At 40.4% G+C, this 227,508-nt stretch overlaps 1 protein-coding gene and 2 long non-coding RNA genes across 9 annotated transcripts; 1 reads left to right on the top strand and 2 right to left on the bottom strand.

Moving 5' to 3' along the window:
• Positions 1-72,269: 72,269 nt before the first annotated feature.
• Positions 72,270-84,813, bottom strand: LOC309624656. Its single transcript, XR_014242076.1, has 2 exons — positions 83,618-84,813; positions 72,270-82,768 (listed from the first exon to the last, which is right to left on the bottom strand). It is a non-coding gene; the product is annotated as an uncharacterized lncRNA (long non-coding RNA).
• A 2,818-nt stretch (positions 84,814-87,631) lies between these two features.
• Positions 87,632-108,739, bottom strand: LOC309624657. The gene is made up of 2 exons (XR_014242077.1): positions 96,502-108,739; positions 87,632-96,448 (listed from the first exon to the last, which is right to left on the bottom strand). It is a non-coding gene; the product is annotated as an uncharacterized lncRNA (long non-coding RNA).
• An 8,890-nt stretch (positions 108,740-117,629) lies between these two features.
• On the top strand, positions 117,630-227,096 carry LOC309624396 (uncharacterized protein). Of its 7 annotated transcripts, XM_082382576.1 has the most exons (6): positions 117,630-120,096; positions 167,918-168,013; positions 193,406-193,451; positions 212,571-212,703; positions 219,023-219,111; positions 219,679-227,096. In XM_082382576.1, the coding sequence occupies exons 2-5, from the start codon at positions 167,940-167,942 to the stop codon at positions 219,088-219,090; spliced, it is 321 nt and encodes a 106-aa protein (XP_082238702.1). In that variant the 5' UTR covers positions 117,630-120,096; positions 167,918-167,939; the 3' UTR covers positions 219,091-219,111; positions 219,679-227,096. The 7 variants fall into 7 exon arrangements, 3 of the variants coding, with proteins under 3 accessions (XP_082238702.1, XP_082238701.1, XP_082238700.1); XM_082382575.1 differs by having other exon boundaries at positions 219,023-227,096; XM_082382574.1 differs by having other exon boundaries at positions 217,657-227,096.
• The last annotated feature ends 412 nt before the right edge of the window (positions 227,097-227,508 follow it).

Genomic DNA, 227,508 nt, shown 5'->3' with positions numbered 1-227,508 from the left:
TTTGCTAAACTACTAAAGTAAAAAGCATTTTAAGACCAAGAGTATAAATGCACACTTGAAGTTTGGTAATTTCAAAAGATAAGTTGCTGTGCAGACAGATGCCTCAATTTTAAAGGAGGCTAAATGTCCCCCACACCCCCTCCTGCCCCATCATTTTTAGCAACTAGAAAATTCTCATTGCCTTGAGCATATAACTTGCACTTCTATTCCACCTTTCTTAAGAAGGAAATAGGTTGTGAAATCGATTTTTAAAAATTAAAAAGAAAATTTTTTGAGCCTGACTCAACTCCAAAACTTAGAACTTGTTTAGTATGAAGAAAAATGTTTAATAGAAACAAAACTCATACCAAAAATTACAGCCAGAGTTCTGTATTCCTGTTTATTAAATCTCATATTCCCCATGCAAAATCTGCTTAATTCTTGTGTCTGTTTTCCAACAAGAAAGTATGTCTTTTTCCCTTATTAGCAAATCCAGGGAGATTCTAAAGGTATGTGTCCTGCCAAGCTTCAACTGTTGCATGTATATACTCTTTTGAACAGCTCCTGGTTGGAAAGCAATGGTGAATCATGTAAATGCTAAAATTATAAATTAGCAGCAATTATAACAAGTTTTAAACTTGCATCATTTTAAGAGTTTATTGAGAATATCTACTCCTTACATCCCACCCCTCAGCAATCTTTCTCTTCCTCTTATCTCCTAGGTCACTTAACATCCATATCACATAGTTTAACACAGAGTTACACAGTCTCCTACTGCCCCTTTCTTTTAAAAAATCTTGTTAAATTTTGGCTTCTCAACTAAATTGTAAGTTCTTTGAGGGCAAGAATGGGTCTTATACCTGATACATAGTAAACATTAAATTCCAATCCTATGAATGAATGACATAATATAAGAGTATTAAACAAAACACTTTGCAACCTTCTGTGTTAAAACAAAATCACTTATTTTTATGTTCGCGCTTCTGGCCTAGGTACATGGAGCAGATGTCATTTCTCAATGCCATGACTACATTTTAAAGCATTTATTTACTACACTAAGTCCTCTCTGAGCCATGGGTTTAAGACTAATTTGTTCACATTTCTTGTGGAAGTGACCTGTATTTCAAGAGAACTTAAAAAAGAAATCTTTATATGATTTTCAATGGAGTTTCAAGCCAAGTGGCATTTTTGTTTTTAATTCTGTTTTTTTTAAAGGCAAGAAAAAGCACTAGAAAAACCACACTTTGGTTAGCATAGAGATGAGAAGTCCCTAGTGCCCCTTCTTTTTTCCTTTTTTCTAATCCCCAGAGCTTGGTTAAAAACCATTTCATTATTTTAGTTTGCACAGACATTATGGGAGTCCGGTGAACCCCGGAGAAGGGAAATAATTCACCACTGAAAATTTTGTTGGCTGTAATAAAAACCCAATGAGAAGATGAGATGCAAAGAGTTTCAGTTCAGAGTTCATCTGAATTACAAGGTTTTAGTCTGGGGGAAATATTGGGAACTGCTTCTTTTAATTACCACTTTCTCTTTTGGAAAGCTATAACAATAATGCCCTCAGGACAACTTGGGTTTACTCAACACATATTTCTTCCTTTTCCTCTATTTTATAAGTAAGACCCATGAGCATTCAAACATTTTTTCCTTCTTAGAAATACTAAATAAGTGAAACAGCAAGAAATTATGAACATGTCTCTATATGTCTCTATATGTATTTCATTTAAAGCTACTCTGGGTAGGAGACACAGAGCTAGGAAATCATATTAATTTTGGTATTCCAGAGTTTAAAAAAAAAAAAAAAAGATGTGGCAAATGCTCCTTTTGAAAAATTTTCCGAGAATTTTCTTTGAACATGCTATTATAAAGTATGCTGTAGGTAAATTCATTTGGGGGGTGGCGGATGTCACCATAACAGGAAACAACCAAATCCAACCTATCCTTGAACTCCATTAGTTTGAAGTATGAGGGATCATGATTAACAAGTAAGTGTTGTAACATAGTACAGAACAATCACATTTCAGCAGCCAAGATAAGGGAATTCTGGAATTTGAGGAAGAATATGATTAGAAATCCTTTTAACATTTATTGAATATTTTCCACTTTTATTTGTAATTTCATGGGAGATTTTGTCCTTCCTTGCTCAAATAGTTTACATTTTAGGATCACCATAAGGAATGTCAATTTTCCTTCTACAATTTGGAAATTGTAGAATGTTAAGACAATGAAGGGGACTTGATTTAACCCCAGGGGAAGTACTAGAGGTAACAGGAGTAGACACAGTACTTGTGGTAGTTGGTCTTTCATTTTGTCTTAAATTTTTTCCTTCTTATGAATGTAAAAAGCAAAACAGCAAAAAATCGATGGTGAATTCTGGTTAGGTTTATAATGATTTGGGTTTATCTTAAACCTATGTGAAGCCTGAAAAACCCAACTATAGAGGTGAACTATAATTAACCTTTATCCTACTCACTCATTCAACAAACCTTGAGCAAGTCCTGAGCTCCAAATACCAGCCCCTTTTCTCTAGAAGCCCACAGACACATCTGTAATTATTACACAGTGGGCAGTAGGAGGGACCCACAGAAAGTTATGGGAACTCTGTGCTGGAGCCTATTTACCAGGTCTCCCTACGAGGACCCAGAGCTCCTTGGAGAACCTGTGCCTGGCTCAACCTTGTACGTACAGAGGACCCAAAACAGCAGATGAAAAAACCTTGAACTCTATTCCTAGGCAAGAGGGAGTCACAGGATTTAAGCACTGGAGTGATTTTAGTTTTACGTTGATGCAAACCCTTTGAGGGAACAAGACTTGAGTTAGGAAGCCAAAGGGGCAGAGGAGCATTTACAAACTGGGATAGTTCACGCTCACATTTAAAAAAAAAAAAAAAAAGATTCCATTGAACAGTACAGACAACCTCATGGTATTGAGGCCCGAGGGATAGGCTGGCATTGAGTTGAGACCACCTCCGCTAGAGGTGCTACCTCTCCAGGTCACCTGACCCACCCACTTCACTTGTTTTAGTCCCCAGCGTGTTCCTCTAGCACATTCTAATGTTGTGACTTCTGAATGGGTTTAAGAAGTGGTCTGAGTAAGGGTAGAGGCCTAGGAAACCCCAACATAAGAGGTAAGAAGAATAACAGGACCCCCCTCAATAGATCTGCAGGTGGTGAGAAATTATACCAACCATTTTATCCCAAGTTAGCTAAGAGTTGGACATAATGGCGGTTTAAAGCAATGTAACACATTTTCTTCATACTAAAACTAAAGAAGGTCTGCTTTTTAATGAATATTTCACAAGTGCTATTGCTATTAATTATGACTCATATTGTGAAATGGCTCTTTTCCCAGTTCTTCAAAACGAGCCAAACCTCCGCAGGACCAGAATCTTAGTGTAGCTGGGAAAGATCGGGTAGGTTAGTGGGAATGAAAGGTTTTGGCACAGTGTGACCAGTAATGATGGTCAACATTTTTATAGGGCTTTATAGTTTCAGAAACACTTTTACACACACTATCTAATTTGATCTTTGTGACAGTGCTTTGAGGAACATGCTGTTATCACTAGCCCTGTATATCCAGATGTTGACATGGAGTTCCAAGGGATTGAGCAATTTGCCCAGCATTACAGTCAGTGAGTGACAAGAGTTCCTAACAGTTCACGGAACTTTGGTTTCTCATCTTTTTCCAAAAGAAGTCCCCAGTAGCTTTTATTAAGACAAAGAGAAAAAAAAGTAAAGAACACTAAAAGGAAGGCCTACCATCTGTTATTTCTTCTGGAAAGTCAACCCTAAACTTCTCCTGTCCCCTCTCCTCCTCCAATCCCTGACAGGGTTGATTGCCCTTCCTATGTGCTCCCAGGACTCCCTGGGTTTAAATTTCCAGAGTGATTACCACCCTGTTCTGTAACTCTCTCTTTCTAGACTGTGGGCCCTTTGAGAGCAGAGCCTGTCTTTATAACTACTGCATACCCAGTCACCAGTACAGAAGGTTGCTTGGTTAAGTAAGAGTTGCTGCATGAATAAATGGACACATCACAGCCACAAATATGAGAAATTGTATCAGTCCATCTCCAATCCTAAAACTTGGAGAAAGGACATCAGTAAACATCAAACTTAAAAAAGGGGAGAAAAACTAATGGATTCCTTTTTCAATCATTACAATATAAAAGAGATCCAAGTGGAGCTGCTCTAATGGAATGGGTGGGAGGTGGCGGTCAGAAGCTATCTCAGTGTCCCCCTCTTCTCTCCCTCAGGGGGCCCCCCATCAATCCATGGATTCCACCCATCATCCTTGAGAACAAAGATGTGTTTTGTTTTGTTTTTTTGGCTGCGCGGCATGTGGGATCTTAGTTCCCCGACCAGGGATTGAACCTGTGCCCCCCTGCAGTGGAAGCGTGGAGTCTCAAAGATTGGACCACCAGGGAAGTCCCAGAACAAGGATGAATGAGGAAGTCATGTCAGCTTGTGCCAGGATTCCTTAGTACCAGGTCCAGGTTTAGAACTTAGGTCTCCCCATTCCTGCCCCCATCATGTTTTCAATCACTAAACCACAAGTTCCACCTCTCCCAAATTTGAATGTCATCTGTAAAATGAGGTTAGGCTACGTTATTTTGCTCAAGTCGCTTTCTCTTTCAACAGTCTATGATTCTAAATCATGTCATGCCAATAATAGGCTTGCCCCATCCACTTCGGTATATTTAGTTAGTGTCACAAATTTTTATATGCACTCAGTGATTAATGGCTTCTCATTAGATTCCTCTGCCACAAATTAAACACAGACATATAAACAGTCACCAGAGGAAGCTTATTGAAGGGCAAGGGTTTTATGAAGCACAGCGATGACATGAATCTTTTATACGTGTTTACTGGTATAGAATCATAATTACAGCAATCAAGACAGATATACATCTTTTGTAAGGAAAAAAAGTGATTATAATTTAAAAGCGCACAGCTCAAAGTTGCCATCACAAAAACGACTATTATAGCAACTATTTCGCCTTTGGACATTTTTTTGGCAGGAGCTCTGGGCATTGTTTATTGTGAGTCAGAAACAGGCACTGAGAAAATATGCAAATTTTTTAAGCAAGAGAAAATGCAGCTTTGAGTTGAGAAAACAGGGTGAATGGTGCAAACTGTCTGGGTCTTGCACACAAATCAATCTTCGAGGCTGAAATAATTTTTGGTCATCGGATGCTGTGAGAGTAATTTGGGGTAAGGTCAGAATAAAGTTATTTTATGCTTTAAGATGTACATTCAAGATTTGTGCTGTACTCTGGAATCAAAGTCCATCTTCTGCTAATGCCACATCTATAGCTTGATTCTAAATTGAAAGACCAAGGAAAAAACCTCCGGAATGCTACCGATCCCATTTTCCTTGGCTGGGCAGAGGAATGGCTCTGGCCTCGTGAGGCAGCTCACCTCTGGGTCACAGAAGTGGCAAAGCCAAGTGTCTTCCCTCACCCTGCTGCCTCCTCACACAGGATCACACCTGAAGAAATGAAATTCACTAGGGGTGACCAGTTCACTCCTGTCGCTAGACCTCAGTTGTAAATGGGGGTTTCTATCAGAGTTGCATGAGTCAAGTACCAAAATCTCTTAATATCAACAGATGAAACTAGGGGAGATAATATAGCCTTGGAGAAAAATACACTGAGGCTGGGGTCTGGTGGTGGAAGCTTGGGTAAATATTGGGAGCCTCCCGCCACTCCAAACAAAAGGTGAGACAAGAACTAAGTTTCAAACTTTTTTTAACCTGATAAAGTTAATTCGTATATGGGCCGATGTCACAAATCGAAACCTCAGACAGCCTGCACTGTCAAGGAAACCTAACACACTAACTCCAGTCCTCCCACTCTGCTTTAGCTAGCTTACCTTACCCTAGAAAATAGGACCTGCCAGCCTTATAAGGACCTCTAGCCAATCATGCCCTGTTTCAGCGTGGCCTCTTCTAAAGCTCTACAAAGTCAATCTGGTCCCAAATCCCTTGGGACGGGTGCTCCACTGCCTGTGAGGGACTGTGCTTCCCCAGTCCATGGGTTGTTTTCACTGAATAAAAGACATCAAACTCATTTCAAAATTGTATTATTTTTGTTGTTAGATAAACCCTTTGTTCAAATAAAATCTCATGATGAAACAAACGGTAATACAGCACATCAGGGATAAGCCTAATGTCCGGGTGGGATGCCCAGAGCCACTAGATTTACCCTTCCTCTGGTGTCCCCTCCCTTCTCCCCACCACCAGCATCTGGACCCTGAGTGGGTTCCCAGGGCAAGATATGGAAATGACTGGATCAGGTAACTTGAAGTACTCAGATTCTGAGAATAACGTTCTCATGATCTGGAATAATCTCAGAGGAAAAGACAACAGGCTTAAAGTAAAGTCTAAGGACCCCACAGTGCTAGTGATGCTTCAGTGAATAAATCTTATAGAGGCATGGTTTGCTTTAGTAAATTCAACCACAGGTAAGATGTATGGGAGTATGTTTTTCAGGTCTCACGCCCAGGCCTGGGGTGGGCGGAGGGGATGGTGGGTGGTGATGAGACAGACTGAACTGAGCAATGGGTCATAATTTTTATGTCCTTGTGACCTAGCTAAGCTCCAGGATAGATGCAGGAAATGCAACCCAGCCAAATTAATGGTTTGCCCGAAGTCAACTAAGTGAATGTCAAAGTCAGCACCAGAACCCGGTGTTCACACTCCCAGCCCTGATCATTTTCAGACAAACATACAGTGAAAGCCTGGTAAGACGTGATTCACTTATGAAGCAGATATTTTCAACTCCAATGTTATAAAGCTATTGGTGTCCAATATGGTAGCCATTAGCTGCATGTATTGGAGTGCTTGAATGTGGCTAGTGCAAGTTGAGATGGGCTGTAAGTGTGAAGTATATATTGGATTTTGAAAACTTGATCCACAAAAATGTTAAGTATCCCATTAATAATTATTCATATTGATTACATGCTTGTAATGATAATATTTTAGATATTGGGTTAAGTAAAATATATTAAAACTATGTTAAAGACAGTTTCACCTGTTTCTTTTAAGCTTCTTTTAACGTGGCTAATAGAAAACTTAAAATCACATATGTGACTCGCATTGTTTTTCTGTTGGAAAGACAGCACCGTTATAAAGTGATTACTCTTTATAGAGGCGTTCTTGGACTTGGTAGAGCTGGCAAGACCCCCTCTCCAGTCCATTCTCTCCCAATTTATTTAAATAGATTAGCATGTGGTGAGAATATTTTGGTCTCTGCCAGAGGTTTAATGCTAATGGTCATAGTAATAGTAATAAAACAGCTACCATTTATTAAATCTTTTCTATGTGCCAGGCACTGTGGCAAGTACTTTACATTTGCCTCCTTTACTTGTCACAGCAAACCTGTTGTTACTAAATTTCATCATTCCCACTTCACCAGTGAAGGAATTGAGGTTCTGAGAGGATTAGCAACCAGCCAAGGTCACAGGCTGGTTAAATGGCTGGACTGAGATTCCACCGCAGGCCGCTTGCTTTCAAAGCTCAGGCACTTGAATGCCACACAGCTCTGCTCTGCGAACGAACACTCCCAAGGAAAATACTGTCCTCCGAATTGCACAAATTCCCACTAGGTTTGAAGGCACTGGAGGGAAGGTGGGATACCCAGAGAAGGGCAAAACGGTTGCGGTCCTCAAGGATCTTCCGGTGCTGTAGGGAAAACATATGCACAATGAGATAGATGACCAAATAAGACCTGATGAAATTGAAAAATAAAACTCTCTAGACAGTTTGCAGGGAAAAGGGAGAGTTGCACGGAAGAAGCAGCATTTCAGAAGGAGCTCTGCGGGTGAAGTTTTTTGCACACTTAGGAATAGCTAGGGAGAGTCTTCCAGGTGGAAGAACCCAGGAGCAAAGACACAGCACGGACTCAAGGGCAGCTATTAAAACAAGGCGCAGTCGAAAGAAAAGACCGAAGTGGTTGAGCACACTGTGCTTTAGACAAGTAGAGAGCAAGAAGGTAGAAAGAGCTTGGATACCTTGCTTTCTTCTTTTTTTTTAAATTGAAGTGTAGCTGATTTACAATATTGTGTTGGTTTCAGGTGCACAGCAAAGTGATTTGGCTACACATACGTGTGTGTGTGTATTCTTTTTTTGGATTCTTTTCCATTGTAGGTTATTACAAGATATTGACTATAGTTCCCTGTGCTGTACAGTAAATCCTTGTAGTTTATATGTTTTATATATGGTAGTGTATATCTGTTAATCCTAAACTCTTAATTTATCCCTCCCCCACCTTTGCTTTCTTGACAAGCATTTCTTGGGTTGAAAAAAAGTCTTTGGGTGGGACTTTCAGAATCAAAGATAGCTTTGTATTAATGCAGTGTGTAAAATGCTCAGGCCTTTTCTCTGGAATCTGGCCAAATAAGCAATCACACCTACCACCACAAAATCAGCCCCTAAAACCTTCGGAGAACTACCCAATCTTCATGAACCAAAAGGAACAGGGTATCCAAATGTAACAAAGACGCCACAGGAGTGATCCCCTGGTGGCCCATGTTCTTTCATATTCCAGGATCTTTATCAGCAGAAACGAAATGCCTTCTCATCCACACCCCTGCCTCAGCCCCACCCCAAATCCACACTCGGGTCAAAATCCTCGTTTTCTTCAACTCCATTATGGGAAGGTAAGTCTCGGAGGCAGTAGATCCACAAAAGGATAATAATGGCTAACATTTATGAGGCAGACAGAGAAGACTAGAAAAAGCAGCTTTCACCAGCATGTAGAAGAGAGTGAATAATTTTATTAGATAATCTATTGGGATCCCTCTTTAGATGTCTGTTAAGTTTTTCAAATGTAATTTTTAAGACAGAACTCACTCCTCACATCCTTGGCAAGGTAACCTTCCTCTGCTTATATTTTTTTTCACAAAATCCAGTGTGACTCAGAACTACCTGTCCAGCTTTCAAATTCTTCCAGGAAACTGGAGCCACCAGGTGAGGCCTATTGTTATGGAACAGTTTAGTGATTAAAATGTAGTCCCAATCTAATTTCAGCCCAGGGTTTGTCTCCAGGTTAAAATGTGTGGGGTGGAATTAGGGAAAGGAGACCTGCCAAAGGGTTAATTTACCCCTGGTTAACTACCCTTTGCACCAGTCTTTTACTACAAATTCAGTACCAGAGCCAGGACCGAGCAAATCCTACTCCGGGAATACAGTCAGTATATATATATATATATATATATATATGTCAATCCTGGAGCTACGCCTCTGGCATTCCTTTTACCCACCTGGCATGTCTGGTCTTCTCAACTTCTTATCACAGAGAATTCATTGCTTCCTTGCTGGCCTTTTAGAACTCTTCTCTTGGGTCTGCTGGATGAGATTGCAATCTTTATTTGATACTGGGGCTTTATGGAAGAAGGTCCATCCTTCAGGCTAGTCTTGAGTTGCTGAGAGCTGCCTGGAGATTTAGAAATGCACATTGGACTGTATGAATTAAAACTGGTGTGGTCAGGGTTAAGAAAAAGGAAAAGAACAAACAAGAAAAGGGAGTGGGCAAGGGCACAAATCATCCTCAAAAGGGGAGGAAGAGGCTATGGTGCAGCTGGGATTCTGATTCTCATTAGGAAGTCAGTGTAGACTAGAGGAAAGCTCCTCTCTGACCTTTCTCTTAAGGCTGATGTGACATGTTCAGCTTCCTCAACGTCACCAGCATGGGCCCTGAAGATTTCTCCATCTAATTCTAGTGCCCCTTCAGTGCTTATGGAGAGCTTAGATTTGTTAACATGTTTACATACATTTCTCCCCCCTTAAAATTTTTGAGGATTTAGGTCTTCAAAATGTTTTTTCTTTACAAAAGAGTAAAAATTATAAAGTAAAATGTGTTTCCCTTCTACACTTCTTCACACCCACAACCTTTGCTCCACAGTCAGCAGTGTATTTTTACCCATTTAAAAAAAAATTGAAATATAGTTGATTTACAATGTTGTGTTAATTTCTGCTGTACAGCAAGGTGATTCAGTTACACATATTGTACACATTCTTTTTTATATTCTTTTCCATTATGATTTACCACAGGACATTGAATACAGTTCTCTGTGCTGTACCATAGGACCTTGTTGTTTATCCATTCTTTATATATTAGTTTGCATCTGCTAACCCCATACTCCCACTCCAAGTTTATTTACACTTCATGCAACAAATTTCTGAGTCGCTACTCCGTGCTTGACACTGTTTAAGGCACTGTGGGTAGAGTGGTGAAGAAAGGAGAGGAGGTCTGGACTCTCCTGGAGCTTATATTCTAGTGGGGGAGACAGACCCTAAACAAAGAAATGCGCGTGGCTTCAGGAAAGGGCTCTGGATCTCACTGACTGGGATAGGAAGCCACTGCAGGGCTTAGCTTAGCGCAGAGGGATAAAGTGGCCTTTTTAAAGAGTGAACTCTAAGAATTCCCTGGAGGTCCAGTGGTTAAGACTCTGCGCTTCCACTGTAGGGGGCACGGGTTCGATCCCTGGTTGGGTCCTGCATGCCGTGTGGCGTTGATCTCCGGGGGCCTCGGCCTGCAGCGGCTTGAAGCAGGGTTTCAGTGTTCGGTCAGTGATTGAGGTCGGGTCTCGGGGGTGAGAGCACCGAATCCCAGCCACTAGATCAGTGGTCAGCGACAAGGCCCTGGCCCTACGGCTTTGCAGAAAAAGAATTCCCACAAAGACAGAAAATAGTGAAACAAGTAAAGTATTTATTAGGAAAAAAAGAAGTACACTATGTGTGGATAGACACACGGGCGGGCTCATAGAGAGAGTCATGCCCTCGTGGCAGTTTGAATTACTTTTATGGGGCATTTCTTCCAGGTTTCCTTGGGCCAGTCATTTTGATTTGCCTGGTTTAAAGTCTGTATTTGGTGTATCTCAGGATTTTCCCATGTGTGTGCATGCACTTCATAGCCAAGATGGATTCTACCGAAGAGGCCTGTGGGTAGTGAGCGTTAGTTGACATCAGTTAGCATCACTTCCCCGTTGACCTCCAAGGAGCCTTTCTGTGCATGTGTATTCGGGGATGTCTCCTGCCTTCGAGAATGAGGAATATGTGGTCTCTTATCTTCTATCTGGGCAGGACCCAGCCTCCTCTCTCAGTTGTCCTGTTATTCCCATCTCGGAGTATCGGTCCACATGGAACGAACTCAAACCGTTTGCCCTGAGGGCCCATCTATCTCTTGCCTCAGCATGGTCAAAAAACAAACAAAAATAAAAAAGTGAACTCTGGCTGCTGCATGGAGAATGGTCAGTAGGGGTGAGAGACTAGTTAAGAGGCTACTGGATAAGCCCCAAGGAGAGATGATGGTGGCTTGGATTAAGGTGACTAACCAGAGAGGTGATGAGCAGTAGTCCTATGAGAGGATGTCTTTTGAAAGAAGACCTGTCAGGATTTGGTGCTATTTGGACAAAAGGTGTGAAAGAAAGAGTAGTGAAGGCTGGAACTAAAGTTTTAGGCTTGAGGAACTAGGTAAGTAGAGTTTAACTGAAATGGGGTTGAAAGCCTAAGGTTCAGGTTAGGTGTAGGTGAATGAAGAGCGTTTGGATCCTCTCAGATCTCCAAATGGAGATGGCCAGGTGGCAAGGGCATTCAAGAGAGACGGAAAGCTGGAATTCCATATTTGGGACTTGCCACACAAAAGCTCCAGCTGCAAGGGCATGCCAAGGGAGTGCACAAGTGTGCATAGAGACAGAGCAGAAGATTCATAACTGAAATGGAATGGAGTCACTAAAAATTAAATAGTCCATTTTATTTTGCTTAATATCATACATGCTCAAACACTATTACAAAGGCTGAAATTATATCTAATGGAATGTCTATTATTCTGCCTCATAGTGTTAGCCAAATTTTTTGTAAGCATGTATTGGCTCAAGAAGGATGACACCAAGGTTTTTGGCCTGAGAAACTGGAAGACTGTGGTTGTAATTTACTGATTTGGGGAAGAGTGGGAACAGACTTGTGTGGGGTGTGGGCAGGGCAGGAAATCAAAAGATAATCAAGTGGAGATGTTGAATAGGCTGTTAGACATAAGAGAAGGAATTCAAGGGAGAGGTCTGGTTGGAGATTAGATTTGGTGTTATCAACCTCTAGACAGTGTTTAAAGCTAGGGCACAGTTTAATATTAACAACACGGATTTCCTCTCCACAGGGTGTTAGTGTAGCTAGAGATATGTAATCAAGAATTGATCATCAAGGAATGGGCCGGGGGCTCTCCAATTCCTAGACATGGAAAAACTATGGAGGAATTGGAAGGGAGACCACGTGGTAAGCAAGGAAAAAGCAGAAGTGTTGTCTAATATGCCACATTATTTTAAACATTACAGGTACTTAAAATATCAAAGAGTCAGAGACTCTTTTGAAATTTAATGCAAACATAGAATACCATAGGTGTTAATTACATGGCCTCTGTATTTAATTCTAAATCTCCCCAGGATTATACATACTTGCCTGCTTAGAAAATAACTATGTTATCCAAAGGATTGGGGGGTTGCTTTCCCAAAGGAATATTTTGAAATTATGTTTCCAGCTGTCCATTCCCAGCTAATCAGCATGGCACATTGACCAGAGATTTTGGCTGGGTGTGATATGTGAAGCAGCAGACAGCAGGGCATGGCTTCTCAACTCCTGACTGCCATGCTGTGAGATGCTCTTTAAGTCTCTCTGTCATGAATTTGAAGGGTAGAGAGTGGGGTGGTCACATAAGTCAACTCCCAGGGGATGAGGTTGGAGTCTTTAAGCAACCACAGGGGAGCCACATTACTTGATTGGACTTTGCATTTCTTTATTTTTTGAGGTTGTGTCAAGATCTTTCTGTGGAATTCTGAACCTGGGGTTCGAGGAGTTGTCCAAAGGGTCTTCTACAGATAGAACCCAGGCATCTGTGAACTTGGATGTGAAAAATATTACAACTTTATTTTCATTAACTTTTCATTGAAATTCAGCAATTCTTTTACTTATGAATGTAGGCAACAAACCATATTAATATTAGCAGTATTTGGACTTTGTCACCAATAGAAAGAATAGATGTCATTATATCGCCTTACAGTTGTTTCAGATATCTCAACAGTACTTCAAAACTGCAGTAGTTATTAGACCTGACACTGTATTTTTTTTATTGTGTTAGTAAAGAAGCATATATACATATAACTGTATTTCAAGATAATTGTTTCCCTTTGTAATCTTTTGCTTTATACTTACATATTTTTTATCTTATTGTGAGAAGGGACTTAATTAGATTGCCAAAGGGAACAATTGTGCAGAAAGGTGGAGAACCCCTGCTGTCTCTCAACTTGTGTCTTGAATTCTTGCCATGTACTTCCCACTTCTTGGCACCATACCACTCCTAAAGGCACTGTAATGATATTCTACTGGACATCTTGAGGCTTTGGTCAATGACATTATCATTACTTATGGTGTCTTTTCTCATCTGAGGTTTGAAATTTTAGGCAGTGAAGTCTGCTATTGTTACATTTTTCTTCACGGCTTCTGGTTTTGAGTATTTCTTGAAAAGACATTACCCACTCTAAAGTTATAAAAGTACTGTACTCTCCAATGTTTTCTTCCAGCATTTTAATAGGGCTTTTATTTTGTCTTTCATCTAGGACTTTAATCTAATTGGAATTTCTTTTTATGTCTTCTGTGATGTAAGAATCTAACTTTTTAATTTGTTCTCCTAAAATGGTAGCCAAATATTCCAACACCATTTATTGAATAGTCAACCTTTTCTTCATTTACCATGTATTTTTAACAGCTTTATTGAGAGACACAAGGTGTTAGGTTGTAAAAAGTTTTTTTATTACTCATATCTAATCCCAGGTCCAATTGTTCATTGCCCTCTCTGGAGGGCAATCAGTGTCATTAGTTTCTTTTGTATCTTTACAGAGATATTTACTTATGTGTATATTTATTATTTTATATCAATTATACCTCAGTAAAAGTACTAAAAATATGATAAATGAGGAAAAGATCGACTCTTCAAAAATAGAAATATTTATGCATATATAAGCAAATACATGTACACACACACACACACACACAATAATATATAATATACATTGTTTTTCCTTATCAATATATTTTGGACATTATTCATATCTGTATTTAAAAAGATTCTTCATTCTCTTTTACTTCAAGTTAGAATTCTATTGTATTGACATGCTCAACAAATATGTATTGAAAACATACTATGTGTGAAGTACTTTTCTTTTATTTTTAATAAATTTATTTATTTACTTTTGGCTGTGTTGGGTCTTCGTTGCTGCGCACCAGCTTTCTCTAGTTGCGGCGAGTGGGATCTACTCTTTGTTGCAGTGCGCGGGTTTCTCATTGCGGTGGCTTTTCTTGTTGCAGAGCATGGGCTCTAGGCCCGTGGGCTTCAGTAGTTGTGGCACGTAGGCTCAGTAGTTGTGGCTCATGGGCTCCAGAGCACAGGCTCAGCAGTTGTGGCACACGGGCTCAGTTGCTCTGCGGCATGTGGTATCATCCCAGACCAGGGATCAAACGCGTGTCCCCTGCATTGGCAGACGGATTCTTAACCACTGTGCCACCAGGGAAGCCCTGAAGTACTTTTCTAAGCTCTGACATATCAGTGAACAAAACAAACACTAATCTTTTCCCTCATAGAGCTTACCTTCTGAGATTGATCATGGTTTATTTAACCAGGTTCCCAATAACAGATATTTAATTTTCAATCTTTTGCTATTATAAACAGTGCTCTAATAAATACCTTATATGTGTCATTTTGCACATATGCAAATATGTTGATAGAATACAATTCTAGAAGAGGAATTTCTGGGTCAAAGGGTGCGTACATTTGTAACTGATATGATCAAATTATTCTTGGTAGAGGATGAATCAAGTTATACTCCCAACGATAATGTATTAACAGTGCTGGTTCCTCCATGCATTGTTCTATGCAGGTTTTTTTTTTTTTTTTTGTCGATTTAATAGGCAAAAAAAATGACAAGTCAATGTAGAGTTATCTACATGTTTCTTCTGAAGAATGTTACTGGGTGTCTTTTCACATTTTTAAGAGTCATTTTTGTTTCATATCCTTTGCCTGTTTATCTATTGAGTTGTTAGCCTTTTCTTGTGGTATAGATTGTATGTATTAGGAAATGTTGGTCTTTTTTTCTGTGACTTAAGTTTCTAATATTTTGACCAGTTTGTCATTTATTTTGATATTTGATGGGTTTTGCTATACATAAATTTTGATTTTTATGTAATTGAAATGATCAATCTTTCCTTTTGTGGTTTCTGGGAAGTTTTATGGTACTTAGGATTATAAAAAGACTCCAGTGATTTCTTCTTGAATTTATAATATTTCATTTTTTGAATTTAAATATTTAATCTATCTGGAATTATCTTGCCATAAAGTAAGGACTCAATTTTTTCCCAGATGACAGCTCCAACACAATTTATTAAATACTTTTTCTTTTCTCTATTGATATTAAATATCATCTTTATAACTACTAAATTTCCACTTATATCTATGTCTATGTCTTGTCTTTCTACTCTGATCCATTGATCTGTCTGCATACTCAGTGTGCCAATACCACAGTTTTAATTATTGTAGCATTATACTGTAAAGACGTTCTTTCATTACTTTTGCTTTTCACAATTGTCTTAGCTATTCTTCTTTTTTTTAAATAAATTTATTTTATTTTATTTATTTATTTTTGGCTGCGTTGGGTCTTCGTTGCTGCGCCCGGGCTTTTCTCTGGTTGCGGCGAGTGGGGGTTACTTTTCGTTGTGGTGCGCGGGCTTCTCATTGCGGTGGCTTCTCTTGTTGCGGAGCACAGGCTCTAGGTGCGCAGGCTTCAGTAGTTGTGGCGCACGGGTTTAGTTGCTCCGTGGCATGTGGGATTTTCCCGGAGCCAGACTCGAACCTGTGTCCCCTGCATTGGCAGGTAGATTCTTAACCACTGCGCTACCAGGGAAGCCCGTCTTGGCTATTCTTGCTTGCTTATTTTTCCACATGTACTTTAGAATCAGCTTATACATTGCAATATCTCATTATTTTGTTGAGATTTCCCAGGGAGCCCAATATATAGCATTTCTTTCTCTGTCCAGGTTACGAACAAAGTGAGAAAAAAGGTAAAGAATTAAGCATGTGGGACATCAAATATAACTGTTATTAGAGACATGGCTGAGTTGGATAGCTAAGTATACTTCCAAATGGCCTTGTGAACTGAATCTCAGGATTAGGCAGATATGTTCCTGAGCCACAGGCAACCTTGGTCTGGGGATGGCCTCTTGAGATGGGAGCTGTCCAGGTGAGGCTCTTGAAACCATGATCCTTGCGACCTGCTCACTTCCAAGAAAAAGGAAGGAATAAAGCCAAGAAAGTCTACTTTATTCTTCCCAAATTTGCTAGAAAAAGAGAAGGAGTGAGAAGTGTAAAAGAGGCCTTAAAAATCCTCTGCAGGAAAGAAAACTGAGCCTTTCCCTTCTAACAATTTGATGTTGGGTGGAGTAAATTATTTTTCCACCTTTTAAAGTGAGATACATAGTACACAGAAATGTTAGAAGAGACACAGAAACCTCCATCTTCTACTTCAGTTCACTCCTTATGCAAAGCCTTTGTGGCCTTCAACAGATCCCCTCAACAATCCCCTACATTAATTACATTGGTATCTTCTCTCAGCCCAATGTAAACATGACAGAAATCATAAAGATAAATTTCTCCATTATTTTTTTCTTCATTGACATGGTTTACAAATAATACTTAATACAGTCTCACAGTCAAATAATCCTCAATCCAACCTTGAACTGCTTCCATTTGTAATTCTGACATTGAGTTCAATTTTTTTCACTTTCAGGACAGCATCATCTATCTTTCTTGGCATCTATCACATAGCTTCTTTCTGTCTGACTCGTATCTCAAATTAATTAACCCTGAAGTGATGTCAACTTCCATGCTCAGTTCCCTCTACAAGGTGAGTTTTTCATATCCTTGATGCTATCTATGGGATTATTGCTGTGGACCCTAAAACTGAAGGAGAAATACCCTCAAATCATCTCTGATTTTCTGAAGTTGAAGCTAGAATCACCTGCCTTACATCCGTTCTACTCCTATCCCCTGGGATCTGGCTGCACTAAAACTGATCAAACATGGTGGATCAAACATGCCTTTTCAATGATCACTTAGCTCTTCCTAATCCACATATTCCTCTGGGTGGTAGATCCATCTTAGCCCTGAAACGCCTGCACCCCACCCCTGAGACACATGACTCTGTGGAATTCCAGGGCAGGGACATTATACCCAAACATATGTTCTGAAACAAAGTAATGCTTACTTTTAAATAGATATGTTAATGTGGTAGGTCCCCATTGGAAGAGAAAGAATAATCTTAAATGTACATCATTATTGGAATCAAAAGGGAAGAATGTACTGATGAAAAAGAATTCAGCTTAACCTGCTAAAGAACTAATGCAAGTCATGATTGATTACAACAAGCTTTTATGGTGTTTCTCTCTGTGTTTGGTGGGTTTTTGTTTTGTTTTTTTTTAGTTTTAAAAATCATTCTCTGTCTTAGTGCTACTGAGTTCAAGCACACTCCACTGAAGAGCATGTTGTTAATGTTCATCATGGCATCTGTGCTGTATTTTGGGAGGTCCATGGAACTTAATTAGAAAGAAAGTTGGCTTTAATTTCTTCTTTTAGTCCCCCCACTTGAAAAAATAAAGCCTGGTTGTTTGAAGACCCATTTCAGAAAATCATTCTTCAGTTTCCTCTTGATTTGTGTTTATTGCTTAAAGTTTTCCCAGGGGAGGGCTGAAAGCAACCTTAGAACAGTTTAGGCGTTCTCTTCTATTCCTTTTCTATCGCAGGGCTCCAGATAAGAGCCCTGAAGAAGGGAACACATTCAACCCTTACAGCAGGATGTCAGTACTTTATAATAACCTCTTCCACAACCCCAAGCTCTCAGCACTAATCACTTTGTACTAGTACCCTTAACACAGCACAAAGGAAGACTTTGAACGTCCCTGAACCCCACATCCCTGCTGAGACCCCGGGATCCAGGATACTGCACAGCAGTCTTCAAAAAGCCCCCTAATTTTATTTCTGTCTCTCATTTCTGGGCCGGAGTCTTCTGCTTGAACAAGGGGAAGAACAGCTGTGTAAATAAATACAGATGACTACAACTGGCTGCATGCTTTCCCCAGTTGCCTGCTACACTCACATAGGCTCCCTGTTGATTGTGTGTAGGATAGATAAGGACATGGACCCAAAGTGTGGCACCATATGGTAAAAAAAAATTAATTAATTAATTAATTAATTAATTTTTGGCTGCACTGGGTCTTCGTTGCTGTGCACGGGCTTTCTCTAGTTGTGGCGAGCGGGGACTACTCTTCCTTGCAGTGTGCAGGCTTCTCATTGCAGTGGCTTCACTTGTTGCGGAGCACGGGCTCTAGGCGTGCAGGCTTCGGTAGTTGTGGCACTCAGCCTCAATAGTTGTGGCTCTCGGGGTCTAGAGCTCAGGCTCAGTAGTTGTGGCACACAGGCTTAGTTGCTCCGTGGCATGTGGGATCTTCCTGGAGCAGGGCTCGAACCCGTGTCCCCTGCATTGGCAGGCGGATTCTTAACCACTGTGCCACCAGAGATGTCCACTATATGGTATTCTTCAGAGAGAAAATTGTCTGGTATTAAGCAACTGGGATAGTGTTCTATATAAAATAGAGATGCAGGACTGCTGGCTCACCAGAAACAGTTAACTGTATCATATGATTGTAGTTAGGAACTTCCAAAAAAGCCTGTTTTCCTAAAACCAATTGACCATTCATTCAACAAACATTTATCGAGTGTCTACTACATATGAAACATTTTTCTAAGTATTCATGGGGACACTTGGCAAACCTTGGTGAGGTCTGTCTATGCCTTTAAGGCCGTGAATCAAAGCAAAGGGATAAGTAGTGATTAAACGTATAGTTTCTGAAAGCAACCGGTCTAGGTTTGAGTTCTAACTCCATTACCTACTAGCCGTGTGGCCTTGGCCACATTGCAAACCCTTTCCGAGCTTCAGTTTCCTCATCTCTAATACTATTTTCCTCATGATATCATTGTGAGGATTAAATGATGTGATGCACAGTGTCTGCTACATGATAAACTCTCAATATAAAGATTAGCTATCATAGTAGATAGGATATGGACTAAGCTACTGTAACAAGGAGACCCCCAAATCCAGTAGCACAGCATAATAGAAACTGATTTTCTCTGTTCATAGCTAAGAGGTCTAGAATATCTCTGCCATTTTCAAAATGTAGTTTCATCTCTAAGGCCAAGATGGTTGCTCCAGCCCTTATCGCATCATCGCCAACAAGAAAGGAAAAAAGCAAGGTGGGTGTTGGGGGGACATGCTTATTCCTTTTAAAGGAATAACTTAGAAGTGGCACATTCTGTTTCTGGTTACATCCCATGTGCCAGAACTTAGTCATATGACTGTGTCAAGCTGCATTAGAAGGGCGGGAATTGTAGCGTCTAGCTGGCCGTATTGCTCAGCGAAAACTCATAGCTTCTGCTGTGCAAAATGGTTGGCCACGAAAAATCTCAGCCACAACTATCACTGTTACCTAGCCATAGGACCAATGACAATCATGCTGCGGGAGCCTCAGAAGATCACAGGACACATGAGGTAAGAAAAAAAACATTTTCAATGGAGGGAGAGAGAGCTCAGAGGCCTCTAAGAGGGGGCATGATCAGAGCATATTGAGAAGTTCAGATTATCTGGAGTGTAGCATGTAATAGCAGCATCTTGTGGGAAGCGAAGCCAGAGCAAAGGTTAGCAGCAGACCATGAAGGGCCTGAGATATTTGGACTGTACTTTTCAGGCAGTGAAGAGATAGTACAGCTTTTTTTTAACAGGGGAGGGGAAGATAGGAGATGTAGTATAAGAACATATATCTGACAGTGGTGAATAGGCAAGGAGGTGAATGACCAATTGGGGAAGTCATTTCAATAAACCAGCGATGAAATTTTGAGGGCCTGAACTGGGCCAAGGTGGTGGTGGGATTGGTCAGATGGAGCCAGGTGGGAGGCACATTTGGAAATAGAACCAACAGGATATCATAACTGATTGAGCATGGGTATGAGGAACATGGGTCAAGAATGACTCAAATTTTTCATGCTTGGTTTTTGTCAGGTTGATGATGCCATGAACAAGGACAGGGAAGCTGGGAAAAGGGAAGATATCAGCTAGGATGGGGTAGTGTTTTGTGAGCCAGGAAAGGAGGAAACTTTGTGGTACCCTTATAGTTGAATTTATGTTTTTGGATAATTGTTTGATGTCTGCTCTAGACATTAGCACATATGACTATAAACTCATTTATAGGTGCATAAAAAACCAGCTCGAACTTTGTAGCATAAAACAAAAAATTATTTATTATTATTGTCCTTCATGGTTCCGAAGGTTGACTGGGCTCAGCTAGGTGATTATCACTCAGGATCTCTCACTCAGTTATAGCCAAACAAGGGCTGCGGTTGGAATCATCTCAAAAACTCACATGTCTGATGGCTGACGGTGGCTATCCACTGAGACTTCAGCTGGGACTATTGGCCAGAACACCTCCATGTGACTGTAACCTCTCCACGTGGCCTGGGTCCTTCACAGCATGGTGACTGGGTTCCAAGGACACACATCCTAGAGAAAGTCAAGGAGAAGCTGAACAGTATTTCTGCTAATGACGGAGTCACACAGTGGCATTTCCACTGCATTCACTTCATTAGAAGTGAATTGCTAAGATGAGCTCATGTTAAGGGCTTGATGGGAGGACTGTTGAATTTGTGGACATGTTTTAGGCCATCACACTCTGTGAGGATAGGGACCTGACCTGTCTTTTTTTGAACCATTATTTTGTTCATGCTTAGGGAAAAAGTCACATATTGGGTGGTCGATGAAAGTTTGTTGAACAAGTAAATGCAGAGAAAAATTAATGTTTCAGTGCCACAGAGGATCCCGGCTAAGGACTAGGGAATGTTGGCTCTTACTGTTTATTACTAGCTGGTCACCTGTGTGGCCATCACTTCTACACTGGGAACTTCATTTTTTAGCAGCTGCCACTAATACAACTGGGAGAGTGAGAACATCACAATCCCTTTTTATTGGGCCACTGGCTCTTGAGTATGGCACAAATGGATCTGAGAGGTGTTAAAAATAAAATGAAGCATATTTAAAAATCTTAGTTTATTTGAGCAAAAATTGATTCCAATCAGGCAGCATGCAATCTAGCAGATACAAAGGAACTCCAATTAGCTGTACAAAACAAAAGACTTTTACAGGCAAAAGGCAGTAGGAAGAAGTTATATGAGGCAAAAAGTAAGTTGGTTATTGCAAAGTTACTTTCCTTTAGGGGATGACAGTAGTCTATGAGCCAGATTACCTGACTGGTGCTACATCAGGTGATTCCTGGTTGACTGGTTTAAGATTCCACTTCTGGGAGAGCTGAGACTATAATTATGTCTCAGTTTGGTGACATGGGTAAACCTGTGTTCAGCAGTTAATGTTTCAGTATTTTATCTTTTTTGGAAATGATCTAGATAGTCAATGAATACCCATCATTTAATTTATCTCACTGTAACTTTAAGGTTTCAAGTTACCAAAAGATTTTGCAAACTATTTTCAAGTAGACTTATAAAACGGAGCAGGACCCTGTGGGGCCCTCTCAGGCACAAATCCTTTCCATGTCCCCCATTTTTCATTTGTAGGAAAAAGGCTTCAGCCTCCTAGACGTTCCTGAATACCAAAGAGCAGATTCAACAGTTGTTAATCAGGGAAGTAAGGGAATGCAGAAACAAAGGAGGAGCAGTCAAGAAACAATACTGCAGGAAATTCCCTGGCGGTCCAGTGGTTAGGACTCTGTGCTTTCACTGCCAAGGGTCTGAGTTCAATCCCAGGTCGGGGAACTAAAATCCTGCAAGCTGCTCAGCCAAATGAAAAAAAATTTAATAGAATTCTAGTGATGGGCAAGGTCCAGGTTCCTCCTCAAGGGATATGCATAACAATACCTTTGAGTTCTTCTCCTAGAATTAAGGTACCCCACCCAGGTTGAGGCTGGTAACTTCAGGCTAAGCCCAAGATTCCTGGAGCACCATCCTGTTACCACACCACCAACTAATTAGAAGAAAGTCACACACCCTGCAGCCTTCACACCAAATTTTGCCTATAAAAACTTCTCCCCCAGAACCATGGAGGAGCTTGGGGTTTTTGAGAATGAGCCACCCATTATCCTTGCTTGGCCCTACAATAAACCTTTCTCTGCTCCAAACTCTGACATTTCGGTTTGTTTGGCCTCACTGTGCATCAGGCACAAGAACTTGCATTTGATTAGGTAGAATAAAAGTATTATACTTAATGCTGATAACTCTAAAGACATACCTGTTTTAATTAAACCAACAAACTTAAACTTGCTTTTATTTACTGAAGATTATCCTAGATCACATGAACTTGAAAAACATTTGAATTAGTTTCTACATTTCTGAGAGTATACTTGATTTATATAAATGCTTGCTTGTCTTTAAGCCTATTAAATGGAGCTCTTTACAAATTAATTTTGGCAATACCTTCCCCTGGTAGAAAATTTCACACATCTATAAATACATACATAGACATACATAAACATACAGACTCAGAGATATTATAGCTGTTGTTTTGAATTTTAAGCATGAGATGGGTATGATAATACAAAACTCACTAGTTTAAAAAAGAACAATTAGATCTAAACTGTGTTTCTGGCAGGCAGATGGAATAAGTTAAGATTACCTGTTTTTTACTAATTTTTGTGAAAGAGATTTTTAGTTTTTTATTGGCCTACTTTGCAAAATACACTTTCCTCTTTTTTTCTCCTTCTGATAAGAATTACCCTGGTTCCTGGAGAAGACCAGTAGAATACTTACATATCAAAAGACACAGAGAAAGAATGCAAGTTCCACCAGGAAGGACTTTTGTTTCCTAAGTTCAATTTTTTTACAATATCTGCAAGTCTTTTAAGATGAATAGGGGAGGTTTGGGGATTGATAAAAAGGATAGATGGGCTTTGAATTGTTTCTAGAGTCACACTTCTGTTCTTGTAAAGAATCAATTTGTAAGATAAGTTCTGTTGTTTTTAATTCCTTAAAGAACTGGGTTGCAACCTGAATGATATGGAGGCTGCCCCACCCATTCAACTAGTCATCTTCAATTTGCTTCTTTGTGTCAAGGAGAAGATCTTCAACTAAGATGAAAAACAAAAGACTCCTATGTTCCAAATTTAGAGCTGTGTCTAGATTTAGTGTTTTTGGAATGTTTTAGTAAATCCTTCCACAAAGGCTTCAGAAAGTTTTTCCTTCCATCAGAGTACATAGTTTGATTTTACCTTAGGGGAGAAAGCCTCAAAAAAAGTTCCTATCAGGCGCTCAATATCAGCTTCCAACATGGCCAGCTTCTGAACATAGAGATCATTAAAAAAAAAAAAAAAAAAAAAGAGAGAGAGAGAGAGAAAGAAAAACATCCTTTCAAATATCTTGTCCGGTTTCACCTGGTAAAAAGAGCAAATATTCCTGGCTGTATTAAATGACTCCATGAACACAGAGGAGTTACTGAAGAGGGTGCAAAAGATACTACCTTTCCAAGATTTAGAGCTGTTAATGAAATTTCGTGTGCCTGACGCACAGTGAGGCCAAACAAACTGAAACATCAGAGTTTGGAACAGAGAAAGGTTTATTGCAAGGTCATGCAAGGAGACAGGTGGCTCATGCCCTAAAAGCCCCAAACTCCCCAAAGGGTTTCGGCAAAGCACTTTTAAAACCAGGTGAAGGACGGGGGAATCACAGGGTATGTGATCAGCTTGTGAACAATTCTCTGATTGGCTGATGGTGAGGTAGCAGGGCGGTGTCACAGGGGTTAACATTATCAGTCCTTAGGCTCCAGGAGGCCTGGGGCCATGTGCTCATGGTCGTCAAGTAGTTAACATCTTCCATTTGTCGGGGGTGGGGGTTCACATCTGCAAAACAACTCAGGAAATGTGCATCAAATACTATTATCTAGGTACATCAGAGGAGCTAAAGCATAGGATATGGGGGAAGGCCTGTCCCAGGAAGGCCCCATGGGGTCCTGCTGGGTTACACTTCCCCCCTTTTCTTTGATACTCCTCAATCTCAAGGAGAACAAATTTTGAACAAGAAAAGGAATAAAGGTTCAGAAAGGAGGTTAATCATAAACTTGACAGAGGTACCCACATTCCGGCAGACACTGATTTGAGAATGGCTGGTGGTGTCTGAGTCTGACACAGCTGCTTCATTTTTACTTCCAAATGCATTTCTCTCCTCAACAGCCAAAGCAGATGTCACCATTAGTGATTTTAATGCTTTTCTAGATATGAGAAGATGTCAGAATTTGGGCTTCTAAAATATTCTGAAAATATCTAACTATATGAAGGCCTGTCCTGCCAGTTTTTCCCAGAGCACAGAGTGCCTCATTCCTGATCTCCACCCTGAACTCCTTTCACGGGGTGTTGAAGGTCAGCAGCTGCAGAGGAGAGGTAGATGGCAAATGCCAATTTTCAGCTAGCAGGGCCCTATCATGGTCATAAATTTGACCGTGGTTTTGGGGGGCATTTCATGACCATTTTGTGCTAGGAATGCACATTCCCAGGTCTGATGAAGATCTCATTGATAGGCCACTCAATGTGCTATCACTGGACTAGGCCTTGTTAACAGCACAAAAATCTCTGGACTACCTATCTTGTTAGTCTCTTATTGTCCAGGAAAGATTCCCTCTTGTTGCTTCTTCCCATATCTAGAGTTACATTATTACAATCATTGATCTCATATGAAACTACATATTATCATTTTATCAGAGGCTCAGTCACACATTTGTTAATGCAAGAAACAACAACAAAAAAAGACAATATAGGTTATAAGTTGTTGCAAATATCTCCTGGTTTCGGCCAGACTCAGGAGGGGATGTGTTAATTTCTTCTTTCCTGCAACAATTCACAGGTGGGCTGGGTCAGGATATTCCCTGTGAGCTGAACAAAGGTATTTTAGTTTAATATTCAAGCATGTGGGCAGGGTTCCTGAGATGGGTCATTACATATACTTTAAGCTATAGGCAACATTCCTTTAGTGATTAACTTGTAGAAAAGCAATAGAATACAAAGGTTAAAGTAAAAGAAACAGACCTAATATGGAGTCAGATTTCTTCTTCCCTATTACAATTCCCAATGGTCAATGCCCATTCCACAGTCTTGTGGGGAAAGGGGCAACAACAACTCTTGGCTACTTCCTGCTGTACAGGGGTGATGAAGGGTGATTGTGGAATGGAATTGATCAGCCTTGGGCATGGAATATTCTTTAGAATCTTTAGTAAATAGAATACTTCTCTTCCTTTCTTCATCTATAATTATTTGAACCTGATGAAACCCCATAGCCCTGTTATTATCTAACTTGTAATTGGACTTAGGCTTTTGGTTCCATTTCCCATACTTATCTATTAAATTTAACTTTCTGACTGTGTCATAACTATACTTAGGGGGAAAGATTTCCTTACATCTGGAAAAACACAGATTAAAAGCCAGTAATATTTCAGGCAAAACCAAACAATTATAACCATATTCACCAGTTTACACAGTCCTATATACTTAATCCTTTTTACTAACAGTTTTATGGAATCAGAGTTTCCATTAGACTTTTAAAATACCTTACCTAGTTTAGCAGTATGATTTAAAAGTTATCAGAAACCTGTTTTCTTCAAAACATCCTTTCTATGACTCTTCTTGAAGATGTGGCAGTTTTGCAAAGCATCAGCTTAGCTGTCTATGAATCATAAAGGTCTTAAAAAGGCGAGGTTAAAGATCTGATTACAATTCTTGGCAAAGAAGCTTATCCAAGTTGTTGTGACATACAACATTTTACAATAACAACCAAAATTATAACATTATACCAGGATGTATACAAGTTTCAGAAATTTTGCATAATTTCTGGAATGTCTATATTAATAACATTTATTTATAATGTATAATCACTCATTTGACAATGCTTTCTGTGTACTTTAGCATACCAACTAATTCTAGTCAGTTTAATATATATATATATATTTTTTTTTTTTTTTTTTTTCTGAGGTGCCTCAGGGGCCCTCTGAAGCATCTCAAAGCTAGCTGAAGTCAAAAGAACTTTAATTAGAATTTGATAGGAAGTTCATCAAAACTATCAAAAAGTTTTTATTTTTAAACATTTGGTCAGATAGAATCATAGGTCACTGTGAATATTTGAAAACAAATACAGATCAATGAAAGACAAGGAAGTTCACACAATCTGTCATCAAAAGCAGCATTCTAAGTAAACTTGTTCCCTTAGCTGAGAGGAAACAAATCTAGTCCTGCACCTGTCTACTTTTAATAACAAAATTCATTTACCCAATTAAGTTTAATCTAATCTCAGCCTGACCATGCATAAAACTCCTTTTTTACTCAAAATATATATCCCACTTTCCTACTGTATAGTGAAATGTTTTATTATTTTTAGTAGCTTTAATTACATATTTAAATTAGAATCCCCAACTCTTAAAAACCTTAATTTCTAGTGAAAATCAAGAGGTAAGTAATAGTTACCAAAATCTGGAGAGACTATTTTAGATATTTTTTCAGAATGTAATTATTCCCATAGAGTTTACCTAAAAGCTCTTATCTCATTTGCATTTAATTCACTCATAAAAATTTCATCATACCAAGTTATTTTTCTTGCTGACAAATCAACAGATATAACAAGATTTCATTTAACTTCTATTAAACCTAGGTTCAGTGAAAGTATTATACTTAACGTTGATGACTCTAAAGACAGATCTATATTAATTAGATCAACAAACAAACTAACCTTAATACCAGGTATTAACTTAATAGAGTATTTCCCCTTTCACGTGAACTTAAAACTCATTTTTAAAAGATTATTTATTTATTTATTTGGCTGCTCTGGGTCTTGGTTGAGGCATGCGGGGTCTTTAGCGTGGCATGTGGGATCTAGTTCCCTGACCAGTGATTGAACCCCCTGCACTGGGAGTGTGGAATCTTAGCCGATGGACCACCAGGGAAGTCCCTTGAAACTCATTTTGTCTAGTTTCTTTTATATTTAATTAGTACGTGCTTAAAGTCAATTAAATAGAGGTCTTTATAAATTCAATTTTTAAAAATATTTATTTATTTATCTTTGGCTGCATCAGTTCTTAGTTGTGGCATGGGGGATCTTTCATTGCAGTGAGTGGGCTTCTCTCTAGTTTTGGCACATGGGGTCTCTAGTTGTGGCACACAGGCTTAGTTGCCCTGTGGCATGTGGGATCTTAGTTCCCCGACCAAGGATCGAACCCGTGTCCCCTGCATTGGAAGGTGGATTCTTAACCCCTGGACCACCAGGGAAGTCCCTATAAATTCAATTTTGATAATACTTTCCAGAGGTAGAGATATCTCATATGTATATTGTGTACACAGACATATAAACAAACAGTACTAGAGATCTCATAGCTGCACTTAAAAAAAAAACTCTGTTATGAATCAGGTATTACAATATAAACCTACTAGCTTACAATGAACAGTTGGAATATATTAAAATTATTTGCTCAGATGACTAAGCCTTTATTATTTGTTCTTGATATACCTTATGAAGCTTATTAATTAAAGTTTGGCTGAGGGAGCGTTCCCAGAAGTTTTGAGGTTTTTTAAAATGTTATTTCTGCATGCCTTTTTTTCTTCAGTTCCAAGCAACACAGATTGATTAGATAAGCTCTAGAGAGGCCAGATAGATCATTTACATCTCAAAGGCACAGGAAGAGAAATGTGAATTCCTCCTCTAACTACTTATACAAAACCCAGGCATCTTAGGCTATTTTCAGGGAACTGCCTTTTTTCCAGTTCCCAAATATCCACTGCAGTTTAAACAAACAAGTGGCAGTAATAAATAAATACAATAAATAATACATATCATCTGCTCACATTCGTAGGCCCCTTTTTCAGCAAAACCAGGAAGAGAAAAAGGGATTTGGACTCAGGTACTGAGACACTCATTCACATACACACACGTACACTCCCAATATAAAAGCAATTGCAAAAGACCCACTTTGATATAACAGCCGAGCCATTAGGGCCTTTGCCCTCCAGCTCTCAGGGAGTATTGAGGCATTTCCTTTCATTTAGGGGGCATAGCTAAAGATCTCTTAGTTTTGCAAAAGTACCCCAGTAAGATGGAACAGAACTCTGATCATCCATACTTAATTATTCACAGCAGGTATTATCAAATATCAAGCAAACAGCAATTCATATTGGTCCCTCAGAGTCATGGTTCCCTAGCCCCAAAAAGGAAAAAAATCCAAAACATTGCTCTGCCACAGGCAAAACCAGTGCAATAGGGAAGGATACCCTGTTATTGTCACACATGAGTCCCATTATTCACCAAAGACTTCTCAATTGGCCAATGCAACTACTAACACACATACAAACAACAAACATATGGTCTCCAAAGCAAATAATCAGATGAGGCATAGCCCAGAAATTCCACCTCCATTCCCAGATGGAGGCTCCAGAGTGTCCTGGCTCCCAAAAAAGAATGGACCATGAGTGGCTCACCCCAAAATGATACACACAAAGACACAAACAACAACTAAGCTATGGTCACACAGACAGAAAATCAGAGGTGTAGTCTAAAATTCCACTTCCACTCCCAAATGGAGGCCTCCAAACAAATTGGCCTGGCTCTCAAAATGAACCGGTTCCCAAATCAGGTAGAGTCCAACAACAATTCCCCTCTCCAACAGGGTACCCCAATCAAACAAGATGGCTTGTCCCTTAGAGGGAAAGCCCAAATTGAGGGGGGTAATTGTTCCCAGTTGTACACACTGGAGTGACGTACCCTCAAGCAAACAGAGTGGCTCACTTCCCACAAGGGAAGCAGCCCATATGGAGTGGAGGGAATTCCCAGGTTGCGCAAGCTGGAGCGACTCACCCAATAACACCAAATGTGGACCACAGCTCCAGATGTTTCTTGGCTCCAAACAGCCTCATGCCATGGACGGCCGGCGCCTGATGGGGACAGTCCCTCCGAGATCCCCAGAGCAAAATGGGCTCCAGCAGCTGCTGGGAGCTCAGGCAAGGGGCTGCCCCAGGCTGGGGTTGACCTGCCATGGGCATGGACTCCTGGCTGGCTCGCCAAAATTGTTAACAATGTGCCTGGCGCACAGTGAGGCCAAACAAACTGAAACGCTGGAGTTTGGAATAGAGAAAGGTTTATTGCAAGGTCATGCAAGGAGATGGGTGGCTCATGCCCTAAAAGCCCCGAACTCCCCAGAGGGTTTTGGCAAAGCACTTTTAAAAGCCAGGTGAGGGACAGGGCGTCGCAGGGTATGTGATCAGCTTGTGCACAATTCTCTGATTGGCTGATGGTGAGGTAGCAGGGTGGTGTTACAGGGGTTAACACTATCAGTCCTTAGTCTCCAGGAGGCCTGGGGCCATATGCTCATAGTCGTCAAGTAGTTAGCATTTTCCATTTACTGGGAAGGGGGTAGTTTCACATCTGCAAAACAACTCAGGAAATGTGCATCAAATACTACTGTCTAGGTACATCAGAGGAGCTAAAGCATAGGATATGGGGGAAGGCCTGTCCCGGGAAGACCCCATGGGGTCCTGCTCGGTTACAGAGCCACTCCCAGATAATCAAAAAAGAGACTCAGATAATTCCCCTGAGAGTTGGCAACAGTTCATAAAACCCCAAATGAATTGCAACCCATATTTCTGTCCAGCCATATTTTTGAGACCCCTAACCTGAGGTTTTCAAGTCAAGTTCTCAGGACACAAAACGATACAAATAGGAAGTCAATAGATGTCTCTGGGAAAGCATCAACAACAAATGGGTACCTGAAAGCAAATTCACCAGTCACAATTTAAAGATCTAATTCTTACTTTTTTTTTTTTTTGCCTGCCAATCTAAAAGGAAGGGACAACATGAAATTTTACCTTCTCTCTCGACGTGGCACCCCAGATAGAGATCTGGGAGAGGGGAGAGCTGACTTGGGTAAGAATTCTCCCCCTTTGAAGACTTCTGCTAGTTTCCCGCCTCTGCAGGTTCTGGAGCAAGTGGGCTGTTCCAGTGGGTCTCATCCTGGTCACCAGAAACTATAGAGGAGGAAAAATAATTTTCCTTCTACCCTTTGTGGTCAGTGCTTGGCTGAGACCCCTTTCTCTCTAGAGGCACGTCATGAATGGCTAAGCTTATCTAGATTAAAAGTTCTCCACTTTGGCCACTGTATTTCAAGATTATCTTTGGTAAGTTTAACCTGCTTGTTCAACCTTAAAACAAAATTTTACTCACCTGAGGCCTCACACTGGACCCAGTCCAGTTTCTAGTTGGACCCCAGTCTGAACCTAAACGCAGTCCCGTTACTAAGTCAGTCTTAGTCCAACCCAGATAGGTTTCTACGTTGAACTCCTGTCACTTTTTGGGCTCAGTCAGTAAAAAAAAAAAAAAAAGCTTAAATAAAGTCTGAAAACTCATAATTCAAAAGCTGGGGAGGTAGGACCCGAGAGGGACTTACCTACCACCTCCAGGGGCTGCAAGAAAGCAGCAAGGTCAAGGGGCTCCATGGGTACCTATGTCTGGTTGCTCTTTGCTCCTGGGGGGCTCCTCATGGGGGGGAATCTCCTTTGATTCCCTCTTCTGATACCAGAATGGTTAAAAGATAAACTGAGGCATATTAAAAATTTTAAGAGATTATTTGAACAAAAATTGATTTGAATCAGGCAGCATGCAATCTAGCAGGTAGAAAGGAGTTCCAAGGAGTTGTACAAAATGAAAGACTTTATAGGCAGAAGGGAGCAGGAAGAAGGAAGTTATAGGAAGCAAAAAAAGCAGGTTAGTTATTGCAGTTACTTTCCTTTAGGAGATGGCAGATGTCTATCAGGCAGATTGTCTAACTAATGCAGATCATGATTCTTGATTGACTGGTTTAAGATTCCATTTCTGGGATAGCCGAGACTATAATTAAAATTAAGTCTTAGTCTGGTTACATGGGGCTTAGCATAAGTGACTCCATTTTGGGCCTGTTGTCTTATTTTTAATAGAGGTAAACCTAAACCATATGTCTTCATCCTGCAAGGGATTGATTTCTGCTTTTACCCAAAGGTAAAAGGAGGGTGTGTAGTGGTTTCTTTCTGCTTTGGAACAAATTACCACAGACTTAGTGGCTTAAAACAACACTCTTAGCTCATTGTTCTGTAGGTCAGAAATCTTGGGATCTCTGCTCAGGGTCTTACAAGACTCAAGTCAAGGTGTTGGTCAGACCGCATTCTCAGCTAGAGCTCAGGGTCCTCTTCCAAACTCATGTGGTTGTAGAACGTGCAGTTCCTTGTGGTTTCCTTGCTGGCTGTCCAGGGGCCACTCTCAGAGGCTAGAGACTGCCTACATTCCTTGTCAAGTGGCCCCTCCATCTTCAAAGCCAGCAACGGAGAGTTTCTCCCTCATTGAATCCCTCTCTTATGCTCCACATCTCTCTGACTTTCTCTGTCCCTGACCGCCAGACCCAGATTTAAAGGGCTACTGTGATTAGGTCAGACTCATCTGGCTAATCTCCCTATTTTAAGGCCAGTTGATCTGGGAACTTGATTATGTCTGAAAATCATGTTTGAATAACTGGGAATTCACAGCAGTAGTGTCTGAATAACAGGGAGAAGGTGCAGGTACACCAGGGCTAGCAATCTTGGAGGCTATTTTAGAAATCTGCCTCCCACAATGGGAAATTCCCCAAACATAGGAAGGTGTACAGGTGATTCAAATGTTGGGAAAGCCAAAACCTTACAATGTCCACCACAGGAAGAAAGAAGACAAACGCAGACATAGGAAAACTAAATGGTAAGCATCTGAAGGGAATTACCTGGTAGTCCAGTGGTTAGGACTCTGCACTCTCACTGCCCAGGGCCCGGGTTCGATTCCTGGTCAGGGAACAAAGATCCCACAAGCTGCGTGGTGTGGCCAAAAAAAAAAAAAAAAAAAAGAAGAAGAAGAAGGTAAGTTTCTAAAATTGAAATTATAAATTCTACTAGGGAACTAAATAGAGATGGACAAAAAGAATGTGGAGCAGTACTGAAAGCCTGGCTGAGATTAGATGCAGAAAGTGGCAATAGAAGCTCTTGATACGATTAATGATTTCTTAAGCAATTAACTGCAGCAGTGAGTATAAAAAGATGAAGTTGGAGAAATTAAATGGAGGCATTTGCATAGCATGGGAATTAGCAAGACAAACAGAACACTGGTCATGGAAGCAAAGGATCATGGTAAGAGCATCACTGAAGGGAAAGGAGCTGGAGGTCTGAATTCTCTTTATTTATCTATACAGTGAGGGTGCAATGGATAATGGCTGACCTTTAGCACTGTAGCAGCTATGATTCTATGTTGTGGCCACAGGGTCCTGCTGAGTTGGAAGGCAAGGGAATGATTCTAGTAGCATTGAAGAGTAGGAACTGAAAGTCATGATGAGGACAAAGATCGGGTTCTTTAGGATTTGATGGAATGAGAAAGTGTAAGTGTAAGAGAGTTAGGTAAAAAGTTGGTTTTATGCTACTTCCCATAGAATTTCAAACTTTATAGCAATATACTTCTTTTCCTCCCTCCCTTTCTTTGTTCTATTATTGTGATAGATTTTACTTCTTCATATGTTATAAATCTCACAGCACTTTTTTTGGTTTGTTTTTAAAGTCAATTATTACTTAAAAGACTTTAAAAATGAGAAATAAATATGTTTTATATTTATCTCCAGAGGTTTAAATTCCCATCTGAAACTATTGTCCTCTAGCCTGAAGCACTTCTTTAACAATGGCAATGAATTTTCTCAGTTTCTGTTTGCCTGAAAATGTCTTTATTTCAACTTCACTTTTGAAGGTTTGTTTTTTTTTTTAATATAGAATTCTAGGTTGAATTTTTTTTTTTAACCCTTTAAACTTGAAAAAATGTTCATCTATTTCCTCCTGGCTGGATCTTTTCATCTTCCTTTAATGGAAGAGTGGATAGATTTGTTCTGTCATGTAATTAATTTACTGGCAAATTATCTTCATCATTTTGAGGCTTGTTTTTAAGCTTTATTAAAGTAAGTCTGGAGTAGATTTTACTCTAGGGTTAGTTTGGCCTTAATGCTATAGGGGTCTTCAGTGAAAAAAATATCCAGAGTATTTGGTGGAGTTTCTGTTTTTCTTTGATTGGACTCGTTTTGTATTACCCTATGCCTGCACGGACTAATATCCAGTCAAAGACTCAAGGAGATATCTATGCAGATTCCTAAAGCTACATTTCTGCATAGCTCCCTCCTCTCTGCCCTGCAAATTTCAGCCACCTCAGCTCACTTAAACTTCAACTAATGTCTCTTGCACTCAGTGAGACAACTGTGCTGTACTTACTTTACTTCCCACTTCTGTGGTCTGGAGTCTGGCAAATACCTTCAGAGAGAAGTACGGGGTCATATTAGGGATCATTTCATTTATTTCTCTTCTCTCAGGGGTTACAGTTCTCTGATGCTGGTTGTCCAACATCTAAAAATAATTGTTTCACACATACTGTTTTCTTTTCTTGATTATTTGAGGCCTGAGCACTGGTCTGGTACTACTTAATCTGTCATTGTCTGTGGTAGAATGACCACATTAAAAAATATTTTAAATAATATTTATCTATTATTTCCTTTTGATGTGATGGGGTAGAATTAGGCTTGTGCTTCTTCTGTTAGGTCAACTAGGAATTTTATGGGAGGTTATTTGATAGAGACAAAGGCATATTCAGACTTGTGTGGTGTTACTGGGGGTTGGATTGGAAGAGAAGGAAACTGGAGCAGAGAGACATTTTGGACATTTTAGACATTTTATTCTGCAATAATCCAAGTAGAACACAAAGCCTGAACAAGGTCGTAAAATGTGCATAAGAAAGAGGAGTTGAAGATAACTCTGAGGTTTCTAGGTGATTAAATGATCTCAGAGAAAATAGCCCTAGATATTCAAAGATAACACAGAATTTCTTCCCTTTCACGGTGGCATATAATATTGCCACGGACTGAAAAATTTGTTAGTTTGGAAATAAAAAATGTCACCTAGGTATAAATGTATAACTGTGGAATCATCTTAGAACTGCTGTATTTCTTCTTTTATAATTCATTCTTTATTTTTCAGATTATTATTTTTTTTTTATTGGAGTATAATTGCTTTACCATGTTGTGTTAGTTTCTGTCGCACAGTGAAGTGAATCAGCCATACGCATACACACATCCCCTCCCTCTTGGACCTCCCTCCCCTCTCCCCATCCCACCCAACTAGGCCATCACAGAGCACTGGGCTGAGCTCCCTGTTCTATACAGCAGGTTCCCACTAGCTACTTATTTTACACGTGATAGTGTATTTATGTCAAACCTAATCTCCCAGTTCATCCCACCCTCCCTTCCCCCGCCGTGTCCACATGTCTGTTCTCTACGTCTGCCTTTCTATTCCTGCCTTGCAAATAGGTTCATCTGTACCATTTTTCTACATTTCACATATATGCGTTAATATACAATATTTGTTTTTCTCTTTCTGACTTACTTCACTCTGTAGGACACATTCTGTGTCCACCCACATCTCTACAAATGACCCAATTTCATTTCTTTTTATGGCTGAGTAATATTTCATTATATATATATATATATATATATATATATATATATGCCACATCTTCTTTATCCATTCATCTGTCGATGGACATTTAGGTTGTTTCCATGTCCTGGCTATTGTAAATAGTGCTGCAATTCAGATTTCTGGGGTCATCTTAACCTAACTAGAAAACAAGAACTAAATATTCTTTAGGTAGAGATACTATGTAAGTGGGCAAATGATGTGGAGGAATGTTAAGTGTGCAGACACAAAGCCTATGTAATAATACCCTTAGAAGTAGGCAGGTCCAGAATACCAGGTCCAGTGGGAACACCACATACCAAGTCCTGAGTATACACAGAAGCAGAGGTCACCTGGGCACCATGTAGGCTTAGGCACATTTATACACAAGTAGCACGTGTACACTAGCACCGCATACCCTAAGGAATGGAGTACACTCAGGTTTTCTGATGACTGCAGAGTGATTTAGAGGAGCTATCAGGTCAGTGGTCCACAGCTATGCATTTGAAGTCATAGATGGGAGTGGGAAACAACATTACCTGTCACAAACACAGTCCTGCTGCATAGGCCTTATTTTCTAGTTGCAGTGATTGATAATTATGGGGTTTTTGTTTTTGTTTTGGCTATAACATGTAGTATAATATCAAACACTTTTATGAGAGGATAAGAAAGGATACACAGTGGCAACAAAATATGCTAAAAAGTAAAATTTGACAAGAAGCCAGATGATGTTAAGCTTTAATGCATTTAAGGCAATTTCATCTTCTCCTAAATTGTGCCAAAGTTGATGGATAAATGCGCAGTAGGTGCTTTGAAAGTAGGAATAGGGGTTGGGGAGTGGGAGGAGAGGTAAGTGTTGGATTAGGGGCTTTTAAAATAGGAGGCCAAATTTTTCTCAGTCCTCAGTTAAATACAATTAGGTGACAGATTGCCTTCCAATATCTATTCTCCCCTTCTTATTAATGGAACTATAATTTTTAGGTGGGAACTGGACACTTAGAACATAGACTGTTTCCAGCCTTTCCTATGGCTTGGTTTGGCTATGTGATAAAGTTTCGTTTAAAGAAATCTAAATGGAAGGGCTGTAGGACACTTTTTGAAATTTTTAAAAGGAAAGAGAAGGTGGCCCTATAGCTTTCCCCTGCTTCCTTCTGATGTCAGGCTGGAATGTGCACTTGATGCCTGGAGCACCAGCTGCCAACTTGGACCAATGCTTCTCAGAAGCTTGCCTATCTGCCTGCCTTCCTCCATGTACAGGCTTTTATGAGTATCTCTGGGGTGCCCTGCCCTGGGGATATGCGCTGGTGATTGTGGCTGTGGCTCTGCCAGTGCACCTCCGTGTGTCTGTGAGTGTGTGCACAAGCATGTTCCTGCAAGGGGTGGACATCAGAAGTGCATGTTCTGAAAGAAAGCGAGCAGCATAATTCTAGTGCTTCAGAAAGAAGCGTGTGGCTGTCCAAGCTGCAAACTGGGGGAAGTCAGAGAGAGGTACATTTCAAATCAGCCCTTTTTAGGCCATTCCCCAAACTCCAGATCATTCTTGGAAAACTGGGCAGAGCTGACCCAGAGAAGGAGATGGGCAAGGGGCCTCTGGGGTCCACCTCTGGCCTTCCTGGCCTCCTCCATAATATCCCTTGTGCTAGCGTGTGAAATGCTGAGCACAGGGGCTGGATGATTTCACTGAGTTAAGAAGTCTGATGTGGGTTTTTACTTTCTAATGGAAAATACAGCTCAGAACAGGGGACTTCCCTTCTGAGGGAAAGTTTTTGGGCGATGGCCAAGGTAGGAGTTTGGGTAGTTGGTACTACGAGGCAAGCAGCTCCTGTCTCCCTACTCCAGGTCCTGAGTTGGGATGGTTCTTATGGGTGAAAGCAGGACCTGAACTAGATCTTGGGGAGGAGACTTGGAGGAGTTGGGAATGGGGTGCAGGCAGCAGGATGGCTCAGCCTCTCATTTGCCCATGAGCTTTTTCTGAGGTATCCTCTCTTTTCCTCCTTTGGAAATTCTGGTGATGTAGCTGCCATTTCCCTGGGAGCAATACTTTTACAAGAGCTTTTTTTTTTTTTCTTAAATAAATTTATTTATTTTATTTTTGGCTGCATTGGGTCTTCGTTGCTGCGTGCAGGCTCTCTCTAGTTGTGGCGAGCCGGGGCTACTCTTCGTTGTGCTGCATGGGCTTCTCATCACGGTGGCTTCTCTTGTTGTGGAGCACAGGCTCTAGGCGCAGGTTTCAGTAGTTGTGGCCCATGGGCTTAGTTGCTCTGCGGCATGTGGGTTCTTCTCGGACCAGGGCTCGACCCCATGTCCCCTGCATTGGCAGGTGGATTCTTAGCCACTGCACCACCAGGGAAGCCCTGCAAGAACTTTTATTGCATCTTTAAATAAATAAACAAACAAATAAGAGAAATCGTTATTCATTGTGGAACGCTTGAAAAATATTGAGCATCCTTAGGAAATAAAAGCTATGCCTACTTCCACTGGCTGTGGACAACTACCTTAGATGGTATTTCCTTTTAAGAAAAAGGTTAGGTAGTTGGAATAATCCATAAAGTTGTGCATCTGATTTTTAAAATCTAACGTTATAATGAAAACATTTTTCTGAAATTTCTAGGTCTGCTTCTACTTGTTGTGTTAGCTTGGGTGAGTCACTTAACCTCTATAAACCTCAGTATCTTCATCTGTAAAATGGAGATCAATGACAGTACCTCCTTCACAAGATTGCTGCCAGGACTAAATAAGATAATATATGCAAAACTCTTAGCCAGTGCCTGGCATGTGGTAAGCACTCATTAACTGTTGGTAATATGAATATTTTTCAAGTTATGCATGAATTCATTATATCATCAATGTATGATTTTTCAATGAGTGCATATGCTGGCATTGTATAACTGTATCATAATTTATTTAACTATTCCCCTATTTTGGACATTTATATTGGGTAAAATTTTTGCTGTTATAAATAATTTGTAATGAAAAGTGCCTGAATATATAACTTTGTCCACCTTCCATATGAAGGTAAACTCCTGGAAGGGGAAGGCATCATTGGGGGAAAGGAGAACATCAGTGGAGGAAGAGTTTTCTTCATCCATCTCAACCCAGATGCTTCATAACCTCTTGTGACCGCCTCTGATACAAGGCCTTTGAGAAAGGACAGCAGCGTGGGGCTGGCTTCTAAGGGAGCCTGGGCTGAAGGAGAAAGGAGGACACTTCGGGAGATTTCTGTCTTCCCTCCTTTTGTTTCAGATTCTCAAAGGGTTGGGACTCACTGAATGGGGAAGACCTGAGGTCTAATTCCAGCTAAATGGCTGACTGTGAGTTTGGGCAAGTTGCTCAGTTTCCCTGGACTTCTCCTTAGGTAAAACAAGGAGTTGGGCTTTGCATCAAAGCTTGCATTCTACATACCAAAGACTCTGACAAGTTTATATCCAGTATCAACCTATCCCACTTCCTATTTCAAGTGGAGACTCTAGTTCATGAAATCTCCAATTCATTCATTCATTCAAGAAGCATTTTTCCAGCACCTACCAGTCATTTATCACAGAGGTGAATTACATGGTCCCCGGTCCTTGAGAACTCCCAGTCTAGTGGGTAAACAGAACAAGGAAAAAATTATATTGATACACTCTGATAAGCGCCATAATAGAGGCTATCACTAAATCCCATGGAAAGACAGGAGAAGGAGATACCTGTTAAGTTTTTTATGGTGCTGGGTGAGTGGGACAGATTAGAAGCAGGTCACCTAGGAAAAAAGGCTAGCTCTCCTCAACCCCCTGATCCTGAGGATTAATGAAATCTCTCTCTCCATGAGACCCTTGTCTGTCTTAAAATATCTCCATAAAGCAAATATTGTTGAGGACTTCCAAGATGGGAGAGAGGGTGCTGACCGTAAGGATGAACAAGACATTGGCCTTATCCTCCCAGACACTGGTGGAGAAGGGCAGCCTAGAAGTAACTGAGGCTGTAGGAGGTGGGAGTGATTTCTGCAATGTTCTATTTGAGAGCTGGGAAGGGAGGGATTTAATTCCTGAGAGATCTGGAGAAAGTGTTCTTTCTGGCTTGGTGGAAAGAACTCTGGGTTTGGAGCTGGAAGGGGCAGGTTCAGCTCCAGAGTCTAGGATGGGTTGCCTGATAGCTGTACGTATCCGTAAACAGCCCCAGGAACACTCACTTGGAGATAAATGCATGCAGAGCTGGAGTATGGCCCTTTCTCCCTTCCTCCAGTTTACACACCCTAAAGGTGTGAAGGTACTTCTCCCCGAAGGGGTACAGATGGAGTACTGAGTATGGAGGCATTTGGCACATGCCAGAGCATTACCATAGTTCAGGAAGAAGGAGGACGTGAGCTGGAATCTGAAAGAGAGGACGTCTCCAGTAGGCTTTTTCAAGAAGGTTCTGGCATTCCCCAGGCAGCTGTGGCTCTCTGGCAGAGGGCATCGTGCAGCAGCAGTTGCTGGAACTGGGCCTGATGCAGCAGTGGTGGTGGTGGCGAAAGCACTCAGAGGAAACGGAAATGGAGCAAAGGGGACAGGGAGCTGGGGACGGGGAAGGCAGGGCAGCTGACCACACCTCAGTCTGACTGGCCCAAGTGCCAGCAGGGAAGGGGCGCTGGGTCAGGGCAGGGGTGGGGATGGGTGGCCGCTCCGGAAGGGCCGGCCACCTAGCACCACGGGACGGGACAAGGAGCGGCCGTCACTGCTCCACCTCTGCCCCTCCTTGTTCTATTCCAAAGGGAAAAGCTGTGATGAAAGGCCTTTAAGAAAAGTAGGGCAGAGGAGAGATGACCCCAGCAGGGGTTGCCCGGACACTAGTGAACGGACAGCTGGGTTGAGTGTCCGGCCTGGGCAGGAGGGAGAAGTGCCCTGAGAAGCGCTGCGCTCTGTTTCGCGTTCAAACAGGATGCTCAAGATCCAGTGGGACCCGCCCTGCCAGCGCTCCTCCCCGCCTCCCCAAGTCCACGCAGACAGAGAGGAGAGAGAAGGGTGTAGGGGTATAGTGTGCATTGAAAAACAACGCAGAAGGGAGAGAAAGTGGGCTCAGAGAGGGAGAAGGCAGGATTATATACTCAGGTACCTTCGCGAGACTCCAGGACTGGAGGGGGATACTTCAAAGAAAGCAGCGCAACGATGATTATCCCCCCCGGCGTGGGGAAGCCCCACTCTTGTGTGTGGAGCTGAAATAGGCGGCCTTTTCAAAAGGAAGAGAAATGTGCAGCATCTTGGGGCGTGTCATCTTGGAGTGTTCTTCCTGTGCATGCTGTCCACGGCAGCAGACTCCCGTCCCAGTCCGCTCCCTCCAGGGTAGTGCGGATGCCTGGTCAGGTCACTGGGGTAGGCGGCAGAGACGCAGCGTAGCTACAGGTTCAGAATGTGGACTCTGGCGCCACACTGTCTGGTTTTGTAACCTAGCTCTGCCGCTGGGACGCAGTTTCCTCCTTTGTAAAATGGGATAATAGTAGTATCAACTGTAGGATTGTTCTTAGATGGGTTTATACGTGGGAAGCACTGAGACGGCTGCCTGCCACCTGGTGAGCACTCTGCAGTGTTGGCTTTCATTGTTGTTGCAATTACATACCTGTGTTTAGAAGATATGCTATAACTGCTGTCAGAAAGATCAAAATATCAAATGCTTCCTGAGCCCTCACGTGTCCATGATGCTATGCGCTATGCTTATTTTTGGTGCTGGATTGAGTATATGTTTTCTGCCCAGGAACTTACTTTCCCCGGTGGACACACTGATTTAGACCTACACAAAGAACTGAAGAATAAAATGGGAGTAAGGCACGAAAAAATAGTGCATCAGAAAAGAAACATCTGAGCCTAAGAAGTCAACCCAAATTTGTGCTGTTTTAACAAAGTAGTAATCTCATTTCTTACCGGTAGGGTTTTAAAGTTGGTTAATAGGTCAATTTGTAGCTGTTAAGTTGTCATATACCTACCTGGAAGGAAGTCTCTGTTGGACTATCACAAGGATCATTCTTATCCTGGGGAACATTTTCCATAATAATATTTCATTAATCATTATAATAAATAATAAATATTTCATGTTATCTTGGTGAATAGTTTTTTGTAATAATTTTTATTATCATGGTACATAATTAAAATATGTAATGTATGCTGTTTTAATAAATATATTTATAACAATGTTTTATTTCTATAATAAGATATTGAGAGATATACCAGTTATTATGTCATTTCATCATCCCAAGAATCCTGTGTTACAAAATATTTGTTATCCCATTTGACAGGTTAGAAAAGTGAGACATAGATTGAAGTTGCCCAAGTCCACACAGTTAATAAACTGTAGAGCTTGTATTTAAGCCTAAGACTATTTGAATCCAAACTTATTCTTAATGACAGGTAATTCAAAACTAATAATTTGGATAATCAGAAAGATCTCAAAGGAAAGAGAGCTATGGGCTGAAACTAACATGATTAAATAAAATGGGGAGAGATGGAAATTTCTGAATGTACCTTCATAAAACTAGCTATTTGAATCTGAACTGGAGAAACTGTGGCTTGCTAACAGTTTATGTGGAATACACTTAGGTTTACTTTTTTTTTTTTTAATTTTTATTTATTTATTTATTTATTTTTGGCTGTGTTGGGTCTTCGTTTCTGTGCGAGGGCTTTCTCTAGTTGCGGCAAGTGGGGGCCACTCTTCATCGCGGTGCGCGGGCCTCTCACTATCGTGGCCTCTCTTGTTGCGGAGCACAGACTCCAGACACGCACGCTCAGTAGCTGTGGCGCACGGGCCCAGTTGCTCTGCGGCATGTGGGATCCTCCCAGACCAGGGCTCGAACCCGTGTGCCCTGCATTGGCAGGCAGACTCTCAACCACTGCGCCACCAGGGAAGCTCTACATTTTTTTTTTTTAATTTGAGTTTCATATGAGCCAACAAATTGTAACATGGCTGTCCATGAAAGCTAATTGCTGTGGTTGCAGCAACAGAAGTAATATCTGCCAAAATACAACCATATAGGAATTCGTGAATAGAACACTAAGAGAGCATTCATGACAGTGAAGGGTCTGGAAAATATTTTGGTTTCTGAAAATCTCAACAATGAGGAATCATAGTGTTTTTTTTTTTCTAGAAAGCAGTAATAATTATAATAATAATACCTAATTCTTTTTTAATTCTTTATATATATATATATTTATTTATTTATTTGGCTGTGCCGGGTCTTAGTTGCAGTACGTGGGATCTTCCTTGCAGCATGCAGGATCTTTAGTTGCGGCATGCGGGCTCTTAGTTGCAGCATGTGGGCTCTTAGTTGCAGCATGCGGGATCTAGTTCCCTGACCAGGGATCGAACCCAGACCCCCTGCATTGGCAGCGTGGAGACTTAGCCACTGGACCACCAGGCAAGTCCCAATAATACCTAATTCTGATAAAACAGTTCCTTTGATCCAGGCATATTTATACATATTAACTCTTTTACTCCTTACAACAACTTCATAAGTAGTCCTATTATTATTCCCATTTTATGAATGAGGAAAATTTGTTAGCAGCATAGAAAACTAATAGTAGCCCTCTACCTTGTGCTTTTAGCTTCTGCCACAGTCATGTGAAAGACGCATGTGCAGTGAACAGAGTTTTTACTTTAACATATGGTTAAATCTGAAAGAGGACTAATGATAGATAAGTCATATCTCTTTTCCCAGCCCTTTCTGGATGCAATATAATTAACCCCTCCTTTTCAAGAATAGCATGTAGAGTGTTAGTTGTTAAAAAAAGTGCATCCACACTTGAGCTAAATCCTTTTTTTCTTTGACAAGTGGATGCCTCTGCCGGCTATTTGGTCTACCAGCCAGTTGTGCCCAGGTATGTGCCATAGCCAGGGAGGCTCACAAAGCCATGAGATTGTCCATCAGTGGGAAACACAGGAAATTGCAGGTTAGGTGTATACGAATTATGTGCTGGATTTAAAGGCTGAACAGTCCCGACACAGGTAGATATACAGAAAATAGTATGAATTCTAGCTGTGATGGTTTTGTCATTTGTTACTTGGCATCTCTATTTAAAAATTTTGCAATTTGTACTTTCAGCAGCAACAAGCTAAAAAACAAGAACAACACCACCACAAAACCAAGCCAAAAACCTGAAAGAGCACATTTAATGAAAAATAAAGTACTGAATGTTCATTTATCAACGTAGTTGATGACAAATATAAAATTTGCATAAAATGTTGGTTGACACCAGGGATTTTAGTGATATCACTAAACATATAAAAAGCAAAGACACACATCTGCTGAAGAAGCAAAGCACCTACTTCAATGTTAGATGTTATTTTAACTGGATTATGCCCAAAGCAAACAATTAAACATGTGCAGCTGTGGAAATGTATGTTTACACATCACTCTTTGAAGTGTGACTTTTCATTTAGATCAGATGTCTGTTCTTCTAAATTAATTTCAACCATTTTCAGTTTCAAGATTTCTTGTGCATGTACAAAGCAATGTTAGAGTGTTGGCTCCATTAACAATAAGAAGTTGGTGAACAGTTAAATAATTCCAGTTTTATGTCAGGATCATCAGATATTTCAAACAGGAAATCAGCTAATTCTGGTTAATGATTCAATTCTTTTTCCATCTGACAATTCATGAAATCAAAGTAAAACTTCCACTGGTTCATCTGTTGAAGGTGAAACACTTGATATCATTGTGAGTATTGTAATAAATTCAGTTAAAAATCCAACATTGAAGATGAAATTATTTGTTGCTGTGGTGATATTATGAATATAAATTTTAGCAGAGCATAGCACCATGGTAAAAACTGTGCTCTAATCATGCTCTCTATGGAGCAAAAATGTACTTGGAATCGATTTTGGTGCACACACAACTCCTAATTGCATCCAAACAAATTTCAATATTTTAGTAATTGAAATAGTAGCTGATAGTGATTAAATTTGAACACAGAGTAACTGAATTACAATTTTTGTGTGTGTGTATGTGTGATGAAGCTGACCTTAAAAAGCAAACCAAAACTGCAGCATGACAGTATGTACTTTTTCTTTGTCATGCATCATCATTTGAATCTTATAAATGTTTGAGCTTTTTGAAGAATTGCTTGGAAAATCAACTTAAATGTCAACCATGGGGAAGAAATCCTCCAAATTTTGATTGCATTTTGTTCAAAATCATTTGGAAATATTTAATCAAATTATTCAATAAAGGGAACAACCACACCTTTAGCTTTTAAAGTTTATAGCAAACTGCAATGATTAAAAACAAAGTTTGTAAACAGGGAGATATTAATATTTATCCTTACAAAAGCAAGGGAAGAAGTGAACAAATTAGTTAATAAGTGCTCAAACAGTGGAATAGCTCAACACGTGGAAAAAAATCTTTTGAAAAGATTTTATTTTCAATTTGATAAGTTTTTATTCTATTCTGGAATGCACTGAAATTAAGAAGACCTGTGATTTTCATAATTTAAATTAGATTAAATATTTAGAAGAATTATAAAAAGAACACCCTTTAAAAGGAATTTATTTTGTAAAAGATATTTGCTGAAGAAAGTACTCTGGGATAAAAAAAAAGTACCTGTGAAATATTTGGGTTGAAATATTTACAGATCTCAATTTAAAAATTAAAATTTGAAAATAAGCTCTGTTTGTCAGACTTTGCTCGGAGCTGCCAGTGGAGTGCTCAGCACCAGTAGAGAGTGTAGTTTCTTGAATAAAAATACTACAGTCAGGGACTTCTCTGGTGGTCCAGTGGTTGAGAACCTGCCTTCCATTGCAGGGGACGCAGGTTCGATCCCTGGTCAAGGAACTAAGATCCCACATGCCACGGGACAACTAAACCTGCATGCCACAACTACTGAGCCAGTGCACTCTAGAGCCCGAGCGCCACAACCAGAGAGAAGCCCACATGCCACAACGAAGAGCCCACGTGCCGCAACTAAGACCCGACGAAGCCAAATAAATAAATAAATAAATATTTTAAAAAATACTACAGTCAAAGAGATCAATGAAGCTGTCATGAATTTCAAATTTATTAACCATAAAATTCAACTATGAAGAATACTGCAGGCAATTTTATAAGAAAAGTAAAAATAATAAATCCTTATTTTAAAATTCTTTACAAAAACACCCATGACATGGTATTATAGACAGATAAAGCTAAGAAATTGATTAAATACATAAATATGTACCAAGGGTAATTATTTCACCTTTATTATTTTTAATGTTTAGATAATTATTATAAGGACTTGAAAAGTTTTGTCTTAATATACTCAGATACATTATTTTAACATTTTAAGAAAGAATTTTATTTTTGAAAATAATTTTTAATGAAGTAATGTATAAATTCTCCAATAATATAACACAGTTTTGTTGGTCACTTAATCAATGTTTCAAAATATTATGTAATTTTAATTTCTTGTCTTAAGTTTTCATTTTGATGCAATTTCAAACTTATAGGTAAGTTGCAAGCCTATTACAAGGGGCTCCAGTATTCCTTCACCATTTTCCATTTTGCTCCAATTACTTTATTTTATTTATTTATTCATTTTGGCTGCATGGGTCTTAGTTGTGGCACATGGGGTCTTCTTTGTGGCATGCAGGATCTTTAGTTGTGGCATGTGGACTTCTTAGTTGAGGCATGCATGTGGGATCTAGTTCCCCCGACCAGGGTTTGAACCCAGGCCCCCTGCATTGAGAGTGTGGACTCTTACCCACTGGACCACCAGGGAAGTCCCTTGTTCCATTTACTTTAGCATTTTCCCTTCTCTCTTACTCTCTCTCATATCAGCATGTTTATGTGTACAAAATCTTTTTTTCTGAACCATTTCAGTGTAAGTTCAAGACATCATGTCCCTTTTCTACTAAATCATTTCATGTGAATTTTCTGAAAATAAGGATATTGAATTTAGGAAACTTAACATTACTATAGCACTATTATCTAGCCCATAGTTCACATTCAAATTTCATCTCTTGGATCAATAATATCTCTTAAAGCTACTTCTTTCTGGTCCAGGATCCAATCCAGTTATCATTGTAACAGTAGTTGTCGGGCCTTTTTGGCATCCTTTAAGCTGAAAGAGTTCTTCAGTTTTACTTTGTCTTACTTAACCTTGACATTTCTTAAGAGAACAAGCCAGTTGTTTTGTAGAATGCTTCTCAACCTGGGTGTGATTAATTTTAAGCCATGCATTTTTGGCAGGGATAAAGTGATATGTCCTTCTCAGTGCATCACATCTGGAGGTACACGGTGTCAATTTGCCCCAATGTTAATGATGTTGACATAGATCAGTTGGATGAGATGGTGTCCACCAGCTCTCTCCCTTGAAATGTGGAGATATATTTTGTGAGAATTACTTGGACATCATGTAATTTTTACCCACTATATTTAACGTCAGTTGATTTTATCAATTGTCCTAGATATGACCAATGGGAACTCCTTCAAGCTGGCTCCATGTTCTTTTGATATGATCTCTTATTCTTTATGTATTTCCTTAATTTTCAGCACAAGGTATTATAGGAGCATCTTGTGCTCTTACTGCTCCAAGCCTGGAATCAGCCTTTTCTCCAAGCAGCCCTGGCTTTTTAGTAAAGAATGGTATTTATAAACCAAGATCTGAGAAGTAGGTGTGCTGATTGTTATAATACATGTGTGTCATTGCTTAGAGGCCCTCTCAGTGGTAGTGCTAACACACACACGCACACACACACACAAACATGGACATATACAAATGTCTCTCTCTCTCTGTATGTATGTATATAGAACCATGAATTTATGCTGGTACTTCCAGTTCAATCCAATCCCACAGATACATTCTAGTCTTCTCCCTCACCATATCTACAATATGTAATTACTCACTTGCCCATGCTTAGCATACACAAAAAATAGCTTCAGAATTGCTCAACCATACCACTGTGAAAAGCAAACTTACTAGAGTTTAATATATATTAACAGTTTTACAAGGTAAAAATTACATACAGTGAAGTATAGAATCTTAAGTGTACAATGAGATGGGATTTTTCAAATGGATATACCGGTGTATCATACCCTTATCAAGATAAAGAGCATTTCTATTATTCCAGTGAATTCCTTCTTGCCCCTTTAAGTCCCTCCTGCAGCACACATACTCAAAGGTTGATTTTTTCTTTCTGATTTTTTAAAACCACCTTAATTTAGTTTTACTTAATTTATCTATTTTTTGATTTGCCTGAGCCACGCAGCTTTCAGGATTGAACCCTTGCCCACTGCAGTGAAAGCATGGAGTCCTAACCACTGAACTGCCAGGGAAGTCCCAGTTTTACCTGGGAATTTACCTGCCTTAGAACTTCATACACAGGTCATGAAGATATTCTTGTAGATCCTTCTAGAAGTTTTGCAGTTTTAGGGTTTATTGCTAGGTCTATGATATGTAACAAATTAATTTTTGTGAATGGTGAGATAGGAGTCAAGGGTCATTTCTTCCTCATACATATAGTTGTTTCAGTACCATATGTTGAAAAGACATTCCATTTGTTCTCATTTTTTTGTTTGGTGCCCATGCTGAATATTAATTTGTAAGTATATTTATGGACTCTATTTTTTCCATTGATATTTCTCTAGCTTTATGCTATAATCCCACTGTCTTGATTATTGTAGCTTTACAGTAAGTCTTGATATGAGGTAGTGTAGGTCCTCCAACTTTGTCATCTTTTCAAAGATTGTTTTGGGGGAATTCCCTGGTGGTGCAGTGATTAAGATTCAGCCCTTTCACTGCTGAGGGCCTGGGTTCAATTCTTGGCTGGGGAACTAAGATCCCACAAGGTGTGTCCAAACAAAAACAAAACAGGAAAAAAAAAGATTGTTTTGGTTATACTAGTTCCTTTTTCATTTTCCATATACATTTAGAATTATCTTATCAGAGTCTATAAAAATACCTGTAGGAATTATAACTCAGATTGTTGTGAATCTATAGATCCATTTGTGGAGAATTAACATTTTTAACAATATTAATTTTTCCAGTTCATGAACATGACATATTCCTCCATTCATTTAGGTCTTTAATTTTTATCTCAGCATATTTTGTAGTTTTGAGTATAGAGGTCTTGCATGTTTTTGCTAAACGTGTTTCTAAATATTTTATGTTTTTGGATGCAGTTGTAAATTGAATTTTTACACTTCATTTTCAATTGTTTGCTGCTAGTGTGTAGAAATGCTACATTATAGATTTTTTTTAAGTTGATTTTTTTTTTTAATCCTATGATTTTGATGAAATCACTTATTAGTTCTATTATAGTTTTGTTAGATTCTTAAGGATTTCCAACTTAACATTTATGATGTCTGTGATTGGAGACAGTTTTAGGTTTTTTTTCTTCTTTTCAAATCTTTTTGCCTTTTATTTCACTTACTTGGCTTATTGCAGTGGCTGGATGAGTATATAGTTTTGTTGGGTTTTTTTTTGATGATTTATACTTTATTACACATTTTCCCCTAAAGAATTTGAATATGCTTTATACTGTTTTTAGAGAATCCTGAGAATCTTTATGTGAATTAGCTATTGGTAGATATTTTTATATTATACTTACTTTTATTCAGTGAGAAAAAGACACCGACAATTAAAAAAATCCAAGTTAGATAGATACACATCTTTAGTTCTCGCTTACCTTTCTTTTTTACTTTAGCATGATTTTTCTGCCTTGATATTGAGGCAGATTCCATTCTCCACTCCCCTAACCCCCCCAACCCCACAACTAGTTCTATTTCCAAGTTAAGTATGGTCACGTGACTAAATTTTCTCTAAAAATATGTGAATGGAAGTGATGTGTGCCACTTCTCAACCTAGTCTAGGGTATGTCCCACTACAGTTTCTTCTGCCTGTTAGCCAGATACAATCTTAATGTGACAGTGACCTGACTTTAATCATATGATAAAGACCAGGCACTACGGTTTCTTCTTTATGTCTTTGGATGTCGAATATCTTTTTTTGGTAGATTCCAGTCTTTTTCTAATCCATGGTTGTTCAGCAGTTAGTTGTGATTTTGGTGTGCTCGTGAGAGGAGGTGAGCTCAAGGTCCTCCTACTCTGCCATCTCATCTCCCTTCCAAGCTCAAGACCAGGCACTAAGGAATGGTGGAGGAACATGAAGGAAGGATCCTGGGTTTCTGAATGACCATATGGAGCAAAGCAGCCTTTTGACCTGGACTGCTCCTTTCAGACTATCAGATGAGAGAAATACACTTTTGTCGTCTTAAAACTACTTAATTATTGTTAATTCTCTTTATTTCAGCAGCCTAGCCTAAATAACAGTTAGAGAAGGAATAGGTCCAGATGGTTTCTCAAGTTCACAGGTTCAAGTTAGTCTATTTAGAGTATATAGTTTTTTGATAGAACTTGTGTAAAATTGATATTATTACCTCCATTGTTTTTGATGAGTAGTCTACCATCATTCATATCATTGTTCTCTTTTTAGTAATATGTCTCTTTTTTTCTTAATGCTTTCAATATTTTTTTTTATCTTTGATTTTCAGCTGTTTGATTATGATGTGCCTAAGTGTATTTTTCTTTGTGTTTATCCTGCTGGGAGTTTGCTGAGCTCTTGGGATCTGTGTGCTGTTTTTCATAAAATTTGGTAACATTTGGCCATTATTTCTAAGTAGTTTTTCTTCCTGTTCTTTATATTCCCTTCTTCTGGGATCTAATTGCAAGTATGTTGGTCTTGTTGACATTGTCTTATACATTTCTGAGGTTTTGTTCACCTTTTTTCAATCTTTCTCTCTCTCTCTCTCTCTCTTTTTTTTTTGACCATGCTGTGTGGCTTGCAGGATCTTAGTTCCCTGACCAGGGATTGAACCTGGGCCCCGGCAGTGGAAGTGCCAAGTCCTAACCACTGGACTACCAGGGAATTCCCCCTTTTTTTTCTTTTTATATTGGATACTTCCTATGGACCTATTTTCAAATTCATTGACCCTTTCTTCAAACTCCATACTGTGATTCTTCAAACCAATAAGACTGGGACTTTCTGCTTAAGTTCTAGCTGACTTCTGTCTGTGTGGACTAGGAAATACCCTCAGGCAAAAAAGCTATATAAACTCAAATTTTATCCAACTTAGTTCTCTTTCAAAGATTGTCCAGTTTCTACTGCTTTTGATTGATCTCCAGAGCCTTCAAATGGCTGTTTTAAAATATTTTTTGCAGCATTATCTGCAGAAAATACAAGCTACTTTGTCAATATCAGATATGGAAACAGTAATACAAATATTATTCCCAAATTTACCTAAAAAAGGAAAAATATGTCATAGATATAAATATATATATAACTGCAAAACAATCAGTAGAATAGAAAGTTGTAAAAATAAATAAATTTAAAAAATTTTAGTAAATATTTGGGGGAGTTCCCTGGCAGTCCAATAGTTAGGACTTGGTGCTTTCACTGCTGTGGCCCCGGGTTCAATCCCTGGTTGGGGAACTAAGATCCTGCAAGCCACATGGTGCAGCCAAAAAAAAGAAGAAAAAAAAATTGGGTTACAGCTGACAAACTTACCTTAAAATATTCCATGTGTTAACCCGAGCCTATTTGTGCATCACTAGAATGTAGCACATGCCACATGCAGTTCACCTCCTGAGTCAACAGCCCCTGAGTGGCTCTATTTGCTATTTAATGAGCGGGGTTTATGGTTGTGTATTTGAGTGTTGTGGCAGCATCAAATTGTGCTATCAAGGTTTCTAAAGGCATGCCCTCCATTTCTGTACTGATCTCTTGGCAGTTCAGCCACAAACATCTTACAGACTGGCACCAGTCCATGAAATGTACTATGCAGAGCACTGATACACAAAACCTTCTCCCTCAGCTCTCTGGGTGGGATTTCTCCCCTGCCTCACTTCCAGTTTTATTTTTCACCCTTTCTTCTCTGCTCTGTCCTCAGGAGGCTGACATGTATCTCTTGCCTTCTGGTTTCCTGTTGCATCTGACCAATGGAGACAACCAGAAGGAGATGGAAGGGCAGAATAGTCAGGTTGATGTGTTTAGTCCTGTAGCCCTTTCTTAATGGGTCACTGGAGATTGGTTGTGTTTCTGTCCCTCTACTAAAGGCCACAGATCCAGTCAGAAAGCCATCTCATTACGGCTACCTTCTTTCGGTTCTGGTATCTACTCTGTTCCCTTGTCCTCCAGGCCTTTGTTATTAGCATGATATTGCATTTTCCTGCCCGCACAACTTTGTTGACTATCCTCAAATGATGTGTGTGCCACCTCTTTGCTGTCAGGACTCTGACTAAGACCCCCTCAGGTAAGATGTGTGTGGGTTGCAGTAGTAAGCAATTTGCAAAGATCCAAGGAGCCTTCTAGGAGGATTAGATTGGAGACTCAAATAGCCTCTGTTTTACGGATAATGTTAATAGACCATCTCTGATGAATTGAGACGGCTTAGACTGAGGGTCAGCTGGTGGTTAGGGACATTCAGTATGAGGGAGGGAACCAAGGACAAGAAAAGGGCTGGCTTGGAGCATAGCACGTGGCCAAGGCGGCAGGTTCCTCCTGATGCAGCCTCCCTGGCACTGTGGACGTACCTCTGAACAACAGCCATGTCTATTTAGAACAAGCTAGGTAACTAGTCGTGTTGTGTAGTGAGTATTGCTGATCTTAACATGTCTTTCTATTTTTCCATACTCTACCTTGAGAAACACCTGCCAGACCAGTGGCATAGCCATGGATTGGTATCCAGGTCCCCTTCTTCAAGGGGTTGGTTGTCAGCACAGATATCATGAGACACCACAGTTCTCACAGCAATGAGGAAGAACTGTATCTCACTGTCAAACCACCCACTTTTCATAGATACTCCCTCAGCAGCAACTGCTGCAAATCCTGACATCCATCAGTGGATGGACTCCTCATAGTTTCCAGTTTTCTTCCATCATGAGGATGGCAAAACAGGACTGACCCCTTGGGCTGAGTAAGACTCCTTGGGTTTTTTCCCCTTGGCATTGGAGGTGAGACAACCCTAAAGAGAGAGGCAATGTTTTTTCACAATAGAGGAGTAAGATGCATAGTTACTTAATTTGAATATTTTAAAAAGATATCCTTATTTTATATCGCATGTTGGTAAAGAGGGGCATATCAATCACAAGAATAGCTAAGAGATATATTTAAAACTGCAGGCTTCAGAGACAACAATAGCACTAGAACTATGTTATGCTCTCTATGTTATGTCCATGTTATGTTCTCTATAAGTATTGGTGCTTTTAGGGCAGAAAATTTGGTTGAGAACACATTTACTAAGCGGATAAAATCCTCATTTCATTTGTATAAGTCTTCTTCCTAAAGAAGGTAGAATTTTAGAATGTCTTATTTTTTATGCTATCAACTTGGGCTTGGTTAGATGATGAGACCAATGATGAGGATGTTTGCGGGGCTAGAGGAACACAGAGAACCACATTTAACTGGTTAAATTTACCAGAAGTTATTGTTTTTGTGATCTGTTTTTATTCTGTTGGGGCCAGTGTGTTGATTTTGAAGTCTTTATGTGCCCTTGGAGATTTCAATGATGAGCACATTTTAAGAACTCTTAGAAAAAACCACCCTCAATAGCTCTTTAAATGCAATCACCTGTTGGCAAGTGGTCAAGACATAATTCATAATGAAACATTTGTTGTTTGGGATTAGTCCATATCCAACAAGCAAAAGCTTGTCTAGTAGTCAGTTGCCTTTTCCAGAGGTCCTGTTAGGGAGATTTGTTGTATGTATTCTTTTTCTTTTTTTTAATTTATTTGTTTTTATTTCTGGCTGTGTTTGGTCTTCGTTGCTGTGCGCGTGCTTGCTCTAGTTGCGGCGAGCGGGGGCTATTCTTCGTTGCAGTGCATGGGCTTCTCATCGTCATGGCTTCTCTTGTTGCAGAGCATGGGCTCCAGGCGCACGGGCTTCAGTAGTTGTGGCACGTGGGCTCCAGTAGTTGTGGCTTACAGGCTCTAGAGCGCAGGCTCAGTAGTTGTGGAACACAGGCTTAGTTGCTCTGCAGCATGTGGGATCGTCCCGGACCAGGGCTCGAACCCGTGTCCCCTGCATTGGCAGGCAGATTCTTAACCACTGTGCCACCAGGGAAGCCCTGTATGTATTCTTTTAATATGATTCATAACAAGTGTTAAATTCTGTGATCTTTGCTGGGGTATTATTGTCAAGCTTATGCTGGGTTCAGTATTTTTCTTTCTTCACCCACCAACAGAGGCTACAAGGCCCTGGACTTTTCTCTGTCCAATGTCAGGACTAACCTTGTCTTTCTTCCTTCATTCCTATTGTTCTTCTTTTCTATTTCCTATCACTTTACTCATGCACTGCCCGCCTGGGTGAGGAGGCAATGGAAGAATTCCACTTAATGTCTTTATGTGAAAATTTTAGGTGACAAGCAAAGAGTGTGTAGTCTGGCAGGGAAGATGCCTAATTAGAGATGACCATGTTTGAGACGGATGCTCAAATTAAGGTGAGCACACAGTGTTATGGGGCGTATGGGAGAAAGGTCATCTTGAAAAGGTCTTGGAAAGTTTTCTTTCTTTTATTTTTGGCCCGAGGTGCAGCTTGTGGGATGTAGTTCCCTGACCAGGGATTGAACCTGGGCCCTTGGCAGTGAGAAGGCAGCATTCTAACCACTGGACTGCTAGGGAATTCCCAGAGAAAGTTTTCTATATTAGAAGATATATAGGGATTTCCCTGGTGGTCCAGTGGGTAAGACTCCATGCTTCCAATGCAGGGGACCCGGTTTCGATCCCTGGTCAGGGAACTAGATCCCTCATGCATGCCACAACTAAGAAGTCTGCATGACGCAACTAAAAAAAAAAAAAAAAAAAGATCCCACATGCTGCAACTAAGACCTGGTGCAGCCAAAAATAAAAAAATTTTTTAAAAATAAATAAATATTTTTTTAAAAAAGAGAAGAAGATATGTAAAGAAGTACAGAAGCATGAGTTGAAAGATAAACAGGGCCTAAATCATGAAATAATTTGAATGACATATTAAGGAATTCAGTCTTTAATCTGAATTATGGGGAGCCATAGAATATTTTTAAGTGGCATGTTAAGGTTTATGTCTTTGAAAGCTCTCTCTAGTAGCGTTATGGAAGATGAACTGTAGATAGAAGATCTAATGGGACACAATGGAAGCAGAACGGGTGAGAAATTGTAAGGGCCTGGAAGTGGGGGCAATGAATTTGTATAAGAGGAGACAGAGACAAGAGACATTTCAGGACTTAGATTCCACAGGACTTGGGTTGGCTTGGAATAGGATGGGCAGATGAAATAGGGATTGGGGTTTTAGGGGTGATGGATAGTAGTGTCACTGGTCAAAAGAAGGAGTATAAGAATAGAAGCAAGTTAGTTGGGGGGAGTGGGTAAGAGATTCTGAGTTTAGTTTTGAACATATTGGATTTGAGGTGTCTATGGGGAGATAATATTAGATGTGTAAGCATGGAATAAGAAGAAAGATTTTTGTTTTTTTTTCTTTTTACAAATGGTAATATTCAGTAATTTTCAGCCCAGTATATTTTTTCAATCATATTCCCACTGTTATAATTTTCTTCTTTCTTGATATTTGGCCACTCATAGATATATTTCTGACTCATTTGCATTTATATTCTGAGTTATTTTTGTATCATCACTATTTTTGATTAGAAATATATTTTACCTTGAAATATGCAATTAAAGTTTATTTTATTTGCATTATTGTTTGATATTTCAGTGCAAAACATTTTTTACATACATATCTCATATTTCTATATACAACACTGATACAAGTAGCTTTTATCAGATGAGGAAACTGAGGCTTAGAGGTACCAGGCAAGTACTTAGGCTTGTGCAGAGAGAGTTCCAAAAAATAAAGCTAGAGAAAGTGGGCCTGCAATGGGGCCTGCAGAGTAAGCATAACCAGAAGAAAGTGTCAGAGCTGGGATAGAAGAAGAGATAGGAAGTTGATGTGGGAGAGTTGGAGGGGTTCCCTAGCAAGCATCAGGAGTAGCAGAATATTGCCCCGGGCTTGACTTCTACCTGTGTGGGACGGTGTGCACCTGGGTCCGTTTCAAGAACCTCTAAGCTATTCACATTCAATTAGGAACTGGGGATACAAAGATCAAATAAGAGAGTCCTTCTCCCCCCGGGGCTGGGAGTGACATATGTATAAACAACTGACTATACACAACCGTTAAGTTCTAAAATAGAGTGAAGAATAATATACTTTGGGAATAGGGAAGAGAGTAGCTAATATTGTCTAAGAGTTCAGCAAAGAGAAGGAGAAGAAAGGAGTTAATTTGAGCTGAAACTTGAAAAGGCTGGGGAGACATTTACTAGGTAGGAAAGGAGGGCAAGTATGTTCCAAGTGCTGGGAAGAACAAAGGCGAAAGCTTGGAAGTATAGATGTGTATGGAGTGGATATAAGTTGGTGTAAAACGTACTACCAAGACTAGACCTCCTCAAAGAAGGAGATGCAGGTGGAAAGGTGGACATCTTATCACCATCTCTATGGAAACTTTTCAAAGGCAGGCCAGGGAGGATGGGCGAGGCGGGGAACTCACAGACCACCTCTTTCAGTGGTAGAATCAGCTGGATTTCTGAACCCTGAGCAGCCCATGGCTCTTCAATGATCTCTGTGTCCACAGATCCTAGGAGGAGTGAGAAGACTGAATACAACTGAACCCCCTCCCTTCCTCCTTACCTAGGAGTCTGGACAAGTTTTCAGGCAACTCATTTTCTACAGGTTGTTAGGTCACAGGCACCGTGACCTTGGTGTTTCTCACGGCTTGGAGGGTTCCAGCTCCTTGCAGTAAAGATATTCATGAAAAATTGAGTAGAAGTCAAGTGTTTGTCAACTGTGGGAGAGAGGGCTGCATGAAAAAGACAGGACTCAAGTTCACCTTGAGGTGTAGTCAGGATGAGCAGGTCCACCTGGCAGAGAAGATAGTCTGTGCTCAGGCACAGGTGTGGAAATTAATGAGACACATGTTGGTGAGAAATTGTGACAACTGGCTTCCAATGAACAGAGCACTTACGTTCAGGACGAGGCTCATGTCAGCAAGGCTATTTATAAAGCATTTATATCCCACGTAGAAGGACACTGCAAGCTTCTGAGCATTGGATAGGGAAAGTGACGTTTTAGGAAGATTATTCTGATGAATGGGAAGCTTGGAGTCTCTCATTATATAAGTATTTTCAACTCCTGGGTTCTTATGAAATGGAGCCTTTGTATCGTTTTCATGCCAAGCAAATTCATTTGACACCAATCAACCTCTTCTTCATGACTGAAGGTTCTGGAGTTTAGGGTAAGCATAGAAATGAGTTAAGGAAAAATTGTCCGAAGTCTGCATGCAGTCAGTAGCTGAAATCAGCAGGCATTTTATTATCCCTGTGCCATGTGCAGTGGTTTTTCCCGAGTATTTTTTATCTGTGTTTGCTACAATCTCAGGGGACAATCTGTTCAGTCACCAAAAGGGATACCTTCAAAGAGTTTTCTTGGATAAGGTCCACTCATGTGGTCAGCTGTGACCTCATCTTACTGCTCCAGGGGCCCTGGTTTGGGACTTGATATCTTGAGTTCCTGCTTGAATAGGGAAGCAGAGAAGCCATTCTTTTTCATGCTTCTCATTTTGGAACATGTCAGAAACCACCATTAGCTTGTTAAGTGTTTTTCCAAAAAAAATTTTTTTTTAATTTTTAAATAACTTAGCCCATTGTCCTGCTTATTGTCAAGAGCTGGTAGAGACAGCCAAATGCTCATATTCTTTTCACAAACAAACACAAAGTGGGAGGTTTGGGGAGGTGCAGGGGTGGGGAGAGTAGGGCTTTTCACTTTGCTGGCACAAGAGTTGGAAGTGTAAGGAAAGAATAGAAATACTCATTCAAATTTTCCTAAACTAAATTGAGAACTTGATGTTTCTACCAGTGACCATAATACTCATCTCGCAGAAATGTTCACACTTCCTTTTCTTAGCTGTCTTCTCAAATTTGAAACTGTTGGAGCAGGCTCTGTATTCCTTTATTTTATTCATTCTTGAGAACGAGGCTCCTTGGCAGACTCCTGAAACCCCTTGGAGGAGAAGCCACGTGTCATGGCACATTTCTCCTGCCCGGTGCAACCAGAAGTGGATGCAAATTCCGTCCCCTCCACTACTGAATTCACGTCCTTCTCCTGGAGCACAAGTGCTGGGGCAGATTCAGTTTGAAGAGCAGCTGAGCCGATGGATGGATGGGAGCAGTGTGAAGGGACTGGGGGCAGGTCTTTTGTTGCATCCCCAGGAAGTGAGGCTGTGCGCGGGACCGGACCTGCTTCCAGAACAGGCCCCCGCTGCCTGAAACAACTCATTCCCTGAAGAGCCTCTGACTCATGCCTCTAATAGAACTATTATGGTTTCTTGGCTGCAAAGTTGTCCTTTTGAAATGTAGGGTTTTTTTTTTTTTCTTTTTGCAATTCGAATTCTGACTCATCTATATAGATTAATTCCCCTGCTTCCTGCTCTCATGGTATTTTCGAAGCTTTCTTCACAATATCCCTTTACTCAACTAGATTTTAATCTCTATGCATGCAAAGGAATGGGTGTCTGCTCTATTCACGACTGTATGTCCAGTGTCTGGAATGCTAAATGGAGCGTGGAAGCACATGATAATTTGTTGAATGAATGAATGAATGAATGATGTGTTTTTCCACTGTAGCCCTACCAAGCAAGGATGGTTTTTAAGAGGCATCAGACCTCCTAAAGCCATAGCAGGTGGACAATTAAGTAACATGACCCAGAATTTCCCAAGGTTTTTATTTGGGGCACAATTCAACAAGCATGGTCATCTGGTTTCTATGCTACAGTACAGTACAAGTAAACTGAAGACACAGAGGTGGGCTGCTGCTGGAGAAAGGTGACTTGGATAGAAAAAAGAGGAACAACATAAAGTGTGACAAAAGGCAGGCTTAACTTTAGCAAAGTGTAGGAGCATGAGGTTACTGAATTCAGGGGCAAGTCACCTACAAGCTCACAAGCACTGAGTTCACCCCTCTATTGTACTGAAATGTAACCATTGGGTTGGCAGTGAGAATTTTCAGTTATCTGGAAAGTTTACAGTGTGAACTGGCTTCTTTCCAAATGATGCTGGGCCATGGAGGTATTAGCATGTCTTGGTATGTCAATTGTTTCTTTTAATCCTTTAGAAAATCCACTGCTTATCTTTTTTTTTTTTTATATAAATTTATTTATTTATTTATGGCTGCATTGGGTCTTCGTTGCTGCGCACGGGCTTTCTCTAGTTGTGGTGAGCGGGGACTACTCTTTGTTGCAGTGCGCCGGCTCATTGCGGTGGCTTCTCCTGGTGCAGAGCACAGGCTCTAGGCGCGCGGGCTTCAGTACTTGTGGCGCACGGGCTCAGTAGTTGTGGCTCATGGGCTCTAGAACACAGGCTTAGCAGTTATGGCACACAGGCTTAGTTGCTCCGCGGCATGTGGGATCTTCCCTGCCCAGGGCTCGAACCCGTGTCCCCTGCATTGGCAGGCGGATTCCCAACCACTGCGTCACCAGGGAAGCCCTCCACTGCTTATCTTTGATGTGCATAGTAATAATCATATCCTGTTCTGTTTCTACTTCACAAAACGTAAGACAAGATGTTCCTCCATCTCCATAGCTCCCTTCTGAGCAGGAGGAGAATCTTCTACTAATTCTAACTCATAAGGAGCCTTTATGCACATCTGTATTGGAAATTTCCCCCAATCAAAAACAAAAAAATAAAGGAAAAGTCGAGAGAAGAAAGCAGTGACAAGAAGTGATGCTGAGCGTACAGTAATGCTAAAAAGCACAATCCTGATGTTTATACACCTAATGAAGGAACAGAATAGATTTCACAGGAGAGAAAAATAGAGACATGCAACTGGGGAGAAGCTGAGGATGTTTTCTTAAGGCAATGGAGGGGCAGGTTTTTGTCAACAGAACATGTGATTCTTCTGAACACCTTTTTATGTTCATACCACACTGAACAATATTTGATTCAGATTTCTAGGTAAGGAGAAAAACATTGTATGACTCAGGCCATAAAAAATGTCCCAATTCCAGAATTTAATATTGGGTGTCTCCTCATCTGTGTTAATTCTAAGCAGGCACCAGGTTGTCTACTGTGTGAGATACCACTTAATTAACACCTGAAGGGAACATATGCTAAGCACTAAACATGTAATGTGAAATAACAAGAAATGGTTACACTCAAATTATGATTGGTAAACAACTTAAAGGAAAAGGTGAAATGAATGAAAAAGGAGAGATGAACTCTTCAACACTCAGCTTATATTGATGGTGAAAAGATTATACAGAAAACCAAGTTTTCCATATTCTTTTCTAATCTTTGTCAACTGGAATGCATGTTTTCCCTAATTACAACCATAGTGTATGTGTATCTGTATTCATTTTTTTATGACTAAGTATTCCATGGAAGCTACTACTGGAAAAAAACTGCTTATTGTTTTGGGGAAAAAAAGAATTAGTTCATCTCACTCCATAAGCTAATTTAATCTGCAGATTGACTAGACAGTAAAATGCAAAAGTGAAATTTCTGTTAGAAAATAAAATGGGATAAAAAGTAAATGATACAAAACACTAATTTGAAAATATACATGCACCCTAATGTTCATAGCAGCCCTATTTACAACAGCCAAGACACGGAAGCAACCCAAATGCCCATCAACAGACGAATGGATAAAGAAGATGTGGTATAAACACAATAGAATATTACTCAGCCCTAAAAAAGAATGAAATTCTGCCATTTGCAGCAACATGGATGGACCTAGAGAATATTATGCTTAGTGAAATAAGTCAAACAGAGAAAGACAAATACTGTATGATATCACTTATATGTGGAATCTAAAAAATAATACAAATTAATGTATATGCAAAAGAGGAACAGACTCACAGATATAGAAAACAAACTTGTGGTTACCAAAGGGGAGAGAGAAAGGGGAGAGGGACAAATTAGGGGTATGGGATTAACAGATATGAATTCTATATGTAAAATAGATAAGCAACAAGGATATATTATATACCACAGGGAGTTATAGCAATTATCCTGTAATAACTTATAAGGGACTATAATCTGCAAAAATACTGACTAGCTATGCTGTATACCTGAAACTAATATAATATTGTATACTTTAATAAAAAGTAAATCATACCATTGGGGAAAAATCCAAATACAAAATACTTAGAAATAGGGCTTCCCTGGTGGCGCAGTGGTTAAGAATCTGCCTGCCAATGCAGGGGACACAGGTTCGAGCCTTGGTCCGGGAAGATTCCACATGCTACAGAGCAACTAAGCCCATGAGCCACAACTACTGAGCCTGCGCGTCTGGAGCCTGTGCTCCGCAACGGGAGAGGCCGCAACAGTGAGAGGTCCCCGCTCACCACAGCTGGAGAGAGCCCTCGCACAGAAACGAAGACCCAACACAGCCAAAAATAAATAAATAAATAAATAAATTTATTAAAAAAAAAAAAAACAGAAATAAAATGTATAGGTCCTATATGAAGAAAACTAAAAACTGTTTTGAGGGAACTAAAGGAAGACTTGATTAAATACACAACCAGGTCATGTTAGTGGATAGAAGGCTTAATATAGTAAAGTTGTCAACTTCCCCCAAATATCTATAGCACTAACATATTTAATCAAAATGCCAATAGGATTTCTCTTTGAATTAGGCAAATGCTTCTAAAGTTCACATGGAACAATTAACATAGGTGAAAATTGAAGAAAATGATGAAAAGGAAGGGAATAAAAAGGCTCTGTTGTATCAGAAGATTAAGATATAATACTATAATAAATAAAATTGTATGGAATTGGTCCAGAAATAGACAAAACAGATAAATGGAAACATAATAGAAATGGACCCAAGTATATATATTTGAACTTAATATATGATAAAAAAAAACTAGCTAAGCATTTGAAAAAAAGAAAGTTAGACTACTAGTCCATACCTTACAATAAAATATATTCCTGTAGGATTAAAGTCTTAACAGTAAAAGAGAACATTAATAAAATACAAAAAGAAATATAAGTAAAAATATATAATCTTGAGGTGAGGAAGGCCCCAAAGCACAAATCATAGAGGAAAGGTTTGAAATTAAAACAATCTAGGTAGGGAGAAAATATATTTTAATTTCAAATATATACATATATATTTAAATATACATATATTTAAGAGGTGAGTGACAGAATATGTGATAAAGTGACAGATGTAGAGTTATCTTTCTTAATATATAAAGAGACCTTAAAGCTCAACTAAAAAATGAGACTACTACTACAAAAAAAAAATTTTTTGTTGCTTTTTCATTTTCATTCAGTTAAAAATATTTTCTAATTTCTATTGTGATTTATTGTTTTACCCATGGACTTAGAAATATAATGTTAATTCCAAACATTTGGGTATTTTTCAGATATAATATCTTCCTTTATTGGTTTCTAATTATTTCTATTATAGTCACAGATATTATTCTGTATGATTTTAGTACAGTTCATTTTATTGAGATTTATTTTATGGCCTAGTGTATGGTGTTTCTTCATAAACATTCCACATGCACTGAAAAGAGTATGTATTCAGCTATTGTTAGGTATAGTGTTCTATAGATATTAGTTAGGTCAAGTGGGTTTGTATTGTTTTCAGCTCATTATATCCTTATTGATTTTTGTTTAATTATTCAATCAATATTTCTATTTTACTCTGAGACAAAATGTATTTATCTGGTTGCTTAGAGCTGCTTTAAGTAGATTTGGGGCTCATCACTTATTCTTTTACATTGTTTATGCCATTTCAAATTCCCTAACTCTTTGTTTTGATTCCTTGCTTTCATGACTGGATTTCACCATCAAGTTCAATAGTTTCTTTGAAAATGTGCCTTAAAGGAGCCTGAGATTTTTCATGTTTTTAATTTTCTACCTGTGGTTTTTATACTTAACAACGTGTCTATCTTTGGACCGTTTCATTTCTTCACATGTTGGTACATATTATTCCAATGTCTTCCAGAATTAAATTTTCTGTGGACAAGTCTGAGATCATCTTGAATTTTTGCCCTTATTTATAACTTTCTTTCCTGTCTGGATGTCTTCCTTTATTTATTTTTAAACGTACATATTTTGATATGAAATATAGTACATGTATAAATACCTTTATTCTTGAAGTTTAATAGTTTAACAAAACTATGTCACAATGGTATGTTGTATCAATTTTACCTGGTATGTACTATGCTCCTTCAAGTTTACAGACTCTGATCCTTCTTTATTTCAGGGGAATTTTATCTGATTATATATCTCTGAATATCATTTTTTTTTTCTTCAAGGAAATAAATATATTTAGGTTGAACTGTCTTTGTCCCCTATGCCTATTATATTGGCTTCATTCATTTCTTTTCTTTTCTTTTTCTTATGTATTTACTCTTTTTATTTCAAGATGTCCCTCCGTACCATTATTTTAAAATTTGGCCATATCTTTTTATCCCTTGTTGGACCTAGATTACTTATCGGTACAAATGGTGAGGGTTTTGGGGGTTTTTTGTATTCTTAATATGCTTTTTTCATTCTCCATCTCCTCTTCCATTGCCATGTTGTTATATCACCTTGCTTTTGCACTCTTAAGTTATTGAAGTAATATTCTTATTAAAGTTCTTTTATAGTACACATTCTAAGAGAATTTGCTTCTGTTTCTTGAGTTCTATTCCACTCCGAGTCTTTCATATTTTTTGCATGCTATATTCCTATATCTTCTTTTCCTCAAAACTATATACACTTTCTATTTAATTTCTTTTAATCTTGCTTATGTTTGGGAATCTTTTATCCAAACTTTTATTTTCTGTAATACAACATGAGCCTTGACACATTTGCCACTTATAGCAGATGCTTTTAATACCCCATCCCCTATTACCTTTACTCACCTGAGTATACCTGAAGCTGCAGACAGTTCCTGGCATGCTGACAACTTCTCAAGCACCTGCATTTCTCCTCTTTACTGCCTGAAGCCCTTCTTTGGTATTATGGGAGTTTACTTGGTTGTGTGCAAGCACACTCCAGAAGTATGAGTGGAATTATGCTCCTGGCGGAAACCCTTAACTGACAAGGGAAAAGAGTCAGTGACTAAATGCTCATTAGAGAGTATTAACCACAGAGAATGTACTGGGCAGGTGAACATGATAACTCAGCCATTAGAGATCAGCTGGTTTCTGTCCTCAGTCTCCATCGTGCTTGCACAGTGGGTCCATGAACAGTGTAACAATGGTGTCAAGCATGGAGAATCTATATGGGGTCCAACAAAATGAGCTGTCTCTCACCAAAGCTGATCTAGTAATTGCCATTACTCAATGTCCAACGTGTTGGCACAGAAAAAGGTGTTGAGCACTTCGTTTGATATAATCATTCAAGGAGACTAACCAGTTATCTGGTGGCAAGTTGATTACATTGGACCCCTTCTATGCTGGAAGAAAAGTAATTCTTCCTTGCTGAGATTGGTAAGTATTCCAAGTAGGAGTTTGCCATCTCTGCCACAAAGTCTTGGCCAGCACCACTAACTGAAGGTAGAATTTCCAATTTACTGTTACAGGATCCTGCTTAATATTGCCTTGGATCAAGGGACCCAGGTATTTACTTTACCATAAGGAGGTGTAACAATGGGCAATGACCATAGAATCCATTGTTCCTGCCAAATATTGCATCACTTGGAAGCTGCTAGCATGATAAGAAGTTGGAATGCCATCTTAAAGATACAGATAAAGTTCTTGCTTGGAGAATAACACATTTAAAGGTAAAGGTATTTTACATAGTGCTGTGTCTCCAATAGACTATAATATAGTGCTTTGTCTTTGTTAGTGAAAACACAGGAGTGGAACCAATGCGTAGAAGTTGAGCTGACTCTTCTCATCTTCCCCCTCACTGTCGCAATTAGGGAATTTTTGTTTTCTATTCCTAAAACTTTAGGATCTTTAGAATTAAAGATCCTGGTCCCTGGGGGGACATTTCTACTAGGGGGATACAATTAGGGTTCCATTGCACCTAAATTTATGACTGTTGCTGGACCATTTCTGGAATCTCATGTCAATAGACTATCAGGCTAGAAAAAGTTAATATACTTGTGGAGGTAATAAACCCTGATAATATGAGACTCTAACATTTTTCTTACAACAATGGGCATAGTTTGGAACTCAGTGGATCCACTGGGGAGCCTCTGATAATTCTGCACCTGATAGAAAGGCAATTTCAGCAGCTAAGAACTGAGGTCAAGGCAATCAGGGATTCAGACACCTCAGAGATGGTCTCACAGGAGAGCAACTTAGGTAGCAAAAGTTCTGGCTGAGTGTGAGACAAAACCAGAAGGAGTGAGAAGGGAAGGAGAAAATAAAATCAGTTACTCTGAGTTTAGCTGAAGCCAAAAGGACTTCTGCTTCCCTCCATTAGTCCTTTTAACTAAAGCAGCAGGGACTTCAACTTTCAACTTTAAGCATCATTAAAAGCATGGAATCAGAGTGGGGCATGAGCAGATCTGGGAACCACTTAGGGTGATGGTAGCAGATGCTGCTGATAACATTCCCTATATCCCTTTGGCCTTCCTGAGTTTACCTGCCACTGTGTTGGGGAGTTGATACCCTCAATGCCCTAGTATCTCTGTTCTCCAGTGGGATAATTCTGAGGTGCATTCCACACGATTTCTCAGAAGGTGCCAGAATACTGAGCCTCAGTTGCCCATAGCAGTAACCTGATCAGTACCACTGCTCCTCCTTTATTGGCCTTTCTTACTTCCCTCTTCTCAATTCCTCACTTCCTTACTTGTGCTTCCTGGAATCACTTTCTATATAAGCCACTTGCATAAAAGTGCTTATCTCACTAAAAAGTCTACTTTTGGGGAAAATCCAAACTAAAACATCTCTTATCTGAGACAAGTTTGTGATTTCCCTCTAAACTACACTTTGATTCTTTGGTATTATTTTTAATCCACATTTCTGTTGGCTCTGAAAGGAAGGGCATGAGTCTTCTCTCTTTTTTATTGATTAGTCTAGCTAACAGTTTGTCAATTTTGTGGATCTTTTCAAAGAAGCAACTTTTGCTTTCATTGATTTTCTCTATTGTTTTCCCTGTTATCCATTTCACTTATTTCTACTGTAGTCTTTATTATTTCCTTCCTTGGCTAGTTTTGGGGATAATATTCTCCTTTGTCCCTTTTTCTCCCTGCTAGCCCTCAAGGTGCAAATTTAAGTTATTGATTTGAGATTTTTCTTATTTTTTAATGTAGGTATTTATAGGTATAAATTTCCCTCTGAGCACTGTTTTCACTGCATTCTTAAGTTTTAGTATGTTATGTTTCTGTTTTCATTCATCTTAAGGTATTTTAAATTTTTCTTTGTGGTTTCTTTTTTGACACATTGGTTGTTTAGGAGTGCATCACTTAATTTCCACATATTTTTGAATTTTCCAGTTTTTCTTCTACTATTGGTTTCTAGCTTCATTCCATTGTGGTGGGAGATGATACTTTAATTTTAAAGTATTTTGATCTTTTTTTTTTTTTAATTTTTATTTATTTATTTATTTATTTTTGGCTATGTTGAGTCTTCATTTCTGTGCGAGGGCTTTCTCTAGTTGTGGCGAGCGGGGGCCACTCTTCATCGCGGTGTGCGGGCCTCTCACTATCGTGGCCTCTCTTGTTGCGGACCACAAGCTCCAGACGCACAGGCTCAGTAGTTGTGGCTCACGGGCCTAGTTGCTCCGTGGCATGTGGGATCTTCCCAGACCAGGGCTCGAACCCGTGTCCCCTGCATTAGCAGGCAGATTCTCAACCACTGCGCCACCAGGGAAGCCCAGTATTTTGATCTTTTAAAAAATGTTCTGAGTCTTTTTTTATGACCCAGTAATGGTCTGTCCTTAAGAATGTTCAATGAGCACTTGAGAAAAATTTATATTCTCCTGTTGTTGGGTAGAGTGTTCCAAAGATATTCATGTCTAGTTGGTTTGTAGAGTTGTTCAAGTCCTCTATTTCCTTGGTGATCGTCTGTCTAGATGTTCTATTATTGAAAGTCATGTATTGAAGTCTCCAACTATTATTGTAGAACTGTCTATTTCTTCCTCTGATTCTGTCAGTGTTTGCTTCATGTATTTTTGGGTTCTGTTGTTTGATGTATATGTTTATAATTATTATAACTTTTTTTTTTGTGGCCATGCCATGCGGTTTGTGGGATCTTAGTTTCCTGACCAGGGATTGAACCCTGGCCCCGGTGTTGAAAATGCCAGAGTCCTAACCACTGGACCACCAGGGAATTCCCTTATTATAACTTCTTGATGGATTGACTCTTTTATCAGTATATAATGTCTGTCTTTTTTTCTTGCAAGAGTTTTGACTTAAAGTCTACTATGTCTGATGTTAGAGTAGCCTCCCCAGCTCTCTTTCGGGTACTGTTTGCATGAAATATCTGTTTTCATCCTTTCTTTTTCAAACTTTTTGTGTCTTTCCATTGAAAATGAGTCTCTTGTAGACAGCATACAGTTTTCATGTTATTCTGTCCGTTCTTCCAATCTCTGCCTTTTGATTAGAGAGTTTAATCCATTTACATTTAATGTAATTACTGATAAGGAAGGATTTACTTCTGCCATCTTACTATTTATTTTCTATGTGTTTTACACCTTTTTTTTGTCCTTCATTTCCTCCATTGCTGCCTACTTTTGTGTTAAGTTGATTTTTTTGTAGTGAACTGCTTTGATTCCTTCTCATTTCTTTTTGTGTATTTTTTTCGAGATATTTTCTCTATGATTACCATGGTGATTACATTTAATAGCTTAAATTTATAACAGTCTACTTTGAATTGATACCAACTTAGCTTCAATACCATACAGAAGCTCTGCTTCTAAATATCTCCATTCCCCCTCTCCTTTATGATGATAATGTCTGAGATTTTTCTAAGAAATAACCTTCAGAAAAGAAGAAAACAATAGGAGACACTTGGCCACTAGCAAGAGGCAAAAATAGTATGTGTTGGCATCTTGTTTCTGCATTCATAAAGCACTTGTGCATGTCTCCTTGACTCTCTATACTTGTCTCAAATTTGTCTTCTAGAGTTTTCTTGGGATTGTTGCAGCTCAGTTGCTAGCCTTTTATCTCACTATTGGCTCCCTATGCATTTGATACTTTCCACAAAGTGTTCCAAGCCTGGGACACTGTTTTATATTTCTGCCCCATAATCTGCCTTCTTTGCCCTGGACTAGCTTCCTGGCTCCCCAGACAGGTTCCTGAGAGTTGAGGTCATGTTGGCCTATGGGAGACAGTCCTCTATTTTCAATAAGTACTGGGTGAAGGTGGTCAAAATGTATAGACTTCCAGTAATAAAATTAATTAATTCTGAGGAGGTAAGATACAGCATGATGACTATAGTTAACAATATTATATTGTTTATTTGAACGTGGCTAAGAGAGTAGATCTTAAATCTTTTTATCATAAGAAAAAAAACTGCAACTATGTGAGATGATGAATTAACTGAGATTATTGTGATAATCATTTCACTATAGACACATATATCAAATTATGTTGAACCCTTAAACTTAATGTTATATGTCAGTTATAGCTTAATAAAATGGAAATTTTAAATTAAAGAAAAGGTTAGCTAATGTTCCTCTGACTTGGTTTACCCAGGTAGCAGTAGCAAAAGTCTAGTGGTATGATTTGAATACTGTCCCTGATCACAAGGTCACAGGTAAAAAATCCCTCCCACAGTGATATCCTTAAAGAAAGATATTCCTCTTCAGCTCAAACAAGCTAGAGTGGCTTCTATGGTGTACAACTAAGAACGTTGACTGATAGAACCTCCATGACGCTGGATAAGTGACGTTTTGCTATACATTTGGCTTATGTTATTACAAGGAATTAAGACCAGATAAATCAAAGCAATAACAATAAATGTTAGGATAACCTGTGTAGGACCAAGTCCTGAATGCTTCATGGAACATTCCAAATAGGAATTTCTTTCTTCCTACTAAGAGTCTGAAAACTCAGAGGTGGCCTGATCACTATACCCAGAAAGGAGTTTTTTGGGCACAAGACCAAGAGAAGTTTTTCTTATTAAATCATTTCTGCCCTTACAATTTTGGCCCCTTGTAGTCCAGATCGATTGTTTCATTTGTCAGTATGTGCCAAGTCTATTACACAAAAGGTAAAATGCAGCAAAACCAAATTGAAGTAGAATGGCTCTCGTTAGCAAACAACATTTATTTTCTGCTAAATTCTGACTGATTTCCTAAGAGCTCAGAGTTCCAGAGAGCAACCAGAGTGGATTTTATTAAATCTTTGATTATGGAACATTAAACTTGAAAACTAGAGTGCAATCTTCTTATTTTGCAGTTGGAGAGATAGAGTCTCAGGGAAGTAAACAACTTACATGAGGTTTCACAATTCATTCAAGGCCAAAGAGCAGTAGAAAGTGACATCCCAAAATGTGACTGTGGGAATTCAGGACATGCCACCCCAAAATATACCACTTTGCTATATCGATTATTCTGAGATGTAGGCTTTTGAAAGACAGTAAATGCAGGAAGAGGCTTTCCCCAATCTCCCCTTATCTGCCAGAAGGTAGATCCTCCAAAAGGAACTCAGTTGTCATCAGTCCCCTTCCCAGAGTTTCACCAACTGGGGAAGATTAAAACTTTTATCACAGGAGAGGAGCCTTGAAGTTAACACCACACGCAGACACACTTTGCCACAAACGATCATAACTCCCATCTATTCTTCTAAGGGCCCGTTCATCTTTTACCCAAATCATTTACTCTCCTGTAAGAGGCCTACATCCCTCTCCCCTTTCCCTGTTAAGATGGTATTTCATCCTGAATTCTAAAGCCATCTCTTTGAGTTACTCATTTTCCCTGGGTATCTCCCGTGAATATGAGTATACATGTCAATAAACTTCTGTTTGTTTTTCTCTTGTTAATCTGTCTTTTATTACAGGGATCTCAGCTAAGAACTCAGAAGGGTAGAGGGAAATTGATTTTTCCTCTCCTACAAGGCAGATCTAGATTAGAAAAACCCGGGTACACCATTCTTTCCACAGGTGCATCTTCTGTTCTAAGTGTAACAAGTGCTGTCCTGTCCAGCACGGGAGACCTTTTACCCATGGCAAGTCCTTTGCCTGCGGCTCCCAAATGAGGAATTTTACCGATGAAATGGATTGACAAAGAGATGGAATTTAAAATGGCATTTATCCTTGGGAGGGAGGAAAATATACTGTACTGGATCAGGTTTTCTGCCTGGAAATGGCCCCCACATTGCAGGAAGTTTCTTTCCCTTGCTCCCTTCTCCCCTGAACTCCAGATTCAGTGGCATTTATTTTTTCCCCATGTCCTTTCAGTTTCTGCTTAATGAGACCGGTGGTTGCTGAGAGTTTGATCGACACTTGGTATGTACAGCTTGTATTCATCTTCCTGAGAAAAGGCATTGCACAAAAAAGGATTGCCAATGGCAACCATGGTGGCATTTCTGAGAGCTCCAGCAGCATTCCCAGCAGCTCCGTTCCCCACCCCAGTGGAAGGAAATGCCACTGGCTGACCAGCGGATGGAGGGAGGCGTGACTTCTACAGTAATTAAAATATTCCTATGCAGGGAGACCTTGAGTTCTTTTCTTGTCACCCATCAGACCTCATTACTTTTTACCCACATACAGTCCTCCTGATTTCCAGGACACCTAAGCCAAGTCTAGGCTGGAGGGAAATACTTTTGGAATAAAATCAAATCAGTTGCAAATGAGTTACAACATCTCAATTGCCTTAATAGATCTAACAAAAACTTCACTGTGTGTTCCAGACACCCGAACTGATCCACTCCGTAAAGTTCCCCCAGCTACAAAAATGCAGATCTTTGGCCGGCCTATAGCAAGGTCCCAAGCAATGCCCTTGGGGGCTTAGCCAGGACACAGGGACTTGGAATGGAGCTTGCTGAGCGTGTGGCCTGGCCAGGATGGTGTAACTAGCAAGCAAGCTGGAACACGCTCTCCTGCTTCAGGCCAGGGAATAGCTATGTCAGGCCAGGAGTAAAGAAAATAGATTTCACTTACTTTGTACCCTGTGTACTGCCTGGGGAGAGGGTGGGCAAGTGAAACAGTTTTTGTGTGTGTGTTGGTAGCACTTTGGTAGCTCCAGCAAGTCTCTGCCCAGGCCCTCCCCTCACTTCATCCCAGCTTCCCTCCCTGTCTTCTCTTCAGAATAAATGTGCATACCGTAGGCAAAGATCTCCTTGTTTCAAGTGAGCCTCATTTTAATATAGCTAGATGGTCCTTCAAATTCAAACTTTAAAAACAGGTAGATTGAGGTGAGATTTATAGAACAACCCTTCAAATAGAAAAAGGTTTATTGATAACTGGTTTACCAACTGACATAAAATAAACTGCATGTACTTAAAGTTTAGGTGTAGGTATATGCCCATGGAATCATCACCACAATCAAGGTAAAGAGTATATTCATCACCTCTAAGAGTTCCCTCTTGCTCCTTTGTAATTCATCCCTCTCCCCTCTTCCTGCGCACCCATCACCACACTCCCTTGACAATCACAGATCTGCTTTCCTTCATATTAGATTCATTTTAATCTTCTAGAAATTTATATAAATCATACATATATACTTTTTTGGGGTCTGGCTTCTTTCACTTAGCACAATTATTTTGAGATTTATCTATATGGATTGGACTTTATAGTTTGTATATTTGAAAGAATTGGTCCATTTTATCTAAGTTGTTAAAATTATTAGCATAAAGTTGCTCATAATATTTCCTTTTTATTCTTTTAATGTCTGTAGAATTTAAGGTGCAGTCGCCTCTGTCATTCCTAATATTATTGATTTTTGTTTTCTCTGTTTTTGTTTTTTTTCATTATTCTGCTGAGACATTCTTCAATTTTATTGATCTCAGGCAAGCAATTTTTGGTTTCATTGATTTCTCTATTGTTTTTCTGTTTTCTGTTCATTAATTTTTGCTCCAATATTTATTACTTCCTTCCTTCTGCTTTATTTTAATTCCTTGGTTTAATTTGCTTTTCTTCTTTAAATTTCTTAAGGTGGAAGCTGAAGTCATAGAGTTGAGAACATTCTTCTTTCTAATATGGGTAGTTACTGCTATACATTTATCTCTAAGTACTGCTTTAGCTGTATCTCACACATTTTGATGTTATGTTTTCTTTTCTTTTTTTCATTTAAGAATATCTTCTAATTTTTCTTTGATTTCTTTTTGACCCATGGATTATTTAGAAGTGTATTATATATACATCTTAAATATATACAATTACTGTCAATTATACCTAACTAAAGCTGTCAAAAATATGTATTAATTAGTTTCCAGATATTTGGGGATTTTCCAGCTATCTTGCTGTTATTGATTTCTAATTTGCTTCATTTTGGGCAGAGAAATACTTTGTATGATATGAATCCCCTTAAATTGACCGAGATTTTTTTTATTGCTCAGAATATAGTCTATGTTCTGTATGTATTTGAAAATAATGTATTCTCTTGTTGTGGAGAGTATTCTAGAAATATCAGTTAGGTCAAGTTGATAGATAAGTGTTGTTCAAGATGTCTGTATTTTAACTGATTTTCTGTCTACTTTTTCTAACAATTATTGAGAGATAGACATTGAAATCTTACAGATTTGGTTAATTTCTCCTGAAGTTCTGTCAGTTTTTGTTTCATGCATTTTTGAAGCTCTGTTATTAGATACATACATTTTTGTCATGTCCTCCAGAACAACTGATTTATCATTATGTAATGAGCTTCCCTATCCTTGGCAATAGTCTTTACTCTGAAACTACTGTCTGATATTAAAATTGTCACACTAGTTTTATTTTGGTTAGTTTCCTATCCCTGCTGTACAAATTACCACAAACTTAGTGGCTTAAAACAATACAAATTTACCTTAAAGTTCTGGAGGTCAGAAGTCCAAAATCAGTCTCATTGGGCTGAAGTCAAGGTGTTATCAGAGTTGGTTCCTTCTGGAGGCTCTAGGGGAGAATCCTTTTTGTTGCCTTTTCTAGCTTTTCTAGCTCATGGCCCCTTCCTCCATCTTTAAAGCCAACAGCATAGTGTCATTACATCCCCTTAATTATCTCTGCTTCCACTGTCACATGACTTTTTCTGACTCTGACCCTCTTGCCTTTCTTTTATTAGTTGAATAAACTTTATTAGTTTGTATCCTTCAAACAATTGGTCCGTTTTATCTAAGTTGATAAATTTATTGTGATTACACTGGATCCACCTGGATAATCTCCCCGTCTCAAGATCCTTAACTTAATCACATCTGTAAGATCCCTTTTGCCATGTAAAGTAAAATATTCCCAGTTTCCAGGGATTAGGACATGGATATCTTTGGGGGGCCATTATTCAGCCTACCATACCATACCATTCTTTTACTTTTAACCTATTTTTTCTTATATTTAAAGTAGGTTTATTGTACCTTTAATGTGACTATGGATACAGTTGAGTTTAAATCTTCTCTTTGCTTTGTGTTTGTTATTTGTCTCATCTATTCTTTGTTCTCTTTTTCTTCTTTTTGCCCTTAATCTATTTGGGCTGCTAAAAAAAAATACCACAGACTGGGTAGCTTATAAACAACAGAAATTTATTTCTCACAGTTCTGGAGGCTGGAAGTCTGAAATCAGAATGTTGAGTTAAGGCCCTCTTCCCAGTGGCGACTTCTTGTTGTATTCTCACATAGTAGAAGTGGATGGGGATATCTCTGGAGTTTCTTTTTTTTTAAAACTTTTTATTTATTTATTTATTTATTTTTATTTATGGCTGTGTTGGGTCTTTGTTTCTGTGTGAGGGCTTTCTCTAGTTGCGGCAAGCGGGGGCCACTCTTCATCGCGGTGCGTGGGCCTCTCATTATCGCGGCCTCTCTTGTTGTGGAGCACAGGCTCCAGACGCACAGGCTCAGTAATTGTGGCTTACGGACCTAGTTGCTCCGCGGCATGTGGGATCTTCCCAGACCAGGGCTCGAACCCATGTCCCCTGCATTGGCAGGCAGATTCTCAACCACTGAGCCACCAGGGAAGCCCTCTGGAGTTTCTTTTATAAGAGCACTAATCCCATTCATGAAGACTCTGCCCTTGTGACCTAATCACCTCCCAAACACTCCGCCTCCTAATATCATCAACTTGGGCATTGGGATTTCAACATAGCAAGCATGTTTTTTTTTTTTTTGCCACACGGCATGCAGGATCTTAGTTCCCCAACCAGGGATCAAACCTGTGCCCCCTGCAGTGGAAGCATGGAGCCCTAACCACTGGACTGCCAGGGAATCCCCTATAGCAAACATCTTTAACTTCACAATATACCTTCATGTGATATTATGCCACTTCATATGCAATGTTAGAATACTTCCATTTCTTCTTTCTGAACTTGTGCTATCATTGTTTGTTGTTCTTTATCTGTTTTTTACTTTTACATACATTATAAACTTTACAACACATTCTTTTCTTTGAAGTCAATTGTCATTTAAAGAGATTTAAATAATAAGGAAAAATATTCACATATATTTACCTAGTTACACTTTCTGGTGTTCTTTATGTCCATGTGTATATTGAGATTTCTGTCACATACAATTTTCTATCTGCCTGAATCACTTCATTTGATATTTCTTTTAGTGAAGGTCTGCTGGTAATATACTCTTCCAGTTTTTATATCTCTGAAAACAACTTTATTTTATATTTTTAAAAAAGATTTTTTTTTCTGGGTATAGAATTCTATTTGAGTACTTTAAATATATTGCTGTAGATCTTTTTGACTTGCATTCTTTTTACTAGAAGTCTGCTATAATTCTTAACTTTGTTTTTTTGCACATAATGACCTTATTAATAGGCCATAAAGATCACACAGTGACCTTCCTCCATGCTTTCAAGATTTTCTCTTTATCATTGGTTTTATGCAATATCATTATGATGTACTTTAGTTAGTTTTCTTCATGTTTCATGTACTTGGATTTTGTTGAATTTCTTAGATCTATGAGCTTACAGTTTTCGTTAAATTTCTGACCACTATTTTTATTATTATTAATCATTATTGTTTCCTCTTCCTAACTCAGGAACTCTAATTACACATCTATTAGGCCACCTGAAGTTGTCCTACATCTCACTGATGCTCTGTTCATCTTTTTTTTTTTCAGTCTTTTTTCTATTATAGTGTCATTTTGAATAGTTTCTATTATAGAGTCATTAGTTTACTGATATAACAGTATGATCCTTTTGGGTCTTGCTTTAAGTTTTATTAGGCAGGACTAGGACAGCTTTTAGTCTGTGGCTAATTCTCCCCCATTATCAAGGTAAAACTCTTTTGCGTACATGCTCCCTGAAAACCATGAGGTTTTATCCTCTGGTTTATGGAACCAGGACTGTGGGTTTTTTTTTGTTTTTTTTTTTTTGACATTGTCGGTTCTTTGGGTACTGTTTCCTCTAATCTCATTGGGTACTTCCCCCCTGTCTTGAGTCATTTCCTCACACACAAATATTGCTCAGTACTCACTACAGACTTGGTGATCCATCTGCAGATCCCAAGAGCTCTCTGTGAAGCCTTGTTCTTTCCAATACTCTCCCCTGTAAACTTTAGCCACTTTGGTCTCTTTGACTCACAGCTTCTTCTCTTCAACTTGGGGACAATGCTGGCTCCACCTAAATTTTTCATTCCTGTTCCACATTTTGGAAACTTTCTCTAGGCAATAAGCCATGAAAACTGTAGGACTCACTTCATTTGTTTCTCATCTTTTACTGTTTGTTGTCCTTGTTTAATGTCCTGAAAACCATTGTTTCATATATTTTGTGTGGGGTTTTTAGTTGTTTCAAGTTGGAAGGTAATTTCAGTCCATGTTACTTCATCTTAGCTCCCAGTGGAAGTTTTACAATCTTTCATTTAGTTTTTGTTTTAAACTCAGTGTTTATTTAAGTAGAAACTCCACTATGATATTTTCAGTGTTTGTGTATTTCCTTCATTAAGGGACTTGATAGAGGATGGTGGCTAGAATCTGTGAACAAAAGTAAAAGATGCCATTTCCCAAAATGCAGTACTTCTGAAATGAGAATGGAAGTCATTTAGAAATTAGAGTCCTGTTTATAAAAATTAATGTTCTCACTGACACTTATCTACCTATTATGTAAATGTTGAGAGAGTTTTCCAATTTTCATGTTTCTGCATGCCTTATGAGCAGAGATACTAACTGACCTTTGTTTTTAACTATCTTCTCAAATGTCTATATAGCAAACAGCTTGGAAGATACAGATAGAGTCTCCTTCTAGAACAGAAGACTGGTTTGCCTACAGTTTGATACAAAAAAAAATGTCTTCCACTGGTACCAAGGCTAGGCAGTTTTGCTTGTTAGCCATTATAAAAGATTCAGGCTCCCTAAACTTTCCTGTAAAGCAACCCACCCCATGTGCAGGTGTCACTTGGCCCTCTCCTCATTGCCATGTGGGAATTTTTGGCTTGGGGAACTGGCATAAATAGTCTGATGTTTTTGCTGTTTGCCATGTCATGAGTAATAAAATCCTTTTTTTCCACAAATAGTCTGATGTTTCTGCTGTTTGCCATGTCATGAGTAATAAAATCCTTTGTTTCTGACATAGGAATCTTGTGTCTTCTGCCAGCATCCGTGAAATTGTGGCAGGCTATCTTGCTTGCTTGCAAGGAGGATAAAATGTCAGATCCTTCATAGTTTTTGACAGTAAACTAGGATACAATTACCTACACTGCAGGCATTTTGACTATGCTTCCTTATTCCAACAAGATCCCAACTTATAGAAAGTGGCATAGATGGAGGGACGGGGAGACATGGCAGGACTCAGAGTGAGTGGCAACTGTGGTAGGACCATGTTCTGTGATTCCTGAGGACGTAAAGCAATGTACAAACACCAGGTGGTGTTACTGTACTGTATTTAAAAGGGATTTGGGGAATATTCAATCTGGAGAAGCAAAGATGTGGTAAGGCAAGATAGCCATACTCAACTATTTAAAGAGCTTTGAAACAAAAGGTAGAAATATGTGTTATGGGGGACTTGCAAGACCTATTCATCTTTCTAGTCCCATATGGGTGCTGCACATACAATCAGATGTGACCCACAGGTAGTGGGAAAGGAACTACTGCCAAGGACAAATCTCATGTGCATATCACCAATGACCATTCTGCCTTGGATAGAAAAACCAAAAATACACAAGTATAAAGGGCATAATCCCTCAGCTTGGGCATAGGGCCCAAGGGGAGTATCTAGGGGTTGCCTTTGTGCCCTGTACATAACCCCTCTGGCCTGAACATTGTAGTATCAGACTTCTCACATCCTAGGGCTTTCTTTCAGCAGGTGAGCAGTGCCTGGGGATTAGTCTCATCTCCCCCACCCAGTAGTCCTCAACCAAAGACTGATGAAAGTTGGTGTATAAATCCTTCAGCTCCCTCACCTCTTGGATTAGGTAACTTCCAGGCACATCTTCTGACTCCTTGTTCCAAAATGGGTCTATACTTGAGTTATTCACAGCTCCATCATGCACTGTTCATTCACTGCCTTCTCTTTCCTGTCTCACTTCCCTTCTCTTCCTCCAGTGTTTCCTGGGGTCAACCTCTCCTCCCCAACAAAAACGCCTTATACTCGAATCCTTATATCAGGATCTGCAACCAAACTAAGCAGGTAAAGGGAAGGAGATAGGGACAGAATGAAAAATTACATTTGATGGACTGTCCCATTAAAATCGGAGCATCAAAAAGAAAGTTGAAATAAAGATGTTTAAAAAAAAAAAAAAAAGTTGAGAATCCCCCCAGTGAGGCTCTGGAGTGTAATGCAGTTACTGGCAAGAAGAATGGGTTTTTAAAACTTTCCTTAGGACAGTGATATGAGTCCTTTGAAGGAGAAAAACGCCCTGAAAATGCTTGCTCAGGAACATAAAACAGAAGTCTTTAAAAGCCTATCAGTGAGGCTGGGAGCCCAGAGGGCTTTGATGGTTCCAGCCTTGTGCCTTATTTGCTGGCAAGCTATTTCAGATTTGCCAGAGCTCCTGGGGTTACCATAGTATTTGTAAACAAAACTCTGTGGTCAACAGACTCTGGGGTGGTACAACAATGCGAAGGGAAGTTTAGGGGAGGCAGGGTGCTCTTGCTGGGAAAGTCTTGGAAAATGACATCTTAAAAAGGTCACAGAACACAAAGCAATGCAACTGGCTGCCTTGCTGACTGGGATCAGCCACTCACTTGACTCAATTCCCTCCCTCGCTGCCACTCCCAGCACCCCACTTCCCTGCAGATGTTTTACCGCTCCCCCAAAAAGACAAGAAGGAAGTCAAAATCATATGAGAAAATGTCCCAGGTGCCACAGGGATATGGCCAGAGGACACCCTCCTCTGGGTTCTCTGAAAATGAAGGTCGTCGAGCCATCTGCAGAGCAGTTCAGAACTGCCTGCTCTTCTCTCTCCTCTAAAAGACATTGATTCCACAAATAGCTATTGCACATCTACAAAATGCTGAGCTTGGTGCCAGATACTGAGGGTTGTAAAGATGATTAAGATACTGCTCTTGTCCTCAGGAGGTCACTGTCTGGGAGCGTTTGGGGTGGGCTAGGGCGGCAGCACTGGGCCTAGTGAAAGAGGTCAGCAGAGGAGGGAGTGGGGAACTGAAGGTGGCTGGGTCCTCCTTGAAGGGCAGGGTGGGCTAACCATCACAGTATTTCCTGAGCATTTACTGTGTGCCAGGCACCATTCTAAGTGCGTACGTACATTTACTAATAAGCAAATGCATGAGACAAGTACTATGACTATCCCCGGATGGATAAACTGAGAAGCTAAGTAACTTGCTTAAGGTCACAGAATCAGGATTCAAGGCCTCAGAGTATCGTCTTAATGACTGCACAGTGCTGCAGGGGGAGCCATCTCTGGTAGGCTGCTCCAGGGCTAAGACTATGAGAAATAGGTGTGGATTAGTGATCTTTAACACGTCTTATAGGTGCTCCAGCAGAGCGTAGACTAAAGTTCCCAGTGTGAGACTAGAATCCAGGGTTTCCCGGGAAGAAGCATCCAGAGACATTAGAGTCCCAGTAAACAAAATGACCACAAAGTTCCTATTTTAGGTAACTGTGCTTCTAGAACATGTTTAGAAATCCCTCTTCTCCCAAAGATGATGACTAGGGTTCAGGCAGGTACCAGAGGTGTATGCATTAAAATGCAAATGAGACGGGATCCTAAAGAGTTTAAAGGGCCATGATTTTAGTCCACCAGGCTTCTCAGAGCCAAATTATTATCTTTATCTTGAAAATGAAGAGATTTGAGGGTTTGGGAGCAGAAACGCCTTAAACAAGGCCTGGCATGCTAGGGCTGGCCTGAGGCAGAGCTGAGAAGAAGCAGTTTTGCAGAAGGAAAAATGCCTAGAAAGACGAGCATATATTTAATCCAGAATGAGTGTTTTGACACTGGAGAGGTTGGGTGACTCCAGGCAAGGGGAGCCTTGTTAAGAGCAAGTATTATAGAAATGAGGAAAAAATGGGTTTCTAGCAGGTTAGGTGGTGAGGAATGTGACTTGCGGGCCTCAAGTTCAACAAGGAGTCCTGGGTCAGGGTGAGAAAGGGTCTTCTTCAGGACCAAGATGGGACTAAAGGAATGACCTCAGCCTTGGCCAGAGGCATGGAAATCAGCTATTCTGGCCAGTGGGACAGTAGCTTTGAGGATCAGGACCTTCAGTAGGGGCCTGTGGCCTGGCAGAAAGAAGGAAGATGGGGAGTGCCCGGATGGACCTGTTTACAGCGTTCTTTAAACTGAAGCCAAGCTACTGAGTAATGCGCCACGGCCCTCAACCCTTCTCACCATGAAATTTCCTCACACTGCAGCCATTTGTTTGGGATCTTGAGCTGACGGTGTGTGCTGGTCTTAAAAAGGGCAGATCCAGAGGGGAGAGGAAGAGAGGAAAATTAGCCCTCAATATGCTCATCAATGGGGAATCCCTTCTAATCACTTTCCTTCCCTCCTTTCATTAAAAAAAAAAGTAATAAATACATATAATTTAAAGGATCAGAGAGGTCTATGTGATTTGTTAGAAAAGCAGCAAATTGTATAACATGACTGTCCTGGGAGGGGCTTTGGGGGTCTGACTAAAATATAGAGTTTCACTCAATCCTGTTAATTTCAGCTACCCTGTTCAGCACCTACTTCTAGAGGTGACTTTTGCTGTAAATTTCTCAACCTTCTGAGGTTTTCTTGGTGCAAATCACACTAGTTCTCAGCTTTCTGGTGTAGGGAACACATTCATGTATTTTCTACTTTCTGAAATTTTGCTCTGAGTGCCTCCTCTCATGGAAACCAGCCTTTTAGATTTATACCTTAAGAAAATAATTCCTTTACTGGCATTTTTAGTAGTGTTTTGGGAGGGAAGGAAAGTAGAAGGCTGTGTTCAGTCTGTGGATTTTTACCAGAACTCACCTCTCTCCATTTTTTAAAAAAATTCTCTTTAGTTGGTGACGACGACAACAGTAGAAACCAATATAAGTGGGATGTGTGTTCAGTTGAGAGTCTCTCTAGTTGGTCAGTCAGTCTGTCAGTCGGTTGGTCAGTCTGTCCATCAGTGTCTTAGGAAGGGCCAGCTCCCCAAGCTCAGGGATTCCTCATCTATGTTAGTCACAACCAACGTTAAGTGCACCAACGTTCACATTATAAGGGTCCCAGAAGGAGAAGAAAGAGAGAAAGGGCCTGAGAAAATATTTGAAGAGATAATAGCTGAAAACTACCTTAATCTGGGAAAGGAAACAGTCTCCCAAGTCCAGGAAGGGCAGAGAGTCCCACACCAGATAAACCCAAGGAGGAACACACTGAGACACATATTAATCAGATTGACAAAAATTAAAGACAAGGAGAAAATATGTTAGTCACAGCAGTTTTAGTTGACCTCGGTTTCTAAAGAGATACTAAAGCAGATGGGAGGTGGGAGTGCAGAAATAAGATTACCACTTCATCTTTCAGGAACAAATAGTGAATTCCCAGCCCCTCTTGTATTTTGAAGGAAGCTTTTACCTACTGCTTTCTGAATCCATACCTTAAAATTCTTATCGTCAAAGGAGCAAGCCACAGGATCTCCAGGATGCAGAGTAAAAGGGGTAAAGCTCCCTGTTGGATAGATGTCTCCAGCTCAGGGCAGAAGCCCAATAACAGCCTTCCCACACTGATAAACTGACTATCACTTAGGGAAAAGCCAGTGAGAAGTGACAAAAAATTAACAGCTTTTTCTTCAGTACACTGGAGAAGGCAGAAATTCTAGTTTGTGTGCTAACAGGAACTCAGGAAAAGAAGTAAATGCCCCTACCCTTCACATTTTCTACAACCAATGGTTCCTTGTTTGGGGATACAAATAAACTCAAGCAAGGACTACATTATGTGCCCTGAGAGGTTCCCATTCATAGTGGACCCTGGGTGTGCACATTCCGTGGGCCTGGGATCCAAGATGGCAGCAGGGAGGGAGATGAGAGGATGGCTGTCTCAGGAAAACCTACCTAGCTTCCCAGGTGTGTTGACAGTTGGTGGGCCCTTGCACATATCCACAGTGCCAGGGCAGGAGAGCTTTTCCTGGGGGCAGTGCCACATGTGAGTTGACTCACAGCTTAATGGAAGTGGAGTCTAAGGAAGCAGCCCTAGGGATGCAGCTTCTTTGGATGCTTGTCTCAGCACGTCATGCCATGTGCCCTACTTTACAGCTTTCGCTGCCAAGACATGGAATGACTCAGGATTGTCCCTTCTCAGAATTAGTCAGTCCTCCTCAATGGCCACCAGGAAGTTCAAGCAGGAGTGTTCAAGGCAGGCTTGGGAGCTGGAGCTGGCATTACCTAGGACTTATCTCCATTCTCTGGGGTCATTCCAGAGGTTTAGAGAAAATTTTTCCATGGAGTAGCAAGCTTGGCAATCAACTGAGGATGCTAGTTAAAAGTGAAAATCCCAGGGCTCCCCCCAGATTTCCCAAATTAAAATTTCTTGAGTTTTAGAGTAGGCATGCCTAGCCAACTTCACTTTCAAAAAACAAGGTTCTCCCTTCCTTCACTGTTGTTGGGAATATAAATTGGTGCAGCCACTATGGAAAACAGTATGGAGATTCCTTAAAAAACTAAAAATAGAGTTACCATATGATCCAGCAATCCCACTCCTGGGCATATATCTGGAAAAACTAATTCAAAAAGATACATGCACCCCAGTGTTCACAGCAGCACTATTTACAATAGCCAAAACATGGAAGCAACCTAAACGTCCATCAACAGATGAATGGATAAAGAAGATGTGGTACATATATACAATGGAATACTACTCAGCCATAAAAAAGAATGAAATAATGCCATTTGCAGCAACATGGATAGACCTAGAGATTATCATACTAAGTGAAGTAAGTCAGACAAAGACAAATATTATATGATATCACTTACATGTAGAATCAATAATAATACAAAATGAACTTATTTACAAAACAGACTCACAGACACAGAAAACAAACTTATGGTTACCAAAGGGAAGCTGGGGGGAGGGATAAATTAGGAATTTGGGATTAATGGATACACACTACTGTATATAAAATAAACAACAAGGATTTACTGTATAGCACAGGGAACTATATTCAATATCTTATAGTAACCTATAATAAAAAAGAATTGAAAAAGAATACCTGTATCTCTATCTATCATCTATCTATCTATCTAGCTATCACCAAATCACTTTGTTGTACACCTGAAACTAACACAATATTGTAAATCAACTATACTTCAATTAAAAAAAATGATTCTCAGTTAATTTTTATACACATTAAACATTTGAGAAACTTTTGGGGCAGTGTTTCCCAACTTCCAGATGATAAGATTCACATACTTTCTAGGCCTTTTCCCCTAAGATTTGATTTAGAGTGTCTGAGATGGAGTGTGGGAATTTGTATTTTCAGCAGGTAACCCAGGTGAGCCTTATCCCTAGGCTAAGGGGCGTGTGAGTACTGAGGGGCTGGCCCAGGGCTTCTCTACCTGGCTTCCCTTGGAATTACCTGAGGAGTTTAAAAAAATATGTACACCTAGTCCACTTCTGATGATTTCGATTTAGTTGGTTCTTTTCCAGATAATTATAATTATTATGCAGATATCTGCACTAGAAGCACCACCTATGCCTTCCTTCAAGCAGAGCTGATTCCCATGGATTGGAGAGGGTAGTTTTGATCGCTGAGCAGGAAGTATTTGGAAAGAGCCTCTTTTCTTTTCCGGAGCAGGAATCAACTTGAGAAACAATGATGGCAGTTTTGCGTCAATTTAAATTGCCATAGCACTTCTGTGTGATTTATCTAATTTGATTGTCACAATGTGGGGTTGTGATGTGGGTACTTTCATACTGCCACTTTATGGATGAAGAGCTTGAGGCCCAGAGAGGCTCAGTAACCTGCCCAAGGCCCCACAGCCTGTCTGTGGGTATGTGTGGAAGCAGCTTTTTGTCTCTGGTCCGTTTAAACAAGCAGACGTATGCAAGAAAACGAATAAAGGAGCATTTGCCCAAGGGATTGGGGCAACACTGTTGTGGGTCTCAAGCTAGGGCTTGGAGAGAGAAGCGGAGGAAACAGTTCTGATGCTAACGTGATTGCTTTTATTTGTTCCTGCTGCTGCCTGTAGCCCCGGGTCAGATGTTTCCTTTGAAGTCTCCAGGATGAACATGACCTAAACCAGTCTACCCTCGGCCTCTGCCAGCCGGAGGCCACACTCCGCAGCCCTTGACTGAGGACAGGGGGAGTCGGGGCCACACAGCACATTTTTCTTTATACGAAACCTGCTGACCTTTTGGGGACTGATTCTTGATGTCATTAGTACCAGCGAGTGTGGCCAAGTGGACCCACCCACCCAGACCAGAACAGCAGCGACGTAATAACCACTGACATTTCGCAACTTCTCCGAGGCTCCAGGAAGGGGGCAAGCTCTGGGAGAGGGGCATTCTTTTCCCCATGGCTCTTCACTGGTGCCCACACCAAACGACTGCTAGACTGGGATTTATTGCACAGCAACAGGGACTCTGGAAACGGACCAAGGGACAAGGAGACCCTCTAATCCACACGGCTGGGGCTGGGTCACACCCTCCCTGCCTTGTGCTCTCATTCACAGGGGATCAAAGCCATCCATCCCAGCCAGGGAGGTCCTGGGGAGCGCAGAAGATGCAGAGAAGAGGAATGCGGGCCTCAACACCCTTCACCAGGCCCGGGGTTGGCATCTGAGTGCTGTTTGCTTGCCGCTGTAACGAAGGAGAAAACAAGAGTAAGGGGTGAAGTGTGAGTGGAACCGTGGGGAGATCCAAGCGTGGCTGGCTCTCTGGGAGGCTCGGTTGTAATTGGCCTGCATTTCTTTGGCTGCCAGCTTATTTGGATCCAGAAACGGCATGGAATTGCTGGCGTTAGAACTCCCTTTACCACACACGGGGAAATAATCCCAAACAGTCAGAGCAAGATGTGGGGCTGAGGTTTGGCTAGGTAAGGGGGTGGAAGGAACAGAAGGGTGCAGGGCAGTGAAAGAATTCTGAGTCAGGAGGAGACAATACATGCTTTCTAATCTCGTTCATCAGTGAAGTCACAGGCCCCCAAGTGGGCCCTGGGAAGGGAAGAATGAGGTGGAGGGGAGGGAGGGAGGGTGAGAGGGCAAGAAACAAACTACAGTTAGGAAACGGACCCTGGGGAGAGAGGGATGCGGCTCAACTTTTACGCTTCTGGGGTGTGCCTCCATGTGTACACACACACACACACACACACACACACACACACACACACACACACCCTTTTGCCGGCTCTCAGCCTGCAAGTTAGCCAAGAATTCATTTTTAGATTGTCATCTTAACCATCCTCTATTAAAATATAATCACCATTAAGAAGTTTTTTTTGCTTTTTTTGCCTTTGAGTCCCTTTCCTTAAACCACGTTAATGTGCTTGTACCACATTTAACAGATAATTTCATGTTTACTTATTTTTCCCTCTTAGTCACACTCTTGACCTATAACTGAGCATAAACGGTTTCATGGCTGAGAAAGTGCCGCTGTATTTCTTTCCTCCTCCCCACTCCTGAAGAAATGCACACGCTCCATTGCACATACCAGGTGCTTCGTAAATGCCTGATTGGTGATGTCCTCGTAGGAAGGAAGGATCCACGGCTTTCCTGGGCAGTGGCAGCAAGTAGCTGCATTTGGCTAGGGGCCCAGCAGCAGTTCTGCCTGTATGAGCCTTGCCTTGGGTTCCGGAATGTTCAGTCTGCATGACAGTCACCTGGTCCCACAAAGCTCGGCGTCTTCTCTCATCCTGAACTTCCCCATCTGGTCCAGCTGTAGCTCGGAACCCTGCAGGAGGACTGCCCTTGGGATGCCTTTTCCAGGCCCAAGTTCCAGGTGACACTGTGTTCTCAGGCGGTACTTCTGGTACTTTTGCTAAACTGAATTCCTTGTGTAGGGCCCAATGAAGGCGTCTGTAGCCCTGTACTCTGAGCCAAGGAAAGTCATGTTATAGCAAAGATCCCATGAAACCAGAATACCCACCTGCATGCTTTGAAGAGAATTTCAGAAAGTTCTCTGAGCCTTCCGAGCCTGTCATCTGTGGGAACCTTTTTTTTCCCCACCAGTCCCACCCACAGTGATTAATGAGATTCCCGGCTCACTCAGACCCGCATTCCAGTCTCCTCCCCATCTCCTAGGGGAGAGGGAACACACCTGGTTGTGGTCGCACCTACTTGGAGTTTACACCGATAAGAATTCCTAAGGAAACCTAACAATATGGTAAAGGAAAGAAGAGGCTCAGGCTACCAGGTTCTTACAGACTTACCGCTGAAATGCTTTACCATCTCGGCCTTAGTCTATCAAGCACTAACCCGGGAGAGGGCCGAGGCCCTGTGTCAGTACGTCTAGAAAACACAGAAAGGCTTAAGGGGTTTTGGTTCTGGGACATGATAAATCCCCATGGTGATGGGAGAAGGCCGAGTCTTCCCAGCCAGAGCTTGGCCTTGGCCCTGAGCTTGGCATGTGTTAGTGTAGCCAGAGGGCATAGGAGTCCAATAGGCACTTGGTCCTTCCCCCCGGTAGGCCTGTGAGGCCCTTCTTAGAAGAAAGTTGCTGCTGCCTGGCCTTGGGGATTCTGGTGTATTGTAGAGGCTGGGGATCTTCTCACCTAGAGGCTGTGTTCCCTGGAGCCAAACTCCCAAGTACTAGAACTGGGATAATGTAGAGGACTGGGGTGGGAAGTTTTGCTGGGACATTCAGGGTTATAAAATTCCCAGAAGGGTCTCGCTTGTTCTTTTTTTTTTTTTTTTTTTTGGCCGCACCCTGCGGCTTGTGTGATCTCAGTTCCCCGACAAGGGATTGAACCTGGCCGCAGCAGTGAAAGCCTGGAATCCTAACCACTAGGCCACCAGGGAACTCCCGGGTCTTACTTCTTTTCTATGATGTTTAATATGTTACCACAGCCTTAATCTATCACAGTTCTTCTAAACTTTGGAGTACTTAAGAATGACCAGGAGCTTGTCAAAGAGGCAGAATCCCTGACTCCTGTTTCCAGAGATTCTGGCTGAGGCCCAGCTGAGGCCCACCTGGGAATTAGACACAGAGTCTACAGACTACGCTGTGGGAAAGCCCATGCTGGTCAATTCCAAGGGCAGATGCTGCTCCTCAGCGACTTTCATCCCCCTTACCACCCTCACCATCCCCGTCTGGGGAATATTCAGTGTGTAATGGTCCAGGTTCAACTCACTGCGAAGCCAGCACATTCCTCACTAGACCACGTGAGTTTCCAAGGACCCCAGCGACGGCAAGATATATGTGCGGCGTGTGACTCTTGAACGCCTGAAATATGGTAGTGAGACTAAGGAACTGAAGTTTTCGTTTTGTTGCGTTTTAATTAATTTGAATTATTTAAATAGCTACATGAGACCAGTGTCTACAGTGCGGGGTAAGGCAGAGCCAGACGGGGGAAGCACCTGATCTGCTCCTGGTCCCAGATCAGATCACTTTTCATCAACCCCATTGGAAAACACCAAGTCTAAGAACTGGTAGAATCTGGACATACACCTAGAACCTCTTGGACAATTCATGAGAATCGACCACCTCTCGCACCCCTCCCTGTACCCATCATGGTACCGACCTCTGCAGTCACCAACTTGCTTCCACTCACGGAGGCCCTATCCCGAGAAGGGTATGCTGCCTTTTCCAGTAATCCTGGGAGAGCAAGGATGGGACTTTGTGCCACTGAAAATGGGCAAAATTGAGGGTGATAATGAAGCCAAACCTTGGGGCTATTGGAGCTGCCTTGTCTGACAGAGCCCAGCAATAGGGTGCAGAGGCGGAGAATCTGAGCCCTGAAGCTGGGCAGCCTGGGTTGAATCTTGCCTCTGCTACTTGTCATCTTCTGCATAACCCTGAGCAAATTACTTACCTTCTCTAAACTTTAGTTTCTTTATCTGTAGAATGGGGATGAGTACAAATTTCGAGCTTTGTGGGGTTGTAAAAAGTCAGCAGTTCTCAAACTCTTTGGTCTTCTGACTCCTTTACACTCTTAAAAATTAATGAGGACCCTGCCACCCCAAATAATTTTTGGCTTTTGTGGGTTAAATCTATCCATGTATGCTATACTAGAAATTAAAAATAAGGACATTAAAACATTAATTTACTTAAATATAACAATCATTAAACCATAACATATTAATATAACATATTTTTGTGAAAATTAGCATGCTTTCCAAAACAAAAAGCAATTAGTAAAAAGTGTGACATTGTTTTACATTTTTGTAGATCTCTTTTGTGTCTGGTTACTAGATGCCAGCTAAGTTCCCATCCTGCTTCTGCATTCCATCTGCTACGATATGTTGTCTTGGTTAAAGTATATGATGAAAATCTGACCTCACTCAGGTATTTAACTGGAAAAGGAAGGAGTATTTTCACAGTCTTTTCAGATCATTGTGGATATTTTTCTTTGATGCTACGTAAAACTTGAAAACTGAGAGTTTATTAAAGATTAGTTGCAATGTGGAATCTGAAACCATATCAATAAACTTTTCACATTTTGTACACTAAAATCTATTGTTCTACCATGCATTTTTAACGTATCATTTACCTATGGATAGTTTTGTTACATCATGCATTAGTCATCTGAGAAATATTGGTTCATAAGTTGTGCTGATTTTACAAATGTTATCACAGCTATTATGCAATATCAAACTATCATATTTGTTAATATCACCACTAAATAATCAGAAAAAGGTTTTAAATATTGGAAATCTTTTAGAACAATAGTGTTTGTAGTGCTCTGGTGGCCTACTTGGCACAGAATAAAACAAGATGGAAGATGGCAATTAATGGCATCAATTTTTCATCTCTCTCTGATTGTTGTCTAGTACTTAGTTTTAGTATGTTTAGTATGTTAACATTTGGAAAAATCCCATGGAAAAAGTGTCTATTCTTTATAACTCAGGATACTGAATTGCCTTCTTTTGTAATTCCTATACAGTCCAGACATGAAGGACTGTAGAGAAATAATCATACAGAATGAACAGATTAATTATAGAGGATATCTTAGCACATCGTTAGAATGTTTGTAACTTCCATGTAGACAAAGAAGGGTCAGGAGCCAGGTGGGTACTGATGCCCAAAACTTTAGGCTAATTTGAGGATTATTTCACTTATCTAGTACTACATAACAAATCACCTCAAAACAAAGTGGCTTAATGGAAGAGAATCACTTATCATTTCTTGTGACTTCTGTAGGTTAGAAATTTGGGATTAGCTTAGCTGGGCAGTTCTGGCTAGGAGACTGCGTGAAGTTGCAGTCAGTTGCTGGCTCTTAGCAGGAGGCCTCAGTTCCTCACCACGTGGACATCTCCATAAAGCTCCTTGAATGTCTTAATACTTGGGGGCTGGTTTCCCCCAGAGCAAGTGATCCAAGTGAGGGCAAGTTGGAAGCCACATGGCTTTCAAGACATAGCCTCAGACATCACACATGTCATTTCTGCAATATCTTATTGGTTATACAGGTCAGCCCTTTCAAAGAGAAAAAGACTCCACAAGGCTATGAGTACCAGTAGGAGAGGATTACTGGGGGCCATTTTGGAGGCTGATTACCACAGATACCTGTTTTAGGTATAAGATTGCTTTTCTACCTGCAGAGACTTTATCTAGTCTCCATTATCTAGGAACTTACGGAACACCTACCCACAGGCATGGAGCCCCACACAACTTAGCATCTGAACAGGGGACCCACCTCATAGTGAAGGAGGTATGGGAGTGGGACATGATAATGGGATCTATTTTTGTATCACATACTGCACCATCCAGAAGTAGCTGGTATCTTGGAAAGGTGAAAGGGACATCTAAAATTGCAGCTGATGCCCCAGCTCAGAGGCAACACTCCGTGTTGACGGGGTACCATCCTCCAGCATGTAGTGTATGTATTAAGTCATAGGCCTCTATGATGCTGCATCACCAGTAGGAAGAACAAATGGGTCTGGAAACCAAAGGGTGGAAACAGGAGTGCTCCACTGGTGGATTTTTGTGCTTCCTGTTTCTATAAGTCTGATCTCTGTAAGGTTGAAGATCCTGGTCTCCAAAGGCGTCTCTTGTCGGGAACAAAGCAAGGTTCCCATTGAACTACAAGTTACAGTTGTGTCCAGGTTCCAGCAGGCAAGGAGAAAGCCACCATACTGACATGGGTAATTGACTGTTAGTCTGGGTCCTCTGAGAAGCAGACACTAAGATGGGGTTAAACGTGGAGGGATTTTATTGGAGCAAAAGCCTAGGAAAGAACGTGAATCACGTGAGGCTGGGAGAGTGGTCAGACTGTGAGGCAAATCTGACCCTAGATGAGCTAGAGGGAACGAAGTTTGGGTGGGATAGCCCTAGACAGCTGTGCAGTCCTAGGAAGTTTCAACAAGGCCACTGGAGAGCCCTTGACCCAAAGTCAGCCATCAGAGGAGTCCCACGTCTCCCAGGAAGGGCCCACCGTATTGTCACTGCAGTGCTCGGTCATTGAGCGGAGCAGCCTGTGGGAAGCACAGCCTGATTTCAGAGCCAGCAGCCAAGACCCTCAGACAGCTACACTCCCTGTAGTTGGAGTTCTGCTGCATGCATTCTCATGGTTCCTACGTTGACGTCTCAGCAGGCTGATTTTACACAAGAAGGAAAGGAGCAGCACATTTCTAACCTCCTAGTACTTCCCTGCCTCATCATAACAGTGAATGTGTGAATATGTGTGTATACATATATCTCTGTATAGGATTATAGAACCATCAAGAAAAATATGCAAGGATACAAATTAACTTGTGAACATGGTATGGCAAATAATGTTGATTTGTTGACCCCAAACCATTCCCAATCCCCTTTTCCCTAGCTGCTTTCCAGCCAGGGATGACCATGTGACACAATTCTGGCTTAAAAAAGAAGCCTACATTGAACCCCAAAAGAAATATGAAGAAATGATGAGTAGAGAAACAAATAAGCATTGACTTAACAACCGTAAGAGCTAATTTTACTGTCTCCCTTCCTCTGCTTCTTGACTGGGATGTGAACTTGAAGCATGAAGCTGCAGCAGCCATTTTGAGGCCATGAAGGAAAGGTCTAAAGAATTGCCAGTAGCAGAGTATCTCCAGAAATTTTTATTATGACAAGAAAACTAAATACCTTTTGTTTTATTCACAATAAATGTGTATCTTGTCATACACATAGGACATCTTTGGGTATGTATGTGCATGTGGGGGAAGAGGTAAGTCGAAACACAGAAAAGCAAGTATAAGGCCACTTAAAAAATCATGTACATGATCAAACGTGTAATCATTTACATGCATAGCTCTGTATATGTTTTCATATATGTAAAAACAAATGAAATGATTAACTATTAAAAATGTAATAAAATTGTCCATTTAATCTGTTTTAAACTTTATTGGCATAATATTACTTATATTTAAAATTTTATTTCTTTAGTTATGTCTCATTTAAAGAAAATTTAATATTGTATATATTTCTTTTGTGTCAGATGTTGATTTTAAGTGCATTGAAAAAAGATCTTAGGTTTCGTTGACCTTCTTTATTGTTTATTTTCTAATTCATTAAATCCTTACTTATTTTTGTCATTTCCTCCCTTCTACTTTATTTGGGATAGTTTGTTTATTTTCTAACTCTTTAAGTTGAATACTCAATATTAATTTTCAGCTTTTATTCTTTTTGAATGTGGTAAAACCAGGCCAAAACACGAATTTTGGCCTAATGTTGCTGTGGAGTCCCATTGTCTGCCCAGTCCCTGTTCTTAAGAAGGAGGTGGTTTAAAGTTCTCATCTTTTGTGTGGGTGGAAGGGGGCTGGGCAGATGTGAAATGGCAGGTAATGGAGGTGGGTCCCCAGCTACCAGACCCAGAAATCTCCCAGTAGATTATCACCAGCAGGTGGCACCAAACTGCAACAGGGACTGAGACGAATTTAGAATTTGATTCTGTAAGGGGATCCAGAACTCCTTGCCCCTGTGTCTCTCATTCTCCTTCTTCTCCTTTCCTCCTCCTCCTCTTTCTATTTTCTTCCTTTTATTATACTGTTTGTTTTCATTACACTATTCCTCCACCTCCCTCTATTGGCTTGAAAAGTATTCCTTATATTTCAAATATTTTACTGGTTACAGTACATTTTTTTTTCTTATGCATACTTCACTAGCTATTCACTAATTTTTTGTTTTCCCTCCCCCAAATACAAGAACATAAAATACCTCCTCCTATTTTCCATGTTATTGTTCCTCAATATTATAATCTATTGTTCCTCAGTATTATAATCTATTGTTCCTCAGTATTATTAAACTTGCTTTTGGCTCTTCCAAAAGCAACAGCTCTTATTATTGCTGTTGTTTTAAGTCAATGCTTATTTAGTTCTCTGCTCATCATTTCTTCATACTTCTTTAAGGGTTCAATTTTGGCTTCTTTCTGAAACACATCAAAGTAGTAAATTTTTCAGCCATGGATGTCCGTGAAAAAAAAATTTTAGCCTTATTTTTGAAAATACCTTTATTTCACCCTCATTCTGGAAAAATAGTTTAGTTGGATATAAGAGAAACTGTTTTATTGTTGCTAATGATAATTCTGAGGTCAGCCTAATTGTCATTTCTTTTTAGGTTATCTCTCTTTTCAGGAGCTTTTAAGAGTTTCTTTTTTGTTTAAATGTTTGACTCCAACGTATGTAGCTGTGTGGCTTTTTTGTTTGTTTTCTCTTCTTTTATGTTACTTGGGACTCAATGACCTTCTTAAATTCTGAAAAATTCCCAGCCATTATTTCTTTGAGTTTCTTCCAACCCCCTCCCCTCCATTCTCTTCTGGACTTTATATTTGATTTCGATTTAAAACTCTAAATATATCAGTCAACTCCACTCCCCCTGCCCCACACGCCATATCTCTTAAACTGTCTTTGATATTTTCTATCTTCTTATCTTTCCATGTTTCAATCTGGATGATTTTGTCAAATCAGTTCACTAGTTCTTTTTAAGTGTGTTTAATCTGCTATTTAATTTGATTAAAAAATTTTAATGACTATACTTTTCAGTTCTAGAAGTTCTGTTTGATTATTCTTCAGATTCTTCACTTAAATGTTTAAAAGTCCTATCTTCTTAACTTTTACTATACCTTCTTAATCCCCTCAGTTTCAACTTACTTATTTTGCCATGTCTTACACAGTTTTCTATTATTTCTAGTTCTTGGGCTGATTATTCTTCCATGTGTTGTATCAGCTAATGTTCTTCCTTGGTACCTTTTCATCACATAATTGGTAATTTTTTTACTGTGAGCTTTTACTTTTCTTCTGGAGAGGGTCCCATATATCCTGGATTGTGGATAATTCCCTGCAAAGCAGTCTTGTATTTACTGCTCTACAGGTTCCCATCGCTTCTACTGGTCATGAACCAGCGATTATGTTAATTTCTTGCTTGAGATTTTTATAGCATGTAGATAGCTTAAATTCATACCCCATATCCAGACTGGGTTTGGAACTATTCACAGGATGCATACTTTTTCCCACCCAGAGCCCAGAAAAGACAGCTCTTACTTCCTTGTCCCTTCTCTGGGCAGTAGGCAGAGTTCTTTTAGTTCTCCTTTCAAGTCTGGGAAGGATTTTTGAGAGTCCCAGTTTCAAGCAAAAGTCTCAGTTCCAGCCCAAACTACCTCTAGGCCAAATTTACTGTGGGACCTGTATCCAGGCCTGGTTCTTTCCTGGTCCCTCATGTGTCAGCTGGAGCTTACATCTCTGGTTTTGAATTTCCTTTTTTGTTTCTGGCACTTGGGAACTGTCTCGTCTTTCTTTCAGGCTATGGATTTTAAAGTTGTAAAATATTTATCCAGCATTTACATGCATTTGTAGCGGGAGGGAGCCTTTGTTAAGTCAGGCTGCCGTACTGTCATCATTGGAAGCCTTTCATGCTCATATTTTGGTCATGCGTTTCTTCCTTAAGTTAATCTAGGCAACCCTCACTGACCTCATAGCCCAAGGAACTTCAGACAAGCCAGGAGCATAAAGTTGTCTACCTGAGTTTCCTTTTCCATTTCATTTGCATCATTTCTCAGAAACAATCAGAGAAGGATGGATCCAGGAGGGACCTTGCAATCCTCCAGTCTCATATGCTCATTAATCAGATGAGGTCTCACTGGGACCCTGGATTCTGGATTTTGGATTCTCCATCTGGAGCAAATTCACTAGGAAGGAGACGAGTGTAGAAAAAGGAACACTGGACTTGGAATCAGAAAATTGAGATTTGCAGCCCAGGTTTGCCCCTTACCAGCTGTTTGATCTTGGACAAGTCACTTAGCCCTTTTAGACCCAGTGTGTTATCTATAAGATGAAAGCAGAGTGCACAGAGTTTTGATTTAGTAGGTGTGAAAGTTCCTGGTATGTCGTAGACTTTAAATAACTGGTTTCTTTCTTCCTTACGATTAAGATTCCTCATGTCCCCTCTTGGAAACATGGAAACATCTTTTTACAGTTGTTCATTCTTACAGAATCTGCCTGGAAATGGCTCATAAAATACCTGGACATCTATCAAACTGAAAGGTGTAAATTGGGGAACAGGAGGTTATTTTCCTGTTTCCCTTTTCCCTTTAAATATAGAACCTTTGTTCCCCAAGTCTAAGGTAAATCTGCCTTAAAGAGTTTCATAAAGGCTCTACAATTGTCAGTGAAGCCATTGACATCTTACAAGGTTTTTTATTTTGGCTTCACATTCATTGGCCCATGGCTTTCTTTTGTTTTCTTTTTTTAATATTTATTTATTTATTTTATTTTATTTATTTGGCTGTGCTGGGTCTTCGTTGAGGTACTTGGGATCTTCGCTGTGGCATGCAGGATCTAGTTCCTCGACCAGGGATCGAACCTGGGCCCCCTGCATTGGGAGTGTGGAGTCTCAACCACTGGACCACCAGGGAAGTCCTGGCTCATGGCTTTCTTGTGATGATCACAGAGTGGTTGCTGGTGAATTAGACCAGGGGTTGCTGGCAAACTTATTCTGTAAAGGGTCAGGTAGCAAATATTTCAGGATTGAGGGCCACCAATGGTCCCTTGTCACACATTCTTCTTTGTTTTGATTACAACCCTTTAAAAATGTAAGAAACATTCTTAGTTCATGGATTGTACAAAAACAGACCCTGGGCTGGATTTGTCCCTCAGGTCTGGTCATAGTTTATGGAACTCTGCTCTGGACTGATGCAGCCTTCTGACCACGTCCATGAAGACTCTCTTGACGTAAGCAACTCTCACTCAATGCTTAGGGGCACTTCGCCTAATTCCCCTACCGAGTTCGCACAAAAATGACAGCCTTCCTTTGTCCCGCACCCCACCTGCTCCTGACCTTTCAGCCTAGTCGTCCTTGTCTGAAGGAAAGAGGGGAGCCCTTAGCACATGGGCAGTCATTGAGTTTCCATCCATGCAATGACTTTCACCTTTTAATCAGAAAGTGATTTCCTAGCTGGCTAAGTTAATGCTTCCCAACATTTTCCATGTCATGGAGCACTTGGAAAATGATAGTTTGTACAGCTCAAGGCTGGGGCCGGGGAAGGTGGACAGAAGGGGGTTGAACAGATGTAACTGCTCATGTCCAGAGGCATCCAGACTTAGGAGCTGCATCTGCCCCAGGAGGTCTGATGGGATCAATGTCTCAGCAAAACTGTTAGGACTATAGCTCAACAGTTATGGCCATGGTAAGCACTGGAGTCAGACGGCCCTGTATTAAATCCTAGCTTTGCTTCTTGCTAACTATATGACCTTGCACAAGCTTTGTAACCTCCTCTGTCTTAATTTCCTCCTCTGTAAAATGAGGAAAATCATAAAAGTACCTATCTTATAATGTCTATTTTACATGTAAAAATGTGCAGGTGATATATGCATGTAACCCCCTTAGCAAGCTGCTTGGTTATTAATCCTAAGGAGTAGAATGCATTCTTTCCTTTTTTTTTTAAATTTATTTTTTGGCTGCGTTGGGTCTTCGTTGCTGCGCGCGGGCTTTCTCTAGTTGCGGCGAGCGGGGACTACTCCTCGTTGCGGTGCCCGGGCTTCTCATTGTGGTGGCTTCTCTTGTTGTGGAGCATGGGCTCTAGGTGCGCGGGCTTAGTTGCTCCACGGCATGTGGGATCTTCACGGACCAGAGATCGAACCCGTGTCCCTTGCATTGGCAGGCGGATTCTTAACCACTCTGCCACCAGGGAAGTCCCATTCTTTTCTTTTTAGTCAACAGAAATTTTGCATTAAATGAATTTCTTTTATTGAAGAAAATCTTTAGGAATTAATAATAACTTCTAGCCCAAACTTTAGACCAATTTTTTTATTATAAAGATTTTTTTCCAGTCTATCTTGTAAGTTGAAGCCTTTGTGGCCTGCATTTTTTGTGCCTCTGTTTTTGTTGTTCAAACACACAATGCTGAGGGGTTCCCGCCAGAGATACCCAAAAGTCACTCTGATGAGTAAGAATCTGAATTCTTTCAGGTCAGTGTCCCGGTTTTCTAGACAATATACTAGAGGAGCTTATATGTCCCAGAAGTTCATAGGTTTGGGTTGAACAGGGTGCCCTTAGTGCCATCAGTCGAGTCACTGATATCCACAATTTGCTGACGGATCTGCAGCCGAACCAGCTGTGGATAATCCACATTCGGCCATGCCTAGAGCACGTGTCCTCTACCTGTCAGGCAGCCAGCTCTTCCAGGGCCCCGTGACACAGTGCAGGCAATGGTAGTATGAAAGTAACCACGTCAGGATGTGAAGGATCACCTTACCAGTGAAAACCACAGGAATCCTGGGCAGGCAGAAAGTAATCAGGAAAATTACCTTTTGGCAAAGTGACACGGGTCAACTCTCTTGGCCTCCAAAAGAGCATTCTGTGATCTGTGGTTATGGGATGGCTTGTTTGCACTGAGTCCGAAGTACAATTTTGCTTTACTATAGTCATCTGTTCATGCCTAGTACTTCATGGGGGTGAAGAAGAAGTGGGAGACAGTTTCTTCACCTAAGATCCTAAAATTGGCTAATAGGTCAGACTTTACATATATATAACAAACATAAAAGTGAAAAGTCTCAGGAGTCAGGAACCACAGGCTATAGGTCCTGAAAATTGCTCTAACCAAGCAACAAAAAGAACCTCTGATAAAGATGGTTTGTGAAACTCCAAATACTATATTCTCTTTTAAAGAAAGAGTCACAAAGACATGACCATGTTAAACGGTGTGAGAAATACTCCAGTGAAGAATATGGTGTGGCTTTGTTTAACCCTGAGTTTCAAAAATGTAGTTGACCTTAGTACCTCTCTTCCCCCCCGCCCCACAGTGATCTGAAGTTCTTTGTTTCTTTGGTTGAAAGCAGCAGAAACCAATTCCAGCTAAAAAGAGCAGAAGTTCATTTTCTGGAGGAATATTGGTAGCGTATAGAATTGTCAGCAAGGCTGGAGAACCAAGTGGTCTCCTCATGTGGTTGGCCTGAGAGCTGACGTGACTTAGCCTCACTGCTTAAAACTAGATCATTGTGAGGACTGGAGGTGGCCTTAGATAGCAGTCAGGAGGACCTTGTGATTTCACAGAGGAGGAAGCTGAAATTGACAGGGGGAAGTAGCTTAGCCCAGGTCACCTGGCCAGGCATGGGAGAGTGAGATAACTGCTATTTTCACTACCCTACCTACTCTTCTTCACTCGGATCTTTTATCTGAGGGGGTAGGAGGTATTCCTTTAAAGCACAGCACCCCCATTACTCATGAAGAGGAGGAGCCTACATCCTGAGTGGTTGCTTGGCAACGGTGAGCTTTTTCACTTGACCTATTTATTTCTACCTCCACCTAACTCAGTGGGAGATCTTATAATTACAAAGTAGCTAAATGTATGTTTTAATTTATTTCCTACTTATTTCCAAAAAAGGAATGATTTTGAAATGATTTTGGCTTAACCCATCCCTATGAAAGCAATGCTATTGGTCTTTCTTTTGAAAGTTTATAGTTTCTCATGGTTATGATTCATCTGAGGTTAGAGATTCAACAGTCCTTGTTTCTCTCTCTTTCTTCCCTCCCCACTACTTCTAATCTGGAGAAAAACTACTCATCTTCAAGACTCACCTTCTCTATGAAACATATTCTACTGTTCTCTTACCCTCCTCACCTAGAATTGCCAGATAAAATACAGGACTCCCAGTTGAATTTGAATTTCAGATAAATGATGAATAATGTTTTAGTATAAGTATATGTCAAATATTGCATGAGACAGACTTATACTAAAAAAGCATTTGTTGTTTATCTGAAATTCAGTTTAACTGGGGATTCTGTATTTTCATTTGCTAAATCTGGCAAGCTAACCCCACCCTCAGTAAAATTGTTTCCCCTGTCTTTGGCTTCCCTTCGCTAATACCACAGACAAAGCTCTCAGCACTGTGCCCAGCTCAAAGTCAGCACTCAATGACTGGTAACCACCTTTGTTGTTACTCTATCCTGTAACCACCTTTGTTGTTACTCTATCCTGTAACCACCTTTGTTGTTACTCTATCCTGCAGGTACTCTTGCTGTAGTGCTTGTAACAGTCTAATACTTTACTACCCTTATGTGTTTCATCTTTGCCATCTCCATCAGTCTGCTAACCTGATGTCAGGAGGAATCATGTTCTTATATCTTAGCAACATAGTTGGTGCTTAATAAATGTTGAATGGAAAAAAAAAAAGAAAGAAAAAAGATACTGGAACTATAGATAGCTAATATAGGAAGTAATCTAAGGAGAAAGCTGGAGCTTCATATCAAATGAATCCTATTTTTCAGTCTGTCTGGCATTTGACAGCCTTGGGTTTAAAATCCCATGTTTACCACTTAATACTTATATATCTTGGGTAAGTTTTTTGTCATCCTCAAGATTCAGCTTCCTTGTCTGTGAAATGCAACAATACATTTTTCTCGCACAATGAGACAGAGATTGCTGCTGTCTAGACCAAATGGAGAAGGACCAGAGTCTGGTGCCCCTGGTGGTTTTCAGGAGTCCCCGCATGGCGTTACCTCACCTGCCTTTAAGCCCATTCACCACGTCTATACAGTGTGAGGTGGGAGCAGAATGATCCTGAGAGAGTAAAACAGAACCTACCTTTTAAAGTACCCCTGATTTTTCCTTTACCCATTTTAGGAGAAAATCCTTGTGGGTTACATACTTTCCTTCCTCCTCTCTCTTTCCCTCTTTCTCCTCCTTCCTCTCACACTTGCGTTTCTTTTTAATTTTTTCTTTTTCTGAGCAGTAACAGGACTCAAGTTCCAGAGTCTCATTTTTGGTGTCAAAGCAGTGTTTATTTCTTCTTTTTCCTGCCTGTATGAGAAAAGAAAGGCCAGAGGGCTGGAGTATGTCTGTTTCCCTCATGGGGGCAGGGGAGCCCTCTCTCAGCATGTGGGTTTGTCATCAGGGTACCTTTCCTGCCTTCCAAAGCGCTTTGAACAGAATGTCAACTTTCCTTGATGACTCAGAATAATCATTATAGGCGGTGACCTTGGAGAGATGTAGGACCCTGAGGTTTTGACTAAAATGAATTTAGAACAGGAGGAGAAAGAAAATTTCCTCGGTTAACTAAGAAGTGATTTATTGTAGTTTAATCAAAGACTTTTAGCTCCCTTGGCTAATGGAAGAATGTTTTAACCAAGATGAGGTTTTAGGCAGGTAATTCAGTAGCTCAGAGAGACAGACTTGGTCAGGACAAAATCAGTATCATTCAGTAGCAACCCCAGTTTGTAAAGAGATGATTGTGTTCTGGGTGCTGTATTTAGCCTTGAATCTCCCACCAACACAGAAAGTTCAGTGCACAGGGAAGTGGTTAAGAGCTGCTAGCTCTCAGGATACTCTTTCGGCCCAAATCTCAGCTTTGCCTCTCACCACCTGAAAGATCTTAGGAAAGATCCTTAACTGAATCTATAAGATTAGAATAATAACAGTACCTACCACATAGGGTTGTTGTGAGAATTGCACGAGATAATGCACATAAGCAAGCATGGTACAGAAGCATTTATTAAATATTAACTCTCATGATTCTCATTTCATAAATAAAGAAAACTTAGTAACTAGTGGCGCCAAGGTTGGACTTCACATCCCATTTTTTCCCATTTTAGTACAGAGCCACTGCCAAAGGAGAGAAGGGAAAGTGAAATGTGGAGGCATAATCAATGGGCTCCCCCAAATAGTATCCCTAGTTAGAAGTTTCATTAGTTGTCTAGTTAGGATGTAGATTTTGCTGCTAAAAACCAAAACATCGGTGGCATAAACACGGCAAGTTTACCTTCTTATCAAAAAACAGAGTAAACATAAGCAGTGTAAGGTGATATGGTGGCTCCACTGTGTCAGTGACCCAGACTCTGTCTTGTTGCTCTGCCACCCTCAATATGCGACTGTTTGTCCCAACTCTGGGTACAAGGTCCACATCCAAGGCAGCAGATGAGGGGAATGGAGAGCATGAGTCTTCCTTTCAAAGAAAGGCGTGACCTCAGGATTGTCCATACTATGTCCATAAACATCCCATTGGCCATACCCAACTGCAAGAGGAGGCAAAAATATTCTCAGCAGTCATTTGCTCAGCTATTATACTAAAGTTAAAAAGGAAGGGTGGTTATGGGGAGTTTAGGTGAAATAGTTCTTCTCAATCAGTTTATTATTTGTCCTGTTTCTAAGCTAAATTGATAATCTATTCTACTCCCATTCTAGATATGCTGCTGTTTGGAATAGTTACCACTGGGGTAAATGGTTCTGTTTATCTCACTGTTAAATATCCTAGACGGCAAAGATCCTTTGATTCTCCTTTTATCACTTTTTCACTGCCTTCTATTTCCTGTCTCATTACCTGTCAGTCTAGTGGTTGAAGCATTCCTCTTTCCCATGCCTGCTTGGGCCTTCCTCTCCACCACACACTTATACGCTTGACGCTTGCATTTTTTTTTCCTAGATAGAATTATATGTAATGTGAAAGGAAACTGGTTTGAGTGAAGGCTAACTTATCACAACTTTGGTATTAAGTCTTTGTTGTCCATTCAGTGGTGCTGCTGGCTTGTCTCTTGCTTCTCGGTCATGCTAGAAAACCTGACATTGCTGAGAAAGGAGGTGTCTCTGTATTAGAAGAAGAGAAAAAGGGGGAAAAAGACCAGTGATGGGGGAGAATTAAACAATCAGAAAACTACAGTCATCTAGGGAATTTTGCCAAGAAAAACAAAGCAAAACCCCCCAAACCTAGCACTTAAGAATAAAAAGATGAAGCAGATAAGAAATATAATAGAAACAAATATGGGAAAGACCAACAAGAATTCAGGGATCAAAAGCAGCTTTCTTAAGTTAAAAAAAATATATATATATAGTCCCTGGGTGTAGATGTCTGGAGTACCCATCGCTAGCACGTTTTGTTCTGATTTAAGGCACCATTTGGGGGCGGGGAAGAGCCTCCAGTTTGTTAAGACTGTGGTTAATTAAAGTTGGGGACTCAGAATCTGGAGTTAGTATGCAGCTCATCCTCCTGCAAATTGAAAAGAAGGGCATTAGGATGCTGGTCACCCTGGACTCTGGCGAGGAGGAAAGGGGAGCTGAATGCTGGTCTTCACGCAGACCATTCGAATGACTAATCCTCTTTGTAATGGTCCATTTACATGTTAGAAGATCTAAAAGACAGGAAGCATAGAAATGGGCTTTGAATTTTCTTCCTTAGAGTTTGTTTCCAATTAATCTTTCTGAGACAAGAACCGCAATCCCACCACAAACAGTTCTGAAGCTTTCAAGAGCAGGTTTTGCTACTTCGGACAAGATGCTAACATACTAAAAAGGAAGAAAACAACTTAGTGTTTGGTTGGATATCCACCCCTAAACCCCCAACTATGAAAACAACTGCTCCATCTCAATAAAAGGGCAGTAAACAATTTTTATTTAAAGTAGACTTTTGGCAGCTTTCTTAGAATCACAGGACTGGAGAGGATTGCCCAGATTTTTTAGAAATGAGGAAACTGAGGCCCAGAGAGGCCAAGCATTCTCAGAAGGTTGTTCAGCAAATGAGTGGGGACTAAAACTGTCTCCCGCTCCCTCACCACACCATGCTGCCACTTCTTCACAGAATTTACCTTTAATGAAGAAAATAAGTAGCCTCCTAAGCCTGATTAGTTTTTTTTTTTAAGATTTCTAAGGAAAACATGCATTTTCTTTATGGAGAGTGGAAAGGTTTTGTATTCAAAGAAAAACAAGGCAACCCAGAGAAGTGTCCCTTCATCCTAAGTGGAGGCGGTTGGGTAGGATCCCAAAGGCAGTAAGAGGTTGTTTCTTGCTCCAAAGAGCCTTTCCAATCTCTCTTGCCTCTGGCCCGAAAACTCGCCTATTATTATTTCCTGAGGCAGAGATATTTAATAGATGATTGTTTCTCCATCACACTGTAGTTAAAAAGCAAACATTACCTGAGAAGAAACCCCCCTGCAATGATCAGCTGTTAATATTAACCAGAAGTGGCTTCAATCTTTTCTGGGGTCATGGAATATTTCAAAATCTGCTGAAATCTATGGCTCTTTTGCATAAAAATGCACATGCAAAATTACAGTATCTTAGGGTCTTCACTGCCTTCTGAAGCCCATCTTTGGAACCAGGAGAAGGATTCCTGTCTTTAAGTAAATTAGCTTGTCCTATTAGCTGGTTGGTCTTAACTAGCGGAGTCTAATGGGCATGGAACTAAGTTTCCATGGGAGAGAAAAAGAGCCCCAAAGTTGCTGCCCTGAAGGGGTGAGCAACCAAGATAGAGAGTCCTGGGCAAGCTTGAGGGAAGGGGACAAAAGGGAAAAATGAAAGAGAAGTTTCTCAGGGGAGTTTGGAGAGAAGCCAAAGATAAACTCTTCGACTTCATCACCTTGTCTTGTGTTATGACCATAATTATGATTTCCAGGCTTATTTAACTTACTTAGCTGACCTCTGTAGTTATTCCAAAGCCACACATCTTCCTGGAATCCTTCCCCAAGACGTACTGACTCTCAAAGGCAGCCTGGGCTCCTGAATAAGATGTCGAGCTGAGAGCAGAGTCCTTGTTTCCTGGTACCTTGCCATCTTATGCGGCTCACGGATCTTTTGGACCCCAAAAGGGGTGGGAAGTTCCTGCAATAAGCTACGGGGAGATGATACATCACCAAAACCTAGACATGATCTTGGCAAGCAGGCCAGGTAGGGATGTATTGATAAACATCAAAAGAGGTTGTGCATTCCAAGAAAGAAAGTGAATTGGAGTAACTCCAGTGAGTCAATGTTTTTTTTGTTTTTTTTTAAAAAGATACAGTGTGATTTGTAATGCTCAGCGGAACATGGTTGAGTAATGCGTCTGGCTCCTGTGAACAGCAGGAAGCCACAGGGAAGGACCTGAGCTCCCGGGACACATAGGTGCCCTATAGAGTCCGTAGCAGTTCCAAAGAAGTGAGTCCAGGATGCAACCTGGGTGCGGAGTAGCCATTTCAAGAACTGTGAGAAGTTGCAGCCAGTCCTGGGCTGTTTCTCAGAACTTCACTGCCTCCATTTTGTTTAATGGCCATGTTCTCACAGACTGGGAATTCTTATAGCAAGAAAGGGAGGATGTGGGAATTCCAGTTAAAAGCAACTGGGATATAGGCTCGGAGAGTGGGAAGCCAGGTGACTGGCTGCATCTAGTCAGAATGGCCCAAGAGCATTTGAGCACGATGTCCTATGATCAGTGCTGCCTGATGAGTAGCCAACAGCCCCATGTGGCTGTTAGCGCTTGAAATGTAGTTAGTGCGACTAAGGAACTGACTATTACAGTTCATTGAATTTTAATTGATTTAATTTAAATAACTACACCTAGCTAGTGGCTCCCATCTTGGACAGCTCCAATCTGGACCTAGGGCAAGAACAAGTCAACATTGGTCCACACCCTTGAGCAGCTTCTGCTGGAGTTAAAAGCTGCTTTTATCCATTTCTCCATCCATTCATTCGTCAGGCATGCCTGGCCCTACAGAGGTTCTAGTAGCCTGTAGCCACAGGGGCTTCTAGAATGGAGTCAGGAAGCTCATCTCTAGCTCACCTGTTATACTCCCCTACAAACTGAGGGAGCCTCTTTTGTCTGTATCTTGATCAGGATGCTGACGCCTATGGGTCAGGGTACTTCTCCATTCTACCTCCATCTCACCTCTCTGGGGATGCGTCAGCCTTGGTTCTCCTCCCTTGCCTGTGAAGTTGCCTGTCTTTCTTTTTACCACTGGCATTAAATTATTGACATTTCTCTCTATGTCTGTTTGTAAAATGGTCATTTTGGGTGTTCTCCAAGAGTACAGGGAGGCTAGAGTGAAACCTACAAATCATTATGAAGCTTATGGTGAGAAGAACAAACTGTTTAAGTTGGAAATGATGAAGTTCAGCTTCCTTGTTGCTCTGAAGAGGAAAACCATGAAACCAATGATCTGAGTGAAAAAAAGGCTACCATTCAGGCATCCACTTATTTGACAATATTTATGTGCCAGGTAGTGATGCAACTGCTGGGGTACAGAAGTGAAAAAGAAAGAGAGTATCTGTCCTCGCAGAACCCATTTCTTTGTGGGGATGATGGACAATGGGCCAGCAATCTAACAAATAGATAATAAAATGTCAGATAGAGAAAAGTGCTACCAAAATAAAGCAGAGTCAGGCTACAGAGTCATGAGAAGTGCTGTTTTAGATGGGATGGCCAGGAAAATCCTCTCGGAGAGGGTGATGTTTGAGTTGAGACATGGATAAAGGTAGGAATTGAGCCATGTGACTCGCGGTGGGGAGCGCAAATCGAAGGACAGAGGAAATAGCCAAGGCCTGAGGCTGGAGTGTGTTTGGCTGGTCTGAGGGACAGGAAGGAGGCAGTGGAGTGAGTCAGGGGGAGGAGATGAGTCAGAGCGGGGCGGGGGCCAGAGCCTGGAGGGCCTTTTAGGTCATGGTATGGACTTGGATGTATTCTTGGATTTATTCTAAGTGCAATGGGATGCCATTGTGGAGACTTCCCTCACGTCAGTTCCAACTCCCTCGTTAGATTAGGAGTTGCAACTTTAAATGCCTAATGAGAGGTAATGAGAGTACAGGTAATGAGCGTGCAGGTAATTGAGCGTGCATGGCCTGTGGGTGGCGGTCCCTGTTCAGCTCCAGGTTGTCACGGCCTTGCAGTAGTGCAAGACCAGTGCTTTTAGAGGTCACTCTTGATAAATGAAAATGAGGACCTAGAAATGTTCATGTGAAAGATTTCAATTTTTAAATACTGCAAAAAATTCAAGTTAAATGTGCAAACACACATACACACACACACACACAGAGTACAGGCCAAAGAAAATATATCTGCAGAAAATATCCACCAATCTGGGCCTTCTGCATTAGACAATCATGTTCAGGGAGTTTGGATTTTCAGCTAAGCACATGTGAGAAAGAAAATTCCACATGATGCCCAAACAAAATCACTAGAGGCTGTGGAATAACAGCCAGTGTAATTTCCACTGTATTAGCCTAACCAGGGAGGGCAAAATCTACTTTTGCAAAGTGATCCTTCCTGTTGGGCTGTAGATAGTTGGAACAGACCACTGCTTTCTCTATAACACTGAGACAAAAATGGATAAGCTTAAAAAAAAAGTGCATTAAAAAAATACCATTGGAGAGCTATGGGCACAAATAAATCCAAAGGAATCAAATTCCAGAGAGTGTGAATCCTTCCCAGGAGAGAAGAGATGGGGGTCTCTAGGGACATTTGTAAGTGTGAGAGTGGAAGGAGGGACATGCACAGAGCGGCTCTGGGGCAAGTAAAAGCTAGGGGATTTTCTAACAGACATATAGGCTGCCATGATAGGCTGTAATTTGCAGGAACCCCAGCTTCAGGACTAATTCTCTCCATTTGTCAATTCTACTGCGTGGGATCTTGCTGAATGTGTGGCAGTGCCAGAGGCTGAGGGCTAGGCTGGAAAGGCAGAGAGAGAATTCTATAATCTCAGCCCAGAGAAAATCAAGGCTTCTGGTCCGGAGCCCTATACCATCTCCACTGGGAAAGACTGTTGTGTTGAGGGTGGAACTCCCCTCCCCCACTCCCTGTCCTTCCCTGTAAATGTAGCACAGAAATTTTTGTTTAGATGTTGTACCCTATCGTTTCAAACAGAAAACCCAAGCAAGTCTCCTATACTTTTATGTGGCCATGATTAGAGCTTTAGAGCTTTACAAGAATATTTCTGTTTTTTGCTGTTGTTAAGATTTTGAATAAGGGTTATTTGTTTTTGCATCATAATCTAACCTATCCTGATTGACACATTTTTTTAACTTACCGTCAACTAGTATTTTTTACTAAATATTTTTTAATAATTTTTTTTTTTACTGTCAACTGAATTTAAACTATCCCTTTCACCTGATCATTATTTACCTCTACTTAGATACAAATATGGTCATAAGAATCAGACTCTTCTAACAGGCAAGAGCGATAACCTGTGTCTCCACAGGTTTCTCATCAAATAACATCACATCGCACATTCAGCTCATCTTAGGGCTCACGATAGCCTTTTAGAACTCAAAGGCAGTTACAGCTTTATGTGCTTGTTTGTGATGTCTTTTGCAGCCTCCATATAATACACTCTTAAGAGTCATGTGAATTTCATTCCCTGAATTCTACTCCTTTTCCATCCAGGTCTTAAGACATTAGGAGAGCAGTCAATCAGTACGTTCAGATTTACTTGTGCAATTAATTTTTAATTATGTAATATGAGAGGGTGTAGGAAGAGGTTATGCATTACCCCATACACAATGGAATATTATTCAGCCTTAAAAAAAGAAGGAAATTTTACTATTTGTGACAATATGGATGAACCTAGAGGACATTATGCCAAGTGAAATAAGTCAGACACAGAAAGACAAATACTGCATGATCTCACTTTTATGTGAAATCTAAAAAAGTCTAACTCGTAAAAGAAGAGGGTGGAATGGTGGTTTTCAAGGACTAAAGGCGAGGGTGAGAGTGACCACGCATATAAGCACGGAATCCTAGAGACTGGCCAAGCAACAGGACACAAGAAGTTTGGAACCCTGACCAGCTGGAAAGGAGCCACCATACCAGCTCCGACTTCTGTGCAACAAAAAATAAATTTCTATCTAGTGTAGCCATTATTACTTTGGGTCTCCATTATAAGCATCTGATTCTATCCTAACTTAGTTGTTTTGAAAGTGAAGTTTAAGTTTCCCTGGGGGATAAACTATCCTCCATGAGATATAAAGACTTATAGTTTTAAGGGAATCAATTTCCAGATGCTCAGAATGTTCAAACAACAACAACGACCAATAATAATAAAATTTAGCAATTGCCTATGTTCCAGTACTTTACTTATACTAAGTTATTTAACATAACGTTATGAACTCTTTCCTAAAATTTATCTGTCTTAGATCAAGCCTGTGGCTAAAGCTGGTTTCTTTCTCACTCCCCTCTCATGAATGCCTTTCTCCTGCTTTAAGGAAAAGGCGTAACTCTCCCCTATTCCAAATCTCATAGTGAGACTTTGCCTTTGAGCAGTGTTTCTTAACCTTTTTTTCATCATGGCCTTCGAAGGAGGCTTTTAGTTATTTTTTCCTAATCATCCCCCCATAAAAATTTAATACCATATATATACTCTGTATACTTGTTCATGTACTGTATGCATATCTATTCTTTATACACAAAAAGAGTAAGATTTTTTTTTCATTCTTCAAGAACCAATTTTTGGCCCTGTCAAGAAAACATGCCCTAGAAAGTAAAAAGCTATAGGGCACCAAGGTACTATTTGAAATACTGGTGCTGGTGGGAAAAATTAAATGATTTTATGATTGCACAATAAACCTTTTGCAATGCATATGGTTTCTGATTCTTTGCTTTAAGAAAATTCAAGGATATAATCAAGTTGTCAGTTGATAAATGATTAAAATTAGCTCAGAAAGATTCAAAGAACTGAACTGCATTGCTATAACAAGCCCCTTCCATTTCCATATAATTATTTATATGAAAAAGATTTCTCAGGACTTTCATATATAAAAATGCAAAATATTAATATAAATGATTCCGAACTCTGGCTCATTCTAATATTAAGTGTTATTTATCCATAGAATAACTAGAATAAGTTCTATTCATTTAGAGATGCCTTTCCAATAACACTCACTCTCTGTGTGCAATGATTTGTAATATATTTTTGTTGATTTTACTGAAATTATAGTGATAATTATATTCAAAGACTTTTTAAACTCAGATCCTTTTGGTCATTGGAAATTTTAAAAAACATTAAATATCAGATTATATATATGTGATTATATATACATAAAATGCATAAATATAAAAATACATAAACATAAATGTATATTATAGTAAAGAAAATAAGTATGATAGAATGATCAATAAAAGACTAAAATAAAAAAAGATATATTGTGTTAGGATGAAATTATATGGGGGAAGTCAGATGGAAATATGAGTTCAAGAGGAAAACAAATTGCTATAAAATTTCTGACCATTAAAGAAGGACTTGGACTTCCCTGGCGTTCCAGTGGTTAAGACTCTGAGCTCCCAATGCAGGGGACCCGGGTTTGATCCATGGTCAGGGAACTAGATCCCACATGCATGCTGCAACTAAGACCCGGTGCAGCTTAATTAATTAATTAATTAATTAATTAATTAATTAATGGACTTGTACAGGTTTATTTTATTTAATTATTTAATTGTTAATTAATTAACTGATTGGTTGATTTTGGCCGTGCTGCTCAGCTTGTGGGATCTTAGTTCCCCGACCAGGGATCCAACCCAGTCCCCCACAGTGAAAGCACCAAGTCCTAACCACTGGACTGCCAGGGAATTCCCTGTTCATGTATACTTTAAACAAATCAGTGAATGATGGCAGGCACCAACTCATAAGTTTTAGATTCCATTTAGTATGTTTAAAAGAATCACGTGACAGTTCAGTTTTAAAATGTCCAAATATACAATATGCCAGAAAGCAATCTTTTGCAGCAATTTAAACTTACGATGAAAAATTTAGATATCAACTTAGAAATGAGTGAGAATTTTTTAACAATTGCTTTGAGGGATGTCAAGGGAAAAAAGGTTGAGGATTACTGTCCTATTACTTGAGGTGCCAGTCTGACTGAAGTTGCTTTCATCCCACTTCCAGTTGCTAGTTCTGGAAACTGAGAGTGGGGCTGAGCTTACAGGTGAGGCATGAAATCACCCAAGGGGTGTGGGGTGAGAGGGACAGAGTTTGGGAAATCAGGTCACTGCCCGCTGTTTGGCACAGTGGCTACATCTTCCCCCTTCCTTACTGCCTGGGGTCTAGTGGTGAATAGCAGCCCAAAGGTGGAGCAACGGAGCTCAGACTTTATACTCTGCAGCTCTCTTCTCCATGTAGGGCCTCCACACACCCACTTCCCCAGGAGGCTGCACATCACCAAGTTCCATGGGACTTTCTTCCCCCACTCCAGCCATTTTCAGCTCTTGCTACACCGACCTCTTTTCTCAAAAATGGGCTCCACCTCCCTGGAATCACCTGGAATGCTTGTTAAAGTGCCTTTTTTTTTTTTTTTTTTTTTTTTTTTGGTCTTTTGACAAATCTATTGCATTGACATCTCTGAGGCTGTTACCCAGGATTCTGCATTATTAACTCTTCAGTGTAGGAATTAATTCTTTATGCCTCAGCTCCTTTGTCCAACAAAGGACGGTAAGTTCTTTGCTTGTCACAGGAATTTGAATTTGAGAGTTTGGATTAAAAACCCTAGGAAATGGAGATGTGAATCCAAATGGATTTCAGCCTGTTTTATTTCTGGATGACTGGCAGATGTTGGAGATTTCTTGGCTTTAACCTGGAAGAGCAGGAAGAAAGAAATAATGTTCAGAGCAAGATAAAATGCATTTCAAAAAAAAAGGAACAGGGAAAAGCACAAAGCAAGCTCTCTTCTAATCTGATTCTTAGGACTGTGACATTGGACAAATGTCCACAAACATCCGATTCTGACAAAAGAGGAGATGGTTTCCAGCACTGTACCTAACTCAGAGGTGGATGCCATCTTAGCCCTGGGGTTGAATCAGAGCTTGAACTAGACCAACGCAATCATAATCAGAGGCCAGGAATGGGTGCTCTGTTTAGGAGAAGTTTCGAAAGGAACAGGGAGTGCAATGGGGTCTGTATTTAGCAGAGTCAAGACCAAGTGATTCTGTGAGGAAGCCTGAAGAAAAGGTCCCATGAAGATGGGAGCCAGGCAGATGGATCCCTTTGATAACATAGAAAGGGGTTTACCTAAAGAGGTGGGTAAAATAGAATGGGGGCAGACTTAGAATCTCTCTCTAATTTTCCACTTTTAAAAACAGCAATTGTCTCCAAGTTAGAATGTTCAAATTGTCTTGATCAGCTACTTAGGCCAGGTTTGAATTTCAGGTCACAACCCTTGATTTTTCCTGAGTTCACTACATGGTGCCTTGTGGCATTGTCTATCAGAGTGATGTTTTCAATTACTTAAAGTTATTCAGGCAAGGCAAAAAAGTTGTTTTATGCCAGCCCCAGCAAACTTGGCTTTTGTCATTTAGCAAGACTCACCTCTTTGTGTTATGGAGAAGAGAAAAATAACCCCAGTAAAGGCCCTACAAGATGGGACAAAAGATGGGGGGAATTTTAAAAAACTTTCCACTCTGTATTTCTAGCTTTGGAGAGTGTGGTATTCTCAGAAACAACTGTCTGTCTAGATTAGAGAGGAGCTTTGAAATTTTGGGGAGAATTATCATTGCTTCTTTTTTTTTTTTAAATAAATGTATGTATTTATTTATTTATTTATTTATGGCTGTGTTGGGTCTTTGTTTCTGTGCGAGGGCCTTCTCTAGTTGCGGCGAGCGGGGGCCACTCTTCATCGCGGTGCGCGGGCCTCTCACTGTCGCGGCCTCTCACTGTCCTGGCCTCTCTTGTTGCAGAGCACAGGCTCCAGACGTGCAGGCTCAGTAGTTGTGGTTCACGGGCCTAGTTGCTCCGTGGCATGTGGGATCTTCCCAGACCAGGGCTCGAACCCGTGTCCCCTGCATTGGCAGGCAGATTCTCAACGACTGCGCCACCAGGGAAGCCCATCATTGCTTCTTTGATTTCACAACACTCCCTTCTCCACTACCACCTTGTTTTCATAACAATTTAGTGAATTAAAATTAAAATAATTGTTTGTTTTGAGAAATTAGGGAAGACTTTTCTGATGCTTCTGGGGGTGAAATGGAAACCCTTGTGGTTGACAGAACCAGGATTGAGAATTGCTCCTCTCAGACTGGGACTATCAGAGCATGATCTAAGGAGATTTTAAGTCTTCAGCTTTGGACCTTTGTAAGGTAACCTTTCGGTTTCTATCACAAATGAACAATTTGTTTCTAGTCATTTAACTTGTACCTCACTTGCACAGGCAACTTCTTTCCATTTATTATGTTTACTTAAACATTGTTTCAACCCACAAAAGCAGACCGGTAACTAAAGATATCTGCTACACTGTTTTGTTTTTCTTGTTTGCTATTCAAATCATTCCCTTACTTAATTTGAGAAAAAAGCATCATGGTTTTCTGACACATTTGCTTGTCCTTTCCAGCCTGAATCATTTATGCATTGTTCAATCATTTATTGATTCATTTATCCAGTTGACAAATATGTATTGAGCACTGATCATGTTCTCAGAACTGGGCTGGGCATTGGGATATAAGAAGATGGGTTTGCTGCTCTCTGGAAGCTTTCTATTGCAATTCTCAACATATTCCTCCCCCGATCACTATGCAGCCCTCCCGAAAAACAACGTTCTTTTGATTTTTGTGTCATCACTGCCTGGCAGGGGTATTTCTTGGCATGGACTTTTATTCTGGCCATTTTTCCAAGGACCAGAGGCAATGCATGTCAGCATCTCACTTTCTCCGCAAGGGATGAGGCCTGAGGGATCTTCACGACCTTTTTTTTTTACCTGACTCACAGGGAGGCCACACAGAAGAGTCCTCCCAGAATGCTTGGAAGCTGATGAGCCACGTTAAACAAATGAAAGAAATCATCCTTTCATACCCGGAGGGGATGGAGATGTTTGAGTTGGGGCCTTGACTACAGCCAAGTGAGTAAGTATGTCCCTGGGTATTTAGTTACAATCCTGGGAATTATTGAACAAGTCTCTCATCGTGAGAGGAGCTGTAAATCAAATAACATAAGGCCTTCATTACATAAGGGAGATAACTCTGCATTACCAAATGGATTTGAAAGCATCCAGACTCAACTTGCAATGCGAGAAACTCTAGGTAGTCAGCCTGTTGCCGCATGTATGCGGGTCCACTCATGTATGTATCTCTGCTCTGCCAGCTGTGAGGGAAGGGACTCACTTGGCTGACTTGATGATTTTTTTTCTTTCTCTTTCTTTTTTCAGGTGTGTAGAGTTGAGTCAATTTTAATTTTCTGCCCATTGCCCGCTATTATCGGCAATGGTGTTTGTTCTTCCCTTATATTTTCACTCCCCACTCACATTCTTCTTCCTCCATAGGTATTTGCTTTTACAAATTGTATGTTGTATGTTGCTTGGTCTGTATGTATTTTTTTCATCTTTTCATTATAACCGTACTCAAACACAGTGGAAAGTTGAATGAAGAGTACAGTGTACACTCCTATACCTACGACCTTGAATTAAACATTTCCTAACACTTTGTCATAGTTGCTTAACTCTGTATAGGTGTTTGAAAGTAAGTTGTAGACATTATGATAAATCTCCCCTAAATACTTAAGCATGCTTTTCCTAAAAATAAAGACATTGTCCTACACAAAAGCAGTATCATGACCCTTAGTCCTGGAAGGAGAGAAGGAAGATAGATAGAGATATAGAGATAGAGACAGAGACAGAGATGGTGATGGAGATGGAGTTGGAGATGAAGCTGGAGATGGAGATGGAGATGGGGTTGGAGATGGAGATGGAGAGGGAGAGGAGAAGGAGAATTAGAAGAAATTCAGCCATTTTTCTCTCCAGTTTCTTGGCTGCAGGTTGCTTTTTTTTTTTGTTTCCAAGAATGTGTGCTCTGCCTCCCAGTACACAATATGGACACCTCAGAGTAGAGTTACTATCCAAAAAAACAAAAACAAAAACAAAAACAAACAAACAAAAAACCAATAAAGGGCCTGAGCTTCATAGCTCTAAAAAGTCACTTTTTTGGAAAATTAACACTTGCGATTTTCTTTAAATGCAGCCCAACCATTCCATCACTTGGCTATTCAATCCTAACAGTAATAGCAAGGTTTGGGTTGAACTTGCTGTTGAACTGCAAAGAATTTCTCAAGGCGGTCATTTTTGTGGTGTGTGGAGCAGTGTATGATCTCTAACTCTGGAAGGCCAGGCACAGAATTAATGAGAGGTTTCATGTGTATCTAAAAGAATGTCTTTCCAAGAATTTATTACTCTCGTTTTGGCATGTGCTATCAGGCTCTTCAAGTTGGTGGTCAGATTGGAAACTTTAAATTTTTCTTTCAGAACTCTGCCTGGGCTTGTGTACCTTTCTATAGGTGTGTTATACTTTAATGAAAATTTTATTTTAAAAAAAGAAAAAAAAATAACTCTGCTAAAGTCTCACTTTCTCTAATATACCCATCACCCTTGACCTTTAGCATTTCCCCAGACACTTAGCACTTCAGAAGTCTTTGTTTTGGTCTCTGGAATGGGCAAACTGTAGTGTAGTGACAAGAGTTCTCAATTCACAGTATCCCTGATTCTAGAACTGGTTCTTGGGTTTTCACGTAAGAGTTGCATGTTATTGGGCAAGACCTGTAACCGTTTTATGGCTCAAATTTCTCAGCTGTTAAGACAGGCATAATAACATGTTGTCAGGATGCATGTGGAGTCACGAAAGTCAAACAAGATAATGGATACAAAAATGCTTCATTAACTATAGGAAACGTGAAATTTTTACAGTTAGGGGTTTTATGTGTCTCTGTTCTTTTTCTGGACTGTTATGTGATGATCTGCTTTCCCAGGTTCCTCCCTCAGCTGCCTGTGGTCCATTTTCCACGCAGCAGCCAGAGGGATGCTGTGAAAACATCATGTATATCGTGTTTCTCCTCGGTGCCCATGGTCGGTCCCATTTCTTTCTCTGCTTCTTGACTCCCCCCGTCTCTCTGACTTCAATTCCTACTATTCTCTTCTTGCGCATTCTCTTCCAGAGACACTAGATTTCCTGCAAGTCTTCAAACCTCCCGTTTCAATCCTGCCTCCGAGCCTTTGCAGTTTACTCTGATGGGAATGTATCCACATGGCTCACTTTTTCACTTCCTTCAAGTCTTTGCATTTCATTGAGGTCTTTTTGGCCATTCTTCATAGTTGCAACCCTGGCACTGCCTAGCCCTTCTTCCTGCTTTATATTTTTACATAGCATTTATAACTTCCTAATATACTATGTGGGTGACATTGATTTTGGTTAATATTTGTCTTTCTCCACTAGATTACAAGCTCCATCAGAGCAAGAAATTTTGTCTGTTTTATTAACTGATGGATCCCCAGCACCTAGAACATAGTTTGACATGTAGCAGGCCCTCAGTGAATATGTTGAGTATTATGTTGAATAGTATCTTGAAATATTATTCAACCAATAAATATTTGTTGAATAAATGAATGAGACTGTTTCAATCTCACAATCAGAAAAAGGATGGGAACTTACATTTCTGGACCCTTTTCCATATACACCTCATAAAAATGAGCCCTGTTGGAAAGTCTATGTGGATTCCTTACCTTCCCCCAGGATCCTGACCACCTGGAAGATATTTGTATAATCTCTTTGCATGTTTTAATAATCCAGGAATGCTGTTTCTATTTCAAAAACCTGCAGAGAAGCAGTAAATGGAGGAGAGATGTTCTTTGGAGAAATACAGAGAATCAGGATCATACCAGGCAAATTTGACTCATGCTCTGGTCTACTGGATGATATTGTTTCCCCACCCATCTTTCTAGTATTTTCTTCAGCAGGATGTAATTTGGTCTTGCAGCTTCTCAAATGGCAGAATGATGACCTCCACAGCATTTCCCAAACTGTGCGCTGGGAACACTAGTTCCAGGAAATGTTAATCTGATCTCAAAAAAGAGTAAGGTTTCTGTGGTTCTGATTATATATTAGCATGTTAAAGGCTCTGAGGAGTCACACAGCTTAAAAATAAGTAAAGAATGGGTGGCCTGTTCAATAGTAACTTATTGGAATAGGGGAAGTGTGGCAATAGTGAATTCTACTCCAGTATATTAAAATGACACACCAATATTAAAAGACACTACCTATTTTGAGGCCATGATCTTCAGCTTTCAAACTTTCACTTCCCACGGAGCTCGTGGCTATATACGTTTTGTTTTGCCATTGAGTTCTGCTCAGTACTCTGTAAGCTTACCTAAGGAAGGAAATGCGCTTACGGAGTATCCCTTATATCAGTGACATTCTCCATGGCACTGCAGTTCTTTTCGGATTTTTTTTTTAAATTAGTGAAGTACTTATTGAGCACATCTCCCTACTTAATGCAAGAATTCCATTAGATACCATAAAGATACCAGGGGGAACAAGACAGGACAAGATCATGGAGCTTACATTCTAGGATAGCCAGGCAAAAACAAGTAAATCTACCAAATAATACATGTGGAGCCAAGGGTGTTAAAGGAAGAAGGGAGGAGATAGGACAGAGAATAAGGTGTATGTGAGGGTGTTTCCTACTTGAGGTGACCAGGAGGGAAGGATGCTCTGAGGTAGGGACATTTAAAGTGAGACATGAGGATAAGGAGCCGGCTGTGCAAAAGGGGGAAGAAGAATCCTGGTTTTAGGCAGAAGAAAGGTGTAATCATGGCTCAGTTGCAGGAAGCAACTTGCTAAAGAATTGAAAGACGATCCCATGGTTGACCCATGATGCTCATGAGGGCCATGAGATGAGGGGGAGGGCGGCAGTCTGTGTATACACGGCAATTATTCAGGGCTCTTGAGGCCATGGTATGGCCTTTCATTGAGAGGATGATAGGATTGAATTTATGTTTTAAAGAACCTCCCTCAAAGCAGAATATACCCCAATGCACTAAAAATTTTAAGTGAACGATGGGCATTTAAAGATGCTTTTAAATATCTGAAAACTACAGATTACATATTTATTTGTCTCTCTTTCCCAAACATACAATATCCTCTAATTCTATGTGAACCACTGGGTCTTGGTGAAATGTTGTTATTCTACTCTGTATTTTATACATGTCTCCACATCTAGGCTCTCTATATATCTGCACTTCAGAGAATACCTATAGCCTGGAGCACATGTGAGGGTTTTTAGGGCAGAGCCAACCTTCTACAGTCCTGGAGCTTGTTTTGGGGGCCTCCCATCTTCCCACCCTGAAAGCATGAATTCAAGAAATGCATTGTTTTCCAGTAGTGCTGGACATGCATTTTCTTGCTCTTCTCCATGCTTCAGTGAGTGGTTCTGGAGGTACTCATAAATTAGCATGATATTTGCAACACTGGTAAATGGCAATTGAGAAAACTTTCCAACATCAAACAATTCATGCTATATTTATGTCAGTATAGACATGGCATACATGAAGTATGGTAGAGAATTTTTTGTTAGCCAGATGAATACTGAACTCCAGAATAGCAAAGGCTTGCTTCTATAAAAATATTTAGTAAGATTTATTTAAGATCTAAAAAATTAATTTCAGCTTTATTTAAATAATAGTTTTAATTATATTTTATTTTTTATTTTTTTGAATTTTATTTTATTTTTTTATACAGCAGGTTCTTATTAGTCATCCATTTAATACACAACAGTGTATACATGTCAATCCCAATCGCCCAATTCATCAAACCACCACCTCCATCCCCCCACCATATTCCCCCCTTGGTGTCCATACATTTGTTCTCTGCATCTGTGTGTCAATCTCCACACTGCAAACTGGTTCATCTGTACCATTTTTCTAGGTTCCACATATATGCATTAATATACAATATTCGTTTTTCTCTTTCTGACTTACTTCACTCTGTATGACAGTCTCTAGATCCATCCACGTCTCAACAAATGATCCAATTCCGTTCCTTTTTATGGCTGAGTAATATTCCATTGTATATATGTACCACATCTTCTTTATCCATTCATTTGTTGGTGGGCATTTAGGTTGCTTCCATGACCTGGCTATTGTAAATAGTGCTGCAATGAACAATGGGGTGCATGTGTCTTTTTGAATTATGGTTTTCTCTGGGTATATGCCCAGTAGTGGGATTGCTGGATCATATGTTAATTCTATTTTTAGTTTTTTAGGGAACCTCCATACTGTTCTCCATAGTGGCCGTATCAATTTACATTCCCACCAACAGTGCAAAAGGGTTCCCTTTTTTCCACACCCTCTCCAGCATTTGTTGTTTGTAGATTTTCTGATGATGCCCATTCTACCTGGTGTGAGGTGATACCTCATTGTAGTTTTGATTTGCATTTCTCTAATAATTAGTGATGTTGAGCAGCTTTTCATGTGCTTCTTGGCCATCTGTATGTCTTCTTTGGAGAAATGTCTGTTAGGTCTTCTGCCCATTTTTGGATTGGGTTGTTTGTTTTTTTAATATTGAGCTGCATGACCTGTTTATATATTTTGGAGATTAATCATATGTCTGTTGATTTGTTTGCAAATATTTTCTCCCATTCTGAGGGTTGTTTTCTCATCTTGTTTATGGTTTCCTTTGCTGTGCAAAAGCTTTTAAGTTTCATTAGGTCCCATTTGTTTATTTTTGTTTTTATTTCCATTACACTAGGAGGTGGATCAAAAAACATCTTGCTGTGATTTATATCAAAGAGTGTTTTCCTCTAAGAGTTTTATAGTGTCTGGTCTTACATTTAGGTCTCTAATCCATTTTGAGTTTATTTTTGTGTATGGTGTTAGGGAGTGTTCTAATTTCATTCTTTTACATGTAGCTGTCCAGTTTTCCCAGCACCACTTATTGAAGAGACTGTCTTTTCTCCATTGTATATCCTTGCTTCCTTTGTCATAGATTAGTTGACCATAGGTGCATGGGTTTATCTCTGGGCTTTCTATCTTTTTCCATTGATCTATGTTTCTGTTTTAGTGCCAGTACCATATTGTCTTGATTACTGTAGCTTTGTAGTATAGTCTGAAGTCAGGGAGTCTGATTCCTCCAGCTCTGTTTCTTTCCCTCAAGACTGCTTTGGCTATTCAGGGTCTTTTGTGTCTCCATACAAATTTTAAGAATTTTTGTTCTAGTTCTGTAAAAAATGCCATTGGTAATTTGATAGGGATTTGATTGAATCTGTAGATTGCTTTGGGTAGTATAGTCATTTTCACAATATTGATTCTTCCAATCCAAGAACATGGTATATCTCTCCATCTGTTGGTATCATCTTTAATTTCTTTCATCAGTGTCTTATAGTTTTCTGCATACAGGTCTTTTGTCTCCCTAGGTAGGTTTATTCCTAGGTATTTTATTCTTTTTGTTGCAATGGTAAATGGGAATGTTTCCTTAATTTCTCTTTCAGATTTTTCATCATTAGTGTATAAGAATGCAAAAGATTTCTGCACATTAATTTTGTATCCTGCTACTTTACCAAATTCATTGATTAGCTCTACTAGTTTTCTGGTGGCATCTTTAGGATTCTCTATATATAGTATCATGTCATCTGCAAACAGTGACAGTTGTACTTCTTCTTTTCCGATTTGTATTCCTTTTATTTCTTTTTCTTCTCTGATTACTGTGGCTAGGACTTCCAAAACTATGTTGAATAATAGTGGTGAGAGTGGACATCCTTGTATTGTTCCTGATCTTAGAGGAAATGCTTTCAGTTTTTCACCATTGAGAATGATGTTTGCTGTGGGTTTGTCATATATGGCCTTTATTATGTTGAGGTAGGTTCCCTCTATGCCCACTTCCTGGAGATTTTTTTTTTTTTATCATAAATTGGTGTTGAATTTTGTCGAAAGCTTTTTCTGCATCTATTGAGATGATCATATGGTTTTTATTCTTCAGTTTGTTAATATGGTGTATCACATTGATTGATTTGTGTATATTGAAGAATCCTTGCATCCCTGGGATAAATCCCACTTGATCATGGTGTATGATCCTTTTAATGTGTTGTTGGATTCTGTTTGCTAGTATTTTGTTGAGGATTTTTGCATCTATATTCATCAGTGATATTGGTCTGTAATTTTCTTTTTTTGTAGTATCTTTGTCTGGTTTTGGTATCAGGGTGAAGGTGGCCTCATAGAATGAGTTTGGGGGTGTTCCTTCCTCTGCAGTTTTTTGGAAGAGTTTGAGAAGGATGGGTGTTAGCTCTTCTCTAAATGTTTGATAGAATTCACCTGTGAAGCCATCTGGTCCTGGACTTTTGTTTGTTGGAAGATTTTTAATCACAGTTTCAATTTCATTACTTGTGATTGGTCTGTTCATATTTTCTCTTTCTTCCTGGTTCAGTTTTGGAAGGTTATACCTTTCTAAGAATTTGTCCATTTCTTCCAGGTTGTCCATTTTATTGGCATAGAGTTGCTTGTAGTAGTCTCTTAGGATGCTTTGTATTTCTGCGGTGTCTGTTCTAACTTCTCCTTTTTCATTTCAATTTTATTGATTTGGGTCCTCTCCCTCTTTTTCTTGATGAACCTGGCTAATGGTTTATCAATTTTGTTTATCTTCTCAAAGAACCAGCTTTTAGTTTTATTGATCTCTGCTATTGTTTTCTTTGTTTCTATTTCATTTATTTCTGCTCTGGTCTTTATGATTTCTTTCCTTCTGTTAACTTTGGGTTTTGTTTGTTCTTCTTTCTCTAGTTCCTTTAGGTGTAAGTTTAGATTGTTTATTGGCGATTTTTCTTGTTTCTTGAGGTAGGCTTGTATAGCTATAAACTTCCCTCTTAGAACTGCTTTTGCTGCATCCCATAGGTTTTGGATCATCGTGTTTTCATTGTCATTTGTCTCCAGGTATTTTTTGATTTCCTCTTTGATTTCTTCAGTGATCTCTTGGTTATTTAGCAACATATTGTTTAGCCTCCATGTATTTGTGTTTTTTACATTTTTTTCCCCTGTAATTAATTTCTAATCTCACAGCGTTGTGGTCAGAAAAGATGCTTGATATAATTTCAATTTTCTTAAATTTACTGAGGCTTGATTTGTGACCCAAGATGTGATCTATCCTGGAGAATGTTCCATGCGCCCTTGAGAAGAAAGTGTAATCTGCTGTTTTTGAATGGAATGTCCTATAAATATCAATTAAATCTATCTGGTCTATTGTGTCATTTAAAGCTTGTGTTTCCTTATTTATTTTCATTTTGGATGATCTACCCATTGGTGTAAGTGAGGTGTTAAAGTCCCCCACTATTATTGTGTTACTGTCGATTTCCCCTTTTATAGCTGTTAGCAGTTGCCTTATGTATTGAGGTGCTCTTATGCTGGATGCATATATATTTATAATTGTTATATCTTCTTCTTGGACTGATCTCTTGTTCATTATGTAGTGTCCTTCCTTGTCTCTTGTAACATTCTTTATTTTAAAGTCTATTTTATCTGATATGAGTATTGCTACTCCAGCTTTCTTTTGATTTCCATTTGCATGAAATATCTTTCTCCATCCCCTCACTTTCAGTCTGTATGTGTCCCTAGGTCTGAAGTGGGTCTCTTGTAGACAGCATATATATGGGTCTTGTTTTTGTATCCACTCAGCAGTCTGTGTCTTTTGGTTAGAGCATTTAACCCATTCACGTTTAAGGTAATTATTGATATGTATGTTCCTATGACCATTTTCTTAATTGTTTTGGGTTTGTCTTTGTAGGTCCTTTTCTTCTCTTGTGTTTCCCACTTAGAGAAGTTCCTTTAGCATTTGTTGTAGAGCTGGTTTGGTGGTGCTGAATTCCCTTAGCTTTTGCTTTTCTGTAAAGCTTTTGATTTCTCCATCAAATCTGAATGAGATCCTTGCCGGGTAGAGTAATCTTGGTTGTAGGTTCTTCCCTTTCATCACTTAAGTATATCATGCCACTCCCTTCTGGCTTGTAGACTTTCTGCTGAGAAATCAGCTGTTAACCTTATGGGAGTTCCCTTGTTTGTTATTTGTCGTTTTTCCCTTGCTGCTTTCAATAATTTTTCTTTGTCTTTAATTTTTGCCAATTTGATTACTATGTGTCTCCGTGTGTTTCTCCTTGGGTTTATGCAGTATGGGACTCTCTGCACTTCCTGGATTTGGGTGGCTCTTTCCCTTTCCATGTTAGGGAAGTTTTCAACTATAATCTCTTCAAATATTTTCTCTGGTCCTTTCTCTCTCTCTTCTCCTTCTGGGACCCCTATAATGCGAATGTTGTTGTGTTTAATGTTGTCCCAGAGGTTTCTTAGGCTGTTGTCATTTCTTTTCATTCTTTTTTCTTTATTCTGTTCCACAGCAGTGAATTCCACCATTCTGTCTTCCAGGCCACTTATCCGTTCTTCTGTCTCAGTTATTCTGCTATTGATTCCTTCTAGTGTAGTTTTCAGTTCAGTTATTGTATTGTTCATCTCTGTTTGTCTGTTCTTTAATTCTTCTAGGTCTTTGTTAAACATTTCTTTTATCTTCTCGATCTTTGCCTCCATTCTTTTTCCGAGGTCCTGGATCATCTTCACTATCATTCTGAAATCTTTTTCTGGATGGTTGCCTACCTCCACTTCATTTAGTTGTTTTTCTGGGGTTTTATCTTGTTTCTTAATCTGGTACATAACCCTCTGCCTTTTCATCTTGTCTATCTTTCTGTGAATGTGGTTTTTGTTCCACAGGCTGCAGGATTGTAGTTCTTCTTGCTTCTGCTGTCTGCCCTCTGGTGGATGAGGTTATCTAAGAGGCTAGTGCAAGTTTCTTGATGGGAGGGACTGGTGGTGCGTAGAGCTGACTGTTGCTCTGGTGGGCAGAGCTCAGTAAAACTTTAATCTGTTTGACTGCTGATGGGTGGGGCTGGGTTTCCTCCCTGTTGGTTGTTTGGCCTGAGGCAACCCAACACTGGAGCCTACCTGGGCTCTTTGATGTGGCTAATGGCGGACTCTGGGAGGGGTCACGCCAAGGAGTACTTCCCAGAACTTCTGCTTCCAGTGTCCTTGTCTTCACGGTGAACTACAGCCACCCCTGCCTCTGCAGGAGACCCTCCAACAGTAGCAGGTAAGTCTGGTTCAGTATCCCCTGGGGTCACTGCTCCTTCCCCTGGATCCTGATGCACACACTACTTTGTGTGTGCCCTCCAAGAGTGGAGTCTCTGTTTCCCCCAGTCCTGTCAAAATCCTGCAATCAAATCCCACTAGCCTTCAAAGTCTGATTCTCTGGGAATTCCTCCTCCCGTTGCTGGACTCCCAGGTTAGGAAGCCTGACGTGGGGCTCAGAACCTTCACTCCAGAGGGTGGACTTCTGTGGTATAAGCCTTCTCCAGTCTGTGAGTCACCCACCCAGCATTTATGGGATTTGATATTACTGTGATTGCGCCCCTCCTACCGTATCATTGTGGCTTCTCCTTTGTCTTTGGATGTGGGGTATCTTTTTTGGTGAGTTCCAGTGTCTTCCTACTGATGATTGTCCAGCAGCTAGTTGTGATTCTGGTGTTCTCGCAAGAGGGAGTGAGAGCACGTCCTTCTACTCCGCCATCTTGGTTCAGGGCCAATAGTTTTAATTTTAAATATTGATATTTCAACTATAATTATCTTTTATCTTTTACTTTTAATAGATAATTTTGAATACTTCAGAAGAAAAATAACTTCTTTGGAAAACTTATGAAAAATCATTTTTACTTTTCCTTCTTTTTTTTGGTGCGCTGCATGGCTTGTGGGATCTCAGTTCCCTGACCAGGGATTGAACCTGGGCCATGGCAGTGAGAGCATGGAGTCCTAACCACTAGACCACCAGGGAACTCCCTACTTTTCCATTTTTTTGAATTTATTTGAATTTACAGAATTTGATGAAAATATGTTTGTTTTGTAAATTTTGAATATTACTTTAAAAGCTTTTAAATCCTTTAGATCATGAGAATGAGTACAATATGCAATTGTGATAGAAACTGAAAATACAAACCTGGAGTTCAGAAGAGAGAAAGAGCTATAAAGGAAAAATAAGTAAATCTTCAAAGAAGCATTGTGCTTAAGTTTTTAAAAACTATTGAAAGAAAAGCTGGCAGGCTTCTGTTGGGTATGACCTACATAAAATTTGCAAATAGGACATTATAAATTCTTTTTAAGTCAGGTTTTTGAGGTATCATTTACATATAGTAGCAGTCACCCTTTCCAGGTCTTCAGTTTTATGTGTTTTGACAAAATGTATACTGTTACATAATCATGACCTTAATCAGGACGTAGGGTATTTCTATCAACCCAGAAAGTTTCCTCAGTGCCCCTTTGTAGTCAACCCCCTTCCCACTCTTCTCCCAGCCCCTAGCTCCTGGCAATCTTTGATCAGATTCTTTCCCTATCATTTTGTCTTTTTCAGGATGTCATGTAAATTGAATTCATACAGTATATAATCTTTTGTGTCTGGCTTCTTAACACTTAGCATAATCCCTTTGAGAGTCATTCATGTTGTTGCAAGTATCAATAGATCTCTCCCTTTTATTGCTGAATATTATTCCATTATATGCAGTCACTACACAATTTGTTTATCCATTCACCGGTTGATGGACATTTGGCTTGTTTCCAGGTTGGGGAGATTATGAAAAAAAGCTGCTCTAAACCTTCTTTTACAAGTTTTTTTTTTTTTTTTTTAGAAGTAAAAATAAGAATCTAAAATGACAGCTTTGAACTGGATTCCAATTTTTTTTTTTTTTAGTAATCTTTTATTTATTTATTTATATTTTTTTATATTTTATTTTTGGCTGTGTTGGGTCTTCGTTTCTGTGCGAGGGCTTTCTCCAGTTGCGGCAAGCGGGGGCCACTCTTCATCACGATGCGCAGGCCTCTCAATATCGTGGCGTCCCTTGTTGCGGAGCAGGGGCTCCAGACACGCAGGCTCAGTAGTTGTGGCTCACGGGCCTAGTTGCTCCGCGGCATGTGGGATCTTCCCAGACCAGGGCTCGAACCCGTGTCCCCTGCATTGGCAGGCAGATTCTCAACCACTGTGCCACCAGGGAAGCCCTGGATTCCAATTTTCAAAAGAAGTCTGTTGATGTTTTGTTTTATTTTTTTTTCAATATTTATATCAGAACAATAGTCATAATCATGTGAGTACTGAATATTGATTTAATAATATACTGCCATGTAACTGTTGTGGGAGATGAAAGAAGGATAATGTGTGTGTCTTTTTTTTTTTTTTTAATCAGTCATCAATTTTATACACATCAGTGTATACATGTCAATCCCAATCGCCCAATTCAGCACACCACCATCCCCACCCCACCACGGTTTTCCCCCCTTGGTGTCCAGACGTTTGTTCTCTACATCTGTGTCTCAACTTCTGCCCTGCAAACCGGTTCATCTGTACCATTTTTCTAGGTTCCACATACATGCGTTAATATACGATATTTGTTTTTCTCTTTCTGCCTTACTTCCCTCTGTATGACAGTCTCTAGATCCATCCATGTCTCAACAAATGACTCAGTTTCATTCCTTTTTATGGCTGAGTAATATTCCATTGTATATATGTACCACAACTTCTTTATCCATTCGTCTGTCGATGGGCATTTAGGTTGCTTCCATGACCTGACTGTTGTAAATAGTGCTGCAATGAACATTGAGGTGCATGTGTCTTTTTGAATTACGGTTTTCTCTGGGTATATGCCCAGTAGTGGGATTGCTGGGTCATATGGTTATTCTATTTTTAGTTTTTTAAGGAACCTCCATATTGTTCTCCATAGTGGCTGTATCAATTTACATTCCCACCAACAGTGCAAGAGGGTTCCCTTTTCTCCACACCCTCTCCAGCATTTGTTGTTTGTAGATTTTTTTGTGGCTATGTTTTCATTTCTGTTGTGTAAATACCTAGGAGTGGATTGCAGATTTATGTGGTAAGTGTATTTTTAACTGTGTAAGAAACTGCCAAAGTGTTTTCCAAAGTAACTGCATCATTTTGCACATCCACCAGCGGTGTGTGAGAATTCCCTTGCTCTGCATCCTTGCTAGCACTTGGTATAGTGAAGTGTTTTTTGGGTTTGTTTCGTTCTTTCAATTTAGTCATTTTAATAGGTGAGAAATTCTCTAATTACTGATCAAAAAATTAAATTGAGCAAGAAAATTATTCTCATCAACAGCACAACTCGAATAGGTTAAATCAAATCTTGCAATTTAATGCTACTGTTTAAAATGATCAGAACACATGTGAGCCTCCATTTGTCCTCATGCCCAGGGTCCACAATGTTAGTGGTGAGACTGTACTCACTGTACCCCTTCCTTCTGCTCTGAAGTTGGCTGTTGGGGGATGTGTTTCTTTGAGGTCTGGCGCCCTTCCTTGCATAGGACAGAGGCCACTTCATTCTGCAGTGCCCTCTAGTGGAAGCTGTTCAACTTGTTCTCTGTGCTACCCTGACCTCTCCACACTCTCGGTGAAAGAAGAGTCACCATGCCACCCTGAGAGGCTGCAGCCCCTGGTCTAGAAGACAGGACCTGTGTTTAGAGAGCTCTCTCTGTGGAAGACCTAGCATAGCTCCACGAGCCACCTGATGGAGTGGTGAGTGACGCTGAGAAGAGTTGTGAGCAGTGGAGCCTTGGTTCCCAAAACTGTCATTTGGAGGAGCCTTATGGGATGTCACAAATGGTAGCATGCTCTATTTATCCCACCGCTGGTGAGACCCTGCACAGAGCTTCTAGTCAGTGATGAGATCAGCTTCAGCATCCTTGAACCTTGGATGAGTGGCACTGGAGAAGGCTAGACTATGATGGACATTGGTCCTGACCAACTCTAAAAACTTTTTAGTAGATTGTAAGGAATGCCACTAGGGAAAAATGCACTTCCTCAATTTCAGATTCAGCAAAATAGACACTGATTAGATCAAAATGCTGCCTCTTCCTGACCACAAGAATGTGTCCTTACAGAAGTGGTGGTGTTTTGTGATCTACAAGCTGCAGGCTGGGGTGTAATATGTCCTGACTTGGCATTTGAGGAACCTTCAAATAATTAAGGCCACTCATCTCTCCTCTCAGTTATTTCTTCCTTTGGGGATCATAAAAACCTTGAGAAATGTCAAGCTTCCCTTTTAGATTTTTCTTCATTGCATGCAAGACCTCAATTTTTTTTTTTTTTTTTTTTTTTTAGCCCTTCTAATGAATTTGGGTTATCATCTCAGGCCCGTCACGCTGCCAAGTCAACTTTTCCAAAATGATGACTATGTTTAAGACATTCACAGTCAACTAGGCAGTTAACTACATATTTTGTATTCATTTCATGTAACTTCATGGTTGACAGTGTAGGCTGTGAATTCAGACAACCTGGTTTCAAATCATAACTCAACCACTAAGCTACCACACTGTCCCTTAAAGTTTGAATGTAATGCCCACCTATTTCCTTATTTTCTTACCTTTGAAAGTTCTTGAGTGTTTGTGTTATTACTTTCATGTACACAGTACAGAACTTTCAAAGATAAGAATATTTTCACAATTAGTCTCACAGTAATTTTTTTTTCTTTTTTTTGCTGCATTTTATTCTTGCAATTAAATGCTGTATAACCTTAGGCAAGGAACTTTTATCTTCAGTGACACTCTTTCATTCTTTTTCTTTTCTTAAAAAAAAAACTTTTAATTGAGATGTAGCAAACATAAAGTGTATTAATCTTAAGTGCATAGCTTGGTGAATTGTTGTATACACCCATGTAATCATTTTAATTATTGTTGCAGTTTATTCTTGGAAAAATAAATATACATTTAAGTCTCAACTTGCTGATATAATTTCAGCATACAAAGCACACAAGGACAGTTTTACTCCAAATTACATCTAGAATACTTAACTATATTGAAAGTGAATATTCAGATATTAACAAAAATCCTTATGGCAAACTTTGTATGACTGACATGGTTACAGTGATTATATATGATGTTAGCCCACATGATCTTGAGATCAAGTATACTACAAACCTTGGTCAAATATTTTTCTTTTTTTAAAATAAATTTATTTATTTATTTACTTTTTTCTTGGCTGGGTTGGGCCTTTGTTGTTGCTGTGCGCGGGCTTTCTCTAGTTGCGTTGAGCAGGAGCTACTCTTGGTTGCTGTGCATGGGCTTCTCAATGTGGTAGCTTCTCTTGTGGAGCATAGGCTCTAGGTGCGCGGGCTTCAGTAGTTGTGGCTCGTGGGCTCTAGAGCACAGGCTCAGTAGTTGTGGTGCACGGGGCTTAGTTGCTCCGTGGCATACAGGATCTCCCCGAACCAGGGCTTGAACCCGTGTCCCCTGCATTGACAGGCGGATTCTTAACCACTGCGCCACCAGGGAAGTCCCTATTTCTCTGCTTATTAGTCTGTGTTACACTGCTCAAATATGTGATCTACAGAGTCTTAAGTGCTACGATGAAGTCATTATCACATCAAAGGGCTCAATAGCTCATATTACAATGAAAAAATATAAAGGATTGACTCAAGTCCACCTCTCCAAACAACCACTGAATCAATGGGACCTGGACAATGGTGAAGATCTGGATTTCACAGAATAATATCCTACGGGCTGATCTTGTCATTCCTTGGCCAACAGGGGAGACTGAGAAATAAAAATTAATTTGGAGGATAAGAATCTGTCTTGCCTTTCAACTGACTGGAAAAAAAGAAAACACAGATAAAGCTAGTTGTAGAGTTAACAGAAAGCCGTATTTCTTCCAAGGACATGCTTCAACAACAAAGTATCATAATGACTCCTTTATTTGAGTGACTGCTGTTTTCTTATTCAATGAGAGACTTCGCTATTTGAAATGCGGTTGGTTAAGAATAAAACATTTCACTCTTGCCCAGAGGACGTAAGTGACTTTGACACAGAGGAGTAGTTTTGGTTTCCAACCCAGGTGCAGAGCCTGAGATAAGAGGTGTCTGGACTCAGCATTTCAGATCCATCTTAACTTGGTCATTTCCAAGGAAACAGGACCCTGGGTCTACTTTGCACTCCAGGCTTGCTGTTGACTTCTTTGAGTCTATCAAAATACTACTTCAATTAAATTTTACTTAACTCTACCCTTCTCCCAAACCCTATAATAAATCTATCTTTTCCTTTGTTCAGTGAGATATCCCACAGTTCTCTGGTGTGGTCTCCCTCTTGGCAATGGATCAATAAATCCGCTTCTGTTGGCCTACAGGTTTCTCCCTGGAATGCTTAAGCTGATGAGACTAGGAAAGTAGGCTTTATTATTCCTGTTTTTAAAAGAAGGAAATTGAGTCTCAAGAAGGTTAAATAAAGTGTACCAAGGGTTATAGATAGTAAGTGGTCACAAAACTGAAACCGAGATCTGAAGTGTGATGAAGTCCAATCCATGTTGCCCCCGCCTTCATCTTCCAGCTCATTGTTGCCCTACTTTTGGTTAACAACCCCACTCAATGAGAAGCCACAAAAGCCACTCATACCACTTTGCTCTTTCTTATTACAGCTAGTATCCAATTCTGACACACATCACGATTCCTTAAGGTGCGGCTTCATTTTCATAGTGTTACTCTCTTCCAGGGACACGGGTGAACCATCCAACACTTAGTTCTGAGTTCCTTTCTTACTCAGCCACACCAATAAGCCAATATTTCTAACAACACCCTCTGGGTTTTCACACTTACACGCCTGTGCTTGTGCTGTTCTCTGACCTTGGCATTCCTTGCCCACAATTCTCTGCCTATGCAAATCTTTAAAAAATTTAAAATCATATCAAGGATTTTGTTGCAAACAACAGAAACCATGCTAGTTTGTTTTAGCAGACAAGTAATTTATAAAGAATATCAGATGATTTCACAGAAGCTTTGGAAGGGCCAGAGCGCCTGACTTGAAGGCTGCTCTGAAGGACTGATCCAGGGTAGACAGGACTGCTGCAGCCAGACACAGAGAACACAGTTTCCATCTCTGACACTAGGGGGTGCTAGACTTTCTCTTGCTGCTGTGTTGGAAGCTGGGTGTCTGCCACCGCCCTCATCAGGACTAGCCAGATTAGTGCCTTATTTGCACCATGAGCCTCCAAGTCAAGTCTTGCCATAGGTATATTGGACTGGCAGAGCCCAGGTCACATGTCTACGCTGCAGCTGCAAGGGAAGCTGGGAAAAAGGTTTTGGCTTCTACCTTAAGGAGGCATAGACTTAAGTGGGGAAAGTCCCTCCACACAGAAAGAGTATTCAAATATATAGAAGAGATCCAAAGAAGAATGATAAACTTACATTACACTGGGGTCCAGCTCAAAAGTCTCCTCACCTGGGAAACCTTCTCTAAAACTACAGCAAGAATTAAGGTCTCTTTGTTTTGTCTCTCAGTTATATGTTATTTGCATATTTACTGAATTATCATTATAACAGATGTAATTCATATCCCTCTCAAATCTCCTCACTTTTACTTCCGGTTCTGACTTCCAACTGCCATAATAGCATTTTTTTTTCCCCTGAGGGCTTTTTCTGGCCACTTAGCTTGATTTTGTTTGCCTGTGCTGTGGGCTGAAAAGATGGAGGAGTTCACACAGGTCAGGAGCAGCCCTCAACCAATGACTAACAGAAGGTGTATAAATATCCCAGCTCCCTTGCCCTGTGGGTGGAACAACCCTGAGGCATGTGTTTCATAGTAGCCCCCAGCATTTCCCCAGTTGGACTAAGCTGGGTTCCCCACAGTGGTTGCTGGCTTGATAACCCCTTTATTGGCTGCTTTCCCTTCCTTGTCTCACTTTCCCATTCCTCTGTCAACATTTCCTTCACCTCCAAACTACTTGCACTTGAAACTTTGTATCAGGATCTAGTTCTGGTAGAACCCCAAGAAGGACAACACTCTTCCCTATGTTATAGATACCCATTTACTTATCTATCTCTCTTGTAAGATTCCTGAAGACAGGGAAACCATGACCTTTTTGTTTTTTTAATCTCTTTTCTATACACAGGTCCTTGTATATAGAAGAAACTAAAGAGATATTTCTTGCATTGAGTTAAAATAGGGATAATGGTCAAATTTTAAGTTTATACCAGTGTACAGCCACACAATTTTACTCCTTCTGGAAGGAGTCATGACATATGATTAATAATGGCTATTTTCAATGGTAAGGACTGGAATTATGTGGTTGTTTTCTAACTTTTACCCACATATTATTATTACTTTTTAAAACATCAACCATCCAGGAGGTTGTGGTCCATTATGGGCACACACTACTGAATGGTGCAGTTATTCTGGGCCGTTCAGGGTTGAATGACCTACCAAGGACAAAGCCCTTCTATGAAACACCTCATGAGGAGTGCTAAGGACAGCCAAAGGGATCTGATTAATCTTTGCAGTGGTCTCCTTCACCCTGGACCCCCAGCCTGAATCCATGCCTGAGTGGAGTAATTCACTTCCTGGCCCCTTTCCTTGTCCCCCAGGATGGGCTCCCTACCCTTAGGAACAGTTTCCATATGAGTGGTTTTGTGCTTGTTTTATTCTTGAGTTTTTTGGTTTTGAATATAGGCCCAAGGTCTTTGGCCAGTGGGTATAATTTCAATGGGTTTGATGGATAATGACAAATAAAAAGAATGGTGAGTGTTATGTAACAGCTGGCAGGCTCTGAATGCTTTTGGCTGTGATTCTGGAAAAGCATGAGAGAGGGATGTGGTTGACATACAGAAACAGAGTCTGAGTGGAACCCTCCTAACTTTTTTGGATCAATATTGCAGCAGGAGATTGAAGTAAGAGGCACCCCAGCCCCAGGCTCCCTGCCTCTATCACAGGTCCTAAAGAAATTCCCGGACTTTAGACATTCTTGCATGTTTCTGACAAGACACCCACTCTTCCCTATCCATTAACACTGTCTCAGTGACAGTATCTTCCTTGAGATCCTCTGGACTAACCTCATTCTGCATAACTCAGTTACCACTTGATACCCAGTGTTCCCTGGTCATTCCTTATCCTCCAGATTCTCATTTTTGAAAGATTTATATATCTCCTTCATTGACCTCATCTCTCATCCTTCCCCAACTCTCAAAACTCTTACTCGGTGCCTCTGGAACTCAATGAATAGTCAGGAAATCTCCTTCTTCCCAATGTGTCTTTCACCTTCTTGTTCTAACTGGCTCTCCCCTAAGGACACTGTTCCCTCTGCAGTCTTCCATAAGGCTGCTTTCTCTTCTCTCATCTTTGGAACCACAGGACCTGGAACAGGATAAATGTTCTCTTTGTTTCTTTATTGCTGGTCTCAAACCATTGTCCCACCTTCCTCCATCAAAATGACCATCTTTGAAACTCGTAACATCGGACTGTATCATCTGCCACTTTCATGTTGGCAACTATCTACTGACTCCAGTGTCACTTCCTCTCTTCCTGGCTCACTGTCACTTTCTCCATCACTATGCCCATTGTATTCTTGGTGCTTTCAATATCCATATAGATGAATCTTCCAGTACACTGTTCATCTTCTTGACCTCCGCTCCTCCAAACATCTCACACTCCATCTTAGCTCAGCCATTCACTCACATAGTCATACCAGGTGACCCTGTCCTCACCAACAGTTGTATCCCCTCCAGAATCTTAATTCCAAACCTCCCGATATCTGACCACTACTTCTTATCTTGTTTATTTTATTTGTATGTACCTATGTCTTCTTTCTTCACCCCATTTCCTTGCCTCCTCTCCAGAAGTAACCACTATCCCTAATTTTGTGCTTTTAATTCCCCTGATTTTTAAAATGACTTCATTATATATGAATGTATTCTTAAACAGTGTGTTGTTTAGTCATTTTTTTGAACTTTATGAAAATGATAGACTGCAGGTAGTCTATTGGAACTTGCTCTCTTCCACACTATTCTATAAATAAGATGTCTCCATGTTGTTGGGCATTGCTATAGTTTGGTATAACTGCTGCATAATATTGCGTGGTGTGAATTTACAAAATTTCTTCATTCATTTCTTCCATGGCGGTTTCCAACTTTTTTATATCACTAATTCTGCTGCTATAAATAACTTGTACATGTCTTCTGCTGCATATTTGCAAGAATTTTTCTAGGAGCAGAATTGTTGGGTCAAAGAGCATAAGAATGTTCAACTTTACCAAATGATGTTTTGTTTCTTAAAGATATTGTGCATCACTTCCTATTATTCCAGGTCACTTCCACTAAGTTCTGATGTTAAAAACTCTCTGCCATCCCTAGGACCTATAACCACTGAACACATCTTTTTACTTTCTTCAGTTTCCTACTTACCCAGCCTACAGTCCGTGATCTGTCATAATATTCATTCCTTTGCCTCGGATCCCTTGCCTCTTTCTTTATCATGCTCATCTGGCAAAACCCTAGTTCTGCCTACAGCCAAACCTCTGCTGGCTCTGTATCTGCACCCACTCAAGAGACCATGGCTGCAGGGGGTGACACAGCCAGGGTGACTGTTCTCACTTTACATTCATGACTGCTTATTGCAGCTTGTATGATACCTGTCAAACATATTATGCTTCCCTGGTTTATTAACTCTCCCATGCTTCTATTTTATACCTTCTTATCTCTCCCCAAACCTCTATTACCTCTTGCTGCACCCTCACTCCCAGCTGATGACCTTGCTCCCTCCTTCACTGAGAAGATAGAAGCAAGCAGAAAAGAACTGCCATTGGCTTCCACTTCTGCATTGACCTCCCCGCTTTAATCTATGTTGGTTGTATTATCTATTGCTATGTAACAAATTATCCCAAATCTTAGTGGCTTGAACAATGTCATTTATTATCTCATAGTTTCTGTGCATCAGGAACCATGGCATAGCTTAGGTGGGTCCTCTGGCTTTGGGGCTCCTAGCATCTTCCTTTTGTAGCTGAGTGCCTTGATCGGTAATTGTGCCCTGGCCCTCAAGGGAGAGTACTTACTATACTTATTATTAATAATGAGCTGAATGAGATAGGCCACACTTGTTCTCATCCTCCTATAGAACACACACTGGGTAAAATAAAATTTGTGCTATTAGTAAATTATAAAGCTTTCTAAAATTAAACTACTTTTTTCTTAAATTGTCTTCATGGTATTGGAATAGCGTTATAACATATATCTGGAAAAAAAGAAAGTGTCTCACCTAAGGCCAAAATAATTTGCAGATGGATCAATGATTTAACTGTAAAGAAAAGAAAGTATAAAGTACCAGAAAAAAATAGAAAACAAATTTTCTTATCATCTGACAATAGGAAAGACTTCTCCAAGTAAGGTACAAAACTCAGAACTCACATAAAAAATGTGGATAAATTTGATTCTATAATGATAAAAAATATCTACATGGTGGGAAAAATATGAAATGACAAATTACGAACTAGGAAAATATCTTCAGTTCATACATAAACAAAGGATATATATATATATAATTGAAAAAGATATATGTATTTATATATAAATGTGTTTATATATGTGTATATGTATATAAACATATTTATATATTAAAAGGGTATATGTGTATTGCATTCTCCATTGCTATATTACAAATTACCCCAAAACAGAGTTGCTTAAACAATATCATTTCTTATCTCATGGTTTCTGTGGGTCAGGAATCTGGGCTCAGTTTAGGGAACATAATATTTACTGTATATATATGTGTGTGTGTGTGTGTGTATGTATAAAACATTTTTAAAAGCCTAACAAATCAATATTTAAAAGGTCAATACCTTAATGAAACAGGAAAAGGATATAAACAGACAATTGGGGAGATGCTCAAATTAATTCAATTAGAGAAATGCAAATTACATCTATAATGAATATACTTATTTTGTATTAGACACCATGCTTTACATATATTATATATAAACATTTATATTATATATAATATATTTAACTCATTTAATCCTCTCAATGAGCCTATGAGGTAGGTACTATTATTATCCTCATACTGTAAATGAAGAAACTGAGACTCAGATTGGTTAACCAGTTTGCCTAGGATAGCTGAAAAGTAGCAGAACCACTGTGCCTCTTACCTATTTGCATATGCCGGGAATAATATAAGTATAAGGATATTTACTGCAGAGCCTGGAACAAAGCAAGCACTGGGTAAGTGTTAGTTAAATAAGTAAATAAGTGCTGCTTATAACAGCAAAGATTGGAAACAATCTACATGCCCCTAATAGGAAACTGACTAAATATAATATGGTCCAGTTAAAAGAATGAGGCAGTGAGGATACTGTTATGAAATGATCGCCAAGATTAAAGCTAAGTGAGAAAAGCAAGATGCAGAAAGGTGTGTATAGCATGCATATCTACTGCATAATGTAAGGGACATGTTTGTAAATGCATGGTCTATCTCTGGAGTTATTCACAAGGAGGGTTGCCTCCAGGGAGAACTAGAGGTGGGGTGACAGAGGAGGAATGCAGCATACTTCTCAATGCATCCCCACTCCCTCTTTTTTTGCTTTCCTGTGTGCATCTGTTACCTATTCAAATGAATGAAAAATTAAAAGTGAAATAGTGATAATTTAAGAACTAAAATAAAATAGTCTTTAAACAACAGAATAAAAACATATAGTATTACACAATGAGCTGTAACTTACTGTCTGTATTTAAAAGAGTAGGGAGGACTGGTTTTATATGCAAAAATAGACATAGTCCAAGGATGTTAATACGGCATGGAAGCCTGATATTCTAGACCCATCTCTTGCTTTTGACTTTGACTGCTGAGGCCTGAGGCAAGTGAATTAAGCCAGTCAAATCTGGAAAACAGTACTTAACAATCAAGTTCACTTCTGCATTGTGAAAACCAATTACTTGATGTTGGTGAGAAGCTTTGAAGGTGCAACATTCCAGGGTGCGAGGCAGAGCCTGTTGGGACCTGTGTGCTGCCATGGGAACTGAGATTCCAGAGTCTAGGCTTTGAGGAGACTTTCAATCACTATTTAGTTAAACAAATGTTTTTTAAAGTGCCAGCGCTTCCAAGTGTTTCTTAAATGTGTGTGCCCAGAAAATTGGCCTGTTTTAGTTGAGTTTTCTGAATCCTGTATTACTTTTCTGCAATACTGCCAATGTAAGTAAATTTTGAATGTCATGATTTCAGGAAAATGGGTTCTTTTCAGGGAAGGGAAGTGAGGCTTAAGATCTATCATAGTGTACAATTCAGTAAGGAAATGATAAACCCTTTGGAAAATTACAGTGAGTTAGAGACTAATGTTGGTTTTTAAATAATATGTATTAAATTAGTCTGTAGAAATATAACACACCCAAAGAGTAATATATAGTATAAGAAAAGAAGACGAAGGAAATGAGGATGTTGGTAGATCATTCTCCATGGGTGTCTCGCATTTCTGCATATTTTGCAAGCAATGCACTAACTGTCCTTTATTCTGGGGTATCTTTTTAAAGTATGTTTATATCATTAACAGCCTGGAAGAGGAAGATATAGTTGTCCTCCAGAGCAAATGGCAGGTTTGCTTGCTGCACTTTGTATCAAAGAACCAAGCTCTCTATGTGCCGAATTCCTCTCCTGTAATGCAACACATTGCACTTTCCATATCACCCTGTGTAACTGGGGCTTGATGAACTGATGCAAATATGTTGATACTCTGGCTACTGCTATTGCTGTGAGAAATAAACTATCCTTTGTCTCTGACCCACGAGTCTCATATCTTCTACCGACATCTGTTAAACTCTGGCTGGATGACTTCTTAACTTGCAAGTGGAGTAAAACCATAAACCCTTCACACTCTTGAGAGAGCAGCATTCTCCAGATCACTGCTGTACAATAGAAATGTAATGCAAGCCACTCAGGTGAGCCAGATACATAGTTTAAAATTTTATAGACACCGCTTTAAAAAGCTAAAAGAACCAGGTGAAATTAACTTGAATAATATATTTTATTTAACCCAATATAGCCCAAATATTACCATCTCAATATGTAATTGATATAAAAATTATTAATGAGTTATTTTACATTCTTTCTTTGTATGAAGTCTTCAAGATCTGGGGTGTTTTTTACACATATAGCATTTCAATTCGGACTATCCACACTTCAAGTGTTCAATAGCCATTGAGTGGCTTCCATTTTGGACAGTGCAATTCTGGACTATAAAATACAGTAAAATGAAAATAAAAGGCTTCAAGGCTGAAATAAATTTTCCCTTAAAAAAATTAAGTTCAGAATATCAGTGATATCGCTCATTGGGCTTGTCACTCCAGAGACTCTGAGTCATGTCCTACAAGTTCCAAAATTTGTCTGACCAGGAAATCCTTCATGCGTTATTTATTCCTCCTGTGCCCTTGAAGGTACATTTGGGATTGCTGGTTCTTCTGCAGCTGCCTGTAATAAGATAGGAATGTAGGATAAGAGTCACTAAAGACAAATTTGATACCAATCCATCAAGCCATGCCCTGTCCTCATGTTTCCAGAAACTGAAATGTAGATGTGCCTTAACATTCCCTTCTGGTTTTCTCCTGTGAGAAGTTTATTTACCCAGCTGGGGGAGGGGAGGGGGAGAAAATCCTAACCTTAGCTTGTATTATATTAATATTTAAATAGGAGATTGGGTACTCAGCCAATTTTGAGGAGGGAAAAATGAGTGATTTCAGCCAGGCACTTGTTGCCTACCTTTCCTATCTGCCCTGCCTGGTGCAAGGGTTGCCACGTGATCATATGGGCAGCAGTGGGGTGTTGACAAAGGAAGAGAACCCTGAATGTCAGATGCAACATGATGAATGTAATGATCTGTCCTTACTAGGTATTTTTTTCTAAACAGTGTTATTCACGCTTCAGAATCCTGCATGGGTTTGATTATGGAAAAATAATTAATTGCCAAACCTTTTTATCATTTGGGGCTGAGGAGATATATCCCAGGTAATGTCCAGGTTTAAAAACAAGACATGGGAGTTTACAGGAATCATGCACACTGTTCCTCATATATCCTCAAAGCTTCCATATATGGCAAAATAGTAGAATGTTGAAAGAATTTCTTTGAATCCTCTAACCTCACAAAATCCAAGGACTCTTGGATAAAAATATTACAAGACTTCATCTAAAATATATACAACCAAATTCTTTTTGAGACAAGTTCTGCACAGAGAAAAGTCACTTCAGTTTACTAAATAAATCTCTTTGTAAAGGTCCTATAACATTGAGAGTGGATGAGTTAAATAATGGTATGATATGGCTAAATGTGGTCAGACACCCTGGATAGTAAAGATCCCAGACCCTGGACACCTCAGGGCCTCGGCATGGGTCTGTGGAAGACAATCCTGCCTCCCAGTCTGAACGTAGGGGAGGATTCCCCTCCACAGAGGTCTTCCACCAGCCCATGACCTGCTGTTGCCCGTGTCATTCTGTTCCATTGCACGAAGCTGGCATTTGGTCTAAAGCCTTCATGGAGGTTCTGCTCCTCCCCCATACTTCTACTCAGGAATTGCTATAGAGTCCCCTCAGTGACATTCTGTGCCTTTCTCTTTTATCAAGCACCCTGACTTCCCAACCCTCTCCCCAAGATTCTCCCTGTTTCTTCTGCTGTTGTATGTCCCAATAGCCCCAGTTTGGGTTTCATACCTAGGCTTTGGGCAAATCCTTCCCTGCTTTTGGACCTATCACCCATCTAGGAATCTGGCCCTTTCCAGACTCAGCTTGTTGTACTTATTGCTGTGTTTGGCTTTGGTTTCTGCCTCTTTGGGTAAGAGCCACCTCACCCTGTACCCAGCTGGGTGCTCTTTTTGGCAACCATTAACTTTGTTGGCTGTCATTCGTTCCTTGTGTTAGACCATCAATTATACTCCAGTAAAGATGCTAAAAAAAAAAGAGAGTGTAATATAGTAAAAAGCCTATGGAATTTGGAGTTATCAAAAACAGTGTTGGATTCCAAGATGCCACCTTGCTGTGTAACCTTGGCAATTAATCATATCTGAGCTTGGTTCTTCATCTCTAAATTGGGAATGATAACAATTAGTGCTTAGCTATAAGTTTCTTACGAGGGTAAGAAGATGTGTGAGGGCCAGTGTGCAAGAGCCAGGCATAAACTGACACATGAGCATGGCATGTTTGAAGGACAATGAGCTGAGAGTTCTAAACTCAATTAACTTTTTGTTTGCCTGACTCTTTTTGCTTGAATTGTATTTTTTTTTTAACACAGATCTTATAACTCCTGCTATATTACATTACAAAATCTTTGACATGATATGCTTTATCTTTTGTATTCATTTCAGTAGTGCTTTGACCATTACAGTCAAGTATTTCTTGGCTTGGGTGGAACAGAGATTTCCCAAAGGAGGGCCTCAAATATTGGGAACACTTTTAGGCTTTTGAACGGGAAATGCACATATGAAAGTGGGTTGTAGGGAAGCCTGATACCCAGTGTGACAGAACTGCCTGGAAGCAGGGAGGCTAGGGGTTGGAATGTTTGACAGTTGTGAGGTCCTACCTCCTGTTGGCTGTGAGGTTTTGGACAAACTGTTTAGCTTTTCAGCTTCAGTTTCCTTCTCAGTATATTAGGGATAAAATAGTATCTACCCCATAGTGTTGATAGGAGGATGCACTAGGAAATCCATGATACTCGATTATCAAGGTATCTGGCATGTAGGATTTACTCAACACACATTAACTATGATGGGTTTTTTTTTTTTTTTAAAGGGAACGCTATTTATTTATTTATTTTTTTGGCTGTGTTGGGTCTTCGTTTCTGTGCGAGGGCTTTCTCTAGTTGCGGCGAGCGGGGGCCACTCTTCATCGCGGTGCGGAGGCCTCTCACTGTCGCGGCCTCTCTTGTTGCGGAGCACAGGCTCCAGACGCGCAGGCTCAGTAGTTGTGGCGCACGGGCCTAGTTGCTCCGCAGCATGTGGGATCTTCCCAGACCAGAGCTCGAACCCGTGTCCCCTGCATTGGCAGGCGGATTCTCAACCACTGCGCCACCAGGGAAGCCCAACTATGATGGTTTTAGTGTTTGCTTCAAACACCTTCTGAAGCTGTTCTCAATCCAGAGCTACCCTATTAAAATGTCAATCAGATCATGCCACTCTGCTGCTCAGAAACACTTCCATTCAGTGTGAAAGTCAAGATCCTTGCGGAAGCCTACCCAGATGCACTAATGCCTTTTCCTGCTCTATTTCCTTTTTCTCTTTGCATGTAAGACCTCTTTAAAAAACAGTTAATTTTCTTATTCGGTGTGCATACTGGTTATTATCGGTCTCTCCCTACTAGACTGTAAGCTCCACGAGGGAGGTCTATTCTGTGCACTGCTAGCTCGATGTTCTAGAATGGTGCCTGGCCATAGTAGGTACCATTTATTGAACAAACAAATGAATGAATGAGTGAATGCATTTCCCACACCAAGATGGCCTCTACCTCTTCAAAGTTCCTATATCGCTTTGATGGCTATTTTCTTATGCTACTTATTATAGTCTAAATTATACTCTACTATTTTGGGGATTGCCTTAGTCCCTTAACAAAAGTGTCAGCTCCCTGAGTGGGAGCGGTGTCCTATTGCCTTTTTGTCTTCCCCCGCAAGCCTAGCGCACGGTCACAAATAGTACTTCTATTGGGAGAAACAAAACTCCAGAATCTAGACCACGTTCTCTGACTTTACCTACTCCTCTCACACCATTTCTCTACTCTTATTAAACTTCAGTACCAAAATTAATTTTTTAAAGATTTGACCTTTAATTTTAAAAGTCGAATGAATTTAATAAATGCCACTTACTAAAATCCATTAATAAGTGGTCCTATTTAATTTCTGAACACAATACTTGATATCTTCTCATTAGGAGAAACAAACTCACGCCGTGACCCTCTTTAATGTGGTGGTCAGCAGCAGCAGAGCGACAACTTCCCAGGCCCACGGCGCAGTGGATTTGGTGGCAGAAGCGGCTTGGCAGTGGCCTCCCTCTGGGCCCGTCCATCTTGCCTCCACGTGGCTGCATCGAACAGTAAAGGGAATCTCCTGCTTCCCCTGCTCGTCTTCGCTGGACCTCCCTAGTGCCGCCCAGTGTAAAACAGTCTGGCCTTAGGGCAGAAGCCAAAGCAAAGGAAAAGGGCCACTTAGGAAAAGAAGCAGAAAAATACAATTCTCTCTCTGTTTTTTTTGTTTTTGTTTTTGTTTTATGTAGGGAATCACAAAAATGTGCTTAAATTGGCGTTTGTATTGTTTGATTTCAATACTAAACTTCCTTAGCTTTTAGCCCAACTCGTGTTCCCGGTAACTGATGGTTATTAAAATTGAGGTTTGGGAATGTCATTTTGGCTTAGGTAAATCGAAGGAAGAAACTCCTGAACTGGGTTGGGGCGAGCTCGCCGCACTGAGCGCACACGTAGGCCCTCCGTGAGCCTCTGCGGTATGGAAGGAAGGACAGGAGACCCCTCTCGCATCTCGGACTCAGGCACCGTGAGCACCCCCGGGTCCTCCCGGAAGGCGAGTGTGCGAACGGCGTTTATTCAGCTGCTGCCTCCTCACTCTCTCAGCAATGAAGCCCTGTCACTCTTATTTGATGATTCTTTTTACAAAGCTTGGGCTCTCCTCAGGACCCCGGATGACACAAGGAGGTCTGCATGCTTCCCTTTGCCCGTCGGGGGTAACTGCCCTCTGTGACATGCTCAGGCTCACGCTTGGAGCAGTACCCGTTTCCCAGGCTGCGGGGCATGACTACTGGCCAGAGGGCTGCAGGCTTCAAAGGTCCGGATGAGCCCCTGCGGCAGGTCAGTCCCCGGAAGTGCCTCTGATGTGAACAGACACCTGGACAAACACAAAGGATGCAGCGTAGTTCTTTTTATTCCTGCTACACATTCCCCTGAGCGAAATTTGCCTGAACTACCTTCTCAGGCCGCCCAGCATAAAGAGGCTTTTGTGCGGTTGGGGGCTGGGGAAGAGAGTGCCTGTTGGATTAGAAACTTCTCCCAGCTAGCTCTTTCGTCTTCAGATACTCGTGCATCTGGACTTTGCCGTGTCCAGCAAGGGTGGGCACCTCCGTGGTCCCTTAATCCCTTGCCCAGCCACAGATAACCGTACTTGTCACGGAAGATTTTCAGCCAAGCACCCATCTACTCATCTTTCACAGAACGTGTACGGATAGTTTTTTGGCACTGGGCTCAGGACCTGATCCCACAGCAACACAACAAATACTTGTCAAATGAATAAATGAGATACTGAATGAAACCCTAGATCAAAGCTATATCTTTAGGTGCGGAACCATTTGTCTTAGTTTGGATTCCCCACGAAGCAGGCTGAAACACGGGGTTGAGTAAAAATAGTTCCTTTGGGAGGTGATCCCAGGAAACACCAATGAGAGAAATACTGTATGATATCACTTATTTCTGGCATCTAAAAAATGCAACTATCTAGTGAATACAGCAAAAAAGAAACAGACTCACAGATATGGAGAACAAACTAGTGGTTACCAGTGGGGAGAGGGAAGAGGGGAAGGGCAATAAAGGGGTAGGGGATTAATAAGTATAAACTATTAGGTATAAAATAAGCTACAAGGATATATTGTACAACATGGGGAATATGGCCAATATTTTATAATAACTATAAATGAAATATAACCTTTAAAAATTGGGACTCAATATATTGTACACCTGCAATATAATACTGTACATCAACTATACTTCAATTAAAAAAGAGGATAAGGAAGTGGGGCAGGCAGGGGAAAGCAGCCAGTAGAGGGCCTCATTTAGCAAATTACCACTGTGGGCGGTGGGCGCATAGCCCTGCTGGGGAGCTGGAGGAGCCAGGGATGGACACCCCCAAGAGTAACCCCACCTGAAGGGCGAAGGAGAGGGAACATGCGGATATTATCCACCTTCTCCCATCAGGCATTGGCGAAGGACAGCTCCCAGGGCGTCATCAGTTCCAGCTGCTGAGAATTGATGGGCCGAAGAAAAGCTTGACCCAAAGGTGTGCACTGGCTGTGGAGAGTCAGACTGGTGGGTGCACAAATGGTAGAGGGCATTTGCAACACCATTACATCCTCTGGTTTCCATTCCCTCCATGTTGTCTCTACAATTAGCCGTCAGGGAGGACACTGAGGGTCACTGGCTCCTTCAGCCCTAGGAATCGAGGAAGTTCCGGAGACTGCAGCCCAGCAGAGCAAGTCGTCTCCACTGTCTTGTTAGTGTGACATTAGCTGTGTGGCTAACCAGGAGATGCATTTCAGCGAACCACACGCTAACCCTGCAGTGCGTTACATTGCCTGTGATGCTCTCGGCTTTCACTTCCAAACCTCAGTGTCAGTCTTAGGACTCATGGGATTGAGGAAACAATGCTTGCATTTAAAACAGAAGCGGGTGGGCAGTTCAAAAACCAGTAGTCATGATCCAGAGGGGTTGAACATATTTAATGGTATCATCGCCTGATTTCTCCCCAAACTTGGCATATTCAATCCATGACGGACCTTCGATATTATCGTTTCATTCAATGAGCTCGTTTTACAGATGTTGAGACCGAGGTGCAGAGGAGTGAAATGATTTGTCCCACGGCACAGAGCTGGTTCAAGTCCGGATGGCAGGCCTCCTAGTCCTGGTGCCTGTGGCCCTGGCCGCGCCGCTGCGCACACTAACCGTCCCCAGGGGCTCAGGAAAATGACCCGCAGGAGCTATTGGCACACCTTGCTAAAGAGCGCTGGACCAGCACAGGCTGGGAGTACAGGGTAAACAGGGTGGAGAGGGGCGGGGCGGGGCCAGAAAGGAGCGTAATTGGAGTCAGCAATTACTGAATACCTACTATGTGCCAAACGCCACGCTCTGGGGCTTAGAGATATCTCGTTACTCTTCACAAAATCTCTGGAAGGTGGATGTCATAGTGCAGTTAGAATCTATACAACTCAAACTGTATCCCTCCAGAGTCCTTTCTTGATTTTGTTTTAACTCACCAATCTCATCTTGTTCTGGAATTTCATTCCGACTCAGCAGGAAAAAAAAAAAAAAAAAAAAAAGCAAACGAACTCATAACCTCGAGTTTTCAATTTACAGTAGCTGGGTTGCCTAGGGACTGACTCAGGAGGCCAATGGTTTTACTTTGTCAACAGCCCAAGGCGAGTTGCTTGTATTTCCCACGTACACGGAGAAGCTCCTCTGTTGCCTCCGGTGCCCCAAGGCCACCCTGAGCGTCTCTAGTCGGCAGCGTCCACCTCCGTGGAAATTCCAGGTCTCTCCTCTGGTTACAACACTGGAGATCTCTTTAAGACATACATATATTTTTCAAGATCAGTATCATATTAAGGGATTATCATTTTATACACTCCTAAAAGAATGAATGGATCAGATCGTGGCAAGCAGATCGTGGCAAGCAGAGAGATGGCCCTGCAAGAACCAGGACCCAGAGGAAGAGCCGGGGGGTAGTGGATGGGGGCATAGGGTGAGAGAGAGCAAGAGGAGGTGTGTGAAGGATGCTCAAGGCATGAGGGGCTTCCAAGGAGGGCAGGCGTGGCCAGGGCTGTGTAGCCACCCGGCTCGAGGGCCCTGGGAGCTTGGGAAGGGAAGCTGTGATTAGGATGGAGTCCAAAGACCCACAGCAGAACCACTTCCTGTGCAGTGGCTACTGGGGACGGTGATGCTTGGATGAGTAGCACAAACATTGAGGTTGGCGCTGACCATCTTCAGGGCCAAGAGGTGGCCTTCTGGTCCTGTCTGCACTTACATGGGAGTCGTAGCCCGTCTTTTGACCCCCGTCCAAAGCTCACTGTGCCAGGGGCAGACAGCACTGCCCGTCAGTGCCCAGGGGCTGAGGGGTACATTTCAGGCCCTGTGCAGCCCTCTCTGAGCTGTGATTTTCTTTGATTCTGTTGTTCTTGTTCCATCTGAGTGGGACTTCTGTTTCCATTCTGAAGGCCACTGTTAAGGCCTATTCACTCTCAATGGCTCATTTAGTTCAGAGGGGGTTTGGGTTTTTAGAAGGTTTTCTCTTTTAAATTCTCTTTATTTTCTCTCCCCTTTTTAAAAAAAGGGTCATAAAGAGCTTTAAGATGCCATGCATGAAAAGCCCTGGATAAATGCAGCTTGTACTGGATTGTAAAATACTGTATTGTTCCAAGCTTAATTCCTCGTGCGAGACTGGAATTGGTAATTCTCTCGTCCCAAGGCAGAGGCTGGATCAACAGGCTGCAGGCTGGACGCAGGGCTGGGCGCCCCCGGGAGCCTCGAGGGGAAACCAGAGATCTCTGTGAGAAATTCTCCTTTTGGTCCAGATTTCATTTTTCTGGCTTTTGCATTAAGGTAAAATCACATTTTTATGAAGAAACATATCTCTGTTCTCTGAAGTGGCACTTTGGGGTCTGGAGCAGCCATTGTCTAGGGTCACACAGAGTTATAAATCACAGAAAGGACCTCCTCTCAACCCCCCTGCTCTGAAAACTCACCCTGTCTAGTATGTGACCTCGCTGGCTTTTGTGGGATGTCCTCCCTCTCTGAGTTATGGAGACTGTGCTGGCCCTGAAGGTCCCTCTCTCTTCCTTTGACATCAGGTTAAGAGGCTGCCCAGTTTCATGGCAGCAGGACCAAGTGCCCCTCAAGTCTGCCAGTCTCATCCCTGCTTCCTTGGTCATTGCCTCGGTTGGTCTCTTGCCTGGAGTGATGTCCTTCCCATCTTCCTCTCTGGCTAGATCTTGCCTCTCTGCTTTCAAGCCATCCTCCTTCATAAAACTCTCCCTACTTCTGACTCTATTACCCCTGCTTCTCTTAACTCTATTGTAATCGTGGTCATGAGCGCACATTTTCACCCCTTTGGGGCTCAAGTTTGGTGTGGATGTTAGATTATAAATTCCTTGAAGGCCATGTCTTTCCCATATTTTGTATCTGTCATATCTGCTATTATACCTGTCCAGCATGAAGCAAAAACTTAATAAATTCCCATTGTTTGGCTTATTGATTGGTTGATTGATTGATTGATAGTTGCCCAGACCCCACCTGTTTCAGACACTGAGACAGTGTTTTGCCCAAGTGACTCCAGACATCAGTAGAGGTGTCCCTCTGACTCTCAATATGTTCACATCCTGACTGTTTCACCCCTGCTTCTTCTCAGGAGCAAGATTCAGCCTCTGCTCCAGTTTCCAGAAAAATATCCTCTCATGCCTAATGCTTTGAGAGTCTTAGTAGACTTTTACTAAACATTTGGGGATGGTAGGAGGGCTACGTCAACTGAGTGCAGCATCTCACCATCTCCTTCTACCCATTATACAGATGGACCATAGAGTCCTTGTGCATGAGTCTGTGTGCTAGCCACAGCTGGAGACCAAAAACATGTCCTGGGGACTCCACTATGGAAGATGTCTAGAAGGACAAGAAACAACTAAAATTTATTGAGAAAATGAAAAGAAACATACAGATAACTTCTAATTGGCACACGGAATTCCAACTACTCTACCTCCCATTAGAAGCAGCAAAAATTGCTCCCCTATCCCTTGCATGGCAGCTTTTAGAGCATTGTCTGTGACTTCAGGATGGCTTTAGGGTCACACCTTCCACCTTAACTGACTTATTAAAGTGTTCTTGTAAACAAATACCATGTTTTCTCCAAGAATAACTCCAGCAAATTCTCTTTAGTCTCCTTATTCTCACAGCATCAGTCCCCAGAAGGGTTGAGTTTGCCATCTCTGGGCTGGATGATTAAAAGTATTCATCAGAGAATGCAGCCACTAACTTGGGGTCAAAGAGATTCCAGATATTTCAAAACCTCCTGCCCTTAGCCTCAGCTCTGTGGGATACCAAGAATGAGATCTGGGCTCCAAAAACACTGCCCTAAGGGCCCCCTGAAGGTCTGGGCATGAAAAAATAAACAGAGCTCCCACCCTCCTCCCCATCAGGAGCTGTTCATGTGGGTGTCCGTGCATGTCTCTGGCCAGGGGCTGCCACTCTGTCCCAGCATCGGCTTGATTGGATTCCTTTCCACACTTTCCTCCTGCCTCATAGAAATAGTAGTTTACAGTCATATAATTTCAGAACAGCAGAGATTTCATGCTAAGGAAAAATAGAATTGGTGCTGGGTCATTGCTGCTGAAACGATAACACCATTTTACACTTGCTCTGAAAGAGCCCTCCTCTTAACTCTCGCTCCCAGGCTCCCCTCTCTTGTTCAGCCTTTTGTGTGGCTCCTTTGGTTTTTCTGCTCCTCAGATGTGCACACAGTTTAAATAACATTCCTTCCTGAATTTGTCCCTTCATTTCCCCAGCTTCTGTGCTTGGGGGCTCTCCAGCTCCCATCCTTTTTCTTTCTTGCTAATGTTCTCTCCTCTATCCTTTGTTGACATGCCAATTTTTTCAACTATAGCCTCCCCCTTCCTCTCCTCACTGTTTTCCATTTCTCACACTCCTCCTAACTGACAAACACTCCCCAAACTGTGTGTGTGTGTGTGTGTGTGTGTGTGTGTGTGTGTGTGTGTGTTTGGGGTCTAGGAGAATGCAATCTATTTTTGTCCCCATATCCCTGATGAGGCGGGGAGAAGTGTATCTTCCTCCCCCCACCACATTCTCCTAATGGCCAGTGTGGCCAGTGTGGACACAGGGTCAATTTTACGCATAGGCTGAGAGCTGTGTAATCTGCAGGGTGTTGCGAAGGCCATTGCAGCAGTCACTCTTGGCAGCCTGCCCATCAGCCATTTCTCCCTCTCTCCTTCCTAACTGAACCCTGACTCCCGACAGGTACCTCAGCCAGGTGCTCCAGGTGAGGTGGGCTCTATCTCCATTCCCCAGCTGTGAGTCATGCTTAGTCTAACTGACCTTGAGAGTTCCATTCTCCTTGTAAGTGATTGGTTTAGGCACTGGCATGTGAAACAAATCTATCCAATGGGAATGAAGGAGAAATAAGCTGGGGGAAGGGAGGCATATGGGGAAGGTTATCCTTTATCTTTGAAAGATACACTGGAGAAATAAATGGCCTTCTTAATGCCCTTCTTAATGTTGTCTGGAGGCTGTGATATTGAGAGCTGCTGTAGCCATCTTGAAGACAGGAGAGGACAAGCCCCAGGAAAAAGCCATTCTGCTGAGAACAGCAGAAAAGAAATATGCAAATGAGTTGAGTCCTTGATGATATCCTTGAGCTGTTGACCCTGTCTCACTCTGGACTTATTGTTTTTGAGATAATAAATCTCCTCCCTTTTAAGCCATTTGTTTTAGCATTTTCTGTTTCTTCCAACTTAAAATATCTTTAAAAACATAGCTTTTCTGACCCCAAATAATTCCTCCCTACATATCATCTCTCCCCTGCTTAGCTTATGAAACACAGATCATTAATAGCTCCTAATTTCATATCACTTTTCATGTGATATGGCACTGTTCTTAAATGCTTTAAATAAAGTAACTCATTAAACTCTTATAAAACCCTATAAGTACTCTTATTATCCTCATTACACAGATGAAGACACTGAGGCATGGAAAGGTTGAGAAAATTGCCAAGGATCCCACAGCTAGTAAGATCCATACTCTTAACAATGACTCCATCAACTTCCAGGAGTTGAATGAACTGGAAGTTCTGGACCCTGGTTGCTCTCCCTTGAGTGAAGGGTACTCAAGGTGAGGAAGCCCATGCCAGGTGTTTTGGGGCCAGGATTGGTGGCTACCTCCTCTTTCTGCAGCTGAAGTTGCCAGGGCCAGCCTGTAAGGTATGTGGGCAATGTGCCCCCGGGTCACGATTCTCGTGCATTCTTTATGCTGGCAGGACTGCACCAGGATGAGTTGAACTGGACATTGAACAGCTTAAAGCCTAGCCAAGGGCCAGAGCTGGGGAGCCTTCCCAGTTTCCCCTGGGCCTCAAGCTCAGATTCTCTTAATTTCCCTCTATAACTTAGGGACCCTAGCTCTTTACCCCACTCAGTGGGCCCCATTTACAGGACATGGAAATTTTTTGCTAAAGGGTTTTTTAATAACCTCCTGGTTCTACCTCCTCCAGTCCCCTCTGTGTCACTCAGAATCCAGTTAGGACGCCATGCAAATTTTTTTTAATGGAGGTGATTTAATAAATAATTGTTAACTAGGCTTGAGGAATTGAAAAGGCAAAAAGACAAGACTAAGGTATTGCAGAGCAGCAACTTCAGGAAGCAGCTACCATCCTTATAGCCGTGGAGCAAAGGAAGAGGTTGGAATTTCTGGAACTTAGGAACTTAGAGGAGGGAACTTCTGCCGAGAGAGCGATGCTCTTTTGGTGCTGGTGGACTAAGGAAGTGATGCTAGGGTCCTGCTGACAGGTCCATGAAACCCACAGAAACCCAACAAGAAGCAAACAGGAAGGAGCAGTCCCTTTGTCTCCTCCAGCATTGCAGTCTTCCTCCGATGCTCCCTGTGATACAGTCCAACACGAGCCAGAGGACAAAACAACATGCAGAGTGTAGAAGGGAAGCTTTGACTCTGAAAGACAATAGCTAATTCATTCTCTCTCTCTTCCCCACCGCCCACAAGTATGGGACAACTCAAGGGATTGCAAAAATGACATTTATCAATGGGATTTCAATACAATAAGAAAGCTCTATTTCAATTCTATCCCATTTCCACTGGAGATACAAGATACTAGTGAGGGGGCTGCCACATGAAAAAAAAATGCTCTAGAAAAGTCAGTGCAGGAGGCTTAAAAGACACAAGGTAGAAGAAGCTGGTAGATGGTTTGCTGTAAGAAAACTTACTGTGTACTGAGTGGGATTGCCGTTAGACCTCTTCTGAATTTTGGATAAAATAAAAGAAGGAATTAGATAATTAAGAGTTTGATGCCTATTAGTATCATGGTCTGTATACTGTCCTTCAAAAGATCTCTTCTCTCTGACAAAAAAAAAAAGTTGTCCTCACCTCTTGAGAATCTGGGGAGACTCCATCTCTACGTCTGGGGAGAGAGGTGATGCATTCCTGGGTGAATGAACACGAATTAAGGACTTCCTATATGTCAGACTCTTTTAAGTACTTTTACTACTTACTATCAGTGTCAAATTACATTACTTCTATATGGCCTCATATCCACGTCTATGAAATGAAGATAATGCTGCCTATCTCATAGAGTTAGGAGGATTGGGAAGATACTGGAAAGCTCATAGCCTAGTGTTCCTCATACATTGTCTCTTATTCTTTGCTTATTTACTTTGCTCTTCTACATAAATTTTAGAATCAGCTTATCCATAGCTACAAAATATTTTGCTAATTTAATCTTCAAAAATCAATTAATCTTCCAACATCTTTTCACGACAAAAAAAACCCAAAAAACAAAAAACAACTCAACAAATTAGGAAAGAAGGGAACTTCTTCAACCTGATAGAGGATATTTATGAAAAACCCACAGCCAATATCATACTTAATGGTGAAAGAAAGTGCTTTTCTCTAAAGTCAGGAACAAGACAAGGATATCTGCTCTTCATACTTTTATTCAATATTGTACTAGATGACCTAGCCAGGGCAATTAGGCAAGAAAATGAAATAAAAGGTAATCAGATTGGAAAGAAAGAAGGAAAATGACTTTTATTCTCAGATGACATGATCTTGCATATAGGAAATTCTCAGGAATCCATAGAAAACTTTATTCAAACTAATGAAAAATTTCAGCAAGGTTTCAGGATATAAGATCAATACACAATATCAATTGTATTTGTATACTCTTTTCAATACAATAGCATCAAAAATACTTAGGAATACATTTAATAAAAATGCAGGATTTGTACACTGAAAACTACAAAACATTTCTGAAAGAAATTAAAGAAGATCTAAATAAATGAAAATATATCCCATGTTCATGGGTTGGAAGACTTAATATTGTAAAAATTACAATATTCCCCAAATAATTCATCTACAGATTCAACACAATGCCTATTAAAATCCCAGCTGACTTTTTTTATAGAAATTGACAAACAGATCCTAAAATTCTTATGGAAATGCAAGGAATGCAGAATAGCCAGAACAACTTTGAGAAAGAGCAAATATGGAGAACTCTCATTATGTGATATCAATACTATAAACCTACAGTTATCAAGACAATGTGGTAAAGATAGGCACATATTTCAATGGAATAAACTACAGAAATCAACCCAAAATAGTGAACTAATTTTTAGCAGAAGGGGAAGGGCAATTTAGGAGTAAAAGGAAAGCCTTTTCAACAAATGGTGCTGAGACATTTAGACACCCGTAGACAAACAAACAACAATGACGACAACAAAAACCACAGCTTAAAATGTCATATAATAACGCATATATGTGGAATCTAAAAAAATGGTATAGATGATCTTATATGCAAAGCAGAAATAGAGGCACGGATGTAGAGAACAAAAACCACAGCTTAGCTCTGTAATTTATATCTAATGCAAAAATTAACTCAAAATAGAGCATGTGCCTACACGTAAAATGAAAACTAGAATACTTCTACAAGAAAACATAGGAGGAAATCTTTGGACTTTGGGTTGGGTAAAAACTTCACAGATATGATAGATAGCATGATCTATATTGATGAATTGAACTTTATCAAAATTAAGAACTTCTGCTCTTTGAAATAAGAGAATGAAGAGACAAGCCACAGCCTGGGAGAAAATATTTGCAAATCACATATCTGATAATGGACTTGCATCCAGAATGTATAAAAAACCCTCAAAACTCGATCATAAGGAAACAAATAACCCAATTAAAAATTGCCAAAACCTTTCAACAGACATTTCACCAAAGAAGATATACAAATGCCAAATAAGCACATAAAAAATGCTCTTTAATCATTAGGGAAATGCAAATTAAAACCACATTGATGGGGCTTCCCTGGTGGCGCAGTGGTTGAGAATCTGCCTGCCAATGCAGGGGACATGGGTTCGAGCCCTGGTCTAGGAAGATCCCACATGCCGCGGAGCAACTGGGCCCGTGAGCCACAACTACTGAGCCTGCGCGTCTGGAGCCTGTGCTCCGCAACAAGAGAGGCCGCGATAGTGAGAGGCCCGTGCACCGCGATGAAGAGTGGCCCCCGCTCGCCGCAACTAGAGAAAGCCCTCACACATAAACGAAGACCCAACACAGCCAAAAATAAATAAATAAAATAAATTCATTTAAAAAAAAAAACACATTGAGATAGCACTGCATATCTATTAGGCTATCTATAATTTAAAACACTGACCATAGCAAGATTTGATGAGAATTTAGAGCAACTGAAACTCTCATACACTGATGGTGGAACAGTAAAATGGTACAACCACTTTGGAAAACAAATCTGGAGTTTTGTTAAGCATACAGCCACCATATGATGCAGCCATTCCATGCCTAGGTATATTCCCAAGAGAAATAAAACATATGTCTATACAAAGATTTATAATGAATATTAATAGTTTAATTTATAACAGCCCAAAATAGGAAACAACCTTGTGGTATAATTTTAAAAATATATGTATTTGGTCTTTGTCCCTGGTACCTGACACAGAGTTCCTAAAATCCTTGGAATTTCCTGAGTGATAGGAGTGTCTTTTTTTATTCATAACAAGTATCTTTAGACTATACTTGACTTTATGCTAATGAGGTATCTCCTGGTGGAGCCCCTGCGTGCCTTCAGGATGAGGGCTGGTCACCAGAAAGTCCAAGCACATGATTAGAGGGTTAGAACTTTCAGCCCCACTCCTGGAGAAGAGGGGACTAGGGATTGAGTTCAATTGCCAATGGCCAGTGATTTAATCAATCATGTGTACATAATGAAACCTCCATTAAAACCCCTAAACAATGGGATTTGGAGAGCTTCTTGGTTGGTGAACACATGGGTGTGCTGGGAGGGTGGCACTCCTAGAGAGGGCATGGAAGTTCTACACCCCTCTCCCCCTATTCCACGCCCTGTGCGTCTCTACCATTTGACTTTCTGAGTTGTATCTTTTATAATAAACTGGTAATCATAAGCAAACTGCTTTCCTGTGTTCTGTGAGTCATTCTAGTAAATTATGGACACTGAGGAAGGGGTTGTGGGAAGCTCTAAATTTGTAGTCAGCCAGGCAGAAGTGTGGGTTTCCTTGGGACCCCACTTGTGGCCGGTGTCTGAAATGGGGACGGTCTTGTGGGATTGAGCCTTAGCCTGTTGGGTCTGTGCAAACTCTGGGTAGTTAGTATCAGAATTGCATTGAATTGTTGGACACCTGGTTGATAATGGAGAACTGGGGAACTTGTTATTGGTGTTGGAAAAAGACATCACAAACCCCCAAATCCATCAATAGATGAATAAACAAATTGTTGTATAAGCATCCAACAGAATAATACTAAGCAATAAAAACAAACAATTAATATAGGCTACTATTAGCACAGGCTAGTGTGTATGAATCTCAAAGTAATTACACTGATTTAAAAACCCAGACAAGAAGAAATACATACTATATGAACCCATTTATATAAAATTATAGAAAATGCAATCTAATCTATAGTGGCAGAAAGCAGATTGGTGTTTGCTTGGGAGTGGGGGCAGAGGAAGGGATTATTAAGGGGCAAGATGTCTTTTTTTGGGGGGCGGTAGGTGATGGATATGTTCATTATATTGTTTGGTGATGGTTTCACAGCTATATGCATGTGTCAAATTTACCAAGTTATGCCTTTTAAATGTTGCAGTTTATTGTGTCAATTATATCTTAATAAATCTGTTAAAACTTTTGAGATGACTGGAATAAATGTATTTTAATGGTTATCTCTGGTTGGTAGACTTTGGGAGTTTTGTTTTTTCTTTATTCTTTATACTTTTATCTACTTTTAAAGTTTCCTCCAGCGAGCTTATATGGTAGAAAATGAAAGTCTACAGTTAAAAAAAAAAAGCAAATGATATGAAAATATTATACAAGGCTAAGACAACATGATTAATTTTCCAGGAACATTGTGAGCTAAGTAGTCCTTTGTGGGCTCATCTGGGAACCCAATCACCATTTATAAAGAGGCTGCTGTGAAAAAATGTGCTCTCTGTTCCAGTGTTTTTAAATTGAACTTTGTGAACAGTTGTATTTTCTTTTTAACTCTCTTAGCAGAATCCTTTGTTTCAGGTTTTGTCTACCAGAGTTTCTTTTATTTTCTTGTGGGTGTCTTTTCACAGTAGTGTAAAATGGTTCCTTAAAAATTAAAGGAATTTAATTAAATTTAATGGTTCCTTAAATTAAATTTAATTTTTAAAAAAATTAAAAAAAAAAAATTTCGTGTGGGAAATGCAGTTGAGGACTGATGCCAGAGAATTTTTCTGCTTGATCCACCAGGAACAGGTTTCAGTGTGGTTACAGTCAGAAACAAGACTATAAACATTGCACCTCGTTACTACAAATGCCTGTCTCCTACTTCATGTGGCCCTGGTGACTGAACTACTTGGTGAATTGCTTTTTCTCCCCATACACAGTCTCCCTCAATTCCTAACCCCCGCAAAAGGTAAGCCTTAAGTTAGGCTCCCATTACAGGAGAGCTTTTTTTTTTTTTTTTTTAATTTTATTGGATTATAGTTGATTCACAATGTTGTGTTAGTTTCAGGTGTACAGCAAAGTGGTTCAGTTATACATATACATATATTCATTCTTTTTCAGATTCTTTTCTCATATAGGTTATCACAGAATATTGAGTAGAGTTCCCTGTGCTATACAGTAGGTCCTTGTTGGTTATTTATCTTATACATTGTAGTATGTGTATGTTAATCCCAAGCTCCTGATTTATCCCTCCCCCCATGCTTCCCCTTTGGTACCATAAGTTTGTTTTCGATATCTGTAAGTTGCAGGAGAGCTTCTGTCCTGTCAGTAGTCTCTATCGAGTCTGTCTTACTGTTCTCATCAGACCTGAAGGAACACCTGCTTTCCAGCTAAGTTCTCACCGTGGGATCTCTTTGCAGGCAATGATGCACAAAGCTAAGAGCAGGCGGAAAATTTCTAAATTGGTTGGCCTCATGCTGATTCTTAGAGGAGGGGGGAAACCATCAAATCCAACTGAATTTAGACTTGCTGGAGCCTAAACAAAATCCTTTGGTCCCTTTGGAATAGAAAACTTAGGGAACACTAAGAAAGCTTCGTATAGACATTACAGTGGCTTTTCAGAATCACAAAGGTAAAACTAAATTTCCCACTATTTATTGCCTTGGAAACCTCACACACTCTCAAAGACACAACCTTGGTCTAATGAAAAAAGCTCAACCCAGATAATCTTAAATTTTTTCCTTTGACTACCCCAAATAGGCTTCCTGTAGCGCTCATAAGGTTATGTTGAAATGTCTTGCTTATTTCAAAGGGAAAACTTATCTTTTTCTGCGATGAATCTGCCCCAGCATCTAGCAGAGTTCCTGACACATAGTAGACACTCAAAAAATTTATGTATGACTCATGCATACTGTTTTATCGACAAATTCCATATGACTAATAAAGTTTAAATAAATGCATTTTTTGAAAGGAATTGATGGAACAGTGTAGGAATAACCCAAGAGGTTTCTCATTATTTAATTTCACTCTTGTTGCTGTTACTGTTGCATGTGTCCAAAGAGAAGTACAGTACTTCGGTTGCATTAGGTTATGCAATTTCATCATTCTGTTACCCTGTCTCCCAAGACAGCTGACTCTCCAAGAAGTCTCTTGTCGGAAAATAATTTCCAAGTCATTGTACTCATTCAAGAAGGTCAAAGTTGGTGTCACTCAGCATTTTAGTTGCAAGAAACAAACCAACTTTAGCTAATTTAAGTAGAAAAGGAACTTATTAAAGAATATTGGTAGCTCACAGAATCTTGGGTCAGGGCAAAGAATCAGCCAAGTATAATGCTCAAAACGCCACAGTGAGCCTGTCCCAGGAAGACATCACTCTCCCTGGCACTGGGTCCAGATGCTGCAGACTACACAGCCAGCATCTCCAGTGTAGACCCTGGCAACTGCCTCTGAAACAGTTGCCACTGCACCCTCCAGAGACAGAGTGGCCACCCCCCACCAGAATGGGTTGTGAGTGGTCTTGTTCCTTTGTGTCACCAGTTTCTAATTTTAAATCTAGGGCAGAAACCAAACTGAGGTCTGGGCCCTAGCTGCAAAGGTGTTGGGGCAATGATTACCAGGCATGTTTACTCTGGGAGCGAAAGGTCTCTGTCTCTGTCTCAAAGCCGAGGCCATTGATGTCCCCTACAAGGCTGTTTTATCACTACTCTTTCAAGGAATAAGGGGTTGGGAAATATCTTTAATATACAGCTACTGAGGACTATCAAATACTGTCTTTGTGACAATGACATAAGAGAAAATCAGTGAAACTTAGAATGTGTATAAAGGCAAGCATCAGATAGTCATGTATAGAAATCAGTGGATGGTAGTACGCCTGAAACTAACATAATATTGTACAACTACAGTTACATAAAAAACACACAAACGAAAAGCCATCAGTGGATGGATATCAGGGAGTCTGTGAATGCTCGGCAATTTTATGCAAAATTAAGTGTATTTCAAAGGCATGCATTGTGCAAAAAGCTTAAGAACCTAGATCCAGATTATAGTCGAAACCCATCACTTTGTACGCTAGACCAGTAAACTGAGGTGCAGAGAGTGGCTTATTCAAGGATGCACAGTCCTAGCAGAATAAGGACTGGAACTCGTGCCTTAAAAATTTGTCTGAGAAACATCCTCCAAGTGCAAAGCCAAGCTTAAGGCCATAGACACGTCTGTCTTAGAACAACCATGTCAGTTTGTGCCAGAGCTACTACATGTTTTATGTAAACAGAGAAACCTGTTCCCGGGTTTCAATTTCAGCTTTGCTTTTCATTAGGGTGTCGTATACTGATGTACATCTTACTTGCTTTCCTTGCATCCCCTACCAGTGACCTGGTCACATCACCTGCAAGAAACTGGGAGGTGAAGGAAGGCAAGGGTCAGAAGCCCCAGGTCAGGCCACCCCAGCAGCTCTAGCTACGGGTGGGCTCCTAAAGGGCTCTTCCTAGTTGACCCTGTGTACACAGCCACAGAGTTCTTATTCCTGAGCTTTGCTGCCTATGCTGAAACCACCCCACCCTTCACAGCAAATGGGCCACCAATGAGACTGCTCATTGCACGGTCCAGCCATTTGCCCGATAGTCCAGGTTGAGAGCTCCAGTGTTGACAAGGGTCAAACAAGCAACATGAGTGAAGCTGTCCAAGGTCAGACAATAGGAAGTGGTAGGAACTGTAGTAAACTCACGGCAACTGGAGAAAAATAAAGTTAGATTCCTACCTCATTTTTTACACCAAAATAAGTTGGGGGAATAGCCTCTTAATTATATATATTGATATAGAAATAAAGCTGTGTTACATTTTTTTTAACCCAGCTACGCTAAAAGGATTGTCTGCCATACTTCGCGCAATGCAACAGAAGGGCAGGGGAAAACGTTCAGTGCTTTGGAACAGAGGAAACAAATTTCAAAGCACTAAGCGGCTGACTTGACCGATTTATGGATCGAGCTGGACCATAATTAAGGCATGGTGTCATGATTTTATTAGGATTTTTTTCTTAGTTAGTGAGCACAATGGTGTATCTTGCAGTTGATGGTGTCTTAAAAAGACAGCATATGGGGCTTCCCTGGTGGCGCAGTGGTTGAGAGTCTGCCTGCTAATGCAGGGGACACGGGTTCGAGCCCTGGTCTGGGAAGATCCCACATGCCGCGGAGCAGCTGGGCCCGTGAACCACAATTACTGAGCCTGCGCGTCTGGAGCCTGTGCTCCGCAACAAGAGAGGCCGCGATGGTGAGAGGCCTGCGCACCGCGATGAGGAGTGGCCCCCACTTGCCGCAACTAGAGAAAGCCCTCACACAGAAACGAAGACCCAACACAGCCACAAATAAATAAATAAATAAATAAATAAATAAAATTAAAAAAAAAAAAAAAAAAGACAGCATATGTATTTGCTTGTGTGTGTGTACCCTCTCTCTGGAAGGACACACAAGAACCTGTAGCAGTGGCCGCCTCTGGGGGAGCAGCCCTGGGCGGCTGGGGGAACAGTATGTTTAAACCCTTTTATATCTTTTGGATTTTTTAATCTGATACAAGTATTATCTATTCATAACTTAATACAAATAATAATTTAACATAAGAAGATGGTAGCTCTTTATGTGCTAATGTGGAATGAAACCCAAGATATAGTGTTAAATTAAAAAAGGTAAAATAAGTAAATACATAAAGCAGGCAGCACTTCTTAGCTCCACTCCCTTTTGCTGTGCAGGAATGCAGACCCAGTGTTCCCACATCTTCTAATTTTTCAAGAGAAGCTTGAAATCTCGATTTCGTATAAAATTTCCTGATTTTTAAGGTTGACAAGCAATTCAAAGTCTCTCAAACATAATTAGGATGATAAAACCCATCTGTGAGTGGGCTGGGGTGCATGGACTGTCACTTGGGGACATCTGTGTTGTTCCTGATGGTGGCCCTGCCACATGTAATTCTGCAAATTGTTCTGGGGCACCTGCTGTGGGGTGAGTGCCCTCCTCAGTGACCCATGGGGCCTGGCACAGAGCAACGTGCTCCAGGAGGAAGGGGCACAGAGGTGCTATCCGCTCACCTAGGACTGCACCAAAGTCACCAGGTTTGCCTACAGAGGACACCTTTTCTTAATCCGAGCCAAGGTGGCCTTAAGCTAGTGATGGCCCTGCCTGATGGAGACGAGATCAGTGACTAGTTTTTTAAGATGAAATGCAAACCCGGATCTGTTTTTTTTTTTTTCTGCCATAAAACAGATGACTTCTTGCTCTCTTGGCTCATGAACTGTGTGAGGTGAAGGATTTACTAGCTCAGAGGGCCAAGTGGAATCCACCCACATGGGTGTGCAGGACTCTGAAGTCTTGTGACCGTCGTGGTTCTTTTGGGGCTCACCAAGACAGACATGGCAGGTTGACCCAGACAGACATGGCAGATTGTCAAGGAGACAGTTCTTTTTGCTTTGTTTGGTAAAAAAAAAAATCACCTGCCAAAGCTTTTGTGTTTATTCCTTCTTCTCTGTAGATGAACACACAGCCCTTGGCCGTCAGCGATACTGGCTCACCTACACACAAAACATTACATCGAAGCTAAAGGAAAACAGTTTAAATCAGTAGGAGTGTTTGTTGTCCTGAGAATTAACTGTGATAATGCATTCGAAGTGTTTAGCACAGTGTCCGGCGCTGTGAACTCCCTGTAAATCATCACTTATTTTTAAAAAGTAAATTGAGGTGTAGGATGAACATATAAAGTCCTAAAAGCCTTCACACCTTATCAAGTTAGAAGTGAAACATCTTTTGCAGTAAGTTATCAAAGCCCTAGGCAGCCACCCTAAACTCCCTCAAAACACTGGCCTTTGTAAGTTATGAATTCACTTAAATTTGGAGGCTTCCGTCTAAACATCCCCTGTCAACACTGGAAAGCAGGAGAGGAGGTCAAGGGAAAATGAGGGACAAAAAGTCATTCCTGCTCGTTGGCTTTTTTCGCCTATATTAAATAATGTCAACTCTAAGTATCTCCCAAATTGCTAAGAAACTGGCTGTTGTGTAAGCTGGGACACTGATCTGTAACAAAGCAATCCACAGATTTTCCCGTATTGCCTGTCCCTGGACCCACAGCATCGACAGACCTAAATCCAATCTGCGGTATAGCTCATGGTTTCAAGTCTAGGTCTGTTTCTTCTTATGAAAATAGTGATGATTAAAACAATGATGATGATGATAGTACCTACTTCATAGGGTGGTTTTAAGAATTAAGTGAGGCAACATCTCTAAAGTTTTTGGCACGGAGCCTGGCACGCAGAGGTGTTCCATTAGACTAGCAGTGATTAGGCACCGGAGGAAGGACTATGAAACTTCCCTCATTCATCACAGCTTAGCAAGTGCCTTCTGTCTCTCTGTGCTAGGCTCTGTGCTGGAGGCACGCTCACAGACAGGGAGGTTGGGCCCTCGAGTAGTTCACAGTCTCAGAGAACAAGAGTTCAGGATAGGATGAGAGACAGAGGACACAGCTGTAGCACGATGAGCCGGCATCCAGAGGCAGGGGAGTGTGTCCGGCCTGCGGGGACTTCGTGTTTTGCACAGCCTACTTCCATCTTGTTGTTGCCTGTACTGTAGTTTGAACATTGTCTTCCACGTGGAGCCAAGAGCCTCAGTTTTTGCGTAATTTTGACAAAGCCATGACTCACAGAATAAAAGAAACCCTGAGCTCACCTAATTTATTCCTTGTGCCAGTCTTCAAGGTCATGCTCAAATAATCCAAGATCTCCATGTCTTCCTTTTTCTATGCAGGGCTTTTAGTGGAAGAGACTTACCAGTCTCTCTGGAAAGACCCCTGTTTAAGAGTCTTCCAATCAAGGCTGCTTTCTCATATATGCCTTTATTTTCTTGCAGTAAATCAAGCAAATTTTCTCTTAATGAAGGGAACCAGGCAGAATTTCTGGACCACGGGTAGCTCACTGCCCTTTCCTCTCCTGCTGATATCCGTCCTCAAGAGTAACTCTTGGCCATATTCTGGTTTCTCATTGGAGGAGGCATTGGAACGCCATTCCGCTGCATTCCTCGGGAAGGATATCCAGCAAAAGGCCTTCCCAAGAATTTATGGATAAAGCTTAATTAAACTGGAAACACCCTAACATTGTTCAAGAAGTTTTAGTAACTTTCCATTATCTGGATTCAAATATGGAGTATGACTTTCTTGATTTTTACAATGGTTTCTATGGCATGATTAGGGCAATACCCATAGGGGTCAAGGGCCACAAGGTTAAGGAAGCCCCCCACTCACCTGTCTCTACCTCAGCCGGGGAGCTCATTTCATTTCAGCCAACATAAATTGGGTACCTCCTGTGTTCCCAATGCTGGTGACTATTTGAAAGATCATAGATTTCTGTAGGTCAGCAGATATCACTTAGCACACCTAAACCTTTAAAATCCATGGGCATGTTCATTTGCTAAACATAAATTATTCAGTTCAGACTTAAATTAGCTTAGAAAGGGAAAAGACCTTCAGAATTCTTTAGTACTCAGTGATGGATCACTTCTCCAGAATTCCTAATACATGACTATTCCACTTGAGTGTCCATACCTCTTGGGAGGGGGAAATCTCTCCTTCCAATAGACATTGTTCCACCTGCCACCCAGCGTTTTTTTTTAAATAAGATGAAACAAAGTATTACAAATAAGGACGCTAGGACACAGAATGTCCTCAATTAAATAATTCTTTTTCTGCTAGGTTGGAAAGTTCTTCCCTTAACCGATCTTAATACAACCTCTTAATACAACCAATATGAGTCTCTTCTACTCATATTGGTTCTCATTTCACCTTCTGAGTCAACAGGAGACAAGTTTCCTCCTCCACATGACAGCCCTTGTAGCATCTGAAGCAAGCTGCCTTCAGTCTGACCATCTCTAGACTCATGCTTCTCAAGGTCACTACCTCAGAGCAGCCCACCTGACGAGTTCAGCTTCAGTACAGTCTTCTTCTCAGTTACTCTAGCAATCACCTGCTTTGTTTTCTTCAAGCACTTTTCACAGTCTGAAGTTGTTTTGCTCATGTATTTGCTCATTCCTTTATTGTTGACCATAACATAAGCTCTTTGAGGGCAGGAATCTTGTCTGTCTTACTCATTACTGAATCTTTTGTACCTAGAACCGTGACTAACAAGCCCTCAACAAATATGTGTTGATTATTAGTGAAATGAGTCAGAGAACAAACCTGAAACCAGTCTTTCACCCACTCAGTTTCTTTGGCTCAGGTAACGAACTAGCTCTGTCCTACAGACAGCAGTGAAGAATGAAGAAGCTAAATTAGAGCAAGGAACATCTACTAGCCACTTCCTTCTCCTACTCCTTTGAATACAGTGTGATACTGGGAGAAGAGAAAAAATGCTGCCAGGACCAGGATTCTTATGTGATGCTTGCTGACATCTTACCGTGTGGCCTTGAAAAAGGCTCTCAACGTTTTGGAGCTTCAGTTTCTCATATAGAAAACCCAGAAGGCAGATAATTTGATCCTGAAGGTGCCCTGGGGCTCAGAAATTCTCTCAGTGGAAATATAAATGCCAAAAAAGAAGCCCCACGTGGCTCAAATGCACTTAAGATCTGATCATCCTCCATTAGCAAAGGGTCAGTGGTACCCAAACTTGTATGTGCATCTGAATCACCTAGGAGGTATCTGATTAAATCAACTCTATTGAGGTGCAATTTATATGCAAGTAAGTGCACACAATCTGAAGTGTACACTTAGATGAGTTTTGACAAATGTATACCCCTATGTAACTACCAATCCAGTAAAAATATAGAACATTACCATCACACTGGAAAGTTCCCTCATGCCCCATTGCAGTCAATCCACCGTTTAACCCTCTGCCCTATGCAATCACCAATCTGATTTCTATCACCACAGATTAGTTGTGTTTATTCTAGAATTTCATATATATAATATATAATCACATGTATAATATATATATATATTATCACAATAATACAGTGTTTACTCTTTTGTGTTTGGCTTCTTTTGCTTAGAATATTGTTGAGATTTCACCCATGTTGTTTCTTTTTTTTTTTTTTTTTAACTTTTTCTTTTTTTTTTAAATTTACTTATTTATTTTTGGCTGTGTTGGGTCTTCGTTTCTGTGCGAGGGCTTTCTCTAGTTGTGGCAAGCGGGGGCCACTCTTCATCGCGGTGCGCGGGCCTCTCACTATCGCGGCCTCTCTTGTTGCGGAGCACAGGCTCCAGACGCGCAGGCTCAGTAGTTGTGGCTCACGGGCCTAGTTGCTCCGCGGCATGTGGGATCTTCCCAGACCAGGGCTCGAGCCCGTGTCCCCTGCATTAGCAGGCAGATTCTCAACCACTGCGCCACCATGGAAGCCCCCTCCATGTTGTTTCTTATGTCAGTGGTTTGTTTTATTTATATAGCTGAGTAATTTCCACTCTAGAAAGCTTCTTAAATGTAAACCTCTGGACTCCACTGATATTCTTGACATTAGGATCTCTGAAGTTGAAGTCCAGAAATCTCTGTGTTTAGCATGCCCTAGAAGGAATCCTTATGCAGAAGCTGGGTTTAGAAACCTTTTAATTAGGGGATTTTCCCCTTCAAGTTCAAATAGTTTCCACAATGCAACCGTTCGTTGGCTGAGAGTAAATTGGTCACAGGTTCTGTGCATGTCTGAGAACTCTCCTTCCTGTTGGACTGTCTCAGCCAGATCTGTGGCCTTCCACAGCTCATGAAGTTCCTGGTGCCTGTAACAAATCCCAGAGAGTAGCTCTGCAAATATTCTTTCAGCTCTAAGGCACCTGTAAATTGAGTTATGAGTCTCAGTGTCCACAGGTAAGTCTATAATCTTAATCTATAAACGCTCACCCCTGTCACAGAGAAGCAGAGGTACTGTGAGAAGCCTTTCATTTCAGCCCAGCTGCTGGAATTACTCATGACAGTTTTATGAGTCGTTTTACTGTCTGGTAAAGTTTTTTCCTTTTTTTTTTTCCCTTAACAATGAGGGACGCATTCTTTGACCATAGCACACAAATGCCACCTTCAGGAAGGAAATATAACATTCTTGTTAGGCCACAGGGACCCAGTTTCTTTTCCTGTATGAAAACTTGTGAAAAAGTCTTAAGATCAATATACAGTTTATGTTTTTATAAAACGTCATTCCAGATCTTAAAGAGATAGACTTTATTTTTCAGGGTAGCTTTATGTTCACGGAAAAGTTAAGCAGGAGGTACAGCGATTTCCCATCTATTCTCTCCTGTATAGGTACAACATGCCACAGCAGACAGAGGAGCACATTTGTTATAGTAGATGAGCCTACATCATTATCTCCCACACTCCAAAGTTTAGATTAGGTTTCAAATGAAGAATGGCATGTATTCACCATTGTAGTATCATATATCATACAGAGTAGTTTCACTGCCCCTAGAAATCCTCTGTGCTCTATCTATTTATCCTTTTCTCCCCTTGAACCCTTGCCAAACACTGATGCTTTGACAATTTCTATAGTTTACAGAAAGTCATATGTTTGAATTATACAGTATGTAGTGTTTTAAGATTGGCTTCTTTTACTTAGTAATACGAATTTAAGGTTCCTTCATATCTTTTCATGGCTTGATAGCCCACTTCTTTTTAGTGCTGAATATTCCATTGTTTGGATGTACCACAGTTTATATATCCATTCATCTACTGAAAGGCATCTTTGTTGCTTCCAAGTTTTGCCTATTATAAATAAAGCTGCTATAAACATCAGTGTGTAGGTTTCCTGTGTGAACATAAGTTTTCAACTCCTTTGGATAATAATACCAGGGAGCATGACTGCTGGATCATATGGTAACAGTATGTTTAGTTTTGGAAGAAACCGTCAAAACTGTCTTTTTTTTTTTTTTTTTTCCTTTTTGGTAACAGCTTTATTGAGATATAGTTCACACAATATTCAATTCACCCATTTAAAGTATACAATTCAATAGTTTTTAGTAAATTCACCAAGTTATATAATGATCACCACAATCAATTTTAGAACACTTTCATCACCCCCTAAAGAAACCCTGTACCTCTTAGCCATCAAGTCCTAACTAATCTCCTTTTTGTCTCAGTAGATTTTCACATTCTGGATATTTCAGGTAAATAGAATCCTATAATACGCAATCTTTTGTAACTAATTTCTTTCACTTAGCTTAATGTTTTCAAGGTTCATCCATGTTTATTCTATTGCTTTTTGTGGCCAAATGGTGGAACCAACGTAAATGTCTATAAATTGATAAATGGGTAATTTGTGATATATCCATACAATATGATGTATCCATTAAATGGAATATTATTTGGCTACAAAAAGCAATGGAATATTGATACAAACTGTCTTTCAAAGTAGCTGTACCATTTGCCTTCTCACCAGAATGAAATGAGAGTTCCTCTTGCTCCACATCCTCACCAGCATTTGGTGTTGCCATTGTTTTGGATTTTGGCCATTCTAATGGGTATGTAGTGGTATCACATTGTTATTTTAATTTGCAACACCCTAATGACATATGATGTACAGAGTCTTTTCATATGCTTATTTGCCATCTATATACCTTCTTCGGTGAGGTGTCTATTGAGGTCTTTTGTCCATTTGTAAAACTGGGTTGTTTACTTTCCTTTTATTGAGTTCTTAGACGTCGTTGAGTATTTTGTGTGACAGTCCTTTATCAGATAAGTCTTTTGCAAATATTTTCTTCCAGTCTGTGGCTTGTCTTTTCATCCTCTTCATGGTGTCTTTTGCAGATTGGAATTTTTTAATTTTAATGAAGCCCAGCTTATCAATTATTCTTTCACAAATTGAACTTTTGGCATCGTATCTAAAAAGTCATTGCCATACCCAAGGTCATCTAGGTTTTCTCCTACATTACCCTCTGGGAGTTTTATAGTTTTGCATTTTACATTTAGATCTATGATCTATTTTGAGTTAATTTTTGGGAAGGGTGTAAGGTCTTTGTCCAGATCCTTTATTTTGCATATGGATGTACACTTGTTCCAACACCATTTGTTGCAAAGACTATCTTTTCTCTATTGTATTGTCTTTGCTCCTTTATCAATGATCAGCTGACTATATTTATGTGGGTCTATTTCTGGACTCTCTATTCTGTTCCATTGATCTGTTTGTCTGTTCTTTTGTCTATACTAACACACTGTCTTGATTACATTAGGGAGTCAAGAGAAACATTAGGAACAGCCAAAAGACAATGCAAAACAGAGTGTAATTAATCATCAAAATGAGTGATGTTGGTTATAAGTGTAAAAGGAGTGCAAGATATGGCAGATAATGTGGACTAGAGTTGTTTTGGAAGATATTAGAGACAAAGTAGTAAGAAATTGGTCCTTATGGGGTAGGTTGGATTTGCATCTGTGAAAGGGAGAGGGAAAGGCATTTCTTCCAGGTATCTGGTCAGCAAGAGTAATGGCTTGGAGTTGGGAATGAGTATGACATGATTAAGAATAGCAGAAGCAGAGTATGAAAAGAATGGTCATGGAGCTTAGATGGACCCATGTGGAGGGGTATGTATCTCCTTAAGACATGTTTGTTCATTATTTTATTTTCTATAATGATAAAGGAGGGGATTTTCACACTTTTATGGAACAAATAGAACCATGGTTTTGTTTCACAGTTTATGTTGCTCGTTATAAGTAATTGCAACTATCAGAGATATGATTGATAGAATGATTAACCCCCCCCACCCCCACCCCTTAGGGATGTTGGGATACAGCATGTCCTTTCCCAATTCCCCTCCTACAGTTTTGGAAAGCAGTGAGAGAACTAGGCTGGCTGGAGCAGGGAGCTGCTGCATTTGTAGGTAGGATGAAGGCAGATGCACATTGATAATGTCTGGCTTCTGTTATTTGAGTCTTTCTCTGATCCCCTCCCTAAAAATAAAGGGTTATTCACCCAAAGAATGAAAGCCCATTTACTATTGTTGTCAAGACAAAATTCGTTGCTATATTCATAGAAAAATGCCTAGTATATCAAATATGTGTAACTTTGGATTTTCTGCTACTTTCAGTTGAGCCCCAGTTCTCCATTTCTTTGATAACTAGAAATTTCCTGCATTTGTGGCTTATCAATATCAAGCTTTAGTGTAGTGAGGAGCCTGCATCATGGAGCCCTGTGGTATTAATGCCAGAGGTTGCCTCTGTAACCCTCTGAGGAGAAAGATGATAGAATGCAAATGTTACTGGTGCTCTCTGGGGTCATAGGATGCAGGGCTAGTACTGATCATCTCCCTAGTTCTTATCCTATTCTGGGGAAGTTTAACTGTCACAGTAGTCATTACAAAAGCTATAAAAAGGTCTCAATGTCAGCTTTCTAAAGCTTCAAAAAAGGCACAGCTGTATATCTCTCTTTCTCTCTTCATAGTGCTGACCACTTATAAAATCTCCCACTCAGAGAGATAGTAGTCTATGTTCTCTTGAAGAGCTTTCTTGATTACTATGGATGAGGGCTTCCATTCTCTAATATATTCAAGGGTGTTTATTGAATACTCACTTTGCAAAAAGTCCATCCTTGGGGATGGGGATACAGTGGAGAGCAAAACAGCTAGTCACTGCTCTCAAGGTATTTAGAGCCTAGTAGGCAAGGCAAAAAATAAACCATAGCTGAAATGCAGTGAGCACTCGCATGGGAAGATTACAAGGGGGTATAGCAAAAGGCTCTAACCTAGTTGGATGGATAAATTAAAAATTAGCCAGACAATGGCAGAGGAAGAGTGCTTCAAGAAGAGGGACAGCCTGGGCAAAGCACTGTATTGCTGGAGCAGAGAGTGCTGGGGAGATTGGTCAGGGGGGTATAAACAGAGGCAGGGGTCTGACCATGATGGTCCTAGAAACTCCTCTTAAGGAGTGTGAATTTTATCAAAAGTACAATGGGAAACCATTGAAGAATTTAAAGTGGAGGAGCAAAAAGTGCATATTGGAAAAAAGTGCCTTGTACCCCATACTGAAACAGAGATACAGACAAAGGCTTGTTTACAAATGCTAAGCAACAAGAACCCTCTAACTTTGACCCCAGTTCTGCCACATATTCATGTATTCACCTACTAGCATTATTTTTCATTTTGGGTAAGGATGTAATATGGGAAAAAAATCAAAAGTAGTCCTGGTACTTTGGATTCTCTAGGATTCAGAGATTTCCATGAGCCAGTATGTTCGAGGCTAAGACTGACACTTCAAAATAATGAAGGAAATTGTTTTCATAGTGTCCAGATGAGAAAAGGTGAAAGGAGATAGTCAAGATGTTGACAATGGTTATCTCTATTACGAGTGATTTTATGATTTATATTTTCCAGTAGTCTCCAAATCTCTGTCTTTATTTTATAACCTGAGAAAACATTATTTTTAAGTTAGAGTGTAATAATAAAGTTAAACTTTCCAGAATTTTTCTCCTTTCTTTTATTCTTTTATCATCCTTCCATCTTTGCATATCCTGAAGGTCACAGAGAGCATGTTTTGATTCACTGTTCATTATTCAGGACCCTGGGACCCTGGAGGAAAAGTCCTGGGAGGTCAGACTGACACAGAGGTGATAAATTCCATTTCACCATTGATTTTTATAGCTGCTGCATTTCTTTCAGCCTCTTCTTGCCCCAAGCAGCATTAATAATAGATTTCATGTCTTCTTCCGAATTTAATGCTCAGCCCCAGTCTGTCGTTGAAGCAGGCTCAACAACTAACACGGCTTTTCTTCTGAAATCCTAGTCCTGAAATATCTCCGGAAAGATACTCAGTGGTGAGGCTGTCATCAGATGTGCAGCTTAATAGAATGACTTGTATGACTTGGTCAAGGCCTTACGTGAGACTAGTGACAGACTCGCATTTTAACAAAGAGGAAACTAAAACCCAGAAAGGATAAGCAACTTGACCAAGGCCATGGAGCTAGTTAGTGGCAGAACTGGGACTAGATTTAAATTTAAATTTTCCTGTTCCTAGAACATGTCACTCTGTCCCATTGCTTGCCCTTGAATGGTGTCAGCCTGGGCAGAAGGTGCTGGGAGGGAAGGCGATGGCTGCATAGTGAGCTCATAGCAGGCACAAAGGGGATTAGGGAAGTGTAAGGTGGAGGATGGAAATCAACAGGGGAGGAAAACAGGGGGTGTGCCAACCTCAGGGCAAGACTCACACAATCCAGTCTAATCCAAATCAGGCTGGCAAGCGTCTTTGATTGGTCCATCTGGCTGAGTTCTCCAAGCTGTTCTCCCTGAACTATGCCCAGCTGGCAGAATGAAAATCATTTGAAAAATATCCGGAAATTGCTACTCACCAGGGAGCATCTGTGAAAAATACTGGCCGCAAATGAGCTGGCAGGAATTAGTGACTGCCAGGTCACCATGCCAGGGCATGTTTTTCTGAAGGGGTTCAGAGTTATTTCTCAGATGGGCTGCTCAGCTGCTGTAAGTGTTTGGGCCTTGTGGTCTTTTTTGCAGTGTTTCTTGTGATGCAGGAGATGTGTTCTAGAAAAGCTATGGGTAAATCAGAGTGTCATACCTGGAATCATATTTTTCAAGTGCACTCGTGAATATCCCTGTGGTGACTCTCTAAACTGAAAGACTTTTCATAAGTAATTTGCCGTTTCATAAATCTGGATTTCTTAATGCAGAATTCATCCAGGGTCATTATGATGAAGAAATTCTAGGGTACTGAGACGTAATCTGTATTTTTGTACAATTGTTGCCAGGAATGGTAACTAAGAGGCAAAGACAAACCGTCTTCTCAGTAGACTGGGATCCTGGGATTTGGCCTACCACATTGGCAATTTGTCCAGCCTCTGAGCCCAATGGCTACTTAAGGAATCACAGCTGGAAAAACCTAACCCAACATTTTAGCTCATCCCTTCCTATCCCAGGTTATTCCCAACATCCTTGAGTGATTTTTCTTGTCTCCTATACCCTTGTCCTTCTTCAAAATACTGTTGTTCTCCGCAAGGTATCATGTAAGTATTTTGGTTTGAGCTCAGAGTCCAGGCTCTTTGATCTCATTTGGGAATGAGACCACTTGCTGATCCCTATTGACTTTTCACCTGCTGGGTAGAATCCAGCAGTTCACCAGAAATGGGTGCTCTGAGTTTTTATAAAACAGTTGAAATTAAGAGAATAAAATGCTTGCTTACCATTTGTATTAGTCAGGGTTCTCTAGAGAAACAGAACCAAGAGGGTATATATGTGTACATATATATATATATATATATATATATATATATATATATATATATATATATAGATTATTAGAAGAATTTGCTCATGCAATTATGGAGGCTGAGATGTCCCACAATCTGCTATCTGCAAGCAGGAGAACCAAGAAAGCCTGTGGGGTGTTGGAATCTAGTCAAAACCCAAAGGTCTGAGAACCAGGGGAGCTGATGGTGTGAGTCTGGGTTGGAGTCCAAAGGCCCAAGACCCAGGAGTGCTGATGTCCAAGGGTAGAGAAGATGGGTGTCCCAGCTCAAGCAGAGACAGCACATTTGGTCTTCCTTCACCTTTTTGTTCTGTTCAGGTCCTCAGCGGATTGGATGATGCCCACCTGCATTGGTGAGGATGATATTTGTAATTCAGTCTACTGATTCAAATAGTAATCTCTTCTGAAAACACCCTCACAGACACACCCAGAAATGTGTTACCAGCTCTCTGCATCCCTTAGCCCAGTCGGGCTGACACATAAAATTAACCGTTTTAAATCATCCAAATCAAATACACAGACTATCCTGTTCATGAACCTCTATCCCCTTGGTGGCCTGTCTGGTGGCTTCTGTCTATTTTAAACACATGCAAGACCCTATAGACTGAACAGAAAGAAAACACAGTGATGGAAATGACCTCGCAAACTATAAGACCCCATTTTATAGAAGATGAAAATGTCCCAGATAGGTCACACAATGGCTCTCAGAGAAGAATTCCTAAGAATTCAGGACACGATTTCTTCAAAGGCTTTTGCTTTGTGGGTTCCTTTTCCCTACACTTGACCTTTCAGCCTCACTAAGTACAAAGGCTCCACCAGAGCAAAAATTGAGAGTCGGGTTGAGGAGAAAGAGCCTTTGGGCAGCTGAGAGATATGAGAGAGGAAGAACAATGGGAAAGGGGACTTTAAATATTGCTGAGTGACAGGATTTGAATCTCTCTTAATTTCTTTAAAAAACACAACTGAAAATGGAATTTCTTTTCTTTACTTTGATTCATGGACTGCGTGTGTGTGTTTTTTTTAAATGCATCTAAGTATCACATGAGCCATAAAGAACTTTAGGGTTTATTCCATTTAGGTAAAATACCTTTCCTTTTAGCAAAAGAAGTTGGGAGTGGAGAGGGAAAGTTGTTTTATATTTCAGAAATCCTTAAGATTTCACAAAGCCTCAGTGAAAACTCCACAGGAGACACCGAGTTTGGTAGAAACCCCTTTGTCCCTTGTCAACCCAGTACCCAGATGGGTCCAAACTAACACTAGGATCCCATCTGCCATCCAATCCATCTGCTGGTGCAGTTGCCCACTTACGCTGCTAGGTCAGCCCCGCTAACCATAGGATTCCATTTTTTTATCATGTTTTTTATGTGATTGCTGCTAAATTCTCTTGGCAGATGCCTTTGCTTTTCTTATGTTATATAAATATTGACAATCCCACTTAGAAAAATATTCCTTATTTAAATGGACAGACTTTGGCTGCCATCCACCAACATGGATTGCACTAAAAGACAACCTCCTTGTGACTTCGACACAGCCCTGCTTTCATCTGAAGCTCCCAAGCTGGGGTATGTATTAGAATCACTGAAGGAGGGAGTGCTCATTAACAAGCAAGGAGTCCAGGTCTCATCCTAGGAATTCTAATCTAGGAGCTCTGGGGTGGCCCAGGAATCTGCACTTTAACATGGACCTCCAGTGATTCTGATGGTGGTTTGAGAGACCACACTTTGAAACCGATAAAGGTACTTTCCATAGAGCTCACTCAGTGGCATGTTGTGAGTCACAAGCCCCCTCTAGGCCTGCACCCAGTGGTTACTAGCATAAGTGACATTCACAGGGGAACAAGCAAGGGCCAATGGATTTCACTGCCATGTTTTGATGCATAAAAGAATGCCAGGAAAGCGTCCCATTTGAGTCTACTCGTTAGGAGTGCAAGAGCCTTCTAGCTAGATAAGGCAAAGGATCCATGACTGAAAGATGAAAATCAGGCTTCTTTTCTGCTTCTTGCAAGCGATTTGGTCATTTTGGCCTGGAAAAAGAACTGCTTGGTCGGGGGAAGACACATAGTGATTGTCTTCATAAGCTAAGGGCTGATTTTGTGGAAGGTGGGTTTACAGTTTTCCTGTGTGGCTCCAGAGAAGAACCAGAGCAGTAAGTCAAGCTGTAGGGAAGTAGAGTTTAGTTCAATGAAAGGAAGTCAATAATTAGGGGTCTTGGCAGAAGACCTAAATAGACATTTCTCCCAAGAAGATGTACAGATGGCCAACAAACACATGAAAGGATGCTCAACATCACTAATCATTAGAGAAATGCAAATCAAAACTACAGTGAGGTATGACCTCACACCAGTCAGAATGGCCATCATCAAAAAATCTACAAACAATAAATGCTGGAGAGGGTGTGGAGAAAAGGGAACACTCTTGCACTGTTGGTGGAAATGTAAATTGATACAGCCACTATGGAGAACAGTATGGAGGTTCCTTAAAAAACTGAAAATAGAACTACCATACAACCCAGCAATCCCACGACTGGGCATATACCCTGAGAAAACCATAATTCAAAAAGAGTCATGTACCACAATGTTCATTGCAGCTCTATTTACAATAGCCAGGACATGGAAGCAACCTAAGTGTCCATCAATAGATGAATGGATAAAGAAGATGTGGCACATATATACAATGGAATATTACTCAGCCATAAAAAGAAACAAAATTGAGTTATTTGTAGTGAGGTGGATGGACCTAGAGTCTGTCATACAGAGTGAAGTAAGTCAGAAAGGGAAAAACAAATACCGTATGCTAACACATATATATGGAATGTAAAAAAAAAAAAAAAAAAGGTTCTGAAGAACCTAGGGGCAGGACAGGAATAAAAATGCAGATGTAGAGAATGGACTTGAGGACACGGGGAGGGGGAAGGGTAAACTGGGAAGTGAGAAAGTAAAATTGACACATATACACTACCAAATGTAAAATAGATAGCTAGTGGGAAGCAGCCGCATAGCACAGGGAGATCAGCTGGGTGCTTTGTGACCACCTAGAGGGGTGGGATAGGGAGGGTGGGAGGGAGATGCAAGAGGGAGGGGTTATGTGGATATAAGTATACGTATAGCTGATTTACTTTGTTATACAGCAGAAACTAACACAACATTGTAAAGCAATTATACACCAATAAAGATGGTAAAAAAAAATAATTAGGGGTCTTGAGAATAAAGTGGGCTTCCTTGCGTGGTGGTGAGCACTGTACCATCTGAGCATCATGATGAAGAGTCTATGTTAATTAATCAATTAGTTTATGTGCCCTACATTTATCAACTCATTGTGCGGTAGTACAAAGAGTCTGGGACTTGGAGTCAAGCCTAAGTTCAAATCCTGAATCCCTTACCTACTGTGTGACCTTGGAATGTAATTTAACTTTCACAGGGTTAATGTGAAAAGCAGATAGCACATATCACTTGCCAGGCACAGAGTAGGTGCTCACATGTATTTGCTCCCTGCCCCTTTCTTTTGTGTCTGTCATTGTTTTAGGTATTAGGAAAACAAGGATGAGTAAGATCCTTGTCTCCCTTCCAGGAATTCCTCAACTAATAGTGGGAGACAACCAGAAACAAAAATATGGTGCAAAATTGTACCTGCCGTAATAGAGAGCGATGTGCAAAGGCTAATGTAGGCCCAAAGTGGGGAGGGATTTCCAACTGTTTGCAGGAGTTGATGCTTCCTATCAACCCAGGCTCTTGTTGCTGTCATTTGAATTCTACTGGACACAGAGAGTAGCTTTCCATCTTGGAATAACTCCTCCACACTGGGAAATGTTAAGGGGCAAAGAGACATTTGCTATAAAGCAAAGGTCAAATTCCCCTAGTTCTTTGTTTTTTTGAATCCATTAATCCAGCAAAAGTTTTTTTGAGCCCCAACCAATCCTAGGTAAGGGGCTGGCAGCTGGGGTTGTAGAGTTAATAGGCACAGTCTTTGACCACATGAGGTTCACAGTCTGTCTGCGCAGACAGGTTGAGATGGTTAAATACACTCCACGGTACCTCGATATCCCTTTCAACCAGCAGTGTCTTCTCTCACTTTTCCACATTACAGTTCTGTTTATCCTCAGACAGTAAAACTGCTTTTGGCCAACTTGGCACTTCCTCCCCTAATGACTCTGAACTCACAATAGACACTTTTTTTCAAATTTTAATTCAAAAATTTCATACTTGTAACTTTAGTGATATTCAAACTCTTTTGGTCACACATTTTTATTAGTAAAGAATTTTTTTTTATTAGTAAGTAATTTTGAACCTACATTTATATAAATTATACACAAGTAGGACCATTATTAACTATTTTCTCAAGATGCAATCTACACGACCGGCAAAGCCACCACTAATGATAATGTTTACAGATTCATATATTAAATCATCCTGAAAATTTCAACTTTGGGGGATCCAATTTACTATCATTTGTGACGAAATAGTCATTTTTCTTCTTGTATTGTTGCTGAAGGGATCACATTAAGAGTAACTGGACCGGGCCTCCCTGGTGGCGCAGTGGTTAAGAATCAGCCTACCCAATGCAGGGGACACGGGTTCGAGCCCCGGTCCGGGAAGATCCCACATGTTGTGGAGCAACTAAGCCCATGCGCCACAACTACTGAGCCTGTGCTCTAGAGCCCGCGAGCCACAACTACTGAGCCCGCATGCCTAGAGCCCGTGCTCCACAACAAGAGAAGCCCCTGCAATGAGAAGCCTGTGCGCCACACGAAGAGCAGCCCCTGCTCGACACAACTAGAGAAAGCCCACGCGTAGCAACAAAAACCCAATGCAGCCAAAAATAAAATAAAAAATAAATAAATTTATATATAAAAAAAAGAGTAACTGGACCTCTGCCATCATAGTTGTATAGGTTTGTGAATTTGCATGTTGCAAACATTATCTTCAACCCAGAGCTCATGTGGAACTCCATTTTGTGAGGGGCAGTTTAGCTAAAACTAGATAATGTCATCAGTGAGGCCGCCTAACTGGGCACGCAAAAACTGTAAATGCCTCAGTGCTGGAAAGCAGAGGATGGAGAAGGGGTGGCTGTCAATCCTGCCGCTTTGTAGAATGTCCTCATCTCCCAAGGGCATCTCACGTCCCTCAGATGAACTCGACCTTCTGACGAACAGACAGAATGAAGGCAATTTTTTTTCAACTTTCTGCTTTCTATTGGATAGTCTTGTGCTTCCTTGGAGTGTATACCAAGCACTTGGAGGTCACTCAGACTTGACAGCCAGTTCTCCAGCCCGTTCTGTGTACATGAATAGTTCCACCAGCTGACTGTGTTGGACAGTTGCTCCTTTCCTGGAGCTCAGGCTTTTTTCTAATGTTCCTGATATAGAAGCATTTCAATGAACAACTGAGAATTTGCTACAGTCTGCTCTTCTTACTCACTTTTCGAGTGCAATTCGGTGTTCAGAAAATATCACCTGATATTGAAAACAAATTTCATGGTTTTAAAAGAGGTATTTTTAGAGAACTAAACATACTTACACACCACTGTGTGTGTGTGTGTGGTTGGCTGGTTGGAGGGAAGGGAGAGTAAGGAGAGGGAGGAGTTTTCTCAACACAGTTTTAGGGTCCAGTTTCATGAGGAGAAAAAGAAAGCACAAGTTTTATACATTGATGATTAATACGATATCAAAACATCCTTTTGTTAAAAAGAGAAACTCTTTCCATTTATTTCTATACAAAAGAACTAAAGATCATCATTTTAGTGAAAGAGAGTTGTTCTATATTTTCTTTTATCCTTCTCTATCCCCTCTAGAATGCATCTAGAACAGGCATTCTTGATATCTTCTGTGCCATAAACCCTTAACTGTCTGGTGAAAATGATAAACACCTTCTTAAAATAGCCCATAAATGTATGAAATAAAATACATGGAATCTCAAAGGAAGCCAATTATACTGAAATACTAAAAATCCAAATATAAAAAATCAAATGTATGAGATATTAATATGTTTTTATTTACTAACACATTAAATAACAGAGTCTGGTGGCAGGTTTATGGTGATTTCAAAGTAACATCGAGTGTAAACAATGCTTTGAGATATCTGCAATAACTAGAATGTGATTAGAAAATATCTGTGATTTCTACTGTTGACATCGCTATTAATACTAATAGAGTTGATAGCCTGCAGTCATAGTTGAAAATAGGAATTTATTCAAATAGCAATTTATGGAAATAGAGATGCAAATAGAAATTTATGGAAATAGAGATGCAAGGTTTGTCCCATCCAATTTCGTGTAGCCCTGAAGCCCACTCAAGTCAGGAACTCCTCTTCTAAATGAGACTCCTAGGGCCCATCTTACTGTTCCTGACAAGAAAACTAGTTGTGAGTGCAACATGCTTTCCAGAAGGTGTCAGACTTGCATTTCTGAAGACTGAAATCCAGTTGCTATAATCTCCCCAGAGTCTCCTGACTTGACTTTTAAGGCAGATAATCCACCAGCGTGAATCATTGAAAATTAGGCAAAAGAATGCTGATTTCAAAGAGAAAAAAAGAGTTTCAAGGAAACAATTTTGACAAGCACTTAGGAAATGCTGTCTGAATTAAGAAATTTTATGCAACCCCCCCAAAAAATCTGAAGAAACAAGGAATTGTTCTCCTGTCTTTTCAGTATGAAGACAGGATTCATGTTGTCAGCAAGGATCAGACATTGAGAAATTCTGAAAATACATCACAGCTGACTTTTGCTTGAAGATGGATAACTTATATCCTCACAGAGGAGTCCATCAGGAGGAGGATTAGAGAACAGAAGACACTGAAGATCCGGCCCATAAGCACAGGCTTCTGGGTACAAAGCAGGGATTAGGCTATGGCTCTTCCTTTCATTTAAGTTGTACCCTTAGAATTCTTCAGATTCTCCAAGAAAGCAAAGAATTTATTGGAAATCTAGTGCAATGAGTAAAAGATGTTTCCTAGAGAGGTCATTGTTCACACAGAGAATGTATGGGCTTCTAACACAAATATGTTTAATTGTTCAGTGGATTTTCTTACATAAATAATCCACTAAAATGGATAGATTTTGACTGAGTTCACTGAATTTGCGGGAGTTTCTTCTCTTTCCCCCTGATTTTCATATTATACTTTCTGGTTGATCTTCATTAGAAAATGACCCCTGTAAATAGTCTGCATCATTTTTCTCTATTATTTGCTTTCCTAGAAAGGACTAATGTCCACTTGGTCAAGTGATATGCTTTTCTTAATGAAATATAAGCAGAAATGACATATGTCAGTTTCAAGCAGAAGTTTTAATAGCTACTGAGTGGCTCTGCCACCTCTTTTTCACTTTCTTCTGTCTCAAGAATGGTATGTCCCAGATTAGAATGGCTCCTTAAGCTTGTATTGCAGAAGAAAAAGACATGAGGAAAAGAGGGGAAGTCTACTGCAGCTGAAGTAATGTGAGAACGGGGAAAACCTTTATTGTTTTAAGCTATTGATATTTGGAGGTTGGTTGTTATACAGCAGAACTCAGTGAAAGCCGAATATTGTTAACTCTAACTCTTTAAATTTCAATTTTCTCCCTCTCTCTCCTGGTTCAACTAGTTATTGATCTATAAGCAAATCAAAAATACAAGTTGACTATGGGTGCTTCTAAGTAATGACCTCTCCTAAAATAATTAAGAAAGAAGGCAAAACCTTACCTCTCTCTACCTTCAATCTTTCTCCTTCTTCCCCTCTTCCTTCTCCTCCTCCTCTTCCTTCTTCTCCTTCTCCTTCTCCTTCTTCTTCACTAAATCCCATCTGTCAGTGTTTGATTGTTTGTAAAACCTTTCCGGATTCTTGCCAAAGGTAACATAATTACTGTATTTGGGTTTAAGTTGCTGGTTCCCAGGAAAAGCTCCTGGGCCTCTGGGACTGGTCAATCAGCCTTGTTCTTTCTTCTGGAGGAATAAGCATGGTACCTAGAGATGAACTTTCATAAAGACGCAAAGTTACATTGACTATATGTTGTGGATTTTGAGGCAGTCCCCATTTCAAATGTCTCATCTCACTGACCCAGTGGTATACATAAGTACCACATTTTTGCTTCTACAAACATGTATCTTAAGAAAATGTATGACTCTACTTATATAAAGTTCAAAATAGGTGAAACAAAGCTACACTGTTAAGTCAGGACAGTGTTTATCTTTTGGGGGGAAATGGAGTGGTGATTGGGAAGGGGTATGAGTGAGGCTTCAAGGTGGTAGTGTTCTACTTCTTGTTCTGGATGCACAGATGAGTGTTCACTTTATGATCATTCATTTATGTTTTGTGTACTTTTCTATTTGTATATGATACTTCAAGATAAAAAAAAGTTTAAAAATGCAATCACTGTAGCCATAGCCTACTCAAAACACATATGAAATTAAGAGCTTGAGAATCAACAAACTCTTAGAAGGCCCATTTTGTTGTGTAACAGAGAAAAACATTGTCTTATTCATTCATCCTGTCTTTCCTGGGCTAAGAACCAAATGCAATTTAATTTAGCACTTTTTTTTCCTATATTGAGTGTTTTTTTTTTTTAACAGTTTTTTTTTAAAACAGTGTATCAAGGGAAAATGATATCAGTTAGATAATTCTACAAATGTGTAATTATATACTACAATAGGTAATTATATATTATATAATTGGGTAAGGATATAATTAATTAACTATCTGTAGTAAGTACTATGAAGTACAGAGTGCTGGGGATATTAAGCATTATCTTCGTTGTGCTGTTTTCAGCTAACAGAGGGGAAACACTCTTTATCATATACAACTCCCCTATCTGGAAGAGAAAAACAAGCCATAATCAATTCATTCAGTAGGCAACAATGCCAGAGATAAAGCCAGTGATGCCCGCATCAGTGCAAAACGTCTCGGTTCCCCACTTGCCTCTAGCTGCTCCCACCACTGCTGTCAGAAGTCATCCAGCTCTGGGCAGAATCTCTGACTCTGCAGGGCTCACTTTGATCTTCTTAAGTCTCTCTTTTCACACAAGCCTGTTTCAGCCCAGCTTCAGACACATCCCCTTCAGCAGTGACATACTTGTCTCTACAACTATTCAGAAACTGAGATTTGACCCTCAGTTTTCCTCATTATGAACTCAACCACCTCTGAGCTCTGTGGCCAGATCTGCAAGGCTCCTATGACCCAGACAGCTGGTCTTGGGGGCTCTGATGGTTAGAGGAGACGAAGGAAATAAAGAGCATTGAGGGAAATGGATTCTGCTTCCCACGGCGCCAAGTCAGCCAAGGACATATTTCCCAAACTCTTCTCCCCAGCAACCAAAAATTTAAAAAAATAAAAGAAGAACAGTTAAACCTTTGATTTTCAATGAATTCAACTAGGCACTTTGCAGCCCATAAGAAAAACTATATTTGCAGAGAAAAACTACTTGATTCCCTTGCTGTTAGATATGGCCTTGTGACTAATTTCTGGCCAATGGGATGAGAGTGGTTACAAATGGAAATTACAGGCTAAACCCTTAAAGGGGAGGGATGTAACCCTCCTCACCTCTATCCTCCTTCTTTCATCCCGCTGATTGGGATGTGGGTGTAACTTGAACCAGACATGAGGAACAGCCTGTGAAGGGCAAAACGACAAGATAAAGGAGTCTGGGTTCTTGTTCACTTGGCAGAGCAGAGCTGCCTTTCCAGCTCTGACTTTGATATGAGAAAAGTTAATTTCTATCTTGTATTAGCCTTTGTTATTTTCATTCTCAGAAACATGAAGCCAAGCCTGTATCTCAGCTGGTGCAGAGGCCATCTAGCTCAGTAGTTCTCAACAGGGGAGGTGCAATTTTGTCTCCAGAGAACACTTGGAAATGTCTGGGGCCATTTTTGGTGGTCCCATTTGGGGGTGCAGAGGTCGCTGCCGGCACTAGTGAGTAGAGGCCAGGGTTGTTGTGACACACAGGACAGCTCCCTCCCCCAATAAGACAGAATCATGCAGCCAAAAATATCAGTGGTGCTGAGTTTGATGAGCCACAGTGCACTTCAATTAATAGTGAAGAGAATCTAAGACACAGAGAAATTGAGAGAGGAGCCTTGGTTCCACACAGACTACTGGGCGAGGGCAGTTACCTAGGTCTCCTGAGGCTCAGGTCACTGCTTTAATATTTTTAACTATACCATTTCACCAACCCCAAACCAGATTCATTTTATTCTCTCTCTTCTATTTATTTAATGAGAGGCTGAAAGGGGAGACATAGTACTTAAAGGACTAAGGAAAAGTCACACCTTTCTTCTACCTTGAGTCAACGCTATTTTATCACTAACCGTTTATCAAACATCTATTAATATTTGGGATAGATCCCTAGGCTGGATGCCAGTTTTAGATCTAGTTGGGGAATTCAGGTGTACGCAAAAAGAGAAGATAAGCAATGCAACAGAGCCCATGGCAGTACCCAAAGAGGGCCCCCTGCAGTGTGTGGGTAGGGATGGAGAGGACAGAGAGAGCACGGTGGGCTCTGGTGGGCAGAGCGTTAGTGACAGAGCCGGGTCTTCCAGCCCTGTGGACCTCCACCTGGCTGAGGTAGGTTTGGAACATCAGTTGTCATCCAGGCTGTAAAATGGTCTCTGCACAGCCCCTTGGCACAGTTTTCGCCCCAGGAGATGTTAATGAACGTCTGTTATGTTGGACTGTGTACCCCCTCATCTCCCTTCTTAGGGTGGCAGCTATCTGATTTTCCTTTGCCAAGCTGCTCTGCCCCCGTTCTATGGGATTCTGGCGGGGTGCCAATATCCAACACTCTGTTGGATATATTTTAGTTGCCCCTCCGGATCCTCTCTCCACCCTGCTCTGTGTCCCAGAACCCTAGATGAGCTGAAGCTTGTAGCTGAACATAGCTTAGGCCGAAATAATGCTTCTAATGCCCTTCTTCCGAACAAGAAAAGTGTCCCTGCCCTGCCCATCCACGATCTTTCTCAGGCACAAGAGCTAACCTGATAAACTCTTTCTCATTGAGGTGATACGTGAAGATACTCTGATGAGCAGGAAACAAAACAAAACAAAACAAAACCCACAACAAAACCCACTAACATCCAGTTTGAAAATCCAGATCCAAATCTTGATTAATTCCGAGTCACTTAATCTCTCTGAACTTCAATTTTTTCCTCTGGAAATTTGAGATAAACGTAACCGCAGGAAATGGCTCCAGAATGGGAGAGATTTTGGGTTCCTGGCTGCTGGTGGTAGATGAATATTTTTTTTCCCTTTGGTGGTGAGGAGAGGTCTGGGAAAGTCCTACAAAGGTTAATATGCAGGTCCACTGGCAATTCCGGACCACAGGCATTTCCTGTCATGTAGCTGATAAGCCTGACATGATTGTGAGGAAAGCATGAAAGCTGCTGGTTAGAGACAGAGTCTGGAGTGCTCATCAGGGGCCATTCTGGTGCAAAGCCAGCCTGCCCCTGCTACATGCCCCTCACTCTGGGGAGAACCCAACTGAATTTGTTTCCAAAGAGTCCCCCTTGCTGTGCCCCTACAAAGTTGGCCCTGGAAGCCCAATCACCCTCTACCAGGAATGCTTCTAGCCTCCCCTCCAACTGCAGGGAGCCATGTTACAAGAGCAATGATACTTCCAGAGGCTGGGGGAGCACAGTGTCTGCCTGACATGATCACCATTTGCATGGTTATAAATAAAAAAGACTGACTGAAAAGGTCCAGAAGATGTTTCATATAATAATTGCTTGGAGAGAAAAGCAGGAACTCTTTAGACACTTCAAGAATCCCCCAAATATCAAAACAGTGGCAAAAGCAGGGCAAGCATGTGTCTTCCTGCCTCTTCCTTCGGTCACTCTTTCCCCCTTTAGCCACATTTCTCCACAGTTCTACCTCAGATTGGCCTATGGGTTAGCCCTGGCTAGACCAGCCACCTGGGGTCCAGGGTGTGTCATTTCTCCATTCGTGGCCACACCCACACACCTAGGATTTAGCTGCCATCCCTCCCCTGGGTCTGCATTCTCCTAGAAGAAAGGTAGACAATTAGGGAGACATATCAATTCTTTTTATCCACACTTATCTTGATATTTAAACTCTGCAATGGTTGTTTCAGTGGTGCTGCTTCATGAATAGAATTTCAGTGTGCCATACTGGTATTTCTGTTTCCCAAACATGACTCCTTAAGGGCTCATGCTGTTTCTTAATTTGCAGGTTATGATTATGGTGGGTAACCACTCTATTTCTACTCTTTATGTGGTTGGCTGTACATTGTTAGTCTGAAAGCCAGACTTTGTAATTAGCTTTGTGACTTTGGGAACATTGCTTCTTTTCTCTGTGCCTCCATTTCATCATCTAAAATTTTAAAAAGGGGCTGTCTTAAGTACTGTTTTAGGTCCCTTGCTGCTCTAAGGGATTAAACTTCTAACATTCTTCACAAACTTTCAAATGACCTTTATTAATATTTCCTTTGTTTATATAAGTCAATATATGTTCTAATTAACTATTTCATTAAGAAGACTAATAATGTCTTTGCAAGAGAACTATTAATAGATCAGATTGGGAGTAAGGCCGTGTATAGCAGGGCATTGGTTATACAATAAACAAGCCAGGAGGGGGTCCTCTGGTGACTCCAGAGAAAGCTGGAAAACAAAGCTGGGAGGAAAACAGATTGTGACATAGAGTTGCAGAGCGTTTATAAAGAGGCAACACACACAGACACACACAGACACACACACACACACACACACACACACAGGGAGAGAGCTCTTCTCCGTGTAAAACGCCTTGCATAGCCAACAAAACAAGCAGTGGAAATTTCCAGCACAACTGACAAGCAGTTTCCAGTCATTAACTCTCTGCTTCCTGAATTTCGCAGAGATTCATGGTGTTTGCAGGCTACATATAAACTTCTCTTTAGAAATTGTACATTTTCCATGTCCTTTTGTCAGCTGAATGCTCTTTTAATTGTTGCATGTTGGAAAACTTCCTAATATTTAAGTTCAACTGTCCATTTGTTATTGAGACTATAATGAGATAATTGGACAGATTTTTAAAAAATAACATTTTAAGAACACTAGTGATTAGTAGCAAATCGCAAATAAAAAATATGCCCTGTGGCTTCCTGTATTGATATCAGTTTGGATTGAGAATATTTTTGAACCAATGAGCAGACTTGGACAAAGCATTCACAATTATTCAGCCTGCTTTCCTAGTGGGAAATGAAGGCTCACTGAAGTTTCATTAATGAATTTTTAATTTCCCTCCTTCCAAGCAAATAGCACCTTGGAAGTGAAAGTGGTCTGAGCCTTGGTTCAAAGAGCTCCTGACTTCAGCTGTTACTGTCAAAGCTTTCTGACCAGAAACAGATGATAGTGACAGTCACCCCAATAAAAACTCTTAAAAATGGTAATGATTGAATGTTTACTGTTTGCTTTATAAGGTAGGTACTATTATTCCCATCCTTGTTTTACATTTGGGGAAATGATTTTAAAGAGGTCAAGTAGCTTGCCTGAGGTCACATAGCTAATGAGTGCAGAATCTGGATTGAATTCAGATCATGCTAAGGCCAGAGACTGAATTCTTTTTATTTATTTATTTATTTATATTAATTTTAAAAATTATTTATTTTTAAATTTTGTTATTGGGGTATGATTGCTTTACAATATTGTGTTAATTTCTGCTGTACAGTGAAGTGAATCACCTATGTGTATACACATACAATCTTTTTTGATTTCATCCCCATTTAGGTCACCACAGAGCATTAAGTAGATTCCCTGTGCTATACAGCAGGTTCTCATTAGTTATCTGTTTTATACATATTAGTGTATAAATGTTAATCCCAATCTCCCAATTCATCCCACCCTCCTTTTCCCCCCTTGGTGTCCATACGTTTGTTCTCTACATCTGTGTCGCTATTTCTGCCTTGCAAACAGGTTCATCTGTACCATTTTTCTAGATTCCACATACATGCGTTAATATATGATATTTGTTTTTCTCTTTCTGACTTACTTCACTCTGTATGACAGTCTCTAGATATGGACACTCTGTATCCACATCTCCACAAATGACTCAATTTCATTCCTTTTTATGGCTGAGTAATATTCCATTGTACCTATGTACCACATCTTCTTTATTCATTCATCTTTCGATGGACACTTAGGTTGCTTCCATGTCCTGGCTATTGTAAATAGAGCTGCAGTGAACATTGTGGTCCATGACTCTTTTTGAATTATGGTTTTCTCAGGGTATATGCCCAGTAGTGGGATTGCTGGGTAATATGGTAGTTCTATTTTTAGTTTTTTAAGGAACCTCCATGCTGTTCTCCATAGTGGCTGTATCAATTTACATTCCCACCAATAGTACAAGAGGGTTCCCTTTTCTCCACATCCTCTCCAGCATTTATTGTTTGTAGATTTTTTGATGATGACTATTCTGAATGGTGTGAGGCGATACCTCATTATAGTTTTGACTTGCATTTCTCTAATAATTAATTATGTTGAGCATCTTTTCATGTGCCTCTTGGCCATCTGTATGTCTTCTTTGGGGAAATGTCTATTTAGATCTTCCACCCATTTTTTGACTGGGTTGTTTGTTTTTTTGATATTGAGCTGCATGAGCTGTTTGTATATTTTGGAGATTAAACCCTTGTCCATTGCTTCATTTGTAAATATCTTCTCCCATTCTGAGGGTCATCCTGCTTCACTGTCCAAGTGGAAAGCTTTTTTTTCTGGACCTATAGAGTATGAGAGTTTCAGCACTACCCCTCTTCCTGACACCCTATACCACCCAACTGGGCTAATGGTGAGAATTTAACCAAGAAATTCAATTCTGTTTCATAAATATTTATTGAGAGCCTACTGTTTTTTATGTACCATGCTAAGCTGTGTCATGGGGATTACAGAGATAAATAGCCAAGGTCACAAAATTTATAGTCCTATGGTGGTGAAAAACATTTATAATTATAGCTGGGATTACAGTTATAAGCAGAATGTGATAGTATAATAGAAACAGCAATAAGGGTTTGAGGAAAGGAAGAAATACATTTAAATGGGAGATCTGGGTTGTTTTCGGGGGATACTTGCACTGGATTTTAAAGGATGGGTTGGACTTTGAAAATTAGGCATTGCATGGAGAGAGTATTGCAAAGAGAAGAAACAGCAGGAGCAAATGCAGCTAGGACACGGCTAGGTTCCCGAGCCTACAATTGGGTCATCTCTCTTTGTATCAACCTCCCAAGTAGGTAGATGAGGCAGTAACTTGCACAGCTATTGTGGGGGGCTGGGATTGCCCAGCCATGAGAGAAAATGCAATGATTACACAATAAAATTCCAGGCTGCTGGGAAGGACCTATGAACTTCTCAAATAAAGGTGTGGTGGGGCTTTGGGGCTCCACCACAGTATGGTGGGGCTCAGGACAGAAGTTTCCTCTTCCCATCAAGAGCCACAGTGATCCACGAACACCACCCCTGTGTGGCAGGCAAAACCACAGAGCCAACCTAGGTGATAAATCACCTTGGTCCCCAGCATTGCACAGACTGAATCGGGGGCAGACAAGCTGATAGCCATCAGGACACACTGGTATGGTATACCAGGTACAGCTTGTATGATGTACTGCTGGCAGATGTTCTGATTGGTCCAGCCCAGGACATAGGGATTTTTAAATACTTTTAAAAAGGAGGGTTCTTTTTTTTTAAAACATCTTTATTGGAGTATAATTAGGAGGGTTCCTTTTAAGAGGATCACAATATCCTGAAGCAAAGAAACCCCATATGGTTAAATTTGTTTATTATTTATAGTTTGTTGTATATATATTTGTGTTTAAGTTGACTGCTCCATAAATTGCATATTGTTAATTCCATTAATGCATATTTTGCTTTTTCAAATAATCCTTTTTGTTGTCTTTATAGGGTCCCTTGAGGGGAAGAAAAAGAATTGTATTTGCTTATATGCTCCTTTAAGAAGTCTGGAATAATTCAGAGGAACATAAAAGCAGTTACTCGACGGGGTGTAGGGAAACTGTGGAGATGGCAGAGAATAGGGTTGCGTGTGTGACTTTTCACTGATCATCTCTTACATTTATTTGTATTTGTTATTTTTGACCCATGTGAATGACCCAGAGCTCTGAAAAAATTAGCAAATAATCCAATAAAAGAACTTCAAATAGCTCTATATTTCTGCAAATGCATAGACAATCTCTGGAAAGAGGACAAAGAAGAAACTGATCATAGAGATCACACCCAGGGAGGACAGAGTGGCCAGGGCAGGGAAAGGAAGGAGGCTTATTTTTCACTCTATCACTCACCTGTTGAATACTTTTAATTCTGTGCTATGTACATGGATTATCTGTTCACGAATAAATAAATGGAAAAGTAACATAACCTTAAACTAGAATGACCCTTCTGATGACTCAGGTGAAGGGTTTGCAGCAGAAGGACCAAGCAGGGAGCAACTGGACCTTCTGTTCCTCATCCTGAAGAGGCATCCGCTGGCCTAAGGGGGTGGTACCACCCCTGAAGGCTGATGCCCAAATCCCCATGATTTGAGCTCCACTTATTTTAGAAATAGTTTCCTTCCTGTTTTTCTAGGAAGGATTACATATTAAGCTTTTGGTGACCATATCTACCCTAGCAAACATGTAAATGTCACGGTGGGAAAATTCCAAGGAAAAACAGAAGTAACAGCAAGGACGCCCTCCATCCCAGCTGAGGTGGTGTTTGTTTGTTTGGTTTGTTTAGGAGAAGAAGAAAATAAGATGTCTTAGGACTGCATTATATGATTTTGTCTCTCAATTTTCCATGTTTCCATCCACTCCCATGTGAATATCTCCAAGCATCATGTGAAATAGTTTACCAGTTCCTTTTTGGGATAAGGTTTAAAGCAGGATGGAGGGAACAGAGGGCCCCAAGTGCTCTGGGTGAACAAGGGGCCATCCAGAGTGACAAAATACGAAAAGGGGAGGGAACAACCTTGGGCCAGATCAATGTGCTGTCCTGAGGAAAGGGAGAACAGGACGCACCCACTTCTTTGGGCAATAATGCAGGAAAAGCCTGTGTGTGCTGTGGTGGGAGGGTAGCTGGGTGAAGTGGGGGCTGTTTTATTGGCAGCTGGGATACGAGGTAGAGGAATGGTACGCGCACCCAGCTCATCTCTCGTCAACAAGCTCCTGGACCAGGCGGAAGGAAGTGGCTGTCAGAGAATTAGTGGTGATCAAAGTTGCCCTGGAACATCCTTAATGCCCAAGATGAAGTTGACATAAACTTGAATATCTAATAATGTAATACATCTTTTATTCAAATACTAGATGGTCTTATTCTTAAGTCCAGGCACTAAAGAATTTAACTAGAAAGAGTAAATTCTTCTAAAGGCTCAGACTTCTTAACTGGCAGAGGAGTGCATACCTTCAACAAAATGTTCTGGGTTTCTCTTTAAGTAACTTAATTTTATACCAGGGAATAGTGAGGGGAAATGTAAAAACAAGCCTAGGTTGAGTGATCTGAAATATTTCCTTTGGATTATAAAGTCTGATGGCTGTAAAACAGTTTTTAACTTCAGTTTTGTGCCTACGCATGGTCTTGTGATTTCTGTCTGTATGACTAATTCAGTCGGCAAATATGAAAATGCAGCGATCACACCGTCACTCATCAGTCTCTGCAGGTCCTCTGTTTCCTACTACACCGAGTGAGCTGCCTTTCCTTGTGCGGCGTCTTCCATAACACGGTCCTGAATTTACTCCACCTCCTTTCCACAACTCCTCAGCACGCAACCCCTGCTTCAGTCTTGGTCTCCGCACAGTCTCCTGAAAGCACACTTTCTTCCATCTCCCACACACAGCCTCTTCCTGCCTTCTGACCAGCTCAGTTCCTTCCTTCAAGAACCAAGCCAAATGTTAATTTCCATGAAGACTGCCTTAAGCAGTGAAGCCTTTATTGGTCTCTCCTCTGAATAGCACTTATAAGACTAAGTCTGTGGCACTTAGGGGACTAAGCTGTGTGTACTAGAAATGTCAGCGTAGACAGGTGGGTAGGTATGTTTGCATGAACTGAAAAGATGTTGCCCAAAATAACAGGTCTGGAGCCCCTGATAAAGACATGTCCAAGTTAGAGTGGAGGAAGGCAGACAGCTTGGCCACACCTTGGGCTTCAGGGGGAAGGAGCAATGCTGGGTACATCGTAATGCCTACCATTCACATTTGTCTTCTGCCCCTGCTCCACCTCCAGAGCTCAGGCCTGAGTCTTAGGGAGGAGTGGCTCTAAGCAAAGAGATGCTTTGTTGAGAATGTATTAGGACAACGGGGCACAAGTGACTTTTCTTTGTTATTCCATTAAGAGAGTGTAAAACAAAAGGCGAAGAGAGGCATTTGGGCCAAGTTTCTCATTTAACATTCTAGTTCTGTGACATTTTGAGGACTCAAGGCCATCCTATCAATTCCCTAGGGAGACAGTGGTACCTGGTGAAAGTCATGGCAGTGCCCATAAGGGAGGGTTGCCAGGGAAAGTACAGGGTGCCCAGTTAAATATGAACTTCAGATAAAAAACATACTTTTTAGTATATCTCATGCAACATTTGGGGCATAATTATACTAAAAATTATTTGTTGTTTATCAAACTCAATTTTAACTGGGTGTCCTATATTTCTATTTGGTAAATGTAGCAACCCTACCATAAGGGACAATGGTGGCTGAAAGAGGATAAAATGTCCAGTGGGGTTAAATAGTACCCAGAGGAGGGGTCCAGATATGATAATTAGGCAGTTGGCAGCCTTCCCTTTCTAAATAAGAAGACAAAGTATTGAGAAGAGAAAAACTTTTGACCCTCCGCTTGCTTCCTGTCTTTGAATCGCTCATGCTGCCTGGAATGATGGCAGCCATCTAGAGGTCATGGGCTACGAGCAAGAGGATGAAAAGCCAAGATACTAAGGATGGTGAAGCAAAAGTTTGGAACGAGCCTGGGTCCTTTAGGACATCGTTGAGCTTCAAACTCCCCTGAGACACATCTGCACAGGGTTGTTTCAAAACCTGAAAAACATTCAAGTTCTATTAGGAAGGAGTTTTATGAATAGGAGGAACAAATGGTACTGCTGGATATATTGCTAGGTGTTTGTTGGGACTGGTGCAGTAGGCCACTAGGAACCACTGCAGTCCTTGAATGTGGCAGAACACAAGGACAGAGACATCTCAGGGAAATTCATTAGTCAGTAGCCTATAGGGTATATTAAAAGAAAGACCCTGGAGGCATTGACAGCAATTAGGAAGCTTTTAAAGTAATAGAGAAATGGCTTATGGTGGTGGTAAGGAAGCAGGAGGGAAAGAAGTGAATCCTAGAAGTAGTTCAACTGAAGAACTGACAGAAGGAAAGAGAGAGAAATGCTAACCTTTGCTTGGTGCGTACTCTGCGCCAAGCACTTCACAGACACTGTCCTGTTTAGTCATTGTGAATTATATTACTATACCCACTATCCAGTAGGGGAGACCAACCTGTAACATGCAATGATATTATAGAGAGACCATAGTTCTAACAGAGGCATATGTAAGAAACCTCTTGGGGTACCCAGGAAAGAGGAACAGGTCCAAGGAATGTCTCGAAAAATGAGTAGAAATTTAAAAGATAGAAAAGTGAGGTGAGAACATTCCAGACAGATGGATGGCATGTGCTTAGGTACTACTTTGGCAAAATCTTTGCATGTGGTGTCTTCTGGAGAATTCATCAGTACAAAGGAATTCCTCTAATGGTGAGATATTTGCAGGCCAGGGCAGGGGGGCCTTTTGGAACCCTTAAATAAGACCAGGCCACCAGCTGCCAATTTGTAATTTTAGCTATAGCCAGAAGTGGAAACACCTCCAAAGATTCCTACTGGAAGTAATGCTCCGTGAAGTGGTGATGTGAGAAGGTGGAGAAATGTTGAAGTTCTTCCCACGTCCTTCATCTCTCCACCCTTCCCAGGATCCTCCAGGGCCACCTGCCTCTCCTCCTGCCCCCACCCCTGCCTGTTCTCCTGTCCATGAGAGGGACAACATATATGCCAAGCACAAAGAGCTAGGCAGCAGCATCTACGTCCCTCATCTATTTGCTCTCGAGGCTGACTTTGCAGCCTCCACCTCTGCCCGCTTCCTGAATATTGCAGACAGCACTTCTCATGACTCTGTGGCTGTGGCTTTCTGATATTTGGGCTGCAGCCTCCAGGACACAAAAGCAGAGACCCCCTGCCCAAATGTTCCAGTGCTCAGGATATTGTTTGCTTGCTTGCCTGTTTTCTCTGCCGCCCTTGGAGATAAACAGGAGACCTCAGATAACCCTAATGTCAGGAGGGATCATCTCAGTCTCAGAGAACAAATCTCCAGTTGCAGGAGGGGTGGGCTGGCTGCCGTCCCCTTGCTCAACTGGTCAGGACCTTGCTCTCTGGCATCTGGGGAAGATAAGGAGGCTATCACACCCTCTTCTTTTACAATTTGTTCAAAAAGTCAGCAAATGTTTTCATGTTTCCACTCTGATTCTGCTGCCATTTCAAAATTACTCTTCTAAGCATCACAAATAATACCATTCTCTTCATAGTACTCTTCCTTCAAATAATTCGTAAGAAATGTGCCCAAATGGCACAGGAATAGGAGTCAGGAGAGCCAGGAGTCTGCAGACCTGACTTTTGGTTTAGCTTCTGCCTCTATCCATCCAGTCTGCGCCCTTGAACAAGACACCTCTTTTCTGAGTCTCAGTTTCCCCATTTGTTAAAGAGGTGCAGCAGAGTTTGCTCCCTCTTCCTTAGCATTTCTAGGAAGACTAGATGAGGTTGCACGCATTACAGTGATACTGGAAGTATACAATATGATGGACGTGCATTATCACCAGGCAGCCGGACAACATAACTAAGCACAGACTCTGGAGCCAGATTGCCAGTTTTCTCTGGAAACTGAGGCTAATGATGCAGTTTGAAAGCTTTGAAATCCCCAAAGCTCAGAAACCTAGAGTTTTTTCATGAGTGGGGCACCCACAAGAATTTGGTGGCAAGATTGACGTGAGGGTTTTTATGGTCTTTGTCTAGCCCACTTGCTGCAGAAATGTCAATGCACTCATTTACTGGGTGCTGCCCCAAATCCCATAACGCTACATAATATTGCAGTATGTGCACCATACTATTTTTATAAAATGTGAAAAATTCTGAAGTGGGAACACATTTGGCTTCAAGAAATTTGGATACAAAATTGCAGGCCATTGGTAGCGAACTCATAAGGCTGCTGTGATGATTAAGCAAATTGATTCAGGTAAAGCTCTAAGCATAGTGCCTGGTCCATAGTAGGTATTCAGTGAATGTTAGCTGCCATTACTATTCCCTCTGTTACTGAAGCCCTAAGTGTCCTTGAACAATATCCATCATTGCTCTGGGTCTGTTTCCCTGTTTCTGCCTGGAACTATTACGGTGTAAATTTCTTCCCATTCAACCATTCAGCATTTGACTTTCCTGAAACTCCTGCCTTCCCAGCTTTCTGCCAAAACGCTCTCCTGGTTTAGGACAGAGAAATGCCCCCTGTATCTACCTCATGTCCCCTCCCTCTGCCTTCTTGGTAGTTAGTTGGATGGTTTGCTTACAGGTGAACGAGGCTGGGAGAGAGTTCTGGGAAGTACCCCAACAGCTGGCCTCAGACTCCTAGCTCACCCCAACATGCTTACTGTGGGCAGTGTGGCTGGGACCCAATACACGTGGGTGAAGCTCTGCCCCCTTTAGGGAGATAATTTCCACCCTTCTGGGCCTCCATTTCTCTTGGATAAAGCACAACAGTTAGACTAGATGATGGCTGTGTGCCTTCCAGCTCTCTTAAATCCTACCTCCTATTATCTTTGGGTGCCGGGGAAACACGTCCTCCATGCCCCTTCAGTAGTCAGATCATGTGAAAGGGAGAGTGAAAGCTGCTTCCCTTCAGCTCCGAACATGGTATATCCAGCCTCAACAAGGGCCAAATGCAAGGCTTTGGGAACCTCGTTACCATGGGAAATTACATCTCCACCACCTCCCCCACCCCCCGCCAACTTTCTGGGCACTGAAACTGACCTGATTACAGGAACAGACGCTGGGTCATCTCCGGACAAGTTCAGAGATGAATTGGACAGAAGCACCACGGCCCTCAAATCCATTGGCCCCCAGGGCTCTTCTCTGCAGCCCCAGTGGCTGCCATGCTGTGGTGGGACATGATTAAATCAGCCTTATCTCCCTTTTTTCGTTATAAAAAGGACCCCGATATTGTTTCAGAAACACTGTGGTCGATTAAAAACACGAATATCCCCAGAGTCCCTGGAGTGTTTGGTAACCTGTAAACAGAAATCCCTGGAAGGAGCTGTGGAAACACTTGTAAAAGGGTGGATTCCACTGGCATTTGCTTTTGCCCTTCATCCTTTCCCCGTTTTTCTGCCTGAAGCTCAGACGGGATGCTGAAAGAGAAACAGCCATCTAGCGAGCATGAAGCACAAAGCCACAAACTAAGGCTGGTGGGGCTGAAAGTCAAATGAAGCCCAAGACCCTGATGGCACAGGAAGCCACAGGCCCAGCCCTGGACGGTCCTACAGCTTCTTGTTCTGGGAGAGAAAGAAACACTTGTCTGTATGGGCTTCTGTGTGGTGCAGACAAACCCAGGCCTAACAGGCACAGTCTCTACCTTGCTGGATTGTTGTGAGGATTAGATGAGATGCCTTAGGAGACTTGAGGGTTGAGATGAACCCAGCAGATAAAGCTGAGCACCCAGAATCCTGCTTTCGGACCTTGCCCTAATATTAACCCCCTGTAGGTGGTGGAGACTTCTAAGCCACTGAGACACTTCCTGTCCCGAACTTGATTAACTCCAGACTTAGTGGGGTGAGGGTAATTCTGGGACCACAATGGAGATGTGTCAGTAAATCCAGCTGCAGGAAAGCGGTATAGAAAAAGCAGCGGAAGCGAGGTAGAGTATGACATACGTGGTGGCTTACTGAAAATCCGTCTGCACTTCTAGAAAAAAATGTGTCTGCTTGTGTCCTATCAATGGTGGTCCAGTAGCCCCTTCTTCACATTCAGAGCACACCATTCATTCATGCACCAAATACTTCCTAGGGGCCTACATTGCATCAGGTACTGTATTATGTGCTGGAGACACACGGGTGGATAAAACATACTCCTTGGCCTCAAACATCTTCTCTGGGTACTGATTTTTTTTTTTTTTTTTTAGGAAATGGGGCCAAAAGATGAAGGGTATATTTGGGTTAAATATGAGGGAAGGAAAAGCACTGAATACTGAAATTGCTGTCATTTTGCATCCCCTGATTGATGCTGAAGAATAATATACCCAGGTTTTGGGAGGTGGGGAATATTTCCAACCTAGACTGAAGTGGAAAGTTACTGGTATGCTCAGAAGTAAGATTCCGTAATTATGGGCTGAGGTCAGACAAACTATAGAGAGCTCCTAACTTCTAGCATTTCCTTGAGCTGTGAGTAAACTACCACTTGACCCAGGTAAAATATGCTGTCTCCTTAAATGGAAAATACCCAGATGGTGGAAAGTTTATGTTATTTACCAATGGGAAGCTGTTGGGTTTTCAGTGATACCCTCTGCACCACACTCTGGACGGCTGACTGAGAAGGCACCAGCCCACCAATTTTCAAATAGTTGCTCCTAACAGGAAAGGTATTAGGGTCTGCAGTACAGACCATGCTTCATAGTGCAGGCTCTGGCGTAAAAACACCTGACTTTGAATCCTACTTATTGCCTGCAAGGAGCCGGGTAATTACTTGACCTCACTGAGTCTTGGATTCGTCATCAGTGAAGAGGATCTAATAATTCCTACCACATAAGGTTGTTATGAAGAGTAAAAATAATATATTATACAAAGGATGGACCGTGCTTGGCACAGAGTTAGAGCTCAAAACATGTTAACAGTGGGGGAAATAGACGGGGAAGGGAAGAAGGGGACTGGGAAATCTCTCCTCAGAGGGGTGATCTGGGCTGGAGCCAGTTTACCCCCAAACAGACTTCCTCATGCCATCTGTCTAGACACAGCCCATCCTCAACAGAACCCAGAGCCGGTTCAACCTCTGTTCTCCTGAATTCTGCCCCAGTCACTTCAAGCTGCTGGAGAATCTGGGGCTCTCTAACTCTAAATAGAAAGCAGCATTTTCATGGTGCTGAAATGTTCATGGCTGAGTGCAGACACGTGGGCAGTTCTGGAGGGTCTGTGAAATGAGCAAGTCTAATGCTCCACGGAATGAATCTGCTTTGTGCGGCCAGTTGAGGGTTTTCATGAAAGGCCTCCCTATCTACAGACATTAGTTTCTTCGTCTCTTCAGTGGAGACGGGGGGAATTAAACCAAAAGACCAGCATCTAGCATGATAACTGAGAGGAAGTAGGAGCTCAATAAATATTGCTCCATCCTTCCCCATGACCCTGTCCTGGTGTCATACTGCCCTAAACTAGAAGGGTATTACTGTCAAAGTGCTGACAACATGTGGCAGGAGAAATATAGAATCCACACTTAGCAGCTAACACTTGAGTTGCAATTAGTTTATCAGGCCAGCCAGGTCATTTTCCTCAACCCTAGTGCACTTAGAATTACTGAGCAGAATTTAAAAAGCTACCAGTGTCAAGCATACATCCCCTCCCTCAAGAGAAGCTGATGAATTAACAGCTCCTTGAAAGAACGAGCACCTCTCCCGGTTTTAGTTTGTTCCTCTGTACGTTGGGAACAGAGAGGTAGAGTAACTTACCACGTGTTGCACAGCTGAAGAAGGCCCCAGGTCCCCTGAAGTCCAGCCAATGGTGTTCACCCCAGTGGATATTGTCTTCAGTTAAAATTACGATATTTTGTCCATCATGGATATTTTACATCAATTTTGAGTTTTAAAACATTGCATTAAAGTATTATTTATCTTGGTTACTGAATTTCTTTGGCATTCTCTTAAATTTTGCCTCAAGGCCATAGCCAAATGATGGGGAGTGCTTAAGGAAAACCTCACCCCATTTCACCTGTCTGGGGATGGCATCTAGAAAGGGAAACGAACTGGACATCTTGTCCTTTTGCTCAGAGGTCATGCTATGCCTCATTATAGTTTTGTACTGTGTTTGCAGGAGCAGTGATGGCCAGTCACAAGGATGGGTATGAGCTGCTGGTCTGTGGCAGAGCTGGACATTGGCCCAGTGAATTTCTGTGGTTTCTCCACAAGAAGTCAGTTGACAGTAAATTTAAGACTGCTTAGATTTTGGCTGCGTCTCTTTAGCAGTTTAAGCAGCAGATGAAATGCTTCCTGAAAGAAGTATTCATTATCTAACCTGCCACTGGTTTACAGTTAAGTTTTTGACTTCGGCTGGCTTGAAATTTTCAGCCCATACTAATCTGAATTAGGAAATAAATGAGTGACAATACCGGAGCCATGCCATTAGACCTCATTAAACCAAAAGAGAATTGATTTGCCTGGAAGGAGAACCGTGTTTATCAGGTCAGGAAACAAGTGAACAGTTTGAAAAGAGAACTTTCAGATAAGGCAGAGCCCAAGATCCAGGTGAAAAGTCCTTCCTGAGATGGGAGACAGATACTGATGCTTGCAGGTGGAATCCTACCTGTCTGACTTTATCTGCCTCAGGGAGTGTCTCCAATCACCTCCAAGGCTGTGGCTGAATCCTCAGCAGTTTCTCTAAACTCAGCTTTCCTATGATTTCAATTCCCACTAGACTATAAGCTCCGTAAGAACAAGGATTTTTGCTGGTTTAGTTCTATGCTATATCCTCAGGAATTAGCATGGAGTTTCACCAAAAATAAGTGCTAACAATCATGTCACCCTCCTGACTACATCATCAATATCTTCTGTTTTCTTTAGAATAAACAGTGAAGCCCTTATGTGGCCTCGGTGCCTGCGTGTTCTGCCCCCTGCTTACTTCTCCGACTGTAGGCCCAGCTTCTTTTCTTCATTCACTGCTCCAAGCTCTCCCTGACCAGGCCTCTGCAAATGTTTTCTCCAGAGCGTTGAACACACACACACACACACACACGCTCTACACGTTTCACAGGACTAGCTCCTTCCCAATCTTTACATCTTGGTAAAAAGATCCTTTCTTCAAGAAGGCTTCTGTGCCTATTCTTATCCACGGAGATCCTCTCCTCCTTTACTCTCATCTCTATGTCATGTTTCCTTAGGAGCACTTTTCTCAACTTGTAACTGAGTTTTTGTTGTTCCCCTGTTCATTGTCTGTCTCTATATTAGATTCCAAAATCCATGAGGGAGTGAACACGGCTCTTTTGTCCCAATATATGCTATACTCCTCTGAAAGACCCTGACATCGAATAGGTACTTACAGATTACTTGTTGAATGAACACAGGAATGAGTGAATAAACAAAGCCTTCAGTATACCGGACCCTGTCCTAGACTAAAGTATGAGGACGGCATTCTCCATCTCTCTCCATCCAGTCTCTTCCCTTGAGGCACTCTCCTTCCTTGTCCCAGTGGCTAAACACTGCCCTTTAGCTGCCCAGGCCCCTCAAGTGCCCCAGCCTCAGGTCTGACCATCTAGACCATGCTCCCCTAAGATACTAAAGGCTGAAATGTCAGGAGGTGCTGTGCGTAACATTTAGCTGTTAACAGAAACATGTCATCCTAAATATGGTGGGAATTGGGGGCATGATAGACAGCTTATGAAGAAGAGATTTGTGTGAGGACAGGGGGGTCACAGCCTGTTGTCTACGCAGGAGACAGATCCTTGCATAGCTCTTGTAATCAGTGAAACCCAGGATCACCTGGGATTTTCATGCTGTTCTCTTGACCATTCTAGCCATATACTAGCCAGTTTGCACTGTTTTCCCTTCTTACAGAAAACTGAAGAGAAATACTAGAAAGGGTATCATACACCACAATGTTAACAATACCTACATTTAGGTGTTGAGAAATGAGTATTTTTAGTGTTCTCCTCCACATTTGTCTATTGAATTTTTTTTCTTTATTGACAATATGTTGCTTTTTAAATTTTACCATAATTAAAGACTATTTCATGTGCTCTTTTTTTGTGTTTGTCTATATTTCAGTTGTATAGAGCTGCGCAGTTCAACACGGCAGGTCAACTACAGTCAAGTGAGTATTCAAATTTAAATTAATCAAAATTGAATTCAGTTAAAAACTCAGGGCCTCACTCGCACTAGCCGTATTTCAAGTGCTCAGTAGTCACATGTAGCTAGTGGCTGTCATTTTTGGACAACCAAATACAGAACATTTCTGTTATTGAAAAAATTTCCACAGGAAATGCTGGTGTAGAGTATATAGGTTTTCAACATTTGAATATAAAACAGAGACTTACAGATGTTGAAGAGTAATGTTGATGCAAAGTTTGAAGAGAGCAACTGTTTGAGTTCCTTGTGACCCAGACGCAGTGGTATTGATTCCTGAGAAAAGATGTTGGTTTGCCCCCTTGGGAGAGAGGCTAATGGGAGAAATGTGTCCTTGATATTTTGTAGCTGTGGAAGCTGGTCACTGTGTTTAGCCATCTGAGAATTTTCACAAAGGAATCTGAAAAGACTGGACAGAATGCCTGCCATGATGTATCAGTCTCTGGGGCCACTCTGGGGACCCACCTTTCTATGGGAAATTTCCATAGACTTACCTGAAATCAGATTTCTTATTTCTCTAATTCTTATTCCCACTAAAAGGCTTTTAGGATCTGTTCTGGAACTAATCCCCTCTGATGAACTGCCGGATAACTTAATGCTAAAGTAAAGTTATTATGCAACCAGCCCAGCAAGTTGTGCTCAGCAACTGGACCAGGCTCTTCCTTGAAAGACGTAGGGACTAAGTGACCTTCGACACAACAGCACAAGATGTGAACAGCTAAAGTTGCTCTGTAATTATCAACATTTGCCTGGTGTCAAGATGAATTCCCAAACCCACACCTAAGAAATGTATCACATCTGTCTAAGAAATGGTGGCCTAAGAAATGTATCACATCTGTCTCAGCCATCATGAACAAGAGAGACCTACATTATTAGCTGAAAGGTACAAGGATATAGTCATTCACAGATTTTTTTCAACAAATCTTTAGTGAGCACCTACAATGTGCTAGATGCCAGGGATAGAGCAGTGAATAAGACAGACCTGGATACTGCCTTACAGAGTACCACCTTGAATTATTATAACAGCAACCTTATAAAGGTCATGGGTAATCTTAAATAACCAGAAATGAGCTGATACCCAAGGGTCTGTTACAGGCAAGAGTCAGGAGTGTCTCCAATGAGCAGTAAAGATAAAATTCTAGCTACATGTCTTAAGCAGGAAAGATACAGAACATATGAGTGTTTACATCAATTTGAGCTTCTCAAGAGAGCCCTTAAATGTCATTTAGGTCTGTGCAAAGGAAAGAGACAAAATGTTTCTGTAATCGGGTCCTGTAGGGGACGTTAATCACCATATGAAACAGTGCTATGTAGTAAACTGCCAAGCCCTGTAGCATTCACTGCCCTTTCTCCAAGCACCCTAGGTTAACATGGAACAGGGAAGATCTACCAAAATGTTGGTTCAAGTCCATGATGAAAAGTCAAGTTCCCTTAAACAAGTAAGATCACAGATGCTGGAAACAACATGAAGAATGTGTGACAATATGAAAACAGAAGGACAGAGCAAAAGAAAAAGATGTCTTCTTAAAGCATCTTTTTACCTATAAAAAATGAGAACTCAAAATTTGAATGTTAATTCTAAGAAAGAGACACTCCGATGACATCCTGCAGAGCATGTAATTGGCCAGAAAGAGTAGACTAGTAAATCTTATTGTAAATCTCTCTTCTTTCATGGTGCAAACTTCTAGCTCTCACACTGTGATGCTATAATGATGTCTGATTGAAGTTCGGGACAGGAAGAGGAGGGAAGGACATGTAAAGAGTAAAGGGAAGAAAGTGTATAGAGTAATGGTCAGAAATCAACATAAGGAATTGTGGCGGAGGGTTACAGCACAACATGTGGATGTTGCTAGAAGCCCCTCCAGACCAATCCACACTGGCACTGTGTTTTGGAAAATATTTGTTGAGTACAAAAGTATGTAACATTGAGCCCAAAGAAATTTAGGAATCACCAGCAGTTGTTAATAATTAAAACAAAGAGCGTGAATGAAATTACTGGAACGCATAAATGAGAAGAGCAGGAGCCAAGCATGAACACGTGAGTGGCCCTAATGTTTAAGGTTGGGAAGAGAAGATAAGGACTCCATTAAAGGGTACAAAGTGAATGGTCAAAGACAGCCCGTAGAGTGTGTTGTCAGAGAAGACAAGGAAGAAAATTTAGAGAATTTAGAGGAGAGATACCTGATTAAACACAGATGTGCAGCCACCTAAGGACCATAAACTGTCCATTGATTTGGCAACGTTTACCAGAGAAGTTTGAACGGAATGGTTTGAGCATAAGCAGATTGCAAGGCATTGAGGAACGACAGAGAGGAGAGGAAATGTGGTTGGGACCAGCTTTATAGGACCCTTAGAATGAAGGCCCATGTGGACATTGTTAATAAGCTCTTATTCCTGAAGAACATGGCTTGCTCAATTGTAGAGCTTGCCAAATAACAGAGTGTTCTAGTCTTGATTCTACTTTGATTATTAAAAACATTGTTTAGCCTTTAGAGAAATAATGCTTTTGAAGACTTTCTCTGTAGCAGTTCTTACCTTTCTCTATAGAGTAAAAGTTTCCCACAAGAGTTAGGTCTGTATAGTTCAAGGGAAATGAATTGGCAGCTATTCCTTTGAAAAACAAGCTCTGGGGACTTGTCAGGCATTGAGCCTTGCAAAGCACCTAGCATGGAGCCACAGAAAGAGTCTCTTGATCTGCTATACGCAGAGACTAGGTCCTGTGTAACCTTTGGGTAAATAGAAAAGATGATCAATAACTTTCAGATCTGCAATGTGGTCAGAAGGCTTTGCACAAATAAAGCAACACCCTGGAGGTGTTGGAAGGAAGATCCTGCCTCTTACTAAACAATTACAACTTCAATATTGTTCATGTAGACCAGCCATAAAAGTGCCAAGAAAAATATCTTAATGATTATTTGTCCTATTTCATAATGCTAGGAGTCCTAGGCTATCAAAACAGCTTAGTGTTTTTAAATTTTATCTTTGCATCATATTCTTTTGGTGAACTAAATTGGTCTAAATCTATATCTATATCTATATCTATATCTATGTATCTATATATCAGATAAAAAAGCTGGACTACTGTGATTGAAGCTGAGTGAGATTGGGCCAAAGTTACCTCCTTGGAATGCAAAGCATAGTTTAAAAGTCTTAGCCCTAGAAAAGTGTCTTGTACCCTGGCTGCGTATTAGAATCACCTATAGACAAATCCTAATGCATTTTGTGATCCTGATTTAATTAGTCTAGGGAGAAGAACTCTGGCTTGGTATTTTTTAAAAAGCATCCCAGATAGTTCTATTGTGCAGTGAGGGTTAAGAATTGTTGTCCTTGAGAAAGACTCTGTTTATGAGAAGCTCCATTTCACTAAAGAAGATCCTATTTATAAGACTGCTATTAAAGCAACAGTTATGGAATCTCTGCTATTGGTAATCAAATATCTTAGTTAATGAGAGTTGGCAAGTTTACCGTGAATAGAAATCCATTCTACATGGAATTAGGATAAAATAATACATACATTATAAAAGTCAGACTGAATATCTCATTCAGCCAACATTCATTCACTAATCATTTCTTGAGTGCCTATTATGTGACATATTCTAAGTAAGGGGCTTTAGAGGGTTGTATAAATTATTCTTCTCCAGTGTTTGCTCTCAAAGAACTGTAAGTCTACTGTGGAAGGTAGAATGTAAAATATACAGAAAGAAATCTAAGAATCAAGAAACACTGGAGGATCTTACACTGTCTTGAGGTCATTGTCATTTTGGTGGATTAAAGATGACCACAAATTCCAGACACTCTTCCCATCAAAAAGGGGCATCTATTTTCCTCTCTGTTTATATCCAGGCTGGCCTTGTAATCTTCTTTGACCAATAAATGCAGCAGAAGTGATACTGTGACAGTTGTAGGCCTAGGCTTTAAGGCCTAGGTTTTAAGAAACTTGGCAGCTCTGTCCTGTCCTCTTACATCCTTCAGCCACCATGTAAACTGGTCCAGCTGCCTTGTTGGAGAGAGCACATGGAAGAGAGAGATACGCCTGGCTGTGCCAGCCATTTGAACAAAGTGCTAGATACATGAGCAAAGCCGTCTTGAAATGTAGCCTTGAGACCATCATGTAAGGAAATGCAAGTTACTCATGTGTAGAAGCCACGTGGAGAGCTAAGGCATCCTAGCACATAGCCCAAGCTCAGTTGCCAGATAAATACAGTCTCATGACTGACCAAGGGAGATTAGTGGAAGAATCATTCAGTCAACCCACAGAATCATGAGAAGCAATACCAAGTTTTTATGTCACTAAGATTTAGGGTTGTTTGTTACACAGCAATATACAACTGATACAGAAATTGGTAACTAGATGTGGGGTGTGGCCATAAAGAAAACCTACAATATGCGGGGCATAGGTTTTAGACAAGGTAATAGGCAGAAGCTGGAAGCGTGGCAAGGAGATTAGTAGTGGAAGTTGGAAGAGCAGTGAAGTACTTGCCATTGCAAGTTGGAGAAAACAACATTCATATTATGTAGTATTAATTTTTTGTCCACACTGTTGCCCATGGTAACCTGGAAGATAGAAAATACATCAGTTGAATTTATGGATCCAGCTAAGACTTCCAGACAAAATGCTGAAAGTGAAAGTTTCTTTTAGCCAACTATGATAAAATATGGAAAGAGAGAATGATCCAAAGAAGAAACTATTCCTTCTTAAAACAGAATTTAGTGGGAATGTTTCCTGCCCTGGACTTACTAGGTTGGAAAATGTTTAGCCTCTCCATGTATCAAAAGATTTTCAAAGTAAGAAACAGGTCTCAGGGTAAAGATTAAATCCAGGATGCTGATAGTAAAACAGGAACTTGAGTGAAGATCAGATCAAGGTTTTATGACCTTGCTTTGCAGTTGTGCAACCCTTTGTTAAGACATCAGAAAGATGTCAGAATCTTAAGAGCATTGCTCCACAGAACCCTGACTTGCAGTCTAAAGAAAGAGGTGCCCATCTTGGAAAAGTTTATGTGTGTGATTTTTATTTAATGAAATGAATCTGTAATTTTTTTTTCTGAGATTTTTTTTAAGTTTATTTTTTAGAACAGTTTTAGATTTACAGAAACATTGCAGAATTTCCATAAATCCCGCACCCAATTTCTGCTATTATTAACATCTAACATTAGTATGGTACATTTGTTTGGTTTTTTTTGGTTTTTTAAAGTTTTTTTTAATTCTTGAATTTTATTTTATTTATTTTTATACAGCAGGTTCTTATTAGTTATCTATTTTATACATATTAGTGTATATGTGTCAATCCCAATCTCCCAGTTCATCCCCTCCCACACCCTCCCCCTACCCTGCTTTCCCTCCTTGGTGTCCATACGTTTGTTCTCTACATGAATCTGTAATTTGATGCATAAAAAACAAACACAATTTTAAAGAGAATTGTATTGCCGAAGTATCACCAATTTGGACTAAAAGGGACAGGGGCAATACAAAATAAAATGAGACTTCTGGGTTCCAAAATTTGTATAGGCAGAAACCAGGCAAAGAAAGCAACTCAGCTGTAAACTTGGGCCTTATTTTATAGAAAAGAAGGGAGTTATAGAGTCAAGATCCAAAAGGTAGAACCAACAGCTATCAAGAATGCTGGGTTGGGAAAAGATGCTGAAAGAGCAAAACTGGACCCTAATCAAGGAACATTCTCTGCACTATATAGTAGGAGACCCTGACAATCTGTGAATTTCAAAATTACTATGGATCAAGGAATGTTATATACTCTCCTCCTTTTTTGAATGAGAATGTCCATTACTATTTTTCTCTTTCTGTCTCACCTTTGTATGCTGGGTGTTTTGGGAGGCATAAATTTTATCTTTTTAAATCATAGATCTTCAGGTAGAGATGAGCCACACTGATTGCCTGTGCCCAGAGAACTGTCTTAGGAGGTTCATTCATATCTGAACCTGATTTAGACAACAAAATCCTGGATCTTAAGCCTGTGTCTGATGCCATAATGAGATGAGGTGTTTACAGATCTTAGGAAGGGATGAGTGTATTTTGCATGTAGGAGGAATATAAGTAAGTTAGAGCCATAGGTTATTAAAGATAGCCACAAATTCTATGCTTTCCTTCCACCAAGAGATGGAGTTTATCTTCCCTCCTCTTGAATGTGGGTTGGCATTGTGAATTTCTTTGTTCAACATAATGTGGCAGAAGTGATGCTAGTCTAGTCTAAGCTAAGCTAAAACTTCTTTAAGTACTGTCAACCTTTGCTTTATCAGAGTCTTGAGTCACCATGTTAAGAAGTCCAGCTACCTTGCTGGAGAGACCATGTGGCCAGACCCAGCAAGTCCAGCCATCTCAACCAAAGTGCCAGACGTGATGAAGTCATCTTGGAATGCCGCCTTAAGACCACCATGTTGTGAGGAAGCCCAAGCTATCATATGGAGAGGCCACATGGAGGAGAATAAAGGCATCACAGCTGACGGCCCCAACCTAACTGCCAACTAAATGCACCCAAGATAAGGATAGAAGAAGAACTGTTCGTTCAACCTACAAAATCATAAGAAATAATAAAAATCATTGTTGTTTTAAGCCATCTAGTTCTGGGAAAGTTTGTTTTATAAAAAAGGATAACTGACACCATTGTGAGCTATAATAAGAACATTCTAGATATGCAGAAGAACCTTCAAATGGAGAGCCCTATCTGGAAGTTTAGTTAAACTAGCTATTTTGTATTAGCATTTTTTTTTTAACTGCATCTCAGGATAACATCAACAAAAACAATTCTGGGATGCTTGAGAATAAATAGAGAGTAATGCAGCCTAGAGAAAAGATCTCAATTCCACTTTTTCTGTAGTTATGTCTAAATTGGCAAAGTACTGGAAAAATTTACTCAATAGACATTTATCAAGTACCTACTGTGAATGTTAAGATAACCTAAGGACAAAAAACTTATCCCCAGTTTCTAAGGAATGATGGGGATTTAAACACCTAAATAATGCAGATATTTGCCAATTTCAGAGCTTAACTAGCTCTGAACAGTAGAGAGGTATTTCCTCCTCTTCTATTTTCTAGAAGAGATTATGTAGGATTGATGTTAAGTCTTTATTCAATATTTAGTAATATTCTCCAGTGAAACCATCTGGACCTAGAAATTTTTTGCTGCTGTTGGAGTTTTTAAATTATTAATTTCATTTCCCTAGTAGTTATAGGACTATGAAAGTTATATCTTTCATGTTGGGTGAGTTGTGGTAATTTGTGCTTTTCAAGGAACTGGTGAATTTTATCTAAGGTGTCAAATTTGCGTGTAGAATTGTTTGTAGTCCCTTATTATCCTTTTGAAATCTGTAGGGTCTGTAGTGATATCCCCTACTTCATTTTTGTATCAGTAATTTGCCTTCTCTTTCTCTGTCAGTCTTGCTAGAGTTTGCCAATTTTATTGACCTTTTCAAAGCACCAGCTTCCTGATTTATTGAATTTCTCTTTTGTTTTTTTCTGTTTTCAATTTTCAATTGATTATTGCTCTTTACTATTTCCTTCCTTCTGCTGGCTTTGGTATTATTTTGTCCTTATTGTTCTAGTTTCTCGAGGTTTTTCATTCTATGGGAAAATACTACTTGAGTTTATCTTATATGTTTGTGTTTCACTAAATACAGTATATATATTAGATATGATGAGCTAATCATTATATACTCTCATATAGCTCATAAACTTGCTTCCCTTATGTTCATGTGAAGTCGTCAAAGTATATCTGAAAACAGCGGCAAAACTCACAAAATGTGTGTGGATTAAAAAAAAAAAAAAACAAGCCATCAAACAATCAGTACTAGCTGATATATCCCCAGTGTTCTTAGAGAGGCCAATCAAAATGAATTATACCAGTAATGGGAGCAGACTATCAGTGTTTTTTCCTGTTGCTCTAAAATTTTTCCCCTAAGCAGTAACCTAGCAGTGGAAAATCCCCAGCATGAAGGTTCATAGAGGAAGTGTGGTAAACATGTGCTGGTCACTAGATTTATCTTTCTATGCTGTGTTTCCATTAATAAAGGGTCCTCAGAACAACAAAGAATCTGAGTGTGTAAAGGCTCAGGTTAGCAGCCAAGCTACATAAAGAACAAAGTGTGGTTCAAAAGGGATGACTGGCGTATTTTCTTATATTTGTACTGGTGTTCATTTGAAATTACTTGGTATACTCTTGAGACAAACAACAAACCACCCAACTGAATTTTAAAATCATACAATTATTTTTAGAGAGGTACAAACCTTAAGAGAAAACAGGGACCCAGAGTGATTATGTGATTTGCCCAATATCACTCAGCCATGTCCCAGCAGAGCCTGAGCTCAGACTGCCCAACCCTGTTCCACCATTTCAAATATTTATTGACAGCCTACAATACTTCAGGAACTGTTCCAGGTGCTTAGATATAAAAGGCAAAACTCCTTGACCCCATAAAGCTGGCAGAGGGAGAGAGATAATAAACAATTAATGAATTAACAAAGTGAATTACCTGGTATGTTAGGTGATGGCAAGTGCTATAAAAAAAGAAAGCGGAGCAGAGCAAGAGGAATTGGGAGTGCCAACAGGGGTGACGACAGTGCAATTCTACATAGTGTAGTTGGGGCAGACCTTGTTGAAAAGACCTGAAGGAGGTAAGAAGTGAGCCGTGGGTGTAACTGCGTGGGAGAGAGCATTTCTACAGAGCGTAGAGCCAGTGCAAAGACCTTAAGGCAGGAGTGGGCCGAGAACCACTTCTAAGATATGCCTGCCATGTTTGAGAAGTCATCTATTACGCTCTCTGAAACACATCCTCTAATAATCACGGAGCTATAGGTGCTTAGAGTTTGGAGGGCCTGGAAAATTGTGTGTCCAACCTCCCAGCCAAAGCAGGAATATTCAGCATCATGGCCCTGATCCTCATGTGTCAAGGCTGCAGATGGACCCCTCCAGTCCAAGGGCTCACTGGCTCACAAAGCAGCTCATGCAATTTTTTTTTTTTTTTCCCACCTCTAATGGTTAGAAAGTCTTGTCTTATATTGAGCTGAAATCTGCCTCCTTTGGGCTTTACCCTGTGATTCCACCTCCACCCTTTAGTGTAACACAAAACCGCTCTCCCGCTTCTCTGCCGTGACGTGTCACCCTTTTGTCTTCTTTCCTTCAACTGTCTATTCTTCCTGGACAGCTTTGAAGTTTTTCTCTAGACCACTGCTTTCTAAACATTTTCCTTACTCATCCTTAGCAGTAAAAATAATGGTGAACATTTATTCCCCATATACGTCTATTAACTTCTTCACCTAGTTAACTCCTACTCCTCTCAAAGACACTTTCTCTCCTCTTCAACTAAGTCACATCACCCTGTTTTTTGTTTGTTTTTGTTTTGATAAGAGAAGGTAGATTGTGGGGACTTCCTTGGTGGTCCAGTGGGTAAGACTCCAGGCTCCCAATTCAGGGGGCCTGGGTTTGATCCCTGGTGGGTGAACTAGATCCCACATGCATGCCACAACTAAAAGATCCTGCACGGCACAACGAAGATCCCGCATGCAGCAACTAAGACTCAGCACAGCCAAAATAAATCAATAAATATTAAAAAGAAAAAAAGAGAGAGAGAGAGAGAAGGTAGATTGCTTAGGTTAACAGAAGTCCTCCTTTCAACCAATGTTTGTTATTTCTTTGGCCAAGGACCCCTCTGAGGCATTCTGGCACAGAGGCAAGAATGTGGGCTCTGAAGTCAGATGGAACTGGGTTCAAAGCCATTTACTAGCTGTGTGGCCTTAAGCAAGTTACTTCATCGCCTCAAGCTGTGGGGTAAAATGGGAAAAATGACCTCATCCCAGAGACTGTTGGGGCCACTGGAGACTACACACATATGTTCAATAAATGGTAGTTGCTGGTATATTTTTTTATCTGCAGGGTTACTTATCTTTCATTTATACTTCATCTCCACTGCTAAAAAGGCTCAGAGTGCACAGCCCTGACAGCAAAGCTAATTTAGATTCAAAAAGCCCCTGAACTCTTTCACCTGGGCTCTTCATGCACTGGCTGATCTTAAGGAAAGGAAAATCAAGTGACCTGTCCCAAGTAGATTATCTGTCATGAGAAGCACATAAAACCAACCAGTAAGTAGCCATGGTTACTGGTTACTTGGTGCAGGAGTTCTGAAGTAAGGAGCCAAAAACCAATGAAGAAGAAAAAGCCTCACAGTGTGAAAATGCTGCAAAGCAAAGTACCCTATTCCTAGCATTTATTAGGAATTTCCTAGGGGGAAAATGCAGGCAGCACCACTGGACACGCACAAACACAGATGATGGGTCAGAAGCACGAAGCATCTACCCAGATGCCCAGAGCAATGCCCTGCACATGTGGAAGGTCTCCCAGCCGCCCCTGCTGCCCAGCTTCTTTCAGAAACTCAAGTATGAAGTTTATTGAGCCACTTTAAGAGAGAGTCTCTTAGCAGTGAGGATGCAATGAAAGATTATGCATCTGCAAAGAACAGAGGTAATTACCATTCCCTGGTACCACCTGTGTGCTGGGCACTATACATATAATATTATCCCTCCTGAGAAAAACAGCACGTACAATAGAGCCTTGGTCAAATTGTCCCTCTAAAAAGCAGAAGCTAGGAGTCTTAAGACAGAATTACTAATGATCACTCCAACCTCTTCTTTTTTTCCTAACCCCCCTCCAATCATCTCAGCTCTTCTCTCCACTGGGAAGTATTCAAAATCAGTAGGAACAAGTCTGAGTTCAGGCAGGATTCAATCAACCCATATAAAACCACGTGGCATGAACAGACATGGCAAACACTTGCCATGTCTAAATATCACCCTTGAAAGATAATGCTAGATTTAAAAGAATATTCATTCTAGAATTTTCTATGTGGCATGTATGAATCGGAAAGTCACAAAGCAGTGATGTGCAAATATGAATCTCATTCTATTTTTATATCTCTGTGTGTATTCCTTTGACTAGCCCCCATATCTTCCTCCAATAAGAAAACTAAATTCAAGATAATTTAGAAAACTCAGACCAACCCTGTAATATTTTTAGCCACTTTTAACTGAAACATAACCTCTCTCCAGTTTGTATTCAGTCAAATCCAAGGATTATTATTATTACTATTATCAGTTTTCATCTAGTTCAGTTTCATCTAGTTCATCTAACCTCTCTCCAAGCTTCTGCTCTCCCCTTCCTCATGTCTGACCCTTAAGCTCCCAGGGGCCCTCATCCTGACCATTCCTGGCAGTCTTGGCCTCTGAGAGGGAAGGGTGAGACCTCAGGGCACGTGGCTGAATGTTGGTGATGGGAGCAGGTTCTGCATCTGGTTATGGTTTCTCCTTAGCTGGGTTCCGCTGCTTGTGTCCTCATCTGTTGTGAGCTTTAACATGTGGTGCGTTTGCTGTGACCTTTTGCACATCTTTGGGTACAGACACTCCCACAAGAATGTACTTTCCTTCCTTCAGCCCAGCAACTTGTCTCTAGTCTCCCAGGACACTGATCCTTCATCAGGCCATATAGGTCTGGGCAGCAAGCCAGCGTCCGTGCACACCAATTTCCAGAGCCCATGCTGAGCCCATGGAAAGCTCACACACCTTTGCCACACCACACAGTGGGGACTTGGACTGTCCGCAGACACTCTTTCCCTGTTTCTTACCTATACTGGCTGACATGGTGTGCCTCAGTGCATCACCAGCCCTCCAGAGAGCTCCCGATGAGAAATGCACACCAGGCCTATACTCCAGAAAGATTCCTTCAAAACTCACTGGGCAGATGGTTGGGTAGGTCCAATGCCTGCCTTCTTCAATAACACTGGAAGGCTCCACAAACTCTCACTTCTCCAAAAAGAGCTAGTCTCATTGCCCCCAGACTCTTTTAATATATCATGGTGGCAAAGGTCACAAATCAGACCTTCTGCTTTGCTCAGATCAATTTTGTCCAACACTTGGTAAGTCTCCACTGAGCCTGGCTATCAATAACCTAGTTTCTTTGTTCTTGGCAGTTATGATGAAATGGCGGGGGTGGGGCTGGAGTGATGACAACAAAAGTAGAAGGGCAAAACCCATACTTCGGTGTCCTGAGTCATTGCCATTCGTAAATACTTAGTATACCACTCCATTTCACACACCTCCACTCACCTTTTCCATGGGACAGATGGCTACTATACTCATTATGGTTATAGACTTATTATGGTTATAGACTGGATATAAACAAGATTTTCAGATAATTTAGTCCAAATTCCCTTAATTTGCAGTTAAGGAAATTGAAATCTATATGCATGCAAATATGAAAATTTTATTTTCTCCCATAGCTTGTTCCTTTGTGCCAGAAATTCTGGAACATTTTAAGCAGAAGGAAATAGGTACCAGCTATTTCAATACAACCTACAAAGATGACTAGAATTACAGTCTGAAACATTTTAAGCTGTGCTTTTAAACTGATTATTTCCAAGTTCCTGAAAAAAACAAAACAAAACCCTTAAATTCAAAGAATTTTTCCAACTCCTACATTTCCTTTTGAGGAAAATCTTAATTTGGCTGATAGAAGTAGAAAAAAGTACGTGGAAAGCCAGACCACCCCTCAGGGACACCTCTGTCCTCCTATTTGGGGAGGCCTAGAAAAGGGGAGGTGTTTTTTATTAGTAAGAGGTGCGATGGTCCACTTTATGTGTCAACCTGGCTGGGCTACGATACCCAGGGATTTGGTTTCACACCAGTCTAGATGTTGCTATGAAGGTATTTTTCAGATGTGATTAACATTTCAATCAGTAGACTTTGAATATAGCAGATTATCCTCCATAATGTGAGTGGACCTCACCCATCAGATGAAGGTCTCAAGAAAAAAAAAGACTGAAGGCTCCCTAGGGAGAAGGAGCTCTGCCTCCGGACTGCCTTCGGGCTTGAGCTGCGACATCAGTTCTCCCCTGGTCTCCAGCCTGCTGGCCTGGCCTGCAACATTCAGACTTGCCAGCCCCCACAATTGCATAAGCCAATTTCTTAAAATCAATCTCTTCCTCTCTCTCTTTATCTAAATACATATGTCTATAGGTATGTAAATTTATACACACACAGATATCCTACTGGCTTTGTCTCTGGAGAAACCTTACTAACACTAAGGGTGTCACAGTGAGTCTGACAGTGGCCCAAAGAATGGTTCAGCCCTGACCACCACCTTTACTGGGAGAGACTCTGAACTTCCCAAGGCCAGCAGCAGGAGACACAAATGACCAAGGCTGAGACTTACCACTTGGCCGGGGTAGCCTGGGCAGTGCAGGATTTCCTGGGGAACCTGAACATCGTGTCTCATCTATCTCCCTTCGTGCCAATGGGACCTTCCGGGCCACAGAGGTTTTCCTGGCAAGGCACCAACTCTCAGAGGGGAAAGCCAGGGAAACAGTAATGACAAGCCCAGAGTTAGGGTCCTCTCTGTTCAAGGCTGATTTATCCTATCAAGACTTGAACTAGCATACTGCAGCAGGACTCCCAGTTCTTATGGAAAGAAACGTGAACTTAACAGTTACTGGAGGTCTCTTGGCAAGAAGAAAATTTTTTTGTTCTCCATCCATTTCCTTATCTGTTTTTTGAGGTGCAGTTGTCCGCTCTGTTTCACATGAGACTGTTCTGTACCTGGCTGGGACCTCCAGGTCTCATGAAGAGGAGGTGAGTGTGTGAAGTGGAGGGACAGGCATAGAGTTGTTCTTGGGCTCTGGATAAGAAGATCATTTTGTTCTGAACTTTAGTGGTGCAGCAAGTGCCACAAGGTGGGATTGGCATTGTTTCCGGGGTTCAGCAATGTCAGAGTGTCCCTGCAATTCTTTTGATCTTTCATCCATGGTCACAGTGTGGTTGCTTCCATTCCAGGCAAGACTTTCTTCCACATTCACGGCAGGAAGAAGAGGTACAGAGCCACACAGCAGAAAAACACATGCTCTCCAAATATCCCCAGCAGACAGTTGCTTATGTCTCATGGGCTAGATCTTGGATGTCTGGCCACTCCTAGCTGCATAGCTGCAAGGAAGCCTGGGGAAATATTTGGTTCTTCTAGTCTCTGTAGTAGAAGGAAGAAGAACTTTATAGTATAGCTGTGTTTGATATGAATCTGAATTATACATTTTTAAATTAGTGTGATAAAATATTTTTGCATATTATGGGAAATTTTTGATATAATGCAACCCGCCACCACCACCACCACCCCCCCGCCCCTGCCCTGCAAATAAACTTTTCTTTGAGGGCCACCCTGTAGATCAGCGTTTTCCAAATTGTGGGTTATGAAGTTTACTTAATGGGACTCAGCTAGAGGGAGGAGAAGGAGATAGAGGAAGAGAAAAGAAGGGTGAGAGAGTTTGAGGAAGAGGAGAAGGGTGAAAAACGGAAAATAATAGAAAATATCATTATGAAAGTTTTATTTCATCTAGACATTTTTTTTTCTTCACTCTTAGTTGCAGTCAAAAGAGTTTGAAATCTACTGTTATAGAGCATGCAAATAACACGTGTTTCCAGAGACTTTTGCATGCATGGCTTTGTACAACTCTGACCATAGGAAGCTTAAGCATAGCAAACTTGGTCCCACACTCATTTAGCATGTTTATTAACTTCGTGTCTTCCCTGTCCCTTCTTCTCAGGTTTCAAATATGTATCTTCTGCTTAACAAATTCCACTTGTTCCTGCTACTCCCTTGCCACTTTTTTTCGTTGAGGTGTCATCCACTTGGAACTGATAGCCTACATTCATAACATCCATTTCTTCTCCTCCATTTCTCCTAAGATATGGCTTCTATTTCCTCCCATCCCAATAGGCACTCTTAAAAGATCCTTCATGGCAAATTCAGTCTTTCCTGCCAGCCAATCAAAATTCCTCATACTTTGTAGAAGTGTGTGTTTTCATTGGTCATGCTCGCCTTGAAACACTTTCCTCTGTGCTTTCTGATATACTCTTCTGACTGCCTTTCTCCCTTTTCTTCATCGACTCTGCTTCCTCCTGTTCCTTAAAACTGGGCTTCTGCCTTTTGCTCTCTTCTCTTGCCATTTCTGTCTCTTTGTCTCTCTGTCTCTTTCGCTCTCTCCCTCTCCATCTGCCTCTTCTTCCCTCTCCCCCTCTCTCTCTTTCTCTGAGAGCTTGTCTCTCTCATACATAAAATGATCATCACCTTTATGCTAATGATTCTACAACTGTATTGCCAGTTCTATTCTCTCACTGTTATCCTGTACCCCACTCTTGGAAGTCTTGAACTCAGCATATCTGAAATGAGAGGAATCACTTCCCCACTCGAAGCAGGTTTTCCCTCCCAATTTCTCTATCTCTATAAAATGTACAACTTTTCCAGTGGCCCAGGCAGACATCATTGAAGCCATCTTTGCTTCTTTGCCCTTTTTATCCTTCACATCCTCCTAAAAGAACAGTCCCATGTCATGGGGCATGGAGTAGTTTCACTTGCTACTTGTTCTGCCCACTGGTGGAGTGAAATCAACTGAGAGAGCGTGGACCTACCATTCCACTTTTTTTTTTCTCATCTAAGCTAACGATTAATTCCTGGGATTTATTTCTTTGAAGAGAATCATTATTTTTGAAGTTCCAGTTGCAAAATCCATTATCTCTTAATAGGAAAACATCAATTTTTTATTCCTTTAAGCATTTGTTTTCAAAATTTAAAACAATGCTAAGAGATATTAAACATGTAAATTATTACCCCCATTTAAGAAACTATTTGGGGAAAGCAGCATGTAAATCAATGAAGTTAGAATATGCCCTCACACCATACACAAAATAAACTCGAAATGGCTTAAAGACTTAAATGTAACACAGGATACCATAAAACTCCTAGAAGAGAACATAGGCAAAACATTCTCTGATATAAATCATAGCAATGTTTTCTTAGGTCAGTCTCCCAAGGCAATAGAAATAAAAGCAAAAAGAAACAAATGGGACCTAATCAAACTTACAAGCTTTTGCACAGCAAAGGAAACCATAAACAAAAGGAAAAGACAACCTATGAAATGGGAGGAAATATTTGCAAAAGATGCGATCGACAAGGGCTTAATTTCCAAAATATATGAACAGCTCATACAACTCAATAACAACAACAACTACAAAAAACCAAACAACTCAATAAAAAAATGGGCAGAAGATCTAAATAGACATTTCTCCAAAGAAGACATACAGATGGCCAATAGGCACATGAAAAGATGCTCAACATCGCTAATTATCAGAGAAAGGCAAATCAAAACTACAGTGAGGTATCTCCTCTCACTGGTCAAAATGGCCATCAATAAAAAGTCTACAAATAACGAATGCTGGAGAGGGTGTGGAGAAAAGGGAACCCCCCTATACTACTGGTGGGAATGTAAATTGGTAAAACCCACTATGCAAAACAGTATCAAGGTTCCTTAAAAAACTAAAAAATAGAGTTGCCATTTGATCCAGCAATCCCACTCCTGGGCATATATCAGGAGATAACTCTAATTCTAAAATATACATGCACCCCAATGTTTACAGCAGCACTATTTACAATAGCCAAGACATGGCAGCAACCTAAATGTCCATCAACAGATGAATGGATGAAGAAGATGTGGTACATATATACAGTAGAATATTACTCAGCCATAAAAAAGAATGAAATAATGTCATTTGCAGCAACACGGATGGACCTAGAGATTATCATGCTAAGTGAAGTAAGTCAGGCAGAGAAAGATAAATACCATATGATATCACTTATATGTAGAATCTAAAATAAGATACAAATGAACTTATTTACAAAACAGAAACAGACTCACAGACATAAAAAACCAACTTATGGTAACCAAAGAGGAAAGAGGGTGGGGAAGGGATAAATTAGGAGTTTGGGATTAGCAGATACAAACTACTATATATAAAATAGATAAACAACAAAGCCTTACTGTATAGCATAGGGAACTATATTCAATATCTTGTAATAAGCCATAATGGAAAAGAAAAAACTATATATATATGTATAGACACACACACACATACATGTATAACTGAATCACTTTGCTGTACACCAGAAACTAACACAACATTGTAAATCAAGTATACTTCAATAAAAAAAATTTTTTAAAAACAGATTATTTGGCAATACATCTGAAGAGTCATGAAACATTTGCACCATTTGACAAAATAATCAAAATTCCAAGAAAAGAACAGGCTAGAATCTAAAGGTATTCATTATAGATCTATGGAAAAATAGAAAGCAACCTAACAGTTAATAGAAAAATGGCTTGGTAAATTATGCATGAGAAATTACCAATTTCAATTAGATATCATGCAGCCATTAAAAGGGATAATGGCAAAAGTTAAGTAGCAACCTAAAAACGTACAGAAGAAAAACCCAGAATATAAATTGTGTTTCTGCTATGATTACAGCTAAGTTAAAATTAGGTATGTATTCTGGCAAGAACTGGAAAGAAACGTGGAAAAATAATTTATTTTATTTTAAGATGGTAGAATCTGAATCATCTTTTAAATTTCATTTTCATTTCTTCATTTATTTCAAAAGGCATGGCATAGGCAGTGGCTGTGTGGTATGGACTATGTCTTATGGTGAAAAATATATTTTATATCCTCTACTAGGATACAAACACACACTCATGTATGTAAATTGTATTTCATTATATTGTCTTTATAAGATACATAATTTTTTACATTTTAACATCTCTAAAATTGGGATGCATGTTACAATTGATGGGATCTTGAACTAATAAACGTCAGCCTTTTTTTCTCTCTTGGAGATACATGAATTCATGGTGCCTGTCATAAGTTTCATGACACAGTTACCGTATATGATATATTGTGACATTTTCTCTTCTTTTCTGTTCTATTTTGTATCTTTTTTATTTTTTAACATTGGAAGCAACTCACTAAATTGAGTTTTACAACTCATTAATGCAGAAGCTGGCAAACTATGGTCGGGTTTTTGTATGGCCCATGAGCTAAGAATGGTTTTTGAATACTCGGAAAAAAGAAAAAGAAGAACATTTCATGATATGCAACAATTAAAAGAAATTCAAGCTTCAGTGTCATAAATTTTTCTTGGAACCCAGGCATTCATTCATTTATATATCATCTATGACTACTTTAACATTGCAAGGGCAGACTTGAGTAGCTGTGACAGAGACCATATGGCTACAAAGCTTGAAATATTTATCATGTGGCTCTTTATAAATCAAGTTTGCAGAACCTACACTAATGTATGGCAATTCATTGTTCAGAACACTTCTGATGTAGTAGCAGGAACACAGAGAAAGAAGATCTGGATCCAAATTTTGACTCCACCATTGCTACTACCTTTTCATTTACAAATAGATAGCATGCCTATCTGATAGTGGTGAGTTTTGTGTGATCATTTATCTAAAATGCTTGGCCCATAGTAGCTACTTGGAAAGTGTTAGGTATTTTTCCTCTTTCCTTTTAAATTTGTCTTAAGCCATGACCCCCACGATCTTCCATCACAGATAATGATAATTACTACCATGCCACCATCCCCTTTCCAGGGCAGTCTTGAGGGCAAAGTCCAAAGTGGTCTTCCACAAGTGTGAAATTTTTGATGTTTCACATTTTATCCTAAAATTTCAAAGGGGTTTTTCATTCTACTCCAAGGTATATCCATGTTTGTTTCAATATAAAAGTAATTTTTAGGTCGAATAAAATGGGCAATCCTGGAAGATTTACCATGTTTGTCTTGGGGCTTTGTGTGTATCTTTGCTCAGTACCATGTATCTGCATTTCCCAGTTTGAGAAGCACAGGTTTATACATGAGATTTTTTGTTGCTGTCATTGTTTTAAGAACTTTCTTTTCCAGAACTCACCTTTGTCACTTGGTTGTAGTTAATAGGAGTGAAGAGAAGCTATTTTTAAAGGAGGCCATTCAAGTTGGGTTTGAGAATGGAAGATGCTAGTACCTAGGAAGGATCATTAAAATCAAAGATCAGTCCTGAGCTTGCAGGTGCAAAGCTGATGTTTTCTAGAGTTCCCTGAAGCAGTTAGGATTAGCTGGACTTACTCAGCTGATGGAGCTCACAAGAGACTCATGCCAGAGGTTTACTGAATGATTTGCAAAAAGAAATTATCAAATGCACTGGAACAATATCATTGCTTTTTCTCCCTACAGATAAAAGTTATATGGAAAGCCAAACCACAGCCAGAAAGCTACTTGCTGAGCATAGAATCAGAGGAGTATCTGAATGATCTTCATGGCTATTGTATCAAACTCAAAAGTCTTGGCGTATCCATTTGCATGCTGGGTGAGTGCCTACCAATCAAACCAAAACACCCATGTTCATCAGTCAGAGTCTCCTATACAGTGCTAAAGGTAGCTGACACATTATATTCTTAACCTTGGGGTTTTTCCCTTTTCTTGATTCCAAGCCAACCTTCCCCTTCCCTACCAAATACACTTCTGCTTACTCATTCTTTCTTCAGATGTTAAAACCATTGATTAGCATACAGTGGTGTAATTCAAAGTGTATCCCATAGAATAATAAATAAGCTTGGAAATTTTGGGGTAAGTGAAGTTAAACTGTTTATTGTTGCGTGACTTCTCAGAGTTTTTATGTATCAATGTGAATCACGAAACTCCAAGAAGGGAGCCTACTATGTGACATGTCTCAAACTTTTTTTCTGTATATTTGATTTCTCAGAGCATCTCTCAGGACTAATAGAAGTAGAAAATGCTGGGCTCCAGTTCTCTTCCCTTCACATTTGTTCAAGTCTTGATAACATTATAGGTCCTAGTCATACCATCAGCCTAAAGAAATCCTACCGTGTTAGAGTGACTTCTGCAGGAAGATCATGTTATCTGGTTTATATTGAATCCATCAGCTTAAATTTCTTAGTTGAAATGAGGTCACCTAACATACTGATATATTCATATAACAAATATATATACATATATATGTATTTTTTACTAAAATGATAGTAACCACATTTGAAAAATAAATTGGCTAAAGAAAGGATTACTGCTATCCTCACTATCTTAATTCAACAATGAGCAAAAAAAACTAAGGATTTCTTTTGTATGCTCTTAGAGTTTCTTCTCAGTAAATAAATTTTAAAAAATTTTACCTAAGTCATTCATTTTAAAAAATAATTAAAAGTACCTAGTTTTCACTGTTTTGATATTCATGTCTTGCTTTAAAATCATCAATTTAGAAACATCTTCCAAAAGGTTGTCTAATCCTTTCCCATACATACAGAAAATATGGTGCTTAATCCATCTGAAATATGTTCACCTGCTACTATATTTAAAGACATTTCCAAGAAAGGGAAAGACAATTTACTGTCATCAGTTATTCTTTCTCGTGTCTGCCTATCTCCTCCACCACAATGGCTGCCTTCCTTCCTACAATATTTGGGGAAAGGGAAGTATGTTTCAAGTCTACATCTAAGTAAGTCTGTGCAGCTTCTCCATTGTCCTATGGCTTCTACCCACAGCTCCTAGGGTCGTCTTGGGCCTCTGTTCACTTCACTCTTGGTCACTGCCCAGAATTCTGGGCTGCAATGCCAAATGATTTCACTGGGGGGTGGGGTAGGGGTAGGGGGCTCAGGTAGAGGAGGCCACAATTCCCTCATTATTAAGCAATAGAATTTTACTGGATATTTGTGGGTTTAAAAAAAAAAGAAGAAGAGAAATTTCAGTTCATCCCAAAACAGGAAGCAATATTAGACATTACTCTTCTTATAAGTCCAATGTCTTCCCTGTCACTCGTAGTTTCTCAAGCCAGGCCTGCTGCTATGCTACTGGGAGATGCCTCTCCTTTTTCCGTCTTCCTAGGTGTCAGCTTAACATCCCCAAATTGCTGTTAACTTTCTAGTGCAGAGCAATCTATCCATCTAACCAGTGGTTCTTCACTGGGGACAATTTTGCCCCTTCCCCAGGGGACATTTGTCAATATCTGGAGACAGTTTTGATTGTCATGACTGAGCAGCGAGGTTCTACTGGCATCTAATGGGTAGAGGCCATGGAGGCTGCTAAATATCCTACACTGTACAGGACAGGTTCCCATAACAAAGAATTATCCAGCCTAAAACGTCAGGAATGCAGACGCTGAGAAACCCTGATCTAATCCCAAACCAAGCCAACCAAACTAGGATCAGGGCATAAGTCTGCAAATCCAGATTCTGATCAAGTTGTTTTGCTAAACAATGGGCCAATTACATCAAGACTCCACCCCTAGCAATATAAAGAATCAACATTTCTCTAGCATATCCTTATTTGATTTCTGAGCAGTGACCATGCCCACTAATTTTTTAAAAGTAAGAAGAACAGTAGAAACATTTTTACTTCCCCTGTTCAGAAAAAGTCCTTTAAGGCTGGAGATTTTTTATTCTAGTTACAATTGTGTCTAAACTGCTTTTCTTTTGTGTAAGTATAAACACTCCTTTTTCTGAAGCCTTACTAAAAGAGGTACTGTGTTGAGCCTCTGCCGGTGGCAGAAAACCACGAACCATGCCCATGGTGGGTGACTCTGCAGCTGCAGAATTCAGGAGATTAGTGCTGTGGTCAGAATGTGACTTATTTGTGTAGTTTATTTCACTTGAGTGTTGCGCACATCTCATCATGGTGCTTGCCTTATTGTATCATAATTCCCTAGTTACCTATTTGACTCCAATACTCGGTCTACTGCACTTCTCAAATGTAAGGTCCTTAAAGGCATCTCCAATCCCAGGACAGTGTGGGGCCCATAGAAGACCCTCAACGGTTGTTTGCTGAATAAATACATGAGTAACTGCTCAGTAGAACCAGGTAGAAATGAAATAACATAGTCTAAGTTTAGGTTGAAGTATAAAGAAAGACTTGCAATAATTATGCACATGTGGAAAAGTAAAGTTCCAGTCACATGAATGCGAAGTTTCACAACACTAATTCCTTTAGAGAGTGATTTTTTTAGAAAGCATTTCCTTTTAATCTACTTCCTCTGGTCCCATTTACTCAGAGAAACAGAACAGCAATTCTAAAAAATAATGTATGTAAACACACAAATGTATTTTAACTGTTTCTGTGACCTGTAAGGATCTAAAACTGGAGTATGTAACAAAAATGCATAGAGAGGCCCCAACCCTAGAGATTTTAAACAATATGATATGAGGCCCAGGAAACTGGCATTTTAAAGAAATACAGCTTGTGGGACTTCCCTGGTGACGCAGTGGTTGGGAATCCACCTGCCAATGCGGGGTTCATGGGTTCGATCCCTGGTCAGGGAAGATCACACATGCTACGGAGCAACTAAGCTGATGAGCCACAACTACTGAGCCCGCGTGCTACAAGTACTGAAGCCCGTGTGCCTAGAGCCCGTGCTCTGCAACAAGAGAAGCTACTGCAATGAGAAGCCCGTGCACCACAACGAAGAGTAGCCCCCGCTCGGCGCAACTAGAGAAAGTCCATGCGCACAGCAACGAAGACCCAACACAGCCAAAAATAATTAATTAATTAATTAAAAAAATAAATACATTTTGTGATTCTGATGTAGTTCATTTGGAGTCTCATTTTGAGAGACATTGTTTGTAACAATAGCTCATAAACTAAGGTATGACTTGGAGCTATCGGAAGAGTTTCCTAAAAGTGAAGACAACAACAACAATAATAATAACAATAATGCATGTTCTCAGACCTCAGCCTACTGGTGTTTATTCTCATTCACCAGTAAAACATGACTTTTAGGAGAAGTGTGGCTGGAATCCCTTAAATCTTGTCCACCTACAGTCTGAATTGGTCATGTTCTAGACTGGAGAGGGCCTAACTCCAACCACAGGTTAATTTAAGTGGCCCAGCTCAGTGAAAAGGGGGACTACCAAGAAGCAAAGTTCATTAAAGTAGGATGCAAAGACAGATGCAGACTTCCTAAAGGAGAATTCTAAGTGCCTGTGAGGGCTTTGTAGCAAGTCTGCTGTCATTGTTTATTAATTTTGGCTCATTTTATTTCAAACCACAGGGTTTTAGTTGGGCTTAACAAAATATTTTATTCTTATTACTCTTATGTTCAAAAGTCATCAGTAGGTTTAATAAAATGAAATGAAGGTGGGAGTGAAGAATAAAAGAGAGAGTTACTCCAGTAACTAGGCAAGGGCTGGTAGAAAGAAAGGAAGGTGAAACACGAAGAGTCTGCCTAGAGTCTGAGAGTAGGAGCCCAGATGTTGCATGTCGTGGCCAAACCCCAGGAAGTGAAACAGCACTGAGGAAGGTGAGACACCAGCCCACGTCCAACTCACCAAGAGTTTATCTGCCAGACTCCTGAGAGACCTGGATCCTTCCACTGTAGAAGGCTCCCCAAGATAGGAAAGGAATGCTCAAGCATCACTTTTTTTGGGGGGGGTTGCCACGCTGCGTGGCTTATGGGATGTGGGATCTTATTACCCTAACCCGACCAGGGATCGAATACGGGCTCTCGGCAGTGAAAGCGCGGAGTCCGCTGGACTGCCAGAAGAGTCCCCCTCAAGGACCACTTTCTAACCTACAGCTCCTTACTTATACTTTCACTGCACACTCCTCATCTAGCAGAAGCTCCAAAGAGCAGGGACTTTGTTTGCTCACTGCTGGCCTCAATTTTTTAGTTGCCCAGAGATGTAGTTCTTGATGTTTTGAATACAAGAACATATAAACAAACACCAAATCCAACATCTCAGGATCTCATGGGCAGGAAGGAAAATGTTGTTCCAAGCAACAGGCAGTAAGTTCTAAGAGGGACAGCTGGATAAATAGTACAAAGATCATGGTCTTCTGATAAGCTTTATTTTTCTTATTTCTGGTATAAACACTCTTAATTTGATAAAAACTGAATTCTGGTAACTATTGGTAAATTCCTGTACCAGTTTAAAGGAACAGAAGTTGGGATATATGTTAAGGACAAAGGAAACTAGCCAACAGCTCATTAGAATGCTTTCATGTCTTTGATTTTGGATAAGGTAAACATCAAAATAATATTTGAAAGGCGAACTTCATAAAACAAAAAAACAGAAAGTGATGGTTCATCCAAATACTTCATCTTCAGAGATTATTTATAATTCTGTATGTTGACATTACCTCTCCTAGAATGGGTTTTTAAAGACTTCTTTGAGAAGGTGTGAGAGAAACCTTTGACAATTTATTTGGTCAAAAATATTTGTAAGGTCTTCAAGACATTTGTGTAACCCCCTTCCTTAGGCACTAAAAATTTGTTAATTTTTAAATTTGAAAAAATTTTCTTCTTTTTTTCCCTTAGATTCCATATATATGCGTCAGCACACTGTACCCGTCCTTTCATGCACATCTGTATTTCTCGGTTCTCGTCAGTAGCCAGAGAAAGATGGATAAAAAGATATGATCCCATCCCAAGCAGAGGGTGATGGGTATTTCAAGCTGTGTAAAATTTATGTTCTGTCTTAAAATATTTCTTAGTTTATTACACAGGATCCAATTTGTTGCATTTTGCTGATAATGCAACACCAGCAAAACGGGCATATTATACAGGCTTGTACTTGATCCTAACAAAATAAGACAAAGGCAAAAATTAGGCTTATTTTTCCAGGAAAAAAAAATATCTGGAGAAAGTATACTTAAAGATGTAATGAAAAAGTATTAATTAAAGTTGTTTGGTAGTCAAAATTTAACTGTTTAGTATTAACTAAAACTGTTTGGTAACATTCAGGTGTGAACAGATACATTTGGTGTTTTTTAGAAAGGCACAAAGGACTTAATATTTTAAAACATATTCTTTCCAGTAGAACTAACAATGTAGATTCCTTCATGGGTTTGTGACTGTTTTGTCACACAAATTAGTCAAAAGCTAAAAGTTGTCCTAGATTTTGCTTCTGGAACTCTTTAAATTTCCATCCCTTCTTTTGGGAGAATTTGGTTCTGGTTCACCCAATAATGCTTCAAATCTGAGTCCAATAACTTGCTAGACCTGCATAGCAGTGTCTGAGATCAACAAGCAAGATCTGTGTGAAACCCCAAAAGCTTCATCAGTAAAACATTTGATGGAAGTCTTAAAAAGTTCTTGTGTCATTTGAAAGCATAGGAGAAACAAGACCCCCAGGACCACCTAGTTCCTTAATTGAAGACTACAACTTATCATGGATGCCCTAAGCAGTCATCAGTTCTGGCTAGACAATTAGATTTTGGCTTGTTGGTTCATAGCATATATATACTTGATATACATATTTAGATTGCCTTAGGGTTTTTATTCTTAATATATGTAATCATAATAAAATAATGTAGAACTGCAAAGAATGGGTGATTAGGCCAAACATATTCTCAGTAAAGATATACCCTTGAAGCTATTGATTGTTTGCTTTTTGACCATATTTTACTATCTTGAGGATTTCTTAGCTATATAGTGAACACATCTTCTCCATCCCTGTCACCAAGGTAACATAAGAGAGCAAGAGTGAAGACTAGTTCAAGGATTTTTATCACATTTCTAGACTCAGGAGGCAATTTAGAAGACTGAATTTAAATGTCAAAAAAGTGTAATTTTAAGATATTTCTCATTGGCTTAAGAAGATAGGATCAAAGTATTTTTAATTTGGATTTTCTGGTAATTTCCAAATGTATTTCTATGTATACCATGCATATGATGATTCCAGCCTTCTCTATATTTTCCACTTCCCCATGGATGACTGACATCTTCCCTTTCCCAACTCTCAGGAGATGACCTTGATGTTTTCATGCACAGGTAATAAAAGCGTTGTGCATGTACAGCCCATCTGCCTTCCTCTACTCTTACAAAAAAATTTTTTTTTGCATCAGTTTATTAAGTAGCCAATAGAGTATAAGATCTTGCTGAATATATCTTAAGATGCAACTCATTCTATAAGTATTCTGCATATCTCTTTGCAACTGACTTGGCTAAGAGTTTTATTTTAGTGAGTAACTATCTGTTTGTTTATTTAGTTTTAGTTCCAATTCTATTTGTTATCCTATTTGTTATATATTGATATCTGTCTCTTGTAGCCACAGTGGCTTGGAAATTAAGGTAGAGTTTATTTGACAGAAATTCTGGTTTTAAATTATGTTTTTTATAATTTATAAATTTATAAATTATGTCTTTTCCTAATGACATTTTTTAAAAAGCCTTGTTTTTCAAAATTGAAATTGATTCTAAAACAATAAAAATTGAGTTGTTTTCTTTTTATTAAATTTTGAGTTTGTTATTATATTCTGGATATAAATCCTTTATCAGATATATTATTTATAAATATTTTCTTCCAGTCTGTAATTTGTCTTTTTATTTTCTTAACAGTGTCCTCTGAGGAGCAGAAGTTTTAAATTCTGACAGAGTTCAATATATCATTTCCTTTTATGACTCATGCCAATAAGTCATAACATCATATCATTCATTTTATGACTCTCATACTTATGAGCCGCTCATATCCTATCTATGAAATCTTTGCCTAATCCAAGGTCACAAAGATTTTTTTTCCTATGTTTTCCACTAGAAGTTTTACAGTTCCCAGTTTTACATGTAGGTCTATGATCCATTTTGAGTTAATTTTTGTATGGTAATGGGAGATACAGATCCAAGTTCAATTTTTTGCCTGTGGATATCCAAATGTCCAGCATCTCTTGTTGCAAAGTCTATTTTTTCCCTCATTGAATTGTCTTTATACTTTTATCAAAAATCAGTTGTGTATATATGTGTTCATCTATTTGGGGGCTCATTCTTTTCCATTGATCTATATTTCTATCTTGGTGCGAACATCTCATTGAGTTGATTACTGTAACTTTATAATGTCATGATACCAAGTGGTGTTAGTCCTCTAATTTCGCTGTTCTTTCTCAAAATTATTTTGGCTAGTTTAGGTCCTATGCATTTCCATCTGAATTTTAGAATCAATTTGTCAATTTCTATCAAAAAGCCTGCTGAAATTTTGATTGGGATTGTGTTGAATCTACAGATCAACTTGGAGAAAATTGAAATCTTAATAATACTGAGTCTTCCAACCCATGAATATATCTCTATATTCATATCTCTAGATTCATATCCAATATATTGGGTTGACCAAAAAGTTCATCGTAACATTTTAAGATGTTATGGAAAAACCTGAACGAACTTTTTGGCCAACCCAATATCTCTCTATTAATTTTGGTTTTCAATTTTTCTAAGCAATGTTTTATTGTTTTCAGTATATAAGTCATTAGTTTTGAAGAATTTGATTATGATGTGTCTTGGTGTAGTTTTCTTTATTTTTCTTGTGCTTGAATTTGGGGGTTTATAATTTTCACCAAACTTGAAAGTTTTTTGGCTATTATTTTTTCAAATTTTTTTCTGCCTTCCCCTGATTCTCTCATCTCTTGATAACTCAAATTACACATATATTTGTTCACCTGAAGTTGTACAACAGCTCACTGATACTCTGTTCACTTTTTAAAAATCTCCTTTGTTCTACACATTACATTTTACATAGTACCTATCAGTCTATCTGAAAATTCACTAATTTTTTTTATATCCAATGTTCAATCTTCTGCTAATCACACCCAGTGTATTTTTTATTTTAGACATTGTATTTCTATTTGGGTCTATTTTTTATATCTTTCATGTCTCCATTTAACATTTTGAAAATATCAAATATAGTTATAATCACTATTTCAATATTCTTGTCTGCTAATTCTAATATATTTAGTTCTGAGTTTATTTCGATTGACTGATTATTTCCTTTACTATGAGGTTGTATTTTTCCTGATCCCTAGTAATAATTTGCATGCCTGGTAATTTTTTATTTGATGGCAGTCATTGTCAATTTTACCTTGTTATATGTTTTACTTTTACGATACTTACATAAATACTCTTGCACTTTGTTCTGGGACATAGTTATGTTATGTGGAAAGAATCTGATTTTTTCAAGTCTTGCTTTATGATTTATTAGGTGGGATCAGAACAGTCCTCAGTATAGAACTAATTATTCGCCACTACCAAGACAACATCCTTCTAAGTACTTTACCCATTGCCCCATGAATCATGAGGTTTTCCAGTGTGATTTCTGGGTACAAGAACTATTCTGACCCTGTACGAGTGCCAGGCACTCTTCCTTTACCCATTCCAGGTGATTCTGTCCCTGGTCTAAGGCAGTTTCCTCACATGCATATGCTCGTTGGTACTCAACCGAAGATTCAAGGAAAACTCTTCAGATCTTCAGATAGCTCTGTACAGCTTTTTTTTTCTCAGTACTCTTTCCTGTGAACTCTAGTCACCTTGTTCACGCCAGACTTTCAGCTCCCTCTCAAGTCAGGGAATCATCCAGGCTCCACCTGGGTTTTCCCTTTTCTGCACTACAGACTGGAATCTCTTTTAAGACAGCAAGCAATGGTAAATATAGGGCTCATCTCACTTGTCTCCTTCCTTTTAGGAATCACAGTTATTCAATGTATGATATCCAGTGTCTTGAAAACTATTGCTTCGTATATTTTCCTCATTTATTGGTTGTTTAAAGGTGGGAGAATAAATCTGGTCCTGTTACTCCATCTTGGCCAGAAGTATAATTTAGTTCCTAGAATATTTATTTGGAGAAGGATAACCGGTACTATTCGTTATCAGGAAAGAAAGGAAAAAGAAAAGAAAGAAAGTTAGTTATTTGGTTTTAAACAAATGTTGTAGAGAAAGGTTGTTGGGAGGCAGCAAAATGAGAAAAAAAATAGTGTAGAGTTTTTCATGAAGCTAAGTTTATTTCATTTAAATGGCAGTTCCTTATGCTGAGATGATATACTTGCTAAGTTTCGTGTGTTAAAAAGACTTCCATTTGATTTTTTTTACCTTGTAAAATTAAAAATTGGTGACTCTTCAAAAAAAAAATACTGGCCTATCAAATTCCATAGTCTAGAAAGGAGTGGTAAGTTTGGGGACTAAGAACAGGTAAACTCCAGGTGGCTGAGAAATAACTGATTTCTGAGTTGACAAATAAAAAGCAATTCTTTGAAGGTTGAGATTGTATCTTTCTTCATCATTTTATTTCCAGTGTTGAGCATGTAGTTGGTGCTCAATATATGCTTGTTGAATGAGTGAATGAATGAATGAATGAATTTGGTGCCTAATCACCCAAGGACTGCTGGTCTGGCAGCTCAGGAATTTTCCAGTGCAGCCCTCTTAATTGATCTGCTTCATTAAAATAGAAACAGTGAGACTAACTGGCTTTGACACAGGTTTATTTCCCAGGTCACTGCTATGACTGTCATACTCCTCAGTAAACAAATTGTTGTGCAAGGCGCCTGAGGCAAAGGACCTAACAAGTTGGCAGGATTTTGGACCATGACAACACAGATAGGGAGAGAAGAAAGAGTGCAGCATTAACTGGTGAATCTGACAAGATTTAGGAACAGATATAAAACTGGCAAAGAATTGACCAGGCAGACACCTGCCCTGTGCGTTACAACCCTGGTCACTTAACCAGAATCACCTGAGTTACTAAGATACTAAGCCCTATATCCAGAGATTCAGATTCAATTAGTCTGAGGTGAGGCAAGGAAATTGGCTTATTTTTGAAGCCTTTAGGTAATTCTATTGTACAGCTCAGATTACAAATTACTGTGTCAAGCCAAGAAATCAACAATCCCCATCCTTCCACCTTTGCTGATCTCTACCATTTAAAAGGTGTTCTATTCTCCAGTAAGGTGCTACTAGTAAGAGGTATGCATTGTAAAAGTGCAAGTCAGATGTTGGCAAATATGAAACTCAGTTTTTGTATTGGTGCCCATTTCCCTTTTACAAGCCCCCATTTCTGTTACAGCAGGAAAATAAAATATAGTACAATCAGGTAAGTGTCCATCTAATTTAGTATATCTGTGGTCAAATTCAGGTATTATTATTTCAATCACTATCCAGTTCAAAATTCTTTCTTCAAACTGCCTTCACTCCCAACGCTTACTGAAATTCCAGAGGTGGAATCTCATGCTTGACTTTTGTGAAGGCTTCAGGGAGATGGGAAGATCAGGAAAAATGAGCTAACTGACACAGGACAGTGGGCAGGAAACTGAATAGGGGGTTACAGTCACTTCTCTGCTGATTCTAGCTGGCAATGTCATCACCCAGTCTGGTTGTGGGTATGTTCCTGCTGGCTGAGGAATCCTTGTATGCTCCTGGCATCCTGAGATTCACTTCTGCTTCATCCCCAGAGTGGTGGTCTGCCATGAGTCTCTCTTGGCAGAATTCCTTCACTCCTACCCAACCTTTATAAGGCCTGAGGCAAATGGAGGCCCACATATCTTAAGTCTATATATTTAAGAACTATTAATCAAGTTAACAAATTGTTAAATGAAATATGTTCTATTGTCCTAACTTGAAAATATACTTTGTAAGAACAAGTCAGAAAAATATATATAAAGCTTAGAGTTAGCAAAATATCAATTAAATCAATTAGATTTAATTTGGATTATACATGACTGAGTGTTCTCTTGATGGGCTGGCTATGTTTGGATGAGCAATAGTTCAGAAATTAATATATATTTGTTTCCTAGAATCTAAATTTTTTGACCTTCAAGTAAAGGCACTAACTCTGTTGATATGATCAAAATTTTCACACATATAAATAAAATGTGAATTTCTTTAACTCTCAAAAAACTTTTTTTCACACGTAACTTGTATTCTTATGTCAGTAATAATTAAATAGTTTAAAAAATAAAATGTAATTATATTTAACCTGTATAAAATTTGGATTAATTTTTAAGAAAATTTAAAATAGATGTAAACAAATAAAACTATTTTTTAATTCTAAAATAAGTAAGATTTCTTTTAAAATATTTTAAATTATTTATTAAAATTAAAAGGCAACTACAAATTACAGTGTAGCAATTCATTTTTTTCACCATATTTTAAGTCAAAATGATTTATTAAAACTGAAAATTTAAAATTTTTAAGCATTTAAATTAAATTTTATTAAATATTTTTTAAAAAGTAAAATGATTTGTCATTCTAGAATTTAATGCCCATGAAATTGCCAGTATAAAGGAAAGGAATCATGTTTCATGCGTGCTACAACTAGACCTACATATATACACATTTAAGGATTATACAAACAATACTACAGTTGTTTCTCAGCTATCAGGTTAACTATTGAAAATACTGGGCAAATTTATGAACACCTCTGGAAGTACAAACTTAAACATGAAGAGGAAGAAGAAAATGGACAGTTGACACTGTGAGGGAACAAATATTTCATTATAAAGGAATCTTCTGCACTCACACTATTTGAGAGAAAGAGCTTATAAATAAATTTGTCTTTTTTCTCCCTGAAGTATTTGCATTGAATGCACTGCTAAAATTCTCCCCATACTTCCAAGCAACCTCTGCAGAAGCACAGCCCACAAACCTTCAGGGCTTTGGACACAACTGCCTTTTGTTTAGAGTATCTAAAGGAGTGAAGAAGCTTTCCCTAGAACCTGAAAAGTGTCAGTCTGTGCCAGCTCTGATCTCAGATCCCTGGTGGCAGCAGTACCATGTGGTTTTGGCAAATGCATTTGTTGGCAATATGCAGAACCCTCTCAATCATGGGGTCAAGGACAGGGGCCCCTCTTCCCTGGGACTAAGTAAGGCTGGTACTTGTCCCTTTGTTGCATGTGTATCCAGGGAATGGGGGTTTGCTTAGCAAGATGACTTATGCTTCCAACCATCTTATGGGACCTCTGGGCCACTGGGAAGCTTGGACTTACCATTACAACCACCTTGGCTCTGTGGAAAACTGGGAGGTGATTTGTGGCCTCTCCTGACTTGTCCTCTTTCTGATGCCCTCTGCCTGTGTCCAAAGCTCTCTGATGTCTTCTGCCTGTGCCCTGGCAGCCCCGGACGTGCCAGTGGGTTCTGCCACTCAGCAAGCCCCTGTGTTCAGGTGTTCCCCTGAACTTCACAGGACCTTCTTTGCGGATCCTCTTTATAGGAAATGACGACAAGTGCTCTCCTTTCTGAAGAGAGTGACGGTGTGAAAAGAATGTGTTCCAACTCTAACACTCCAAGATTTCTTCAAGGAGTCACCCGGCTTTCTCTCCAATAGCTCTATAGACTGTCCTCTAGCAGGTGGAGTAGGGCATCTAATTGACTTCTGATTCCCCCGGTGTTTTTGTCTCATACCTGGCTGGTCCTTACTGATCCTATACATCTGTATTTATGTCTGTTCTCTGACCCAGGAAGGGGTTTGTGGTAGCAAAGGGAAGAAAGGAAGACTCGTGGATTGATGTCTCAAGTTATTGTCACAATTAATAGTCTATCAACTTCTCCAGTACCTCTCTTTGGTGGTAATATGAGGGGAGGTGAAAATGGATAGTTCTAGGTTCCCAAAATAGCTTTGGAAAGTCACTACAGCTGGCTGGATGACTGGTCTGAATCAACCAGTAACACCTCTGATGCTATAAAACCCACTCTCCCACAAAACCCCTGGAAGGATACTTTTAAACATGATTCCTCTTCATCCCTATTTGTTTAAGTGAACGGGTCCCTTAAAACACGCTGGGAGGGACTTCCCTGGTGGTCTAGAGGTTAAGAACCCACCTTCAAATGCAGGGGACGGGGGTTTGACCCCTGGTCAGGGAACTAAGATCCCACATGCCGTGGGGTGTGCCACAACCAGAGAGCCCGCATGCTGCAACTACTGAGCCCGCGAGCTCTGAAGCCCGCGTGCCACAACTAGGGAGAAGCCAGCCCGCCATAAAGAAGAGCCGGTATACTGCAACGAAAGACCCTGCATGCCACAGTGAAGGTCCCACGTGCTGCAACTAAGACCAGATGCAGCCAAATAAATAAATAAATATTAAAAGAAAAAAACACCCTGGGAAAATCTGTTCTCTATTTTGCAATCTTGCAACTAACAGGAATCTTCCCTGTATTTACCACAAATGAGGACATTCAGAAACTGAAAGGACTGGAAGAGAAACCCTAATAACAAAGCATTTGTCATTTAAATTCAAATTCTGTTCAGGAAAGTCGGAAGTTGAGAATCTTCGCTTTTCCCAAGCATCTATTTGGCAGGATCAAAGACATAAATAACTGAATGTTATTTTTATCCCTGTGACATTGTTAACATTCTTTTTTAAAACACAAGGTTCAGAAATTGTACTTTTCAAACTCCACATCTGCTTCAATATCTGTGGGGACACCAGGATTGTAGGAATTGCTGTCTGTCAAATCCCTCTCTCCTGAGACTAGAAGCTCCTGGAGGTATCTGGTTGAGCACACAGGCAAAATAGAGAGTGCAGAAACAAAGAGGGCACTGCCATTCCCAGTCAATCACAGGCACTGGAAGAGACTTAGAAATTTCGAGGAAGGCCCTCCAAAGTGTGGGCCCTACTTCGCCAGGTCTAAGTGAGGTACTGTGCTAACAAGTGCCATGCGACCCTCTGGTGTGCATCAGGGTGTAGAGATAAACATAAAGGAGAACTGTCAGCAACATTGCTGATCTTGGTTTAGAAGAGAACCCTTTGTTTTTATTCTATTTCACTCACCCCAACAATATTTATCATGTGCCATGGACCAGGCATTACAGTAGATGCTAAGATGAGTGGTGGTAGTAAGCATGCCCTCAAGGAGTTTATAGTCTAGAGCCATGTTTTAAAATCCTAGCTATTAATTTGAATCACTTTGGGGAACACTTGAAAAATATTTGCTCCCAAGCTCTACCCCAAATCAATATATTCAAATTTTCTGGGGGTGGGGCCCAAGCATCAGAATGCTTTAAAATTCCCTAGGGGGGCTTCCCTGGTGGCGCAGTGGTTAAGAATCCACCTGCCAATGCAGGGGACATGGGTTCGAACCCTGGTCTGGGAAGATCCCACATGCCGCGGAGCAACTAGGCCCGTGAGCCACAACTACTGAGCCTGCGCATCTGGAGCTTGTGCTCCGCAACAATAGAGGCCGCGACAGTGAGAGGCCAGCGCACCGTGATGAAGAGTGGTCCCCGCTCGCCGCAACTAGAGGAAGCCCTCACACAGAAACGAAGACCCAACACAGCCAAAAAAATAAAATATAAATAAATTAATTAATTAAAAAAAAAAATTTCCCTAGGGGATTCTAAATGTGCAGCCAGGGTTGAGAACTACTGACCTAGTAGGCAAGAAATGATGCCGAATGAATGAATATCTTCTGATTCTGTTCTCC

This window comes from Balaenoptera borealis, assembly GCF_965194805.1.
Source record: "Balaenoptera borealis genome assembly, chromosome: 2".
NCBI classification, from domain to species: Eukaryota; Metazoa; Chordata; class Mammalia; order Artiodactyla; family Balaenopteridae; genus Balaenoptera; species Balaenoptera borealis.
The sequence above is the reverse complement of the archived record's forward strand: the minus strand, read 5'-3'. Positions and strand labels throughout refer to the sequence as shown.

Excerpts from the sequence above, each read along its gene's own strand:
- LOC309624396 (XM_082382574.1), top strand. The coding sequence starts at position 167,940 with ATGGATTGCACTAAAAGACAACCTCCTTGTGACTTCGACACAGCCCTG. Across the intron at positions 168,014-193,405 it reads TCTGAAGCTCCCAAGCTGGG|TTGTATAGAGCTGCGCAGTT; the intron begins GTATGTATTAGA and ends TCTATATTTCAG. Across the intron at positions 212,704-217,656 it reads CGTATCCATTTGCATGCTGG|ATTCCATATATATGCGTCAG; the intron begins GTGAGTGCCTAC and ends TTTTTCCCTTAG.